Source organism: Accipiter gentilis, chromosome 17, assembly GCF_929443795.1.
Source record: "Accipiter gentilis chromosome 17, bAccGen1.1, whole genome shotgun sequence".
NCBI lineage: Eukaryota > Metazoa > Chordata > Aves > Accipitriformes > Accipitridae > Astur > Astur gentilis.
The window spans coordinates 25,859,383-26,147,740 of record NC_064896.1 but is presented as its reverse complement, the minus strand read 5'-3'; the positions used below and the strand labels follow the sequence as shown (position 1 = coordinate 26,147,740).

General features: G+C 41.7%; 1 protein-coding gene across 4 annotated transcripts; it reads left to right on the top strand.

Moving 5' to 3' along the window:
• Positions 1 to 46,025: 46,025 nt before the first annotated feature.
• NAV2 (neuron navigator 2) lies at positions 46,026 to 277,571 on the top strand. 4 transcript variants are annotated; one of them, XM_049820688.1, is made up of 39 exons: positions 46,026 to 46,345; positions 110,653 to 110,770; positions 117,471 to 117,523; positions 133,472 to 133,544; positions 141,090 to 141,357; positions 142,926 to 142,994; positions 146,261 to 146,418; positions 165,040 to 166,138; positions 168,870 to 168,982; positions 172,529 to 172,637; positions 174,608 to 174,997; positions 188,901 to 189,023; positions 221,974 to 222,112; positions 227,386 to 227,677; positions 228,602 to 229,304; positions 233,227 to 233,694; positions 234,749 to 234,814; positions 235,994 to 236,038; positions 238,231 to 238,391; positions 240,532 to 240,720; positions 245,899 to 245,951; positions 248,070 to 248,093; positions 248,213 to 248,287; positions 252,793 to 252,876; positions 253,470 to 253,581; positions 254,078 to 254,223; positions 256,856 to 257,028; positions 259,666 to 259,819; positions 260,353 to 260,512; positions 261,008 to 261,108; positions 262,876 to 262,971; positions 263,130 to 263,298; positions 265,286 to 265,521; positions 266,642 to 266,796; positions 267,283 to 267,354; positions 267,839 to 268,035; positions 268,482 to 268,600; positions 273,256 to 273,459; positions 274,573 to 277,571. In XM_049820688.1, exons 1-39 carry the CDS (start codon positions 46,088 to 46,090, stop codon positions 274,696 to 274,698), a joined length of 7,350 nt encoding a protein of 2,449 aa, XP_049676645.1. In that variant the 5' UTR covers positions 46,026 to 46,087; the 3' UTR covers positions 274,699 to 277,571. The 4 variants fall into 4 exon arrangements, with proteins under 4 accessions (XP_049676645.1, XP_049676646.1, XP_049676647.1 ...); XM_049820689.1 differs by lacking the exon at positions 142,926 to 142,994; XM_049820690.1 differs by lacking the exons at positions 142,926 to 142,994; positions 234,749 to 234,814; positions 235,994 to 236,038.
• Positions 277,572 to 288,358: the final 10,787 nt, after the last annotated feature.

The following is a 288,358-nucleotide window of genomic DNA, read 5'->3' as shown; positions in this document are numbered from 1 at the left end:
TGCCCTGTGTATCTGCCGTGTACTCACTTCTTAGGTGTAAACGTTGTGTATAAATTGTACATCGTAAAGAATTGCAGTGTCTATGGTCAGACTTTTGTTTAAAAAACATTTTTGTGCAGTCAAGAAGGAATTGAAAAGTATGTATGGAGTTGTATTTGGAAATACTCGTACAGGAGTTCCTGCTTAAAATTATTATTTTGCCATCAGCGTGTGTGAGCTGGCGTTAGCGTTCCCTGCCTTGTAGGGGTAATATCAGGATGGTCGCGGCTTTTGCCAAGTCACTGTGATATTAGCTTAAAAATTAACATTTTCATCGGAAGTCCCGAGTTAAACGCACATCTTTGTATGTGGCTGGCACTGTCACGTGTGACTGATGCCGTGGTATTTAACATAATGGCATTTTGAACTGTAAGGCATTATTTTTGCCCTGTGTTAGCCGCTGGCGTGGGTGTTGTGTCGTCTCTGGCCTTCTCCATGCTCCCCAGCGATGACAAACTGAAAAAGACGGTCATTATGTTCCACTCTGCAGTTTCCAGAATGGAGAAGGATTTCCAGCCTGGTATTTTACTAAGCTGCTTTTGTTCATTTAAAGGACTTTCATCAACTGAATATTCATTTATGCATCCAATTGCACATTTCTTGAGAAAGATGAGGACTGAAGCTTTTCAGTGCTGTAGTTTGAGATGCAAAAATGAATCATAAATCACTTGAAGAATTCTGTCTTTAAATACCCATACTGCAGTTGCAATAAGAACACTTATTTAAACCACCATCAGCAGTGTTTTCTAACGTAGGCTGTGCTTACCACAGTGAAATCGTGAGCACCTGTTTGAAGGAGACATGCAAGAAAAAATGTTTCACATAATTTGAGATTTTTCTCAAAGTGCTGCCTTTCTCCTTTGTCATTTCCTTCAGGTTTACGTTTGCAGTGGGATTTTCAGGAGTGAGGAGACCTTGGGTTTATGTTTGTTATTAGGAACTGTAATGTGGGCATCACCTTCAAATACCTCACAAGAAAGTGGTTTAATTCCCCTCACCCCCCAAGTTGTGTGGTTCAAGACTTTCTGTATCTAGTCAGGCGTAGAGATTATACATAACTGGATCTTTGCGTGCCAAATACCGGCCTTATTTGTATAAGCAGAGTCTCATGCCAACATCTAGCTTTTATCCCAAGCACTGACTGTGGTGGCTTGACCCCGGCTGGACGCGAGGTGCCCACCAAGGCTGCTCTATCACCGTCCTCCTCCGCTGGACAGGGGAGAGAAAATATAACGAAAGGCTCGTGGGTCGAGATAAGGACAGGGAGAGATCACTCACCAATTACCGTCACGGGCAAAACAGACTCGACTTGGGGAAATTAATTTATTACCGATCAAATCAGAGCAGGATAATGAGAAAAAAAACCCCAAATCTTAAAAACACTTCCCCCCACCCCTCCCTTCTTCCTGGGCACAACTTGGCTCCTGATTTTCTCTACCTGGAGCACAGGGGGATGGGGAATGGGCGTTGGGGTCAGTTCATCACACGTTGTCTCTGCTGCTCCTTCCTCCTCAGGGGGAGGCCTCGTCAGACTCTTCCCCTGCTCCAGCGTGGGGTCCCTCCCACGGGAGACAGTCCTCCGGGAACTTCTCCAACGTGGGTCCTTCCCAAGGGCTGCAGTTCTTCACAGCCTGCTCCAGCGGGGGTCCCCCATCGCTGATGGGCTCGGCCTTGGCCAGCGGCGGGTCCGTCTTGGAGCCGGCTGGTATTGGCTCTGTCAGACACAGGGGAAGCTTCTCAGAAGAAGGGAAAACTCAGGAGAAATACAGCCAGTGTGTTTTTCCTCACGAAACATAAGGCACTGTGACTTCTGTGGTCCTCAAGGTCTACACCCAAACTTTGGGGGTGTGAGGGTTGGTACCAGAGGTGAAGCCCTTTGGGCAGGGTTATACGGTGGTAGCTCAGAGGCAGAGTTTGGGAACCACCCTGTGATGGAGGTTATGTAGATGATGTTATTTTCTCTATTTTCCTGCAATAAACTTTCAAATTTTCTCATAGCAAATGAAAAATATTAGTATCTGGTCTGGATGTCTGGGACTACAATTATTTTTTGTGCATGTGTTTGCTTTCATTAAGCTATGAACACTATTTAAATTTGTGTAGAAATAATTTTACTGGGGAAATAATTATCTATAGTCTGGAATAAGTGTGCATATATATGAAGAATGTGCCATTACTGGAAAGTCACGTTGTTTGTATGATGAATGCCATAGTTTTTTTGAAAGGTATGATGAAGAAGAGGCAGAATTATTCTGCTCTTATTTGCTTCTCCTCTTAGTGCCACAAATGCATCTTTCTTATACTAAAATGTTGATACTGAGTTTTAATAAATCAATTTCATTGATACAGAATACTGTCTGGGGGACGCTGGTTAATGTATGGAAATGAATGCACTTCAGCGTACGTGTGCTTTGGAAAATTATGACTGGAAAGAGATGCAGAAGGAGAATCAACTTGCACAGTTACCTGTGAACATCAAAAACATCTCAGCGAACCAAGAAAGTAACTTATGCATAGATTTGAACCCAATAATTTTATTTTGATTGGAAATACCTGCAAGACAGTTAGTTTCAGGTGATAGTTAAAGTTACCGAAGAAACGGGTGTGCCTGGCAAACTCTCGATGGGCATCTTCTCTGGTAGGCACGGTGGCCAACTGTGCAGAGGTGGTTTTGTCTCAAGTCTATGAGGTTTATGGCATACAGGTGGTGAGTTTTTACAGTGATTTCAGGTGGGGAGAGAAGTGGGAGCAGGACTGTACTGTAGGAAGGAGGTGTTTTGCAGGACATCAGTAATTTAAGTATATACAAAAGCCACTCCATTTAAGGAGAGAGAATATGGCATTATTAGTATATATTTGAGAAAACCAAAGGTAGTTTTTGTGGGTTTGGGGTTTTTTTTTTAATTCATTTTTATTTTCCATGAGAAAGATGGATTTTCTTCCATTCGTTTCCAGATGCTAGTTGTCTTTTGGCCTGCTGGCTCTGTTGATCTGCCTGGCATTTTGGGTTCTTTGGTATTTCTTAAGTAGTATGTTTATTGTCTTTTGCGTTACACTTGAAATGTTAGCAAGGGCGTAAACATTTAGGTCAGGTTCAGGCTGAGGTCTTCCACTAGTTCTTAATATCCTCCCTTGAGTAGTTGCATTCTGCTTTTGCGTGCTGTCTTGGAGAAACCTCGTGTTGGTGTGAATGAAAATGAAGCAAAGCCAACAGTTTTTTTAAAGGAGGTTTATTAGACTTAGACAAGAAAACTGCTTTGGGAACTCTAGAGAGAAAGGATTTAACTTTTGTTGCCTTATACTAGAAGTCAGTAGCAAAGCCATGGAGGGATTGTGGAAGTAATGAATCCATTTCTTGTAGCCACATGAAGAAACTCAAAATTTGGAGAATAGTATTTAATATGCTGCTCTCTTGAATGACGGCCCAGTTTCAAAATGCAGTATTCCAACTGACAAATTTAGAGAGAAATTAGGTTAGCCTATGAATAATCACAAGTTAGAAAACATTTTTCTGTACTTGTTATGGATTGTAGTCATCAGTTACATGTGGTTTTGGTGTGTCTCCTTTACTTTTCCCCATCATAGCTTTCTTCCCCTTCCAAAGTCATGCATTGTAATCTAGCAGAGCGGGACTTGCCCGCTTTATTTCACTCCGGTGCTCTTTTCCCCTGCTTGCCTGCCCGTTCCAGCCTCGTTGCTCCAGTCTCCTCCTCACAGCTTCTGAATCTTCTGACCTGTTTTAACCATTACCTAGGTAGTGGGCTGTAAGGTTCTAGCAAGTTTGGTGAATATTGCCACCCAGATGGAAGTGAGAAATCGGATTAGTTCTTTCGCCAGCAAAAAAATTTGCAGTGGGAGCCCATTCTCTCTTAAACCTGCAAAAGGAGAAATGCTGTCAATGCATCTACCCCGTAAAAACAAACAAACAAAAAAGTCAAAGGAAGCTGATGTTTTATTGAACTCTAGCAATTCCAACCACTAGACAAAAAGCTGTAGCAAACCAGTTTCATTAGCGCTTCGTTAGCTTTACTAAACAGACTCAAAGGGAAATGAGCACTATACACAAGAGTTGAATACTGTTCCAAATGCTCAAGATTATTTTCTAACTTGTATTTCTTTTGAGCTGTTTAAATTGGCCAACATCTGCGAAGATACTAAACAGTGTTTCTGCTACTGGAAAATTATAATATTCCCCTTCTGCAACCTGCTTCATTGCTTCTCCTCTCTTCTACCCTGCTGAGCCTGCTTCTGTCTGCTGTTAGGTGACGTTGGCACAATTCAGACTCTCTAAAACTGTTGAACTTTGTCATACATGGTAATTTGTATAAGCAAGACATTCTTTCAAGTCTAAAGTATTTATATATATATATATCTGTTTATATATACATATTCCTTATACCAGAACTGTTGGAGAGAGACATAACATGCCTTTTTTTTTTTTTTTTTCTTCTGCTCAGACCTTTGCATATTTATGGTTGTTCTTAGCTATATTTGGTTTGTATGATTGAGTCCTTTCAATTTAAACAAGAAGTGTTTAGAAAGAAAATGTTCTGAAGTGAGCCACGTGCTCTTCTCTTGTATGGCATTTTTGTTTGATTATACAGCAGCTGGTGTCAGTGGAACTGAGGTATTTAAAGAAAATAGACATCATAAACTCCATAGGGTGTTGACTTAGGCAGCAATGCTAATACTTAACAAATGCCTTTCCTGATCACAAGTAAATAGGACTCGGGAATTTTGGAGATCTGCGTGTAGTTTCTTTACAACTGTAGAATATATGCGATTGTGCCTCTTTGTGCTACGCTAAATTCTTACGAAGAAAGGAGCTGTGTTTTTTTCGAGGAAAGCCATAATGAATTCTGGTACAGCTTAATTTTATATTTTTAGATCACAAGGGATAATTTACTTGCCCTTTTCTTATGGCTCTTGTTGGAATTCATGTTGCTTAATCTCCTTGCTCTGCTATTAAAACTCACCTTTGTATTTTCCACAGGCTAGGAGAGACTAATCTAAGCTCCTGGTAATTAGTGCTAATTTAGTTCTTTGTGCTCCATGAGTGGCCGACAAAGGCCTAATACAGAGTGTGCATATTTTATCTTCACAGTGAGCTAACAATCCAATCGATGAAAAGACATTTTTTTCTCCATAATTCCTATCTTGCTTTTTTCCCTCCATCCTCTCATCATACAAACCTGTGCATGTATTGAGATAATAATGGTAAGAATCAATTTAACCATGCAACAGCAGTAATAGCAAGAAGCAAGAATCAATAGCAAGAGTACTTCTGCAGAGGCTGAGCTGAAGGTTGACAGAAATGTCTTTTGAAGGAGCGGTGTTTTCATCTCTTGCCAGAACGTGGCTGTTTCCAGGACTGTATTTAGCAGCTGCTAATGCAACGGCGAAAGCCACCTCCCAGGATAGCGTCTGAAGAGAGCATCCCGACTGAATGAAGATATAGCTTGGACTCTTGCCTTCGACATCTCTCTCTCCCATACAACCCCAGCTACATCAACAGCCACCTTGTTTTTCAGAAGCTAGCATTTTAGAAACTCCTTCTACAGAAAGAACATATTCCTTCCTTTAGATCAGCATGTTAAGCCGGTGATACCTCCTGGATGAAGCCAGCAGTCTCGCAGCCTGTGATACTTGGGCGCTCACAGAAGTCTCCCATCTATTCTGGCTGATAACTGTTCAATGATCGGAGGAAAAATAGCTTGATACAGTCTGCCTAGCAAAACGAGCTGCTTTTGGGGAACGCGGGGTGCTATAGAAGGGATATATCTGGACCTCAGGGTGACACCCAAGTTCAGCGCACCCTAAAGGTAGAGTGTGTCATGTCAATTCCTGAATTACATACGTCAGCATGGTGGGATCATTTTTTACCTGGATAAATCCTTCTTAAAGACTGTGATAGGGATCTGGGAGAAGTAAACAGTCAGTTGATGCAATTAGGGAATACAGTTGAAGTAGTAAGTTGATTGCATTCTAATGCGTGATTTTCAAACTTAATAGAAAGGTTTGCTTCTGAAGACTACGTTAGATGTAGATCTAAAACCTAGGTAGGTAGTTTTAAGAAAAAAGTGCAGGACCCCAGCTTTAATCCCAGACAGCAGTTATCAAACGTCAGTAATGGCTTCCTGCCATTAACAGGGAAGAATTTCTGCTGTGGTTTTCTGCCTTGGGAGTTCAAAGCGTGAATGTCTGTGCTCTGAAGTCAAACGGACGGGGAAAGCGGCAAGCGCTCCAGTTGAAACTCTGCTTAATTTTTGGATTTCATTTCCCTTTCCTGTACTGCTGTGAACACCCAAAAACATTCCCATTGTTTTCACGGGTTTTGATTTTCAGTGCCAGCGAAGGCTGAATTGTTTCCTGAGGTGACTCCAGTACTGCCTTTGGATCGCACAACAGACGCATCTGCTAGTGCACAGGATCATCCAGACCGATGAGTTGTAGATAAGCCTCTGTATTTTACTTGCCAGTAAGCAAAGAATGAAAACGGTTCTCTCGCCCTCCTCTTATTTGCAGTTGCATTTTGTGATGTGAAACAGGTTCAAGAGCTCGACTTCCTACTAGTACTGCACCTTGACAAAGATGTATGGGACTGCTAAGTTGTGGGACGACTCCTCGGGTAAAAATCCTCTCCTCAATTGATAAGCATAATTGCAAAGATTAAAAAAAAGATCTAAGATAGGCACAGTCCCCTGTTGCAGAACAGATAAGCTTGAATGACAAAAAAGTGACAGAACAAGCTGAGTATTTGTAAGTAAGAGTAGAAAAACGCCTGCAACGTTGGTCATTGCAAATACTCAGATTGAGTGTTTCTGGGTTTTTGCATGCATGGAAGTATAGCAATCCGTTGCTAAATCTGGTGGAATACAGTAGGAGCCACAGTGTTCAGGGCTGTGGATTTGAAATCTCAGAAAACAGTGTTTCTGAGAACTTCTCTGTTCTTCTTAGCCTTGTGCTCAGGGACTCTCCCTTCCCTTGATGTGTTTTTCTTATGCTGGCAAGTGTGTTATTGGTTTGCTCCCCCTTTGTGTATTTAAGTTACTTTCGTAAGGAACTGAGATGGGTTTGGTTTTGATAATTCTGTTGCTCCTTGTGTCTGCTAGTTCATCTCTTCTCCTCTATCTCCTTCCAGTAACTTCTGAACCCGTTTACCGATATTTCAAATACATCCGCAGGAACAGTAGATGCATTGGCTCTCCATAAATGGTTTGGCGAGGTGAATGGAAATTGCTGGCTGTCTCAAGGGAAGGCATTTGAACTGATCTTCTCGTGGAGGGAAATGCAACCTCAAGCTGTGGTGAGGACACTGGAGGTTGTTCAAGAACATGCGGAAGAGACCTTGGGTAGTTTAGGGGAAATAAAGATACTGCCAGGGAGAGGGACGGCAGCGGGAATAGTAAGGTAGTAGTGAAGCGGGAAGTCTTCAGGGACTTGGGGGAAACGGGGGATGTGGTAGTGCGAGTGATTAGTGGGAATATGTCACTGGGAAGGGCAAAAAGCAAGGACTGTTAATGATGGATGGAGGTGTGTGTATGGGATGTAGGGCACAAATCCACAGGAGATGCTTTCTCGTTCCAGTGTGGGCAGGAAAACTTTTTTTCTGGTGGCACCCAATTAATTGTGGTTCTGTTTGATAAATGTTAATATATTCCTGTCTCACAAAACTGCTGTGTTAGCATGTGTCTGGCTGCCATTTGTGAATTCAAACCAGCAGTTTTGCTGTGCAAGTAGGTCGGCTTCTCAAAAGCTGGGAAGTGAACTCGCGGTGACTTTTTCACTTTAGGTCAGCCTGCGGCTTCATTCGTACAAAAGCATTATGTCGGCAAATCTAGAAATGATTTCTCTCTCTAAACAGTTCACTGCTACAAAGAAAAAAAGTGTTTGGAGGCAGCTGGTTTTAGGATGTAAGATTTCTAAAAATATACTTTTCCCTGAAATTATTGCAGGTACTGCATCATCCTCGTAGGCTGTACAAATCCATCTTTATATGTTTTCACGGCAGTGGCTGCTTTAGCTGCTAAATATTGATTAAAGCATTTTGATATAAAGAGGAGCTGTCAGCGCATCTTCTGCATGCAAAAATTAAGTAAAATTGAGCTTAACTGTGTTAAAGTCAAGATGGTCGTGCTCAGTCAGTTTACATTTACAGAATAACTGTGCTGCAGTACGTATTTCTAGAATGTGCGAAGACTTTATGTATGTTATATAGTCTAGTAAAAACGGTATCATTTGGTGATGACTTAATTTTGTAGATTTGATAAATCTTCATTAATGCTGTTATTTTGAAGCTTCTTTCATTGACTGTGTCAGTCAAAACTAAAAATCGGGCACGCAGGACTTGCTGATTTCAAGCCGCAAGTCATGAAGTAGTTAATGCACATAATTGATGAACAAATGGGAAAAGCACACATCTGATAAATAATACATGCATAGAAATTGTAGCCTGCCTACAAAGAGCCATGAAACAGAACTGAATAAGCAACAAAATGGGAAAGATGTTCAGCGTTACTTGCATTATTTTTGCAAGCAACCAAGATCATTAAGGGTATAAACTAGAGATTACAGCGTTACATTAGTATTAATAAAATGCCCTTCACTTCATATTTAAAAGTAGTTACCATATGGTTACTTCTGAGTCCTGCTGTGAATCTGGTTTTGATGAAGCATATGTTTCTGCTTCCTATCTCCTTTGGTTTAAGTGTGCAGCAAACCGAACTTGTTTCCTAGCAGCTGGATGTGTATCACTGGTATCTCAGCAGGGTAGCGTGCCCAAGGAGTCATTATATTACTTGATGGAGACTTGTTAGCCGTTTGGAGTTTTCTTTGGTGTGAGCGCTTTTCTGAATATCTGAGCGTTTCTACATCAGGTGAGGAGACCACAAAGACGTTCTTTGCTTGGATGCATTACTCTGCATATGTCTGTCCATTTAGAGACCTTTTTCCAGCTGTCCTGGCCGAGGGATAGGTGAACACAGCTCGTTCCAGAGTTCATTAGCACTGCTCCAAGCCTCAATTAGTAGCGAAATAAGAGCATGGAGGTAGTGGTGGGATAGCGGTACTTCCGCAAAATGAATGATTTTCATCTACCCTCGGGGACAGAAGGAATTGCCTCCAAAGTGCTTCCCCTACAAACTCAGAGAGATGAAACCACTGTTCTCCACGATAGCAGCTGCTTCTGCTGTGAGTAAATCACCTGCTCAGTCTACGCTGTTGTATCTGTAACAGTTCATCAGCTCATCAAGAGAATGCTGCTCAGGCCCCGAGTACTGTGATAAAACAAAACAACGACAACAAAACCCCTCTGACAAAGCTAGCCTCAAAATAAAGAACACAGATACAGGGCTGCAGCTTTATTTTCCAAATGAAAGTGAAGAGCCCTGTAGTTAAATTTCTGCATTTGAAGTACTATTGGATGTGAAAGCTTGTGCAGCTGAGTACAGGAGGAGTCGGACTGACTGTCAGCTTTCGTTTATCAGTCAAAGGCTATTTCTCTATTCATCTAGTATAGATCAGAGTGGCTGCAACCCAGGGGGCCCACTTTAAATCAGTCTGGGTATTCATGCCAGCAGGAGAGAGTGCTGCGGAGGAATGCTTTTGCTCAGCACGCGATGTGGGTTGGTGCCAACCGCTGAAACGGGGAGAGTCTCCCTGGGTCTCCTCTCAGTAACAACATAGTAAAAATATTCAGAGGAAGAACTTGGGTGTAAATACCTTGGAAGTTACAGTACTGTACGTATAAAGCGTAAATTCTTTTCGATGATGCTTTGGGTCACGGTTGCTGTTTGGCAAACGCTAGCGTGAATGGTTGGTTCGTCCATTAGCACGAACTTTTCAAGGTGAATGGTTTTCAGCTGGCTTTTCTGCACATCACGAGTCGCTGTATTTCTCAGCGTCTCCGTTCCTTGTCCGTGTAATGGGGACGTATACATTGCTTTTCCATGCTTTTGTCTCTTGGGTCTGTCCATATTGCGTGCTGTTTGTGGCAGATACGACCTCTTACGAGTGCGTACAAAACTACCTGGATCTTCAGGTTTGGCTGGGGCTGCTGAATACTAATAAAAGGGCTGATCAAAACCATTTCTGAGGCTGTCATCACCTGAATTTTCCTTTGAGTCTGTTTTCTATGAAGAAACTGGCTTAGTGAAAACAGGCAAACAAAACCCTGCGAAAAGATGATGCTCAAAAATGTAAATCTGGTTATCTATCAAATCTGGTTCTGTTTCAGCAGACCTTGTAGAGAGTTCCCAATAGCTGTCAACACAAATATGGTTATGGATCAACAGCCAACTCCAATTCCCCCCAAAGCATAGAATAAATTAATTCTTTCCGTCCTTCTGGAACACAGTGAGGTGGTAAACAGGAGGAAACTGAATCCCATGTGCTACGTTTGTGGTTTTTTGTTTGGTTGTTTTTGTTCGTGTTGTTGGGGTTTGGTATTGGTTTTGTTTTTGGTTTTTTTTTTCAGAAAAGATACATCCTAATTGTACGTACTAAAAAATAATTTTTAAAAAAAGTTATTCCCATTGTACTTTAATCAGATACAAGACTGGGGATTAAGAGGGGCTTTAGTCTCAGCTCATTGATTGCGCAGTGTAAGGATATACAAGCAGGATTTTTGTATCTTACCTTCCCCATGCTGTGGACTGAAAGATCCCCAAGCTACGGTACGTAGTAGATGTGCAGACGTTCTTTAATGTTTGGAACGTACTCAGAAATCTTGGGTGAATTGTGCCTCTGAAATGCCAAGTATCTTAGAATATTTCAATGAAAATTTAAATTCGTTGAAATTGTTCCTGTGGTTTTGGAAGGTGATGGTCTTGATTGTAAGGAGAAATAGGTACAGTACTTGTAGAGAGTAGCTTACTGAACTACTACAGTCCTTTGTTTCTTGCCAAGAATTAAGAATTTTATGTGAGCATATTTAAAAATTAAAAATCCATCAATTAATCAGAAGCGATAAAATATTTAACAAGTGTACTGCAGACAGCAGATCATTCAGACGAATGCAATAAACGTGTTGACAATTTTTCGGGTTTCATACCCTGCTGAGGACGTCGGGAGGTCGTCCGTGCCCGGCTAGTCCTGCCTCTGCACCTTGGCGGAGGCGGAGGGGGGCAGTTCAAGCTGGGCTTTGGCCGTGGGCCGTTTCTCTGCTCCCACGTGTGAAGAGCAGCCCCTGCTCCCTTCCTTGTTAGAGGAGTAACGCTCTTTCCCTTTTCTCAGTAGAAAAAGCAGCTCAGCACAATAAACCTCATGCCCATCCCACTAAGGCAGTGGCCCCTGGTGACCTCCCCTGCCTGGCTCTGCTGCAGAGGACCTGGCTGCTTGCGGTGGTGAGCTGGGGGTGCTCGGTCACCGCAGAGACACCGTGCCTGAAGGCTGCTGCTGGTTTTCTCCCGCCACTTGCTTTTACAGGGAGGAGTCGTGTTCTGCTGAAAACCAGCACGTGATTGTTTCGTCTACGAAAAGAAGAAAATGATCTCGTTCATGTAAGATGTAGAGCAATAAAATAGTAAATCCTATGTATAGAAAAGACTACTGGAAAGAAAAAAAAATAACAACACAATAATAACGTAATCCTGTGTAGCCGTAGGAATTTTTTAAAATTACTAACCTGTTTTGTGACCGCTCAGGGAAATTAAATACCTGATCTCTCTCACGGCCAAGTAATGAAATGCCTAATTACTTAATGCAGGAAATTTTTTGACGGGTCACATTCAAAAAATCTTTTGTGTTTTGCCAGTCACAGTGCAAGTGGGCTTTTAATACCACAAGCATGTCAGTCCTAACAAGTTCCCTGGAAAGCGTTAGCCTTTCTGTAAGACTGAGCTTTGCCTTATAAGCTCTCTGGGAGTTGTAATGCAGCCTGTTGGCCATAGCTGTCAGGGTGTCCCCGCTTACTTCTCTATCAGTTGGCTATATCCAAGCGCCATCTGCTTGAAACCTTCTGCTGTAAGTGGAAGTTTACACTTGAAACAGTACTAAATCAGATCAAGACTTTGCTGTGCGTCTTGATTGATAAGTATTTAGGAAGCAGAAGGAAAAATAGCAGGATATTTTATCTTCGGGTACAGATTTGCAGGTAGATTAATATTAAGTCTTCTGGAAAAAAAAAATTCTTGCATATACAGGTTAAAATACTATGTCTCCTTTTCTCAGCACCATAACATGTTTGTCTTCTATTATATACTATAATAGTTTTTAACTGAAGATTTATCGGAGATCTTAAAACTATATTCTAGGATATGCTGACTGTGAATTAGCCAAAACCAGTGAGATGAATTGTGCAGCAAACCCAATTAATCTTTACTTTTTGCTGCAGTGGTTTAAAATAAAACCCCCAAACTTTCCCATGATCTTTAAGAAAAACGCTCCCACATCAGGGACTTTAGAAGGAAAACTCTTATTGTTAGCTCACAGCGGGGGATCAACTCCCAGCAAGCCAGGAGGATAATACTATCGGTAAATTGAGCAAATGTCCTTGCCTCCCCAGTCGGCTAGTATTTGAAGGGTATTATCCTTGCTAAACTTGTCATCCACTTTAAATGGAAGTTGGACTGCAAATGTAGATACTCTACTTAAAGTGACTTTTGAAGAGTTGCCTCTGCAGTTTAGGGGTTGGATTCAATTCTTAAAGCTATAACTCTGCTGCAGCTTTATTTAATCTCTGTTTATTTGCTTTACCGTTCTCCAGTTTATAATCTAGTCAGCGGGTAAGGAAACTACTAATGAATAAGCAAAGTAAACACAAAACATCTTGGAGGGGAAAAAAAGCTGAAAAGCTGAATATCAGTCAGGTTCAGTAAATTTCTGTCTCGAAGTAATCAGAAAATAACTGCCACTGCTGTATGTCGAGGAGCAGGAATAACCTTTCCGACATGGAATAGAAAGAGTGATGTGCTAGACTATTTAGTGACATTGTGGGTCATCCTCTCTTGCCAGTGCATTCCACATAATTAGAGCCTGAACTGTGAAAGCTTCTGTTTGTTGTTGCTGTCAGTTGCCCATTTGACTTCTCTATTTTGTCCTATTATAGTATAGTGATTATAGAACTAGAGGAACCCAAATATTTGTTAGTCTTATAAACACCATTGCTGCCTCATCCAGACGCGTGACTATCCAAATCTCTTGCAGCCATTAAATAGGAACCACGGTCTTCAACAGCTTTAGCTGAAGTCAACTGATACAGCATACAAGGCACATCTTCCCCTTTTAACATGTATGTAGTAAATCTGTCTCTAAATATGTAAATATATACATATACAGACCCAATACAATTATACATACGATGTGCCTGGAGAGAGAATGTGTGGTGTGTATGTGCTTGCCGAAACGATCTGGCACTTTGATGTAGTTGCTGTAACAGACCAGAAAATTTTTTCTTCGTTAAGTCTTTTACTTTACTAATCTACTGACATTTCTCTGAAACACAGGTGGAGACACCTTCTGAAGATCAAAAACACAAAGCAGAGTCTGCTGTTGGCATACTGCACGGCGCAGGGATAGTGACTTAGACTTGGTTGTGGTTCCTTATTGCTTATTTTTTCATCTCTAGGATATCAGCTCTCTTTCTCTTCCAGCAAAACACATGCATATTTGATCAGTTTGCATCAGGAATTCATCCTTTCTACTTCAGTATGTGTGAAGGACCGGCAGCTGGGGATTTCTACCTCTGGCATATCTTCCTACCTAAGTGTGCATTACAGATCAGCAGTTTATCATATCAGGGAGGTATTATGGTCTACACCTGCGGCTTTATGAACCAGAAAGCCCTGTAGGTCTGAACCAGAGGTGTTTTAGTCAATTAGACAGTACATAGTGCTCCTCAGTTTCAAAGTAAAAATGAGATTCTGTGGAAGAACTGACTTAAGCTGAGCTAAAGAAATTGACCTGTTTAATAACTCGACTGCATACATACAAACATGTCACTCTGGCTTTTGAACCCGTTGCCTTTTGCAAGCCGAACAGGATGAAAGCCCAAAGCTTTCAGAGCCTGCTGGAAGTGGAGCGAGTGGTTAACTGCGGTCTGTTCTCCGTAAGATCTAAAGGGAACCAATATCACAGCTTGGAATAGGGATAGTGACATTTTGCCCTCCTACAGCATCAGTTTTGACCAGGTACAGCATTTCTCTTTACTTTGTGTTCCCTGTCATGGAACCCTCAAGAAAGACGAGGGTTGTTACACAGCTGTTGAACTTCGTTCTGGAAATGGTCCCGTATCACTTTGGGAATTTCCAGGGGTGAATGGAGAGCTAAGGAGAGAGACAGGAAACCAAACAATTGTTAGAATTTCTTCTCTAAAATCTCATGTGCCAGTTCTATAGAATGAAGACAATAACACAATGTGTTTGTCTAGACTTTTTAATCAGAAAATAAAATAAATTAAAAAAAAAAAATTATTTCCTACCCAATAGAATGTGACCGACTTAGTCTCCTACCGAAAGAACTTGTCAGCGCTCATGTGTTAGTGAGTATTTTTGTCACTCTTTGTACGTGAGATAATTAATAATTGTGGTGTTTCCAGACAGAAGCCTGACTAAACTCAAGCCTGACATGAATTACTGTCTGGACTCCCTCTATCAAGAGATCAGCTTCCCTTGAAACAGTGACATTTAGCTTTGAGAAGGTTGTCTCCGTTGATCCGGATGATCGTAATGATCCTAACCTCCAAATATATTTTCATATTAAGCTCCACTAAAGAAAGAGATTATTTTTCAGCATTTTCAAATCTTGGGACTTGCACAGGTGAGAGGTAATAACGGACAGAAAAAAATGAAGGGAAATGCTTGAGAAGCATCCTAGCTTTTAAGAAACAATCTCCTCGTATTTCCAGGTGGCTCAGCAAGAGACATGAAATGTTAATTTTCTTCTTTGGGATTTGGGAGTTTGTGCTTTGTGGAGATCTTGAAAGATAATCTAAACTGACTGGAGTCTGGTCCCATGCATTGATTATGATAAATTAATGAAGTAGCTAAAAGGGAAGTCCAATTTTAAAAATGTGCTAACGGTGAACAAAGGAATTGTCTCTAAATCCTGCACAATGTGTGCTTTTTTTTCTCTTTAGGGAGGAAAAGTCTGATGCTACTGTGGGAATCACATTATTAGGCATGACACCTATAATGAGGGCTTTTGCCCATTAGTTTAATCTACTTTAAAAGGAAGAGAAGGGGGAACAAGAATTATGGTAATATCATAAAGACAATGTTTTTCATATCCTACGCTGTCAACTCAGCCCTAAGGATAGATACGGTGTCTGTTGAAGGCAGTGCTGAGGAACTGGAGTTTTCACCTCATTCTACACCAACACCATTGCTTTTGCGGTCTGTCAGTCCGGCTTGCTTGCACGTGGACAGTGTCAAGCAGACGCTATAGCCTGGGCCACTAATTTCTTAGTTTCTCACTGTCAGAGCAAGGGAGATGCAATTCAGATTATCAACGACCATTTACAGACCCATTTAGAATGTGTAATTCATTGTAAGGTTTTATTAAAAAAAATATAACTCAATATCTTTTATTAAAAGTTGTCATATTTTTATGTGAAACCAGTGGTTCTCTAAAGCAACAGACAATAGGAGAGATTTACTGGGGGGGATGTCTGACACGTTAACTGTATTGAGTCTTGTGAAAATATACCCAAAGGGCAGTACTGGAGACCTAGTGACCTAGAAATTGTAGCGGCTCTCCTTTGACAAAGTCAGAAAGTACGGCACTGTACAGCAAAGGGCTTTGGGGTTTTAAAATAAAAAGTAATTGAAACAGACTTGCCCTCGGATGACCCGGCTAACCATGTGTTTAGAAGTCCCTGTTGCTCCATTAGAAAACACTTCCAGTTTCTGACTCTGTGGATGGAGAGAGCAAAGTTTGCAGCTGAGACAACATGCCTGGTCTCTAGGAAACATTTTCAGTTGCTCTGCTGTTCACGCCTGCGGCAAAGCGAGGTATTAATCGAGTGACAAAATTTCACGCTTAGTGCCTATCAAAACGGGCTCAGCTTAATACAATTACTACTGTTCAGACAGCCTTAAGAACTTTGTAAAGATATTTAATTCAGCTGTTGCGTGCGCTGGCTGAAATAAAGGTGGAGCCTTCTAGGAGGATACCTCAGCCTGCGTGTGTGAACCGCCGAGGAGGAGAGGAAGGGGCGGCGTTACGAGCCCCCAGGAGAGAGGGACGGATACCTCGTGTGGCCTGGATTAGTGTGTGTTTGCCTGGTGGTTTTCTCACTTACAGGATGGATGATGATTTTTCTCATACTCCGTGGGCAAAACGGCAATCAAGTCCACAAGCGAAAAAAAGACAGTCTGGTAACCCAAATAATTCTTGCCGAAAAATTTCAGCGGCATGCACCTTGCAAGCGTGTTTTGGATAGAACGGACTCCCTCAGACTGCATTTTCTTAACCAGATCTGTACAGCTATTATATATAACTATTATTATAGCTATAGCTGTTGTGTTTATGATCTCCCAACAAACAGCAGGAACGCACAGTACGGTGTGGAAAATGAGTTAGTAACATGTGGTGGATTTTGGAAAATACCAGTTAAAGAAGAGTTTGGTCTTTGGAACAAGAGTGTTGCAAAGATACTTTCCAGGTAAAGCGTTGGCACTGGGTTGCTTACCATGAAGTGAAAAGTTACCTACCTGATCAGGAATGAACCAACGAGAAAAGACAAGGAGACAATATTGTGTGAGGAGCTGTCACCATCACAGTGCTTAAGCAGTAAAACAGGAAGATACAAGGTGCCCAATTACAGAGCTCTTGGTCCTGTGCAGAGATTTCAGTTGTGCTTTGTGGTTGGTCTTTTACAGTTGTCAAAATTATGCTCACTCCTCTTCTATAAAAATCTCTGAATCTGTAAAAGTCGATGCTGTACTGTAAGAAGTGTAAGAATTACGGGTGGCTGAGGCAGGAGCATGGAAGCTCAAGCCTAACGAAATTTGTATTTCTTGTGGATCATCCTTGAGTTTTTTTGAAACTAATCGACCTTACTTAAATCCATGTAATCTGAATACGTGATCACTCCAAACACGCTGAATGACATCCCAGAACATTTTACCTTTTATTATTGCAAGAAAAGACTTTCTCGTTTCTTTCATTGCAGATAATACTTGTACTGCAAGAGTTTGGGAGTATTTTATTTGATGGACCCCATCTTTACATAAGAAAATTTTGTTAATTTAGTTCACAGCAGCTATAACAGTGAGCTCCTTCTGCGGAATGTGTGCTGCTTCCACTTGTAAAAATACTGTGATCCAGAAGCAAGGCTTGGTTTATATAGGCAGTACATTTCTTCTGATCATCTCAGGTGCCAAAAGTGGCTGTCAGCCTGCATGCTTCTGGGGTAGTTTTCAGGATTGAATTCAATCCAACTTCCATCCATCTGTAGATTTGCAATAAGCTCCAGTCACAGGTAGTTCCCCGTGACATTTAAGCAGCATTGTTTCCCTTTATAGAAACAGGTGCTTGGCTGAGAGCAAATAATTCTGTATGTTACCACGTGATCTGTTGCTTCTGGAGTGGGTGGATTTAAACTCCTGTTAAAAAAGAGAGGAATCAATTAGTGTTCAAAATTATTGTGTCAGCCTCTTTGCGGTAGAATGATGACTGATAAAAGTACAGCCTTGACAGTCTTAGGTCTGAGTTTGAAAACTTGCAAGTGTTCCTGGGGAAGAAGTTGTTATTGCTGGAGGCTTATTTTATGTATTTCTACTGTTCTGGTTGCAGGTCAACTCAATTGTCTGTTTGAAGTCCCAAGATGGAACGCTGAATGAAAAAAACCAGTTTGCATACCACCTTGGGATTGTTGAAAGGAAGTGCTCTCGTTCTCTGACAGTTGTATTTTATAAATATTGCACCGATGTCAAATGTAGGCAAGCACATTGTGAAAATATATGGAAAAGATTTAGAGATTTCCTGGCAATAATTTTAACGTGTTCTGTTTTATTAGTTCTCATGTAGTTGCTTCTCAAGAGGTTGCTTCATTCGTGCAGTACTAGTTTTCTACGGATACCGAATTAAGCAAGGACAGTGTAGGGAAGTTGTGTGCGACTTGCTCTTAGGAATTCGTTTTCCTCCAAAATCCCATTATAATACTGTTTTCCTGCTCTGAGGCTTTCCGTACTCCATTTAGTCTGGATAAAAAGACCTACTGATGTGGATGGTTAGGAAGAATGCATTGGTGGGTTTTTTCTTTCTCTTTCAGTTCATATTCATTGAAACCTAGGGGTTAAGCAAAAACAGGGTTTGCCCTTCTGGATTTATTTGAAATAGGAATAAATTACTGAGCTTCAGAACAGGAAGAAATACAGTCAGTGTTCTTTCCCTTTTATGCTGTGAAAACTGATTCAGGTGATTATTTCTTGCGGGAAGGGTTGTTGTCGCCTCAAGTTTTTGAGGCTGTTCTTCATGTGTCTTTAAGTAGCTGATGAGACCCTGTAACTGAAATTAAACTGAGGCATCGGATGAGGCTGTCTCTACAATGGGAGCTACTCAACCCAGTAAGCAAAGGTAACTTTGGGGTTTGGAGCGTGAGGTGTTGATTCAGAATCCAGGTTTTTCATCCTGACCATCACCGTCTCGCTTGTGGGACTTTGCGTCCCCGCATCCATCAGCTCTTATCTTCAGATTTAGCAGTCGGGAGAGATGGTCTGTTGTTTTGCTCTCACGCAGGCTACATTGGTACTGCTAAATAAGATTCAGGGAGTGAACTCGGCCATGGTACTGCCGAGTGTCCAGCCCCCCGTTAGCCGGTCCTGGGGCAGTTTATCCCTCCGATGTGCTGGGGCAACATACGCCAGGGACCGTTCTTCTTGGCTCCCTTCGTTCTGCACTTTCCTCTAGCGCTACCTCAATGTGTTTTGAAACCTCAGGCACCCCTGGATGCCCTTTATGCCACATCCCAGGGCATGAAACACACATCCCCAAATTCCCTGCCATAAAACTTACTGACTGCAATGCAGTCATCGCGTTATTTCAAGCACTTAACGGCCAGCGAATGATTCCTGGCCCTGTTTTATTTAGCTGTAGTCAAGGAGACTAGAAAGATTGGGCCGTGATTCACGAGCGGAGATAAAGCTGGCAGGGTCTGCTTTTTCCTCGTCCCCAGGGAAACAGAAAGCAGCTCTAAGTGAATGGGCAATTTCTGCTCAAGATGGAAAATCATCGGTACTTAAAAATGCAGCATCGCCAAGTGCCAGTCGCTAGCGCTGGTACTGACCCTCAATTCCTGCGTCGCGGTGAGGGCTTCCACTGCGGCCCTTTGCAGAGCAGCGGTAGTCACGGCTTTTCCTAAAATCACGGTCTAGCATGACAGAGGTTCACACAATTTTGGGGGGGTTGGCAGCGATTTCTACAAGCGACCCACGACAAGTTGGGTTTGGAAGAGCTCAAAATAGAAATAGGCGCGTATCGCTTCGTAGCCCATGCAAGCAATGCCAGGGAAATCTCACTTCTGTTTCCTTGCCTAGTGTCGGTGTGCTCTCCAGCCGGCCGCTGCCTGGGAATTCTTGGGAAATAAGGTCTTTACGTGATGTGACTGAACTTGGCAGAGGCTCCCCAAATCCTGACTGCCCGATGGAGCAAAATGTCCGTGTCCCTGCTCTGTCAGACTCTTGAAGCGAGAGAGCTAGACTTTCTGTTTGTCCTCGTGTGACATAATTTTTAATAACTCTGGTAAAAGAGAAGATATTCTGGTCAGTTCATAGTCTATTGTTTTGAGGGACTGAAAGCCTCTTCCACCCTTTCCTTCCTCCCCCGAGTGAGGAAAAGCATAAAGCAAACTGCTTAAGGTGAGACAGCTCCTTAGAAGGGAAAAGTCCTTGCTCATGGTAGAGATTTGAGCAGATCCCCGGGCTGAGCTTAGTTAGTAAGCCTGACTTAATATCTGTAGGCTGACTGACTTGTCAGAAGGCTGCTGGTGGCCATTCATCATTTCAAGGTTAATGCTTTTGATCTGCGGGGGCCGGATGCTTTTCCCTCGTGCAGCATGACAAGTCCTGTGCGTTTTATGAAAATGAAAGCATGCGCTGCCTGTCCGCGCGGTGACTCCTCCGATGAGTCAGAGGATTTGCTGGTTAACTGGCAAACCGAGTGCCTGCTTCTCAGATGTTTCCAGTTCAGTTTCTGTCTGAATAGCCTTCCTGAATAATTGTTTACTTTTGAATTACAGGAATATGCTTTAGCATCCAAAAAGTAATAGAGAGAAGCAGAGTTGCTGGGAATTAACCAAGCGTGTGCAGTCAATTCAGTGTATTTTTTTCTTCCTAGTAGTAGTTTTTAATTATGCTAGTACTTAGGAGGTTTAATGCTTGTGAGAGTTACCAGGCTTGGAAACTCTGGAAACTAGATTGAAGCATGCGGCACGAGCAGCAGCAAGCAGCAATGTTCTCTTCACGCTCATTGACCTCAGTGTAGAGCGAAGTGCTTAAAGTTGGGTGCCGTTCACTTCTTACCCTTTAATCAGTCTCTATTTATTGTGAGGCGGGCAGTTTTGCATTAAGAACTGCATTTATCTTGAAGAAATAGTCAATAGCTTTCTAGAACGTTGTTTTATTGTCTCCTTTAAGACTCCTGTTTGTTGTTTATTTTGGGAGAGTGGAAATGGTAATTTCATTGTGAGAATTTCCCTTTCGTAGAATCAAGTCATCCGGTTCCTTGCATATTGGCGATTGCCCTTTTTGTACAGGAATACTGTGATAACTTAATTTTTTTAAATGTGGGGAGAGGGGTTGGGTGGCTATTTGTAGTATTAAAGAAGTGGACCCCATTTCCAGTCTCAGGGTGGTAATCTCCTCAGATATCTCACCACTGGATGATTGTAAGGAACTTCCTGTGATTCTGCAGAGAATCTCTTTTAATGAGAAATTAATTCATCTCTCTTTAGACCTTTCCAGTGTAGACATACACATTTGAACTGATTGCCTGAGGCTCCTTTTACAGTTACAGAACAGAAATCAGCATTTTTAGGAAGCGATTCACCTGAACTATTTTAGGTACACGCCATGGGATGAGCTCACGTACGTTGTAACAGTGCTGTTTCTCCCCTTTGATGGCAAAGGGAGCTCTAGCTGGTCCTGGTTTTCAGCATATCATAATCGTTCTTTCTGTGCATCCTGTGTCATACATGGATTTTTGTTACGCGCAAGGTGATCTTTTGTCAAGCCAACTTCTTGACTAATACGGCCTTCAGTCACCTTGGGCATCTATTATTGTGCTTGCAGGTACAGTAAGATCAGTACTATTTTTCTTCTTTTATACCATTTAATACTTGCCTGATTTCCACACTTGCATGCTCCTTCAGCAACAGGAGGTTTAGACCAGCTCAGTCTGCCTTGTATGACTGAACCCTCCAAGTCCCTGCAAACCATTGAAATTCTACTGTGGGGTTGCCTTGGAAATAGCAAATCGAGAAGGATGTGTAGAAACTGCAGAAAAAATGTCAGAGAAAATGCCTTGCACGGTTGAAAGAGGTAGTCATATCCATCAAAAATATGGGAAGAAATTAAGCTCGTATGGCGCTTTTTTATTTTTAGTGTCAGTTTTGCCTAGTAACAGCTGCTGGTAGGTTAGATGAAATCATACGTGTGCCTGGGCTGTTGCAGTTTTCCTGTCTTAATTAACCGGTTAGGTTCTCCTGAAGGAAATCGTATCTTTTTAAATAGTGTTGCCTGGCTGCTGGCCTGTAGGCTGGGCCATCAGACTCGCTCTGATTCCCTTCTAAGTATACCTGGAGATCTTATCATGCTCATACAAGTCTGAAAAAGAGTGTAAGTGGTACAAAGAGGTGGCCCAGTAACGCAGTTTAGATTGTATTGCAAAGCTTAGATTTATTTTTTTTAACCCATGTCTCACGCAGCTCTTCATTTCCTTCTTTATAGAAGTGAATAGTGTTGCAGCTAGAAATGATACGCAGGCAGGTTTCAAACTGTGCCCGGTGAAGACCAGTGAAGAGGATATGTAGTCTGAGGGTAACTGAAGTATTTGGTCTGGCGGTTATAATCTGCATATCTAAATGACGATGTTATAAAATGGAAAGAACGATGATAAGAAAATGTCTCCTGTGCTTGAATGCACAAGGAAAAAAAAGAGTTTGCTTTTGATCTGTTGTTTTCCCAGCTAGACTGACAGCTGGCTGAGAATTATTGGATGTGCTGCATTGCCACTCTTCATTTCCTTCATCGGGAACATACAGGCTTGATTATACAGGAACGTGTTTCTTCTCCGAACACCGTGGACATCAGTGTTTCTTCTCCGTAGAGGGATAGTTCACTGTTCTATCCCAAAGGCTATAAATATGCTACAGTCTACAGCCTATTGGCTTAAGTCTTTATTTAGTTGCTGGTGAGTTGCTGGTCAGTCATCCATAACGTCCACATGAGATGCTGGATAACTGAAGAAGTAAGCCTGTGGCCCGTATTCTGAAATTGGAAAAGAAATTAAATTGTGATACTAACCATCCGCTGGCTCACGTCTGGGCTCAGCTGCCTTTGGCGGAGCGAGGGAACGCTGTGCCTTACCTCGTACCTACCGGCTGACCCCAAGAGAGTGTACGTCACTCCTTCGACGTACCTGCTCCTTCCAGAGACCAGCAGCTCCCCCGGGGTGAAGCTACCAAGGAGCTTCTGTTGGTTTTGCCTGCGATTTGATCCTTATCTTTTGTTTGGACTGACCTTTGCCGTTGTGTGTTATGAATAGGATTAGTTTTAGTCCAGCCGCATCCACCGAGGACAAAAGCAGAACTCCCATTAGCCTGTCATCACGCTTACGCTCTAGACCGTTGCTTCAGATATCCCTCGGCCTTTTTAACATATAGGTAAGGTTACGGAGCTCAGTGGATGTAGCGACGACGTCAGTCCTAAACTCGGAAAACCTATATTTGTATTTTTTTCCCTGGCTCAGACTCAAAGCTCAGTCACCGTTGGGGAGTGCAGGGCAGTATCCGTTCTCTCTTCTGCTCTCTGTTTAAAATTAATAGCTTCATTCTATTGCCTTAATATAGCTCAGTTTTTATCACTGCACAATCCCAGAATGTCTTTGGGTATTGTCAACCACGAACACAGGAAATAATCCCTCATTAATCTGAATTATCTAGACACAGCACAGGCTAGCTGGGCCAGTGCTTAAATAGTATTGTCCTGACAAGGGCTTCCTGTTTAGTTCGGGAACGTCGAGGCACCCGACGTGAAACCGCAGCAGCAGATCCAGATTTCGTCTCCACGGGATGTAAAACTCCCAATCCAAGAAAAATAAAACACTAGCTTCTGGCCAGGGGCAAGAGCGTCCCTTAAAAAAGGTATCCAGAGAGTTGCTCCTCACAAAGTGTGTAATATTTGGGTTTTTTTGCGAGGGCAGACGCTAAGCTTAAAGGTTTCTTCTGCTTTTCCTTAACGACGCCGGCTGGGCGCCGAAGCGTTTGGTAAAAATGCGTCGAGAGCCGCTTCACGCCGCTCTACGTGTTCCTTCTCCCGTCGCCGTGGGCTCCGGCGCTGGTGGTGTTCCATCAGTAGCACGTTTCTTCTGAATAAATCGGATACGGAGCAGAACGTTCAGCGGCGGCCGACGGCGCGAGGCGGTAACGAGGTGGACGTGTTTCTCTGGGCCGACATGCGCGTGGCGCTCCAGTCCGGAAAATTGGGAAATTAAAACTGAGATCGTTTCTTGAAGAAACAAGCGGCCCCCGGAGCAATATTCTTCATCGCGTGCACTTCGCTGCGTGGGATGTGCTGTGATGCAGGTAACTCTATAATTTCCGAAGAATTTCTCGATTCTCTGAAGAAGGGTTAGTTTTCAAATTGCCATTCAACATTCAGGGCGATACCGGTGTGGTCAGCACAGGGCAGCCCCGGCCTCTCCTCCCAGAGACCCCGTGGCTGGCACCTCGCCAGCGTTGCCCCGTACAGACTGCGTACAAAACTGCGCTGCCGTCGCTTTCTGGTGGATTCTATCTTTCTCCTTCCCCCTGTTTGTTTTAGAGTGTGAAGGTTTGGGGCAGGAGGGTTTCTAGTTTTCTGGCGAGTGGGCGGAACTTTCAGCATCCCCCCATGTTGGCTCAGCTCCGTCTCTGCTGGCAGTCGGCACCTGAGATGGTGGAAATGGGGAGGGATGTCTTCTGCTGTGCTCCGAGTGTGGCTTTACGTGTACTTCGGCGACGGTTGTATTACAAATGGTTGTAATCAAGAGAGCGAACTTGGGGTCTGGCTGAATTTGGCACCAGTTCATACAGGCCTCGCTTTCTGTGGGGTTTGCGGGGGTTTTTAGACGTGATTTGGTTTTGGCTCTTCTCCTGTGAGACATTTTACGTGAAATCTCACCATCTGAGATCTAGCCATTCCCTTTGAAATGTATTCTCTTGTTCGTGTGCGAACTTGCCAATAAAAGAGAAATACAAGAGTTTCTAGGTCATTCAACACCAGCCCTGGGAGATGCCGGTTAGTGCTCTCCTCTCTTCCCTTTTCCGACCAAAGCAAAGTCTTGAATTTCAAGCACGTAACCTGTGCTGCTCTAACTTTTAGAGTAAGTTGGGAACAGAATCGCAGGATTTTGAGGCAGGGCCCAAAGCACAGGGGTCAGGAACCGGGAGGGGTCCTTATGCCCCTTAGGTTAGACTTTGATAGGCAGGCGAGAGACACTTTAACCTCTTGCTCTCCTAATCTGTCACCTAGGAATGGTGCAATAAGTATGTCCTTGATGTTTCTGCATGTGTGTTAGAAATTATGCTGTACAGCTAGGCACTAGAAAAAACATTCCACATCATCAATTTATTAAAACTATATCCAGTTTTTTTCTTACCGTGTCTATGTAGTCGCCATCTCCCCAACCCCCTGTAGTAACCTGAGAAGAGAAAAGGATATGCCTTACTGATGCTAAACATAAGCTCTGTGCAGAAGCAAAATTACCATGTTTAAGCATCTAATCCCATACATATCCATAGATATCGCTGGTGTCCAAACAATCTGTTTTTATTTTCTTGGTTCTTGCATTATTTATATGCTGCAGAGGTCTCCCGGACAAAAAATTCCACATGGCTAGATAGCAGCCCGCTTTGGATAAACCACCACAATTTTGTTTAATATAAATTCCTTCTATTTTAAAGCCTAGGCTTGCCCACATGTTTTTCTGTTCCTGCTTAGTTCAAATTTATCCGTCCCCCAGATCCTTGTCATCCCCCTTAAGGTACTTATACAGCGCAAGAAGATCCCCCCTGTAGCCTTCTCATCTTCAAATACATACGCTTAAGCGCCTCATCTTGTCATCTTAGCAAAGGCCCTCCCTACTTTTGGCCAGACTCGTATCTCTCTTACGGATTTTCTCTAGAATGTGTATGTCGCTTTTGAAGATAAGATGTGCCCAACTCCAGCTTATGCCCCAAAATGTCTATTTATAACAGCATGGTCGTTATTCTTTTTTTTTTTTTTTTTTTAACGTTTAGAAATCATCCTTTCCTAAGTTGTAGAAACATTGCTCTTCCCCTGGAAGAAGTGCGCTCGTGTGGCTGTCAGGAAGGAGAAGTCTTGCAAAAAGCGATGGCGGTGATTCTCTTGTGCCGTGGCGATGAGAGCGATCGACTCACACGGCGACTGCTTTAACACAGGGTGCGAGACCAGCTGGCTTCTCAGCAGAGGTTAGAAGATACCCACCGAGAGCCACGTCGATACCTGGCTAGGCCCATAATACGCGGTTTGCAGCGAGGTGGTGGAGAGAAGACATGATTTTTGCAAAACTCTAGCAATAAGTGGGTTTCCTTTTATTTCTTTCAGCTTGGGTGAAAAAATTACTGGTATTGAAACGTTTCCTTACAGTATTCACAGCCTGAGGTTTGAATGGCTTCACTATTCCTGTCTGCCAGGAAGCGAAACTGGGAAAGCTGTTTCCTTTGGGCAAGCCTGGCTAAAATGCATTGAGAAATAAATAAACTGCGATGGAGTCTGTAAAGGTGTAAGTTGTATTGTTGCCGGCCAGGAAAGAAAAGAAATGTTAACCCAGCCTCGTGCCATTCGTTAATGACAGCATAGCATGAGGATCAGAGATTTATCTGGGGATTAAGGAGTAAAAGCAAATGGACTAGAGGTAGGAGAAGACAAACCTTTCTGGTCTGGTACAGAACTGTGGGGTTGAGGTGAATGTATGAGAGGGACATCTGCGTATATTTATCAGCTGTGCCATTTCCAGTCATTTCAGTGCCGTGAGACTATTCCTCGGCATAACGTTTGGTTTAAAAGCATAATTTATTTAAAAAAAAAAAAAAAAAAAAAGATTCTATTTGAGGGTTTTCATCCTTTGGTTCTTGATTCTTTTTTAAAATATCTTTTGCCTTTGAGGGAGAAAAGAATTGGTTCTGTACAACAATATCTCCTCTCCTTTGATAACCCCTCATGTTGATCCTGCACTTACCTGATGTTATAGCTAGATGTCAGCCTCAGATGTGAATCAGAGACTTGTCAGTCAGAATCAGATATTTTTTTGCTCCTCGTCTCTCAGTACTATAGGCTGCTGAGATAGCATGACAACTAGGACTTGCCTCCTTCCCAAAAGCCCGGCCGAGGGGTTTAATTATTAAATTTAACAGGGCCGTTAGTAAGGATTTGCTTTTAACAGACTTGGAGGAGTATCTGTGCTCATAGTAAAGCTTAGCTTTCTGCTGACTTTTCTTCGGAGTCTGGTGACTTCTTATTTTGCAGGTGATGCCCTCTGCCCATAAAGCTCCGCTCACAACCCTTTCTCCGAATGCCTCCTCTCAGTAACGTAGCCTTAACGAGCGCCAGAACCTTCGGTGCCGGCTCCGCGCAGGCTGGACGTGGTGAGACACAGAAGCAAGGGCAGTTTCAGACCTGGGACAATGACAGCAGCGAGCGTGCTGGAAAATGGGTGATTCAGCTATTCCAGTAACTCGTCACGGTGACCTGACAGCCTCATAAAACAGCAGGTCACGTTTCGGTGGATTTGGGCATGCAGCAGCTAAGGGAGGAGGGTTGTGACTCATGGGGTGACTTATGCTGGGAGCAGCGGCGGGTCGCAACTGCAGGACTGACCGGCAGCGGGGCAGAGGCTGGACCGCTGAAGTTCATGGCAGGCTGGTTCACTTTGGAGCGGCGCTGATTTTTGTTTTGCCTGCCTGTGGCTTGCTGTCAACTGCAGCAACTCGAGGCCTGGTTTATGGGAAGCTGGAGTCATACATGCATGAGGGACGGGGCACACAGCAGGTCCTCGTGGTTTTGTCAGTCTTTCCAGTGTGTCATTCCTGCCTGTGAGTCAGCATCATGTGATGGGATGGACAGGCAGATTGTTATTAAATTTTCTTGTAAAAGATCTTGATAAGAAAGTTGTAAATTATAGAATATAAGGATTGTGTATCCATTATTAAAAGCAAGCAGGCAAGCAAAAAAGCCCTTGTCTTTCTGTGCTAGGCTTCAGAAATGACTGTTTAATGTTTATGTTGCTGGGAGCTTACTGAGTTGCTACAGACATTTAAATGCAAGTGGTTACCTGAGGGCTTACTAAAGCTCCGGTCCCTGTCTCTAACACAGTTCAATTTATCTGATGAATCATTTTGCCCCATCTTCTCTTTCCAGGAAGGACAGAAATTGAGAGAATTCTCTGCTGCAGGTCAGTGCGTTTCTTCCCTCACTTCAGTCAGTAGGTTTGAAGGGAAAACAATTAGCTCCTCAGCGCATAGATTTGCAGGGTAGATACGGTGATGTACCCTAAAATTAGCATCTTGGAAAGAAAATGTCACGTGCCATAGGTTCTCAAGTTTAACTGAACTCATCGCTAAACTGGGCTGAAGCTCTGTAGCTGCCTTTTCCCCTCGTCTGATTTACCGGAGTCCCAGTGCCATCTTCCAAATTGTAAGCAAACAACAAAACACAAATCCCAACACGAGAGCTTGTTGTCCGATGAGCTGGAAACGTTAGCTCTTCATTTGCCCGTGACATCACCTGTGCCTTTCCTTGCACTGTTGCTTCTCTCATTCCCCTTATTTCGGCTGCTTGTCTGCTCAGGGATGATTTCCACTCCCGCTTTTGTTGCCTGCCAAACTCCGGGCAAGGAAAAGCAGCAGGTGTAAACACAGAGCTGTCAGCAGAACAAACTCATGGGTAGTATTTTGAATGCTTAGGCGACTCGCTGTAGGAACAGGAATATTTTATTATGATTATTTTTGTTTGGGGAGGGACACTTGTCTGTTTGGTGGGTTTTTTTCTCTGCCTTTTACCAGAAAACGGGGAGTTACACGCCTGACTGGGAGGCAAAGATTTGGGCTCCGTGGCTTAATTACTAATATCCTAAAATAATTTCTGTTGGAAGAGACATTTGGAGGCCATCTGGGAGTGGGAGTGTGCGTGGGAGTGTAGCGCGGGGTGCCAGGGCTGTCCCCTGGAAGGGTGCAGCCTTCCAGCCCTGCTCCGCGCCGGTGGCTGGGACACGGGCGCGCAATCTGGTCGCGGCATTGCTGCCTCCTTCCCTTCCACCCTGACCTTGGGCTCCTCGGAGCTGCTCAAGGGTGGCAGCAGCTAGACCTCTTTAGTCCCTGTAATTTAGGAATCTCGGCAGAGGTCAATCCTTTCATAACAGGTACAAAGAATGTAAGGCGTCTGTCACCCCATCACTCAGTACTTGCTATATCTCACGAAGGACATCTCTGGGATGAATAATTACTTTGCAGATACCGAGTCATCCTTGTGAAGTGCTGCCAGAGACTGAGCTGAAAGAACTAAGGGAAGCACAAAGGTCTCAGTTTAGGTTTTCTGTACATCCTCATTCAAAGCTGGGAGTTACTGCCCAGGGATTTGTCGCCTGTTGTGTATATTTTAAAGTACTGTATCCCCAGGGAAATACATTATCCCTAGCTCTTGAGAGTGCCCAGCCTAATTTTGACTGTGAGGCAAGCTACGTGATGACTTTTTCTGTTTTTCTCTAAGACGTAAGTAGACCGTACTTTGCCCATCAATGGCTTTATGGCTGGTAGTCACATTTTGCAGCGTGTCCTTATGCATCTCTTGCTTATTGCAGCAGCTACTTTATAGTTGGCACCAGTTTTGGATCTTCATTCATGGCTAAGGCAGCTACGCACAGTATAAATAAAAATAACCGCTGGGTTATCTGGGAAATAACTGTATCAAATATCCAAACCCATCGTAATGTGAAAAATGTTTATTTCTCTCCCACTCAGTGGTTTCTTACTTACTTGGAAGTAACGAATGCAGACAATTATCTTACAGAATGCTTAGGATTATTAATAGTATGTGATAGGGCAGGAGTTAACACTGACAAGTGACTACCTTTAATTTTCAGTGGAAATGCTTCAAGCGTCTAGCTTTGTGTCAACACTGCTACTGATTAACGTTTGCTGCGATGCCGTAGAATTAAACCAGAACGGTAAACAAGCTATCCCGTTCTGCATCGGTTCGCAAATACTGGAGGGATGCTTGATTGTATATCTGATAGCCCAAGTGAAGGCAGGTGAGGGTGAGGGCAGTCCTTGGATGACCGAAGTGGACGGGAAATGCACAGAAGTAGGAGGTTTGGCAACGTCACTCTTGCTTCTGAGTCACTAGTGAGCTAAAAATCTGGGCAGAGTGTGAGGGGGTGTATTGACAGGGTGAGCTAATTGCTGTCACAACAGTTACCTCTAATCTTATTTTCATGTATTTATAGTGCGTAAGATAACATTTTCTCTCAAGTGAGCCCTCTTGCAGGCCCCTTGGCACAAAGGGACCATTTTCTATCAGCTTCTTATGAAGCAATACTCTGATTACTCAAAGGGGATCATTATTGCTGCCTTGCCAGGTTTTGCTGAGTACGTCTTCAGGTTGAATTCGAGGGCTCTAATGACCTTGATTACAGACTAATAATGAGCTTTGGTGCCATGCTTAAACCCTGAGTGGGAAGAATAGCAAGAGAAGAGGGAGCTGAAATATGGGACCATTGGGACAGTTTCCAGCTTCGACTTGTGATCTTTCTTTGTGTTCCCAGGCTTTACCCTGTCCATGACTCAATTACTTATTTTATACAAGTATGAAAGATTGCTCTAATGTGGCTGGTTCTTTGTTTCCGAGGACTGTTTTCGGCCAGTGTCCTTAGCAATTGAATTTGCTTCCACATTGTTATATTCAGAGATGCCTTCTATTTGCCGTAATTATCTGCTCCCAGCACGGCTCTGCCACACAAAGGTTCGTGTGCGTGTGCCCGTATACACACACACATATCGGAAACCGCTGCCCTGTGTGTGCTGGCTCTAGGTGGTGAAGCGTAATACGGAAGGGAGGACGAACATTTTGTGGTTTTTTTGGATCAGGGGAAGAGAGCTAAGTTTTCAAAGTGGCAAACAGCATTAGAGTTCCCTCACCCTCCTGTTTATGAGGCAGGGAATCAAAATACTGAGAGTAAAAGGAAAGATAAACAGTATCTTCCTTTATTTCTTCCTTCCCTCGGCAACGTTATCTGCATAACCCTCTCTGCTTTTCATCTGATTTGTCTGGGACTCGGTAGCGCTGTAAACATGAAATCAAAACAGAGTTTCACATCAAAAGAGAAAGCTGTGATTTTTAGATTGCTTTACATATATTTTTACATATAATGTATTTATTTTACTTATTTCTATTCTTCATTAGCTAGCTTACACGTCCCAAAGTTTTTTCCTGATGGTTTATGTCTTTTCCATTTGTCAAACTTCAGCTCTCTAGCCCCACTCACAACTGGTCCCCTGTTGTGATTTATACAGGTTTGGAAATAATTACAGCTGCTTCGTTTAACTGCTGCTGCATCCCTGTGTATGTAAGTCCCCAGATACGTCCAAGAACCCTTGTTTGTAGACTAGCCTGGAGAACTGAGTTTGTAGACTAGCCGTACCCTTCAGAAAATACAAAATCAGCTTTGGGGCTCTGGGTTTTTTAGTTTCGTCTTGCTAAGGAGCCCAAAGCGTGACAAATTTAAACTTCATTTGTTTGTTTCCTAATTTCAATTGGGGCTGGTAAAAGGTGACACGTCTAATAGTCTCTGTTCTTTACTAGGAGAATAGTTGCCGCCTCTGCCTTCCTTTTGGATTTGCCCACATATCAGGAAAGGCATCTCCACGTCCCCTTCAATGCAGAGGAGCCTGGCTTTAGGTGTGTTACACAAACGTAGATCAGCATTAACTCCACAGTGGAGATTACTTCCATGTTTACATGAAATCCCTGTCTGGTAACATCTCAATATCCGAGGGCCTCCCGTTAACATAGCTGTCACATTTCCCTGGACAGTGTGAAGACATTTTAATCTGGTTTTCCAGGTCATAAAAAGAAAACGAAGAAATAAATTTCCAAAGCAGCAACTGATTTTGCTTGGTCCTATTTTGGGAAGCCCTATTCCGGGCGGTTGCCACGCGGTCCGGCCAGCTCGCCTCCGTTTGCGGGGGAGCTCGGTGGCGGCGCTGGGCGCTCATCCCGCGCTCTTGACTTCCAGCGTCACGCCTCTCCTGCAATATAAAGCGCTTTTCCTTTTTTTCCTGAACTGGTCGGATCCGGCTCCGTTCTCGTTTTGAAGCTCAAGCTGCGTAAGCGTAGCTCGCGTCCCGGCTGCAGACCCTTCAAACGCTTCTCGAGCGCTGCAGCCCGGCCGGTGGCGAGGATTGCCCTTGGAAGAGAGCGACTCGCTCCCCTTGCAGCGCGGCTGGCGAGGCGCCGTCGACGGCCCGGAGCACGTCAGCGTCGTCCAGACCGCTGCGATTAAATTGTTGCGGAGATAGGGAAAGCCATCTGCTATTCGTTCCCCCTGCCTGCTCGCTATTCGGAAAACCGGTGCCAGACGTGACCGCCAAGGCGGGCTGACGAGATGCCAGGCTGTCACGCGGAGCTGGCCCGGCTGCTGCTGGGACCGGGCCAGAGGTTTGGTGACCCGTTTGCAGGCGACGTTGTCCGTACGTGTGGAAAAGGCTCGGCCGCCGGTTGACGGAGGGAAATTGCGGCGAAGGGTGGGACGGCGGCAGGACCGCGACTTTTACAGCCGGCGTGATGGCGCTGAGCCTCCCGGCGATGCCGAAAGGGTCGGGGCCGGGTGGGGGGCGTTTGGGAGAGGCACGGGGATGGGGCGTGCGGGGTCCCGGGTTAACGGATAGTCCCTGCGAACCTTCTGTGCGAGTGCCTGAAGTTCGTCGATATACTATCTGATACGCATTGGGAAGGAATATCTAATGCCTTAAACAACAGCGCCGACAAAGTGTTAAAAGACTATTGGGATTGCTGAAATACGAAGGTTAAGGATCCAAAGTTTAGGAAATGCCAGAAGCGGCGTGTCCTAGGTGTCTGCTTTTTGCGTTTGGTGACATAAAGTCTTTTTGTCATGATGATACGGATTTTAAGGGCATGATCATATACTGGTTTTTCCTATTTTGGCCTTATACAGCAATGAGTTAGCAAGCAGTTATTTAATAGTATGTTTTATTGATAAAGAACAGTATGTGCGACTCTAAGCTTTATTTACTGTACTTCACTAAATTCTTCTCTAAACAAAGAATTCTTATTTTCTCTTCCTCCTCACACCCCCATGGATTTTTTCTCTTGGGTTCTTCACAGTGAATAGTGCTGATGAGTTGAATACCTAAATACTGTATTGGCAGTAATGTACCTTCACCGCATCTTTGGGTGAGATTTGGTGGATTATGGGGGTGGTATAATCTCTTATTACGTAATGAAGGAACTGAAACACTGGGAAAGTGAAACCGAGTATTTTACTCACTTTGTGCATAAAAGATGAACCTGATTTGGGGGCATACGCTGTGTAGTATTTTATAGGTTCAGAGCTTCCATACCCTAATGCTGTCCGTTTGGAACCAGTTTCCATCTCCATGTTCTTCCATAGTCCGTGCTCTCAGCCTTGCTTACAGGTGCCCTCCTTGAGCCTCGTTACGTTCCCTTCTCGTCAGATTCCTCCTTTTGCTCATTCCGCTGTGGTCCAACTCAGTTTTTGAGTGAGACACGGCTAGCGTTGTCATTCATAGCACTGAACCGACAGGAATGTCACTGGCACTACTGCAAGGAGAGGGTTTTTTTTTATATACAACTCCCCCAGATACTAATTCCAGAGACGGGTGTTTCTTCTGGTCCCTCGGGGCCGGGGTGTGCTTAGTTCAGCCGTGGGCCTGGTGGGCAGCGTTCGGGAGGACGGGCTCAGCACATCTTAGCTGCTCAGCGTAAATGTTCTTACGGAGCATGCGTAAAATGAAGTGGTTCTTAAATTGGCCGTGCTGCGCGCGGTTTCAGAGAAACCGTGTTAAACTTATTGCTGGCACAAACCTCACTATCTTGCCTAATTGCTAGTTCCTTGTTCATAGCTCTGGAGTGCCAGAGCTTGTTAAAGCAAAGGTTGCTGGTGCTTTTTTACGTGGTTGGGTAACGATGTATTGTTCTACCTTGGTTCTGGCGTTTTGGCTAAAACATTCCAAAATTTTCAGCCTGAGGTGGGCTCTGGCATTGCACGCTTCATACCAGAGTATTAAAGTTCGACAAAATGATCAGCAGCTGGGAACAAGGTAGTAGAGTCGGAAATCTCAGTCAGCTTTAATAAAACGATGATGACGTTTATAAAATTTTTACCTGATCTTTAATTATTCCCTAATGGGGTTTGAAGCTTCCTATGAGCAACACGAGTGGCGTAGGCACAGTGCTGCTATCCCAGCACTCCCAGTGTGTTTGAGCAGCAAGTGCTTGTGGTGGGCTTACGGCGCTGAATTCTCATTGATCTTTGCTAATGCAAGGTTAAAGCTTTGGTATTTGCTAGTGCTCTAATTTTTATACGGTATGCTAATTACTCTTTTGAATCGGAAATGCTTGTTCAGCACAGTGTAAGAGAGATTGGAATTGGCTTTGTGATGCTGTGTTGCAAATAGTGTCGAACCTTTTCCTGTTTATGTGGAAGTGCCGTCCTGGTTTTCTCAGGCCAAATTAGACATCACCACATTTTTATTCAGCTCACAATACGCGCGCATGCATGCATATGCATACACAGTTGTCATTTTTTATTGTTGTACTAGCGGCGATACTGTCCAGAAGAATTTTTTTTTTTCTCCTAACATCGTGGTGGAAACGTGATGATGATTTTGGAAAGAGATGCAGCTGTCTGAACATGAAAAAGACAAAATAGGAACACAAATATTTTGCGTCTGTGCGGAGGGACTAAAAGGTGATTAGGCAAGGATAAATAAATGAGTTTATTTTGAAAGACCCCAAAATGGTGACCCAAAATGTTTTGAAAGGTTTTCTGTGTGATGGCATTTCTATGTTCAAAGTTTCGGTCCAGGAATCCTCAGACAAAAGCGGTAACTGTCGGCAGGGGAGAGCAATGGAAAGTTATGCCAGCGATAGGAAATCACGTCACTTTTAAAAGTGAACGTTACTATTTCAGTTTTTAATTCTGATAATTAGCAGTAGCAGCTCATCCTCAAATTGCTCTTTTAACATTAGGGGGTCCAGAATTGCATGAGGTAACTTAATATGCTATTTTATCTTGAGTCTGTAATTGGAAAAAGGCAGGAACAGCTAACTGCTATTAATTGCACAAGCTATTTACAGCAAAGAAAATTTTGTTTCTCATTTATATACATCTAGAAAAGTGTTAGTGCTGCTGCAAAGTGATGCACTTCCAAGGTTTGGCTTTGGTATGGTGTATCAAACACCGAATTCTGTTACTGGAAGCCTGTCTCAGCCTACATACTTCACGTGCATTTAGTCGGAGCTCCTCTCTTGCTTCCCAGCTTGTTGTTAACCTACTCCCCAGCGGCTGCCCTTCTTGCGTGTCCTTGTGTGTTCTCCTCGCCTCTCAAGTGGATATGGCAGACTCCGTGGGCGCCATCTCTAGTATCTCGCCCTGTTTTTTGCCAGCCTTTCTGGTGGCCACCGATCGGTGGAGGATGCTTCTGTGTGTTTCTTGTTTGATGTCCCCCCAGCTCTCTACCTGCGCTCTGCAGATGAAATCGGGATACCTTAAGAATGTTACTGAGAATGCGGTGGGTAGCAAAGGAACTTACTGCGATGTCCTGGTGCTGCAGTTTACACATACGTTATACCCTAGGGTGAAAAAATGCGTTGTGGTTTGCATTTGGTGTCGAAATCGCTGTTAATGCAGGCTAGGTTAATGTAAATTGCAAATGTAAGCATCTGTTCACATAATTCAAAGTGATAACACATTTGTGTTTGTGAGAGGTGCGGGAGAAGAACTGGAAAAAAAATCGCACTTAAACATGTGCTACAGTTTTCTGCCTAAAATTTGATCTACTGGTATCTTCTGCTGGACCTCCTGCCTAAGCATTTTCTTGTGAGGGACCAGATAACTTTTTATCGCCGATTTGCACTTTAGGTTCTTCCAGTGGTTTATTAGATTATCTTTTATTTTACCTTTTAGTTTATTCAGGAATCACTGGGGTAATTCAGATTGGAAGGGCCCTCAGGAGGTCTCCACTCTAACCTTGTGCTCAGAGCAGGGTCAGCTACGAGATCAGACCGCATTACCCAAGGCTTCATCCAGTGGGGTCTTGAAAACGTCCAAGGACAGAGACAGCGCAACCTCCCCGTGCAACCTGTGCCGCTGCCGCCTCTCCTTGCGGCGGAAGGTTCTCCTTGCTCCCGCTCTGAACCTCTTCTTGGAAGATGTTGTCCCTTGTCCTCCCATGGGATACTGCTGCGTGAAGCATGGTTCTGTTTTCTCGATAACCTTCCCTGTAGTAGGTAGCAGGGGCTGCTGCTACGTGCCCCCGAAGCCATCTCTTCTGCAGGCTGGACGAGTCCCATTCCTTAGCTTTTTTTCCCAGGGTAAGTGACCGTCCTGCTGACCTTCGCTGAACTCACGCCAGTTCGTGTAGTGAAAGTGGAATAGAGTAGTTTCTTCTCAATTAAAATTAACGTTGTTTCACTTCTTAGGAATGCAGTCGTCATCTCCTGTACTTGACTGGCTCATTAACAACTCCTTCTCACCATGCCGCAGCTGGGGGTGTTTGTCTGAAGTCCTTCTATTAGCAAAGGGACTCGTATGGCTCCGTACGGGATCGTGTTTGAGAGTAGGGGTGCTGTATACTCTTCTGGGGGTTGATAGGGTTGAACAGATGGATGCCCCGTGATGTTTTCCTAAACAAAGTCGAACAGTGAGATAAGGAGATACAGAGCTGGTTATGACTAAGGTCAGGACTTGCCTCGATTCTTCGGGAAGCCAGAGGTGCAAAGCCTCGAGGTATAATTGAAGGTGGAACAGATGTTACACGTGTATTGAAACTTCATTGTGGATTACTATCGGAAAAGGTTTATGATTTGCCAGTTATTTTCCAGATGATCTTTTTTAATGTGTTGAGGTAGCAGATGTGTTTGTTGTATCCAACTCTTTAAAGTCATTTTAGGAAGTTAAACAGATGGATGCATTTTGAAATTCAGCAGCATCTCTTTCAGCATCTGTAATGTCGTCGTTTCATGTGCCAACCGGGATAGAAGGAAACGGAGCATCTGATAAGTACTTTGCCTGTGACAAGCTGACCCGTTTGCCAACAGCCAATAATATACCAATGTTATGACAGGAATGATTGACTGCTACTGCTTTTACAGCAGAGCGATTTGAGTTTCCAGACAGTTGTCTTTTTTTTTAAAAAAAAAATAAAATCTTGGGCTAGCTTGAATACAGGTTGTTTTACTGCTGGAATAAACAAAGCTCATGTTAATTCTCATACGGGACCTGATAGTGTCTCAGAATGCAGAAAATTGTTCCATCAATTGAATTCCATCTATCTTTAAAAAAGGTCGTATATTACAATGATCTTACTATTAAAATGGCAAGAGGAAATATGACATACAGAAAAATGATCTCTCAGTGCTATGCCTTCTGTTTGTTGTTCGTTTTCCAATGATAAACATCAGCCAGATCTTCCTCGGGGGTGGTACAGCATATTAGGGCTGTATGGTGTTTTGACACTGACACCTTCCCCAAATATTCCAAACACTGAGAGTAGCATTATTAAAAATCATATGATGGGGTGTGTAAGGTAAATGCAGTGCTGTCAGCTGTTTATACTGTAGCTTCAAACAGTGTCAGTTCAGTACAGCATCATGGGGAAAATTCAGGGAGGCAGGAAACCTTAGGATGGCATAATACCCTGTCACCTTAAAAAAAGTAAAATCGATTAAATGTTGAAATATCAAAGCTGTTTAAGGCAACAAACTTGTCATTAATCATTACGCTGGGAATGTCCTTTGTTTTGGTATGAAACAAAATATTAGGACAACGTTCAGTTATTTGGTTATGTCATGTTTGGGTGGTGGATATTACACAAGCTTGAAAAATCAGTATTAAAACAGTCAGAGGGGCAGTTATCAGTTTGCCAATGGGATAATGAGAGAACAAAGGAAATAGAAGGGAATTTGAGAAGGGGAGCTTGATTCTGCCATGCATGAGGCTGCATGGTGGCCCTGCAGCACTTTAGTTTTGAGTATTCTGTGTTAGATTAATAGAGAGATTAAAGAATAACTGTTTCCTGTACATTTCCTTGCAAAGTGATCTTTGAAGCTTTCTGGTTTAAAACTGAGCGTGATGTTTGGCAGGTGCAAATAAACCTGTCCCTCAGAAGGTACACGTGAGTTTAAAACATAAAATAAATCATTACTTTCTGTTGGTTTTCCACAGTTTATGGGGTAAACCTCATCAAATTGCCTTGTGGTAGATCATCACGTTGGAGACGGAGGTGACAGATTGGGTTTTTTGGATGTTGACGCTCAAGAATGGTCATGGCTGTTGGGCTGAAGGCTGACTTGAGTTATGTCTGTGTAAATCTGAAGAAGTTTTGCTGAAATTTTTGACTTGAGAATTTCAGTGGGAACACTAGCGTACCCCCAAATTTTAGCTTCTAAGGATTAGCTTTTGTTTTCTATAAATCTCAAATCAGGACTAATCTGTTTTTTAAAGGAGCTGTGGAGGTAGGCAACGTTCATATCGGGGCATTGTGTTAAGCGCTTTCTCTGTTTCCTTTTATATCATTGTGAACAATCTAGGTTTATATATATATATATTCATTTTTTTTTCCGGTAACACGTTCAGAAATAGCTGGTGTTTGTAACACTGCAATTAATCATTGTGACATTATATGGTGCATTGCAGGTGACCTCCAGCAGCGAACCGCTCCTGAACGGTTGCCCTGTGGGAACGCTCTCTTTTTTTGGCTTCTAGGGAAGAGCAGCTGCCTGCAGACTTTAGTTGTGAAGTGTACTTGGCAAAGCCTGCAAGTGTGGGACGATCTTTGTTGTTCTCTGATATCTAGTTGGCAGTTGGTGAGCACCACAAGCGCTGCTTCCATGGCTCCAGAACTGCACTGCGCATCATCAAGTGAATTGGATGCGTGGGCTCAGTATGTGAGAGGATTTTTTTTAATACAAATTGATTGGTAATGTGTACTGATGGGAAGGGAGGTAATGTGAGTATAGGATAGGATTGGAATAGTTATCTAAGGAAGATTTTGATAAATACTTCTACTTGGGAAGTCAAATTCTGATGTCGGCTGTAGAGAAACTGCATCGATTTAGAGCAGGTGAAAATCTGACTCTCACCATTTAGTTTGAATAGTGATACTTTGCTCTTTACAAAATAGCTGAAGTTGCTTAATGATAATCTGGCCAATTTGTGTTTGTTCAAAACTGCTGATGTGGGAGAGATTGATGGCAGCTAAGGCTGGGTTGGAATGCTTAAGCAGATCCAGTTGAAAAAAAGGCTCTGAAATACAGCCTTTTCTTCCGATCCGCTTCGCAGATGGTTTCTACCTTTAGGCTCTGACAACTCTTTCGGAGGATGGAGCTGGTGTATTTGAAATGTGCCAGTAAGGAACAGCAAGGTTACAGAAGGTGACTACCTGATGATGTGAGATTGTTAGCTTTTAAGTAGGCGAATTTTTTTTTCCCCCTGCCACTTCTTGAGAAGGTAGGGAGAATAGCAGCAGAGGGAAGAGAGCGTTTTTTTACGTCCTGTTTGTATTTCATCTTGACTTGATGGTTCTTGAAGTCAGGAGTAGTTTGTGATATTTGGATCATCATCACCTTCCTTCTGTGATATTCTCGTTAGTCACAGATGTTTTCTTTGCTTTTCCAAATACGTGAAGCCATAGGCAACGTCAAATCAGGCATAAAATAATATAGGAGCTAGTATTATTAACCTTGGGGAAACAAAGGACGCATGAGTAGATCAAGAATACCCAGACGCACGTCTCTGTTGGGAAGACGTGATTTGCAAGGATCTTTCTAAAATGGTATTGAAATATTTATTCCAGTTGCTGTTAGTGGCATGGAAAGATGATGTCTCTTCTTACGGTCATGGACGTTAAGAGACATGTAAGTCGAGGTGAGCTATAGGTTGGCATGACAAAGCTAGTCTGTTAGCATCGTAAAGATTATCCACGCGTGTATGTTTTACGCAGTGGTCACTGCTGTGACTGCGTGTATGTATAGACATACAATATGCATCTAAATCTTCCAACGCTGCCTAAAGCATTAACTGAAATAAGGTCCTGCATTCCTCATCCCTTTCACTCCTGTTCCTGATGAGTGTAAGTCTGAGGAATGAACTTTACGTGCAGAGTCAGAGGTGGACCTTTTCAGAGCCCATCACAGAACCCCTGTCAGTATGTCCGTCTCCAGCCAGCTGAGCCCGATTTTTATTAGATTCTGAGAAACTGATATGGCTACAGATCCAAAAGCGACGGAAACATAATGAAATCAAAGACGTGGATGATGATCAAAATGCATTTGCTATGAGAATAGAATCTTATGCAGCTTTTGAGTGAAGCACTACCAGAGTTAGGATTTATGTAAAATGGCCATGTAGTACAATGATAAATGCATCATGAAATAAAAAAAATACCACTCTGGAACGAGGTGGGGAAAGTATTTCAGTGCAGTCGTGATGACAGCTCCTACTGTTCATGCTTACATTACAAAACCATGAAGTGTTCTGGTTACAGAAACAGGATTAAATACGAGCGTTCTTCAGAAGATGCTCATTTAAACTGCTGCCATTTTGTGTCGCCATGCAAAAGGGTCTGCCTGGATCGCTAGCGCGGCTCGTGAAGCTTTCTGTGCATCTTCTGAAAATGAGTTGAACGGGTGTCCTTGTCCAGGTGGAACGTAGCTTGTGTATTTGTTATAATGTGACGCTGTTATAAAATGAAGTGGAATTAAACCCAGTGTGAATTAGAAACGTGTCAGGGGATTACAAAAGGGATTTTAGGTCAGAATTAGCGTAATGCAGACAAGATTTCTGTGAAAAGAACTGGGAACAGAACCAAGGTTTCCTCCTTTTCTCTCTGCTCTATATAAAGAACTCACATGTACAGATTATAATTGCTGTGGTGAGAGGATGCCAAATTATATAATGCTTCTTCCCGCATTCCTCTTTTCTAACCTCTACCGTTCCTCTTGTGGGAACACAACAAAAAAATTAGGACCTTGATCCCATTTACACCTTTGTGGGTTCTTTCATGAAACAGGAACGTAAGTCTGTGGACGGGATCAGGCTTTTTCATAGTCGGTACTCTGATCGGGGACAAAAGATGGATGTGAATGTGCAAAATGCCTGCAGTACCAAAAATAGGTCCGTATTTATTCCTGTCATAACTTCACTAAGTTGACTGAGTTGTGCCAAGGCTGAATATGCCCACAGTCTATAGGACAGCTGGCTGCCTGGCAGTAGTAAAGTTTGACGAGAATGGTTTTGTAAGAACAATTAAGCCTTCTGATATTGACAGTACATGGTTACATTTTAGGAATATTCACCTGGGCTTAAAACGATTTTCTGGGAGATTTCAGATATAGCTGTAATGCCTAAAAAAGAAGGATAGCATTGATCAAGGTATTTTCAAGCCTTAAGTTTAGTTCCGTCAGCAGATCTGAATCACCAGACCAGTTAACGAGGTGTTCTAATTGATATAATAATGCTACATAGCTTTTCCACTTACACTAATGTAACATTTGGCTTCACTGAGGATGGATATTAACCACAAGTTGAAAGGAAGGTCTGATTCTCTGATCCTTTGCTACATTTCATAAAGCTTTTAATTTTACTTGCAATACCCACATGCAATCCATGTAGGCATTTTCTTTCCGCTTGGGTCTAGAGACCCTGTTCAGTTAATTGATAGTGTATGAGCAAAGAAGGCAGCTTCAGTAGTTTTACTGTTCCAGAGACATTCATCTCGTTCATAAAGATCATCTGTTCAAGAGCAGTCAACCCTGGTTTTTGTTCTGTTTACTGGCTTTGTTTTGGGCAATGTGCTGACTTGCCTACAAGCTCTTGAACTACAGAGTATTCAAATAGTTGCCACTAGTGTGTTAAGGTCTCCAGTTCCCATGAGTCTGCTCACTAAAATTTTGAGCATATTAAGCCAGTTCTGGACACCGGAGTCTTGGCACTTGACGTGACGCTACAAGGTGCTAAGTAGCCACAGCTGGAATCCTGAGCAGTGGCATCTCCTGAGCTTAAAAATCAGTCCTATAAGCCGAGTCAGCAGGCTTTTGGGGGGGGGGGGGGGGGGTTGTTTGTTTGTTGTTTTTTTTTCCCTAACAGGGAAGTAAAGTGCTTGTTTATAGCTTTTTTCCCTCCATATTCCCCCATTTGGGGAGTGGGTGGATGCTCGCTGACTACTGGCAGATAAGGGGAGATGTGATTATTCAGGCAAAGACACTCATCAAACTTAAAGCTGGGAGGGAATGTTCCCCTAGTTAGTGGCTCATCTGACATTTGTGGCAGGAAGGAATGAAGCTCTTTTTGTTTAGATAACTTGCCTGCTTTTTAGTATCACTTACTCATCTTATAGCTTAGATACAGAGATCTGGGTGATTCAACACAGGGGAAGGGAACACTGGTTGGGCTTGTCAGAGAAGATAAGGAAGATAGTTCCAAGATCCCATTGACTGTCCAAGAGAAGTAGTTTCTTTTAAAAATCCTAGCCTTAAAAACAGGTAAAATAATAATAATTAAAAAAACCCAACCAAAACCGAACACACCTAGTCACTTCCAAAGATAGACCAAAATTGATGTTGCCCGTCTTTGCAGCTACAGCCTGTGATGGGATGTGTTAAAAACTTAACGACCCTATGGTATGGCTGCACTGCCACTGGATACAATACGTCGCATTTCAGTGGCATTATGCTGTAGTGTTTGGATATATAAAGCGAAATATGCATGATATAACTCCCCTCAGGTATTAGATGGCAATGGATTATTAATTCAAACTTTTCTTGTAAGTTGCTGGTTTTTACTGAATCCATCAGAGAAGCAGTAACTCTAGGCCACTCTTCAAATGTGTTATCAGGAATTCACAGTAAGCTTTGGTAAAGAAGGGGTCCGTGTTACTGATTTGGCAAAATAACTGTCAGGAGCATAGATTTGAGCGTATTCAGAAGACATCACTTCAGTAGGCAGGACTGCACAGCAAGAAACAAAGTAGTTTCCTCTGGCTCTGGAATATTTAAGCCACCGTCATCAAAGGATTAGATTCAATAATTGTTAAAGGAGCAATGAAAGGAATCCTTTTCTTTTGCTCAAATTAACTTTGTGTCTGTTTTGGTATCCTGTAACCTCGCCAGTTTTCCAAGATGAAAACAGAACAACAAAAACTGGCAAGTTCTGTGCATCTGGGATTGGTGGCCTGAACCTCATAAAATGTGTAAGTGAAGAACAGAACATAAAGCTGTCAATTAGATCTTCTAATAGCTTTTAAACATTACTATATTTTATTACAGACCTAAAATTAGCCTTGTTTGCAGACTTGGATCTCTTTCAAGTTTGTCATACTTCAGCCCAACCTTCTTTTAGCTAGCAAGGCTGAGTTTTCAGCACTGAACAATGGAAATGGTGTTGGAGCATTTGACACATTTCTGCTCCATAACTACCAGTCCTTTCATATGGTAAATCTGACTTTCTTCATCGGGTCGTTGGGCTTTGAAATTTTCTTTATAGCCGTGTTTAAGCTGACGCTGTGCTTGGTGTTATGACAGGGGAGTAAACATTAGAAGATGCGTCTCAGTGAGATGGATGAAGAGAGAGGTGCAGTTTCCAACCTGAGATTAGGGGATGTGAGACGAGGGTGAAAGCAGTTACTCGTGAAAACAACAACAAAAATATCACCCTCTTCGAGTTAATACAAACCAGCCTGCAGAGCTGGTGCACGTGAAAGCAGATGTGCTGGAAAATCCCAGCAACCACCAAAACTCTAGTTAACATGTGAGCTTCGTGTGTACTGTGGGCACTTGAATTACGCGATCGGGGGCAGCGCTAAGCAAGGGAGATGGCAGATTGCAGTGATAGCGTGTCCAGGCTTTGCTTCTGGTTTTAAATAATCTAGTTAATGTGAGAGATCTCGGGGGGAGGGGGAGGAAGCAAACAAACCCAAACCAGCAACAACAACAAAAAACCCCCACATAGTACAGCTAAAGTCTTTTGAAACTGTGTTCTGGTAAAGGAGCACAGACTGGTTTACGGTGCAGTGTTGAGGGAGAATGGTACTTTATAATGAATAGAAGACAAGTTCTGACTTTCTTTTCCAGTTTTGCCACTTGCTCACTACATAACCCCGGATAAGCCATGTAGGACGACATCCACGGAAGGATTCAGCATGCAGGTCTCATCTGATTTCCATTTCCTAAAATGCTATCCTAATCCTGCTGCCTAATCCTGGAGACACCTACAATCCAGCAATGCCTCGTTTTTTTCCTACCTGAAGGAGTCTCAGGTGTAAAAACCTGGGGTTTGCACATTTCAAACTTTCCCAAAAGTCAGGATGGGAACCCAGCAGGACCCAGCTCCCCTTGAAAAGGGTCGCAGAGCGGGCTTCAGCCTTCTTCGAGACGGCGCGGGGCGGTGGGGCTGTGCTTCCTCTGTCCTGCCGAGTAGCTCCGTGGGTTGGACGCTCGCTCAGCGTGTATTTCAGATATTTCAGGGGTAGATTGGTTATTTCTCTCTGCTTGCTGGGATCGCTCTTGTCCCTGCCACCCAGGCGGTGGTCGAGGGATTCGGTCTTGAAGGCAACGGGCGAGGTGAGAATAAGAAGCGGGAGGAACTGCCCCTCCTTGGGAAATAATCTGATACCTGGGCTGTGATGAGGACGTGATTTAAAGGCACCTTTCTCTTCCACGTCTCGCGTTGGCTTTGTGACTATGATTCCGAGGCACCCTCCCCTCCCTGCATATCATGTGAGAAGCCTATGTGGGAGCTGAAAGCCTTTGGCTGTCGTTACGGGTACCTGGAAAATTAGGCATTGTGGCACTGTGTGTGTATATATATATCTCTCTCTATATATATCTATATATCCTGGTGCTAAGACCCCCTTATGAGTCTTGAAGGCATCTCTCAGTGCCTTGAGTTTCCACACTGGTAATCCTCAGCTGTCCAGGTTGATGCTCTGTGGGCAGAAAGAGGGATATGTGCAGCTCTGAAACGTGTGACGCTTAGCAGGAACGAGGGGTCTGGGGGCTGTAAGGGATCATGGCATCTGCAGAGCAGCATGAGGAGGAACCTGTGACACTGAAAGAAAGACTCCGAAAAGCAAAGTGCCAAGGGTTGCTATAATAGGGCTGGATTACTCACTGTGCTTATTCAAATTCCTGTTGACGCTGGCAGCGGGAGTTTTCCCGAATAGCAACGAACAATGAGTCATCTCCAGGTGGTTTTATTTGAAAGCTCCCCCCCCCCCCCCCTTTTTTTTTTTTTTTCTGAAATTTGAAAAAGAAACCGGTACGAAGCTCCCACGGAACACCATCTCCCCACCGCCCCGCTTTGCCGCGGAGTTCCCTGCAGGACTTGAAGCCACTCCTCCCCCTGCAGAGAAGAGATTTTTTTTTTTTTTTTTTTTTTTTTTTTAGTGCTGGTTGGTTGGTGTTGGGATTTTGGGGGGGGTTGGGTTGGGGTTTTGTTTTTTTTTTTTTTTTTCTTCTTATTTTTTTGTTCCTGCTTCCAGCAAGCAGGACCAATCCCTGCCTGCACAGCGCTCGGCGAGGCGGCAACCGCCTCCTCCCCACAACCACCGCCTTCCCCTTCCCCGGCCTGTCCCCTTTTCCCTTCCCTGGCCTGTTTCCCCCTCCTTTCCCCAGCCTGGCCCCCCCTTTCCCCGCCGCCCCCTCCGCAGCAGGCAGCCCGGCAGCGGTGCAGGATGCGCTGAGCAGCGCTGGCTGGGAACCCGCTCCACTGCGGTGGGGGAAAATGAGGTGGCGGCTGCTTTCCCTGCCGTCTGACAGCTGAATGGTTTTTTTTATTATTATTATTATTTTATTTTTTTTTCCCCCCCTCCCTCCAGGTTTTCACGATCGGCACTAGGGGAGCCGGGAAATTTTGTGGCCACTGGCGTATTTTTCTTTAAAACTGCTGTCAGTGGACGTTTCTCCTTCTGCTCCGGCATCGTTTGTCCTGTTCACAGCTATTAAGGCTTAAGAAGCTTGATTCTCTAAGGCTGGTATCCAAGGGCATCAGTCATTAACACACTGAGCTACATCTGCTTCTTGGCTAAGACTGAAGAAAGACATCTTAAGCTGGAAATCCTGCTTGCTTGCTCACTCGCTCGCTCTCTAGTGCATACGGAAGGGGAAGCATATGCAGCAGCAGGTTCCTTTTTTTTAATTCCAAAAGGCTGCCTCACTTTGGAGATGCAGTGACAAGATAATGGAGTGAAAGTCTCCCGTTTCCGAGGAAGAAAATTACAGGAGTCAGCCAGAGAAAGGAAGGAGCAAGTTAAATAACAGCAGATATAGGAAGGAGGACAGTGGTGAAGAACTGAAAATAAAATTAGAGGAAACAGGTGGAAGGCTGGCATAAAGCTGGGAGATATTTTAGGCTGAAAGTGGTGTGGGCTTTTTTTTGTCTTTTTTTTTTTTTTTTTTTTTTTTTATTGGTCAGTTTATTGCTGGTTTTAAATTCTAAGCTGGTTTTGGAGATCCCTGCAGTAGAGCAGGCTGGTTTAGTGTAGAGCAGCTTCCCCAGCGTGTCCTTTTCTGTCTCCCTGCCTGCTGTCTCTGCCGTTGCTGCTGCTGACAGAAACGTGTTAGGAAAGCAGAAAGAGAAAATGCCAGCCATCCTGGTAGCCTCCAAAATGAAATCGGGACTACCTAAACCCGTACACAGCGCCGCTCCAATCCTGCATGTCCCAACGGCCAGGACCATCCCACAGCCCTGTTACCTGAAGTTTGGGAACAAGGTGGAGGTGACGAAGCCATTGTATTCCAGCCAGATTCCTCTCAAATCTCCTAACGGACAAGAAAACGCAGGAGATGGACTCCCACCAAGGAAGAGTAGCTCGGTAGAGAATGGATTTGACACACAGGTTAGAAGGCACCAAATGTTGGGGAGGTGTATGGGAGATTTATTTCCGTATCGAATGCGTGCAGCAGGTTTTCGGAGATAGATAGTGGTGTGAAAGGCAGTGAGAGAAGGGGGGGGTGTGTGTATGTGTGTGTGTGTGTGTAATAACATCTGTCTACAGTGGTGGGATGTTTTATGTTCCGCATAGTGGCACGCGTTACCGAGGGAGGATTCTGTAATTTTGTCAGCACGGTGGAGCTGACGGTGGGGTGGTGAGGGATGGTGCTGTGCGTGCTCTTTGCCTCTGTTGCCGCCTCTGTTGCCTTTGAACTTGGGGGATTTTACGGAAGGGAGATGGCAGAGGTGGTGTTTGTGGGGTGTGTTCTTTGTGTTCTTTCTGTAGGTGCTAATTGTAATGGCTGGGTTGTGTGCCTGGGATGGGGAAGGATGGCTGGTTGACATCGACGTGTTTTGTGTTTGCTCGTGTACTGTACCGTGCTGGAGCATTAGTCGTGTGAGCGTTTTGTATTTGTAGTCGTGTGGGGAGTGAATGGGAGGCAGTGCTTGATGTTAAATTGCAACGGGCATGTCATTCTCAGTGCAGCTAAATTAAATAGCTTATGTAGGAAATGAATACTGAAGTGGAATTGTCTGGTTTAATGCTATATGTGCGTGACATCACAGATGCAGCACATGATCAATAGGCATTTTTTAGATTTCCCTTTAATGTGTGTCCGTTTTCTAACCGATTTTTGTTCATGCAGCTTCCTGTATAGGGAGGAGAAACGTAGGTTCTTCAGCTCGTTTCATTTTTGCCAGCGTAGTAATGTTTTCAGCCCGGCTCGGCTTGCCTTGTACGCTGATGCCCCAGTGTGCTCAACGGCAGTGTAAGCAGATAGTCTGTGTTAGCGTACTCCGGGCTGAGCGAAGCAGATGGTCTGCTGCAGCAAGCGGAATTGATGAGCGGTATATAGAGATTGCCGTATAGCAGCGTGAGGTACTTTGGCAACAGTCATATACGTTACAAGCTGCTTCCGCCAATATCTGAGCCCAAGAGAAGGTGATAGCATTATACTGGGGTAGGGAAATCGTAACTGATACTTATCTTTTGTTTTTCTCTTCCTTCCTCAAGGAATAATGGATCATCCCTACCATCTAGATTTTGACATCCGTGGCCTCGTAACCCTGTTCTCTTAAGACAAGCGCGACTACTGATGGGGCACGTTTGGCCCTGTGCCCTGAATTTTAGGATACGCTGCACTTTTGTCGCCGGTAGGCAGGGTGACGTATCGGGCTGCTCCGGCCAGGCAGATATGAGTGTAGCGGTTCCTGGGGGACTGAGAGCAGGAAAAGGAGACGGACAAGTATTGGTGGCAGGGTGGTGGCAGCAGACAGACCGACCTGCGCATCACGTCTTGTTCTTAAGAGAGAAACAAGTACTTTTTTTTCCTTGTGCTAGAGTCTGTCCTTGTGATTATGAAATGTCAGCAAAATCTCATTATATGCTGCTCTCTCAGGCACGCCTTGGGTTTCTGCATGGAAATTTGCATTCCTGCAAAAGTGATTGTTATTCATAAATACTTTCTCGTCTTATAACAGGTTATAATCGGAGAGATCCTGCCAGTGGTAGGCATGTGCAGCAGTAAGGGGAATACTATGGTGTTTTTAACCCTTACACAGACGTGGAACAAACCCCATTTTTTTTATATCCGGATGATGAAAGGGTCTTCAAGCTAACTTGTTGTATTTAAACAGGGAGTGATTTTGGCCAAAGGAATTTCAGATGATTTTGCATTTGAATAACTTCAGCGGGGGGGGGGGGGGGGGGGAGGGGGAGGGTGCAGAAATCCTAAGCTTTGTCATTCTCAGTAACCTCATTTGGGTGGCAGTCTTAGCAGATGACCAGCACCTTTTAAGGTGTGAACCAGCGAGGTTTGTTTTACTATCCATTATCCTGCATAAATACAGTCCTTTTTTGTTATTCTTATTGATCCCACTTTGATCCCTCTGCCCACATAAGCATACAGGTCTTTGCCATTCAGGGTAGTATTTTGGAACGTCGGTCTTTATCTAAAGGGAGATTTTTCCAGATCAGTTGTATCAAGGGCACTGTTCTTTTCTTTTTCCCTCCCAGGGGAGGAGGAGCAGGATGGATGGACAGCTGCCAGATGGTATGTCAGCAGCTGAAGCATTTTTTTCCTTGGAAAACCTTCAGCTACGTTCAGGTGTAGAAGTGCTTTCTGATAATAAACCTAGTAAGGTTTAGTCTTAAACACTGCACTAGGACTAAATATCTCAAGACTCATAGACTCGACCTGTGGGGGTGATCCCTTGCTTCTCCGGATATTTTCTCTTAAGCACCAACGTGGCCCTCGGCATTTTACGGTGCGGGCACCTGGCAGCCCCTGTGAGGGAGGGAAAGTTACATTCTTATCGTGGCATTTTGAGTTGAGATCCACAAGTTGGACCGATACTGAATGTTTTGGCACCTAGTTTTTGTAGATCTTGGTCCCCACGTGGAGTTTGCAGCCCACGGGGAAGGACATAGTGTCCTCCTGTGGGGGTGGAGGGAGGATTAAAGAGAGATGGCGACACATGGTTCAAAAACCGAAGAGAAGCAACACAAAATGACCGAAACCTATTTAACTTGCGCTGTTATCCCTTGCCGAGGCTGAACTTGGAATTCGCAGCCCCAAACTCTCTCTTGGAGTTAGAGGCACAAGCTATTTCTGTCAAAACCCAAGGTGGTATCAGGCCACTTTCAACACAAGTGGCAGAGAAGCGTTTGCTTTCGTACAACTGCTGAGCGGTTCGAGCGTTCGCTCAGAGAGCGGGCTATCTGAGTTCAGTTTCTATTTCAACACGAGGGCATTCGAGCTCCTATCGTATCTTTGAAGGGTTTCATAATCAACAAGCCACAGGATGTTCTGGGAGTATTTTAGGGAGTTGCTTTTAATCCTGTTGAAGTTGGTCCTCTTTGCACTACATCATGCAGAATTCAGTTGCGTGTACGGAGTAAGGACAGAGAGCGACGTGACCTCGCGTTTAGGACATCTGCTTACAGGGAAAGAGGTGATGGGAGGGATGAAGCAGATAGCTGGGATACCTTGAACTATTTGTGCCTACAAATTTTTCTCTCCCGTCATGGTGTATATATACTTCCACTTTGATATTCTGTATGCCCTTTTCCCTGCATTTAGTTTACTGATTATACTGGCAGAGAGGCTGTGCCTAGGGCATAGACCAGAAGTCACAGTGTGAAGATACTAGACCATGTTCTAATACGGTTTTAGCATGTTTTGAGCCACTTGAGCGCCAGTGGTAGGTTCGTGAGCTTTTTTTGGTGCCAGGTGGTACCTATCTTGAGCCTGATTCTTCAAAGAATGTGAGCACTGCAGGTGGTGTTCATTCAAGTACTCATTTTTTTAAAAACTGCTGAAAATCAAGGTGTCCTGCTTGAGAAATGTGGTATCAGTGGAAACTTCTCAATTTATTTTTTTTTGGTTGTTGTTCTTCTCGATATGGTTTCGCATGTGTAAGCTAGATTTTATAGTAACTGGAAGTTTTGTGCCTTAAGGCCATATAAGGGCAATGTGTGATTTAAAATGCTGTGCAATTTATAAAAAGCATTCTTCAGAGTATTTCAGAGGCACTTTCCAAAGAAAGGTCTGAGGGTTTTAGCATCAAGCCCATTTTAAATGCTAGTTGGAAACCCGAGGTCAATGAATCATGGCAGTATCATTCCTATTTTATTGTTACTGATATACACACTCTATTCATTTTTCCATATTAAATTCCCTGTGTTGTGCACAACAGTATCCTACTGTTGCACTGGTGCTTATTTTGTCTAATTTGAAAACACCGCCAATAAATTGTAGCCATATTTAGAGAGCATTGTTTTGGAAATATTTAACTTTGTTACCAGAGAAACTTCCGTCAAGTGGATAGCAAGATAATGATCTCTCGTATACAAAATGGTATTTATTAGTTATTCTGAAAAAGTCGTATGTATTTGGCTACTAAATTTGCATTAGTTATTTAAGACAGAAGTCACTGCCAAGTAGAAGTCCGTGGGCATGGTGAAATTGTTCGTGCAGGATGCGAGAAGGAAGATACCGTTCCAGGAATACAGCCTGTTGCCATGTTGATGTGAAAGCCACCGAAGGAGATCATGGAGTTAATTACCGTGTCTATTGCTGCTGTGTTGTATTCTCTAGCTTCTTGATTTCCATTCTCTGGAGAACCTAAAAAATCATTACTGTTTGTATCTTAGGTAACTGTCGCCATCCTAGAAGCACCGGGACCTTACTAAGCCATTGGTCCCAGCCTTCCACTAAAACACTTCAAGTTGACTGGCATCTATTTAACCTGATACTAAAGTATGTGTATGCAGCAATAACTGTCCTTAATGTTTGGCAGGGAGGGGTGGGACTTGTTATTTCTTTGCAAACTTCTCTGCAATATTGATTTGCTGAAAGTTAGGCGGTTATCCTCTCCTGGTGGACGTGAAAGGCAGATGCTCACGAGGTGTTAACCATGTTCTCCCTCACTTTTCTCTTTCTCTACACTAGGCAAACCTAATTCTTTTAACCTTTTCTTTCAGGATTTCTGGAACTCTTAACCACTCTTCATGTTATCTACTGAACTCTTTCCGGTTGGCTAGACCTTTTCTTAAGACTTCAGTTCAAAACTGGATAGGTGTCATTGTGTGCAATGAAACTACCTTGCTCGGCTAGATTTTTCTTCGCAGTGCTTTCCCAATTTGTGAAGATCATTTTGCGTTGGACGTTCTAGATCCCGGGTGTTCTACATCTCCCTGTTTTCTAGTGTTACCCTAGATTTTTGTTCTAGTGATTTAGTTCTTCTTTCCCAACTTGTGAGGATCGTCTACATCGGGGGTGTTCTAGATCTGCGGTATGCTCTAAAAACATTTGCAATACCCATCGACATTAGAAACATCCCTGTGTTTTTTTCTCATTAGCCATTCGGTAGTCCAAGTCAATGACAATGGTATGGAACGGAATTGGTAGAGAAGCTCCATTGCAGGTCCCTGCAAAAATTCTATTGGATAGCCATTCCCAGGTTGATGACACACTACTGACAGATTTCAGGGAGTTTCAATCAGTTGTGCGCTGCCTTGAAGTACTCTAGTTGCTCACAAATTGATTACTTAATAGGTTGCTCCAGTATTTTTCCACACTTCCGATTTAGGCTCGCATCGACTGATGAGCCACGCGTGACTTGCAGTCTGTTGGCTATTGGTTAGTCTTCTCTGCCACGCTACCCCTGTTCCCATGCCATTAGCAATCCCAATGAAGCCATATAGTTCAGATATTAGTAATTACTTTTCTATATTTTAATTAACTTTATCAGAAGCCGTTTATACTTCCGTATGTCTTGCTAATGTGAAGCTTCACAGAGAGAAAGATTAATAAAGCGTGTTGCAGAGAAATTATGCCTTCCTTTCTCACGTGCATTGGCTGTTTTTACGCGTGATACCGGGCTTCACAGTTTTACTACAGAGTCGTCTTGCAGAAGGGATAGGAATCAAGCAAATCTTTATCTGCACCCAATTTAAAGTCAGATGTACATCAACTCGTTTCAGTGCCATTATGTGAGCTGCCTCAGTGGTGCAAAATTTGGTCTCACTACAACTGCTGAGCTAATTATAAAAGAAATTATGAGAAATGTGGTCAGTAATGCTGATAACTTAACCATAAAAGATAGCTTTTTGCAATGTTGGAAGAAACCAAATGAGGTCACGTTTAGGATGTGTATGAAGGAGAAATTTTACTGAAGAGTTGGGAAAATCTAAGAAAAACTATCGATTCAGGCTATCAAAATATATAACCACAAAAATAATTTTAGATTAGCATTAATGAGGTTGCTTATATAATTATAATTATGCACCTAAGCACATTCCTACAAAAAAACCCTTGCTGTATCTTGCTGATGCATTTTTTTTAAATTTTTTTTTTTGACAGGGTGTAAGCAGTCTGAGGCTGTTAAGTAGCTAAATTCTTGTGTTTATGATCGCAGTGGGTTTGATAATATGTTCCTAGATACATACTGGTAAATAGTAAGTTGTCAGGGAGTTGTTCCAAGTGACACATTACCAGATAGGAAACAAGAAAACAATTCGGAAGTTGGATTATTGTGATTATTAACACGGAGTTTTCAGTGATCTGTCTTTTAATATAAAGACCTACCCTTTTTTAATGCCCGGCATCTGAACAAAAGATGTAAGATTGCACTATAAACTCAGGATGTTCTTTCATCATTGGGTTTTCATCTAGAATACGCAAAGGGTCGCTTGGATTCAAAGTTCCATTCTGGTTTTAATTGTACTGGATAATGAATCAAAATGTTTTTTGCTCTGATTTCAGTTTAATTGTGACAGTTCTTGAGTAAAAGAGCATTTGGTCATCGTGTAATGTTCCTTCCCAGGTTCAGTACCTTTACTGTCGAATTGCCCAAGATGGGTTTTCCAGAGATATTTATTGTTGAGCTAATAACGCTGCTGTTGAATTGACTCAAGTTTTTCCAGTCCATGGCAGTGTTTTTGAAACACTCATTTAATATGATCTTTCTTCCCGCCTCCGATTTCTTTATTTTTTTTTATGCTAGTTCTCTGATCTCTGCTAATAGGTTATCACTAAAGGGCTTCCAAATTTTAACATACTCAAGAGCACTCCTTAGAGGTAGGGATAGTGTTCTTATTTTAGAAATGAAAGGACAGGGCACAAAGAAATTTACCCAAGGTCATAAAGTCTGCAGTGCTATAGAAAATTACTAGCTAGTCCCCTGACTATTAGATTATCTTTCTCCTTTGCTGCTACTTGTTAATCAGTTCAAAATGCTTATGCATATGGCGTCCACGTGTTCTCCCTCTGTCCTTGAAACTGTTAGTTTACTCTGTAAAATTGTATTTCTGAAGCGAACACTCTCACTTTCTTTGTCCCTGTTCTATCACGTCATTTTTATCACCTTCTGCTCTGATGCTCCAAGGACGGCAGCGCCCAAGCAGGTCACTTTGGTCCAGCTGTCCTCTAACCAGAAACGGGTTAATTATTTATTATTTTTTTTAAAATTTTTTTTTTCCTTGCTCTCTTTCTCCCTGCTTGCCTTTGCCTCCCTAGCTGCATTGGTGAATTTCTTTGACAGCTTTTAGAGTTTTGCTTCTTACTTTTCCTAGGTTGTTTCTTCATTGTGTGTTCCACAGAACTTCTTCTGGATGTGTGTGTTGTATTTCAGTTCTGTCAGGCTGCTGGAGGCTTGTTTGAACTGAAATTGGCTTCAACAGAGAAGGGTTAAGTCTTTCTACCTATCCAACTGCTAGCTGATCTATCTAATTTGTTAATGGTCAAATATGGATAAAATAATTGTAATTTGACGAGCAAGTGTAACGTAAGGAAACTGAAAGACAAGAGCACCTGCGTGTATCATAGACCCAGCACAGGCACCACTTGAGCTGTACAAGTCTTCTTAGTGGCTGAAAACCACGCTGGCGTGCTTTATGGAGCTCTTCATAAAGTCACGTTCTTCAGCCTGCTGCAAAATACTCTCATCAAAAATCAGGGGGCATGAAATATGAAACTTGTCCTAAAGGAATCTCCTGGAGTTGCAGAGAGGTACAAGGGTATCAGTGGAGGAGAACAACAGATACTGCTTTTTAAAACTCCTGGCCCTAAACCTGACTTTTGCTTCTCGAAAGGGAAACAAAGGAAAAAGAACAAATCAAATTATAAAGAAGGGGTCTGGTAAACAAAACATGAACCCTTCCCAAGTTTCAAGTATCTGAGAAGTACCAAAAAAGAAAGAAAATTATGAGACCAACACTACCTGTGCTCTTTCTTCCTATGCGGAGGGTATCAGAAAAGAAAGCCTTTATTTTATTGAGATAGGAAGGGTGGATTCAGTTCTTGGTTTTGGAAATTCGGGGCTGGTTTTGGCTATTTTTGATTTCCTTTGAAGAGTCCTTTGAGAAACATTGTCTGCTCTGTAATTTCAGTTTCCAGATTATCTCACCACTAGATTTAAATCTCTGCTTAATTTGTAGAGTATGTCAATGTTTTTAGCCTCCAAGTCCTTTTTTTCTACCAGAGTGGAAGAAACTAAGGAGGGACTTAAATCAATAATTATTTTGTTTGAACTTCCCAAACTTGCAACACAGAATAAATATTATTAGAAGTGCTGCATAAGAAGATATGGTTTTGAATAAAGTGATAGCTGGGCTTTTAATGGAACGATGTCTGTTTTATTCTTGCTTTTTTTTCCCCATTTGCTTTCTGCTTATTTAAGCTTTGGGGCTAAACTTTCTTCTTTTATTCTGATATAAATCAGGAGATGCTCTTAAATTTTAACCCATTAATTTATTTTCTCCTTTCAGCAAACTGTAGAATCTCATTCTCCTGAGAAGTTCACCTGGCTAAAAATACCCTGCTTGAATATTATTTTTAGAAACATCTATATTTGAAGTATATAAATGGTCAGATTTTATGTGTATTATTAGTCATGAACTGTTGGTACATTTTGTAACAGGAAGCTGCTGGTTTTCCATTCACCAAGAACTGGAATTCAGTCAAACACTTGGCACTTACTTGTATGCCTCTAATTTTATCTGTAAATTGTTTTTTCTGAAATAGTTTGTGGAAACATTCTCAGTTTCTTCAGTTTTGCAAAGCATGGGCATGGAAATAACTGCTAAAACATAAAACAAATAAACCATTTATTAAAATAAATAATTGAGAAAACAGGTCACTTATTTTAAAACAGGCTGAGATATGAAGTTTTACTCTGATTCCACCTTTTTTTTTTTTCTTCTTGAAAGTATTTTTAGGTGTGTTATCCTTGGATTATTTTTCATTTTACTTTTGGGTTATTTTAGAATTGGAAGCAATGTGTGGGAAAACAATACATGAAAGGAAAAAATATCTTAACTTCTGGATTTCAAGATACACTTTTACCAGGACTTTTTCCCCTATGCGCGTTCAGTTTTGGACTGTAATATCACCATATTTTGACAATGTCTTGTTTACTCCCATGGGCTCTTCTTTTGTTTTACCTTGTGCCCGTCCCTTGTCTTGAATCTTTCTTCAAGTACTCTTCCTATTCTCAGCTTGTGTGGGTTTTTTTCTCTACAGCTACAGCTAGAATTTGCCATATGCCCTCTTTCCTAGTTGGAAAGAGTCTCTGAATCCCCTTATTTTACCTGTCCTGTCACTAATATCGGTCCATTTCTTCTGTCTTGTCCTTTACGTAATGACCACCGTGGTATATCCAAGTGTGTAGCGGTGAGTTCGAGTTTACGATGTAGGCTTCACAACTGGCCTGTAGGTAGCAGACAGTAGCAAGGCTCTATTGGAGCAACTGTAAAGAGTCCCGTGGGCCCTTTCCAATAGCGGTCGTTGAGGTTTTATTTTATACAAGCAAGAAGGAAAACTTACGGACTGTAGAGACCAAGGCACTAGGGATCAGCAGGTGTTGGTTTGGTAGCGATAGTGCTACGCTGGACAAGAAAACATGGTCAGACCTGTGAAACGTGAATGCTTGGGCAGTAAGTTGATGGATTCATCAGCGTTTTCTTTGAAAGGCAAAGTCTGCCTGTTCAGAAGAGTTCTAAATACTGTTAGCCCTTCCTTCGAGCTGCGGGAGCTCGCAGGACTGGAGGCCAAGGTACTTGATGTGCTGCTCCCTCCCTGCCGTGGGCGGGGAAGGACGGGTCCTTAGACAAGATGGTCCCAGAGGTGTGGAGAACTGGGCCCTAAAACCTTCTTGGAGAAACCCGGAGATGTTTGTCCCACCTCCCTGACAACAAAGTTACCTAGTTATACACATCCAGGCTTTCTCGTTAAATATATAAACAAAAATCAAGCAAAAAACCCGCCCCCGAACACCCCTTGATGGGCTGACTTACTATATGGCTGCAGAGGTAACTGCTCAGAGTGCTGGGATCTTGTTGATTTGGTTATGCTTTCTCCAAATGCAAGGACTCAACTCACTTCCTCAGTCGTTTCCGTGTTCCTCCTCGCCTCCCTAATAACGCGGTAGAAGCTGACAATGCCTTTTTGCTAATAGGCAACTAGATTTTTGAGAGTAGCATAGGAAGAAAATCTGCTAGGATGGCTGTCATAGGACACCCATGCTTTGCTCTTGGGAGAAGTGGAAGAGGCGTACGACAGGCTGAAATTGTAATTTTATGTATTTTATGTCTGTCACGGAGCTCTTTGGAGGCTGTTCTTCAAACCTAGAGGATTTTGAGCGTGGTAGTCTCATTGCTACAACATGTGAGGATCCGTAACATTTCCTGGCACTCAGCCTCCTTATAACCCATTTGATGGATCTGCCGTTGGGATGATGGAGAGACATTCTCAGTTGTGAAGACCGTTGTAGTAATACCTTTTTGTTTCACATGATGCAGCGAATCTTCCCTGATAGGATCACCTATCTTCTGCTGAAAGTGCTGACCAGAAATTATTTTTATATTGCATTTTTCTGCCATCTTTTAATTCTATATACTTGCCCATTGGTAGAACAAAATGAATACCCTAGTGGGATTTCCCGTTGCTGATCTAGCTTGTGTGGCATTTTATGGTGAACATGGAAACTGAGACTTTGTTACACTTGTATGCCTTGAAACAAATACTTTGGAAGCAGATTCCTTTTACTTTAGCCACATCCACTTGAGCCATGTCCACTGTTAGAAACTATACGTAACTTTAATACGGATAAGCTAAATACTAGTTTTGTACAAGTATTTTTAAAGGACTGTAACAGCTGTCTTTCTACGTCATAGCTATCTTGGCAGTTTCTCAGATTATGACGTTAATTACTAGGAAGTCATTTCTAACCAACTTGTACAAGGGGTCCAGCAAATTTGCTTCCTCTGGCAGATAGACAGCTATCAGGCATAGTGTCATAACGTCAAGCAGATAGGAAGATTTGTGTCATGTCTTCTGGAGTCAGAAATCCTCCTTACGCTAGTGTAGCGTGATGAAAAGTTGTATTTTCTTAGAGAAATTTGATCTGAGAACAGTATCTGTATGTGTGTGTCAGAGGCTAAAGACCTGGAACAGATGTGGAGGGGACGTTTGCATCCACAAAGATCAGTGTGCAACTTTGATTATAGCTGGTGGAGCCAACAATTAATGGATTGGTCTGGGCAGACAAATTTGACTCGGTTATAAATTATTCTTCATTTCAAGGAGTCTTACGGATATTTAAGTCTTCAAAACTAATTTTAAAAATGTCATGTGTGTTTCAAGATCAAATGCGCGTTGGCCGTTTGAAGCAATAGCTTAGAAACAGGTTTCTCTTTTCTTGCTTGATAGCCACGGGTCAGTCTGCTTCTCAGGACAGCCATATGTATTCCAGACTTGTCTGTAGCTTAACTGGGACGGATTATTTTGGGAAGGAGTATTTTTGGCATTGCTACATCTTACTCCTCCGGGATGGGCTCTGGAGCACACAGGGGTCTGATCCTCTGGGGTAATGTGCCAAACGAGCACTGCCAAGGAAAGCTGGCAAAAAGGTGCCTCTCCTTTAGCGTGGAGCTGGAAAGGGGAAGCAGCAGCGTCCTATTTATCCCTACACAACCTCGCCAGGGGAATTCTAATGAATTTGCTTTAATTTACAAAACAAAACCACTTTCTGCTTTTCAAGAGGGAAGAGCAGCGGTTGCCTAGGATCCCGTTTCTAAGCAGTCAGATACAAACTTCTCTCGCTGCAGCAATGAAGATTTTTCCTTTTGGTTGCCTGTGAGAGTAGCTTTTCGGCCTTTTACCTGGTGGGGTTTGGACCACGTGGAGTGATTTGTGGTGCATACGCCGTATTGTGCGGTGGGATGTAATTCCTGTGGATCATACCCCCACCGGTGGTTTGGTTTGGTTTATCGGGTTGGATAGCAAGGCAGCTGTACCTTATTTTTAAGACAAGAATCAATTCCAGCTTTCCCTTGTTGAGCAGGTTACTTGCTGCAGTAAGCACTTGCAAAAAGGGGAAAGAAAGAAAGAAAGAAGGAAAAAAAAAAAAAGCAAAGTATATGAAAGAAGCTGAAACAGTCTACAAAACTCCTAGACTACTTAATAGCAGATCCTTCACTCTCCCATCGCAGTTTCAGATTTGAGTTGAAACTTAATTTCTTGGCCACAGCCACGGGAACTGGATAAGATGTAGTCCTCTTTATTGCCTCCTGAGCTCTCTGAGATTCAGCAGAAAAGGGGGTTGCATTGAACAAACCCAAATTTTTATCTATTAGCTTCATAGTCTGAGAAATGTCCGTTGGTGTGAGACATTGTGGTGGGGACTGATGCCACCCCGGGCTCCCCGTAGGCTGCTGTGTCAGCATTTCTGAGCTGATGGCCCGTCAGATCCACTCAGCGTTTATTATGCAGCATTAAGCAAAGAGAGATTCGAAATGTCGGTGTTCCACGGGCAAATCATTTAATTTTAGATAATTTTTGCAGTGGTTCTTAGCAGCTTCTGTAAGGGGATTTTCAACAAATAAAAGCCTCAGGCTTTCCACGCACGTGTGCACGTTTCAGTCATGTGAACAATACCTGTGGTGGAAGGAATCTCTTGTAAACCATCTTGTGAATAGCTGCAGCATCGCTCAGTGCTGTTGCCCTCCCTCCTCCTTTCTTCTCTGACAGCAGCTGAAATGGCAGGGCTTGGTTTGGCCAGTACTTTGCATCATTTATAGCAATGCTGTTAAATGCTGGGCTGAAATGGATGGTAGCTCCGCTCATTTGCATGATTTAAAATGCCAGCTCGGTTTAATGTAGAGCAGCTGGTATACACTTAACTCCTTCAGGAGAAAACTTAATACCAACAGATCGCATTATCCCGGGCTACGCTACATTTATTTATTTATTTATTTATTCCGCCTCTTCGCCGCTTCCCAGAACATTTGTAGAGATCGTTGATGCGTTGCAGGGGAAGGGCTTTGCTCTCTGTTGATATTTCTGTATTTCGCAGAGTTCTCAAAGGAAATAACAGGTCCCACCGCGTGACAAATACTTGTTGTGACTTCCTGAGCATCCACTTACACTGACCTTAGCAGATAGGACTCTAAATTAAGATGTGACATGATGAAGGATGGCGAGATTAGTTGAAAGAGGGACAGGTGTAGAGGCCTGGATTATGTGGATTACTGCATACTCAATTTCTTAGGGTTAGATTTCAAGGTTGAAAATGGCTAATTCCACAATTATGGAATTAGGACGTGCCGTGCCGTTCCTCTGGGTGCTGTGCCAGCAACTGGAGTCACCTTGCGAGGGAAGGAAGAGTTGGAGGATCAAAGAATTCCTTTGCTCCCCTGAAATAATTAGCACAGCCTCAGCGAGAGGATGGAGGGAGCATAATCTTTTAATACCAACCCTTCTCAAAATTGACCTTGTCACAGGCAGATTCAGCTTCTCACAGGGGAACAGATGTGTGATCGAGTCACTCTTACTGCATCAGAAATGCTGGCGCAGCGTTTCGTCCTCTGCCAAAATTCTCTTGCCTTTCCACGGGCGATGGGCCTCTCATGCCAAAAAGCTCCGAACGTGCCTTTGGATGAACTGTGAGACGTTGTGCGATGAAGATGGACTTTACAAAGTCAAGGCTTCCCTAAGGCATTTACGATGGAACTTTCTCTTCCTCCGCAAATTTTTTATTCTCTCGAGTCGCGACTTGAGCTGAGTTTTCTCATGGAACCGCGGTTTCAGATGGTCAGTTCTGAAGACCCTTATTAGTTTCAAGCACAAGTCATTAAACCAGAGAGAAAACATTTCTATTAGGTTCTTTTGGCATGCGTAAATCCTTCAATATTGCATCTGAAGTTTAAGCGTTTCTATTACCCTTCATAAAGCTTTGTGTTAGAAGATACCATGTAGTTATTCAATTGACATCAGTGCTGTATTTGGTGCTTGGGACATCAAAGTCATGTCGGTGCAACAGAAAGGACAAGTGTTCCCTAAGGAAAACTGATTATTGTCTTTTTTGTTGTGAAAGGGAAACCGCTAAGAAGATGACGTCCTATAATCTTCTTCCGTGAACGTAGACAAGACAAATTGCCCTCAGTGATGAAATACTTCCTTATTTCATCTCGTGTTGTCCATGTGTAAGATCATTAGCATGCCTGCATGCTGTGGAATATTATAGCCCTGTATTATATAGTCAAATTATTTATGTCGTAGTGTATGTATACCGTAACTCAGTTGAACATCTGAATGTTTTTGATGTATAACACGCAAATAATTTCAGCCCTTTGAGGAAAAGGCTTGCTAACGGTTACTGTTAAAGGCTTTAAATTTAGTTAAGCAACACGTAGCCACCCTTTAAACAGAGAGAAACCATTTTGTGAGACAGTTTAGAAGCTTCCGTTATAGCTGAGGTAGAATAGTGTGGTTTAGTAATTGGTTGTCAGGCACCAGGTCAAAACTTCCAACAAATGATGCTATTTGTGATTATCAAGTCTGACTCTAGGCTTCTGGAACGGGAGCAAATCAGCCAACTTTTCATTTATGCTGTGTGTGAGAGCTGACTGTGAGTTAGTAAATCCTCATCAACCATGTCACTTGGGTGTTTTAAGTATTGTTTTCTTTTTATAACTAAGGGATAAGTTTATTTCTTTTAATGCTTTTCCACTGGTTAATGCAAACTTTTTAGGGATCCAGGCTTGACCCCTAATGCTTATTATTTCATTCCTTGCTATTTTCCACCACAGATATTTTTAACTCGCTGTTTTTAGGACTTTTCCAACTGGTCAAAGGGTTAGGAAAGCCAGTTCCACCAGACTGGACATGCTGTGAAAAAGCTTGAAAAAATGATGAAACTAGTTTTTACGGCACCGTCCTTTTGAGCTGCGCCTTTTTGCCAGGAAGGGTTTCAGTCCTCAGAGGGCAGGGAAGATGCAGCGGCGAGCGTGGGAGTCCCGAAGACCCCCAGGCCATCGGCACAGCTTCAGATGAGTCACCTTGTTGCTGCCTGCTGCAGTTTGTCAGCAGCAACTCCCTTATCTCACAGGTGTTCTGCAGAGATAAATCCATTATAATTCCAAGCAGCTCAGGTAAAGTGATACCTGGAGCCATGAAATTACCTTAAATAGCTAACTGTGTGACTCTTAAGCCTTCGTGCTTTAGTGTGATCTGCTTTTTCCTTATTGATTTTTTTTTCTTAAGGTAATACTGGAGTCAAAGCAAGAGATACTTGATTTCAAATCCTCTCCACTAATGATTTATGGATTTTAATACAATTTTTGAAAATAGAAGGCACGTCATTAGCTCTTTGTTAGAAGAAGGTTCTCAACTATTAACAGATATCATTACTTTTGGCGGCACCTTCTGAAAACAGCAATTTATCCTTTCATGCTGAAAATAATTTAAAGAGAAGATAAGAATTGAAGAGCCGCACACGCTATTTCACGTTATAATGAGGAGTTTGTGGGCTGTGGGTTAATACCATCTGCACTGCACTTTGGTGCCATCTGCCCACAAGGAGAAAAGCACCAGCGGAGAAAATAGTGGGATGTCCTGCAATTACGAAGCCACGTAACCACCAGTTACGCATGAAGACCTTGTGAGATTTGTAACGAAACCCAAGCCTTTGATAGTCCTGCTCTGAAAAGGACAAGAGAAGTGTAAAAAAGGCCCTTGAGATTTTGGAGGACTGAAAAAGGGTATTTTAAGCCCCGTGAATTGCAGGACTGACCGTGTCAGTAGAAGCAAGGAATTTGCAGAGTGTTAATTCGTAGCATGTAACACAGTCAACTGAGAACTATCTGTGAAGGCTGAAATTATGCTAATTTATGCAGTTCACATTGCTACTGCGGTTTAAAAATAGCTTCTTTTCTAGAGAACTAGAGCTACCGTATTGCTGAGTGTGGCAGGTTGACTTTGTGTTTAGCTTTGCAAATTTTACCAGTTTGAACACAGAGCGAAACGCTGTTTATGTGGTCTTTTTATGTGGAGGCCCGGCCGGTTATACTGCATTGCATCGCTTCCAGTCGAGAGACTGAAAGGAAAACGTTAGTGCTCTGGCTTAGAAATGGCAGAAGTATTAGCGGGTGCTCTGAATAGCTGCAGCGTTATTAGGCCTGAGGCCGAATGCCCAGAAGAATAGTTCAGATTAAAGTGTGTTTTGGATTTCTTGGTATCTGGTTTTGTTTTGCAGAGCTTGACGCCTTTCGCGGGGACACGCGGTGCTCTGGAGTACCTTCAGGAGGTATTCGACTCGCTTTCTGCCACACCAAACATCGTTGTTTTCGGTGCTTACCAGATGTAAGGAACAAAAAGAGGGAGGAAAAAGCCTCCGTTTATTAGTTGTAATCAAACCCAATTTTCAAGTTGTCATATTTGAACTTGAATTTCCAATGAGCGCGGGTGAAAGTGTGAAATAAGAAGCATATCGCAGCTGGAGTCAGTGGGTAATTTCATATTCTGTCTTTTTTGTTTTAAGTTCTGAAGGAGCTAGAATATACCTTGCGGTTCAAGTCACAATTTAGCTGTATGAATAAAATAGCAGACAATACTAGATCTGGTTTTAAAGACCAAAGCAACTTGGCACAAAAAGGCCTGGTGCGTAACTCGCGTTTGAACAGCTATTCCTCTGTCAGGAAGATGGCAACGGGGTTTGCCTACCAGCAGATAAATCCTTTACATCCTAAGGATGAACGCGCTCAGTTTTAGAAGTCTACAGTGATGGGTGGAAACCAAGAAAATATAATTCCCTTTCCTTCTTTTCTTCCACCACCTTCTGTTGTCTTCAGTCGTGTTTCCTTTCCCAGTCACGGAATAAGACTTTTGATAAAAAGTGTTCATGCTTCAACCCCTCCCCTAGTTAGTGGACATGCCTTAATGTTTTGCAGCTGGCTGCTTCTCTTTCCCTCCCAGTCAGCTAACTGGGCTCTTCCTGATTAAACTGGGTGGGACTGGCTGCTGTTGCTAATCGGCCTTAAGAAGCTGCACATGGGAGCTGGGTGCCTCCCCGCTGCTTCCCAGCGCCTCTCCGGAGCAGGGAAAGTCAGTGAAGAGCATGGGTTTGTGCTGGAAAAAGTGGGAGCCTTCAGGTAGGTGTTCCTTCCAGACGGGGACCGAGGTCCGATTTATCTTCTAGATCGTGGTGGTGGATAGAACTGGCCGGGTTTTATGGTTTATCACGTGCATCTACATTGGTTAATATTTTGTAGGTGAAACAAGACGTGGGTGAGAGATTGTCTACGTCAGATAGCTGGTTTCAAATAATCAGTCGTACGTGTTTTGTTAAAACCCCTGTTCTAACTCGGGGGTTATCAGTTCTTCTCGAGCTAACGGAGACCTGGGTGTTCGTGCCATCTCTTCAGTAGCTGGCGTGGAAAGAGGTACGGGTGTGGGTCCAGCTCATTTTTAAGAGAAAAATCTTAGCAGAGAACAGTGGTTACAATGCATGTTATTCAAGGTCTGCTTTAGGATCATGTGAAATGGTTTCTGACACGGTCAGTGAGTTAATCCGTGCAGGCGAGAAGCATGGCTGCTGGGGAGAGAATGCACTGCTGAGCTTTGGGGGGCTGGAGGTGGAAGTCCCGGGCAGTCTGAAGTCATCCAGCACTCGGGATCAGCCTGTAGGTAAGTCTGAAAAGCAGATGTAGATCAATGACTGTGATTTTTTGGCCTACTTTACTGTAATTCCAAATGGGATACTGGTGAGGTCAGATCAGAGATGTAACTGTATGTGAATTTACCTAGGAATATATCCTTCCTCCAACTCCGTTAAAAAAAAACAAAACCACAAAACCCCATGGATTTGTTTACGAAACTGCCTAAGTTTAGAAACTGTAGTCCTGGGATACTGGATGAAGCCAGATTATTTTTTGATTTACAGCGTCGCAATCCAGTGTGATGCCTGCAACTATACTTGTGTTTGCAATGGGAATTAATTTTCATACGCCAAGCCACCTCTGCCTCTTGATCAAACTTGAAATAAAATAATTGCTAAAATAAGACCATCAGGTCCTAACTCACTTATACAGAAAACTGCGGAACGTAAGCACCCTTTCTGTCTTAAGTACAGGCCTGGTGTATTTCTGTCGCTCTCGGGTCATCAAAAAGCATCTTCTCCTTCTGCTTTTTCAGATGTCGTGTGTTTTGGGGCATAAATGAAGGTTTTGGATAGCGAATTAGTAGTCTGTTGCCTGCTATTACGTGAAAGTACATAGCATTGTTTCACAAGGAAGTCCTATGAAGTTACAAACCCGAAGTTACGGTGTGCTGCCATAGCAGAAAATCAAGTGACCTAAAGGTAGTGGGAGATTCAGGGCCACGTGGTTCCCTCTCTGAACCAAAATACACCAAAGGGGGGTGGGTTTGCAGAAATAAGTGTATGTGATGGATAGCCTGCGTGAGGCAGCTACGCCTTCTGCGCAGAAAGAGCAGGATTTGCAAGGTTGGAAGCGATCCTTCGTGGATTCTTGGGAACTACTTAGGTTTGACCCAATCTTTGGACTCTCTCATTAAGTGGGAATAGCTGTAGGTGTTCTTTGTATTGTAGATGGCTAGCGCGAAGCTGAATTGAACTACTAGCAAATTAAAAAAGCTTAGATAGGGCTGAGTGAAAAAGGGTCATCAGCAGTTCCCGCAGCTGCCTTGCTGTCGGACGGGTTAGCTGGGCTGCTATTGCCACCTGGTGGTGTTGAACAAAACCGAACAAAACCTCATTTTTTTCCTCGGGTTAGTTGCATGGGATTAAGAAGCTGTTGGGTATCAATTAGAATTATTGTAGATACCCACAGGTCATTCTTTCAATGAAGACAACCAAAATCCACTGTACTTTGTGGCCAACGTTTATTTTGGGTGTCGACAATGTTGTTAAATTAAAAGTTTGAACCTTTCGTTGAGCATCATCAGACTCTGAATAATGGCAAGTTTTGGGGGAGCTGGTTGCAATGTGTGAGAGGCGATTTGTGCAGGCAGCCCTTCGGAGAAGGAGGAAAAAAGCAGCCGGGAGTGCCTGCTCCTGGTAGGAAAGGAACTGCCCGAGTTGGTATTTGGTGGGGGAAGCTCTGCCTCGTTTGTGCGGAAAGAATTTGCTCTGAGCGGGCTGGGCGGTAGTTACAAGTCCATAGGTTTTCACCTGTGTTGGGTAATGTATGGCATGTATAGCTGCTGTCACTCTGGTGCAGCTTAGCCAGCCAGTGGTTAACATTTTAATTTCTCTTAATTGATCCTTGTACTGAATTGTATCAGGTTCAGCACCGGTGGTTAGCTTCAGAAAATAACCTGATTTCCTTTCAGTTGCCAGAGACAAGTACTTGTCTGGCTGGAAACCCATAAAATAAGTATGATTTGTGACTCCGGAATCTGCCTTTCCTGGTACCGGGTGAGATGACAGAAATCAAACAGGAGATAACGCGATGTCCTCCCAGCCTCAGAGCATCTCTGTCAGAAACACGCTGTGATTTAGTGGCATATGGAAGCGGAGTTAATGAACATCTCGGAATTGCTTCAGCACGGTCCAGTCACTGCATTACCAGTGCAAATTTGATTTCCGTAAGTGATTAGTGTCTTATCTTGCTGAAATTAGTGGATCGTTATCAAATTATTACTTTTTGCACTTAACCTAAGTGACTTAATTGTCCTTTCATTATATAGAATTTTACTGCAATCCTTTTAGTAGGGGAATACAGATTAAGTTGTAGTAACCAAGAAAAAAGGAGATCCCTGTTCAACCCCTCCTGTCCAGTGACAAAGCCACGCTCTGTAGCTTAATCTGTAGGTGCTCTGTCTCTACAAAACATCTGCATCTGCTGGAGTATTTCAGAGCTTTGTAATGTTTTCCAGTGAAGTACTAGCGTAGGTTATTTGCTGTGAATCTTTCAGGCAGCGCTTAGGAGCTAAGGTCGTCTTTGTTGTGTATGGAAATTTGGTCTGACTTATGGTAGGGGTCTGACCTAGATGTTTCCTTCCCTCTGTTGTAGCCGCTCTGTACTATGCCACAAAATCTCTATTTCAGGGAAAAATGAAGTCGCAAGTATTTCCTTGGGATTTTGGCTGAGAAATTCAATACGTTGTTAGATCTTTCAGAGCGAAAGAAAATAATTTTAAGGGGGGCGGGGGGATTTATTTTGAAGCAGCTATTCTACTGTCCTTGCATCATTTTTGGGCTTCCAAAGAAGCATCCCAGGACTCTCTCTGTTTCAGAGGCATCAGGTCCCATAAGGCTGTCAGAATCAAGAAGATGAACGGCCCATGGGACCGCAACAGAGCGCTGCCCAGGAGCGGCTGAGCAAATCTGCGCGGCAGCAAACCAGATATAGGGACTTGGACTTAATGTATAGACTCCTAAGACAGTTACGTGGGCCACTTGCAGTAATTTTGACACTTCTTTTCCCGTTAGCCAAGTCCTTTCCCCGTTTGTGTTTACTAATAGAGTTACGAAGGCAGTGAGCTGATTTTACGGGACCTGAAATACATCTAAACGGTTTGCCTTATCTACAAAGTCACTTGCTTCACAAATGTCAAATGCAGATTTCACTCGGCTCTTTCAAGTGGCCTTCCCGCTGTATTTGAGGCTGCAGGAGACCATTCTGACTAGAAAGCGTAGTTATTTTGTAACTTGCTGTTCTGTATTGTTACTGAGGCTTATTTGATTTCTAGGTTTATTAGCAATAATCATAGTTTCGCCTAGAAGCAGTTAAACCAGCAGGAAGCAGAACAGTCTTTTTGTCCATCAGTTGTTAACAATTTCAGTTATTAATATTCCCTGAAATAGAAGCTAGACCTTATTTCTCATGTGTGATGGTGTTTGGGTTTCTTTTTTTCTGGTTCATGTATGCCTAATCCCTGCAGTACTTGGAAAATGAATTGGATCGCAGCGGTGCAACACACGCTGCTTCCAGCGATCCTAGATTGGAGCGTGCAGTGAAAATGGACAAAAGCAAATATATTGAATTTGAGGTGTCTTTAGCGAAGATTTTTGTTTGTAACCGAACGTTTCTAGTCTTTTATGTGGCTCTGCTAGCGCACCAGAGGCCCTTTGAAGAGCATCGTCCTTCCCAGCCCTCCTGTGAACGCCCTCTCGCGCTCCTTCATCCCCGGGTTCTGCTCCCGCTGGATGCAGCAGCGGAAGGTGGTGGCACGAAGGTGACTGCTGGACGTGGGTGCAGCACGGGCTTTTAGGTGGCTGTTATCGCCCCTGTGAGCGTGTGGCTTCTCAGCTGAAAGGCAGGCACCGAGGGGAGTACGGGCGCCCCAGGGCAAGTAAGAGTTGTCCTGGTGCTATTAGGCAATGCTCAGAGGATGCTGAAAGCCCAAGATGAAGTGTTCAGCTGAGCTCTCTGTTAGTAACGGGTAAAAGTAGATTGAAACGAACTTACTTAAAGACACTTTTGGCGTGCTCGCCCTTTAGATTTAAAACCACTCAAAGAAACCTTCTTAAGGGAATAAGATCTGACTGGAATGTTTCAAATGGAGACTGGAGGTGGCGCGATGACAAAGCCTCGATTTCCTAGCCCGTATAATCTTACCTGCGTGTTTCAATTTAGCCAAAGAGGACCCTAACTTTTTATTGTCCGAGACCGCTCTGTGTCTATGAGAGAATTACAACGTGTTTGCAAACCGTAAGAGTAGAACACGTGATTTTGGGGAGGCATCCTGTGGCAGATGTCCCTTTTTACCTAGCTCTTTTCCCTACCTCTCTCCTTCCAGTTCTTAGACTTGGATGAACCAAAACTCAAGGTTTCCAAAACCTTGGTAGCGCTGTGGTGCGGTTTGCAAGAATACTTCCCACGTAGCTGTGGGTTTGGGAGAGCTGTGCTGTACCGTGCTGGAGAAGGTCTCTATGCTGGTTGTTTGCAGTGCGGAGCAAGGGTCAGTGGAATGCTGCTGCTTTTGGGCTAAGTACTTGGAGAGTAAACCCAGCAACATTAATAATATTTATCTGCAGAGGGAAACTAATAATAGCTCGTTCTCAGGTTTATTTATTCTTTCTAGTCATGCTGGTGAAGTGCTGTAACAGTAGCAGTAACAAGTCTTCTATTTTTTTTGTTGGTCCACAGTTTGAGCTCTGTGTAGCTACACTGAGGGTTGGAAATTAATCTTGTTTGCAGAGACTGGTGGCCTGCTCCTAGCTTGTGCAAAGGAAGCATGCGAACTTATAGCACGATGAAAGGTACGCGTCGATGTGGTTTGTCTCGCTTCTGTGAGACGTTAATGCACAAATAGGAGTTACTTCTGCTCAGTTTGTGAACTAACCCGCTGTGTCTTGAGAGCGGACTACTTGGCACCTTCCCGCCAGCACTTTCGGGGTGAGAATTCTGTTGTCTTGCCAATGTCTAGCCGTTGTCCCAAGCACAGATGTTCCTCTTGCTTTGCTGGGAAGAAATACAGAGGAAAAACCTTTTCTCAAGCATAAACAGGGTAAAGGATTTAGGGCTAAAGCAGGCACAAAATATGTATTTCTAACCTCACTCTTAAAATCAGACCTACGACTTGGTACTCTCTAATATTTTAGGTACTGTTATACAGCACTGGAAAGCTCATCATTGCGTTTTGTGTCTGCCTTGTTACATGGTCACTTATGAAAATCTGGTCACTGTGAATCACAGGCTCAAGATCACAAGCACACAGAGCTTTGTGAAGCTCTTTCTGGGCAGGTTGATATTCCCCTCTGAAGTAAACCTGAAAGGAAAATATGTTTCCAGCCCTTCTGGTAATAAAGATGGCTTTCAGAGCCAACTGCTGCAGTCGTATTTTTACTGGCATGAGGATTGTGCAATTCGGGACATACCCCATAGCACTGGGTAAAATATTTGCTTTGTTTTATTTCCATAGGTGACCTTTTCAGAGAGAGAGGTACAAAATGTAAATGCTGATATGGACTTTATGAAGGGCTGAGGGAGTTTAAAAAGTTAACCAAACAAACAATTAGTCTGTTTTATACCTCATTGGTGGCCAGGCTCTGTACCATCACTGTAATGAGTTTATTGACAAGAAGTGTAGCAGAGGAATGTGTCTGAGCGCTTTATGAAGGTATATTTTTATCAGCAATGTTGAGTGGCACCGCTAAAATCGATGTCTTAATAATGTCAGACTCGGACAACTGATTTCAGTGGGAATATTCCTGTTAGGCAGTCTGGTTTCATCTGGCTTGTTTTCATTTAGACAATTGTATTGAGACCCTTCAAAGTTCTCAGGTGTGATGTCAACAGAAACAAAAAATGGAGCACAAAGATAATGTTGAGACACCTCCAAAAAGCTATGTGTTGCCTTCGATTTGGGAGCTAAAGCTTTTTGTTCATTTTCAATATCAGAACAGGGAACTAGCCTATTAAAAGTTAATTCATCAATCACATGAAGCCACTCCTGTTGGAAATACAAAACAGTGCTGACGAGGCCTTAGAATTTTGTTTTTGCAGGAACAAATTTCAGTCCATGATTTGTTTTCTGCTTACTGGGTTCCTTGCATACAATTTCATCCTTGTTACTGTCATAGAATCATAGAATGGGTTGGGTTGGAAGGGACTTTAAAGATCATCCAGTTCCAACCCCCCTGCCCTGGACAGGGACACCTTCCACCAGACCAGGTTGCTCCAAGCCCCATCCAACCTGGCCTCGAATACTGCCAGGGATGGGGCAGCCACAGCTTCTCCGGGCAACCTGTTCCAGGGCCTCACCACCCTCACAGTAAAAAGCTTCTTCCCTACATCTCATCGAAATCTACACTCTCTGTTTCAAGCCATTACCCCTTGTCCTATCGCTACAGGCCCTTGGCAAAAGAAGTCCCTCTCTGGCTTTCTCGTAGGCCCCCTTTAGGTACTGGCAGGCTGCTATAAGGTCTCCCTGGAGCCTTCTCTTCTCCAGGCTGAACAACCCCAACTCCCTCAGCCTGTCTTCATAGAGGAGGTGCTCCAGCCCTCCGATCATCTTCATGGCCCTCCTCTGGACTCGCTCCAACAGGTCCATCTCTTTACGTTGGGGCCCCAGAGCTGGACGCAGTACTGCAGACTGGACGCAAAACTGCACCAGAGCGGAGCAGAGGGGGAGAATCCCCTCCCTCGACCTGCTGGTCACGCTTCTTTTGATGCGGCCCAGGATACGGTTGGCTTTCTGGGCTGCAAACACACATTGCCGGGTCATGTTGAGCTTCTCGCCAGCCAACGCTCCCAAGTCCTTCTCCTTAGGGCTGCTCTCAGTCCACTCATCGCCCGGCCTGTATTGGTGCTTGGGATTGCCCCCGATCCACGCGCAGGACCGTGCACTTGGCCTTGTTGAACTTTGTGAGGTTCGCATGGGCTCACCTTTCAAGCTTGTCAAGGTCCCTCTGGCTGTCTATTCAAGAGTGCCCAACAGTAAAAACAGGCTTGACGAGTGGAGAACCCGAGGTCGTCTTGTGGTTTCCCCATAGAGTTTCTATGTACTGCTACTTAGTCCTTCGGGAAGGTGAAAGATTCACGTTGTAAGGAAAACAAAGCTTTGCTGGATGAAAAATTTGGGGAAAAAACCACCGAGTCAGAGGAACATCCTCTAACTGAGGCAGAGGTGGCTACAGACATTAGGTCCAACCTGGTGTTTGAATCTGCGGGCACTTTCCTTGTTGTCTTGCCAAGTCTTTTGCTGGCATAATAGAGTGTTTTTTGGATAGACACGTTTGCTTGGTGTAAACCTTGAGATCTGTTTCTTGCTTCCTCTCACAATAAATACCACTGTACCATGCAAGGCTTACCAGGCAATGAGCCTAAGGTTTATTATTTATCTGACACTAAAAATAACTTTAAAAAATAACATTGTGGTCACAAGTAGCACATTTTAGGATATTCAAAGCATAGTTTGACACTGTTTTAAAATCTGTTAAATAGCTTAAACTTAGTATTAGAATCTCCTCCTTAGGGCATGGCTTGACATCTGTGAATGTTTAATAAAAATAAGAAATGTTTAATTTTATGTAATAAAACAGGTCTGATTCTTTTCTGCCTTGTAGCTTATGTCATTGCTAGTTACACAAGTTGAATATGAAGGTCAAATGCAAAGTTGCACGGTCAAACTTCAAGGCAAAGAAGAGTCAGATCCAATATATCTTAATTGGATTTTTTCTTCTTTTTAATCATCATATTAAGGTACGTTCAGAACAGACCAGTAATAATTTTGGTATTAAGGTATGTAGCTAATTAGACATGCAAGCAATGTGAAATGGTGCAACTGGGGGAGGGGGGAATTTCCTTGTATTCCAATATGGCTTTATAACTAAAACCCCATTAACTGTTTAAGTGAACCCCAGACAAAATGCTGATGTTATGTTCTTGGAGAGGCGTGTCAATTTGGTGTTGATAAATAAGTTATCTTAGTAAATGCTAATTACTTTGTTCAAATTAGACTAGGCTGCAAATCGTAGTCCAGATTTGGCCAATGTGGGGGGCGGATTGAAGGAATTAGCACTTTTTTTGCCACTGTCATGTCACTGTAGACCAACTCATTTTAGAGCGATTTGAAGTAGGCTGAAAACAGTAGTAAAACTGCTTTTGACATTCATGGGTCAAGCTGTGCTCTGTTCACTAGTGCAATATAAATTGAACTTAGCAATAATGCTTTAGTTATTTACAATGGGGCGTGCTGTAGAGTCTTCATATTTTTTTTGCTTTATCGTATTTTGAGATACAGAAAAATAACAATGCCAGGAAGCCATGGGAGTTATCCTTAATGATGATAATAGATGGGAAAATAAGATTATATTTAAAACCTATATTCATAGCTCTGTGCTATTTTAATAATCCACCAAAACCATAAAGCAAGTTAATTAACTTTTACAGTAGAATTTTTTATGTTTATTTTCAAGCAAGTGATAATCCCTTTAGAAGACTAGAAGCATTAATTCGGCATCAACTTCAGTGACTAGAAAAGCTTTGCTTAGATAAAAGTTGTTTTCAGGACCCCCACCTAGGCAGCTCATCATTTGTTTAGCCTTTAGAGAAATCTCCCTCTTTTAAAGTAGTAAGAATATGTTGAGATTTGGATGTGTGTATGCAGCATCATGAATTAGAATTTGCATTTCTATTTGATGTACCCTAGAGCACTCTTTCATGAGAAATATCATCATCTTTGTTTCTTTCTTTGTCATTAGCATTTCTGCTTCTGTCCTCAATACCGTTCCTTGCACGTAGGCCTTTCAGCCTACAGAGCCACGGCAGCTAAGTAACGTCTTTAGTTGCTTTGTAGTCCGCTGCAAACTCTTTTGAGCTTGGAGCTATCTCGATGTTTTCTTGGTTGACAAGATTGATGATATGGCAGGCTGAAACTTGAGACAGAAGTTGAAAGCCAGTGACGAGGATGAATTTCAAATGTTCTAAAAAAAAAAAGAAAGAGAGAAGTGTGGAAATTGTTGCGCAAAATTTGTTTTCCAGTCATTGGACTCAATCTATGAAGCATTAAAAAAAAAAAAAAAAAAATCTCAAAAAATGAACTTGAAGAGTAGGGAAAAACATGTGGTAAGTACTAATTCCTTGTTACATCTGCTATTATCTAACTGCTTTTCTGCATGAGGAGTAGTACAGCGAGGAAAATTCCAGCCACCCAGAAGTGCAGTGAGCCAAGGGGAGGCTGGCAGAGGAGGAGAGGGAAAAACAGCTGGAAAGGAGACACGAAAGCGCAGAAGTAGCCCAGACGACTAGAGAGAGAAATTTGTGCTTCAACAGACTGATCTTTGAAGATGTTGAAATACTATGGAACTGTAATGTGTTTCACTACACTTTGAAACTTTCAGTTACTGCACATTTGTATGCAGGTTTCAACACTGCTTTTATGTTTAGAGTTCAAGAGATTATCAAAGCAGACGTGCATTGTGCTCTGTCATTAAGGCTCTAATTATTTAATTCCTTGTATCTTTGTTTTGTAATGTCAAATCGGTGCTCTTGTGACTGCAGCCTGCCGAACCACCATGACAGGCACAACTAGTATTTCTCTTTGTAAAGAGAAAGAATCGGTGCACTTAATTCTGAATGTTCTGGGTACGCGGAGGAAGAAGAAATCGTTCCTGCTGCGTATGATTATATCAAGTAGCTGTGTTTTTCACAACAGTATTGCCGTATTGAAATACCCAAGTGTTTCACAGTTTCTCACTATATACTCTAATTTCTTAGCTCAGGTAAAAGGTTCACCGAGGGTACAGAAAGCTTATGGGAACTTGTTTGGTTGGGCTGCTGAATGGACGCCAGGAATACTTCTTTGAAATCAAATCAGTTGGGAAGACTCTGGTTATGGCACTTCCATCAATAGTAAGTTGACCACAACATTTACAGGGAAACTCCTCTATGGATTCGAGTCTAAATGCAGCCTTTTAGTTTAGTGCAAGTCACTACATATATATACATATTTTTCCATGTATGTACGCATACGTGATTCAGAATATACATTTCTGCACAAATCTACCGTATAAGCAGTTTCGTTCACAGAATTTTGTGCTCTCGAGTTGGCAACTGCTTTGTTTAAGTTAATGGAGAGTATAAAGGGAGAGATTTTGGCAAGAGGAACTAGTGGATGCCAGTTGTTATCAAGTGTTCCAGGTAGCTAATCAAGGCTTGCAGTAACAGCTATTTTTTAATTAAATCTTAGTGTGCATTCTTTCGTGGGACAGGTTTCAGAAGTTTTCATGAGGGATGCTTTGTTAGTACTGAGCAGCTTTATCTACAGGCGGTAATTTAAATACTTTCTCATACTGTTGTGCATCTGCTTGAGAAGGATTGCTTAGTTAATTTTAAATTATTGTTGGTGTTAAGGGCACTTGGCAAAAACTCAGCAGAAACAGAGCAAATAATGCTTTTTTGGCGGTATTTTAATCTTTCTATTGAAATGACCTGAATCAAGAATTGGTCTCCAATCTAGTAAGTCAATCTATTTTTTGTTTCGTATCATTAAGGTTGTTTTTTTCCTACGGAAATGTTTACCAATAGTTTTTTAAAAAGGGGATCCGTAACAGGGATGCTTTCATGCAAGTTTTATTGAGTGCCATCTCCTGGGAAAAAAAGCTGGATTGAAGGAAGTGCTTAGTTGCTAAATGACTTTCTGTGCACTGGAGCATTTATGGTATATATAGCTTTTGAGGGTATATAGAATGATCTATTATGGAAGTGACTGCGCAGAAAGCAGATGGTGGCTCTGTCTATGCAGCTGGACAAGGCTCTCTTCACAAATGCCATCGGTATCTTTGAGAATATCTTTTTATTCTTTTCCTCCACCCTCACTGATCTGAGAAGAAAAGCAGGGGGTTTATTGCATTTGTGAAACAGCAAAAAGCTTGGACAATGCTGTGCTTCACTTAGTACTCTGATTTCTCACTCGTCTTTTTTAGAGTAGATGGTGGTTAGGTCTGCCCATCTTCTTTCATAAATACAGCTTCACTGATCAGTTTTAGTTCTGTATCTCTCTTAGGCCAAGTGGCTGCACAAAATATTTGAAGTTTTTTAATCCTCTGTAACTAACCCATCCTTTTATAGGCAGGTCTCTGGCCTTTGGAGGCAACCACAGAGGGTTGCTAAAGGAGGAAGAAAACTTCTTGGCCTCTTTCTTTTGGCCAGCAGAATAGGGCTGTGTGTATGGATGTATGGTGTATATGGCTCACGAAAAGACGTGGGCATTGATATCTAAACATCTTTGGTGCATTATATCACCTGTAGAGCAATGTCTTTGGGATGAGCTGCTTGTCAATGGTGTTCTTCAGCATCCTGTTCCTTCCATAGTTGAAAGCTCACCAAATCTCTAAAACTTGGTAATTATTCTGTGCTTTTGTGCCTTGGGAAACTGGGTACAGGGCATATCAGGTCCCAGCGTGAGCTAGGATTACGTTCGGAAAATCATAATCCAAAGACAGCAGTGCCCTAAGAGATTTTTGGAGTAGGAGCTGTAGGAGGTTTCCTTGGCAAAGCTGACCCCTGGATTATTGTTCTCTTCACTCCATTATGAGATCAGTTTCTAATGATTTTATTTTCAGTTGCTATGCTTCTCTAGCAGTATTGTGTTACGGTAAAAGCTAGCAAGAAAGCTACCCTTTTTCACTTCTCACTTTTTTTTTTCTTCTTTGGCTGTAGTGAGGAAACAAATACCTGCCTTGATTAAAGGGAATAAGCCGTAAAGGGTGAATAGCGAGTGGCCTTGGGGATTTGTTAACATTTGTGGAAACAGCATAAGGTGTTTGGTGATATTAGTGTTCAAGTAAGAGGTTTTCTCCTTTGCTCTCACATACCGGACCACAGTGGGTAAAACTGAATTGCTTATTTATCCCCCCAGCTGAGGGGCTGGGCCCCACTGGATGCTCACTGAGATTCAACTGCGTGAGTGATATTGCAGAGACCGTGTCTCCACTTGCGCTCTTGGGTAGCAAGGAGAAGCGAGGGGAATGTGGAGAACCAGGGCCCTGAGGCGGGGATGGTTGGACGAGGCTCCGTCCAGTCCCTGACTCATTTGTGGTGGCTGTGGCACTCGGTTCCCTCCGACCGCAGTGGGAATTTACTGCTCTCCATCACCGGGCGGCCTAGTTAATAATGTCAGCATTGCTTAACCAGTGGTTATTCAGTGTACTGTTATTTTTGTTACTTTATTTAGCAGTTTTTTCCATCGCATTGTGTACCGAATTGAGAAATTAATGTTAAAAAAAAAAACCAAAACCACAAACCCCACCTATCTCTTGGTGTGCTGGTGAGCTGTTGAGTACCATCAGGCTGGAACTTGGGATGGAGCACGAGCAGCTTTCCACTGCTTTTATGTTCTTTTTAATCCTTGAAGGCTGCTGCATGTTACATCGGGTTGCTGGCCGGAGCCAGGCGATAGTATGGATTTTAGCAGTGGTTACGCTGCTTTAACTTGTGTTGGCACATGCGTGGGAGGAAGAGAGGCCAAAGGGTGTTGAAAGCATTTAGTGATCTGGCCCTAATAGTGTAGAATTATCAAGCAGACATCAAAAGCTAACTAAATTGGTGATTTAAAAATATTTTTCTTTGGGGGGATGGTGGGAAGGTGTGTGTGATTTATTCCAGAGTTTGTTAAAGGAGTATAGAGGAGTGCATCCTTTTGTCTGGCTTCCCTTCTCTGCCAGAGTTATGGTCGTAGCAGTGCTTTCTTTATAAGCATCCTGTTCCTCAAGAGGCTTAAAATTTACCTGGAAATGTATTCTCCTATCAGAGACTGGGCTGCCAGGTAGGTTATTGCATTGTGTGTTCCCTCTCAGAAGCAATCTCGGTCTTAACTGATCGTGGGGTCAGTGGCTTCTTCTGCCAGTAAAGGCTTATTGCTGTCACGCTGGTTTTGCTTACGCTTACTTCCTTGAGTCTTTCTGAAACCGGCTAGATACAAGGATGTGTAAAGTTTGGCAGGAACAGATCTGTAGCTAACTGATACTCTTCCATGGGGAATTTAGAAATAGCCTTTGATGATAAAGTAAGACGACAATAAATGTGATAATTCAATGACTTCCTCCATAAAATAGTCCACGTGGCTTCTCCTGAATTACTTTCGTTTTTTATTTAGTTCATGTTATGATCTCATATTGGCCCTTACTCTTCTCTGACAAATGAAACGGAGCTTTTGAATCTTGTCCTGTGATAGGCATTTTCCAGTCCTGAAGTCACTCTTGTGGCTCTTCTTTGAAGCCCCTCCAAAGGTTAATAAACCTGTTGAACTGTTGCACGCAAACTAGCATTAAAACCAGCAGGTGATAAAGCCCATTCATATTTGATAACCGCCAGCTCTTATGGACAAGAATTGCATGACCCCTATAACCACAGCACAAACCCCGGTGTCGTGATGGCGCGTCAGCGATGCTCTTTCCCAATCCCCGAGTCCTTTCAGATCCACCGAAGTCGCAGAGAGTCCTTTGCTCTGTGATGTTCTTAGTTTCTCATTGTTACAAGATTATATTTGCTACATTGAAACACCTTTTCATGGTTCTAGTCAGCTTATATGAGCCTCTTTAGCTTTGCTCTTATTCTTTTTTATCATTTACTTCTCCCATTACCGATGAGCCACCTGCAAATTTCATGCCCCCGTCTAGGGCTTGCTCAGAGAAATAGGGCTGAAAATGAGTCCTGTGAAACACAGTCAAGCTGCTTATTTTCTTAAGGGTGATTTCCCATTTATCACGTATTTTTGAACCAGTTAGCTCATTTTCAGTCCAGCTGATGTATGCCAGGTTGATTTGTGGTTGTGCTGGTTTTCAGCGTGTCAGGAGACGCGAAGGCAAGAGCCGTCTCGCAGAACCACGTCTGTGTTATCGCTTTCGTAAGCTTCTGTAACCTCAGCAGAAAATACCCGTTTAACGAGACACATTTTCCAGAGAGGGATGTTCATTTGCCAGTAATAATACTATCAGCTTCAGCTGTTAATTAATTGCGTTCCTCTGCCTCATTTTGTACTTCTGTCTGGGACTGGTGGGAGGCTGATAGGCCCGTGGCTATCAAGGCCATCTCATTCTCACGCTTCAAACGCTGGTACCCAGCACGAGCTGTCTGTCCGTCCTCCAGAACCTCCCAACAACTGCTGAAAATCAAGATTAACCATTTGGGTAGCTCCTTGGTTGAGTCCCCTAACGCTACTCAGTACAAGGTATCTTACCTGCTGGTTTAGAGAACGTTTAGTTCAGAGGCTGCTGTTCAACACCATTTTAAGAGCTTTTTTTGAAGGAAAATGATTGTTTAGCACCTGTTATGATTCTGTGAGCTAGTGTCCCCTTCACTCCCAGATCATCATGCGTAGCAAAATATCATTGTTGACAACTTCAAGATGTTTAACCAGTATTTTAATTTTGTAGATACTTCCATTTTGGAAACCATGAAAGAAAAACCTAAGCGGTTGTTGGCATTTAGTAAAAATAAATAAACCCCCAGCATTCAGTGAATAGAAAATATTTGTGGTTTTGACCCGAATGCATTGAAGAGCAGTAATAAAATTTTCTAATAATATGCTCCCTTTTCCAAATAAAAACCATAACAAAGTGTTATGTGATTAAAAAGCAAAAGTAGGAGAGTGTGACTTTGTTCAATGATTGCAGGGCAAGCTGTTAGCACACGTATTTTTCATAGGCAAACAATGGATTATTAGTGAACGGATTTCCCCAAGCTTTCTTTATAGTAAATGTTGCACAGACAATGACTGTATACACTGAGTTCATTCATAATGTCTCCAACACCTGTTTCCTCCTGTTTTTTCCAACAGTTTTATTTGGAAAGTGTTGGGAACTGAAATGATGTCTCATTAGAGTGCGGGGTATGCTGGGGACACGTGTTTCTCTGTCATTGAAGACTCGCTACTGAATAACAAGCGTATTGTTTAGCACTTTAATAGGGATGTTTAGATACCCATTGGAGCTGTAAATAATGTCCTTTTCTGAAGGTTCAACTTAATATCATCTCCATGTCATCAGGTGGATGTTGTCAGAGTTCACGATAAAGCTGTCTAAAGAGCTCCTAACGCTTTATTGGTGAAGACTTCAAATACAAGCAAATATCCCGCCCTTGCTCTCTTTTGAAATTGGGCATTGTATGCGAAAGGCATCTCCCAGATCTGTCGGCAAAGCCGGGGCACAGCAATCGGGGAAGAACTCCCGCCACGACGCTGCTGAGGGCAAGAGGTCATGCACGGATTTTACCAACTTCAATCCCAATCTTATCTCTGTTCACTCTGTCGAGGGAGTCTAAAAGTGAGATAGGAGGATGAAAGGCAGCTCCAAAGTCTTACTTCTTAATGGAAGAAATAAATTCCCTTTACACCTGGCAACACTATCAGAACTCAGGGGATCTTCATCCCAAATCAAGGCTGGCTTAGGAAAATCCATTAAATAAAAGTGTCTAAAAGCAACACAGATTTTAATTAAGACTATTAATTCAAGAAGTGATTGGGAAGCACAGAACTTACGCTTTAACCTCAGGAGCTTTGCTTCATTAAAGTTTCAGACTGATTATGTGCGAGCTTCTCTGTCCGTGTTCAGCACCCTCAGTTGGCCCTAAGGGGTAAAATGAGAAAACAGTCCAAATCTGAGCCACACTTCAGTTAATGTAAAAACAGACGGCAAACTGTATTCAAAGAAGCAAGACTGGTCTGCTGAAGTTTAATTAAAGCCTGAGTCCTTCCACCCATATCTGGCCTTTCAATCTGCCTGTTTGGAGCTGGGTCCCTCTCCGAGGGGCAGGCTTGGCTCTACCCTGTTCCCTGGGCACTAAAGCAGCACGAAAAAGTCCCAAAGATCGAGTTTTCCCCTGGGATGGTAGACAAGAACCTGCCATTTTCTGAGACCTCTTCTTTCCTTCTCACAAGCCCTGGTTTCGGTGCCAGGTTTGGGGTTGAATGAAAACATTTGGCTGCTCGAACTGGCAGAGCAGATCATCAACAACCTTTTAAGAGGCTTAGGAGCTGTCTGAGGCTACCCTGACTTGTGCTGTGGGTTGTCTTGGCCTTTTGTACGGGCCATAATCCTGCCAGTGCAAAGCTCCTTGTGTCTCGGCTCCCTTGGGGTTTTGGTTTCTTTTTTTTTTGTCTGAAGTTGGTGTGGTTTTTGGAAGCGGAGCGCAATCTTTGAGTCACGCTATTTAGCCAGATGCCAGCACGTCGATGGGGAGGCCTTGGGATGTTTCCACCGTGTCGGCAGCGGGGAAGGGACAAATTTAAGCTCGGCGAGGAGCACGCGCTACAGGCACTGGCAGCTCCTTTGAGGTGCTGGTAAGATGCTCTTACAAAATCCTTTTGGCATCACACCCGGGCTTTTTCCTCCGAGTGCGTGCACGCGGTCATCCATCGCTGGTCTGTCAGCAGGTTATTGTGTCCGCCTGTGGCCCTCCTGAAGACCATACGTCTTTATGTTCGAGCCCTCAAATGGGCTGTGACCTTCTCCTCTTCTGAATGTTGTAGGAATGACCTTTCAGCAGGGTACCTGCTTGTGTAGAGGGCTGACCGGGAAGATTTGGCTGTGCGAGGGCTTTGGTCCATGTTGGACTCGAGTGAAAGAACAAGAGTTCTTTATTCTCGGGAAGGGATTCAGTTTTTACTTCTACGGCTCAAATGTAACCTGTATGCATAAAGTCTTGAAATGTTTTCAACATTCAGCTCTTTCTCTATGCATAGTTATTCAAGCTACCAAAATTGGTAGGGGAATTCTTCTTCCAGTGAGGGAAAATGATTATTGTTTGTTTCAATAATTATCCCTCCTTCCTTATCACTTAAAAAAAAAAAATAGAACGTGATAACAATTACAGACTTAAGGAATGAAATCCAAGTCATAGAAGCATAACTGTTAGGGAAAAGACTTCAGTAAGGAGATGCGTGCATTTTTTTTCTTATGAAAATGTGTGTACGCAGAGTTTCAAATGCTTATTTACTGATTTATTGCAGTGTTTCTTCAGCAACGTACTGAATGGGTACATGAACCAGCCTAGCCAGTAAAATCATACGATAGGGGAACTTTTAGCTAAGAAAGTGATCAGTTTGGGTATAATTTGGTCCTTTTTTTGTTTTGGTTTTTTTTTTTTTTTTTTTTTGTTTTAAATGTCTTAGCTGTTCTGTGAGAGCAAATTTATTATATTTACTCCTTTTGGCCACTGAAGCCAGCTGTGAGCCTTAAGAAGGGCCATTCCGAGTACAGGATCATGGATTCAAGTTTTGCAGGCACAAACCGTGTCCTCAAAAAGAGGCTCAAGCACTTTAGCTAAGCAGCAGCCACTTGAAGGCTGAAACCTCCAATGCTTCGGTGGCAGAGAGAGTCCTGGGTGCTTTTCTATAAGGATTGGATCTTTTCCTGGGAATATTCAAGTGGTTAACACTTAAAAAATGATGGCAAGCTGACAGGAGCGCTGGATGGGGATGCGTTTGGGGTGCGTGGAGCTGCTGCTGGAGCCGCCGTGGTCTCCTGTCCGCCCACGGACCCCTCATCATCTTCTCCAGAGCAGAAGGGTGAGGAGCAACGGCCAAGTGCGTGGCGTGAGGCTCCTTTCACCGCTGGTGATTTCATAGGACCCGGGGCAAGATCAGACACGAGTCTTTCCGCAGTTGAGTATCTTTTTGGACTGCTAGGCAGGGCGAGATGCTTCAGGGGAGCAGAAGGGAGATTTCAGAAGGATGCAAGAGAGAAGCTGTGGAACATTGCATACATCTTTAATAGCTGTATCTTAAATACAGACCGTGTGGCAAACTGATGCTTACTGCCATTAAATACAGCTGTTCTGGATATTCTAAATACTCTTACTAATCTCTGGAAATGCAAAGTTTATGCTCCTGAAGCTGATCTGTCATGTTTCGTGTGTTCAAGTATTTTTAAGGCAGTATATTCTTTTCTGTTTTCCCCTTTCCTTTTTGCTAAGGGAAAGTCTAGTACTTTCCCATCCAGCAGGCTTAAGTATAAATGAAAGGCTAAGTGAAGCAGCCTAGATTGCACTAAATGCCGATAAAACCAGCCAGCTTTAGAATCTGAGCTCTTAACAGCGTCAGGTTGTCAAACTCGGGAGAAACCCGCTGTAAATTTACTGGTTTGCTCTAAAATGCGCCCGATACCCTTAGGCATCTTCCTAAACTGTAGCTCACTTGGAACTCTGTTCATTTCTATTTCCAAATATTTCTTTGCAAAATACTCCCTTTCGCCTTCACTGTGTGCTTAATTCCCTATTTCCCCCCCAACCTTTTTTTTTTAAAAAAAAACAACCCAAAATAACAACAAAATCAACACAAAACCCACCAAACTCCCGTTTTTTTCTTGCTCGGTCCAGCCAGAGCAGAGGGAAGCCTCCTCCTCGAAGGGGTTAAAGGAGATCCTCCTCCGAGAGCTGGCGGCTTGCCGTGGGAGGAGGAGGAGGAGAGACCGGCCGGCCGCCCGCTGCCTCCCAGACCCTGCCATCCCCGCGCCTGCCGGACTTTGGGATGACGCGGGAGATCCTGCCGTAACCTTCTTGGCGTTTCTCTTCCCCCCCCCCGTGAGCCATGTAGCTCATCCGAGGAGAGCGACCCAAGGATGAGCGGCCACCAGGGAGGGGACGTCGGGGCGGTGAAGACGGGGTAGTAAAGGGTTTGTAGCACCGCCTGGTCGCGGCTCCGCCGGCAGGTGCTCGGCGGGGACGATGAGCGTGATGCTGTGGCGGTGGGAACACAACAACACCACCATGAAGCTGGTAAGGGTTTCGGGAACAAAACCTTGGAAAGCCTGGTCGCACTGACCGGTGAAAAAGGCGTTCGCACGGTAGTTTGTTTTCCCCGCGCGTTTCTCGTTAGCAAACGGGAGCTTTTGTCCGGAGGAGGTAAATAAATACCTGATAAATAGTGAAATAGGTGGGTTGGAAGGGCTGCTGTTGAAAGGATGTTCTCTCCGGGTGGAATGCTGTTTTGCAATAGTCGCAGCTGGATCTGTTACTCATTAGTTCATCTTTCGGACTGTTTGAGGTTGTTTTGCGTGGTGTTTGAGCTCCGTAGTTAAGCTCATTTAAAGTCAGAATAGAAACGATGTGGATAGCTCTCACCTTCCTTTATTTGTTGTCTCTTTCACTTTTTCTTTTGGGAAGCAGTTTTCTCTCTTTCAGTCCTGCTGGAATAATTTTGTCGACTGGGAGCATTTTGGGGGTTTGTTTGCTCAACAGTTTGGTTTTAAACCTCCCCCCCCCCCCCCTTTTTTTTTTTCCTTCCTAGGAAAGTAAAAAAAAAAAAAAACCACCCCACTGTTCCCTGTAAGTAGAAAGTGTGTGGCTGCTTCATTCCTCCAGCATAAATGAGATCAGGAAACCCATGTATCTGCCTGTCTCTTTGAATTACTGTTCATACCAAGATTTAAACTCTGGTCAAAACTTAGAGAGACTTTCCATGAGCAGGGTTTTTTTTAAAGCTATTTGATGTAAGGAATATCAAGGCAGTGGCTGTCTGAGATAGCTTTAAATTGGGGGGGGGGGGTGTCTGTTTCTCTGGCAGATTACTTAAAGAAAATTATATTTCTATGCAGTTTTTGAAAGATTTCTTGTCTTGAGAAATTTATGGTCAAAACCAAGGACTTGCTACAGGTCTAATCCTTTAGCCTTTATATGTGAAAAGTCTGTTGAAATCCACGTGGGAGTCAAAGGTACCCAGCACCTCTTTGTTTCAGGCTCTGTGATCACAGAAATTTATAGTGCATCTAGTAATTTAACAACCTCTGTTTTTACATACTTCACTTGAAGGAATGAGGAGATAACACACGTTAGTTAAGGAGTATTCTGTGCTAGATAGAAAAGCAGCTCTTCACATGGGATCAGATAGTTTGGGATATTTCATGCATGAGTAGCCACTGGAATAATGAATTTGTGAGCTGGGGGTGAAAATGTGCAGCTTAGTGTGGGGGTTGCCCAAGCATGGTTCCAGCTGAAGCCAAGTATTTTGGAAAGGGAGGTTAAAGGGAGCCCTCTCTCCCTTTTCATATGCAGAGAAAGATCTCTTTAGGAAGCAGGGCGAGCTGTGTACACAGGTGTATTAAAAAGTCTTTGCATATGCATTGGCTTTTAAACCAGCCGCAAATGGGCTTTACAAACAGAATAAGCACCTGTAGAGAACTGAGCATAGCGAATCAAGCAGAGAAAAGCAGATGTGAGCTGAGAAATAAAATAGCTGCTACTATTCAAGGCACAAAAAAATTTAACCAAGTGATGCTCAGAGTGCTAGCAAAGTGCTGGATTTACCACCAGCTGCTTTGGCAGGAGGAGAGAAGTATAAAAACCTTCCTGCCGTGCCTTATTCCCGACTCCCTCTCCCTGTAAACCAGCAGACGTTTATTGCCTCCTGTAATTAGGGAATTGTAGAGATGGCTCCTGCGCGGCAGTGGTTTGCTGGGTGCTGGGGCAGGGAGAGTTGTGGGTGCTCCTCGGTCTCGGGGGCCTGGCGAGGCTCTGCCCCAGGTGCTCGGATGAGCTGAGCCTTGGGTGGAGCTCTTCCATAGGCTTTGGCTGGTCAATAGTCATAAAATGGATCAAAGGAAGCCAGCTTTATTATAATAATAATAATTAGAATCCATAGATAAGTGAGTATCAAAGTAAATAGGCCAGACGATGCCCAATGAAAATGTCTTAGGCATCTGAATAAACAAACTAAAAAAGATTTTTAATTGGCAACAACTGAAAAGAAGAACTGAAGACCAGAATAAAATCTTTAAAATAAATAAAACATAAAATAAATAACCATATATCTTGCAGGAAATAAGATGGAATGAGACGTCCTCAGCTGTTTGTCGTAGTATTTAGATGCAAATGAAAACTTGCCTTTTATAACAACAGTGAAGCTGTACTTTTCTCTTCTTTCTCTGGCCATGCCATGAAGTTTTACACGACGTAAATTTATTGAATACAGAATTTCTTACAGTTATCCCTGGTTCTTTGGCATAACTTTTCAAAGGATTTCAAAGCACTTCCCCAGCAGTTCCCAGAGCCTTAAAATAGTTTCCGCTGGATCCCCACGAGCGAGAAAGACGTCATGACTCCTTACCTTATTCCTGAAAGGCAGGCACGGGCTCGGTCGACATTTAGGAGCGGGCAGCAGGGCTTTTGCAATAGCGGAGGGCAGGAACTGAACCAACATTGCGCTGGGTTGGAATTAGCGATGGAGGGTGGTGGTTTTATCGCTGGAACCGGTGAGGACTTAAAGGGCCCGAAGGATGCCCGCAAAGAACCGTGCCCTATGGATTCTCTTTTGCTTTCTCTCCCTCCTCGTCCTTTTGGTCCAGTGAGGTTTCTGTGGAAGAAAGAAAGAAAGAAAATGCTTGTCAGCGTTCGCTTAGGGTGAGCTGATTACGGCTGGTATACCAAAAATAACCAAATACATCGCGTTGAGAGTTCTGGGTGGTGGTGGCGAGAATCACTTTTGTGGTTGAAAGCATTAGGTTCGGAGTGGGAAAGCTTAGGGTTTTTTCTGATTTGTAATATAGGGCTTTTTAGGCAGCCAAGGATAAATGCCTTTGCCTGCTATTACCACAGAGTCCCCAAATCCTGCAAGACGTAGTTAATTGGGTAAAAATTGGGCTGTTGCTGTAAGAGCGCAGCGCAAAAAGGGGTGTCTAACTCTGCTTGAAACTCGGTGTTGGTAGTTCCTCTTCCAAAATACTGCTCTTGAATAATTTGGGGGGATGGTTGCCTAATTTCTATCACATACCACTTCGCAATCCATTTAGCACCCATTTTATTTATGTGTTTTCTTTCGCTTTATGAAAAATACATCAGGGGGATTCTGGTGTTCGAGGCATGTCTTCCTAACTTGCAGCCGAGGGGACTTACAATAAACTAGGTGGGAATACGGATGTAGAGGATGAGCAAGTCTGCTACAGGTCCAACTCTGATTAGGTTATTGAAAAATTGGCCTTGCTACTTCTGTGGGCGCAGAAATAGATTCTAAATACCGCGGTATAAAAAAGAGTGAGTGAAGAGGTTATGGGTGACTTCTGCAAGAGTCCTTTGCTGAGCTACTGCCTTAAGCCTTTGATCCTTTTTGGTTTTGGAGGGGTTGGTTTGTGTAATACAACGCTGTACTGTAGCATCTGTACGAGTGTTTTTCAGTCTTACTCTAGAGTGATGCCGTTTGTTTAGTACATTTGTCTTGAGAGTTGATGCTTTGGTCGTTGATGCTTGTGTTAGACTTTCTACCACTTCACTGCTTTTCTGTTAGGTATGTATCGTGCCACTCCATAACACTTAAGAAAATAATTTTAAATATTTGGAAACAACTGTTTCAGAAATATTTGAAAATCATTGCTATCTTGGATGAAGCATTGTACACTATTGAGTGGAGGGTAAACCAAGCAGACATAAGGCTGTATGTGAATAGTGTCATCTTCACAGCCAGATTTTAAATTCAGACATCTTATCTGTTAATTTAGCTTGGGAACCGACTTGATGACTTGATGACACCTTCTGAAAGACAGACACAGAAGGCAAATTGCGGGTTTTTTTGTTAAGGAAAAGAAGCGTAACCAGGATCTGGAGATGACTGTCTGATCCATGCAGAGTCCTTAAGAGTAACTTTATCCCAGCTTTTTTTATAAATAGAATCACAAAATAATTTAGCTTGGGAGGGACCTCTCTATGTGATGTAGGCCAACCCCTTGCTCAAAGTAGAGCTCACTTCAACAAAACATCAGGTTGCTGTGGGCCAATTCATTTTGCCAAGCTCCAGAAACGCATGGCTTCTATCCTAGTGTTTCACCACTTCCACGGGGAGAATTTCTATTCCTAAATCTATGCAGAATTACCCTCGATTCAACCCGTGACGCTTGCTCGTTTCTTGCTGTGCAACCGTCTTCAGCCGCCCTCCCTAGCTGTTTGAAGACGGGGACCAGAGGCTCCCACCTTCGCCTCCTGGGTTCCAGAGGTGGAACAAACTGGGCTCCCTCTCCTCCTGGCAGTCTTCCTCGCTCTCTTGCATTGCTTTAAACCTAGCAAGAACTGGCAGCTAGTTCCTGAAACGTTCCAGACCTGATTCTGGAAAACTTTGAAAATCTTAGGGTTTGTGTTAATCATCTGTTTGGGAGGGTGGAGAAAAAACCCGACAAAATGTTTGTACAAATCTGTTCGTCATCTTGAATTACCTGCGTAACACAAGGTTGCTTTTATTGCTGGATGTATTTCCTGGGCAACCGTGACAGGCTTCTCGCCAGCTGTTCCGGAGCATACCGATATTATTCCTGGGTATTCAGAGGAGCGGCCAGACAGAGTAACCAAGATCGCTTTTTTGCGGAATAGACTGTGCCTCCCTCCTAAGGTATTGCCAGCTCTCGGGAGAAAGAGTTTGAATTGGGGTATCTTGCTCCTTTTCATGGTAAGTGACTTGTGCAAGGGTGTTAACCCTACCTAGTTTGACACCAGAATTCCTTAGTCCTGGGCTTTTAAAAACAACTGTTTAATTCTGATTCTCTTTCTGGTTTACATTTGAGACTAGCAGAACAAAATGTCAACATACAGTGTAAAACCTTCCTCTCTTTTTTTTTGTTTAACTGTTATGAGTCAGCTACACACCTTACGCAAACACCTGTTTTTTAATGTAATCAAAGCAAGGATCTTTCCCACTCACTGTTTTATGGCTTTGAGAATTTGCAAGGGGTAATATATTGGTTTTGTGATGATTGAAGGTGGTTGTAAAAAGCATGTGATCCTTTTTCTTGATGCAAGGTTTAAATTGTCCTGGTTTTGAGCAGCCCCCAGTCTTGTAACGTGTGTATACAACTAAGAAGTCTGAGAACGTTCCAGCCCTTTACAAGATTTTTCCCTACTACGGTTATCAGTAGAAACATGTTAACTAACCCATCTGGTTATAACTGGCAATAGATAACCTTTCCAGGGTTTTGTTTTGTTTGGGGTTAGGGGTTTTTTGAGCCTGCAGGCAACTAATGAATGAAAATGGTATGACATATTCTGCGTCTGATGTGGAATAATAAATGACCCCAAGATAAGCCCGTATTAAAAGTTTTTGTTTCTTTAGATAGAATAAAAGAAACTTGATTGAAGAGCCACATTAGCGTCGGCAGGAGCTAGCATTTTACCATGAAAGGTACCATAAACAACAGTGTTTCAAAAACAGCTTTCGGATGCACAAACATTTGAGCTTGTTAGGATTTTATTGAATGTAGTTTTATTTGTAACTTTTTTTTTTCCACTTTTTAGGAAGGAAGTAGCTTTTGTCTTTTCTCAGTTGGGATTAGGTTTATGGGATGTAAGAGCTGGAGAAAATTGAACGGAAAGCTGCTCAGCTTTCCCTGTTCACCTCTATTCTTTCTGTTTTCAGTCTATAAACCTTAAATGGTACTTACTAAGCAGATAGAGTTCTGTTTTGATTTTTCTCTCCCCATAATTCATTTCTGTTTAGATTTTACCATGTTGAATAAAATGAGAGAGAAGAAAAGTATCTTTGCCTAAGCACTTTATGTAAAAAGACACTTCTAACTTACAAATAGGACCAGATTCTCACTTTCGTCGCAGCAAACAGACTCGTGGTGTAGGTACACCTTAGCGTACAGCCAGCCAGCATCTCCCCCTTATTGCAAAGATACCGCAGCGAGGACTATTTGCACTTGCGTTTGCTCAAGCGTGAGGGCTGAGGCGAGGGAGGTTTTGAGCAAGGATGGTTTTCCCATCCTTGCCCTTGCACCATAAAAGACCCTGAGCTGCAGGGAGTTGGGAGACTTGGTCCTGCTGAGGGTCAGGAGATGGAGGAAGGAGTTGGGCCAATGTCTTCCTCCCAGACCCCTGTGGCTGTTGGAAAATGCTGCTCCATATGGACTTGGTAAGAAGGAATGATGTCTCCTGCTCGTACAGTGTAGCTCAGCACCACCCCGAATGTGTCCCAGGAGGTAAATGGTGCCAACTGGACCTGTGCCCGAGTTTTGCAGAAGTTAATGGGCCATAAGTTGGGTAAACCACTGGATTTTTAGAAAATGTTCTTATAAAAATAATAATAAAAAAAGTTGTTCTTGTAAAATTATGAGTTAATTCAGAATTTTCCCTGTGAAGAGAGTGTTAAAAGATTTATCACCATGTATAAAATTTCTGTCCTGGTTTACACATGGCTGCTTTTATTAAACATTTCCCTCTAATGCTCTTATCTCAATGTGCCTTCTGGACTAATGTGTAGCATACAGCAAAGAAAACATACTTATTTGGAAGAAACACTTCGTTCTGGAAGAGATTTTTCAAGTGCTGAACTTAAAAACTGCAACAGAAGAATTGACTGGGATGATAAGAGGTTTGGAAAGTTATGGTTTGATAGACTATTTTTGGTAACTGACTTAACTATACTTTTCAGTAAGTAAGGGAAAGAATCGCCACCGTTCCCTAAGCTTTTGCCATCTACATTAGTGACTTATAAGCCATTTATTTGAATCGTCATAGCATTATCTTGCAGCTGATAATTGACTTTATGTTGGAATCGGATCACAGACCGTGATCCAAGCCGTAAACTTTGGAACCTCAGCCAGTTGTTAGATGTCTAGATTGAAGGCTTAGTTGCTGGCACTCTACAAAGATTATAATGAATAGCAAAGTGCAATTCAGTGTTTCGTAGGTTGGGATATTTCTGAACGACAGTATTGTACATCGTCGTACATTTCCCACCTTTCAATTTAATCACAGTTAAGGAAATGTTCTTTGGACCCAGAAGCCTGTGAGCATACAGTGCGTTAAAAGGACGCACACGTCTTTTTTCCTGAGGAGCATCAGTCAAGAAAGGACAACACAACTGTGAACTGCAGTGTCATGAGTCTGTGAAAAGGGCAAATTTGTTCCTAAGAGGTGTCAGGAAAGGTACCTTCAGTAGAGATAAGGAAATATGAATGCAGTGAAACTACCAGGAGGCAGGAGAAACCTCGTACAGAATATTATATACAGTTGTGGCATCCTTTCTGAAAGATCAGTTCAAAGGAAACGAGGGCTGTTGGGTTGACCAAGAGAGAGAAAAATCTGTTTTCTTGACACTTACAACCAGGAAAACAAGGATAATGTGGGCATATGAATATTCTCTGTAAAGACTTCAAAACGCAGCAGAGCGTTTCTAATCAACACGGGCAGGTACTGAAACAGGCTCTCTTTCAAAGAGGTAAACTTCAAGAGACCTTTTAGGAGAGACTTTGATCAATTTATGACAGCAGTTGTGTCATATCATTAGTTAAATTGCCAGATATACAGGTACTTTCCAGGCTGTGTTCCTGTTGAACTCCAGGAGCTCTGGCTTCGATAACTGGAATGTGTGTGTGTGTGTACTGGGACTGGCTGGGATGGAGTTCACTTTCTTCATAGCAACCCATGTGCTTAGCTGCTGGCCAGGGTCAACCCACCACAGTGCGTATGTGTTAGGTACAGTATAGAACTATTTAAATATTGTATGAATGTTAAAGATCTAAAATCGTATTAGGCAGAGTTCTTTAATTGAGGAGTTGACGTCATTACAAAAATCGAAGAAACTAGAAAACAATAACGTGTAAATGCTTTAATGTGCGTATTCAGTTGTTTATATCTCCGTGTAAATAAACACCAATATTATAACTCTTTTGCTACAAGCTGTCACATTTCAGTGCAGATATCATTAAAAAAATAAACTACTTATATAACGAACTTCAGAAGTGCAAATATAAAAATGTATCTAGATGTTATAGGTTGCTTCTTTTAGGCTTTCTGAAATATTCCCGATTAATCTGTTTGTCTGCCTTAATTTAGAATTCAGGGGTAGAGATTTGAGCCTCATTCAATTCTGTTCTGTGATTATGGCAGTAAACAGACTGGCAAGGGATTTGAGGTAGGCTGTCCTTCAAAGAGCATTCCTGTTGTGGTACAGGATGCCTTTTGGGGGTGTAACTTGATTTTAGTTTATTTACTTCTGTCCCTCACAGGACACTGAGGGAAGATTAAAAATTAGATGCACTGTTCTAAAAAAGCTTATTATTTCTTTTACTGTCAATGGCATGCGGTTTTGTGCTAACTCTTCTTTATTCTAGAGCACAGAGGGATAGGTGCAGATGGTAGATATTTAATAGCATGTGAGATACAGGGAATTTTTTTTTTTATCAGTGTCAGACTTGGCTGACAATGTACTGATTAACATAACGATATCGCCGTGTTCGTGGGTATAAAAATCTTAAAACTAATTAGCTTGCATTCTCTTACTCTGTGGAAGGCTGCCCCCAAATTTTCCTCCGGCTTCATCTGCTTTGACGTCCGCGTAGCCTGTTCATACGCGTTTGAGGGGGGGTTGCCAGCATGTCTCTTAGCTGTTCTGCTCTTCTTCCCTGATGTTCCTAGGCAAAGGACATCTTACTCTGTGAAGTTTAAATAAACCAAATTCTTAAGGGTTTTCTTTCGCAAGACAGTTTCTTAATTTCCCAAGTCCTTTTCTGTACCATTTCTAGTCTGAATTGCTCCTCCTTGAACACAGGTGACAAGAACGGTACGAGATTTTTCAGGTCAAGTCTTACCGGGGCATTGTACAAGGTCTTTAATAAGTCTTAATTTTCACAACAATTTTACGTGCGAGTAAGCTTTCAGTCTCTCAGCCAAGCAGTACTTGCATTTTTTTATTAGCAGATAGTTCATGACTAAGGTCGCTATGGTGAGGCTGTGACTGTTCAGATGTTTTCCGTGATGCCTTTCTGTCTGAACAGTCTTGCTTCAAATATTCACCATTCCCTTTCAATATGCTTGTTTGTTGGCATAATAGATCCACTTTTTCATTTTGAAATGTGCAGAGTTTTAGTTGACAAACATAAATTCCTTATAGATTATCTGGGCAGTTACTAGATTTTATTATAATGATCCTAATCTTGTTGTCTAAGGAAAATGACCCTACGTAACTTTTGTTAAATATTTCTTCAGGGTAATTACTATGAAAGTGGAGGAAGAAAGATGATTTTGGTGTGGAAGGGCATTGTACTTCAGAGAGGCTTCTGAACTAAGAAGTAGTTGTATATCTTTTTTTATCAGCGTCTTTTTAAATGAAGTACTACAGAACTTCAAGAGCACTCCTGAGTATCCAGTTTCAATTAGTTGAGTGCTATCACTGTTTTAGCATATTACCATCATGCCTACGTCGTGATGTGATTGATAGTCACCAGTGAAACAGTTGGGCATTGTTAAAGCAAGTTGATTTTCTCCTCTGTGCTTTGCGTTCAGAGATTTGCCGTAAGGGCTGTTACCTCCCGCCCCCCGCCCCGGAAATTTTTAGAAGTCTTCTTTTTTTTTTTTTTTTTTTTTTTTTACCAAAATGCACATAAATAACCTGGGCTCAGAATTAGACTACTGTTGGATTCAGTACAGGGTACGTGAAAAAGATCAGCTCTTTCAAAGACTAACCTGAATTCTGGCTTGGTTTTGGTAGAGGCTTCCAAATCCGTGCAGGTGCTACCTTGTTCTCCTGAGGTGTGATATGTGTCTTAGAATTTAAAAGGGACAAATATTTGTTGTTCGATTTTGATTCAAGACATTCTAGTGGAAAATATACGTTAGGAGAGGATCCACAATGTAGTACACCAGGATTTTTAAGGATGAGATGACTGGGGAAGAATTAGTCTGTTCCGACCTTCTGTGGAAACATTTGATTTTCATGACTGACTGTGGATTTAGGAGGCAAATATTTGGCCTTTAGAAAAACATTATTTAAACCTTGAGATTGCCTAGATTTGTTTATTGAGATCACAACCATGTTGCATGAGGTGCTACTGAAACATAAATTGGCAGCTCTTGTCCTGGAGGGGTGTAGTATAAATGTGTCGAAGAAGTACTATCTAAATGAGACGTACAAGGGGTGGGGGGGGGTGACAGGCGTATAGAGAAGCGAAGAGATTTACTCAGGGCTGAAAACTTTATTTTCAAGGAAGAAGAAGAAACACACCTGCCGTTCTGGGCACCTTAGTCTCATGCAGATACGGTTCTTTACCTGTCATTTCAACGACCTGTGTTTAAAATACTGAAAATACTGCCTGGCTGGCTTTTTCCTTTGTTGAGAGAGAATGAATGTATGTAGTTAGGTACCCTGCCCCCACATCACCATGCAACTGGATCTCTCTGTCCCCAGATAACCTGTTGTTAACTGATTAGCAGCTAGGCACTGAATGGCCTTTGGTGCCAGGAGAGAAAGCCATCAGGCTTCTGGCTTTTTTGAATGCATTTATATTGTATGGTACTTGGGTTTTCTGCTCTGAACTCCTCAGTTGCTGGGCCCAATCCTGTTTCCCCTGAGGTCCCCGGCCAGGCTGAAGAATGCACGTCCTCTTGGGGGACGCATATGTTGACGTGTGTGTTGATGGGACAACCTGAAATCGTCGTTTTGGGAGAAGCAAGCGCAAAGATGCTGTTAATCGTTGGGTCGTTTTGGGACCCACCTGTACTGCGAAGCCTGGCGGATTTTGGCGTAAGAGTCGTGGGACCTTAGGAGAGTTGTTGTTCCCTCGCACCTGCGATGACGTCCTCCCTTGGGCTCTCCAAGGGGGTGGGGGGGGTGTGTTCCAGCCCTCGGCCATTTAGGGATTTTTGAGGAACGATGGCCGCTTCAACGCTAGAAGAGCTGTTTGAGTTGGTACCTTCAGCTCTTGCTTCTTAGATGTGCATATGAATAATCTATTTTGAAGACTTGAAGGCTGCAGTTAATGAGGGGATAACGCGGTCCCACTGTAAATATAACTTATTTCCTCACCGAGGGAACCAACCTGACTCTATGAAGCAAGCAGGAAATTTAATACAGACTTGAGTGGGTGCTTGCAAGGCCTTCCTGTAAGATTATACGTTTTGTACGCAAATAGAAGTACGCAGAAATATATTGGGGGTCATTTTGAGCTAACGAGAAAATGCGTAATAAATTTAGTTTCTGTACTCAGAGGTAAAACAGTACCTGGAATCCAAACTGCGTGAAAGCAAGCGCTTATTTTTTATGATAACACTTAATACTAGGGTTGCTATCCATTTTCAAGCAATTTTTTTGTTTGTTTTCTAAAGTAAAGATCCTTTAGTGTCATTTTGAAGCTGGAGCAATTGGCGGATTGGCTACATGTGTTTAACAATAATGTGAATGGGGCCATGTGTTGGGTTCAATTTGGTGTCAGCTGTTCATTGCTGATCTTCCACTGGTTAATTTAATGTTCTCTGACATTTGCTCAACATGCTTTTTTGCTGTGGGTTTGTTGGGGTTTTTTTTGCTGACAAGTGATTGCCGATGAATTGACTCATTAGAGAATAAGGGAGCCTCGAGATAGCACAAAGCAGTATGCAATACATGCGGGGGCCCACGGATCATTTGCTAAATATAGGAAAGGAAAGGGAAATTTTTAACCCCACATAAAAATTATAGGTTTATTACTTTGTTAGACATCTGCTTTACTGGTTAGACACAACTGATGCTAATTGCGTTTAAGCCTTCTGGGGGGGTGGAGGCTGGTCCCAGGGCTAGTAAGTACTTTTATGAGGTCTGTTAGTCTTAGCTGTGCCCATGGAAATATCAGTCTGCTAATCTGATCTTTGGGTTATTTGCTTTTTGAGACGAGCATCTGCAGAGAGTTGGGAAAATAAAATGTCAGCAGCGTGAAGCAGGTGTCCCTGAAACATTTGCAAAGTCCTCCTTTATCCTTACGCTTTACCCGAACGTTGTGACGTCCTAGTTTATAAAGAGAAAATGTAAAGTGTTTAGAACACTGCACAGACTAACGCCTTCAGATTGTCAGAATACTTTAACGTGCCGTTTACTATTTTTTATACTAAAAAAGGAAAAAACGATAATGCAGAAATACCGAAACAGATGTGCTAAAGGCAGTTATATTACATGTAAATGTTTCACTCAGAATTGTATTGCTAAGAGCTTATTTTCTGCATTACTAGTTTGCAAAACACTGGACGAATTGTCAGCATACAAAACTGCACAGTCTTTGCCCGTTATACGACAGGCAGGTGCTAACAACTTCTCCTTTGGACTGTGGCTTGGCTTTTTGCTAATGAGTTGATGGAGATGGGTTAAATCTGCTTTAGGGTACCAAGCTTCAGCATAATTCCATGCCTTGTTTTATACCACATATGCGCTTGGGGGTGTTTTGGTTTGGTTTGGGTTTTTTTCATGTTCTGGCTACAGTCTCAACATCGAACATTGCTTGACTTTAAAGTAATCCCCATTCTTAGCAGTTATTGCCTAAGATAGTTCACATTCGATAATTATTTCATAGGTCAACTGTGTTGTAGCAGTAGTAAATTTTTGCCTTATGCATTAGCAAAATGAGGTTTAAGGACTTAATGGCATATGCCAAAATATGCATCCATCCTTCAAAACCTCTAGGAACTTCTGAACCATAGTAGAGAGCTCTGTTTCTTTTGCAGGCATTACTGCACCAGCTTAGCAGTATTCTTTACGGTGTGTGTTGGGAAATGTTAGTTTCTGCTGTTCCTGCATGCTCATCAGAACTATCTCTGCATGACTCCTCTGGATGTGTCCGTGGACTTAAACGTGAACATATTTTTGAAGTGCAGAAGAACAGTCCTTTGGGGGTAGTGTCTGGCATGGTCGTCGTCATCACTGCAAATGAGCTATTGGGTGTACCTTTTAAATCGGAACGGCATAGGCTAATTTGCCTGTTCAACCTGTAGAAGATGACAGTTTCGCCAGAGTACTAGACCACCGAGTGAGCATGAAGTTGTGCTTCAGCCGCTCCTGGTGTTACGGCACTAAACCGAAAGGTTGGTGGTTTTGTGAATTTTTGAGAGCACTTACCATAAAACTTGCATTGATTTGCTGCTTTATATCTCAAATGGAATTATTGTTGAAGCTGATAACTCAAAACACATCAACATCTTAAAATCAGATTTCATTAAGAAAGTTTTTTTTTTATGACCGTGGTCACTTCGTGATGACCTTGTGGTCTGAAGCTTGAAGATTCCTTAAAATGTAACTGTAAAAAAAAAAAAAAAAAAAAAAAGTTTGGCCAATCTATTTTTTCATTATATAAATGAAATCAGTGAGAATCCTGTTGAATTTAGATCCTTCTCATGTTTCAGAAATGAAATTGTGCTCTGATTTACTTACGGTTTCTTCTAGAATCCATGGGTCTCCTAGATAGTGTTGCGGCCACAGTGGATTAACTGAAACTAATTTCTGTAAGGATCCGTTTTTCCCAACTCCTACTCTAAATATAAATTTGCCCTGTGGAGCAGAGCAGCTGCTGCCTTTGTCAGCTCTTATAGAGTTCAGTAGGTTTTTTTTTCTTTATTAGTCTTTGTGTCAGAATTGCTTTGATAGAGACAAGCATGCCCTCCTTTAATGCATCCCTAGAAGTGTCACTCACCTCGAAGAGGTCCTTAAAACGATGTCCACGACCGAGCTGCGACGGAACTGGCCCAGAACCACAAACTAATTGTCAGTTGCTTGAATCTATCCTTCTGATTCTCCCAGGGTGTCACCAGCTTATATTCTTTGAAATGTATTTGTCGTTTTGCTGAGGCTGCCGTCCGTGTTGTAGCGATAAATGCGATCACGAGTGGAAGTCCAATGCCCAGCAGTCTTGCTCTTCGAGAATCCAACAGTGATGGCTCAGGAGAAAACCTGCAAGAGAGTCTACAAATAACTGGGAAGTTATTTGTAGAGATAAAAATGGATAATCCATAGCATCCTAGCGATTAAGAGATTGCACAAACAAAACTCTCAACAAAAGTGTTGCCAAAGGTGTTAAAAACGACACTGCAAAAATGATAGTACGAGGCAGTTCTGTGGTAGAATTGCCACTTTTTTTAAAAACAAAACCAAAAAACGACGAGCTGCCTTTTTCTTTTAGGTTGTTTTAGTAGTAATTTTTGATTTCATTCACAACTCGACTGTCCGCCTGTGGTTAAATTCATTTGCTGCAATTCCAAGTTTTAGACACTGGTCTTAGCCTGCCTTTTGAAAAAAATTGCCTGTAACCTAAAATCTCCACGTTGTACTACAATAGCTATTGCAACTCTTTCTTCTTTCTTTTTTTTTTTTTTTTTTTGGCCTATTTCTAAAGCTTTACGATTATGCAGATTGAACTGTAGTTGACAAAGAACTGGAGAAAGTAATGCTATAAATATTCATTGTGTTTGAGCAGAAAAACAGACAACCAGTCTTGATAGTTTGTTTTGTTGGGGTTTTTTGTTTGTTTTCTTTTTTCCTTCTAGTATTGGTATCTCTGTGGTTAATTTCTGAATTAAGATTTTAGGATATATGTATGCATATGCCCTTATTTTTTTTCTTTCTGTTGCACACTCTCCCTTTTTAAAAAAACCTACAAACTAGCTGCATGCTCGTTGTTCTACATTGCTCCAACCCTTGCTCTAGGCAAAAAAGAAAAACTGATTTTGCTGATGTCCAGAAGCCTTGTTTCTATGCCGGTAGGCTCTGTCCTTCCAAATGATTACCAGTAAATTGCTCTGATTTTATCTGCAGCTATGGCAGCGTTCTTATTTGATGTTACTTTAAACCATACTCGGTTTCATACATAGATGTGCTTTCACCTACATCCTGAGAGTTTAAAATTGGGGGGGGGGAGTCAAATGTTTAATGTCTCTGGACCCCAGTAAAATGACCACAATGGATTAGTTACAGGGGTTTATTCCCTGTAAATTCCAAATTAATTTTTCTTTTCATTAAACCTGTTACTCAGCTAATTTAAGAACATAAGTTTGCTGCAGTAATACTTTCCTAGGCGTAGGTGTTCAGGCAGAAGCAGGACTTAACGTAGGAAACTAGAAGCAGGATCTCAAACAGAGAAAGGGATTATGTAGGTGTGCATAAAATTACATAGGAATTGGAGCGATGGAGGCCCCTGCTAGGATAGTCTGCTGTCATTGCATTGTGCTTCCCGAATTTCCAGAGCTTGCAGGTCTTTTGATCGAGCTCCTTGCTGCCATGTAATTGTTAAAAGACTATTAATAGCAATAGAAATATTTCAACCATCCACATTGTAAAAAGGTATGTATCAACAGAGATCGTAAGGAAGTAAAATAATAAAGTCCTAGCGTGGTAGGTCATGCTGTTCAAGCAAGACACAGCAATTCTCACCACGTATCTTTATGTTAAAACCCTTTGTGCTGAAAATAGATGAAATCTACAGTTGATCTGCCTCATGACAGTACTATTAAAGGACTGTTCTGTCTCTATATTTCTGAATAAAGCCTCAGAAGCAGTGCAAAAACTGTTCCCTCTGCTTGAATGATTTTTTCAGGAAGGTGCAGAAGGCCTTTAAGTGGCCGCTAGCTATGCAAGGAGGCTCTCAAGAGGAGATGCCTGAACCTCTTACGCTTGTGGGAATTGTGCCTGTACTTGCATTTCTTGATCAGCCATAAAATATTGTTTTAAATTATTAATCACTAGCCTGCTATAAATTTTACTTCACTGGATTCCCCCCCCCCCCCCCTTTTGTAGAAGGTTATGTTAGAGGTTCGGCATCAAAAATTTCAGTAAAACCCTACAGTATTGATTTTAATTGCCAGATCGATGAAAGCATAGGCTGGTGTCACTTCAGTGAACCTCTCTAATTAGGAGCACAGGATTTGCCATCGCGGATCAGGCTGATGGTCTACTGAGTCTATGAGTCCAGCGTTCTGCCTCCAGCAGTGCCCACGCTGGCTGTGCTGGCTTTGACGGACGGCTGCCTCCCCCCACCTCCCTCCTCCTCCAGTAATGCAGAAGGTCAGCCGGGGCTGAAGAAGCAGAATTTTCCTCTTCTAAAGCGCAGAGGATCATTCTTCATCCCAAAGACTGTGAATCGGTAACTGGGGTCTTGGCCGGTGTGTCTGTAAACGGCCTTTAGGGATTAAAAAAATACTCATCCTTTTATATAGCCATAAATTAATAACTTAGGCCAGCTGTTTCCTGTTGAGGGTTGTTTCTTAAATTCTTCATAGGTATACAAATAAATTTGACTGAAAAGGTCTTTGGTTTTGTGACGCAGATTATAGTGGAGAACGGGGAGCTAAGGAGTTGTCACTATAATTTCTGTACTCTAGAACTTCTTTATCCTATATATTCCCTTGGTCTGCATCCCAGACCGGCACAGTGCCCTTCTCTGCACTTTTGTTTGATCTGGTGCCAAATGTCTTCTAACCAATTGTCTTCTAACTGTCTAATTGGCGTATAGATCATTCTATAGAAACCACTCCAAACCCTTTAAATGGAAGCAGGAGGAACTAAGCTGAAAGCAGGGTCAGCATAGGCAATTTAATTTAGAAAGTTATCAGTCAGTAGAAGATTCGGTTAGATTCGTGTTTGTGAAACAGATGGCCAACTGCAAGGTGATTAGATTAGGTTTGTTATGTTTGTGGAAATTAATTCAGCACTTCATTTTTTTTGTTTGTTTTGGGGAAGAAAAAAAACCCCACAACTTGGATGATTTGGTGACTGCTTAGCAGGAATGATTTACGGAGACCACCTTATTCTTTTGTGTAAAATATGGCAAAACCCTGGTGATCCCTGGGTGTGCAGAAAGCCTTGTGCTGTAGCCTGATTTCTAGTATGTGTCTCAATATAGTAAATGACACAACAAAACCAGAAATGCTGCCACGTATGGGTGAATGGTTGTTAGTAGTTTCAAATGCAAGAATTTTGTCAAGATCACGTTAGCAAAACGTGTAAGGTGTGGGCTGTGTCCCCCCATCTGTCTGTCGATACAGATATATACACACGTATATATTCTTTTTTCTCTCTTCCTCATCAAAAGTGAAGATCAGAATTTAAAGTTCTGGAAATGGAGTGCTTTTTTAGGTTTTTAAAAATTTTTGAAAAATTGTCTGTTTATTTTGATGGCTCTGTAGAAGTTGAGCTCTTGTGATAAGCTGTCTCTAATTGGGGTGCTGAACCCTTCTGAGACTCTTAGTCTTTTTCTGCATCTTTGGGATCGAGTCTTTGCCACACAAATTAATGCTCAGCTGTCACAAAGTATTTTTCACTATCTTAAAAATGCAGCTTAAAATAAAAATAGGTCTTTCAAAAGTAGGTCACACCTAAGATTTGTCTAGCCAACTGTCCCACTTCTGACAGTGCCCGAGAGCAGGAGCATTAGAAATAGAAGCATGGGTAGAATACACAAAAACTTTCTAGAGAGAGAATTGGCCCCTTCTCATTCTTACTCTTACCGTCAATAATCTTGACAAATAATGGAATTAATATGTAATCACCCAATGGCCGACTTCAGTACAGCATTCCTGTTCAGAAGAGTGAAATGTGTGCTAAGTAATTGAGGCTTGAGTACATGCTTGAAGCAAGTGTGTGGTCAAGTGCTTCCTCAAGTTTGGGTCTTGCTTCCTCCTTCTTTTGTTCCTTCCATCTCCGGGTTTTTGCATTCGTCTTGCCTGGCAGATACAGCAGTGAATAGGTTGTTGGCCTTCATAACTCAGCTGCACTGATTTTTTTCATCCCTGTCTCGGTTGCCGTTTGCTTTATGTCCTTCCAAGTGTTAGAAGGCACTACCTTTTGGCAACTTCAGAAGGATTACCTCTCGTGAAAAACGTTGGACACTGAACTAAATCACATTTTACAGAGTGAGAAAAGCAGTGCAGATGATTCATTGGGTTTTGAGTGGCGTTGGACATCCTGTTCACGGGAGCGGAGGATAGTTTACCGGTGACTTCAGAGTGTTGGCACGGAGCGAACCTACCCAGCCCCTGGTTTCGAAGACTCAATTTTTTCGATCAAGCACTAAGCAGACCCAAGAGGGAATGCTGCGTTGTCCTTCTTGGCTAAAAGAGGGCTAGGATTTGGTCTCTCGGGCGAGACAAAGGCCAATTTCTGTAATTCCCTAATCCCCACAGCAAATTGATTTTGTTAAAAATTAAGAAAAGCCTTTGCAACATTTTTGGCCTCACTATTTGGATCAGGTAACTTTAATCATCACACGTAGCTAGGAGTTGAAATGGTTTAGAGTCATGTGCCCTAGAGACCGATTTTGCTTTCGTTTGGAGTTGCTTCACAACTGTGAACGTTTTGGTGAATTAATCCTCTAAGCAATCAAGAGAAAATGGAATAGAGGAGTGAGTTTGGGCTCAAGATGCTACGTGGCAAGTCAGGTTTCATTTCCAGCCCTCTTCAGATTGGTGGTGTTATCTTTTGGAGTCTTTTCCTTACTCTTTCTTTCTCAGAGTTGGATACAGCAGTGATTGCCTGTTTTGATCCTGCGTGCGGCCGTGGCTCTCTGCCCAGAGGAGAGGATACTGAAGCCGCACGGATTTGTGACACCAGGTGAAAAACACCAATGAAGTTACAGCAGCTGTTTGGAATGGTCTGTTACACCTTTCCCAAATAGAGAAAATGAGTCCTGCCTTCATTAGAAAAGTTTAGAAGATATATTTGCTATCACAGGCCAAGCGTGCCAAAATTACGCTGAGTTTTGGGAACTGACCGCGTTGAGCGTCGTAGTATTGGATGCTTCCAGCAGAAAGCTGTCTTTAAGAGTGTAGCTGCCTGAAGTTAGATCTCTCTTCCTTCTTCAATGGTCAGGGTTTTGGGGGGGGAACACGTGCAAGCCTCCCCATTTCTCGCGCTCGATCCGTTGCCTGTCTTTGCATTAACAGAGTTGTCGCTCGTGGCGCAGTCGAGTGTTCCTGGGCCCGTCGGAGGTTCAGCACTTGGTAAAGCAGCTACTTCGTGTCTTGGATGGTCGTGGTATGTTATGTTCTCTTCAAACTCCATCAAAGCCCTGTTCGTCCCCCACCTCCCCAAAACAAACACGCACCTCTGCGGGCGGTGAGTGGGCTTTGCTGGAGGGGAGAGCTGATGTGGAGACAGTGTGGCTACCAAGTTGTTTACTTTTCACGGAGCAGTTAAAAGACCCGTATAGATTTTACTCTGGCAGAAGCGTGCCTTTTGAAAAATAAACAGGTAAAACGTCACACATCTATCCTTCAACTTGGCAAGAGCGGAGGTGGAGCAGTCATCGCTTCTCACCTTGTCAACGCTGGCAACGTTAGTTTTTTAACATAAAAAATTCAAGCAAAGCAGCTTACAAGGGCCAATTCTCTGTGTTTTTAAGGGATGCCAGCAACACGATCAGACCGTGGGATTTGGGGTGACTTGCGTGCGGTGGGGTCCTGCCGGAGGGCAGGGAGCCCTCGCTGTCAGCACCAGGCTGTGCTCCAGAAAACAGGCAGGTTGTGCGGGCGTCCACTTGAGGTCTAGTTCAGCCTTATGCTTTTTAGCTTGCATTTGTGTTAGATACGACTTTCCAACGCTCGATCGATATTGTGAATGCTCCAAATATCAAAAAAAGGATATATCTGTAGTTTTGTGGCATGCAGAATTTTGGATTTCCGTTCAGAGCGTAAATCTCCACAGACATTGGGAGCATTTAGATGAAGGGGGTTGTCTCCCTAGTGGGTAGAAAGTTTTCTGACTGTGTAAAAAAAAACCCAAACAACAAAAAAACCAATGATTTTTTTAGGACTTGTCTTTTAATTCTTACAGCGTCTAACACAAAAGGCCTGCCAAATTTATGCTTGCTGCAAACAGCTTCATTTTATAAGAGCGTGTATATAAAATATATTTATCCTATTTGAAATAAATGTCAAACATTGAAACTTTGTGTCACAGACAGTAAGTAGTATGAGAAGGGAGCAGTGGGGGTGTAAGGGAAGAGCTGCAGGAGGTGGGAGTTGCAAAATGTGACTGTCAGAAATCTGAGCACCGTGCATGCGTGTCTTCAGCTAAAATTAACCGCCCAAGCTTCACATGCCAGCGTATATATCATCATTTAACTGTAGACTCCTTGAGAAGGAAGAGCAAGCTGGACTCGAGCAGTATATGTTGATGTTAAATATGCCAATAAGTAGTATGACTTTTCAGGTCCCCGCTCGTGGGAGAAGTAAATTTTCCTGTGACCATTATAAAACAGTAAGCGGCTCTTGGCTCCTTGATAATGGCAGCGGTGCTGTTGAACAGTAACTAACGTCAGCCTCAGAAGTTTGGTTGGTTTTTTTTCCCTTTCTTCTGCAGCTTGCAGCTTCTTAAGATTCTCAGTGGTTTCTCTTCGGAGTATAAATGTATCACCTTTTCAGATAAGCCCTTTTCTGTTGCTATTCATGTGTGACAGTGGATGTAAATGGGTTTATTTCTTGTATGAGAACTGTGATATTAGAAAATGGTTTGGTGTGCACTTTGGGTAACTTCTTAGAAAACGCTGGGAAAAAAATAGTACGTTTGCTTCTCTTGTTCTCTGAGGTCAATTATATTTTGTTGGCGTGAGATCAGATCAGTTGATTCACTGCGGCCAAATGTGACTTGGAACGGGTTTTGCCGATCAGCTCGGCGAACTAAACTCTGTTTCACTTTTGGATATGCAAAGGAATTGATGCAGGTGCGAATGTAATCTCATTTCTATTCGGGACTTAAAATGTTTTGCAAGGGGGAATAAGAGAGCGGCCACCTGCTTGGCTTAGTGTGTGGTTCCAGCTTGCGAGGGATTTGTATACGGCAAACGTGTATAATGGGAGCATTGAGAGCAGAGCTTGGCGGATACCAGCACGATCGCCGGCCTTGCTTCACCTTCTAACTGGCGCGTAAGAAAACGTTGCTTCGGTACGAAATCCTTACCCCTCTGTATCGGCCGTGCCTGTCAGTAACAGGGTTCAGAAACGGTGCGACTGGGGAGAGAAAAGGAAAATATCTCTTTTCTGCTCTTCTATATTAAATGTAGGAAAATATTCAGTAGGGTAAGAGTAAGAAAGGCGGTGTTGGCTAGGCAATTTAAAGCGTATTACTTGTTCAGCATCCACCGAGGATTTGCTTTACACAAATTGGGGGGCAGCAGTGCCTGCCCTGAGGTGTGGACGATCTGAGGCTCTATTACTGGAAAGGCTTGCGAGCATGCTAAAATTTACACACATGCTTGGCTGTATGTGCTGTGAGTCAGCCCATTGCTTTTGAATAGTAGTCATATGCATGAGAATAGCTCTCCCCAGTCGAGAATAAGGCTTTAAAGAGAGAGAAATAAATAGTCCCGGTGGTGTTTGTTTAAATTACCCATTTCTCTATTGAACTTCCAAAGGGTAGTTAATGTACGTAAGTGTCCAGTAAAATGTAATATTCAGCGGAATACCTCCCACCAACTGACTAATAATTTAAAGCTGTTCCAACAAACACTTGCACATGTGAGGAGAATAAATAATTTGGTTTAGTTCCACTTAATAAATAATTAAAAAAGCAGAGTACCTCTGTCCCCAGAGAAATGGGAACCAAGACCTCAGTTTGTTACAGCTGCGTTCCCAATAGTGGAGGATGCTTGGAAAGTTCCAGCGCTTCAGATAATTGATGGTATGTTACGGGTACCATATTAGATATTAATTAGTAGCTAATTACTGTGACAACTATTTTTAGGGGTTTGCAAATGTATGCGTTCCTTTCAGGAAGGTCATTTTACTGTCTCACCTGCCTATCGGGAGTCCACCTGCAATCCCGTCCATCATCATCATCATCGCCTCAGACTTGGAGTTTCTGGCCGTTTCCTCCCTTTTTGCTAGTATTGGTGCCAAAGTTCTGGGAGGATGGAGTAAACAAGTCCCCAGGCTCCCATCCTGATTTTCAGGGTGCTTCCAGTATCTCTGAGCAGAGAGGAGACGGATGCGGCCGAAGGCCGGTGTGTCCGCGCCGATGTACCCGCTGCCTGCCTGCCCCGAGTGCTGCGTCCGCCTCTCCGAGCTGCGGATCGCTGGCGACTCGTGGGCTTGCCTATGGATGGCGTATTTTTATTTTTGCTTCGTATTCTACTCTTTACGAAACTTAAGCAGTATTCTTGAAGAGGAGGAGCAGACAGAGCTCTTTCCTCAAAGCCCACTAGTACCTTTTATTTAATATGGAAAAATGTGGGCGCACAATATATGGAATTCTGTGCCCTGCTTTTTCAGCATCTCCCCCCCAAGAGCTTACATTGGGGAAAGAAAAAAAAAAGAAAGAAAGAAAAAAAAAGAAACGATCTTTTGGATAGCAGCACAAAGCTTTACTCATTTGAGAAGAGCCAGTACTGCCCTTTTAGTGGGATTTGTGTCATGGTGCTGATACAGACGTCCCACAGGATTTTAGGAAGTGCATGGGGGCAAGTAAGGCCACGAATTGTAGGAAATCTCTGATAAAAGGTCTGTGACAAATGCTGTTAAACTTCATAGGTTTGTGTTTGGGTTTTTTTACCGTGTGCTTCTTAGTTGTCCTTTTGCCAGTAACTCGGCGAAATACCCGCCATGTTATTGTCAGGGCCATAATATCTATGCTCCTTCAAAATAGCTGTTATCCTCAGGGTGCTCCCTTGGAGCCAGAGATGCTTCTAAGGGATGAGTTTTCCAGCAAAGCCTTTGGCTTTAGCTATTTACCTCTGGGCTTTGCAGTGCGATATCTGTTAATAAGGTCGTTGTATTGGAGTGTAGCACAGATCAGCACGAGCCTGCAATTAATGTTACCAGTCAAAAAATGTGATTTCGTGACTGCATGTGTAAACCCCGTTATATTGGGCAGCAATGAGTATCTGATGGGCTTTCTTCCCCCCATAGCATTGTAACAACTGCAGGCGTTCCCATTATGATCATCTTAATATGTTGTGTCTATTTTTAGGTTTCAGGGATTTTTTTTTTCCCCTGTGAACTTCAGTAGGCAGTGTGGTTTGGTTAGCAGCAACACAGGGATTGCATTGTAATGGGTGTTCTGGTGGAGTTCATCGATGTGACTAACGCTGCTATTCAATCCTGAAAAAAGCCTCGCTCTGCTCTAATTATGCTACATGATGTCGAAAAGATACTCTTCAGCTGTTACCAAATTCACGAGAGCCTGATTCACGATAATTATTGGAAGAAAACAATCAGAGTCTGATTAGTTAGGAACTGTCATGGTGAGGGAGGGAAAGAAAGGTTTGACAATGTACTTGGGCATTTATTATAATCAGACTTTTTTTTTTTTTTTTTTTTGTAGAAATGAGTAACAAGGAAAAGGTTCAGGCGTGTTTTCTGCTTGCATAGAAGAGGGAAATTCTTTTCAAGTAGTTTTGTGTGAACCCTTTCCTTTTCATAATGAGTGTATTTCAGAATTCCAATGGGGAGGCAAAAAAAACATTGGGTGGTTCTTGGTTCTCATTTAAATGGGACTGAATTCCACTTAAAGGAGACCCTGGAGTAGGTGATAATACCTGGCACCTTAATCTAATTGCAGCTCCATGGATATATTGGGTCTCCTTTATGATCTCTAAAGGGTCTTCCTGGATTCATTGCTCTCATGACTTTATTCACACTCGGTTTCCTGGGTTTGACTGACTACGGCATCGGGGGAGTAGAGTCCTACAGATGCTGTGTTTGGCCCTATCTGCCAGCAGATCAAGAAGAACCTGCCCATCGGCATGTCTGAGCACCCGGGCATCAGCCTATTGCCTCCAAAACGGTATCTGGAGAAAGGGATACTGTGGCTTGAGATGCCAACTTCAGACTGTTATGGCTAGGTGGGCAAGCTCTAGTTTATTTGGCTTTTTGGTTGATTTTTTCCAGGTTAAAAAGACTGTATGAATCACTTTTAAGCGGACAGAAGCTTCAGGGTTTTTGCTCTTTACTGGTCAGCGTATTCCCCAGCCCTCCCCAAGTGCTTAGCGGTAGCTATGTGGCCTCGAAGAAACAATCTGTTCTGCAAAAGGCACATTTTCTGCTGATTCGATATTCAGATACGGTGCAGGTGGTCTGAGATGTGCCCTGGGTGTGACAGATGCGCTCTCTTAGTACAGTCAGGAATGTTACTCGAGACTCAAAGTGACGGGGAAGTGCAGAAGTCTTCTAGCTGGCAAGCAAGATTTTCTGCCCTTCAGACCTTTATTTCATCTGAAACGTGCTTTAAACAAGGAGGTATAATGGTAAGGAAAGGGGAGGGGGGAGAAACCCTGCTGAATTTCAAAATGCAGTGTTCTTGCTGATTGGGGACTTACTGATCTTCAGGCCTTTTTCTCGACAGACAACTTTGAAAAGCTTTGGGATTTGAGGGGTTTTGCTCAAAACCTTCCTACTTTGAGCAATAGTGGTTTAGCTATGACTCATAATGCGCTGAGTATTTCCAAAATCAATATTTACCTGTAACACTCTTAATTCAAACCTGATGGATTGAAGGAGGCGAGGGGAGGGCGGGGGGAAGAGAGAAGAAAAAAATCTTTCACATTTGTTTTCAATTTGTTCCCAGATAGTTGGATTCCTGAGATCATAGACTACAGACAAAAAAAACCCCTACTGAACAGCTGAGTCCACCTTTAACAAAAGCCAGAACTTGGACCCGAGTTAAACATTAAACTGAGTGGTCTCAGGCACAAAGACCTGCTTACGGTGATAATACCCAAATCATGTTGTTTGCCTGATTTTGTTAAATAAAATAATGCAGCTGCCTCCAATGATTTTCATACTGCGTGAAATTGCTGTAAAGTTTTAATAGCTCATACTGGTATATATAATAAGGCAGTATCTGTTTGGTTGTAGTGGGTCAAATACTTCATGTTGCGAGATTTTGGGTTTTTTAATTAGGCGACTGTTCGGGTAATTTTCATGTGAATATTCAAACATGTGACTTAGTAACCTGTTTGCTGAAAATACCTGAGGAACACTTAAAATTCACGTGCAGACATCGGCATGTATGAATGGAAAGTTTCTCAGCAGTGTTTTCCTTGTTCTTTTATTATTCTTTTCCCAATTATTTACCTGGTTTTGTACATTTGAAAACACTATGTGTTTTGAAACATTTTTCACGTGTCTAGAAATAGCAACCATTGTACACGTATTTTTTCGCTTGTTTGTGTGGAAAAGGAAAAGAAACATTAGGAATCGTATTTGCGTAGTACATTACAAAGACTCGCAACAAACAGGTTTTGAAAACATCCTGGAAAGTTTCCATAATTAGCTTAATATATGCCATAAAAATGAGCAGTGACCATAAGGAGCTACTACAATAAGCCTGGATAATACTGCATGCATAAGAATGCTTCACAGCTCGTAAATATACAGCCCAGTCAGTTTAAAAGAAAAAAAATATTGCATGTTATGCATATTGCAAAATAATGTGGTATAATGAAGTTTTTGAGAAGCGCAGATTTGTTATATATGTATCTTCCTGCAAAAGACTTACCTAATCAAGTGGATGAATGTAATCATATTCCACACCTTTAAATACCCCAGAAGCAAATATTTTCTCCGTACTGATAGGCATTATTGATGCATTTAATGGAATATTTTATAATGAGCATAAAAGCTCTCCTTGCAGATTGGATACCAAACACAGGCTCTGACTTTAGCACACAAAGCAGGGGCTACAAGAATAATTTGCCAACAGAGAGACTTTCTTTATGTGTTGTTGGAGACAGTGACTCGGTCAGCGGGTATTTGGGAGCATTTCAAGTTGTCTCCTTCACCAGGAGGATTTGTTACGGGAGTCAGGGGCTGCTTTGAGGCAGTTCTGTTTATTTTCGCCAGTGTATGCATGTAAGATCTCGTGTTCCTGGATGCAGTAGGAATTAGTGCTGTAGGAAACCGCTATGAAGGAACAGTTTGGCAGCGCCAGCCATGCATTCTCACGCTGTTATTTGACTTCAAAATCAATCCGAACTAGCTCTCAAGGTCTTGCTGATGCTGTAATTTCAGGTTCTGCCAGGAGGGGTCCGCTCTGCTTTGTCCTCTGTTCTGCATTGTCTTAACTCTAGGGCTGGTCCAAGTAATTTGCTTGGTTGCATGATGATCTGCATCGTGGAAATAAGCCAGGCTGGAACTGATGCATGGAAGTATAATCTTGTATTTGCTGAAAGTCCTTCCGTGATAAACTACAACGTTCATCACAGTCCTCCTATTAAAATAAACTTAGCTGTTGTGTTTGGTAAGTTGCTTGTCAGCTAAATCGCAGTAGCGGTGTAGGGGTGCGTGTGAAGTAAGTAGTTTTCAACCTGTTTCCTGATATGTCTTTTCTTGTAGATAAGGAAGCTAGAACCGCGTGGCAGACAAATAAGTGAAGTCAATCCTAGTTCCTTGAAGTTATTGGATCTTTAAAAATATCTTCCTGTTATGGAAAATGTTTTCTTGTAAAAGGAGCTAAGGAACACAATGTCTGATTTGTGCAAAGTGTGGGTTGTTGGGGTTTTTTTTTTTTTTCCCCTTTTCTTTTTTCGGTCAGCTAGGGAAATCACTCGCGTGTACTCAGCGTTTATTTCATTGAGATGTTTTTCATTGAGATGTTTTTCAGCTGGTTTTTTTTTTTTTCATGGAGGTGTTCCAGCGTGTTTTTCTGTTCAAGTCCGTGACGCTGTTGGCATAGGAAAGGCACATCCCACTGCTCTGAAGATGGAAGTAGAGGATAAATGATGGAAAATAGGGACATGTGTTTCAGATTTTGGGCAATTTGTTCATTGCTGCTACCAGCAGTGTTTCACAGGTTTAAAAAAAAAAACCAAAAAAACCCGAATGAAGTCTTTATAACCAAAATAACTCTAGTCAAAATATCTGTTCTTCATTTTATCATATTAACGTGGAATCAGCAAGTGCAGGAGGAGCATGAAATAACAATCCTTGTATTAGTTCCAGGTTCCTCCGTCCCGTGTGGCAAATACTTGACTCTTAGACTTAGCGGTTGGCTTTTGACTCCCGTGAAGGAGAAGGACACCATAGGCCAGCGATCGCAGCCCTGAGGGCTCGGCCCCTCTCCTTGTCCTCTTTTCTTTCTGGCTGTCAGTAGGTGTGAAGGAAGACGGTAGTTTCTGGGAGACCTTTCCCCGGGCTTCTGGGGACTTGAATACTCTTGTGCAGACATTTCCCTCCAGGTCAGTGAGTCACCCACTTGTGTGAGGCATTCGTCACCAGCGTAGTGCTTTAATTTAAAAAAGAAAAAAAAAACAACCCCAGTACACGGTGGTTTGTAGGGACTGTGGAGGATTGGCATGGGTCGTGCCAAAAGGACGTTGAGTCTACTCCTGCTTACTGATAGGCTGAATTGAGATGAATGTATTTCTGATATGCTAGACACTCTTGAGAGCATGGATGAACCTTAATATTTGTCTGCTAAAAGGTAAAATCCTGTTACTTAGTTGTTTTTACTTTATTTCTTTGGAGTACAAATAGATCATTAAAAAAAAAGTCTTCCCTTAAATTTAGTCCTATACAAAGAACAAGAAATGTTATTTAATTCATAAGCAGAAATTCCTAATCAAGTATTTTTGCTTCTTTTTGATAACCTAGCATGAAAAGATTTTATAAGTTTTCTGGTTATCTTAGATAAGTTGTGCTAGCAAGTGGTGAGCAGTACTTAATGCATATTAAAGAGAGATTTTTGACTGCTTTGTTTGCTTAGTTTTCAGATAATACGTTTTAAAATAAACCCTAACAGTTAGAAGGTTGCATGAGAGGTTAAAATCAATTTAATAGGTCTATTTAACCTGTGAGATGGACTTTATTAGAATTGGTAGATTTTTAAAGACCTTTAAAGGCTTGTTGAGGAATATAACACAAGAGTTTCCTCAGAATGAAGTTGCTATATGGCTGATATCCACCAGAAGTGATTCTTGGACAAGAATCTTTAGAATTTCTCAATAAGAGATATAAAGAAGAAATCTCAAAGGGAAAATGCAAAAAAATACTTGGGTGGAAATTGAAATCTCTTCTACACGCTTGTTACTGCTGTTGAACATTTAGTTGACCGCCTGCTGATCCATTCATGTAACATGTTCGGGAGTTTACTATCATCTCCTGCCAGTTTTCATGTCAGAGTTTTGAAAAAAAGGAAGAGCCATGCTGTAGTAAGCTGAATACTTGATCTGCACAGTGCCTTGTATTTGGATGCTGTTGACTCGTTTCGAAGAGCAAAAAAGCAGTGATCTTAAATCAGCATCCCAGATACTGAGAGAAACAAAGATCTCTCATTTTGAAGGTTGGTGTTATAACTAACAATTTCTTTTTGTTTATCTTTCTACTTACAGATTTATACGGATTGGGCTAACCACTATCTAGCAAAATCTGGTCACAAGAGATTGATAAAGGATCTACAGCAAGATGTGACTGATGGAGTCTTATTAGCTGAAATAATCCAGGTTGTAGGTGAGTGACTTTCTGTACCAGGTATCCACCAGCTCACTCAGAAATTCGCTGTCTTTATCTTCTGCATAAACACGGGGCGGGGGGGGGGGGGGGGGGGGGAATCCATCAAACTGCATGGAATTATGTAGATACTTTTCCTTTGGAGACTTTGCTAATTAATTCACTAAAGCCTTGTCTTAAAGCATAGTGGAAAAATATTTAATGTTGCTGATAAGATCTCCTGACGCAGCAATATCACTCCGCACAGCTGAACGTTAAAAAAGCAACTGAGGAGGGATTTTTTTTCTGCTAGGATGCCATTAGCCTTCACTATCTCTTTCTGATACGTTTTGGGGATTGGTCTGAACGTAATTCACAGTGATACTGGCCTACCGTGTTGAGCCTCCTGCTTTCAGTTGGATTTGAAAAATCCGTATGTGCAGCTAGGAAAGGAGAAGGGGTATAATTTTTATGTGGCAGAAAAAAATCTTTCGTAATGAGTTTTCAAATTAGGAAAAAATCATTTATCGTTAGGACAAATCTCAAACATGGGCTCAGTTCTACAAAGCCTTTAGTTCGCTCAATTTGCACTGGTATTTGTAGATAATGAAGGTTCTGAACATTTTTCTGCATTGGCCCCATGTAAAGCTCCGCATTCTCCCTCTTCCCTTGGGCCTGGATCCTTCATTAGTTCCTTCAGAGGCTCATCCATCTGGTACTTGGGATGCCACAAAACACATGCATGGGCCAACGGAGATTGATGGAATCGGAAAGCCTGCTAATGGGAATTAGGACAACTATTGTCAGAAGCAAACTGACAGATTTGAGATGCAAATTAAGACGACAGCAGTGAAGTGACAAGACATCAGTGCCTGCATATTTATATGTGTTTAGATGCTGTAAACGAGCTAGTTCCTTGATTTAAGGTACAAATCTGCAAGCCCTGCTCTGGGCTGAAATTGTGAGGCATCATTCCAAAGGCTGCACTAGAGTTGCACTGGAACACATCAAAACAGGTTTTGTCTCTGTTGCAGAGCAACGTTCTATCTGGGTAGCGTTCTACAGACCCACCATGCAGCTACAGACGTATAAAAAACAGGCCGTGAATTGATTGTGTGTCGACAGGTATTCACTATGAATCACATTTCATCCTATATCTATTTCCTTCTGTGTGTTTAACAGGGCAAAAAGTTTGGAAACCCAGGAACAGGTAGCTGTTGATTCCTTTCCTACATACCTAGCTACCCTGCATTAACACTGTTGTAGAAAACTTTTGTGTGAGAACCTGGTTGTACCAAATATTTTAATGTAGTTGTTTGAGTGTTGACTTCTGAAACCTCTTATGGAATGAAATTACTCCCTCTAAAGTACGCAGGAATGATATTGCTTACTGTATTTTGCTTTGATTCACCTTTGTGGTTTTTTTAGCCCTTATTAGAGCTGCCTTTTGGCTAATATTTAAGATTATGGCTGCAAGCTTTCAAAAGTTCGAATACAAGTGAAGGATTTAATTTTCGGAGAATGTTTTCCATGTGAAAGTAAGTTCATATTTAAACATTCGCAGCTTAATCCTCCAAATTAACAGTGAAGAGTAAGTAATTCGTATCTGCTGTGTATGGCCTTAGGCACGCTGCATCTCATTGTCACAAAGATGGTGATAACTTTCACACCTAGAAGCAGCATTCACTCTAGCCTGCAAAATACAATTTTTTTTTTTCTAACAGACAAGACTGCATACTAAGAAAGCTTCTATATGCAGCGTCGGAGAGGTTTTTCTTTTTTATGTTACGGTGTGCTATGTGTAAAAGCAGCCATACAGATCCTTCCTCCTTTTTGTCATGTGCCTGGAGTATCTGGAGATTATCCAAAGTCATTGAAAATGATTCAGGTTTAATTATTAGTGATACAATTTTTCTTGTGTTCACCATCTGAGATTTAAATCACAGCTGTTGAATCTTGGAATACTACTTAATATCCAAAACTGGAAAAAGAATAGAAGGGGGTTTTGATTTTGCTTTGTTTTTTTAAAGGAATACTCCGTAAGAGCTAATGATCCTACAGAGGCAGTGATTGCAATCCTCTCTGCTTACACCTTTCTGAACTGAAATAGCTATATATTTAGGAAAAGAAAATGTTAAAATCGGTAAGAACTAGGTAGTTCTTTTACCTTAGCATCCAGGCAAGGAGCAAATCTAAAAAGACGTGAAACCAAGCATCGCTGTGTTTGACTTTAGAGGATATAATCTTCAGACTTCAAAACCACTAATGATGATATAGAAGCGTTATATGATGACATTTTTTTTCTATTTGCAAGTCAATTAAAATGCATTCATAGCGTTCTGGTTTATTTCAGCTCAAAATTTATGAGTCTGTAAAAGCATCTGTAAGTAATACATGCCTTAGTAATGCCATGAAAACACAGTAGCTATATTTAAATTCACAAATGCTGGTATACTGGATCTGTGCATGCGCTCAAATTGGTGATACATCAAATTCTCCGTTGGTTCTCTGTGAGAACCTTCAATTTTCAAGACTTAGAATCTATGTTAAAATTCAACTTCAACTCGGTCCAATAGGACTTTTCCTACTGTGATGCGTACGATATTTTGTGGAATATTTTAATTGATCGTATACAACCAAAGTCAGATCAGATACAAAACCTGTGGCTTTGTAAACAGGGATGCAGATGTTGCGTTAATGTTAAATACTTATTCAGCTGCATAAAAATGGTTTCAGTAAGAAATAAAATGTGCACGTCAGTGTTGTTGGCCGATCGGTACACCGTTGTAGGAGGTGACGGGCGCATTGTTTAGTGTAGCTGCTCTGGATATGCCAAGGTGGTCTTACAGGTATACCTAAATATTCTGGGTAACTTGTGTTCTGATTGAAATTAAATGCACTGACTTAAACAGAATAGATCTTTGCTCTAATTTTAAAAGTCATCTGCAATTACTCCAAATGACTATTCCAGTTCAAATTCATACCGTGACTTATCTCAGTATAGCTTTTGTCTGCTGTTATGAAAATTATACTATTACACTTTCAGGGGAAGGTTACAGGTTTCTGTTGCAAACCAGAATCCTGGGATCAAGCCTAGCAGTACTCTCTAGTGATAACTCCTATCATGTTTTGGGTGGGACATTACACACAGGTTCATTTTACTAATATTTGAGCGTCTGTCCAGTTAAAAGCTGCAGGTGGTAATTGCTATGCAAATGTAGGAATTACATGGAGCAATATTCAGTCATATGTTCAAGAAGAAGTACTCGAATGTCCAAGGGTATGCCTAAAGTACTGAATAATGCAGAATAGCTGATAAGGCTGTAACATAGGGCTTAATTCATTATTAAGTGCATGGACTTACTTTATGGATGGTTAAACCATCCGTACATAGCCAGTTTTGTTCTGTGTAATGCTTATTGAAACACTTCTGTTCTAATAATAATTTTTCATACACTCGATGGAATGTCATTTGCTGAAGATTTTTTTTTTACCAGGAATGTGTACCTGTACCTATGTCAATGGGACACTGACAGCTGACTGGCCAATAGATTTAAGGAATTCTTTGCAAATTTTGATGCTGGAGTTTCCTTTTCACCTATGTTTTCATATAAATTTGGCTTGCAGTTTCATAATATGCCTCCTGTCAATATACATAAATCCTACTAAACTTTGAGGTACCGTTTTCCAAGCTTTGATTCAGATCCATCTAATTGAAAGCGCAGTGTCACTCATTGCTACTTTCATTACAGAGCACAGCTGGTTTCTACTGTCTACCTTAGTACACCCCTCGATCTGCGTATAAATGGGAAAAGTTTGCAAGCACTTGAAAGCATTTGAACCAAATTCACTGTATTTACAGTGAAGGGAAAAAAACCCAGGTGGTGGGGGGAAGCTCTGCGGACTCTCAGTTTGGGAAAAATCCCCTGCGTTTCACACTTCCGTGGTTGTGAATTTACATCTCGCTCCAGGCTTAGATACAATTTAAAGCCTTTATGATTGCCTGTAACTTCCAGTTTATGCCAAACGATGTAGTATCCTTATGTGGCAAATAGAAACAGTAGCTGTGAGTTGCCCATTTATCTCAGCCAGAAAGCTGTGCTTTTGCAGCTGTGAAATTGGACACGTTTCCGAGGTCCCCGAGCATTCAGTGACTCGTGCGATGAACTGTACCATCACGCCGCCTGTGGGCACGCCACGTTGTTATCTCATTCACTGCTCTCTCTTTCTTTCCGGTCATCTCCACCAGCCAGGCAACTTGCCTCGGACCTGCCGCGAGCGCTGGTCCTTGGAGCTTGGGGCAAGGGTCAAAGAAAGGGTCCGGCTTACGGCCGAGGAATGGGAGCATCAAAACGATTGCCTGGTGAATTAGGCAGATTCCCACAAAGTGCCAAATATGCCCGTGGGCCGCTTTGATGCATCTCCCCAGCTTAGGTTGAACATCTGGCGTCTTGCCCTGCTGGGTTCAATAGAGAGGGATGAGTTGAAGTTCAACCCAGCCGCCGGTTTGCCCCACCACCAGCTTTTTGTGGTTGCTCTCTATTCCACCCACTTTTCATAGCGCTTGCAGCAGCAGGGAAGGGATGATAATTGCATTACTCTAATGAAAGGAGTAACCAAGAGCCGTAGGTGAGTTGGGAGTGGGTTAGAAGGTGTAAGCGTAGGGCATAAACCTGCCCCAGGGAAAGGTGGTTGCCTGGGGGTAAGCAGAAATAGCACCTGATGGACCAGAAACTCCAGTTCTTGTTAGTCTTCTGATAACCACCAACTATTTTTGGTCATCTACATCCTAAATCACCGGTAGCAGAGAAGGCCAATAGCATGAAAGGAAGTGATGACTAATTGAGAAATGATGAAGAATCATCAACTGGTAGACAAAAAACTGCAGGTTCACAAGGGGGAGGGAAAGTTGCCTTGGTTTAACGTAGTTTTTCAGAAGAAGTAAAAGCAACTGTTTAAAAACAAAAAGAAAAAGAAAAAAGTAGAGCACAAGAAATTGAAGAAACTGGTAGTAATGAAATTAAGAAGCTACAAATCAGTTGATCAGAAGAGTACAAGGATAGCTGATGATATCTTGTAAACTGATGGAGAAGTATGAGGACAAAAAGAATGATTTCTAGATGAGAATAGTAATATTGTTAACCACAGTGTAAAAAAAGGAAGCGGATAAAGAGGTAACATCCCAAATAGTTGGTGTGTTGGATGTAAATTTCTCCTGAGGTAAACCACCGTATATTTTTCTATCTTGGTTTGCCATGAATTTTCTCATGTTACAGAACAGTGTCGTTGTTAAGTTTATAGGGTTTATGAGGTTTACCTTTAGTGTACAGCTCTAGAACCAAGCTTGCACTCCAAGCCTGTAGCAATACCTACAAAGCGTAGAAGTGTTGAGTAAATATTTTGGTTCTACATTTGCGTTCTAAAAAAACCCTCAGAAAAAGTCAAATGCTGTATTGCAGCAGAATCTTGGGAACAAGTTACGCACAGTTTAGGCAGTTTCAGGTTGGTGAGTCTAGGTAGTTTGCATACAAGAGCTTAAAAAGAGCCAGGTAACAAGCTTTATGGTTTGCTACCACTGGTTTTAAATACGTGGTGTAACTTTTCAGGAGTTCTAGAGGACAACTGGGGAAAAACTACTCTTTTTTGAGGAAAATTAACAGGTAAAAGGCTGATAGACCACTCTGAGGAACAGTATGGTGGATTTAGCTGCAGTCTTTTTCATAGTAGCATCAATTCTTAAATGTATTACTGTGGCATAAAGGTGTGTACTGGAACACCTCGGTGTGTAAAAAAGGGGAATACCGGGCAAAAGTGATGTTATGTTACTACTTTGTTTGCCATTGTTATGACTGCTATTAGAATATTGTGCCAAATTCTATATTCCTAACTGAAGAACAACACAAAATGAGATGGATTTCTGAGTGACGTCCTCAGAACATGGGACTGGCAGAAAATACAGCTTTTAGTATAAGAATTGATGGGAGGCGAATCTGTTCAATTCATCAGATGGGATGTGAACGTCCACCTTTATTACGGTGAAAAAGATGCGGGAACTGAACTTTGATTATAAGTGGTTCTTCAGTCTAGCACAAAAAAGGCATTTCAAGGTCCAGTACTGAAACGTGACACTGAGCAAACTAAGACTCTAAGGCAAATGTTTAACCACCTCAACAACTTAATTATTTCACTTGGGACTTCAAAGATTGAAACTGTATCTTTTTCTGCAAGTAGGGTTGCGTGTAAGCTATGGACAAGAAGCTTGAAAAGTAGTCTTGTGATTTGTGCAATTAAAAAAAATATTAATAAAAATATGAGAGTTATTGATCATAAATTTCCTATCTAGATTTAAAACCTATATTTACTCTACAAGCAATTCAATTGACCTGCAAACATCTATACATATGTAGTGTTCACTTTTCCACCTAGCAGTGATTCAGTTTCCAGAATTTACATCTTTTTTTGTAGTTCAAAGGAGTTACCCGTCACTGTACAAGATACTGTCAGACCAGCTGTTTTCTGCGCCCAGCTGTCTCTGGAGGCACGACCCACTAGAAAACTCTAGCTGCCTTTTGATGGGTCTCAGTGTTTCACACATTCGCTTTGTCTGGACAACTATGATCTGAAACCCCTTTATTTAGCTAGCAGCAAGTGCTCTGGAAATAATTGGAATACAAGTCCTTGGTATAGTTTTTTGCTTCATTTCCTCTTTTTTGCTTTTCAGCAAATGAAAAGATTGAAGACATCAATGGCTGCCCAAAAAATAGGTCTCAAATGGTAAGTAGTAAAGTGGTCTGTTGTTTGTGTGTACATGGTTGAGTATCGAGCAAGAGTGTGTGACTTCAATGTCTGAGACTTTTAATAACAATTTTTAATTAGTTTTTCACAGTAGTGAGAGCAAAGGTATAATCTGAAGAACACGAATATTACAGGTTTTGCCCCGTTCTACTCCACAGTATGTGAATTAGGCCTTGTCATTTATCACATACTTACAATCGATATTATTCTTGCATTGGTGTTTTACATTTCTGAAATACCACATTGTTAAACAGGAATGTAAAAAAATAAAATGTTGTTTGTGTATAGACAGTAGTATTGCAAAAGCAAAATTAGGTATTTATTTTGAAGTTGGATTAAGAGTTCCTATATCCTTTGAAAAGGAACAAAATAAATGAGCAAAATGCACTAAATGAAAAAATTTCAAACTGGGAACTTCAAGGAGTTTTATGTATGCAACTTGGTTTTGACTGATAATTTTTAATTTGTAGAAGAAGTTGTTCTGTATCCTGCTTATATACAATATTTAAAACTGAAGAACCAAAAATTAAAAGCATGTAGTACCTCAAGACTATGTCTGCTATGAGTATTGGTGAAGCTAAAATTATAGGCAGAACTTTACTGAGAACGGAAATAGTAGGAAACTGATTTTTAAAATGCATACTAGGAGAGGAGTTTTAAAAATTTATGCTACTTTAAAGAAGATTATTTCCTTCTGTATCTTGAAAAAACCCTCATTTTACAATATAAATTCTAAAACCTCCCCCTTGCATTGCAAATGCTCGCTTTGATACATGAATATCTGTTCTGTGTGTGAAGCTATTTTAATATTTTTCTTTTTTGTGACTCTGTTCCCACAACTGCAACTTGAACACAACCACTCTCGTAGTTAAATGAAAGATTAAAGATTTGATGAGAGTTTGCCATCTTGAGTCAGAAACCACACTGCGTTCTGCTATTCTGTTTTGGCTTTTTGTTGTTTTTTTGGAAGTTATCAATCTTGCTTAAACCCACGGAGCAGGCGTTCTGTAAGAAGCAAGCCATGTAAAAGGTTTTTCATTGCTACTTTTTACTGCTTTGAAGAGGTTGGTTGCTATTCTCGCTGTAGCCACAGCAGCTGTCTAGAGCATAAATAATTGAGGAAGTTTTCACAATTACTATAATTTAATGTGCCGCAAGTGTATGGTAAGAACTGAATTTCATTCAGGACTGGAGTCTGTAACAAATTCCAGGACACTGTAGCTAAAAGTCGCTTTAAGTCATTATTCTCAATGAAGGAACCGCGTCGTTCTGTTGGACAGTCGCGTGCACGCTGTAGGTTGCTTAATGAAGTCAGATCTGGTTATAACCAGAGGCATGCAGGGGGCATGTGCTGTGTCAGGAGTTGTGAAGAGTGCTGGAAAGAAGGGTTTGCTCTGTGATTCCTCCCCTGAAGCTCTCATTTTATTTCGGTTGCTCGTTCGGGACAGTGGAGCGAGTGGGAGCATGTTCCCCCGTTCATGAGACCTAGTGCGTCACTCGTAGCTAGGCATCCCCAGTGGTTTTTCTCAAGTGAGAAAAATAAGGATTATGCTTATGGCCTGCTTTTATTGAGTGTGCATGCTTGCAGAGCTCTGTATCTTCTTACAATAAAGATACTAAGGCAAGAACTTAAGTATCTTCATAGGGGTGGTGTTCACACAATTGCTTGCAGTGTTTAAGGAGACGAGCCTTCTCTGGGTCCCCTGTGTTCTAGGAAAAAAGCTTATGCTACAGTGTTCTGGGTTGTTGGGTCTTTGTTTGTTTAGGGTTTCGGGGGTTTTTTTTGTTTGTTGGTTTTCTTTTGAAGATACAGCAGTCTTTGTCCATTGCATTTTAGCATTTTCCTCTTACTACAGCTCACAGCCATTCTCCAGAGTGTGGGAACTGGTGCTTGGTAATTCTGGTTCAGAGAGGTGGCAGAGGCAAGGCTATCCGGTCAGTTCAAACACTCAACCAGGTGGTATCTAGTCTTATTTTTTCAGATGTACCTTCCAGTTACAGATGTCCATATCTATAGTGTAGTGTCTGTAGGGTGGGCACCACAGATGAGTAGATTGGGGAGGCGAGGTAGGTACCCTAAACGAAGACTTAACTTTGCTCATTAAATAAAAATACGACAGAGCTTAGAGGGAAGCCTTTTACCATCATCTTTCCCCCTGTGGGCAGTTATCTTGTTCGTAGAGTTGCAATGCAATAGGGAGAGACACACGTGAGCTGAATTGTGAAAAGCCAGCTCGTGTCCGGCCAGATGTATCAGCTTAGAAAGCTGGAGCAAATCTCTGTCTTCCAAGCCCATTAAAGGGGTGTGAAAGCAAGTACATTTGCTTCCATGTGGCACAGTCCTAAGCCAGTAAAGCTCGCCAAACCTTCGCGAGCTCAACTCGGAGCCAGATCAGGTCTCTCTGCGTTGTTGTTCCCATTGCTACAGTGCTGGAGAGCGTCGTACATATTTGCCCAAATTGAGCGTTAGAGACAGCTTGGGTTTGTCAGGCTCAAAGCCAGTGCTAATAAGCCTTGTCAAATTAAGTTTAGTACTGCAGAACCATTTGGGACCATCAGGGCTTATCAACCTAGTCCCAATGCCAGAAATGACATGGCAAGGACCACTTCCCCCAGCTCTGTGAAAAATCACTTAGGTGAGAACCCATCCCCTCTCGTCATCTCCTCTGGGTTTCTTTGCTGTGGGGAGTATCCCTGTCTTCCTTTGCTCCAGATAAGATTTGGCTGGCTTTTATATCATCTATTATAGACCATTCTATAGCTTGTCCTCTGCGTAAGACCTGTTTCAGGGTGGGGGGTTTTTTCCAAACCTCTGTATTTTCGTACTGTAGTTAACTCCTTTAAACAAACCCCTGTAGCTGCGATGGTTAGTTCCAGCTGGCACGCAGAAAATCCTGTGGTTAATAGAGGATGTAGTTGTACGGAGCACAGGCTCTGGGACCGAGAAGATTTGGAGATGGTCACCACGACTCCATTTGGGTTTCTAGAACGAAGCCCCAGAAAATACTGGCATAGTTCTTGATAACGGGGCGAAAGAGGGTAAAACAAGATCAGTTTCCTCTCCTACATGCTTCGGAAAAAAAGACTGAGGTCGCTAAACCTGAGTAGGGCTATTTCTGCTAATATTGTTTGGTTATAGAAGAACAGAGATATTTTTCTTTTTTTTTTTCTTCTTTTTTTTTTCTTTTTTCAATTTGCCTGTTGTTTTGGGGACGGTATTAGAGCTCAACATTTGGCATCCGGCAGGATCCGGACTATATTAGGAGGTACCACTTAGTACTTGCCCTTCTAGGTACCGTGGATTATTCTTATTGATGTGGGTGTCTTTGCAAATGCTGGACGTTACCTATTATAAAAGGGTTCATACCACTTATATTTGTAAAACGACCAAGTAAACAAAAAATAGAGTACCTGAATGAGTTGTTATATGCAATATGTTATATATTGAGTCTGGCTGTAAGGGCAGCCCGTGGAAATCTTGCTCTACAGGGGGCTGTGTTCTGTCTGTGAGGAAATATGTTGTGTAAAACGCTCACAGGTTTTGAGGGAACTTTCACAGCGATGTTTTGGTGCAGTGTGATAGCCGAGCATTTTATTATCTTGTATATTAATATATCTTTTTTGCATAGAACAGCAAGGAGGGAGAGGGAGGGAGGCGGTTGTGTTACCTGTTACGTGCAAGTGATAAATCGTAGCAGATGAGATAGTGGTAAAGATTACATGATACAAGAAAAAAGCAAAGCACAAGATGTTTGAAAGATCGAAGCATTAAAGCGGAGAGTGAGGGCAGGGAAAGAGAAGATCCATATCAGCTAGACTAGAAGCAACTAGGGAGAGAGACAAATAAAGTAAGTTAATTTTGCAAAATGTGGATTTGAAGACAGGGCAGAGAGGAGATACTTACCAGTGAAGGGATACGTTGGCAGACACAGGCGACAGTTGAAACGCAGCCTAAGATGGGACTAGGAGAAGGGATAAAAGAAGTAGGAGAAAGGTGTTTTCTAGGAGAGGTAGAGGGGGTTTGCCACCTTGAGCATAAAGGTAAGAAACACTGAATGGGGCATCGGAAAGATATAAGACATTATCTCTACGTGTACTTAGGAAAAAAGTATGAGAAGAAACTAATGAGAAAATCAATTTGATTTCCAAGGTTCAAAGCAAAGTAAAAAAATAATCACGGATTATGATACTCTAGAAAACTAGAATGTTAGGTGTGTAAGTCTGAAAAGGGATAGTGTGGTACCCTTGTTACTGAAGCCTGGAGGAGTAAAGCGGTAGCAAAGCCGTCGGTGCTGAAGGGAAGAGGCTGGGGGAATCTTGTCGGAGGACACAGCGGACTCTTTCGTCTTTCCATGCTAAGCCTGGGGAAGTTGTGGGACAACCAAGACAAGAATTTGGAGCAACAGAAAGGCATGTAGGCTGAACCGACACCACAGTTCCTGCCTATAAATAGAGGAGGAAATAACTGTGGTTCTCATGTGGGTTTGTGGTTGGGTTTTATTATTTTTAAGGATGATCGCTTTGTGTATACAAGTATCTGTGTTCAGATACAAAAAAGACAACAAAAAAAGGAGGGAGGATTTTTTTGTATGTGTTGACCAGAAGTTTTTCAAGTATCATCTCTTTCTGATGCAGATACCAAGCTGTACTAGTAAAATAATACTTCTCAGGTTTTCTACTACTGTTTGTCTTGCAAACATGAAGAATCTTGTACTGCAACGTGGGTCAGAGCCTGCATTTCTTCCCAGGGACTTTATGAAAGTCGAGATGAAGGCCAGGTTTTCAATATGATGACTTCCTTCATAAGGAAACCTGACTCCACTGATGACAATTTGACTATTATTTTAATATTCGACTGATTTCTTGTATTCTGAAAATGAGCTGTTCTGGAATGTATGTGACACCCAAAGTCAAAGAACAGTTTGTGTGGAAATTTTCCAGCCTGTTAGGGATCCTGGATTTGAAGCGAGCAGCGCTGGGAGTTTTAATTTGGTTGTTAAAGCCAGGTGTCCACTTTCCTCCCGAGTGTGACCCTCGCCAGCTCCACCCTCTGCTCTATGAATCTTTTTTTTTTTTTACTGGCAAAGAAAAGCATGAGACATTGAAATCTTTGTTACGGTTTGTGTGTATGGTACATGCCACACGTATTTCTGTGTTCTTTGTCTCAAAGAGCACTTTAATGAATTGAAATGATAAATACGAATGCTGGTGTGATATGGCCAATATTTTTAAAGGGTATAGCTGGGTACGTGCTAATGAGTTGGTTGGCAGGTGTAATACAAGCTGAAAGCATCTGCATCGCCTGAGCAGCTAACTATCCACTAAGTGGGTGAGCTGATGTTTTTTGTCCAAATAACTAAAAAAGGCTGCTGTATTTTAAAATAAAAAATTAAACTATTCTTAGATGCTTGTATTTTTCTTACAGAAAATAATTCTGTCTTTGGTCTTCAAGAGCAGGCATCCACTTTAACCCGCTCCCCTAAACATTTTGAGCGTTTTTATACACCCAATGTTGCCTAAATGTTGCCATAGCTTGGTGCAATAAATCTGCAAGGCTGTTGCTCCAACCCCCACCAGGTTGGTGGGGCTGAAGTCTGGTCGATCTGCTGCCCGTTCCCCAAAGCCGAGGACGACTCTGCCGCCCAGGCATGTGCTGCTAATTCAGGGGAGCAGCTCCGCCAGAAAGATCAAAAGCATCACAAGCATGTTTTTCCTCCGCAAATTCCTAGCGTGGGTTTTTTGGAAACGTATCCCGGTGGTTAAATATAGCCATGTAGTTTCAAGTAATTCTACTCCAAGGTTGTTCTGAGCAATGTAGCGAAGGGAACTTTTCCGTCTTCTGGTGGGCTTTCCCCCTGCTTTGCTTGGGCAGTTTGTATCTTACTGTCAGTATATGTTTAGAAATTTAATCTGTAGTAACAAATGGGTGTCTTTTGGCCCTAACCCGTGGTATGTTTCCTCGCAGCTGAAGGTTAGCTGGAGGGGAAGACGTTATCCGGAGCTGGGCCAGACCGGCCAGTGGCAGACACCAGCTTAGCTCCTTCAACCGCCTGCGGAGGCACTTGGCCAAATATTGAGTTTAGGAATGTTTAAAGCATTTTCTCTAGGCTTCCTGGGTTTCTGTTGATCATGTACGAACCCGTGTTGTCATGTAGACAAGAACGATTTACTACAGAGGTGATCTGCCAGGTTGCTTATACTTAGATGTTCTTCTTCCTCACTTTATAATGACTGTTGCTCCTAGGAAAGATTCATTTTGCTGTGTCTATTTTTTTTCCGGAGATCCAGACTGTTGTTATGCTATTATTCTTACCATTTGTGTATTGTTATCAGCGGGACAGGCGCGGTAGGATCATTGGTTTCTGTATTGCAGAGCTCACAGTCTAAATAAAACCATAAGCCGCCCTCTCACCCCTGCCATCATCCTACATAGTAAATAAAATGATAAACAGAGCTAGGCTGGATTGGGAAAAGCCAATATATACATCTCCCTGCCACAAAGCATAATAAAGTGTCACTAAACGGATATTTGTTTTAATTTCTGGAGGGGAAGGCTTCCAAAACCCTTCTGTGGGAGGAGGTAAGAGATAAGGCGGTATGTGGACGCTGTTCTGCCCGTTGGGTATGCGGTACCTTTGGGAGATGCTGCTGCTGACAGTCTGTCATTTCCATAAGGGATCGTCTTCGTGGTCCCCGACGGGACGGTGCGCTCCAATTCTCTGCCCTATACAGCCATGCAAGAACTTAGACATCACCTATTCCTGAAACAGCGTGAGGTTCGATAAAGAGCAAAAGAGAACGGACTGTAAAAGTAATTTCTGTGGAAATACTGGAAGATGTGAGCTTAAATATAAAGACGGAATTAGATTCTATTTGATCATTTATTTTACTGTTAATTTAAGCCAAGTTAACACTTTTTAAGTACCTATGATTCTACCCTCCATGTGGACTAAATACGTGAAACAGCAAATGCGTTAACAGGCCAGGGTCATTCCACGTAAGCGTGTGGAGATCTCTATATCTTTCACTTACATATTTACACCGGCACCAAAGTCTAGAAAAATAATTCTTTTTTTGCCATGCCTGTTATTTATGTAAAATTATGACATAAATACACCTTTTATGCAATACTATGCAAACACATAGCTTCTTGCTGTGTTTTGCATAAATGGGGAAAAACGGAAAATCATGGATGACAGTCTTTAACTTCCCGTGCCTGCATGTTAGGGCATATGCAACGTATGAAACCGCCTTCTCGGTGGGGCCATACGAGGTGCAGCGGATTGGATTAACTTCACCGAGATTCTGTTGGTGTTGAGTTTGGTACGATGAGCAAAAATTGCACTCAGACTAAATTTTGTGTGGAGTCTGTCAGGGATAAACTATGGGTTTTATCCAGGTTTAACGTTAACTGAGCTTTTTCTAACTAATGAAAAAAGGTTAAGTTGATTCGAGGACAGATGGAAGTAAGAATTCAATTATTATTCTCCTTTCTGGGAGATTAATTTTTTTTTTTCTGAGCCCTGGCTGTGAAGAAAACTTTGTAGTCTTACAAAATGGCAGCAAAATCACAGCAACCTGAGTTTAAAGATTAGGTTGATAACAAAAGGTATCTGCTCACGCTTACATAGTTTAATTCTGTTTCTGAGTTGTGTATTGTTGCTTTGCTTTCTCAACAGAAACCTCACTGTCTGCTGCACTGTTTAACTGTTTCTGGAGTGAAACTATATATTGAACAAGAATATAACAAATTTCTCTGTCAGGTTTGTGATGGAAGAGTTAAAGCTGTTTGGCAATTTCTTCTGGTGTCTAGGTCTTTGCATCTTTTTATAGTATACATAGCACTAAGCTCTTCACTCTTGAATTTTTGAAACAGATCATAGCTTTTACAAAGGATTATGCACCTCAGAGAAATAAACTTTTTGTCCATGTGTCTTGTCGTAAATCTTTGATTTCCAGCCATTGCTTATACGCTGTAGCTATGTGATAATGGCTATTTTAATTAATTACTCTGTGAAGGTAATACGTATCCAGAAAATTTTGTTCTTTTGGGTTTTATGTGGGATTATTTTTATATATTTAAACAGTACTGTTGTGCTTGTCCTGAGCAATTATGCGGGAGAAATTTTCAGTAGGAGATGTTATCCAGGATCCAGGTGCACGGAAGGAGGAGGCACGTGCGTGTTGGTGTCCCTCCAGCCACCAGGATAAATCCATTGGGAACAGGTGAAGCTGTGACCCTCAGGCTTCGAGACACAAGTACGCCCGTCAGCCAAGACGGAGCGGGTCCGCTGCGCCTGGGAACGGGCTGCAGCGGTAGCTCCCTTCCCCGTGTCTTTTTTAGGAACGAACAGCTGTCAAGGACTATGTTGCAAGAGGTCCTTCACATGGCACAGCCATGAGATGACCATTACTACTTCTTTACTTGTGTGTATTTGAATAAACGAAGCCAGATCATTTGCTGGTGTACCGTCCTCTCACTTGCAGTAATCGAGAGTCTGTAGTTTGCTTGCAGTACTTAAATTTTTGATTGGTAGGTTGTTTTACTTTTATAATTAATCATTTAATAGAGTGCAGCACTACTCACACGCAACTTTTTTTCTGAGCTAAAAGCTGTTTGTGATAAAATGTTCTGTGTAGTTCTTTCTACGAGTGCTGTTAAATTCCCACTGCATATTCAAGTTAATGATATACAGAGCCTTCAACACTTGAGCTAGTATTTGAGGAAATACAACAGCGTTCAAGAGTCAGCACTTACTGCATTGAGCGGTTTTAGTGTCAGTCCTTCCTTTTAAATGTTTATGCTCTCTTAAAAATACTGGTTTATGTACAATTCAAGCATGTTTTGGGAAGAAGTCCATCTTCACTAGATATCGTGAACCCATCGTGAACTGAGCACAGCCATGGGTTTTCCCCATCTGTTTCTGTCTTCCATTATACATAAGCAGAGATTTAGTGCTAATAACGTACAGTTAGTGTGGTGTATATACTAAAATCCAGTCGAGTGTCTGCTGAGACCAGCAAAGAGTTTCATGTATATCCAAAATTAATGATTCTCCAGAGGAAGGATACTCTGTTGATATTTGTTTTCAAAGTTGAACTTGTTGTTGCTTAACAAACTATAATTTAGGATGTGTCAAGATTTCAAATTATGCACAAATTATCCACTTCAACTTTTCAAATATATTCAAGGCCTGATCCTGAAAAGCTGATCCAAAAATAATATCTCCAGGGATATTTTTCAGAGGAATTGCCCTTTTGCTTTTTTTTTCCTCCAGAGGAAAGTTTCAGTTTTGAATAAACAAACCTGAAAAAACCCTGAAAAGCTGAATTTCAAAATAAATTAGGAAAATTTCTGCAACCCTTCCATCTGCCTCTCGCAGACCAGATTAGCTTTGACAAGCCTCGAGAGTCGCACAGGATTGCCTGAAACCATTCACGATACAAGAATGTCCTTCGGATGCTCTTTAATGGGATTAGAAATCTTGGCCATGGTGAATGGGAGCTTTCTCTGTGGTGCTTACTGCCCCCATTTCTGTTTATATTAGGCATGTTGTGAGTCAATATTGAATATTAACGGCATTCTGTAAAGTAGAGAAATGCTGTTTGTCCCATTATTTCCAGAGGAAAAGCTGAGGCACAGGAAAGCTAAGGTTTTACCCAGGGTCACAGAGAAGGGGATGCAAGAGATGAGGCTCAGGCTAGTTCTCCAGCCTTAGATTAGTGCCCAAACTGTCTTTGTCTTTTTTTTTTTAAAAAAAAAAACAAAACAAAAACAAAACAAAAAAACAACAAAATAATGCATTTGTAGCAGAGAGGGTCAACTCTTCACATAGATGTCAAAACAGTGTACCTGTGATCATAGATTTTTGTTTCTGTGGCTACATTTGTTACAACCTGGCTGCAGAATATGAATTAGCTTCATTTGCCCTTATGTCACATCTGTTATTTAATTTCTAAGATACCCACCAAGTTCTGTCAAAAACCTGAGTCTTGATTTTGAGACACATTTTTATCCAAATACTGAGGAGCAGCATAGGCATACTTGGAGCAACATATTATTATTTAAAAAAAAAAAAAAAGATAAACTTGGATTGGGACAACTACTAATGAAGATGTAATTTAAACAAAGCAATAACAGGTAGTATTTATAACCTTCTAGGGAAAATGGAATTTGCAATTTTGCCTTGGTATTTCTTATGTATAATTATGATTAGGAAATAGTGCAAATGAGACATTATTTGAGGGAAGAACCCCCTCCCCCAAAACTCCTCCAGGCTTTTAGGGATTGTCAATGTGATGGCTTAAGATTTTAAAGCTCTTCCTAAACTTTATGATATAAAAATATTGAGTATAAAAGCTTGATCTGAAAATACGAGAAGGAATACATTTTGCCTTAAGAAACAGCTTGCAGAAAACAGCTTGTGTTAGGCTCTTTCCTTGTTTCTACGTTGTACGTGAAGTCTGCTGGAATATTGCATAAGACATTGTGGAACTTTAAATAAAGTTTTGCATGAAATCAATCTTCGTTTTCACACCTCCTTTGAAAACTAATATACTGTCCATAACGTGGAGCCTCAAGTTAAATGCAAAGCACTGGTTTCAATCTAAGTAGTGGGGTTTCTGGACAAGCTTATAAAAACACCACAGCTATCACTGTAAAAGTTGGCAGCAGAGGTCTTGCATCATAACGTGAGAAACTTCCCATGGTTTGTAAGTGAAGGAACCTACAGTAAGTTTAATTCCGATTTTTGTTTGAGAAAAACATCTGTATCTGTCCCAAGGGCAGCACTAGTTACGATTTACCCTGTGTATTTGACTTGGCAGAGCTGGCTGTGCAGCTTTGGCTGTAGACAGTTTCCATATTCAAGTCTTTGTCTATTATAGTCAACTTTCAACATATTGGTGCCCACACATGGGTTTCCATTTACAGGCCGAGGATATTTGTTTTGGGTTTGGTTTTTTTTCTGGTGTGTCCTATTCTGCTAATACAGGCCAGGGCATGTTTCCTCACTCCTTTTCTTTCTAGCACTGACAAGAATAGAAATTGAAATTGCTATTACACGACATGCACAAAAACTTGTGTGGGTCTGGTGGCCGATGTTGTTGGAAATGCATAATTGCTGTAAGGTACGTATATGAGTAGAGGGGAATCTGGGTAATATACCTGGCGAAGTAATAGCAGACTGAGAATTAAGTAAAAGTATTCTCATCCACGCATAGGAATTTAACGAAGTTGTTAAATTTGTGCGTACTTGAGTTTCGTATGTGTAGAAGCTAGGAAGGAACGAGGAGTGTGCAGGTCTGGTGGGAATGAAAACAACGCTATGCAATGCTGTCCTTCACAGACATATTTAGAAATCAGTAAATATGTATGACCACTAGCTTTTAATCCTGCTTTCCCAGCAAGAGGCTGATGGTCTTACTGGTGAAACAAAGCAGCTGCTGGTGGTTTGGTGTTTGACGGTTATGGGTGTGCAATGTTTCTTAGCCGTGATGCTTTCCGTTCCCATCTTGCCAGGTAGCGAATGCCACCCAGAGAGTGATGTTAAAAGGAAGTTTTCAGGTAGCTGACTGAAACGTGCTTTTTGCTTCTGTGAGTGTGAGAAGGGGAGTTGTGACACTTGATATGTTATGTCTGAACAGAAGTTTAATCCCGAGGGGTTTTATTTTTCGTATAATCTAATTATAAGAATGGAGGAGGAGCCCCTGGAGGCAGGCAGCCCCTCTGGTGTGGGCTTCGGCAGTCCTTGGTTGGCGTTTAGGGACATTTCAGAATAAATACCTATCATCGTATGGGGTGTGGGACTGATAATGCGGTTTGATAGTTAACTTGACTATACCTGAAACAGTTTATATGCAATGGTTCAAAACTGCAAATTCATTTGATGCTTTTGGCCAAGAAGTATATCAAGGCAAGGCAAGCGTTTTGGACGCTCCAGGTAACGTGTCCGAGTAAGATAATCACTGTGGGTCCTCGGTTTTCCTTCTCCTTTTGCGCAGCTTTCCCCTATTTTGGGTAGGTGGGAAATGAGAGCATCCAACTGCCATCTTACCTGCTTTGCTTCCGCTGTGTTAAACGTTGCTGGCAATACGAATCAGAAATCAGAATTGTCAGCCAAAGAACGATCGTAGCTCACAGTGAAAAAGAAAATACACGCTCCCCTTTGGCAAATCCAGTCTTTTCGCATCTGCTTAAAGGCTTTAAGCAATACGTGGACTTGGCCAAGAAAGGGCCCGTAGAGTCTCGGTGAGAACTTGCTGCTGAATACTGTAATTTCAAGGAGGCGGCTGTATTTTGTGTTGCAAGTCACCGCGACGCAGGGTCATTAGATTTTTGTTTAGTTTAGGTCTATCCAGGAACTTCACTTCTGTCCTAGGTACATGCATCTGAGTGGTCTAATTACCATGCTACTACGCTAGATTAGCTTGCTATCTCCAACCCTGTATGCACTGGGGGATCTTTCTCCATTAAACAATATTTGCAGATTAGAAATAGTTAGTTCTTATGTGAATACAGCGGGGGCTAGAGGCAGAATCCTCCATCACAGCTTTTATCGATGAAATTCATTAGATGTTACAGTGTTAGAAACTCTTCTTTTTAAACAAGCAACACCATTTCTGATGCATTAGAGTAAATCAGCCACGCTCAAGGTTCTTCACTCAGGCCAGCGGCCACAAAATAGTATTCACAGCTTAAGCTATTTGACATACAAAGGTTTCAGTAGCTTTCTGATCTTTGGTTTTTACAATAGGAAAAATGAGCGATTGCTTCCCTCGTGCATCCCGACCTCGCTGTTTTCATTCTCGGCACCTCGGCGGGGTAGAAGGCAGCTCCTGGTCGAGCATTCGGGGCTTTTGCCTTTTCTGAGACTCCAGAGTGCCAAGTGAGCCCGAGCCTGTTTCCAGTGGGGCTGGACAGCAGTCACAAATCACTTCGATGTGGGCCACCAGCCAGTCATTGTGTGGGAAGCACCATGAATTCCTACTAACCCTAAATTTTAATCATTTTGGCTATAGACCTGCATTCTGTGTTTCACTTTCTTCTTGAATTTCCCCAAATTCCTTTCTCTTCTCCTTTTTGGGCTCTATTTTTCCTTCAGAATCAACAAATTACTCCCATTCATGTCATTCTGCCATGTTACATAGTTATTATCACAGACACTGTGTAAATGCTGACAGAATCATTGATGTGTTTTTATCCTTCAGTTATGTTTTTTTAGCAAATTCCTTGTACATGCAATGCTGTACATCCCCGTAAGATCTTATCGTAGTATTTTATTTTCTGAACCGAAGAGGTTTGCTTTTGCAAGCCCCTGTTATATTAACGCTTTATTTCATCGTGTCTGAAGTACTGAAATAGGATATTTTCCTGTTTCTATAATGTTTTGATTCTTATGCGTTCTTGACTGTAATGCACCATAGACTTTTGACAGTCCACATCCTGTATTTTTTTTCTGCTTTTTGTATTGCTCTTTTTTTTTTTCTTTGTTCTTTTTCCATACCAGGATAGCACCAAAAAGCCCCTGTTTCTCACAGCCTTTAGCCAGGCATTACAGCTGGTGTGGCAAGTAGCCCGACTGTCCTTTTATAGGGCAGCAAGGTCCAGGTCACTCAACTTGAGGTTTAAATAAACACCTCAAGCATAGTCTGGGGGTGGGAGCGGTATGTCTTAATGAAGTGGCTAAAATGCTCAGTAAAAAAACCTGGGGCTTCGTCCCGGGGAAGAAGTGGTAGTGATTTTCAAGGGGGCTCTTTGAATCTGAATCGGATCGGCAATGAGCGTGAGGTTAGGAAGTCAGCAAGGAGTACTACGTAGCGCCAAGAATGAGGGCACAAATGAGGAACTTGCTACCCAAAAGTAAATCTTAATCCTGTGGTCGCTCTGTCCTAAAAGAGAGTTTGAGCAAAGATGAGCGACCTGGGAAGCGAAGCAAAGCGGGACTGAAAGAGCTACTTTGAGTTTCTACAACTGCGAATCTGGAGTGGGGATGAGGTATTGCTTATTTTCACTCGCTAACCTGAGGAATACTCCTGATTAGGAGAGGAGGCGTCTACCCACAGCTGTGCGAGACGAAATGTTCTTGGAATGATGCGGCTTGTTAAGTGCAGGTAGTAGAAGTGGATTGGTGCTTTTATGTGGTGGTGATTCTTGAAAAGGTGAACCTTGGCTTTCCGACAAAGTCCCAAATCACCTCAATAAAAGAGCCGTGTTGAGAACTTGAAAGGGTTGTTGAGCACTGAGGAAGGAAATGGGTAGAGATTGACTGTCGTATCATATTGAATTGTGGATATATGAACCTTTGAACTGTACCTTGCTACAAGCTTTACAGTCTGAACATTACAGGAAATGTATTCTTTGGTATCTGTTTGGAAGTATATAGTATACCAAAAGTATACGATCTACCTTGTGTACTTTGATATAGTGTATCTCAAAGTATGAGGTTGATAAAAGTTTTGAGTATATCAGTGTTCATAATTGTTGAAATCACGGATAACGCCAAGACCTTTTTTCACTGATAGAAGAGAATGGTTTTATTGTTATATTTATAGACAATAATTGACGGTGCCTCGAGAGAAATCCATGCTGGAGGTTTTCTGGCAGCTTCCCATGTACTTTTTTTATTACTCCAAGAAGGATGGGAAGCGCAGGTCAGGTGCTGGGAGCTCAGCCTCCAGAATGCCCCACAGCCCTCCCTTGTGTATTTTTTCAAGGGCAGGTAGGAGCCGACAGGGAAGCTGGATCTTTCACGTTCCCTTTTGGTGTCTCCAAACTTCACAGAAGAAAGGTAGTTACACGAGAGCAAGTGTGGGGCTTGGTGTCTATCTCCTTCCTTATCTATAACGTGGAAGCAGTGTTTGGTTGCGATGTTTGGGGAATTAATAAATTAATGTTTGCAAGATGTTCAAATGTGGAGACCCTATTTTATCACTTACTCGTTACCGTGATGAAATAAAAAATTGCTCAATGGTTATCCAGAAGTCTAATGTGTAACTGCACACGGAACACGGTATTTCCTAAAATGTTTTTCCTTGCAGCCTCTCAGGGTGTCTAAGCTTAGGCTTTTGCATAGAAGTGATTTGGTCAGGGGGGGCTGGCGTCTCTGCATCTTCGGAAGATGACAGCAGAGTTTCGATGGTAGCTTGGTGGGAAAGTCACTGTGAGGCTACAGCAGGATCTCTATTCTGATGTTGAGATACAGTGGGAAAAACGCCTAACTTGTCCAACCTTTTTGGAGTTGACTTTGTTAGGTAGGATTTCAGTGCGGTCTGCATATAGCAGCTGTAGTCAGACCTGTTGTGCAGAAGACCCTAGCTGGTCAAAATCAATTTTATCCGGTGCAATTCATTGCCGTTGTACCATCTCACTGAAGGGCTGGATTTCCCCCGCAGTGAGCGACCGGAGTTGCCTGTCATTTCTGACACGTGGAGAATGTCGCAAGTGAACATTTTTTGGATTCCAGCTGGGGTTTCCAGTTACAGTTTTTATATTTGACTGCTTTTGTGGCTGGAAACTTTTGCCAGCTGTCAACTTAAGAGCAAGTGGCAATCTGCCTTCTGAAGCAAGTGTGGCCTCTGCGTTTATTTTCGGTTTCATGTTTGTTGTACTTATTGTAGGTTAAAAATGCTGGTATAACATCCTTGACCCTTTAGTAGGATACGTAGTGATCACTGTTTGTGGTTAGAGTATTAACTAACTTGCTTCACGCAAGTGCAAATAATGGCAAGTCCTGATTCACGTAATAGTCAATTTAGGACCTTAGTAGCTGAGGGCATTTCATATTATGGTTCCCACATAATGAGCAAAGAGACTTTTTGTGTGATACGAAGACAAGTGCGATAAAGGGTGGCGGGAGATGAAAGTAAACAATTATTACAGTGCATTTTCTTTTTGTGTCTCTCTTTTGTTTGTTTGTTCTTGAACAGATTGAAAACATAGATGCGTGCCTGAGTTTCTTGGCTGCTAAAGGAATTAACATACAGGGGTTGTCAGCAGAAGGTGAGTCAACTGGTTGTTTAAAATTTCATTTTAAATGAGGAACCTGAATTAGCGCTTGTGATTGTAACTAGAACACAGAGTATAATGGAAGATAAATATGCATAATTTAAATTTTGACAGTCTTTACTTCCTTTTTCCCCCCACCTCAGCATGAAAGGTAGGTAACATAGATAGCTAATCTCCACACAGCTGACTTGTAACAATAATCAATGAGACCAAATTAGACTTCAGTCACTTCTTTGTTTCTTTCTGTTAAAACCCAGAAATTTCTCATCTAAGATCTGTAATTGGCACATTGATCAGCTATTTAAAGTGGGCTGCTGGTGGTTGTTTGCCTTTTGAGGGAGAAATCTATTTCCTCATTCTTCAATTATTCTCTTACCTGAAGAAATATCCTGCTTGCTTTTCTTTTTTAAAGAAAGATTGTTGTTTTTAAAGTTTGTTTGCAAATGCACAAAACAATAAAATCCAAACGTTTTGAACCAAAACAAAAAAGAAAAACACATTTTGACCTCTAATTAATCACTCTTCTTTTGTAGAGCACCAGAATTTTTCTGAAACCCAAACATGACTCAGCATACTATATTTTTTTTATGCCGAGGCATGATTATCTGTCAGGTTGTATGGTACCTGTTGGCTCAGCAGCTGTTTAACTGTTGTCTTATTAAGAGATCAAACAGATTTCTGGCATCCTCAGCACCAGCTTTCACTGATTTTCGTTTAAATATGCTGGAAAAACAATTGGGTTCGGTAGCTGCTAAGGCAAACTTTTAATATATTACATGACATCTCCTTCAGTGCTTTGCAGAACAAATAATTGAATGTGTGGCATCAGGCGAGGCTTCAAGTTAGATTTGGTGACTACGCCTCGTTGCAAACTTAGTTTTGAGGAGAAGGTTATAGCATCAAATCACGCATGTACTGTTACTTGTGTGTGGATAACTTAATTGCCTGTATGTTTAAAGCCACGTTTTCTTCCTCTGAGGGAATCCTGTAGCTCAGACAAGGAAGGTAAGAAAGGATGTGTAGGCGTGGGGTCATCCCAACCGGCAGCTAAGTGCCACACGGCTCCTCGCTCGCTCCTAGCAGGATAGGGAAGAGAATAGGAAGAGCAAAAGCGCAAAAACACATGGATCGAGATAAAGAGCCTAAAGAGTGAAGGAAAGAGGAAGAAAAGAACAAAGCAAGCGATGCAAAGGCGATCACTCACCACCTCCCACAAGTAAACAGATGCCCAGCCAGTTTCCGAGCAATAGCTACCTCCCCAACACCCTCCCACCACCCGGCTCAATTTTTATTTCTGAGCGTGATGTCATATGGCACCTGATATGCCTTCGGTCAGCTGAGGTCAGCTGTCCAGGTTGTGTCCTCTCCCCGCTTCTCGCCTACCCCCAGCCTGCACACAGGGGGAAGGGAGCGGGGGAAAAAGAGAAAACCTTGACGCTGTGCAAGTGTTGCTTGGCAATAGCCAAAAAACCTGGTGCCGTATCAGCACTGGTTCAGTCACAAATCCAGTACCCAGCACCACGCGCTTTGCGATCATGACTTGACGTCTTAGCTGAAACATACTGTCCCTTACTGATGGTAAAGGATGTTTGTGAAATGTTTGCCCGATAGCCACTGTGGATGAGCTTTATGGTGAAACCATCGTGGTACACAGGTTTTATATATGTACGTTGCATTAAAAAAAATTACAAAAACATAAGAACTTTTATGAAGTTACTATAAAATTCAAGCTATTAGTTTTTCAAAACCGGTATTAAAAATTCCAATTTAAAATTACATTTTGACAATTTGGAAAAATAGCTTGAAGAATTCCTTGCTGTCCTCAAAAGGAAGCCTCCTACCTCCTCCTAGTCTATGAGACCTTAGAAGCCACTTAAAAATGTGTATTCAAAATGTAATTTCACTCATTTTGAGGCGGTTTGTTAAGCATGGAAAGCAAAGTAGCAGATATTTAGTACATGTTGTTCTAACCTGAATATGCCACAACTCGTGGGAGAAGAGGAGGCTGAAGGTTAGCTGTCTTTCTGTGGTGTATCCTTAAGCTGGGTTAGAACACTAGTAACAAATATTTTCCTCCAAAAAGAAGCTTTAATATGATCAGCCCAAGTACTGCCTGCATTATATGCCTCAATAGCTCAGGTATAATCAGAAGAATTCTCATGTCAAGAAAAGAAAGTATGAGCTAAAACTTCTGACTGCAGAAAGTTTGTTTACCAGGAAATGGTTAAAAAGAAAATGCAACTGAGTTTGTTGGAAAAGCCAATTTCAACCTTGACATGATATGTAAATATTGCGAACATATAATAAATCTCACATGATTTGCCTGTCTTGATACAACGCAAAATCTAGGAAAAATAGCAGATTAGTTGATGAGAAGAGTGCCTGGGTGTGCAGCGCTGGCAGCGTACTGTTGTTCACGCTGGGGAAGGGACCGCGTGATTGATGTTCGTTGCTCTCCCGCCATATCACAAGTCAGACTCAGCAGGATATAGGTTATCCCATGGCTTCACTGATTTTGCATTCCTTCCTTTCTTTTACACTCTGTAGGAATGAACATATTAAATCACACGGAAGCCAAGAAGAGACCAGTAATGTTCGCTGCCAACATATGAACATTTACTGGCTCCACCACTAGCATTGAAGGAAAAGAGTGACAGCTAGAGAGGGGGAGGGAAGGAACATTTTTTTATAAAATGAAGTTAAAAGACTTGAATTAAACAATAAATTCAATTTCTGTTCTTAGTCACTCCTTAACTGTGCTGAGGAAGGAGGAAACTGAACAGGAGAGAGCACAGAATCGCGTAAAATGAAGAGTGCTGTAACCAAACAAGCCAGTGTTTCTGCGCAAGTTGCCAAGACCTGCTAGGTCAACTGCAAATAACTTTGTTTACTTCACTGGCAGATCCTCATCTAGGAGGAAGGAGAAGATTGTGATTGCTTCCAAATGGGAATAAACGTTGAAGTCTCTATTGGGTTGCTTGAGAACCACGTCTTTTTCAATAGTGCAGTTTTAGTGTGAAGGGAAGGTAATGATCCAAAACTGGAATTTGGATGACTCCTAAAGGTTGAAATACTTTGGGACTTCATGTGTCCTATCCATCCAGTGTTTAAAAAATCCTGCTTTGATAGGTGCGTGCCACTTAGACATAGGCTTTTTTTAGGGTTTTATGCAGTGCAGATGCTAAGGATCTGCAATCACTGATTACAGCCCTACTATGCTAGAGACAAGTCCCCTTCCCCAAGAACATGGAGCCAAAAAGGCATTCCCTTCTCAAAGATTTTGAACTCCTAAAATCTCCATTTGTAGTTATTAAAGAAAACTATGGGGATGCTGGAAAATTCTTTTCTCTTCTTGCTGCAGTTTTTTATGGTCCATCGCTTTGAGCTGTCTCTCCGTACCCACGCTCTTAAACTTGTTTCCACTCCGAGCTGGGGTTTAGATTCCTGGAATTGCGGCTGCCCAGCTAAGCTTGCCCTCCTTCACACAATATCTCCTCGCTCCAAGATTTTGAAGGTTATGGAGGACGTAAATGTGAAGTAGAAACTCAAATTGATGTCAGAGATAGCAGCTGCACCTCTTCTGGGTAACAGATTAGCTGGATAATGATCCGCTGAACAAATCCGGCTAGACTTTGGAACAACCGCAATTCCATTTAGACTTTTGCCTCTGAAATGACATTCACACTTCTGTAGGTAAATGAATTTCTGTAGGTAAATGAATTTCAGCGTACATGCTCTGCAGTACTGCAGTCCATCTGTTTTAGGTCCTTTAGGTCCTTTCCAGTGCCGAGGTGGAATTTTTGTTTCCGCAGCACAAATATCCCACAGCGCTAGTTTAAGGATACCCGAGTAGGGTGCTTACCATGCTGCCAGATTTTGATGATACCACACTGAGTCCAGTTATGTACAGTCTTCAAAAAACTTACTCTTTAATTATCAAAAAATGCCTGCGGATCTGGCGTGTGTGGTGGGAATTAATTCCTTCTTGCACTTCCATTCCTTGTTTCTGTGAAATTCCCAGTATTATTCCTATTTAGACGACATTCCTCAGTAGAGTCTACAAAGTTCATCCCAGAGCTGGTTTTGTAGCTTTGGATCCCTAAAGTCAGCTTAGAGCCCTGTCAGCCTAGAGCATGTGCTGTCTGAGGTTGAGTCTGGCTGTGCTTCGTGATGTGTTCTGCATCAACTGTGAAGTATTTCTACTTCTCCACGTTTTGTCTTAAATTCAGATCTGCCTGCGGTTATTTTGGCCCTTTCTCTCCTCTCCCGTCATTCTCTGTGGACAAAATTTCCTGCTTTTTTTTCGTTTTGTTCTGTTCAGCAGACCCTCATGCCTCACCTCATAAATGAACTAAGACGGGTTGACGAGGACCGCATGCAGAATCCCGCAGTGGTCAACCCAAAGAGGCTTGTGCAAAGCGACAGAGGCAGACACCCACTATCTTTTGGGGTGAATAGTACCTACGTATGACAGCCCGATTTTCTGGCAGGATAGATGCAAGCTAGGGAATGTGCAGTGATTCTCCAGCTAACCAGTTTGGCTAACCAGTCTAATCCATGTGAACTAGTTCTGTTTTTTCTAGTCCCACGTGCTTTACAGAAACAGATGCAAAGAAACTTGACTAAGTAATAGTGATAGACTATTTTTCTTCTTCTTCATCGGTTTGCTTTGATCTGTATTCTGTGCACAATGAGTAGTTTACAGTTTGCAGAAATTTCATTCACAAGTGTTAAAGGAATCAGAGAATGATATTTCTATACTAATCTATCCAGCAGACCTTTCTTTTCTTTACCTCTTCTTTGTCCTGAACTGTTTTGCTGTTTGGTGCGAATTTTTTTTTTTTTTTTTTTTTTTTTTTTTTTTTTTTAATTTCCACTGAGTCTTGTGTATTTTTGTGAAGACAGAGCAGGATGATTGGCAAGCTCCAGCGGTAGAAGTTCCAGCTATAAGGGAAACAAGCAGCAAGAGAGATATTCCAGGATGGAAATTTCCAAAGGGTAGATTTGTGGGGATTCTCTGAAAACCAACTTCAAGTTTCTTTTCAAACGTCTAGTGTTTGTTTCAAATATACAAGATGAGTCATTTTTGGCTCCAAATTTCAAATGGGTGGGTGACATGGTTGTCCGTATCTAAGTTAATATGTATATTTAAGCTGACGCATGGGCTGGAGGGGACTTAAAGCAGGAAGCAGTTGAGATTGCAGCGATGGGCAGAGCGCAGTGAGGTTGAAGTACTCTGAAATACTCTTTTTGTACAAAGTGCAGGGGCAAACAGCCAAGCAAATTACCTCAGTCTATCTTTAAGATAAGAGAAGCAGAACTACCTCTGAAAGTCCCGTTTGAAATATTTTGCTTAAAATCCAGAGGGAGAGAGACTGCTGCTTGTGAAACTCATCAAAGCTGTTGTTCATCTGATTACTACTTTTTGGTCACCTTAGAAAAATGCCAAAAGCAGGTTACTCTTCTGATAAATACAGCAGAAGACAGCCAGCCATAGAAGGCAACGGGTTTTAGGTGGGTTATTGTTATACTCACCTCTCACTTCAGATGGCAATCAAGTCTCCATTTCCAATTTTGTATAGCTTTGCGAAGTTTAAACACGCAGACCCATGGTAATTTCTTTTATCTTCTGGCACGTATTTGTGCAGTTAAGCTTCCCAGTGCCTCTGGGTCTGTTTAGTTATGCTTCGGCCTGTGATTAAGTGCTACTTTCCTTACAATTCCCATGAGTAATTTGAGTTCTTTACCGAAGATAAGGAGATCCTTTCCTGTGCTTAGTGTCTTTTGTGTCTGTTTTACTTTATTGTCTGTTTCCATCCCTGTTCTCCCTTGCAAAACACGGGCGGATTAGAAAAGGAACCTGCCTGATGGAGATGCTGACGGCTGAGTTTGTGGCATGACGCTGCACGGGAGCAGGAGTGGACCGGGAAAAGGGGAAACGGGCAGGATTCATTGGGACCCCACTGTCCGGGAAGAGACTAAAATTGGCTGAGAGAACAAAGGAAGACAGAAAATGGCTGCTTAAGGGCCCTGGGAAGGATAATCATCTAAACGAGGGAATGGGGACAGTGATGGGAGAGAGCGCTGGTGGAGGGGCCAGGCTGCAGGGAGGACAAAATGGGTGAGGGAATTCAGTCCAGAAGTAGGAAAGGAAAAAAAGGGAGAGGGGAAAGGGAAAGAGAAAGGAATAACCTGGGTTCGGGCGATGACCAGGACCGCTTAGATAAGGTCTAGGAGTCTCTGAGGAGATGGGCATGGGCCAAAATAAAATTAAGGAGGAAAGTCAAGTAGATTAGTGGCTAGGAAGAAGAGGTAGACTGAGGCGCTGGTAGACGAGGAGACCAAAGCTGGAAGCTGGCGTAGAAAGGGGAGCAAAATTTCTAAGCCGTGAGCCCGACAATTGCTGGGTCAAGGGCTTGAGGTTAAGAACAGAAGCTTTTCACGCAGCAAAGATGAGCAATGTGAGCAGAAACGTGGCTGGGAGAGGGAATAAAGGATAGAGCCGGGCCCATTACAAAATCAGAGCAACCTTTCGGCCAGAACTGGGAACAGAAAATTCTGGTTCTCGCCTTTGTGCTTGGCCACCGTCTTGTGATGTGTCCTTTTACCCTCCCTTGCACTAATCCACGTAGTGGGATTTAAAAGCATAGGGCAACAGTAAGTTTTATTAATTCAAGTGGTCTATATAATGCACGCAAAAGTTCAGCGGTTTGATGTAGTGTAGCTTTTTTAATTCCCTTTTTTAATTTGGTAAATTAAACATGCTAAATAATTAAGTCATGGCACATTATTAAGGTTGTCTGCAAGACTGAGTTGGCATTCTTGCATATTAATTATGATACAGCAGTTAACTGCATGTCCTGATACATGTCTTAATCTTTGTATTTGTTTGTTTTTACATTTTCACATTTGATATTGCATAGAAGAACAGGATGACTTTTAGGAATTGAAATGTTTATTCGTTCGCTGTCAAGCGGTCTTTAGGTACTTTGGGTATCCATTCTGTATTGGCTTGTGATAGTATCAAACTGGTAATTAATCTGTTCTAATACAGCTATTTCACCCAACAATCATATTTTCCAGTGCAAAACTTTCATCAGATTTTCTTAGTGGCAATAATTAGTCTGATATTCCAGCAATGACCTAACACCGTGTGATAACCGAGTAGTTTCTCCTCCTCATGTAAATTTGGGACTGAGAAATCATTTACAGTGTGCTGGTTTTAATACACTTGTTGTTGTGGGGTTCTTGGTTTGGGTTTTTTGGTTACCTTAGTTTGAAGGAACTTTCCTTTTAAGCACATTGGCATTAACGCACACTATGGTAAAAAAGCGAGACGTCGTGCAGTCACCGCAGGGGAGAAATGAGTTATTTGTAGTTGGTGCTCACTGGTAATCAGCTGTAACGCCAATTAGCTGTGCAGAAAGCCTGTCATATCCTAAAGGAACTGAGTTCGGATGGCGTTACGAAGAGCGCAGCGGTTGATCCGCTGTACTGTTGGAGAGAAATGACGAGTGACTTCTGCACCTTGCCTTACAGAAATCAGGAATGGGAATCTAAAGGCCATCTTGGGCCTTTTCTTCAGTTTATCTCGATACAAGCAACAGCAACAGCAGCCACAGAAACAGCAACCGCAACACCATCCATCCCAGCAACCTCCCCCAGTATCCCAGCAAGCAGGGCCTCCATCCCAGTGCCAGGTCGGGGTAGCGCAGCAGCAGGTACCGGCTTCGCTCCAGACTCTGTGCCAACAGCCCCCGCAAGCTGCGCCGCATCAGTTCAAAGCACAACCAGAAATGCAGTCCAGGTGGGGAAATTTCCTTTAAGTTGGTTGTTTTGAGGTTGGTTTTTTTCCTTGTTAATTTCTTTTTTTCTTCTTGTTAAAGGTCTTCAAAAGCCAGAGAACCTTCTTTCTTTAGTTCTGCTGTAGAATAAAGAGTGTGTTGGAAATGGAATGCTGGGTAGCAATTAACTTCTTGCCTTTGGAAATCAAAACAGATGTGCTTAAATATGTTCTCAGTGCTGGAAATATGCAGTCCAATGGGTGTAAAATACCTGCTAAACCAAATAACTACAGTATTTTGTAAGGCTGTTTTTCTCAGTATTCCTTTTGCTTCTTTCTACTCGCAGAGCATGTATATTGTTGCCATTTCAGAATATATACTCAGGGCATGTGAAAACCAACTTCGGTTCTCAGTTTACAAGAATTTCAGTCCTAAGGAGTGGAAGGCTCTGACAGCGGTTAAAGAAATAGAGCTCATCACAGCTGGTGACAGTCCAAATCAGATCTAGGCTTATTGGTCAAAAATAATATCCTTCTGGCTTACATGAAAAATAATTTTCACGATTGGTGTTTGTTGGCGCTCCTAGGCCAGACTACAGAGAAGCAGAGGGAGTCTTTGTCCCTCGAATGTCTTTAATCCTAGGGGTGCTCTTTCCACGTTGGAATAAAAGCAATTTATGAAGGCAGTACCGCCGTGAAAACATGTACAGCCTTCTGCTTGTCTGACCCTTCCACTGCTAAGAGAGTGAGGGGTTTAGTAGGAATAAGTGGGCAAGATTAAAGGCTGAGGCCATATTTGCATAATTACTAAAGTTTGAAGGCTTTTTTTTTTTTTTTAATAAATATCTCAAATTGGGTTAGGGCTTATTTGTGTTAAAATAACGCATATTAAGGTGAACGCTAGCTTAAGCATTGCTTTACGAGGGATATAGACAGTTTAAATGAGGCCTTCCAAGTGAGGCTACTGAGAGGTTATTTGTTTTTTGCTTATGTCTGTCTTCATGAATCATGCTCATTTTGGGTGTAAACAATATTTTCGTATAGTTGAAAAACATAGTGTCGCTACAGCATGTATAAACTTCTACAGGAAATAATTACTGTAAAACAAAGATGTATTTGAACGTATTTCTGTGACTTTTCTGTCAAAAACATGCAGATATGCATGGGACCATTTGAATATTGCTTTGATATTTTCAGTCCATTGTGTGGATTGTGCTGGCTTTCAAATAATTTAAAAATATCTGACCTGAAGGTCTTAAATGTCATGTTTTCTTACTATATACTAAAGTGAAATTGCTCAGCTTCTGCAGAAAAATGCATATAATAAAAGGTTGAGAAGGAAAAGAGTAATAAAGTTGGGGTTTGCATGCAGAATTGCATGTTCATAATTCTATAAAAACTAATTCATTTCAGATTTTAGGAATTTTGACATAAAGTTATACTCTAGGCAAGAAGCTCTTTTTTTTTTTTTCCTGTGGAATTCATAAAAACTCTTTCCTCCCTAAAACTACTTACTAAGTTTGGTGGCTTAAAAAAGAAAAAAAGTTCCTTTGTTCAATGTTATCTTCGGCTTTTTCTTTCCTGTCATACAGTGCATCTCCCAGGGACTCATCTCAAAGCAAAATCATCCGATTCACTCTTGGTCAGAAAAAGTCTTCTAGGTTAGCATATCTTCATCTTCTGCAAAGCATGAATAATCCTTTTGCAATATTTCTGGATGCATGTTTAGGGTTCCTGCTGAAAATAGTTTGTAACTAGGCATTTTACAAAGAGCTGAAACCTGGAAGTGCGAGATGGGTTTTAATTTTTTTCTTTTTTTTTCAAGGTGTGGAATGCATTCTGGCCCGCAAGAAAATAATTTGGGTTTTTTGTCCTTATGAGCTTTTGCTTTTGCGAACAAAACATGGTTCTGGGCGTTCTCTCCCCACTGTACGCATCTGTATTAGTTGTATTTAGATCTGCATTATTCAAACGACTAGTATCAGGCTATTGCCTTAGCTAGTAAGAGGAACGTCATGTGAACCGTGCAAGCCCAAACAGCACCGTGTGGGTCTGTCTCATCAGAGCTCCTGCATTCCCCAGTGCTCTGAAGCTGAGCACCTCTAATCTCCCTAAAAATGATTAATAGGTATTTCAGTCTATTTTTTTTTTCCTGAATCCCAGCATGACTTGCATGCCAGCTCGTATGACCGTCTCGTCTCAGCGATCATAAGGGTTGCTGTGTTATTAATGTGGTTATTAATCATGTTTACTTCTACTAGTATTATATGTTAAAATGTTTTACTAGCAATTTTTATATAGTTATACGTTGGTAAACTACACTGTACCATTTTTGCTAGGCTTGTGAACTATTAGGATTTTTTTCCAGCTTGGCAAGTGTGTATAGATAGTTAGTTCTGCTGTATAATTTGGATTTATTTCCCCCATCTTCTTTCTTTTATGACAACAGTGAAGGTCTGCAGTATAACCCCTGTTAAAATGTCCCATGTTTCCTTTTCATGTTCTCTCTTGATCGTAATTATGGCTTGACAGTTCGTATTTGCCTAGAAGAGGTGCCGAAGTGCAGTAATGGAGAGCGTTCTCCGAGCTCAGTACCTTGTCTCTAACACCAAGAAGCTAGAAACGTCTCCCTGAACCTTTTTTTTTTTTTCCCCCCCTAGATTTCACAGGCACTGCTGTGAAATATCTTGACCTAATGCCAAAAGCAGGGGCTTAAAATCAGTCAGTTAAACTAGAGGCCGGGGGGGCGGGAAGTCTAAGAGAAATGATATCTTCTTCAAGAGTGTTTTTAGCACCTATGTTTTTTTATTCTCTGTATGTTTTTATTGGCAGTGACAACACTGACTTGAATTGAAAACTTGTCACTTCTTGAGCGGTCACGTGGTTTGAGTAGCTTTATTTATTTTAAAATGTGACAGATTTGCGAAACCCGTGTGGGCATGTGTGGAGAGCCTTTTCTTACCCATCGGTACAAGAACATTATCCCTTCCCTCCTGCCAGCCTTTGCTAGAAAACTCCCCTCCCAGTACTGGGGGCTCTGGTAGCCCTCCTGGGGTGGTTGGCCCAGACTCACAATCTTTTATCACTGGGTAGAAACTTTCAGCTGAGGTACCTTGTCCGTCCGTCCTACCTGGAGGAAACCTAGCTCGTTTCCTATTAAGCAAAACAAACTCTTAATGAGCTTATTTTGTCTTGGTGACTTCCAAGTCCTCAAGACCAGTGTTTGTCCCCAGTTTGCCTCTGCTTCTTCCCGTGTAGTCTCCTCTACAGCGGATGAAGCATCTCTGGGACGATCTCCCTTACACCTTGCCGCAGCGATGAGTATGTACAACTTCTTAGCACCCCCCAGTGTTGAAAAAGGCCGGATAAATTGAGGGGCTCATCTAAAAGGCTTCAGCAAAGTCAACCTCAGAACCATGATGTGCTGCTGCCAGATCTGTGGTGGTTTGAGCTTGTAAATTAATTTTTGGGTTTGTATTTGAATGATGCCCTTATGTCTTATACTTGTTTGAGCTTTGAAAGCATGTGCATGCAGCTGCTGACATTTTTGCTTTTTTCCTTCATGTTTCTTTTCATATTTCCTATTTCTTCACTAGTCTTGGAGAAGTCAGTTTATTTAGGAAGCCCTGCCACACTCCTTGGCTTCTCTTCCTTCCCCGAGGCACAACGGTGATTTGGTCGCTTGCACCCCCATTCCCTCTGACAACTGGGTCTTCTTCACTTTAGCCTATTATCGGCACAACTTATTTAAGACAGTTAGGGTGTTGTGGTTTATATAAAGAAGCTTTAAAGAGATTCTACCATACAGAAAATGGAAGGACGGCAAAGAGCGGTCCCTTTCAGTGCTACTGTAGGTGACGTGAACTGGTTCTGTCTTTTAGTCTTTAATGTGATGTCCTTGCTTTTCAAAACCGTGAGGTGTATCCCTCAGTATGCATTTTGAACAGCTATCGGATCTTTCAATTTTTAATATTTCATCTATTTGGAATGTAGAAATATGTGCTCATTAGTGCACAGAATATAGTACAAACATGGAAACTTTATGTGTGAACTTTGACTTTGAAGGACTCGAGCACACATATTGTTCTGAGATGCGATGCCAGTGGCTTCTCTAAATCTGTCAGGCTTTTTAGAAAAGTCTTCCCCCTCCTCTTTTGCCTGAAAAGCATGAAAGTAGTATCCCTCCCTGTCTACTTACTCCAGAATCCTAACTACATTTTTTTTCTAGGTAAACAGCTAAGTCTTGTCAATACAGGCTACGGTAAGGAAATGCTGGAAGAGATTGACCCAGTTTAAACCAGAGGCTTATACCAGCTCGCCGATGATGTGGTTGCCCTAAGAGGGGGCACTTAAGCTTTGTGTGATGTTTATAGGCTCAAATAGTTAAACCAAGTTAAAGTTTCGCTGGGCTTTGCTGCTAGGCTTTGTAGCTTTCAGAGCAGAGACGTGATGTGCTTCTCTACAAGGGAAAAGGCAGCCGTGTTCCGTCTCATTGTAATTTCCAAAATAAGGGTAGCCCTTATGTGGCCAGCGTATAATAAAGTGTCCAGCAGTCTAGTTTAAGAACAGTAATGTCTCACTTAGTCTTAACCTTGTACCAGTGGTATTGCTCCACCAAATTTACTTGCAACTATTTCTGATTCACAAGATTTATAGCAAGTGACCATTAATTTCGGTTCGGGGAGGGGGGGGGGGGGGGTTCTGATGTAAAACAATTCCGACTGTAGCTTCTGTGATGTGTATTTTTCATCTAGGATGATTTTTTGATTTGTTCTTAAAAAGAACAAGGACCCTTATGAGTACGTACTTGTGGTATTGATCTTTTTTTTTTTTTTTTTTTTTTTTTCAGCTTATGCATGGTATTCCGTAGTTTCTTTCCCAGACTGCTTTTTGAATATATTTAATCAAACTGTAATTCTTTCATCAGACTTCCAGGCCCCACCACGAGGGTGTCCGCTGCAGGCAGTGAGGCCAAAGCTCGTGGTTCTATTAGTGCCAACAATCGTCGCAGCCAGAGCTTTAACAATTACGACAAATCTAAGCCTGGACTTCCCCCTCCAACACCAACAAGTAGCAATGACAAAGGTAAGCACTTGAGATTTTGGCATCCTCAGATTTTTCTTCATACTGGCTTCGTTCGGGGAAAATTGAATTTTCCATTAAGCTCCAGAAGTTGTAAGACTGTCTCCAAGCTGGATGTTGTAAACATGACATTTACAATCCAAAAACCAGCTGGCTTTCCTTGAAAAAGGTGTAGTCCTCCTTGAATATAACTGAAGTTGTGACTTGCTGTCCTGGAGGTACATGCAAAAAAATAGCTTCAAGAAAAGCTGGAACTGGTGAAATGTGTTTTTTCATTTTGCTTCAAACACAGATAAGGGGGAATGAATTAATCAAAAAATAAGACATTTTGATGAGTAGTTTGACAGGAATGGAAAATGACCACTAAAGATTTGGTCTGTGTTTTTAGATGATAAATAGTGCCATTTGCTTTCCTTTCTTCCACTATTTTGGAAGATCTTTTAAGTTACAAAAGTATGTGATTTAAATCTAAGCTCAACAATCGTATAGCTTAGGGTTTGAAGGCAGGAACATGTTATAGTTTTATAAATGTTGCAGTGAAACTGTGTCTGTGGCAGTGCCTCAGAAATGCTAAATACCGTGTTCTGTCTGAAGCAGTGCTTTCTTGAATGACATTTACTGACTTTGTCTCCGTTTACTAAGCTAATAATCTGACAGCATTCATTAGCTTGAGTTTGCAGCTCTGAGCTCTATAATGCGGCATTTACCAGTGGAGTCTGGGGGGATGCGGCTGGTGAGAACTGAGTGAATCGCTCGAGTCTGATACGGTCAAATTGTTGGCATGGGCTGGCAGCTAATTCTGTATCCTTAATAAAGTCATTGCGCTTACGAAGATAGGTCAGCGTTGGGTTTCAGTACGATCTTCTTGCAGTGACTTGGCAGTCGCACCCTTTAGGCTCAAGTCTCCTTGTTGTCCGTGCATAACTTCTGTTAACAGTAATGAGGATTTTGCTTGAGGGAAAAATCATGGTCTGGTTCAACTTGGCTGTGGTTCTCATGCTTGTTTCTTTTCAGGAAATTGTGTTTTTCCTTCTCTAGAAACTGTTGTCCTACGACTGCATGTCATTAGTTTTTGGAATGTTACCCCATCTAGCCATTACAGCCCAAAACCTCATCTTGTGATGATGGCACTGGAGGGTCCTCGACATCCTCCAGGGACTTTCTGAATCACCCTGATCAGACCTTGTATAAGAAGAAAATTAAATTCACCACTGAATAATATAATTATTATAATTATATTACGCTTTAGCGTAATATGCTAATAAATTAGCAACATTCTACCTTCTTAAATCCGTGCTTACTATTTTAGAAGGTACACTATGTAAACAGTAATGATTTAACTGTAACGTCAGCGTGTAATAGTCATCTCTCAATCTGAGCTGGATCTGGCTTTCAGTTAAAAGAACAAGCTGACAAGTTATGGCATGAGCAGTAGAACTGATGAAACGTTGTTTTCCTGTGTAGCACCTCCCAGTCTCCCTCTGTCTCCTTGTCCATACTCTCCTCTTTTGCTCATGTCCCATAACTACTGGACTGGGGAGACGCGGTGTGGGACGTGTCTCGTCCTGAAACACGTGCTGGTTGGGTAGATGACCCCTTCCCGCGGGTGGGTAGTGTGCTGTTAGGCTGCAGTGAAGACAGAACTTGAACTGTCTTGGCTTTTTCTCAGTTTACCAAGATTACTAAAGAAGGAAAGTCGAGTACTGGTTTCAGTCTTTTTAAAAAAAAAAAAAAAAAAAAAAAAGAAAGAAAAAAAAAAAGTCCTCGCGCATACAAGGAAATAACAATCATTTGTCAACTGAGTAAATACCAACTGCTTTTAGGCAGACAGTTCCGTGAACCCTCATTCCTCATTGTGATCCATCTCCAGAAAGATAAACTCGTCGCTGAAGAAGCATACAAGATTATCTGCTTCCTATGAATATTATAAATGACTGAAAGAAACAAGGTTGGGTTTTAGGTTGACAGCCCACATAAGTTGCATTAAATACTCAGATTTTTGCTCTGGTCAAAATTTCCAGTCATAAATTACGGTCTTCAAAAAAAAAAAAAAAAAATGAAGGCTTATGTAAGTTGAACTTGAACTTAAAAATATAATCATGACACAAAGTTGGTCTGCATCCATGAGAAACAAAAGCAGTTGGTCTGACAAATTTTTGGCTTATTTTAAGTTAATTGTAACGTTGCCAGACAAAGTTTATTGTCAAAGTGCTAAGACAATTCAAGTTTTCTGACCCATATCCTGTATTTTGCCGAAGGAAATGAGACTTACATGACCATGTTGTGTGCCAGTCTTGGTAAGTTTTCATCTCTTTACCCAGTACTAGCTGCGTTGCGTGTTTTTGGAGAAGGAAACGGGAGAAAGAGAAATCTGCTTGTTTTCTCAGACTGTTTTGGCTCGAGTGGTCACTTTGTGACGGAAGGTAGCCTTCAGTGTATTATGTTTGCATAATTTCTTACAGAAGTAGGTTGTAATTTTCAGCTTTTATTAATCTGCGGCCTCTCTTTCCAAATGTAAATTGTCTTGTTAGTCAATCGTCTGTGTCTTGTGGCAATGAAAGTGCATTAATTGAAACAGAATACATCAGAAATGAAAAGGATAGTAAATGGAGCATGGAGGAATAGCTAGCTACTGGAAAATAAATAACCTAGATTTTTCGAAAGATTCCATTAATCAGTTAATGATGTGACCGCTGTTTTTCTAGAAATCTCGGGAAAAGGATTTGTGTAACATCAAAACCGTTTACACTGTTGCATAGCAAGAAGAGATTCTTGGATGTGTGCACGTTTGTTGTGAGATACATACCTACTCTTAGCAAAGGAGCACACATGAAGAGATGTGAGTCTTACTTCCCCACAAGTTTACACTGTGTCTTCAGCATTTTATTTTGCTTTCTCAGTCTTCACGTGCTGTCTGAAACCAGTTTCAAGATGTGGAGAAGAGATACGTCTTCTCTGGTACGGATGACTTAGATACCTAGTTCAGTCCCACAGACACCTTCTTTGAGGTTAGAACATGATAGTTTTAACCTGCTTTTTGGAGTTAGCCCTACAGTTTATATGCGAGATTCCCTTCAAACTTAGAGAGATTTCGGCGTCCGCATTCCTCACGTCATAAAATGGTAACGCGCTACGGTACAGTTTTTTATTTATTGTCACAATGATTAGCCATTTATAATTGCAGTAGCGTTCTAGGCAGGGTATTTTAATGTGTGTAATGGCTGTTACAGGCTTTTTTTCTTAAGAAAAATGCAATTAAAATCTAATTGCATTTTTGGATTGTGGGGAAATAATGAGCCACTCAGGCTTGTGATTTTTTTTATGTCATCATAATCCCTTCATATAATTAGAGCTTTTCAATTCACTTCTGAATTGTCACTTATTTAGTCCATGCATATGTAAGCGTGTATACCTTTGGTTTACTTTCTTGTCCTTTAATATCCTTTAACACCACAAGTGTGCTATAGCATGAAGAGTTATCAGCCGCCTCCCAAGGTCTCTACTGACCTTGTCTAAATTATCAAAAACATTTCTAAGGAATGCAAAGAGGCAAATGAGCTTTGCGTTTCTATGCCTGTATGGAAATTATTAGTTACTGGTTATCTTGAGGCTCCATATTACCATGTCTTTCGAATTGTCTAATATGATCACCAAATAAAAAATAGCCAAAACTTTATTTGCGCGTGCAATTTAGAATAAAGAAATCTACTTTTTGTCCATGGCAAGAAGGAGCAGAACTGTGCCCTAGGTACTATGAAGAATGAAACTTAAATACTGGAGCATACAACTTCAGTAAAGACTTTGATACACTAGATTTTCTCATGAATTTCTTTCAGTGTTTTGCTTAGCTACACACAATGGAGAGTCTTTTGAGACATGCTTTGAAAGCAATCTGCAGTTCTGCAAAATGGTGGGTATTTTTGATTAGCTCTGAACACCCTCATTATGCACTATCTTCCCTGATCTTCAGGCACTCTGTTTTCATTTTGCAGTCTCAAAAGTCTGGTAACATTCTATGGGAATATACTGCTTATTACTTCCTGATTTGTATCCGCAGTCTATAAAATCCCCGAACTTATGAAGCTGTAGGAAACATCAATTTAATATGCCATCTCCAGTATATTTATGAAGTGATATAGTAATGACAGGCTTACATGCCTTCTTTTTAGTTTTGATTTCCGCTTTGTTCCTAATATTTTATTTAAAATAATCCTACAGAGGGCAGTAGAAGTCTGGGAAAAATGACCTTTTCCTTTGGATTGAATGTTAGGTAAAATGTCAGTAGAAAAAAAGCCTTACCAGACTTTGACCATTTTCACACGAGATGAAAGGAAATGTTTGTTGTTCAGATTTCTGAAGAAGGCAATGCTAATGATGTCAACTTTCACTTAAATAGGTAGTATTAGAAAAAAAGAAAAAAAATAATATAAGTATACAGATTCATGCACTCGGATGAAATAGATGACTGTTTTAATAGCAGCATTCTTACAAACTTCCTTGATACAAGTCTCGTGAGAGGGTTCTGAAACCAGATCCTGCTGACTCAGCTATAATCTTAGCTCTGCATGTCTCGATTTTCAGGTGTGAATATACTATATGGGCAGGAGAGTAAGAAAAACGTGCTCCTCTGGTTGATACTCCTTTTATTTCTTTCAAATCTTGGGTAAACCCTTTTAACTTGAAGCACAGTGTGTATTTAATCACTGTCTTTTAACCTGTAAAGGGTAGTCAGTAGATTCACAAGGATGCACGGTGACAGAACAAGAGGCTGACATTCCTTTGGGGGAATTTCTGTCAGGCAGTAGGAGTAAAATTCTTCACGATGAGAAGGATTAAACATTGGAGAAGTTTTTCCAGAGAAGCGGTGGGATCTCCCTTGCTGGAGGTATTCAGGACTTGCCTTGACAGAGCCCTGGCAACCTCATCTAGGGCCCTTTCAGCCGAAGGTTGGAAGGAATGACCTCCAGAGGTTTCGTCCAACCTAGACTGTTCTATGATTTCTACAATTTAGATGTTTGGTTAGTTTCTTAGAGTGTTAAAAGTATACTGGACATTGACTATTATCAGTGATTTATTTAAGGGACTCGGTGAGGGGGGTGAGGGGGAGGCAAAGCAAAATTGAAGTGTGCTTCAGGACTGATAGTTCTACCTGTTTAGAAGAAGCTCTAATATTTTGTAAGTGTCCTACATGCCTGCCTTACTTAAAGGTTCCATGTTTTCCCCTTGTGTTGATGCTCAGTTCTGGTCTGTTGTTGTGCAAAGGTGTGCGTATTGCGCTGTGGTGCAGTGATACTCAAACCAGTCTGCGTTATACCCATTACAGACATATTTACCCTACTGACACAGCTAAAATACTTCCAGTACAAAAGGTGGAATAGAGACAGAGGGAAGTACGGGGACCTGCCAGATCCTAAAGAGACAGGATGTCATTGCAATGACAATTTTGCATGGATCAGACCTGTATGGAGCCAGCAATAAGAGGCTAATATTACTTGAGTCCAGCTCTGAGCGCTGGCAGGTATAAAATTACCACGTTTAGAAACCTTTAAATATTATTTCCTTTTAAAAAATTTATTAAGTGTAAAGTAGTTAAATAGGAAGAGATATTAAGGCATTTCAAAGGACAGCTAAGGAATTTCTTTCCTATAACTTTTTAACTTCGTGTTACCAAAATAGGACCGACTACCCAGTTAGTAAAATGTTAGCAAGGAAATGTAACCTCCACTCCGCCGAGCAAATCAGCCTTATTGGTGTATGGTTACGTATGCCAAATGCATGCTAAAAATGTGCGTGCTTTATATGTAGGCAGTTATATTTATCGGTAGAGTTCAAGAGGGCATGGCATATCTTGTCATAGCTTTAGTAGGAACGACTTTTCAAAGTTAAATCTATATGGCTGCAATGAGATTTTTACACTGGACGTATGGGAATCCACGCGGTGCTGATTCCTGGAGGTGCACTGCTCAGAAGGCCGCCGGGGGATTCTCTAGGGTGCTCGTACTTACCTGTTGTCTGAATTAGATAGCAGACACCAATTAAAAAAAAAAAAAAAAAAAAAAAAAAAAGACAGTAGTTGTATTTGTCCAGAGTTGGTCACATGGTAATCTTTTATTTTACTGAAGTTGATACAAACCATAGTTTCTCATGTCAACTTTCCTGTGAAATCCATATTTGTTTATTTAAATGTCCACTTGCGTGAAGAGTAGAAAATCCTAAATCTGGAACCGAACCACTGGAAATTTCTCCTCCTAATGACTCAAATGTTTCATATTAACTCCTGCATTGATACAAAAAGTACGTGGGGATACACTCTTAGGGCTTGGTTTTACATGATACTGAGCTTGTCTTGAGCTAAGTGTCGCTTAAGGTCATTTAAAAGTGGCAGATTTGGATTATGTCAAACTCTCAGGTTCAATTTAAAAATGCTACTTTAGAAATAGAGGGGAAAACTCTTGTCCTTAGGAGGAGCAAGGCGAGAAACATGCATGAGATCAGAATGCAGAGTTCTTGTGGGTAATACCTTGAATGCTAAAATTTTCAGCCGTATTCAGATGGGCTTTGAAAAAGAGAGACGCTGATAAAACATACAGAAGAGCACTGCATAATTAGAGGTTTGGAAAAACTCCTTTGCAGTTAGGTATTTAAAAGGTTAATTTATGTTCTTGGCTAAAAGAAAGGTTACTTTCTTGTTATCTACAAGATACCTGTAGGCAGTGATGTTTATAGTACTAAGGATTCTTTACTACCTCGATAGATAGCATACAAGTATCCATTTGTTTGGAATTTGAAATTAGCCCAATTCAGACCACAAGCTGGACAGAAATTTTAAGAATGAGGATGATTAGCCGTTGCAAGAGATTAAATCGGATGTAATGAGTCAAAATTTAATATTTGCCCAGCGCTGACGTTCAGACAGAGGTTACAGTTTTGGCTCAAAAATTACTGAGTTAAAGTCTTTGAACCATATTATCTTTAAGATCAACTCAGATGATCCTGGTAGTTTTCTCGAATGAAAAATCTTTCATTTAAACGCATGAAATTGGAGGGCGAGCCCTCTTCTGTAGCTGCACATAAAATCAGATGAAATATTTGATGTTCTGCATGACTGGGTTTGGCTCCTGTACCGAGTACAGGATGGTCAAGTGATGTTGCACAAGCTTCCTCACTTGGAACCCTTATGTTCTTTTTTAACCTCATGCAGTTTTTCCACTCCAAATACATTAATAATAATAAACAGAGACGAAACCCAGGCTTTTGCCTTTGTGCCAAATAATAACATAAGAATTTTTTATAAAGTGGTGATAAAAGAGATTCGAAACTTGTAAAGCACGATAGAAATTCCTGTTAGAGAGTTAACGTTTTAATTTTTTTTACCCATTTATAGTAGCATTCAGCATAGAAGCCTGAACGTGAAAGCGAAGGCTTTTTCTGGCTGCAGGTAGAGGGATACCTCTCATGACAGCTATGGCCCGGGAGCTGGGACATCGGATTCCATTCCTGTGGCATAGAGCCAGCTTGACTTGGGGCTGGCAAAAAGTTACTGGGATGGCTGAACCGTCTCTTCCAAGTGGAAGCTATATATATATGGCCAGCCTGTTCCAGCGCTCAGTGCCACCTCGTCTCCCCCTCTTCCTGGCCAAAGAAAAAGCCATTCCTTTCCATATGTAATGGTTGAGGTGATGGGGATAACAAGAATTATATTTAAAGCAAACAAAACCACTAGCTGTTTCTGTTCGGTGATGATGGAGTTGTCAGCCACGGTGTGAATGTTTCAGAGCTGGACGTGGTGATGACCAACCTGGGCTGATGTGAACTCACGTCAAATGACTGTTGTCCTCTGGGAGAAAAAAGTTTAAATAAACAAATTTTATTGTCCCCAGTTGATACCAGCTGGATTATCTACAGCTCATAACCACCTTCTAATATTTTTCATTCAACCATAGGAGGCAGTAATAACACTGCAGTGTTGGTAAATCAATCTCTTTGGGCCTACAATACCAGTTGTCCTCTGTGGTTTTGTCCCGTTTTAGTCATCAGGCTAGAGGAATCATTAGGCAGGGTTTTTTGGCTGAATAAGAAGAGTTAAAATAAAAGCAGGACCTCTAGATTTGGTCTTACAGGTGGCTTACTGCAGAGCCTGTGCCGGTCAACTTCTTGGTTTTAAGCATCGAGGAAAGTTTTTTTGTTGGCGTTGTACTGAATAACTCCAGTTTCCAAGGTTCATCAGTGTCTGCGGTTGATTACTGTCATGCGCAGAAGCTAGCTTGAAGTAACAAAGGGATGTTTTTTGGAGAGCCCGGTAGGGACTCTGTCTTTAAACCTATCTGAAAACCACTCGTGATGTTCTCCTGGTTTGTTTAAAAAGTCATTGTCATGCTAGTAGCTCATAGAAGCTACCAACAATATAACAACATTTTATATATATATATAAAAAAAATATTATATATAGTGTGTATATATATGTTATAACAACATATAACAGTTGTTATATATATGATATAATGATAATATATATGTATCTATAACGGTTGTTAAAAATCTCAGCATTTTGAATGACTTCTTTTGCTAATCGAAGACTGGAAAGTCCTGAAGCGTTCAGGTACGTGTTATCTTACAGAAGAGAGAGTTTGTGCAAGCCCACAAAGTTAACTTGCGATGGGGAGGACTCCCTGGTTTTATGGTGCTTTCTGTTTAGTCAGTCACTGGTGGCTGCAGCATCTGGTGGCACACAGACGTGTTGTTAAATAAGGCAGAAATGTGAAATATTAAGCCTGGTATCTCGACCAATGTCCTTTATAGGCCATGATTTCTGACTGAGGACTCTGATATACTGAAGTTGATATTGAAAAGGCATCGACCCTTCTGGTACAAACTGCCGGCTCGTTACTGAAATCGGATTTAACTGTGCCGATGGAGACTAGAGCTGTGCCCAGTTCTGTGAGGCTGCTGAGAGAGAGTGGGGGAGAGGTGGAGTGAGGAAGGCTTTTGAGGAGCAGCAGAAAGATGTAATAATTTAGTAGAGACTGGGAAAAATAAGCGGAGTTCCTGAGATGGAAAGATTCTTCCCCATATCGATGAAGAGTGTATGGATGTCAGAAAGCTGGGAAGTGATTTTATAGAATGAAACAGTTGGTTCACACAACAGATAGCAGTAAGTTAAAGTTTTTTGGGGGTTCTTTTTTTTTTAATTTTTTTTTTACCAGTTATAATTTTTTTTCATGACTGAAAATTGTGTCCGTATAGATTTAGAAAAAAATTCCTTAATTTGACTTTTTGGAGTAGTTACTTTCATTCCTGTTCTATATTCATCTCGGGTTTAGGGTTTTCTTTAGGTTTGTCTTTCTGTAGAAAAGTGAATGAATCTAATGTTTACTTTTGAAGTGTTGACTTGGTAAGACTGTGCAAAGGTCACTACGATCAAAAGGACTGCAAAAGTGGACAAGGTTTTATTTTTTTAGAGAGGCTTAAGTCTATAACGTTTGAAACCAGTTTACCCACACTTTCAGATTTTCCCTGGGAAATACATGTGACTGGCTCAACAAACTGAGAATATGATAATTTAACAAATTTCAGTCATTTCACCCTTTTAAAAAAAATGTACAAGTGTTTCACCTAGGTCAGGTATGAAGCAAACAGCATATTCTGCCCAGTGTTTCGGATGCTGCCTCTGTGCTCATCTGTGCTGGCAGTAAAAATCTGTTTTTACTGACCGAGGGTTTTCCCTGTAAGTCAGACCGATGATAAAATAAGTTTCCACAATTTGTCTTGACAAATCCATAACCAGAGTAGTTGGTATTTTCTATTGTTCTGCTGTATGCACTACCAAAAACCAGATGCTGGAATAACCCTATCCAGTTTTCTAAATATAACTTGCATTGAAGAGATTTACCAAATAGTCAGTGTGATTTATTTTGCCTTGAATATAGTACAATGATCGTGAATTTGATGTGGCCAAGAGAAAAAATAAAAAGAGAGAGAGAAAGGAAGGAGTGTGGGATAATCAGAAAGATACCCTGAGAAACCTGGCGGTTTGTTTTGTTCTTCCCGGCAGAATCTCTAGGGTTTGGCTCGTCCCTTAGTCTAAAACTACTTTTGATGTCCTTACACAAATTTGAGTCATAACTTTGCAGTGTAGATATGCCCTCTGGTTTTACCTCTGTTTAAAGAACTGTGTTTAAAGTTATGACAGGTTTGCAGCGTACATTATATATTTATAGAATTGCATCTGTAAATAACCTGGGGAGTCTGTGCTCCAACTCTGAAGGAAAATCAACTGTACCTATACCTGAGAGGTGTTTGCTAGTCTGCTCGGAAACGTCTCATGACAGGGACTTGACGATCTCCGTAAGCGTATCCCTTCCAGTGTCCTTTGGTCTTAAAGCTAGCTTTTTCAAAAAAATACCACCCCAGGATTTCGCTTGGCTAAAAATTAAGCACATTGCTGCTGCTCTTCCTTGATCGCTGTCCTGTTTATAATAGTCTTCGTATATTGGAAGGCTTACAATGTCTCCCCTCAGTCTTCTTTCCTCTAGACTAAACAATCTCTACTATTTCAACCACCTTCTCACAGGTTCTTTGTGATAAATCGCTTATACATCTTGATGATCTTGTCTGGCCCTTTTCCAGTCTGTCAGTCTCTTTTAGAGGGGTGCTGGGGCTAGACACAGCGCTCCACCTGATGCCTTACTCTAGCGCTGAGTAGAATAATGACATTCTCTGTCTTATTTATGATACTCGTAATGCATTCCCGAATGACGTTATTTTTTCCTTAGTGTCACACTAGAGAGGTGTGCACTTGTGGTCTGCTGTAACTCCTATTTCTTTTCTGCAGCACAGTTGCATAGCTGATTGTTTGACCCCTTCTGTTTAGGCATTCAGTTTCTCCTTTCTAAGCACAGAACTTCTCAGCCAACTTCAGTGAATGTAATCTTAATGCCTCAGTCTATCTCTCCAATTTACCAAATGTATTAATGCCTCTGTATTCCCCAGACGTAAGGTTACTGGCTTATGTCAAAAGATGACCCTCATGAACGTCGTTAGCATCAAACAAAATACTCATCTTCGGGCAATTGAGAGAGCGAGATGCTGGGGTATTGCTTGCATCCTTCCACTTTTCTAATCAGATACATTTTTTGAAAGATTGGCTCATCTTAGTGAATCTTTAGCGACGTATTCATGTTGGGTATGTGCCCATAAAACAGCTTAAAAACTGTCGGAATACAACGAGCAGTATGGCACATTTATAGGACAAGATACAAGTATGCAGTAAATCATATTTGTGCTCAATTTTACAACTGTTCAACTGGCTGAACTTGGCATTTAAAAATACGTCCTCTTTTACCTAAACAAAGGCTGGCTGAAGGCTTAATCGTGGCTCAAGTGGAGCTTTACAAGACCACAGAACTTTGCCATAGTTGGTGTAAGCTTTAGGAACATCTAAAACAAGCCAAAAATGTATTTAAATAATATTTTGGAAAAAAACGAACAACTAAAAAAAAATAGGAAATGACAACTTTCCTAACTATACAGTTCACAGGGATAAAAATCCTGAGCTTCAAAGTAAAGTGTAACCTTGAGAAGCAGCTTCTTGCCCAGCGTACATCTGCATAGCTGCATTGGAGACAGTGGAACCATGTTAATTTATACCAGCTGAAGATCTGGCTCAGCATTTCATGGCCTTTACAGTTCCTAGATGTTTCCTTTTGAAATAAATATTTACAATTTCTTGTAAATTTATTGCTGAGTGAATTGTGCCAGAGGAACAGCCATGGAAATGAAAGTTCGCTATTAAATCATAGGAAAGCAAACGGCGGTGATGCTACATCCCAGACTTCTGTAAGTGCCAGCATGTTTCTACCACATTTGTAGGAGTCTCCTTTCCCCGGGTAAGAGCATCGTCCAACCTCCCTGGGTGGCTTCTCTGCTGAGCCTTTTGCCTCTGAAGTGGCTGATGAGCATAAAGCCGTGGCCCAACCCTTCGTTACTGTTGTAGATTGTTACCTGTGTTGGCCTGGCTTGAAAGATCTGCCGCTACAGATTGTAGAGTAGTTTCATTGACCAGAGAGAGGAACTGAAGACGACCCCAGTCTGAACAGTAGTATGTGTCTGTCAGCTGGTTTTGATATAAAAACGTAATAGATGGCTGCATATTTATGTATGTTCATAGGTGGGTGTAAATATAGATGATGGCAAAGTGTTGGTATTTCTGTATGGTTTGGTTTGGCTCTGCTGTTTAAACATGAAATATCCATGTTTGAGAGCGCATCGGTATTCACCGCTTCACTGTGTACAGCTGGGCAGTTGTATGACTTCTCACTGAGCAGAGTAAGACGTTTCTGAATTAAAATGTAGTTTAGCTTGGCATACTGAGTGATCGCTGGCAGTTTTCTCAGATATTTTTTCCTGTTGCCTGTCCCTTCTCTGTTAAAAATCTGCCTCCATTTCTACCTCCGTGGCCATTCCAAGCCCCGATTGGAGCCACTACTAATAGTCAAAATAGGCCAACGGACAATATTCCCGAAGTGCAGTTCTCAGACCGCTTAGGTGTGTATGGCCTCTTTCATATAACCTGCCTGTAGGAGAGATGTGTCAGATCAAGGCTGCTAAGTGTACGCATTGTCCACTCCGGCAATGTATAAAATCTAATGAAAGACTCCCTAACAGCTCCCTGCCTGGAATTCATTAATGCTTTTGAATAACTCTGTTATGAGAAATCTTGGGGGATTTGATTGTCCAAATAATGAGAAGAAAATGGAGAGCAATGAACAAGAATGGTACATTGTCTAGTATTAAATGGAGAGTGCGACTTGTTTTGAATGGCACAGTAAACTTGGTTTCATTATTTCTATGATCATCTAACCGGTATGTGGTCGATAGAGGTCCCTCCAACCTCTTTCTTAGGCAGTCATGTGGACAGCATTCTGAATTTTACAGTAACTAAACAAAAACAACAAGGAATTCAAGTGTCTTAGTCGGTTATGTCAAGACAATGAGAAAGGGATCGCCTGTGCTCCAGTTCTATTTCCCTTCACCTCAGCAAAAATGCTGAGTCTTGGCGACGTAAACCAGTCAACAGCAGGACTGTTGTTTCGCGTACTGGGGCTCCGTGTGAACGAAGGCGACTTTACAGCAATGTGGAAGTTGAGTTACTGACATATCCACGGGCTTCAGTGTAGGTTTTCAGAGGTACAACGCATTTCCGTGAGTACACGGAACTGCTATTGAAGCTACGAAGTTTACAACGCTGGGATTGAAGAAGTAGATATGATGGAAGGAAAGAAACATACCAAGGAGCAAAGGTAATTTTTGTCTCGTGTTACAATAAATTAAATCACCCCTAAAGGGAAAGTCAGTGGACAAAAGCTGAAGGAGCCAGTTCTGCTCAGCTTGGTGAAGTTTTTGTCCTCGGCAAAGCTAGAAGTTGCCTCTCTGGGTTTTTCTCAGGTTATGCAGAATTTCCCTATCTGGCAATCTCTTCTTTAAGAAAACATTTTTGGTGCTTTTCCTTGTGGTCTAGAGTAGAAGAGACAACACGAAGCTTCAGTCGTTCTGCAGGTGGAAGCCATGCCCCTTGCCCACCCTGAGCCAGTCTCTTCCACTCGGCCGTAGTTCTCTCCGGTCAAGTGTTACAATTGAAATACCAACTTCTGGGGGCTAGAAGAGTTGTGCTTATTTTGAGGAGGGGCTGCGTGCCAGGTTGCTCTTGTTGGGAATGTTCTGCTCTACCTGCTCGTGGTTTGGGTTATGGAAAGATTGTGATTTTTGTAGTTAGCTCCTGGCAGAAATGCAGGCATTTCCATACTTCAGGGGTTTGCTGAGGTGTTAAGTCATTACTGAAGAAGAGAATAGCTCGTCTAAAAAGCTTTCCTCTGTACGTGTTGTGGTCACAAACCCAAACCGGTAGGACTCTTATTTGTAGTGCTTTGAAAGAGTCTTCTGGTGGGTGGGTAGGAGGGGTCAAGACTCACCAGTTATTCCTCTAGATGGGAAATGATGAAACTGCCACAGTGGTTTCTGCAGTTCTGACACTATAATGTCATAGAGCAGATCTGCTTTTACTTCCTAAATTAGAATTGGGTTGTGGATTTGCTTTAAACTCGGTTATCTAATCTGTGGGCTGGACTAAAAGATATCCCTCTTCATGAGAACTTCTTACTTTTCCCATAGCTGTGAAATAAAAAATGACAGCTCGTTCATTCTAAAATGAATAAAAATGCTGTTAAGTTCTTGACCCTCCTAAGGAGAAGTAACTATGAGAACATCCTTTGTCTTTGTGTTGCCTTTCATGCTTATAATGATCGTTTTTGAAAGTTTTCAGTTATAGCAAATCAAAGTCCGCTTGCTTAGAGTGAACATGACAAATGATGGGAAATTGCATATATTTTCTCCTGACCTTATTATAATGTAAGCTCTCAAAGACTTCAGTGGAAGAATTAAATCATAAGCCTTCAGACTCTTTTTTTTTTTCATCACAAATGGGTAGGTTTGCAGATGCAGTTAAGACTTTGCAGGAGCAGCTGAAATCAGATTTACCCATGCTACAGTGCGTATTGGCATTGGAACTAGACCACCAACATCTTTTTTAACAGGAACGCTACGAACAAAATAGATTTCAGGCCAAGATTTGACTTTGAAAAGAGGAAAGCGATCATTATTTATTGTAGGCTGTAGCTTGGGTTTGAAAACATTTCTTTTATGGTCAGTTTTAGTTAATGGAGGTTGCTGAAGAAAGAAAATATCTCCCTCACAAAGGAACACATGGGAAATAATAAGCTTATTAATCGGATGCATGAAACCTGCTCTCCTTTTCATGAAAGAAGGGCCTATGCTATGCTGAATAAAACTTTCCCCTTTGCATGCTGATGTGTTATCCACGTATTGATGTTACTGCTTCATTAGGAAACCTAGCATTTGAATCTACATTCTGGCAGCAGAACCCCTTTCGTTTACCAAGATTGGTCTGAGGAGTAAAAGAGCCAGCAGACTTGTTTGTAAGAAAAGAGGAGAATCTGAGGTCTGAGGTTTTCTTAAGCTGAAGACATTTTTCACGAGCGTGAAACCTTTTATTTCTTTTCTTAATTTTGCATGGTGCAATGTAACAACAGATTTGAGGACTCTGAATTTCCAGTTTCACTGTATTTGACCCGAGTGTGAATCAAAATCCACTGCACTCATGTAAGAAAATATTTTCTGTCCTTTCACAAAGTGTAGCTGCTTAACATTGTATATTTAAGAGTTTTTAAATATTTTTCACTCATTTCGGATGTGTAGCATCCAATGTTCACAGAATTAACTTCCTGGAAAATGTTAGGTAGAGACTCTGAAAATTACATTAGCTTCCCAATATATTCTTTTTTAAAAAATGTTACAGTCATAGTATTGTTGTCCTAATTCTGATTTCTCTAACATATCCGTAGATGAGGAGCAACTCTGTGAATGGAGTTACATTGTACTCATCCTACACCACTGGCAACGGAAGCAAAATTAAGTTCCAAACAGGAGGGTGTATGTGGGAGAGTTGGGGACAAAGCGAGCGCTGTGTTTGAAAACAAAACAAACTGAAAAAAGTGTGTTTTGTTCCGTGAACAAACAATTAAGAAAAAAAAAAAAAAAAATCCTGAAAACATTCAAAGAAAGGAGAAATGAAAAAGCTCTGGATTTTGGGGGGAAATAAATTTTGAACAATGCTTTTGGATTTGGAAAACAAGCATTTCACTTGATGCAAGCCAAGCCTTTTCCCCAAAAGTCCGTGGACTGGAGCACTCACCGGGGCTGTTAGGAGGTAGTTGACGTCCCAAATGAACCAACACTTGCCATTCATTTCCAGGAAAACCTTGTAGAGCTGGTAGGAACCCTGTTTTGACGTGGGTTGCCTCCCGTTTCCGCTCCCACAGCTGACCTGCAGTGTTAACAGCCAGCTCAGCGAGATGGAGTCAGAATTTACGGCTCGGTTACGGACCGCAGTCCCGACCTCGGCTAACTCTTGTCTCTGGTGTGTGCCTCGGCCCACGGGTCACAGCTCGCGCGAGGACTCTGCGTAGGCTCCGAGTTCTGGTGAATGCAGGATGGCTTTGTTCGTACCGATAAGCGCGTTGCCTGTATTAAGAACCTGTTTGAGAAGAACACAGATTTTTTTTCCAAGTCTGTTCTGTTGGCCGCGTGCTCAGAGCGGGTGCCGTTTCACCCCGAGCTGGGTTTATGTTGTACTAACCGAGTGCGCAACCAGCTCTTCTGCTTTGTAGCTGCATCCCGTACCAGTAATTTTCCATTTTGTCACCCTTATATTGTCGCGGTCCCGTTACTCCTTGCAACTTGGTTTTTCTGAGGAAGTAAAGGGTTCCCTGCCCGTATCGATTAGTACGTTGGGTTCATCCCTGGACCCAGTTGTAAATTCATCCTAGGCATGTTCGTGAATCGTACGCGGGCAGTTCTGATGATTTATGGCCATGGGTACCCTTTGTGTTGAGATCTGTTTAGCGTGATTAGGCCAGAATGCATTTGGATTAGGAACTTAGTGTTGAAAGTACCGTGAATCTCCGGTTTCTGTAGAAGTATCCCGATATTGAGATGGGCAATTTTTTTTTTATTTGTAAAGGAAGCTATACAGATTAATCGTAAATGATGCACAATTGGGATTTTCATGAAGCTTTCATTACATTGTTGGGTGTCTTCTGTGGAAGGTGGGCTGAGACAAAGGCTTGCTTGTTCTGAGTTTACAAAAGGAGCATGGTGCGGTGTTGGAATGGGAAGTAGATTTTGATGAGTAGGAGGACTTCAGGAAATAAAAATAATAACAAAGGAGCGGCGTATGGGAAGAGGCGTGAAGGAAAAGGCAATGGTGCAGAGCTTTGGAAAGCAGATGGAGTAACGTTTCCAGCAGCTGCTGAAGGAGTTGTGACCTTCGTTCCTCCCGGCTGTCTGTAGGCAGGGTGCTGTGGTGGGGGGGTCGCTGCTTCCCCTGGTGCTGGAGTCACTGCGACTCCTACGTCCTCCTTAACCCATCAGATTGAATTTAGCAGGCTTGAACAGAGCAACGAGAGGACCAGGTGGCATTGGTGTTTGGGACATTTGGTGGCTTGATTTTCCTTCTGTACTAGAGTCAAACGGGAGTAATGCCCTGGAAGTCAGCAGACTGGCACTAGCTTAAAAGAAGTACGGTTCCTTTCTGTGTCTCTAATCCAGCTCTTGCTTCCTTCCAGCCCATCTGGGTAGTTTGCCATAGGAAAAGGACTGGCAAAACCGGCCAGGATAGTAGTTATTGGTTAATAAAAGTCCTGGAAATCTCCTGACTTCAGTAATAACTTTTCAAATTATTATTAATTCTTGCTATCCCATTCTGTCCGTACCCACGTGAAATGACTCAGTTTGTTATTAAGGAGTCTCTAATACTCTTAGAAACCCGATTCTAGGCTAAGTCAGGAAGATGTATGTGCTTTAAATCTTTAGTAGATCTGGTTTGGATCAGAGGAGGGAAGTTAACAGAGCCGTATCTTCCCTGAGCAGCTGAAAGTGAAGGAAAACAGTCCCTGTGTGGTTGCAGCGGCTCGTGATTTACAGGGCTGAATTCACAGGGCTGCTCCTGCTGCTGAAAACGCACGCTCTCAACCGCTGTTGATTTTTGAATTAAAAAAATGCAGCTCTATACACAGTTTACTTTATTGCTGGAGGGCAGGGAAATATAGGTAAGAGCCGTTAATCCCCAGCAGGCTGCTGGGCAGGCGAACAGACATAGATGACAAAAGTTAATTGGAAACATGAGCAGTTTAACAGAAAACATATTTGTGATAATTGAGAGAGTAACGTCTCCAGAAAGGAAACTCTGCAAAGAGAAACTTCGGAGGAGAAGTGGCCACTGGTAGGTGAGTGTGATTTTTCAAGCTCTCTTTAAGCTCTGAACTAATTTCTTAACAAGAACAAATAACATTAGAAGGAGCTAAATAAATAAAAGATTTGCTTTCTCTGAGGGGGGAGGGTTGTACAGTTACTGCCACTAGTTGCTCTTACAGCTGGATTAAGATGTGCGGTAATGCTTAATTTAGGTTCATTGCATAAGGACACAATTGGTTTTATTTTTGTACGTGGAGTTTTCTTCTACTTTTTGTATATGAAGATCTCACACACGCCCCCAATAACTGAAAGGATTTCAGTTTTAATTTTTTCCTTATTCCTACATTTTTTTTATACGTTTGAGGTTTTTCTAAGAATCGAACTTGGACAGCAAGTATTTTGCCAAAAGCAGAGGGAACCCTTAGTTAGAAAATAGTGCTGTGTTTTTGCTAGTGAAAAAGTATTATGAACTTAATAAGGGAGAACACATTGCAAAACACATTTTGGTTTGAATTGGAGGAGATTCTTTTTTTTTTTTCTTGAAACGGCAAGTTAATGTAAATTACATAGTAGAAGCTCGTTGCTGTTCTGCTGGGTAGGAAAAGAAAACTGGCTTTTATTTTCTTTCAGTGATACTGGTGTTGAAAATACTAATATGTACCTATCTTTTTAATGTTATTAGTATAAAGTTCCTTATGTTTCATTACAGAAAGAATCTCGGACTAGCTATAATATCAGGTACTACCGTGTTGTTTTTTTGGGTTTGTTTTTTTGTTGTTTTGTGGTTTTTTTTTCCAGAGCCCACGGACAGTACAGCCTCCCAGCCCACAGGAATGAATGAAAATGTCTCATCCTCAGTTCAAAGCTGCAGCAGTACCGTTAGTTGCAATAACTCCTCAGCCATCCCTCAGCCCAGCTCTGCTATTAAGCCTTGGCGCAGCAAGTCTCTTAGTGCAAAGCACACAGCTACGTCTTCCATGTTATCCGTAAAGCAGCCTATATCGGAGCCTCCAAAGCCACCCTCGGAAATCGCCAAAACAACTCCCAACGGTCAAAAATCCATGCTTGAAAAATTAAAACTCTTCAATAGCAAAGGAGGCTCCAAAGCAGGAGGGACAACGCTCGAGTGTCCGGGGTCTCGGGACAACAGTTGTGAAAAGCTGGAGACGCTTCTCAGCTTTGAGGAGAGCGAAGAGATTGATACCGCGAATCAGAATGTGAACAATCCGGGATCGATGTCCAGTAGTCCCAAAATTGCACTCAAGGGAATTGCACAGAGGACTTTTAGCCGGGCACTAACTAATAAGAAAAGTTCTCCAAAGGGTAATGAGAAGGATAAAGAGAAACAGAAAGAGAAAGAAAAGGATAAAAGCAAAGACATCGCGAAGAGAACATCTATCACTGAAAAGCTGGACCCGAAAGAGGAACCAAAAGAAGAACAGACAGCACTAGCAACAACAGAGATGCCAAAAAAGTCCTCCAAGATCGCAAGCTTTATCCCTAAAGGAGGAAAGCTGAATAGTGCCAAGAAGGAGGCCTCTGCCCCTTCGCACAGTGGAATACCAAAACCAGGAATGAAAAACACCACAGGGAAATCCTCAAGTGCCCCCATTCCTGCAAAGGAAGGCGAGAGAAGCCGCAGCGGGAAAGCCGGCTCCGGGCTCTCTCATCAGAAGTCTCAGCTGGACAGCAGGCATTCCAGCTCCTCGTCCAGCCTGGCCTCTTCAGAAGGAAAAGGCGTAGGAGGCCTCAACAGCAGCAGCAGCAGCCAAGCTGTCAACGGACCTGCCGCCACGACCCACACCACAGGGAGCAATACTGTGAGTGTTCAGCTACCTCATCCCCAACAGCAATACAGCCACCCGAACACCGCCACGGTAGCTCCCTTCATGTACAGGTACGGTGAACTTCTCCAACGGACTGTTTTGAACGTGACGCTTAGATAGGAAGCTTCGTTTTGGACGCTCCTTCAGCGGGGTGAGGCAGCGAGGTGGATGCCGCGTCCCGTAAAAGTTTCTTGCTTTAAGAGAGTAGACGATTTATACGTTTACGCAAAAACTGTTGACGAAGGCCGTCGGGCTAAGGTGTGTAAGAAGTTGTGGTAGATAGGAGGGTGCGTAGTTCTTGTACCCGACCCTGCTAACAGTTAAGATGAGAATGCTAACACCTTCTTGAGCAGGTACTGCTCTCACCTGGTTTTGTACCGTGTGGATTAGGTTTGGTTTGTGCATCGTAGCTTTAAAAGTTGTAGCGGTGCCAACTTTACGACATAGATACGCTCATTCTCTTCAGGGTGGTTAACAGCAGTGGAGCTGCCTCGCTATAAGCGGTAATGGGAAATCTTAAAAAAATAAAACACAACTAAAAAACCCTTAGTATAGGTAAGGTCAGGCACAAAGTCTGCCGTTCTGTGCGTTAACCCTGAATGAGATAAGCCAAAGAGCAGCCATATGGGGTCTCAACTCATCTCCATCTAGTCCAGCATCTTCTGTTTGGCAACGGTAGTAGGGAAGAGTAACGAGAGGGAAATCGATAACAAAGCTTCCTAAGGACGTGCTCCTGAGCCTCACTGTGACGCAACAAGAATCTCAGTCAGATGGTGGGGGTTTTGGCTTTGATGGCCATCTCCTAGTTTTCTTTGACACCTCTTAATTCTTTGATAGGAAGAGGATGCAAGCAGTTGTTCTGTCTTCATCATCATCTTCCTGCTCATGATTTGAGATGTCTATCATATCCTTCCCTCCCTTAAGTTGTGTCTTTTCTAGGCTAAGGTGTCGTAGCCAGTTTAGGTTTCAGTTGTAGAGATGCTGTTCATAAGCTTTGGTCATCTTTGCTGCCCTTTCCCATCATTTTTTCAGTTCCACTATACGCATTTTTACCTTTGATCTCTTGGCAGACGTAGTGTAAGAAATGGTTGGCCACATTTTTTAAATAAAAGTGAATGTAAATGGAGTCAACCTGAAGGAGAGGGATGCCAAAGGCCTATGTAGGAATGCAAAATAGGAAGAGCGACCCTTGAGTCTTCTGACCCCTTGAGTGTTCTTTCTGTGCGTATGGAATAAAACGCCAAGTGTCCTTCTGGGATGCGGTCACATGAGAAGGAACCAACTGGGAAAAATTCATCTGACTAAAAGTTGGGTTAATAGTACATGTTCTTGATTTCCCTTGCCCTTGCATTCATCTACGTACATCAGCATTATTGTTGCATCTTTGGCTGAAGGTGGGATCTACTGAAGGTGGGATTTTCGGAGATTTGTTTCTAGTTAAAAATCGCCAGTGTGCAGTTTGTACTATTTTAATCCATAATTAAGTAGAAAACTGTGATTGCAAACTGATTGCTTTATTGCTTATCCCTTATAACCTCCAAAAATCTGTTCATGATGCTTTGGGTTGTTAGGTTTATTACTACAATGTCCTGTCAAAAGATAAAGTAAAAAGCACTGTACTTGGTGTTCGTCTTAGTTTGAACATAGATATCATCATCTAAAGTGTAAAAGCAGATGCAATCCATACGTTTCCTATAGTCTAAACATACTGGTAAACTCTAGGCAGTGTGTATTTGGCTTTTTACAAGAAACAGCAAGGAAACTACCTATTGGCAGCTGGAGGAAATGCTGAGAAATTGAAAAAATAATGTTTTCTTTCCATCATTGGAGGAAGAACAGCCAAACTGTGTAATCTTGCTGGCTTTAAAAGGAAAGAGAAAAGTCAAATTGTATGGATTTGCAAGGCAAACATAAGAGCATTATTATAAATTTACTATCCAGACACTTTTTGAATCTGCAAAATGCACTTGTTAATGCATTGCAGGAGTAGTTTCAGGTTTTTTCTGCTATCAGTTAAGGTTACTTTATTCTAAACTTTTCAGCTGCCTGTAGACTTACTTTTTGGTTGTTGGGGTTTTTTTTAAAAGACATGAGAAACTGTTCTACATTTCACATAGGGTCAACTGTAATTAAGAATATTGCAATAGTAATTCCCTGTTGCGTCTTCACTTTTGTACAGCACTTACCCTTCGGTCAGGAGAACTTCCAGCCGCTTGTTGATGTGGCTCTAGGGGCAAAACGTAGTGCAAGTAGTAAAATGAAATGAGTCAAGAAATGTTACTCAAATCTGACAATAGATTCTTAAAACATCACCTTTCACTACCCGACAGCCACAATGTGAGACAATAAATTGGAGTTTGAAGTTGGTTTTACCCAGTCACTCATTTTAAAATACAAATGTGAGACATTGGTAGTTAGTGAAGGAAAAGTAGCAGGAGCGTAACATGCCGTCACGTAATACGTGCTTTACGTTCATCCAATACAGACTTCATTAGAGAGGATCAGACTAGCCACAACTGATGTTATTGATAATTACAATGTAGCTGGAAAGCCAAGTGTTTTAAGACCCTGTCTGAAGGCTATTTTTGACTATGAATTTTTTATTTTTTACAGCTGAGTGCTTGTTTCCATTTCTATGACATAATTCAACATGGGAGTAATGAATTATGTAAAATCAGTCTGCCGGTCTATTCTGGAGAGAGGGACAGAGTGGCTGACGGCAGGTGCAGTTGTCTAGTTGTTATACTTGAGATACTTTTGATGGCGAGTGACTGCACATCTCTGTTTTGTTTTGCCTTCCAGATCACAGACAGACAATGAAGGGAATGTAACAGCTGAGGCCAGCACAGGAGGGGTCAGCATGGATTCTGCTCTGTACGTCAAAACTGGACAGCCTGCTCTCGAAGACCTCTCAGGTATGGCTTGCAACGTGACCTACTGACTGTGGTCTGGTTAAGGAAGAATGGGCTAAAGCAAGTTTGAAGTCAGGAGCTCCCTCTTTAGGAGGGGATTTAATTTGGGTTTATTCCTAATGCTTTAGTTCTTACTGCTTACGGTATTTCTTTCAGCTCTTCAGCAATGGAAACCAGGTGTCAATAATCTGAATACTAGATGCTCAAGTTCTGCACAACGGTGTGCCCCCCAATTTCTTGAAATCATTAGGGATGCTGGGTACTTAATGTTTTTCTAGGACATGTGCAGCATCTTCTAGGATTAGGCTATTGTAAGGATCCTAAGTGTTCCCAAGCATTTGATAGTTACTTTTTACTTTTTAAAAGTTTGCTTCAGAGCTTACAGAAGAGATGAAGTTAATTTCCATGGACTTTTGGTGCATTTATAGGTTTGGAGGAAGCTCCGTATTCGCTCATGTGAATCTGATCAATTTGAGAAGTGATCTTTGCAGCAATAGGAGACCAAAATCCAACTACGGTTCACTATGTCTAGCACGCAGAAGCTGAAACTGATTGTAATTGGAATACTAGCAGTCTAAATTGGAAAGTACTTTATACGTTTATCTAGAATTCCTGCTACTGTAAGAAGTGTATGATAATTAGCAATAATTTTTAAGCTTATCAATATAACAAAGCAATTTTTAGCAAGCATATTGTACTAAAGATCTAAACTCTGTTTTTAAAGTCAGAGTCAAGTCTCTTCCTATTCCAATTTCAGCAATGTCTGTGACTTCGCTTACTGCATGCTGTTGCAGTATGTCTCGTCAGTAGAATACCTCAGGTTTTCTTCATCTACTTAGTCTTGGTGTCTTGCAGCTTAATGCGAGTTTTGAAACTGATTGTCCTGCTTGGAAAAATCACGTGGCTAAAAGTTGCACAATCGGATTAATTTCATACCGTGTTACAAATTCTGTCAATGCTACATTTCTACCTGTGCGCGCGTGTATTGATGGCAAAGGCAAGAGGCAGAGTCATTGGGTAGGAAAAGGGCTGCAGGAATGCATAAATGAGCGTATCTGTGTGTATGGTTTATGTATAGGTGGATTAAATATTTAAAAGGCAAATAAATGGCACGAGGGATAAAATCCTTGAGAGCGTTTTTGGGTTCATATTGAATTATAAGAGCCAGTTCAAAGTAAGAAACGCAGAGCGTCCAGCTGCTTAAACTTTTTCAGTATTACCTCTTAATCATCGTATTGCCTAGCCTGGATGTATTTCAGCCTGTAAACTGAGAAGTGTTTATAGATCAAAAAAGGTCTTTAGTCTTTAATGACAGATGTTATGTAAATACCAACTATTATTCCAGTAGAGTATGTAAGTTTGAGGATCCAAAAATGGGAGACAGCTGACAGCCTCGAACAATGGAGATGCAAAACCCAGCTGTGTGCAGCCAAACCCCACAGGCAGCAGCAGTCCATAAAGGGGTCTTAGGGGAAAAGGAGCAAACAAAACAAAACGTCCCTCAACCCAAATAAATGAGAAGAAATAAGGGACAGATTTCTTCCCTCTCTACGTAGCAGGTATCGGTGCTTTTAATTGAAAAACACATACAAAACAAAAGAGAGCACAGGTAGAGAAAACTGGAAGCCGAATAGTTTAATGATACTACCTGTTCATGAAGAGCTAAGTGATTTAATAATTAAGTTCTAGTGGCACTATGCAACGTCTGTCTTTTAAGTATGCTTATAATTTCAGCAATTGAATGTCATCCAAGTAAAAATTTGGTATCGATTTAGGCGTAAGAGTGATCTCAACAGAAATTGGTCTAGCTTGTCTCATGTATGTTTTCTTAAGAAGATGCCTACCGTTTGCCTCAGTACCTGTGAGACAAATGATCTGTAAAAGAGCACTGCGACCTTTGTTAGGCTAAAGGTCTATAAATATTTTATGTTCTTTACTGCAAAAATTCCTAGATCCATGAGTGTAGAAAATGTTTTCTGTCCCAGAGACCCGTTGGCTAAAGGAATTAGTCTTGTTAGGCGGCTATTTCCAGTCCAGCCAGATCATAACTGTTCGACCGTTTGGCCTAAGCGAATTGTATCTCCGGGAGGTTATTTCCCAGGGAGTAGAGACCCATTAATAAAAAACTGCTAATGTGGACACTACCTTAGCCACTGTTGTTTGTCTCGGAAGGGCTAATGATTGTATAAACATTGATTATTGTCTTACCCTCCCTAGATAGTTCCCCCGTAGTCGTTCCCCCCAGCACTTTGGCGAGTAGTTTGCGCTAATGCTGCTTTGCAGGCAAGAGTATGTGGCTTGGGTTTTCCGTGCCACCAACCTGGCATCTTTCAGAAACATGAAGTTTAAAGCAAAGAACGTGAAAAGTTCCGACAACAGCTTATTTAACTGGTCCTTAACGCTTCTGATTTGCGTAATATACAGATAGCCATTTAAACTAGCAGTCATATGGATGAACAGTATCCTGGCAGCTTGAGAATGCGTCACCTGCGCGGAGGAGGCAGATACAAAATTTGAGAAGCTTTAAATTTGCTGTAGTATTTCCTTTTGTCATGAGTTGTAAACCCTTTAGAATGAAATCATTTCCTTCTGTGCCCAACAGAAGCTTTGTGACGGCTTTTTGGAGGTTTTCTGTTTCAGCATTCAGCTTACAAAGAATATGTTGGCCCTAGTAGAAATTAACTTCTCTTCAACCTCTTAGAAGGTTTAATCATTTAAAGCTCAGCTGAGTTAGCAACCAAAGCATTTCTTAATGGACAGCTGAAGGCAAGTACATAAATTATGCTGAGGAGCTAATTAAATTATTAATTATCTAAAAATAAATTATGCTGAGGCACTAGGAGGACTTTTTTTTATCTATATAAACTCCACTTTTAGAGTTAAAGAACAGGACATAAATGTGTTCTAGAACAGAGTATTTAAAGAACAGGATTTCGAAATGCCAGGGAAACTAAAAGTCATCCCCCAACTTTGTGTCACATAGCACATTGAAGTAATGGTAACTGTGTTGTGATGTTGACAAGCAAAAACTTCTGCGATTTTACCTAAAATATCACTCAGCATGGAGCACCCAGTCAACACAATTTAGTTTATTGGAAAGCTGCTGTTGTAGAATGAGATCTATTTAAAATGGTAAAAAGAAGATCTAGTGAAAATACAGCGTTGGAGAAATTGGCTGTGTCGGGTTGATGTTAATTGTGTCGATATGTGAGATGGAAAGGGTGGTATTGATGGAGTGTGTCTTCTAATGAGGTTGAAAGTTAACCAGAATTTAAATTGGGTCATACAGGGAAATGACAATACAGAAACATCTGGTGCAGAGGCAGTCTGTGAAATAAAGTTAACAGTGCAGAGCTCGTTCTCAGTCCGGCTGCGGCAACGGCAAGTGCCTGCCACAGGGGAACGGTATCTCCATCGTAATCAGTTTAGAGTGTTAAATAACAGAAAGTCAGGGAAAAAATGTGTTTGAGTCAGATTCAGGCAGAGGTAATAGCTCAGTTCTGTGCTGTTTCCCGCCTTATCCTTTCTCATGGTTGATTTTCCCTGTAGGAGAGGATCCAGAAACTCGGCGGTTACGGACTGTGAAAAACATTGCCGATCTTCGACAGAACTTAGAGGAAACGATGTCCAGTTTACGGGGAACCCAGGTCACTCACAGGTAATGGCATGACTTTGTTTATGAGAAAATGGAAATCACGGTGCTCTTACTTTACATCTCTCAGGTCTGGCTGGGTTGCATCCTTGAAAAATGGCTAACGCTGACAGTGGAAGGTACCGATCCTGTACTTCTTGTCTCTAAAGCACAGATTCTGAATAACGTTCAGTGTTTATCGAGCTGTAGGATGAGTAATTGGTGGTGACAGGTTGTATATAGAATCGAAGGTGGAGAATAATCAGTGCTTGTTAAATGTGTTAGGTGATGTTTGAATATAGGTTACAGTTTAAAATGTTTCTTCAGCTTACTCTTGAACAACTTCAGTGCATTACACCCCTCTCCCCTATGTGTAACATTTTGTTTAAATGAGCAGGTGAACTGTGCCTGACCCACTTTATCAAGTGCATAACTTGAATTCCTGACCAGTCTTTGGACAAACAGATTTTTTCTAATAGTATTAGTCATCCATGTATATAACTGCTTTTTCTTTGTAAAGCAGCATTTGGAAATCTTCAGTATTTAAAATATGCTCTAAATAAACAAAGGCTGTTATTACATTTAAACATTCTGTGACTCAGATCTTTTCAGTGTTGAACGGGAGGCTCGAGAGAATAAGCTGTTTGGCCCCTAATGAGGTCGGGGTCCTACTTAGAGCTCAGTGCTTTACAGCCTTCAGCCCTAAATGAGTTCACTGAGGGAACACTTTGTGTTTTGGCTTTGTATCTAAACTGAGGCAGAGCTTGCAAAGATGAACTCCCCATGCTCTTTTTCTTTTGAAATTTCAATTAATGTGACAGCTCATTATGATTTGATTACTATAACCGGAGGATACAAAGGTTTTTGCAGCGTATATATAACATTATATTGCAAATAGTACAATGCTGCTTATTTTAACAAATATCCACTATAAAAAAAAAAAATAACACTAAGTCAGTTGAGCAGGAAAGGAAAAGAGGAGCTCATGTGGGTAAGAGGAGTGGCAGCTATGGATTAGCTGCAAATAAATTAGCCGCAACTAAGCCGCGAGCTTTCAGGGTGTAGTCCTGCAATCAATGCGCATCACCTAAAATCTCATGGTGTAGCAGTCCCATTTTTAAGGTTCCATATAGCAGTCGACATTTAATCAAATGCATTTATTTTTTTTTAAGCACATTGGAAACTACTTTTGACACCAATGTGACTGCCGAGATAAGCGGTCGCAGCGTTCTCAGACCATACGCAGACCGTACTAGTGTCACCGTTGGAAGGGATGCAACGTATTCACACGTTCAGTCGCGGGAAGTGGAAGCTTTCATGCAGCTGATGTTTCTCAAAAACTGTATTTTGAGGCTGTGACCTAAAATGCTTTTGTAACAAGAGCTTTAATAACAAGAGTATAAATATTATCAATATTTTGAAAAAAAAAAATTCATGAATATACAAAATATATTTTGAAAAACAAATTTGTTTTGTCTTTCTTCTTATTTTTTCATTTAATCCTTTCCTCAGTGTAGAAATAGCTACTGCCTCGGTGCTGGACACGTCTCCAGAGCATTAGGACTTTTCATGAATGCAGCCAAAAAAGAAAATGCATCAGAAAAATGGTACTTCAGCTGGTTTTCCTTTAGTCAGCTTAATATCCCACTCCCTTGCCTGGAGTGGCAAAACCGTGCTATAATAGAGTTATATATGACTGAAGATGGAAAGGTTATGCTTTGATACTGTGGATAATCCATTAAAAAGCTTCTGCTTGAGTCTTCTCACGTGTATGTTGAACACTTGGCCTGGGTGCAAGAGTATCGTTATTTTAGAACAGTGTTGGAGGAATGGACCTAACTCTCTCAAGGCGTTGTAGCAGGTAAATTCTGTTAACGCTGTTACTTACAGTGTGTAACTTGGTGAGCGTTCAGGGTGTAGGGTCTTGCGATCACCTGAAATCTCACGGCGCTCCCTAGAGCAGGCCACTCTTAATCAAGCGCGTTTCTTTTTTGAAGCACATTGGAAACTACGTTTGACACCAACGTCACTACCGAGATAAGCGGCCGCAGCATCCTCAGCTTGACGGGACGCCCGACCCCCTTGTCGTGGAGACTGGGGCAGTCCAGCCCTCGCCTGCAGGCAGGCGATGCTCCGTCGATGGGCAACGGGTATCCTCCGCGGGGGAACGCCAGCCGCTTCATCAACGCGGAGGCAGGACGTTACATGTATTCGGCACCTTTGCGGAGGCAGCTAGCGTCTCGCGGTAGCAGCGTCTGCCACGTGGACATCTCGGACAAGGGAAGCGATGAAATCGATCTGGAAGGCATCGCCATGGATGCCACTGGCTATATGAGCGATGGGGATGTGCTGGGCAAGAACATCAGAGCGGATGACATCACGAGTGGGTGAGTGTCTTTTCTTCTGAAATACTTTATGTCATTCGTCGGTTGTATTTAATGATGCTGTGTTCCCGTGATTATTTTGGAGAAAGACAAAAACCCCAAAGGTATTCTGCTAGTTTTAATGAGCATTTGGAGGGACAGCTCGTTATCACAGTTAATTTAGTCGGTGGGATTCAAGCCCATGATTTAAGTTTTAAGTGCAGGTTAAGCAAATATTCCTATGTATGAACACACCCTTGCACGTGATTAAATGCTTTCCTGAGTCAGGGTTCATTCTGGTCGAGTCAAACACATGCTGCAACTTTCATTTATGCCCACAAGATGGAGAAAGTGAGGCATTTTTCTGTACTTTTACTAAAGCCTTTTGCTGTCTGAACTTTTAGGGACAGTTCACGGGAAGGAAATGAGTGTACATCGCTGTGTAGGGTAAAATAGTTGTACAGGCAAAATAAAGTCTAAAGAACAAGTTAGTGTGCAGAAATATGAACCGATAGACAATTATTAACAAGGTTTTACAGCAAAGTTTTGCCTCTGCCTTGATTGGAAAAAGCATTTGTCCTTTGCTCCAAAGTCAGTGTTCAATTCAATATGTCTCTCTTCAATTCCTTCTAGAAAGTACAGTCATTTTTTTCCTTAGCTCAAGTACATCAGCGTTAGATTGACGTTAAAACGGATCTTTGAGATGTAAGTGGCACATTTATTTTTGTGGCAGCCTTTTCCCTGTCAGGCTGTCCTACATCCTTTGCTTTTCTGTAATTTTTTTATAAGTGACATTTCTTGTAGCATTGGCTTATTTGGAAGATTTAGTGTCTCTTACTGAAATAGAAAGCTTGGAATCCAGCTGCTGCTTGTTCACTAACTTCACCAGTTAAGTTACACAGCCTGGAAATGTCCATTACTTCTGTCCGCTGTGAATATTTGGATGTTTTCACACTGTCTTTTTTGTAAAGCCAGACACTTTATTTTTTAATTCTTTGTTAAGGGAGTCTATAGTAAAGAAGTTGATGCAAAAGCCAGTATAAAATTTGATTTTAGATAAAGCACCAGTAACTGTTGCTGCATCAATAATGCATATCATATCACTAAAGCGCCTTGTGTTTTCCTCAAATAAATCAACTTACCCTTGAGTTTTGCAATGTTTGTTGTAGTAACAGTTATTGCTTTTCCTCTGGAGTATGACTTTTGTGCAGACTCGTGGCTGTAATTTTGGTCTAGAATTGAGGAAAATAAATTCTGAGTAGCACCATGGTTTTTATAAAACACCTGGAGTAGGAGCTGAGAAGGATCGCTGGCAGAATTCTGTCAGTTCAGGCTTCTGCTGCTTCTATCCTAGAGGAGCCCCAGTCTTTGCAGATCTTTACTCAGTGAATAAAGTTCAGATTCCAGGCTGAGGAAAAGGAAAGAGTAAGAAAGCTACTGAGTTTTTGAATGGCATTTCCAGAGAAATCTGTGCCTTCACTCATCTCTGTGTATCTTTTCCTTTTCTGTGTCTATCTGGTCATCCTGTAGGGTAAAAAATGGAAGTCTCCGTAGTCTGAAAATGCAAAAGTGATCTTTGGATTCTGGGTCTAAGGGACTAACAGTGTAATAAAATGTTTTTGCCAGTTGGTACCTCTGTCACCAAAGCAGTGAGTTATGTACCAAGAATGGTGAACGTAACATTTAGCAGAAGAGTCATACGCTCCACAACACCTCACTCCTAGTCTTGGGTGTTAGAACATCTTTAACTGAGTACCTGGCTCTTATTTCCTACTAGTTTTTAAAGGAGGGAGGTAACTTTCAGTTTTTTACTTAAATAACCAGCCACAGATGGAGAAATGAGATCTCAATCTAAAGTTCTTAGGACAAGAAGAATTATGTGAACAAATGTCTTTTTCTTTTCCGCATCTTTTGCCTTTAGTTACAGAAGCCTATTTTGCTAAGTGATGCGAGTCGGTTTATTGATTTATGTAGCACTGTGTAGTCATTGGCAAAGTTGGAAGGGCAGAATGTGTATTGTAGGTCAATCCATCGTCAGAAAGATCCCGCTCCGTTTCCAGGTTGTGGGCAGGGTTGGGAGGTTGGGCGGTTTGGACGTCTTCTCGTTGCTGCGTCGGTGGGCGTTTGGAGGGAGCGTTCCTGGAAGCAGCCCCACAATGTTGGGGTTACATAGTCCGTGGAGATAAATCATGCGCGTGGATTCCCCGAGAAGGGAGTATTGCAGTATCGAATTGCAATAAGAGCATTGGATATAATGAAGAGAGATAAAAAAATGAGGGTGTTACCTTTGGTGAATCTCACTGACACCTAATAATGTTGGAATACCATCTCCAGTATCAACAGATGTTTTGTTAGCCTGTTTCATAAGTTATCGTCCCCGATGTCAGCTTATTCCCAATGATAAAAAAAATAGGATAGCATTGTGTTTTTGTGGGAGAGGAATAATACAGCGCTTAGAAATTGGAGAGGTTGCGCGTAAGGAAAGCATCCGAGTGACTTGCTGCAGAGCAGCTCTCTGAGACCAGTGTTAGGGCGAACGGGCCTGATGTCTCCAGAAGCTGAGTTACAGTATGTGGAAAGCAGCACAAGAGGGCATTTATAGCATGAATAGCTCTTTATTAGCTGGTATGTGTTTCACTTTGTCATTTTTCAGAATTGCTACAATCCTGCAGTCTGAAAACCTTGGATCTGTGTTTTCGTTGGCAAACTGATAGGGAAGGAAGCCAAAATATTTGTTACAGCCAAAATAAATCCAATAGCCAAGATAAACTCTTTTAGCCCTGTGATCCTGATGCTTTCTCTGAAATGTACTGGGTCATGGGAAGTTTCGTTTGGCCTTCTTTAGTAAGTCTGTTCAAGCAGCGCTTTGGCAGACACCAGGATTGCTTTCATAGGGTTAGAAGGAGTATCTTTTCCAAACGGGCAGAAAATATCTCTTAAACTAAGAAAGTCTCCAGGGATGGATCACAGGTAAGAAGTTGTCTTATTGTGGGAGCTAAAACATCAACCGAACGACCAAGCAGCAGGACCAGGATTTGTGTGAGGTGGGGACCCTCGCACCCAACCCAACCACCTCCCGGGGCGGCTGGCTGAGCTCCGGAGCCTCCTCGGAAAGTGGCACCTCAAAGCCCACAGTTGTCTCACCCATCCACCCCAAAGATTGTCCCAGGTGGGGACATTAACTCTCACGGCTTCTTTGGGTTTGTTTGGAAGGGTTTGTCCGCTTCAGTCTCCCTCTAGCTACTAGCGTACACATTCCTAAATTTCCTTTTTATTTGCCCTTGGAATGGAGCACCAGAGCTGTTGGTCAGAAAGGCCTCTTAAAATTCTTTTCTTTTAATTTAATTAGTCCCCTGCCCCTGTTTTCATTGCCCTAGTGCTTTCAGCTTTCTACGCAGAATTAACAGCGTGGATATACCGATTAGTGCTGGTCACAAATTTTCTCAGGAAATGGCTTTGGGTCCACAAACACAGCTTGTCAAAACAATTCCTTGCAGAAGCACGGCTTTTTCCAGCTATGTTCCAACAAAATGTAGATTTGATGATTTGACAGCTCAGCCACCCTAGAGCTTGAACTTCGTGGCAGGGCAGATGCGAGCGGCCCCGTGTGTGGACCATGGTGTGCTGTGTGCCAGGCTGGGCTTTGGGGCACGTCCAGCTCGTTCTTTTGAGAGTATCTCATTAAGAGAAGTTAACTAGTGACTCTCTCGTACCTCAATTAGCCAGCCTAGCAGTGACCTGCTCCCTCAGCTATTAGATGAGGACGGAAGGGCTCAGCCTACGTACGATGTTCAGGGACCCTATGCTAAAATTCCCCTTGGAGCGACTTCCCATGGGTGCAGCGGCTGTTGTGGGGCAGGGGGAGACTTTTTACCGTTTTATTAACCTCCCCATTGACTTGATGCTTTGAGGACGATACGTTCCCGTTCCAGATCTCTGTTTTCACAATGTCTTAATGTGTCTGTGTGCGCGATGCTCATGGGATTATGATTCCTGCTTGTTTATTCAAGCCTTTGTGCTCCCCAGGGATCTTTTTGCGAGCAGGTGAATTGGGAACATGGATGAAAGGATGCAAAAAGGGAGAGCAGGTCCCTCTGGGCTGGGGAATCAGGCTTAGTCTTTACCCTCTGCTTCTGCTCTGGTCAATCAAACCCACACAAAAGCATTGTGTCCTAGGTAGAAATCATCTTTGTGGTGCGGAGGCCTGTCTACCCTTGAGTAACATGGACCAAAACCATCATTGAAATAGAGTTCTCTTGTAGGCTGAAATCTAGGAGTTATATCAGTTTGGAGGCAAAGAAGAGTTTGCTATGAAGAGCTGAAATTGAGGACTGATTTCACCGAATGTTGAAGCGTCATTGATATTTGTAGGATTCTTGCGGCTCAGCTGCTTGGTTTTGTTCTATTTATCAGACAGCGACGCATCTTTTTCAGATGTCAGGCTCATGTGGCGTAACAGACCTTCACGTGGTCTAAGGGTTTAGAGAAAGAAAAGGAGGACTATGCAGTTTGCTGCTAATGAGAATTTGTTCTTGGTAATAGTAGTAAAGAGAAACCGTTTCTTTCTAAGCTGTCGGCAACAGGAACGGTCGCTGCTCCAGGTAACGCATGGCTAGCTAGAAATCAAGAGTGGCTGAGCTAAGCATGGTCTGAATGAGAACCTGTTCACCCTGTACATTGATTCAATGGTAGCTATAGTCTTTTCCGACCTATTTTTTGCCATGGTGATTACCACTGTATTTTTTTCTTGTACACTTTGAGTTACAGTGGGTTAGTCATTTTGCTGGTCAGTGCTCTTTAAATGGTATGATTTTAGTGATAAGATTCCATCTAAATACAGTGGATGGGTAAAACTGCATTCCTTATATGGCTATAACACTTCAACATGACTAAGAATCATTTGGAGGTTTATTTTATTTTTCTTCTCTGTTCGAGCAGACTGTTTGTTTGAACTGCCTTTTGTCTTGCTAGGACTGGATTCTTACATTTTGATCTTTTGGACGTTGCAGAATAGTAGCTATATATGGTAAATAGATAATTAACACAAATAACAAAGGGGTCAGGCAAGCAAACTCAAGATTTTGACCTTTACAAAAAGGTATTGGGAAACCTTAACCCGACTTCTTAATAAAGTATGTTGAATCTGGGTCAGAACTAGCTTTTGGATTTAAAGTCATAGATGTCCTGGTGCTGTGAGAATGGAAAGAAAAAATGATGGCAGTGTTTAAAATAAAACAATATTCTTGTTCCAAGAACTGTACTTCAAGTTCTTTACAGGACACATGATTAGAATATTACATAAGCATTTTCAATATTATTCCTGTTGTCTGTTATTTAAAATATTCTTAAATATTGCACCCAGTTCAGGAATAGTTCTGGTGTCAGCTCCATCAATAAAACAGTTTTTGATCATTTGTCGTAAATGAAATCTCAGATAACATGCTGTCATAGAAGTTTTCTTGCAGTGTAGGATTCGGTATAGGGAGACATTGGAGGCCTATAAGTCATAACCTTAGAGGTCAGCTGGAATCAAGCTTTTTATTCAGTATACTGCTAAAAAGGGCCACACTGAGTCATATGTAGTGTTTGTCGGTAAAACGAACTCGCAAGTTGTCGTGTGTTGTATTTTTTGCGTACTTGTACGTACTGTCAATGGCTACCAAAATACCATTTAATAGCCATTATCCCACTCTGGGCTTGTTTCTGTAATAACCACCTCCACAGGGTTTGAGCTGCTGTTTCAGTGCCAACAGGTTTTTGTAATTTGAGCAAAAGGACAGCCTCTGAAGGACAAAATATGGTCCTGCTCTGGGGCTAGCCAGTAGAGGGAGATGCAATCATACACACTTTGTCGATGTGGATCATCTGCAGGAAAGGAGTAGGCATGAGGGAGTCGAAAGTCTCTGTGGAGTAAAATCTTCCGCCGCTGCTGACCTTGCTGAGAACCTGTGGAGAAGCAGCTCTCCCTCGTTACTACTCCTTCATCCCGTGTCGTTCCTCTCCCTAACAAAATTGAACAGGACGACATGAAACGGATCGCTTATTCTATAGCTTATTTCTATGATTTTCATTGAAACAGATTCTGAGAAAGGATTTAGGCATTGAGATCAAACTTGGTACATGCAAAACCCTGTTGAACAGCAGCCTGATTCTAGTGGATCTTCAGCTTGCTCCAGCCTGGCCGCCCGTGCTTGGTGGGTGTGATCGTTGTCCTCCCTTAAGTAATTAGTTTCCACCCGTGTTTCACTGGGGTCCAGAGTGACATTTGCACGCCTGAGACGATTGACCTCTTGGGTGTTTTCCAGTCCTGTCTACCTCGTTTTGACAGGTTACCATCTCTGGTCACCTCTCCCAGGATGGGTCATCCATTTTATGTTAGCGAATGACAGGGTAAACTTCAGAAACCATCAGGGAATTGGAACCCCAGGGCTTAATCCTTCCTCCTTCCGAGTGCCATAATGGCCGTGCTGTGATTTACTCTCCTTCATATGGGGGACCCTTCCAGCGTAGTGACCCGTTTGGGTTTCACTGCCCACCGGCCCAGCTTCAGCAAGTTGGATGCCTGATGCCCTTTTCCACCCTCTGGAGAGCGTGTAGTCTGGCTGTCGGACAAATTCTTCTGTGAGATGAGTAATGTGGATTTTAATCCCCTCAGAGAAGGGAGCAATTAATTATTTTTTTTTGGTGGTGGTGAATTACCCTTTTGTGCTTTTGTACCTTTAATGTGGGGATGCTGGACATAGATTGGGGCTAGAGAGGCTTTGCCATAGACCCCGACTTAACATCTGCTGTGGCCTGACTCCTGCATACAGGCAATGCTCGCAGCTCTGAGCCAAAGCCTCTAAATCACACAATTTAGGATTAACTTCTAAGCTAATCTAATGTTCTCACCAGATGATTTCTAAGCAGGTTTAGTTCAAAGATATAATTTGGGAAAAATGTGGGAAATGTCAATAAATATAGTTAAGTGAAATTGCATCTTAAAAATAATTAAGCTTTTACTGGTCGTTTGGTTACAAGGAGAAAAATTCTTCTAATCCTAATGAAGTCCTAATGCTCTAATGAAGACTTTGCATCTCTTAGCAAAGTCATTGAGGAGTCACTGCCCAAATTCCTCTGTGCAATCTGGGGAGGCTCTGTCCTAGTCTCTTCCCATGAGTTTTCTCAGGTCTTGCTATCTTCTTGTACATATGTTAATCACCTGGCTGCTTTGAAGCCTGCTTTGGGGACTGTTAATAGTTAATATTGGCATTTGAAGTCTCATTGCCGTAGCCAGAGTTCTCTTTCAAGATGCAGCGCTTCATTCATTTCTGAAGGGCCATTCAGCTCCAAGATAGATGAAGAGGAATAAGTAAAGTTTTAACCTGTCCTTTCTTCTCATTAACAGCCTAAAGAAAGGGAGAGAAATTGAATCAAGCAAGGAGAACATAAAATAATATTTATATTTAAAATAAAAATATCAATATAATCTTATTCTACTAACCCTAGCTTTTGAAAGTCCAGTTACCTTAAGTGGCTGCTTTTCAGTGCCTAATCCGTGTCGTCATCTCGAATGGGCTGACTAGATTTGTAAAAGAATTTAAAAGCGATGGTGGAGCAAGCCTTTTGCCTGAGAGGAAGGTGATTTTAAGCTTAAGGTGCACTTGGCAGACAGGCTGAGTGAGTGTTGGAAAGAGGATCGTATACAAGAAAAGTCTCCTCTGGAACAGGAGTGGATGCAGTGATGCGAGAGATGCTTTCTTTCGATCTGATATTCTTCTCTTACGTACTGACGGTTTCTTTTAAACTACATCTAAGACTGCTGATTCCACAGGAAACCAGTTTCTTCAGACACTCGATGAGAAACCATTGTTCTGGAAGGAACAGATGTGGGGGCACGTATGAGATTTGACTCGTAGTGGCAGCAGCCTCTCCAGTCCCTTCCTGGCTATGCTGTTCTTGGAATTCCTTCCCTTAGCAAATGCAAGTTTTATAGTAACGAGCCTGCAGACTTCTTGAAAGGGAAACCCAGCTGAGAAGACAGGTAGAAATAAATCTAGCCCTGAGCAGCAGTGCCCAAAAATTGCTATCTGATGCCTCCTGAATGACTTACGTGCCAGGCAGTTTAATTACATCTCCAAATAGAAAAGTACTGATTTTACAGAAGCCACTTCTTTCTGTAGATTTCTTCTTTTTTCCCCAGAAAAAGGTCTGGGGATTAAGTAGTTAACGGGGGTGAACTTATTTTGCCTCTAGACTAGTTTGGACTGTGTGAATAAGCAGCTACCGTTCACGTTATTAGTGATTTACAGGTGAGCGGTTTCTCCAAGTAAACTATGAAACTAAAATATCCTTATTAAGTTTTGCGTAATCTCATTTTTCCTGTCTTACCCGTTGGTGGAACAGGCATGTCCTCCTTCCCAGCAGTGATTAGGATTTTTGAGACTGCAAGTCATTTATTGGTTTTGGGGGTTTACTCCACGTTTGGGTTTGAGCATCTTCCAACCAATTCATAGTTCATAGATTAGTATGTTAATTGCAAACAGTTAGTGATTATTAGTAAAAGTCTATTAATTTCTAAACTGTAGGCTGCCTTAAATATAAAATTAAATTTTAAATGAAATGAGCGATAGGTTCATGCTTCTATGAACCTGAAACGTAATATTTGGTCTAATGTTAGGGATTTGGGCATTGTATTAGCTGTCCCAACCTGAAAGCTCAGGACCTAATCCGGTTCCTGAACACCTTTGTTGAAATTCGTGTGTGTCAAAGAATGGCATTTAAACAAGCCACAGGCTTGTAGACAAGGTAGATGCTCTCAACCCTTTGGTTATAGAGATATCAAGTACTGTGCTGATGCGGTGGGCATTGTAACGGAGAGTGGTCACACAAGAGTAATGGATGAAAGACTTTTGGGGGGAAACACGGGAAAAGATCATATGGTCTAATTCCAATGTCATGATGGAAAATGCAGACCAAATTCATGCTAAACTGAGAAATTTGGGGTTGTCATCATCCTGCCGTTAGGCTAGCATTTCTTTTTAAGTCGGATTTAGAACATTATTCCTGGTTGCAGTAACAGGATCCTTTCGATTACATTTATCATATTTCAGAAACAGCAGTGGAGAATTTTCTGCCGTTGTTTTTTAGCGACTGGCAAAGTTAGAGTCCCCCTTTGAAACTCAAAGCTGGTTAAGCCTCTTGATCTCTTTTAGCTGACTGTAATGACGAGGCAGGTAAAGCCTAGTGAAAATAAACATTTAAAGGAAAACATTAAGGATAACAGTGTTATTTCTGCGGCTACAAGAGAACGCCTTTGTGTATCAAAGAGGATGTTGATGCACGGAATAATCCAAAAGCTGTAATTCCTACGAGCTTTTTGTTTCTTCAAGTTTCAAGCACTTGGGTTGCTGAGCAAGTCTTCTGCCAGGAGGCACCTGGGCAGCTATTTCCAAACTAAGCTTGAATCCAAAGCGCCAAGAGGAAGGCGGGAGCACCTGGGATGCCAGAGTCAGCTCCGGGTTTGGGGCACGTTGCTGCTCTCCTGCTCGTGGGTTTGGGATTACGGAGCCGCCTGATGTTGAGCAGGTCAGGTAGGCTTGCCCGGTCTGTTGTGCGCTGCTGACTTACCTGCTGCTCCTCCTTTTCCTAATACTTAAGAATGCCTGTCCTTCGGCTATCTCTTTTCAAAATTGGAAAATTCATATTCATACATTAAGGAGTGAGATGAATATATATGAAGTGGTAGAGTTGTCAGACCATAAAAGTAGGTGTGCTGTTGGCTGGCTGTATACGTGGGTAAGTAGGGAGTGTGGACAGAAGTCAAGTGACTCAGACTGCTGGATTTTACTGATCCCTGGCATAACCCGTTCCTGTTTCCTCAGCGTGCCTTTCAGGAAAGGGAAATAAATCACTTCAGCATCAGAAATACCCTAAAAATACTGCACTTGGAAGGACTTATTACGGTATTCAGAATTTCAGAGGCACAGAAAGGGTGTATTTGGCTAAAGAAAAGAGACGTTTCAAGGTCCTGGTTGTCCAGGGAACTCCAAAGCAAATTACTTTATGCCTGTAATACAGGGCAGGGAGCCACTTTCTTATAGAAAAAAAGTGTCACTTAGAAAGTGGGCTGTAAGTTCCAGTTGTGTGTTAGAAGTGCATAATACTGCTCTTGTTTAACCTGAACCTCTTCACATTCAAAGAAGTTTGGTTAATTTTGTTTCCTTGCCGATGAAGAGTAAAACTATGGAGATGAATATTGAGCATTAACCAATGTCATCGCTGTCCATTCATTACGTGTTACTATGTTCGACTTCATTAAAGGCAGTCATTCTCCATTGGCTGTTGGTACCATTCCTAAAGCATCCGAGCTATACAGATTTACCCATCTGTATAAAAGTCACAGAGTCTGGATACTACGCTTTTTCCCAGATGATACATTTAAACTTTTTCTTATTTTGGGGCAGGTAGAAAAATAACTTTGAAGTGCTTGGGTTTGCATTGAATGTGCTTGCAGAGTTCTTGCGATTCATGAATCTGGCAAGGCATCTAGTACAAATTTGTCGGGTTTTTTAATAAGACAGTCAACAAAATTATACCTCATCAATAACTGGCCTAATACGATAGTTTGGACTGCAATGGGTCGTTGTAGAGGAGAGGCTAGTATACTGGCATTCCACATTGTGTAGCTCTACGATAGGGCGATAAATTCAGATAGCGTTGAGTACTGTTAGAATTATACACAGGCAGGATAATATTTCCTGGTTTTATTCCTCCCTGAGGAAAAGCTTATAAGATTGTCTTTAGAAAAATAGACCTTCATTATATTCTCCTTTCTCATAAAGCAAAAATTTGCAGCAATACTGATGTTGGATTTATAAAGGCAAGATGGTTTCCGAGAGCCAAGGCAGTTTTAAGTTTGAAGGGATGGAGAAGGAAGGAAGGAAAAGAGAGGAATGGCTGGAGGTTTGTGGCACCCAGTTACTTTTAATCTCCTCTGTACTAACCAATGGATAGTAGAGACATTTTTTTGTTCATTTATTTTAAAGTGTATTTATTGTAGATGCATTTTTTCTCCACAGAATTTAGCAACTAGTACCTTTCCTTCTTCTTTTCACCTCACTGTTGCATGCAGGACTTCAGGCATCATTGGTTTTGGCACCTTTTTGGAATTAAACATTCTGGGGGAGAGGACATGGCGTGTAATAAAAATAAGATATAAACCTTTCATTCTGTGATTACACAAACCTGTTTCAAAATACAAAAATCCATCTTGTGTTGTTCTGGCATGTAAGAAACTTGTCCTATTTGGATAGCGGGTAAAAGTCGTCGTCTATGTCTGTGCTTTTTTACGGGGTCTTGGTTAGAAAAACTCACGATCTAGTTGCCAAAGGTGCCAAAGGCATCCGGCTTCCATTGACTTCTGTAAGATTTATGAGTGCTGAAAACCAATGAAAATCTGACCATTAGTTTTCAGTTAGGTGCAACTGCAGAATTATTCTAATCTATCAGCTTGCTGAGCTTCTACGTAGAGGGTGGAATCTGTTGAAGCTAGTGAAAAGGCTTTCCATTGATTTCAGCATGGCTGACTCTTAAGTGTAATACATTTCATTTCCCATATTCTCCGTAATTTCCCATATTCTCCGTAATGGAGAACAATCTATTTTAGCTGTAGATGATCATTTTTATCAAAGGACTAGTCATATGCCAGAAATCTGACGGCGAAGCCCAAAGCTGCATTTTCCAGTACATGTGCAATGGGTATTCATACAGAAACATGTTTCGTGTGCAGACAAGTATCTGCAATACACCAATTAGCGTATGTACATTAGATGTTTTTGCAAAATGCTGTTTGCGTGTTTGAATAACAATATGGTCTTAAGCTCCACTTTTCTTTTCCTTCCCTTTTTTTTATTTTAGTAGCTTAAGGAAAAAAATATTCTGCCACGATAAAATATTTATAAACTATGTCAAACAAAAGTTAGAATGCTAGACCTAAGGCGAATTCCACGTGGGTTATAGTGCAACTGCTCCTCGTGCTTGTTAACAGTCTTTGTTTATGAGTTTGGAGAATCGCGTCCCCGCAGATTTGCTGAACGGAGAATACTCTTGTGTCTGACCTGGCGGGCTTAGCAACCCCTTTGTTAGACTCCCCAGAGAGACAACTCGGTCCTTCCTGGGAAGGCCCCGTACAGATTTAGCCATCTAACTGAAAAGCTAACCAGCAGATTGTGCAAAGCTTCTTGACTCTTTACCGTCCCATTTTTTGTAAAAGTAGCAATCGAATTTGACTTGGGTAAAGTACATCTGCTGCAGTACCACCTCGCCAGCAGAGGCATTGCTGGCTGCAGCTAGGAGCATCCGTCCTTTCTTGCTGCGGATGAGGGTGCCTCGCTGTTAGGGAAAAAGCTCCGTGCCTTCTTAAGCAAGAGGAAGGTGTCCTGTGTATCTGGATATTATTCTGTGGGCTGCTGTCGATTTGCGAAGAGTGCCTAAAGGATTGAGAGGATACAACCCCATCAACTCCGAACTCGGTGAGGTATGTTACACGTCCAGCGGTACGCCAGAGACAGCGGCCGTATTGCTGGAGTTGTTAAAGTTATTTCAGTCTCAGGTGTGTGAAAATCTTTATGGCGTGTTTACACAACTGTCGGTGTAGATAAATGTACGTGGGCTGACGAACTGGCGGTGGTAGCACAGAGCTCACTCCGTGCCAGCATCTTGAGAGGCGAAGGGGACTTGCCTTTCTAGCTTAAAGCTAGCTCGTATATACCTGTAGTCAGAAATACTTTAAGAAACGAAGCTAAACCAAGAGAAAAATTCTCCTGTTTTATTTTGACGCTTGGAACTTGTTTACCTACTACTGTCGTGAAATGCCACAAAATATTGTAAAATATTATTGAGATATTGATGTAAGGCAGCTTGCTGAGAAGCTATTCAAGAGGGGAAGGCTGGAGTGACATCTTAATTTCAGCATTAATATATTAAAAGATTTCATTCATAAACTAAAGTACTGGGTAGTTGTAAAGTTTTTAGAACTTTCTTTTGCGGTTACCCCCCACCCCGTCCTGAAGTTACATTACGTGATGGCTATTGCTGTCTGTAGCGGTACAGACTTCAGCAAAAATGCTGGATGACACAACCCGCGTTATCGTGAGGAGTTGTTCCTGGTGATCAACAACTTCTATTCATTCTTGTCCACCATGTGTCATTTCTGTTTAATTCAAGATTAATTTTTTATTTGTCTAAACTAGAAAGTAAGAAATGTATTATCTCAGTGATTTGTCAGGTATCATATATATGACTGGCACTTATTAATATCCAAGAATAGTATTGCTTGCTGAATGCAGATGTCTTCAGGTCACAGTTGCAGACGGAGTACAGTCTGGGAGCCAAAATAAGGTTGAAAAAACTTTTCATTCATGCTGCAACTTTGATTTCTCGCAGTAAATCTTGGGATACTCATTGTTCGTGGATCATTGACAAAATCTAGGATGAATTCAATGTGATTTTTGCAGTTAACTTGCAAAAGGTTTGAGACTTCAATTGTGTTGGTTTAGCCCACACAAAATAGTTCAGGATGGTATAAACTGTGCATTTTTTGGACAGGAAGGGATCATTAATGATAGCATTCACAAATATTCAATTACTTCTATCCTAGGCATCCTTAATGAAATTTAAGTAGTATTCCTTTGTCACAGTTACATCAAAATTCAATTCTTGCTGATGAGAGAGAGTGCAAGATGTGATGGAGAGCAATGAGAGGTAAAAAATATCTCCGATCTAATCAAGAATAAAGTTTTCTTTGCTTCATATTCCGAGTAACATTCGTAACTTGAAAGTGGGGAAATTGCAGTATACAGTTAAAAACATGCAAACGATAGGAGCTACAACAGCTAAAAGTCTTATTGTTTTACTAAATGTGACCTTTTGTTTTGCTGTTTTAAAGGTATATGACCGACGGTGGTCTGGGCCTCTACACTCGAAGGCTAAACCGCCTGCCTGATGGCATGGCTGCGGTGCGGGAGACGATGCAGCGGAATACTTCACTGGGACTCGGAGATGCTGACAGGTAAAGTCTCATCCAGCAAATGCTCACGCGTAGCGGCGCATTTGATTCACGCTCTATCTAATGCATATGGGATCTCTAAGATTAAATAGCTTTGGGAATTCAGATACTGAACACGTGGATATAAGCTTCTCCAGAGTATTTTAGGGTTTATGTTCACAGAGGTGTCAGGATAAATACTGACTTCGTGTCTTCTGATCGCTTTGCTGAAATCTCACCTGGGTTTTTGCGGACAGGACGCAATGCAAGAAAATGTAACACTTCTATTTTCATAGTGTTTGAAATAAAAAAAGACCTAATTCTCTGCTGATTTTCAGTGATTCTTCCAAGTCCAGTGATTCAGTGTAAACGATCAGGGCCAAAGATCAAGAATTAGGGGACTAAAAATCCATAAGTTATGGGAGTGCGATCATAAAGGAAGCTGGGGAGGTGGACAGGAACGAGACTTAACATTCTGTTAGAGCTGAGATAAACGGGTTAAATACTTTTGCTTTTAATGGCGTCAGCCTATAGCTGCTTCTTTCTCTTCCAAAGCCAAAGCCTGGTAAGTGTTACTGTTGATGTAGGAAGTGAACCGTATCCTTTTTCTTCCAGGAGGGGCCTCTAAGTATAAAACACAGATTTTGAGTTACAGGCTTGAAGCAATTTCTGAACTAAAGGTTTTTTCTCTTTTTGTTTTGTTATTGATAAGTCTTTGCTGGGACATAATGCAGTTGACTGAGTTTGATATGACTTATTTTCTTGATAGCGATGAATGGATTACTAAGGAAATGCAAGTGATGGAGAATCTAGCCTTGTTTTCAAAGAAAGCCATACTAAATTTGCTTTGGTGTTCTCTTGATATTAGTAAAGAGCAGGATGGTAAGTCTGAACAAAAGAACTCAAACCTCTCAGAGAATCTCAGCTCAGTTTCAATTACTAAGTCAACATATGCTTGCCAGCTGTAAAATATGCCTGGATTTTTCAGGAGCTTGTATCTCTTTCTGAAATTTGCAACTTGAAACCCATACTCGGCCAACAGCACTCGCTCCTGGTTGACCGTGGGTGAAGGCGTCGCCGCCTGGTGATGCGACTGAAGACTAATTGAGTATCACCCTCGTCCGTTCCCGTGGCTTCTGAACATTGCCACATTAGTAAAAGCTACCTATTTACAACACATAAGTGGTCTAATATAAATTATATTATTGTTTAAGTAATGAGTCAGCCTTCTGGAGAGCTAGTGATGCATTCCTCGTCATTGATTCCTTCCCCCGTCCTATATTTTCTGTGCTTGCAACACTTTTTCTTGGTATGTAAATTACTCTCTCATTTTATTTGCTAAGCTCCTTCCCTGAAGACACCACACATCAGGAGCATTTACGTACGTTCGACAAGAGAGATTATTTGTGTGTTCAAATATATTCCACTTAGAATGGGATTGTGACACGCTGAAATGCAATCCTTAGGTTATGTCAATTGTTTCAGCTTTGAAAAATCATTCTTTCAGTTCACGTGGAGGGGACGGACTTTACACACAATAAAGACTCTGTATGGCTGGCCATTTAGCTGCAACACGGGATCACAGAAGAATTACCCGTGGTCTCAGAGTTGGTGACATTACTATGTGTTGTTTTGATTTAGTCTTTTCTATTTCAAATGTGAGCCTACTCACCTTACACAGGAGATCAGACTTCTCTAACAATAGGGCAATGATATAAAAATAGCTCCTCTTTGGTTGCTGGGTGATCGTGATGTGCAGTTTAAGCAAAAAATTAATCTTGGTTTGAGCAGCAGCTTTCCAGAGTGAAAGTTGGCATAAGGAAAAGGAGTTGCATAAAACGGTGCAGTAATGAATCTCTTTCTTCATTCTGTGAACGGAGGCAGCAAGCAGGAGTGCTGAGTTGCTTTATTGGTACACCTAGAAAACGTATGAAGATTACAGTTAACTCGTTCAAAGCAGATGTTGGCTGAATGCATGGGAGAATGAGCGTGAAAGGCTATGAACCTTTGAGTACAAGGTTAATCGTTAAAAAGTTATCAGAGGCATTTTTGCAATATGCTTCCTTGTTTGGTTTCTTGTGTTATTAATTGTAGAAGTTGAGTCGTGAAGCTTTTACTCGTTGGCTCTTGTAACGTAAAGCACAGACCTTAGAAGGTACATTTTCCCCTGCAGCAGGGAAATCCAAACAAGGCAATTTAATTTAATGCTTGATTGCAAGGTTAATGGAATCATTGCACAACACAGCTGAGCTTATTTATGCACTTCAAGACAATTTGCGTTTGCATAGAACAAAGGCATTTTTAATGAAAAAGGGCATTAAAAATGCCTTTTTATTTAGTTTGTGATTATTTTTTTTTAAGGTTGCAAATTAGCCACCTATGGTTTTGTCTCTTTTATATATATGGACTTGGTGTGTACCATCTGGTTATTTCAGTTGATTTCACATTGTCAGGCGCAGCTGCTTGGTCTGACGCTAAATTCTGCCCTTACTTTCATATATGTAACTTGCATTTATGAATACATATAGATAAGAGGGAAGAAATTCAAAACTTAGATTTGAGTAAATGTTTCTGTAATTGCTTACTTGTTATAACCTGTTATTTAGAGAAGATAATTCAGACCTGTGCTGATTTACCATATCCTTGTGAATAGGACGGGACACTATGTTAATGAACGTGAGCTTGTCAAGAGTAACTTGAATTATGTTATTGGGGAAATATCGATATGACTTTTAAAAAAATCCTCAGCGATGCAGTGCTTAAATAACTGCTTCCAAGCACGATTAACTTGGATTGTTTCACTTTTGCAATTTAATTTGAGGTTGTGTGAATTACATGTCTTTGCACAAGGGTGTAAGGCATAAAAAGGTCTTTCCCAGCTTCTGACTATAAGGACCCGTCTCCTCAGAGAGCAGGTTACGTTGTCTTGATACTTCCAACAGCTTTGGCATTGGTTGGCTGTAGGTAAAACGCGGCTCAGGTGTGGAGCATGCTCTTCAAGAGTGTTCCTGTATCACGGTTCAGATCTACGATGACTAGAATGACAGTCTTGTCACGCTCTTAGTTAAAAACAAGACCGTATTCAGTTTAACTCTTAGAAGGACTTGTGACCGAAGCTGGCTCCCGGCAGTCGGCAGCGTTTCCTGCTTTTGGCAAGATTTTTGGATAATCCCAGGGGAGACTGGAACCAGGAGAGGAGGTGGACAGGAAAGAAGGATTGGAAGTGGAGCAGAAACGGAGCAGAAAGCCAGAGGACATGCCATGCAGAGCAGGGATTTATCACTGTTACTAAGAATGTTATCGAGTGCAGATTTTTTTCAGGTGCTATGGTTTATAGTAATTTCTACAAATGGTAAAAATCACAGCTTTCAAAAATAGCTGAAGAGTAGTGTTCTGCTGTTATTTTGCATTTTATAAAAACAGATTAAGGTTATTTATATGTCTCTTGGCTCAGGTAGTAGACAACACTTCACGTTCATTCGTGTACTAAAACCCTTTGACTGGAGTTTAAATGCACTAACTGCAATTTAATTTCTTGAACCCTGCTACAGTGATAGATTACTGAAAAGACGGGTTAGTGTTCAGTGCTGGAGGGAGATTGTTGGACTGCCTTCATAACCATGGGAACTTGGATCACACTTCAGAAGAGCTGAAAAGCAAGTTGAAGCAAGTCATCAAGTTGGGGGCAATATTGGCCTGTTCTGAAAAGTAGGGAGAGGAGGAGATGTCACTGCTTTTGGAAGAAGGCAAATTCCACTGATAGCAGAATTACAGGCATGGTGCTGATGGGTATCGCATAAGAAGCTGCATCAAATTTTCTTCTTTTTAGGTGCTACTTTATTGTAGACAATGGAAAAATGCTAAAATATAACAAACAAACAAACAAAAGGCAAGTTTTTGTTAAGATAGTCTTCATGTAGTTTTGTAGTAGGATAAGACAGCTTTAAGTCCTGAGCGTGTATTTTCAGTTTTTCTTCTTAACTGAGACAATGCAGCTAAAATGAAGTGAAGGGGTCTGCAATCCCTGGTTCTGCAGATGAGGAGTTAAGTCCTCCACTCACAGAGAATATCCGTTAGCAATGCTACCCCATTACTACCCATCTTATCATTGCTGTAGTTTTGCTGCTCTAGCAGTGGTAGCATGATGCATAAGAAAAGGGGAAAAACAGAGAAAATGTGTCTGGAATAGACACGTACAGACACATAGACTGGATAGTCTTTCTCTTTAAATATTAAAACATGACTGGGTTGTATCTAAAACTTCAGATGGGCGCAACAGTTGTAAAAATACATAGAAATAGATATTCCTGCATTGTAATGGCAGTGGAATTCCCATCATCTCCTTCCCCCACAGCATCTCCTGCTGCTGCAATGCTCCCTCAGGACTGTTGACATAAGTGTTTGTGGAGTTTCACAGTAAATGAACTTGCAGGGCGATTCGTCTGGTGTTTTGGGTGAACGGGTTTGTGGAGGGAGGATGTCCTTTCTGTCAGGAGGAGGAGTGACTGTATCCATCGAAATCATCCACAGACCTCAGGAGATCTCAGCTACGAGAGTTGCAGCCAAGCTGTTACCACTCTACCAGGAAGACTTCAGGCCATCAGTTCACAATTCCTTCACTTCCAGAAGGCCCTGGCAATTGTACTTGCATTCAGCTATTATGATTAAAATAATTTATAAATTCTACCTTTCCCTTTTTTTTTAGTTTGCTGGGACAGTGGAACACCCCTATATAAGGATCCTGTATACCAAATAAGCATAGTTTTCTAGAAAATAATTTAGAAGTTTCTCATTTGTTTTAAGATAATATAGATCAAAAAGTGCCAACACCCGAGCATTCATTGCTCGCCATATCTGTCCTGCGAGTCACTGCAATTTGTAAATATATGCCCGTATATAGTTGCTCAACGGCCAAGTCACAGGACTGGCGCAATTATTCGTGCCTAACAGATCTTCCACTCTGCTTGACCATCTGTTTGGATTTTATCACCAAGTTAGAAAAAATACTACTGCTTCTAAATATGCAAGTTGTACCTTGGTTGCCTATAGATACCTATCTCTCTCTGTCTTTGAAAAATCCCACATTGATGTTGAAAACTGACTCGCAGAAACAGGGAAATTCACATTGCAAAGATTCTTTGAAGTTTATGGCCTTGGGATCTGCTGATTAGAATCACAATACCATATACTTTTATTTTCCAAGGGATCTTTTTACAAGCTATAATCCAAAGTGGTTTTAGGTTACATAAAGTAATTGCAAAGTTAAGCAACAAATAGTAGTTGAAAGCAAAGGTATAGTAGCTATACCTGAGGGCTGAAATTAGAAGTACCAAAAGGGAAAAAAAAAAAAAAAAAAAAAAGACATTTTTACTTTCAAACAAGGCAAGGTTAGTCAAGGGAAGCAAGGTCTTTTGTCAGATCCGTTTCGGTGGGCTAAAGATGACAGACTGCTGGCCATGTAAGGTTTTCTTCAGGTTTAAAACAGAAGCAAGGATTTTCTTTACTAAATACAAGTTGAAGAACAGTTGCTCTAAATTTACCAGGATGTATTAGTAGTTTAGACTCTACTCTTAAGACCAACAATACCTATGAAGCAGAGGAGGATTTAGCAAGGAGAGGCATGTTACGATGTTTGTGTGCTGTAGAAAAGAGAGATGGATGATTTATCACCTGTGTAATGTGGAGGGGTTAACTGGGCAGAGGGAGAAAATTATTACAGGCTGTAAAGGCTGTCTCTTTATTGAATCTATGGTTTTTAATATCCAGCAGAGTTATTATTTTAATACTCTGGTTTATTCTTTGAAGATGCTTTATAGAACTCCCTTGAAGATGAGAAGGAAGAGGTCAGAGGTGAAGTGACTGTGAGAATTGCCCCCCTTGGGTAACCAAGTTCTTAACTACATGGCTCACGTGTGAATTCATTCAGTGGGCGCAGTAATGCTTTTGTTTCTTTGCTTTTTCCACGCATATACTTTTGGGGATGCCTATGCTACGCTGGATGAAGTATACTACATTCTGGGAAGGACTTATGCAGGATTTGGTGACAGTGTCAATTCTGTTTAGAGAGGCATGATGGAGTGGAGATGGGTTGGAAAGTTTTGTTTGTTTCTCAGGCTTGGTCTAATTTTACTCATTGCATGATGGCCAGCAAAGAGTTTGCTTCCAACAGTCAACGTAGTGAGGCTGGGAGCTGTTTGAAGGCTAGAAAGAGTTTTGAGGAGGGCATGACTTAAGGAAGTAGGTCTTTTTTCAGCAGAGATTGTATTTGTTTAAAAGTTTCTATCCAGGCTCTAGATTATCACGTCAGGTAGCAATAGTGGATATATGATTGATGGGAGGCTGGGGTGGTATTTGAAGCAGTTTTGTGCCTGTTAGTTAACTGACTTTTTGTAAAAACACAGTTTGTTTTCATGTGGGACAGTCCCTTTCCCATGCATCCATGGCCACAAAAAAAAAAAGCAGATTTTACTGCGTTTAGGACCTATGTGCATTCAAGAAGCCAAGAATTACCCTATTCTTCGCTTTTAACTAATACCTGGTTTTGTAGCTCCACAGGCTGACAAGGCAGTAGAGAGCAGTTCTTTGCCTTTTTCGAGAACTATCTTCCAATGAGGAGGTAGAGCTCTCCCACTTGACACTAAAAAGAAACCAACCGACCAACCAAACCACCCCGCAATTGCAAGCTGTTCCCTCCAAAATTAGTAGATCAGGCAATCTTTACGTGCTTGACTATCACTAGTTTCAAACTGCATCTTCAGAATTGCTGTTTTGCTTAGATGTAAACACTGAAGGGATGGGCTGGATCTTGGCTTTAGGAACTACATTTCTCGTTGAAACTTTTTTCCTCGTGTCATGCCCCTTGCTTTTGTTGCTGTGATTCTGATTCTGCATTCCTTTATATTTTAGGGGGTGTTTATACCTCTGCTCTAGCATCTAATTAAAATGCTTAAGCCAGGAGCTGAAGTTCACTACAAAGCTAATGGGAGGTGGCAGGTGCCTCAAGGAAGCAACTCATCATGGCTAAATTAGGACCTTCTTTTTGCCCATATATTCCACTACGGACAGTTTGTCACTTCCCCTAGAAGGTTGCACTGCTCCGTGTGTACAGCTGAGGGAACCCCCTTTTCCAGAGTGGTGGATACTGATTTTCCTGTAGAAATAGGAAAAACTGCCTGATTTAAGCAGCTGAATAATTTGCATCTAGGAGTGGCAAAATCATGATCCTACACCACTGGAACTAGGTTTTTCTGAAGTGCCGTTTCCTTTCATACACATCCCCTTTGTGCGTATGAGTATAAAGTTGATCTAACTGCCGACTGGGAGGCTCTTCTGAAACCTTCAATATTTCTGGTTCCATTGCCAGAGATTAGCGCTGTCTCTTCTGTTGTATGAAGTGGCTTTTAAAACACTTTAGGCATGTGGGAAATTAAGCTTGTATTCCAAGGGTAAACAAGATTGTAGATACAAAGACCATTTTGAACTGTATCAGGGTCTTTGTGCTTTGCATGACAAACCGAAGAATGTGAAATGCTTGCTGACATAGTGCAGACTTTGTTATTTGGTTTTCCATGTCGAATGGCAAGAGAGTCAACATAGTCTCACAACTGACCTACACCAGTAACCTCTGAGTTTGGGATTTGGAGATTGAATAGATAAAACTAATAGCAGACAGCTGTCAGGCTCCAAAAGAAGAATCCCAGTTTGGGGCTGTTTGACGGGCGTGGAAGCTCATTGTGGCTGTAAAGCAAATTTCAAGACAGATTATTTTTTTCAAATATTGTGTGTATTATTAAATGTCTTATTACCAGAAAACCTAAAGATTTCTCCCCTGGGTCTTTGTTTGCCCTGCTTAGTTTGTTGGGGCTTTGGAGTTGTCGATAATTGTACATTTCATTAGAATTTTTCATTAGTTTTTTTTTGCTTCTGTTCTACACCTATGTATTCTTTTGTGATGATAATAATATTCTATTAGTATTAGCTTACATGTTAATAGGAATATTAATAGCCAGGATCTAAGCTTTCTGTTTAGTGGCCGAATGTTTCCTGTAACTGTATTGTTTTGAAAACGATATCAAACTTCTGACTCCAAATATAAGATGCCCGTGTCTTCCTGCATGCTCTTCTGAGCTTTGCTGGAGTTTTTTGTTTCTTTTGGTTTGCTCTGTTGATTACGTTTATTGACTATTCAGTCATTTATTCCCAGTCTCGTCCCCTCCAGTGAAGAGCTTTCAAACACGGTACTGCAGATGGGGTGCGGGAACACCCTCTATATCATCAGTGAGAACCCTCCAAGGAATTCAGGATAACCGGATGCTTTGATCCATTGCCTCTACAGGGAAATGAGACTCCTAATCTGGATGGCTAACTAAAATGTTTAAAGCTAGATGGTGCTAATAGCCCTGTATGTCCAATACACATCCACATCTGCAGCATAGCAGGAAAAGCTGTAAGGTATCCACAACTTTGAGCTCATATTTAAAATGCTATGTGTTTCATAAGCAGTCTTCTCCTTCAACTGTCCCAGATGGAACCTCCTGTGTTAAGAAGGTCATGAAGTAAGAGGGATACTTTTGGGCTGACTGATGTCAAAAGAAACGAAAGTGTCCCTGACCTGGCGCTCATCGAGGCAGAAGTTATGTTCAAATAAAATGAAGGTTCACTCCCTGTTTCCATGCACTTCCGAAAGTGGTGCGCTCTCTTCCCTCCTCTCACGGACCTTATCTACCAACTGTAACTGGGTTTTCATAAAGAAGGGCATGTCACGTTTCCCGTGTATGTCGAAACAGACAGAAGTGCAGAAGTCGGGGCTATGGACTGTGTAGAATGAACAACTGTCCCCACTGGAAGGACTTTCCAGCTGTGGAGAGCAGCTGTGCTGCATTTCGCAGTAGGGGTGCTGAGGGAGTGGAGTGGCTGTAAGTCTTACTCTGCTCTTCTCCATTCCTCAGCTTCCTCATGGTATAGGGATTTTCCAGCAGTGTGATAAGGTGACTTTGTGACCTTTTTGTGGCAGCTAACAGGATTCACAGTGAAGCTGAGACTCCACAGAACAAGTAGTTGCTTTGCTCCTGATCTTTCCAAGTTGAGCCCCGACATCCCGAGGCTTAAACGGCCCAGTGTTAACGCAGCTCCGTGGGTCTTAAAAACGCTCTGCTCTTCTATAAACAGGCATTAAGACTTTCACGTGATAGTCTTCTGTTGCTTAAGTATATACGGTTAAATAGACATTTGGCCAGGACAAATAATTGCACACTCTACGGTGGAAACTCTTGGAGGAAACTCTTGGAGCTTCATTGTGCTGTTCCAGCAGTCTTACGAGAACGTGTGTAATTTGTTTTTATTAGTAAAAGTTTTTTATATTCTCTACTAAAAATAAAACATCTAATTTTACTAACACCGATTGCTGCAATTTGAGACTAATTAATTTGACGTAAGTGGCATGGGAAGAGTGCGAAAGCTGTGTGCAGAGTTAGCCCAGGGAGTCTGAGTAACTACCCCACTGCTAGAGGCTACGTTTATGTGTGTCCAGGTATATACGGTCAATAAGTAGCCAGAGGATCAGTGCTAAATGTTGGAAGTCTGATTAGTGCTTGAGCAAAGTCCAAGGGCTGAGGTCAGCTCTTTTTAACTATATGATATTTTTTTTTGTTGTTTCTTAACTGACAAAGGCTCGGCTCAGCAGCTACTGTGGAGTTACCATGTGCTCTCATCAGCCCTAAGTAATATTTTTATCTTTTTAATCTAATTTTAACTTTAAAGTTTATCTTCTCTGATTATGTTGTTAGTTTAAGTTAATTTTCATATATATCAACTAATTCATTCATTTTGGTTGGGGGGAAATGAGCAAACCACCTTGAGTGTTCAAAAAGGTTTTATTCCCTCTTTCATGTTCATTGTCAAGATTGATTTATTCTTGTTATGAAACTTGCAGCTAGAAATACTCTCCATAACGTGACTTAATGCCTTAAACATCTCTTTGAAACTATTGATGTTATTTGATACTATCTGATGTGCACATGCATAGTTTTATGTTTCATTTGCATTTTTATGCAAAGATTTAATTTTTATTTTCAGAGATGACTGAAACATAATGTTGCATTTGCAAAACTGGAACTGTTTTGAATGCGGAAGGGATGAACAGAATATTATCAGGAAATAGCTAGAGATGTATTTGTAGACAACTGTATATCTCTATGGAAAAAGAGGAGAGGGAAGAGAAGAAGGAGGCGTCACCAACATGGGCCTGTGGGAAAAAAAATGAGAGTATCCTGTGCCAGCTGAAGTTCACAGAGGTTGTGTTCATCCAGGAAAGCCTTATATTGCACTTAATCTTTATTTTGGGACTGTGTGTGTTCTTTGTCTGCTCCTTGATAGAGCATTTATCCATCTGTGCCTTGAGAACATTTCTGAACCAAAGGGCTCATGCGATGGATCAGGTGGTGGCAAGAATCTGCATTTATACGTATCTAATGTCTTAAACGTGTACGCAAAGGAAGGACAGAAACTTTCTGAAATCAGAAGATTGTGATTTTGAACAGAAGTCGGGGTATGAGTTCTGTGCTCTAATTTCTCTTGAAATTCTTTGTTGGTTTCTAACGATAACCACTAAGCCATTTTTTTAATTAATATAGATTAAAAGCAAATATGCCATACGGCAGCATGAAGTTGCTCGTCATTCCTTTTGGTCAAAGCGAGCTGGTGGTTTGGCCTCCAACACCAACATCCAGAGTGTAGAATCAGAGGTGTCTTCCATGCTGTGGCTTAGAGTTTGGGTCCCTTTCTGCAATGGCTTCTGACTGATTCTCGATTTTAGCGACATTCTGCTTCTCTCTCTCACCGTGTTTTTATGGGCTGAACTTAGGTTAGCTGGAATGAGCTAAACATGTGACTGGTAAAATAATCATTCTTTCCTGTGAGTCATACAATACGTTTTCCCCTCCCTGCACCACCACAATTCCAGTCATACTTGACCCAGTTATTTTATCTCTCCTACATCATCCCCTCTGTGTTACCAAGTTGTTTTCTCTTGCAGCCATTCTTCTTTTCCCAAGCAAGGCATTGTGCTTTCAGCGGTGGCTTTCATTGGGTCTACCTGTGTCCTTAACGACTTACTGAAACCCGCCTTTGTCCAGGAAACATGTTTGAATCTTCAAGTCGCTCCCCACGTTAGATACATTCTCCTCTTATTTAATGACATCAGTCTCTGATTTCACTTTTAAGATTTTCACACCGTTGGAAGGAGGGAGCTTGCAATACACGGCAATGCGGTTAAGTTTATTATGGCAGTGTATATGTTATCGAATCGTTTAGGAACAAGGGATTATTTTAGAAAGAGAAAAATGAGAGCCAAGGGTAACTTACAACTTGGCTAAGCAAGGCTGGGTGAGATCATGGGAGGAGAACAAAATTTTCTTTGGACATTTTCAGGAATAGTAGTGAATTGTAGCTATAACTTAAGTAGAATGGGTTCAAGGGAGACAAGGAAAACATAGAGTGATTATAAGCAAGACCTCTCTGGCACTTGCTGACTTGTAAACTAGTCTCTGGGAAGTCTGTCCTTTGTGTCTTTAAAAATCTATACGAACCAAAGCACGATCACGCATTAGAGGGAAAGTGGTGAGAATAACTAAAGAGGGGTTTTCCAGATGAGTCTTTGTTTATTTCATTATTAATACTGAAGGCAAGGACTTTCCTTGTAGTTTGTTAGGTGTGCCTGTTAGGATGCAAAATATGAATGCTTGCGTTAATCTAGTAATCTGTTTGTTGGGTTGTGTTTTTTTTTCTTTTTGGGAGGGGGGATACGTCTAGGGATTTTGATCCTTTCGTCCTATCATCCCTTGTGAAGTTCACTTCATTAAAGTCTCTAAACAAAGATATCCAATGACCGCTCCTTAATTCCAGAGGAATTCGCTGAAATAGAGCTGTCTTTATCAGTACTAGTTTATGCTAAGTCTCTGATAGCCAAGTGAGACACCATTTCACAGCTCAGCCTTAACAAGACGGCCGCATTCTGCCAACCTTGAAATAGGACAGAGAGAGGAGAGGCTGGTTTAAAATTCTTTTCATTTCATTATTACACCGGGGTAAAACAGAAAATAAGGGTTTGGGGGTTGTTCTTGTTTTTCTCTTACAGCGTAGTGATGCAGTGATTAACATTCTAATGTAAAAAATCAAGTTGAGGTCTCTGCTGTGCCTGACTGGAGCGGGGATCTCAGTTTTGGCCTGCCCTGTTTGGGTTGTTTCTTTAAGAATATTTCTCTCTGTCTCTCCTGCCAAATTATTTGCTGGAAATAATATCAACACAAGATACTGAAAGGTGTTAATTGGACCCTTGGCTATTGTGGAGCTATCAGGTCACGGAAGTGGGATGGAAAGAATGAAGGTTCAAGTCCTTGAACTCCACATCCCCCCCCCAGATGATTTAACTATGAAAATTAACAAAGGGTCCAAGGGAGTCTTCTCAGTGTTGTGAAGAGTTACTTTTTTAATAAACCAACAGGATATGTAATGATATTTAATAAAAAAATTCCAAACCACCTCTAAACCATTGCTGTAGCAGTAGTAGAACTGGCAGTTTGAGAGGTTTATCTAAAGGTTGCCAATGCGGGGGGGGGGGGGGGGGGAGAGAGTGCCTTGAAATCACTTTTTTAACAAAATAAATTTCCGACTGGATTCCCGTTACTGCTTTTAAGCGGCTTTTGTGTCACCGCTGTGGTGTGAAGGTGTTGTGTTTGGTTAGAAGATAGGCCTACTAAGTTGTCAGGATCTCAAAGAAAGAATGAGTGGTAGCGAACAAGTTGGGCCTATATGTCCATTACATATGAAAAATGGCATTAACAGAAGGAGTTCCCCAAGTAACAGCCATCATCGTGGCAGAGCAGTGATCCCCCTCTGCAGCAGATCCGTCTCCTGCAGTCAAATAGGAGTCATAAAAAGAAAAAAAAAATCCCGTCATGAAAGGATATATCAAAATGTGTATTTTCAGACAGATTCAGTTCTGATATTTGCCTTCCAGTTTGTCCCACACCAATTTTTTCCTTCTCGAAGCCTACCTGAGGCTTCTTGTACCAGTTCTGTTGCTTCTGTGCAGCAGGTCCCAGCCTTCGACTTCAGAGTTTCCACCTAAATTTGCTTTCCCTTTTCTTTTTTTTTTTTCCACTTGCTCTCCGCATACAGTCTCAGCTTCCCTTCCAGACTTATTGCCCCTGTTCTTCAGGGCCCTCCAGAACCAAATAAAAAATTTATATTGCAAGGCAAGGTTTCTCAGGGAAGATCAATATAACTTAATAGTAAAATCATGTATATTGTCTAACGATACTCAGAAGTTGTTGTGCTATTTTTAACTGGGACCAAAGTCTATCCTTAAGTTGGCATGCAGCTTGGAAAACTTCAGGCCAAACAGCTCAATTTTGGCAAAATGATAAATAATTGAAATCATTCCCCCTGCTAATTATTTCATTACTGTAACGCAGCCATCTCTGAAGCCGAGGGCGTAGCCTCAGAGAGAACAAAGATGCGGCACAAAACCCAGGAGGGCTGGGGCTGGGGCAGGAATTCCTGGGCAAGGAAGAGTTTGGCAAGTTTTTGCTCTTACAAAAATGCTAGGAAAGGTTAAAAAGTCTTGCAGAGACCCTGGGACCTCAAGACTTCTGCAGGGTAGGGAGTGGAGCGAGGAAACAAGTGCCAGCACCAGTGATACAGACCTCTCAGCAGACAGGGCTAACAGAATTCATCCAGCAAGAAAGCTTTGCTCAGACAGATCTAGCGAGGAAAAAAAAAGGTAAAATTGTGCTTTCCTGTTACGTGTCACGGCTGGAATGATTAAAAGGTTAAATTCATCTGACAAGGATGGCATGACTTTTAAAAGCTTTATGACTGCCACAGTTGAGCTTTTGTTGTCTCCCACTTTATTCCCATCTTATTCCTTTAAAAAAAAAAAAAAAAAAAAAAGCAGCCTTTCTGCTTTTAACTTGTTATCAGTTCAGAATTAGAGAGAGATAATGTAGGTGAGGTTGCATATATTAACAGATCATTTAAACAGCCTGCAGTTCAGTAATGATGGGGGTGGGAGGGGAATGTAGCACCATAGGAGAGGCTCCGCTGAGCTTTGAACTGGATCAGATGCTTGAGGGCAATTAAACACACAAGATTTCCCCCTTTAAACAAAGGCACAGAAGGGAGTCTCCCTGTTTTCTGTGCTGTTAATCATCAAGAGGAGAGAAGAATGTGTAAAGGAAGAAAGAAAAGATGGTGCTGTTTAAAGGAAGGATGTTTAGACCCCAGCAGGATGCCTGCTTGAGTTGCATCTCAATAAATAATAAGCACTTGTTATGCTAATAGTCACTATTTTCAATAACATGATTTGCATGCGGATCATATGCATGTTAATTACGCTGTGCACGCAGCCAATAGTGCACATCTTGGGTTTTGTCTTTAGCACTTTCATTTGTAAAATGATGCGTCACGTTAATGAATATTGCAAAGTTTTGGAGTGCAAATAAATAGCTAAGACAATGAAGAGCAGCCTACCGACCCTGATAGACCCTGAAGATAACCACACATACCAGAGACACACGCAGGGAAGAAGCCCCGGATTAGTGTCACTTCTGGCACTGACAACATCTGTCCTCGCACCTGATTATAATGAAAATAAAATGAAACAAAAGGGCGAACGAATGCATGATAATGCAATGATGCGTGATAATAATTAACCCCGTGTTGGCTAATTACTGGGTGCATGCTGGTGCGTATTGCTGTGCCTTAGCACAAAGTTTAGTAGTTTTATACTGACTTCATGCCACCTGGGCGAGGACGGGTGAGACCTGGCTCTGGGGAGAGGTAGAGTAGCGTGGGCAGAGTTACTCCCTGAAAAGTTTTCGAACACGCGAATCAGAGCCACGTTTATATTAGATCTGTGCTTTGCATCTTGCGACCGTGGTATTTCTGACCAGTAGGAAGGCTGGGCTTTTGGTGAGCTGGACCTGAAGGGCATCTCCATGTATTCTTTTGTCTCTTCCCTCCTTTCCCACGCATTTTCTGGACGCCTAGGTTTTCTCATTTCATTATGTCGAATAGAAAGTTCCCACTTGTCCTCCTGACCTACTAACTTAAACGAGTAAGACGAGTAGAAGTTGGCCCATTGGATGAGAGTGCCTAGCGGTAGAAATGAGTGACGCCCTATAAAACGTAATGATGTGACAGCCGAGGTTGTGTCATGCTGAATCTGCGTTGCATCCAGACCCACTTTAGTATCTTCAGATGTGCATCTGTAAAGCATAATGCAGCACCAGTTCAGGAATCTCTGAACGATGTTTCATAACCCCGTGTAGCTATGCCTTCTGTATTTATAGCTGTACTGATTTTTTCTGATAGGATTTTGACACCACTGAGCTCTGCTTTCGGCTTATTACTTACAATGAAATAAAAAAAAAACCCCAAGCCCATAGTATCTTGGGAAAAGATCTAAGAGTTGTTATCTGGCATTCCAGACTAAATATTTAACATAGTTCATAAGGTTTATAATAGAAATATTTACCTGTTAGGAAACTGTAAGAATATAATTTACAAGTTATTACCAGATTAATTTTTCAGGTATCAGATAACGATATTGGATATCAGATAATCTGGGCCCTAGAAGGCACAGATGTTTGGAATTAGTAGTTCAGTTTCAAAAGAAAATAACTGTTAAATGCAATAGCTCACCACATCAATATTCAGTTGTTATGCACCCATTAGACTTTGCTGTTCCTTCTGCAGACTTTCTGCTTCCCAAGCCCCACGCTCTTCTCCACTGGAATTGCAGCAATCCACCGTGTTTACGTTGACCTTCCTCCCTGGTGTGGAAACCGTGAACTGAATTTGCCCTGTCGTGTACTAATTGCAATCTCTGCTCCGAGTAGCTTGCTGTGGGGAGGAAGCCTTACGTTCCTCACCGGTGGGCTCACGGTCACTATCGTTGTTCTGAGGTAGCTTCTGCCGAGCATCTGTGTAAGGACAGATTTGGGTAGCGTTGAGCTACCAGAGCCGTTGTTGAGGAGCACGGGCAACCGTGGCAAAGCCAATTGGTACCCTGCAGAGTCTAAACGACGTGTCGACTGTCACCTTGTCCTTCTGGTGGAATAAAAGCAGAACATTTCACCCTTAGAGGCTTCCTGGGTTTGTAAGGAGAAGGGTGTTTTCCCTCTAGGTGAATAATTTTTGAGCAGTGGAATATAAGTTTTTGGTTTACTGACGTTGCAGATAAAATGTTGACCTTTTGGTAAGAGCAAGTCTAGCGGCTGAAATTTCCTCCTGTCGAGCTTCCATAAAGCTGATGTGTTAGCTACCTGAAATGCATGCTGCAGTACTCTAATCTGGAGGATCATCAGTCTTTTCAGGTGATCTACGGATGCAATTTTATTAGGGCTAGTGAAGGTCAGAAGTTCACGTGGGCAAGTTGGGATTGCCACAAGTGTTCGTGAGGTAAGGAGTTTCATGGAGGGCATACTTCTCATCAGCTGCAATTTTCAAGTACTAGTTTAAATTCAGTGTTTTATCTGACAAGCTTGGGGTTTTCTTACTGCTTAATAATATTTTCTACCTCTAAATGAGCAAAAAATATTGAGTCCGTAAGAGTTGCGGGCATTATTCACAGAAATATAAAATGTAGAGCCAGGAAAGACTTTTGTTTAAAAGTACACGCTAGCTGTCTTGTAGGTAAGCGGTTTGATTCCATTACCTTTTGTGTTAGGAAGATTATAAATTTAAAGAAAACTTAGTGGTTTTCTTAACCAGGCATAGGCAACAGTGGCAGGGAGGAGAAATGTCTGAAGTTCTATATTGCATTAACTGTCTACTATGAATTTGGAAATGGCAAATTAGTCTATTTGACAGGCAGTACCAGTAAGAATAAGAAAAAAGCAATTCACGTGGGAAAGCGCGCTCGAAAGAGTGGAAAGATTTTGCAAGGTAATCTGGGGCAGGCATGTCTTTTGGCTCGGATACAATCTTTGGAACATCCTTGTGTTGTTAAGGGTGAAGTAGATCCCTTTGTTTTATTAGAAAAATGCAGATGGAGTCTCAAAATAAAGGAAAATTAATTTTTGTTGTAGTTGAGAGTTTGCATCTTTGTTCTTTGCTCATTACTCAGTTGAAGTGTTCGTGTGGTTTGAGTGTTTATAGAGTCAGTAATACAGAGGATTTGCAAACATTAAAGATCAAGCTATAATGATGCTAGCTCGATTTAATAGTTCTATGTTAATTAGGATAAATGAGCTTACTTTTCTAGTGGGATGTACTAGCTTTTTAACAGCTACAGCAACAATAAACAACAGTAAATGCAGAGATATATCTGATTAGGGGGAGGCCGAAGCAATTAAGATGGGCAAACTCTATTGGTCATAACTGAACCGGGTTTGACTAAGATACATGTAGTTGACAGCAGTGCTTTTACAGTGGGTGCCATGAGGATGATTAACGACTGCAATGAGACAATTAATGACGGCTATTGATTAAGCACTAATGATTTTAGTATTTTGTTGGGGGTGCGTGGGAGGGTAAATCAAGTTCTATAGGAATTTTCAAAACCATACTACAACTACCGGTAGAGCTGCTTATTCAACCAGAAGTATCTATATGTGTAGTTCTGTAGATACTACGCTTGGCCTGTCCTTCTTGGGCCTGAATGCGTCCTGTGACATAGTCCCTTGGTCCTGCTGGCTGAAACAGAATCTGTAGTTCAAATTTTATCTCTTTCTGAGCTGTTCTCTACCTCGTTGGCCGTAAAGAACTTTGCTCCTAGACTCTAGATTTGTATAGCTTCTTTCATAGCTGATGTCTCTGTTCTCTACTATGTTGCTTGTTGACAAAGATGTGTTAGAAAGCTCCGAAAACAAACTGTAAATCATACTTGGACATCTGTCATATATTCATCCCAAAGCATTTTTTCAGGGTCCTGAGAAGAAAGCAATCGTGCCAGCTACGCTATTTTTATAACTTTGTAAGTTAGGGATCAAGCTGTGATCAAAATCTTTACGGTTGCAGAAGACAAGAAAGTCTTGTAACAATGTAGAAGTAAACTGTTATTCTATTCAGCAGTTTAGATGGGAAGAATTGAATTTTCCTCCTTGGTCAGTGGCGTGTGTGTCAAAATCTGTGATTGGCAGTGTTACGTTCTTTGGAAGGAGGACTGGTTTTTATGGTTTGGAGAAGGACACATAGAAAACTGCATTTAAAACAACGGGAATGATATTTCATTCCTGTGTTTCACTATATTAACTGTTTGGATTTTAAGATCAGATTTTTTCCATTTTGTATAGACTGTTCTTACCAACAAGCTATTTGCCCTGTTATATATATATTTGTTTGATTATTTGCTGTATCTGGAAAGAATTAGATAGCATAGAAAACAGAGATATGAAAGCATATACATGTGTATGTAGTAAATACATTGACAGCATTTCTCACTGAAGGAGTTTGAGACTTGGTAGTGTGTTTAAATTTAGAAACAAAAGTTTGGATCATCCGAGTATAACCCCTGGATTTAGCGTTCATTTGGAATTCCTCTCGGATAACAGCGTGCGATCTGCATTGCTGCTCAGCATCCTCCGTTTTTATTGGATTATCTCCAGTTGCCTGCCTTTTTCTTTCTCCACTGCCACTAGAAAGTAGCCGTTTGTGTTTATTCACTCTGATACGCTTATTCATTTGAAGTGGGTATAGTGAAAAGTATGCCTCACACTTGTGTCAACACAAGTGCTCCGTGTAGGCTAGTGGCATTTTTTCAACGATCTTTGAAGCAAATATAAAATGTTACAAACCCATTTTTTGTCATATATTACACATACATAAATAGTCTGTTCTTCTCCATCAGGCATGCATGTCACCTTGTCAGAGGAAGCTGTGGTTTTCTTTGACGGTCGGTCAATGAAAAGAAATTCCTAGGAGTTAGATGCTAAGTCTGTCTCGTGCTATTTTCCTAACGCTTTATCAATGCAATAATTGTGAATCTTATTCCAAATCATTAATCTTATTCCATATTTGGCTTTTCTGCGTATGCACGGTCTTTTCAGGGCTGAAATCCCTACTCTTTAAGTCAGGTGAAATTTTGCCATTGACTTAAGTGGCAAGTGACTTGCCGGGCGACTAGAAAAATCTCACCATCTTTCCCTAAATCTGTGAGCGGTCAGTTCCTGTGCCTTGCATATGGATCCATGCAGGAGCGCACACTGATGATTCCCTTTTACTTTCTTCTGTAGGATACTACCTATATGAGTAATTTCAACAAAATCCTAAAGTTTTCTACGCTTCATACGTTCACTTCTAAAAATGAGTAAATCCAGGCAGCACCACCGTAATATAATTGTCTGCTCTCAGGGAAGTCTCGAAGGCAAGAGAGGACTCCTACCCTCGAGGTTTAAGAGTGTGAAGAAGAGTATTTCACAGCACATATCCCTCATCAGTCTGCAAACTTAGTGCCTCTTGCGTTCAGCAGATTGAGGGGAATTAAAAAACGGATCTTCATTTTTCCAGACCCGCTTCTGCTGGTTCCCAAGCTCCCTTTGGAACCACAATGAAAAGCCACAACTTCACAAGGTTGTGGCAGCTAGGGTCTATTTGCTACCATTTCTCTTAATTGTGGGTTTATATTGCTTCCAATGTTCCTCTGGATTTAATTAGAAATACCTTCCCAGGATTGGCAATTACATATGAATACAAGAAGTTGGATTTTTTTTTATTTTTTTTTTTTTTAATTTACTGTAACACGAAACATAGTTAGTTTAGGTTGATACATGGAATTGTAGCCCTATAGTGTGATCCATAATAGTTGTAATGGTGCAGCAGTGTTGCTGTGTTTCTGCTTTTATTTTCTCATGCATATATTTAATCAATAAAAGTACTTTAAAAATGTACATTTTTGTTTAATGTGCTCAAGTTAAAAGCATAGAGGTGTGTTCAAAAGCATGTTCGAGTCTGCTCAGAGTATGTTTTGGCTTTACAAATCTATTTTTTCCTCAAATAAACTTGGTGTTCTTTGGGAGGAAAGAAAGAAAAAGAAGGCTTAAGAAATTACTGTGGAGATTATTTGAAGACACCAGTTTACCCAGTTGTAGGGGAGTCTCTTCCCGGGTGAAATGTGGCAGACGCTTCATACCACACGTTATAAACCAGCTTACACAGACTGGGAAGCGCAGTGTCTGCACAGTCTATGCTGCTTGCGTTACTTTTATAATCATTGCAGTCATCAAATGCAGACGTTTTATAAGCTCCTAGCTGATGTATCTCAGCTAATGAGAAAAAAAAAATACCAAGGAAATTAACGTATTCCCGTAACCCCCCACTTTTCAGGCATTTTGGTGTTCTCTGAGGGAGAGTTTGAAATGCAGCAAGACTTGTGCTGCTTTAACCTAGAATGCAAACCTGTAATTATGGGTTTGGGCCTTTTCAAATAAGAATCAAACCGCACATTTCTTTGATAAGTCTTATTTTCCTGCCTCCAGTTTTAGCTGAGTTCAGACCACAAACATGATTCTTACTAAGGTTAATGGGAATAGCACACGAGCGTGGGGAGAAAGAACAAGCGATTGGAGGTGCAATGATTTTATTACGCCGAGTATTAGGACACTTTGCAGGCTTTTCTAAGCAGCTGTTCTTTAGGTAAATTAATACCTGGGGTCTTTTTACTTCTCCCCAACTTAAACTACCATAAAAGAACTTAATGTGAAGCTGTTTGTAGCTTATCTCACCCGATTGCTATGCGAAACTTCTAACACAAACGCTTTTATAAACTGCAGCCATAACACACTAATCTTCTGAACTTCCTGACCCATAAAACTATGATTATTGCTACATGTAAAATTCATCTGGAAATATCCCTCTGTATTTAGTGTTATGGGTATTATGTTGCAAAATCCCTCCTCCTTTGCAGTGTATGGGCTGCCAGGAAAGCGAAGGACAATGGGGCTGTAGATTGGTGTACAGAGAGTAATGCTGTACCTTAATCTTGTGATTTTGGTTTTATTTGGAGCTGGAGATTCAACAGATGGGATCCTCGGATCCTTTTTTTTTTTTTCCCTAGGTTACAATTTCAGATTTGATTATTCTTGGAATTACAATATTTCTGGCCGTTCTTACTTACCATTAAGTTACAAGTCAGTCGCTAATTTCCTATACAGCTCTGTGAGCAGATAATTAAGAAACATCATGTTTGTGGGAGCTATTTTGATGAAGACAGGAAGGATGTTAGAGATTAGAGGAAGCTTTGCTGTTCCAGTTGTAATTCTTCTAAGTATCTGTAATATCTGAGAGTTATCTCTAGTAACTGGTGATTAAAGTAATGAATGAGGAGCAGTTTACGGGATTTGTTAATAAAGGATACCAGTTAAACTCAGCAGAGGCAAGAAGGGATTAATAATAGTCCTTGCGTATCTTCACCCTCACTTTCGTTAAGGATAATGCATACTTTTGTTTTTAAAAAGCTGTGTGATTCTTGTCTAATCTCCAGCAAAGGTAATGACATCTGCAGCTTTGGATTTATACACATGCACATCGCAAAGGGGGTGGGTTGACTGCACTCTAGGGTGCAGACATACCAAAAAGCAGAAGAAGAGTCGTGTTTCTATCTTTTATCCACCACCAGACTAACTTAGTATAGATAATCATCCAGTTGCAAAAAAAAAAAAAAAAAGGCCTTTTTTCATTTTAAAACACAAACATTTGTGTTAAATGATGCTTTCCCCAAGCCGCCTTTATTATTAGTATTGTTCTAAATTGCAAGTTGTCACATCCACCAGCCTCTAAATTACCAGTCCTCTGTGTTGCTATAGTAACACCGTGGCCGCTAAAATATAGACTCCGGCGTAGAAAGGCAAGCTCAGACTGCGACTCATTTATTTGAAGGTTTTGGCAGCAGAATAGCTCCACAAAGTCTTTCTTTTATAACCTTTGGATACTGCTTTTTAACTCTTTAAACCAAAAATACGGTGTTGTGTGAAGAGATGTGTTTTATTTAAGATAGGGTACCCAAGCTGAACAGAGTTAATAAATACGTGGGTATAGTTGACTTCGGACTACTCTTTCCTTCTCTTCTCTTTGGTTTTGGGCCGAACGATTGGTGGTTTTGTTGAGGTGAGGCTAAGACGACAGCGCGGTATTGTCTTCCCCGCTTCCTCCATCTGAAAGGCTGCCCATCTCCTTTTCATGACAGGACCCCTCATCCGTAACCTGGACAACCAGGGAAATCTACCCTGGTTGGGTTAGAAATGTAGTTTCTTGCTTAGTGAACAAACCTCTCTGTAATAATGGGGATGGACTTGCTTATTCCCACTTGGCTGGAAGGCAGTGTGTTGGTCAATGCTGGTGACTGTGTCAGCTACAGCAAGACTCGGTGTTTTGTGTGTCCCCATTTAAATAACAGAATGAGATAAATACTATAGGCTCTATCTTGAATTTAATCCCTTCTCCTTGTGTGTTTTACTGTAATTTCATGAGCTCAGACTTCTTTTCCCGATCCGTTTTCTCCATTTGGCAGTCCAATTCCCTGACTTCCAACTGTTTGTCAAGTTCATCTTATCTCCCCACCGTGGCTTTACATCTGATAGATGTCTGTCTGCAGCCTCAGAACACCCTCCCAGACCTCACCCCTGACCTCAGTTTCCCCATTCCAACTCCTTGTCCCCAGACTCTTCACACATCTACTTGTAGCCTTTCTCCCACCGGCTCCGTCCTGCTCACAGTGACCTTGAACCAGACTTGATTCTTCATCCACCCATGGGCAGCCTGATCTCTCGCTCTCCAAGCTCCGGTGCTGCCTTCTATGCCCAGCTGGTCATGGCTGTCGCCCACCGCTGTGTTTTCCATCGTCTGTGTTATTATTACCATTCCTGTTGTAGTTCTCTTTTTGGGGGGTACCTGTATCGTTTTAAGTTCTGTGCCCGTTTGCGCACAGGATGCTCCATGAGTGAAGAGTCCATATGGGCTAGAAGGGAGCAGCTTTCCAGTTCTCACTGTCGTACAGGTTTTCTAAAGTTTACAGGTTACGTTCGTGCAGCAGCTAGCGTAAGGGTAATTAGTGCCTCTAAGCACTGCTACCCACCATAAAGAAGGCTGGTGTCATTTCACATGTTAGAATTAAAAAAAAAAAATCCCACGTGTACGGCAGAACGCAGAGATCTGGGAAGAATGCTGTCAGAAAAGATTTATATTAGGCTAAAATAGGAGTTTTGAATGCTGACCACCATAAATTTTTATCAACCAAATACGTATAAATACCCATCTCTGTTCTACTTGAAATAAAGGGAAGTAATAAGCCCCTTACTTTACAACTGTAAACAAGGATTAATGTGTTTAATCCCTACTTGGATAAATCTTACATATCTTGTCCCGGTTTCATAAGGTCTTTATTGGGAAGACCAGTGGATAAATTGCTATTTTCAGTACCATTTGTATTGAAAATGTTTTTCTACCCCCACCCCACCCCACCCCACCCCCCCACCCCCCCGCCAAAAAAAAGAATTTTGTATTTTACCGGTATTCCAAATATTTTATGTTCAAACATTTGGGCTATGTCTCCTGCTACATTCTCATAAAACTTTAGTCGTTTCAGCAGTCACGTTGTCGAATCCCTCTATAAAAGCAGAGTAGGAAATGCACTTTTAGAGATTGTAGTCTTTCAGCTGAGATCAAATACTGTCATTTAGTACCTTCAAGTACAGGGTTGCTGACATGAGCTTTTACTTCACACGATACGGTATGTGATCTGGAGGCACCCGGTCTGCCTGCTTCACTGCCATCAGGTTACAGCTTTTCACAGATGACCTAGTCCCAGCAGAAAGTCTTGACCTCTCACTTTTTCAGCACTTCAGAGGTTAATTTTGTTGAGGGATCAGATTTCTTTCTAGGGGAAGTTTCTGATGATCACCTTCCAGCTAGGCTTTACTTTCCAGTGTCTTTCAGAGCTGCTGAATGTTGAGGGCTCTGTTGGAAAACAGCCTTGCTCCAAATTTTTTTCGAGTCTCTTCCTAGATAGTCGAGTTAGAAGCTGTTTTATTTAGGGGGGTGTTGGATGGTAGCCTAATGAAGGTATCAACCTGCAAAATAAATCTAAGCCCCTTTGCTGGAATTCTTCATGGGCAACAAGGTGGAGAGGTGCTTTGGCCTGGGAATATTGCAAGGTAAGAGATTTTCCGCACTTTTGAAAGCATGGAAGTATGTTGTGTTATGTCTTTGTGTGAGCAGGTTTAGCTTTGTAAATGCTGGCAGCAACGGAAACACCTTAGGTGATGGAGTAAATCTGAGAAGTTTTTCTCCCTGCACTATTTCATTCGAATGGCTGTATGCTACATGAAATCAATATATATTTTTAGCAGTTTACAGATATTTGACGAACATGATAGGAAATTCCCCACGTGAGAACTGACAGCTATTACTGTATTTGTTTTTTCTGGCTGAACTTCAGGATTCTGGGAGGTTTATCGATAATTACTAGCGTCTCATAGGTTGCAATCGAAGCGGCTATCTTTCCACTAGTGTTACCGGCTTTTCGCCTCAGAAAACCGTGGGGCTTTGTTCTATTTTAGCACTCTAAGTTTGCTTTCTGTGCAAAGGAGGAACCTCTGTGGGAATGAGCTCACTGTGAAGGGAAACAAAGGCGTGCGTGAGGCTTTCAGGCCAAATCACAGCCCAGAGTGCACTTGCTTTTTAGGACATAATACGCAGTTCTTATTCTCACTCCTGTGCAAATTTGTCTGTGTAAAGTTAGAAGATTTTTTTTCCTTTTACAGTTTCTTTCAAATGAGCCTAATTTTAAAGGCTGGCATAATCCAGGAGTTACAGGTACTACTTAGGATATTGCAGTTCTGCTAGGAAAAAAAACGGCTTTCAGAAGTGGTAGTAGCTGACATCTTCCGCACATCCCCATATCACAAAGAATAAAGTATTTCACTTGATTATGTTTCTGTCTGTTCTATAAATCACCGGCATGATAACAGTGGGTGTTTTTCAGGGGTTCGGCTTCCTGAGGGACAGTGCTGTGCCCTGCGATCAAATTAACAGCTTTTATTGCCAAGTTCAGCTTTATTTCAAGACATATGTCAGCAGGCTGTAATGCGTTCGGAAAGACAAATTTTGTGGGTTTCTCCCTTTTTTTTTCTGCTGGGAGAAGAGTGTGCAAGCGTATGCATTATCTTTGTCTCCGTGTCCTTAGCGGCAGCTGATACTGCTGTGTGAGAGAGGAGCAGTTGTCATGTGTGAAATCTGTGTTTTGCTGTGCACAGATTTTTGCCTTGATCACTTTATGTAGAAGCTTTACGGTGTATTCTGAGTGAGGAAGAACTTCAACGGTGACTGAGAATTGCTTCAATTCTTCATGCATATATATCACTTCTTCATTTTGTGCCTGCATGTTTCTTGCTTGGGGTTCCAGCCCGCAGACCTTTAAAGTTTTGCGTTGGTGTCACTAGTGGGGTTACGGTGTCAGGAGGGATTAAAACCAGACTGGGAAGCAAAGGAGCCGTATTCTACCTGCCAGCTGCTGGAGGTTTTGGCTCTGTGGGTGTGTTTAGTAGCCACCTTTCCCTGGGCGAGGCTGCCCAGTGGTCCCAGTTGACCGTTTGTGCTGGGGGAGTGGGTGGGAAAGTGGCCCTGGCCGTGGGGCAAGTGGCCGCAGGGGCAGGTGGGTCCAGCGCCGTGAATCTTTCAAAAGCGCACCCAGCAGCAGGGAATTTCAATGCATCTTGCATAGTTTTGTTTCCACACTACCCTTCGTTCCTTTCCTTCCGTGTTTTAGTTACGTCAGTCCTGTAAGAATTCAGCTCATCTAGTCTTTTTCTTCGTGTGTTTAAGCCCGTTTTTATTGTGTATTGGAGCCTTTGGTGAAGCAGGCTGCCGGGTACCAGTAAGTGCTGGTGAGCTGCTGAGCTCTCACCAGTTCAGCCCAGTGCTGGAGGAGCGTGCAGGTAGGAGATGGGTGTCAGAAACCATGTCAGTGTTTTCAGTGAGCGCCGCCCCTTCTTTAAGTCGTAACTTTAAATAGTGCCTTTGTACGAGGAGGTGACGTGATCCCGAAGGTCTCTGCTTTTGGGGGAGAAGAAAGTATAAACTGGGAAGTAAGGCAGGGGCAAGAAAGAGGCGCAGTCTGGTGTTTGGTTGTCATAACTCTCCATCCCCTGGGCAGGGCACCTTCTCCGCCTGCTTGGAGGAGGGAGGCGTTTGGGCTGGGACTTGGCCAAGAGGGAGGAGAAGGCATATGGCAGTGGTGATCCACACCTCCATCCTTGCCAGGGAACTCCTCCCCAGTCCCTCGGGCTGATGCAGGGAGCTGGGACAGTCTGTCGCAGCATCCCCAGCAGCCTTGGCTCGACCTCGGATTTGTTCAGTCCCATCGGTGTCACATGCAGGCTGTACGGTTTACGGGGATTTATTTTCTGGAGAGCACCTTGTACATAAACAAGGATTTCTGACTTGCACTAGAAGGCTTTTCTCAGCACTTCTTACTGTCTTGGAAACAAAGGCATAACAAACAAAGCATCTTTTTTTTACATAGTAACAACTAAGATTTAACGCTGGCCTTATAGTGATATGAAGACACTGATTTTCTTTCCAGCTTTCACTGGTGCAAATCAGTTGGAGTCAATGGAGTCACACCGAGGCGACCAGGGATGGGTATCGATCCCGTGGCCTTCAAAGCAGGGAGGCGAGGGCGCCACTGGCCGCGGGGGTCCTCTGTGCCCCCGGTGCAGGGCAGGTCTATAAACTGCTTATAAACTCAGTAAGTCTTCAGACAGAACAGTAAATGGGGAACACCAAAAATACGGTTTCTAGGTCGTGAGTCCAGGAAAAAGGGGTTGGTAGCTGGTTGGAGCACTCTACACTAAATTTTTCAGACCTAGCTGGGAGTTTGTGTTCTTCCAGCACTTGGGTCAAAGGCGATGCCTTGCTCTGGTTTCTCGCCTCCCCCCCACCCCCCCCCCTCCACCCCCCGCCTCCCCGAGGCTGTGCGATGCCAGAGGAACCATTGTCGTCAACAATGGCCAAAAAAACGAGTTCCACCAGTCAACCTTTTTGCAACTGAATAGAGTTGTGCGGGCTGCTGCATTTAGTGACTCTCGACAGGGAAGGACTGAAGGGTCTCTGAGCAAAATGTGTGCAGGTGGAGAAGGTGCCATTGGAATTTCTGCTTTAGAGCAGGAGACGATGAGTTTCGTAGAAAGTCCGATTGCGTTCATGAAGCTTTAGAGTGTTTCAAAGGGTAAACTGCCTGCGATTAGCTGGGTTTAGCAGCTCCTACGTGTGTGTGCTCAGCTGTGTTCACTTCAAGTTTGACAATGGCTTGGTCAAATTCCTGGCCAGATTTTAAGGGACAAAATAAAATCCAGTGTTATTTTTATAAGGTTATTAGCACTGATATAAAAAGATTAAATGAGAAGAGCATGTGCAGTTTCCTAGCTTCTACAAATCTTTCCTTACGCACTGTTTTTCAACACTAGTTGATACTTTTCTTCTGTGAGTTACTCTCTTTAACAAATAGGTTTTTTAAATGTAAATCCTGAAACCTTATCTTGGATGAATTCTAAACAGAGTTTGACAGAGAGCCGCATTTCAGCTTGTTGGCGGTAAACCGAATAGTCACTGAACACGAAAACGGTCTGAATAGCTCACAGCACACTTACAGCAGTTTAACTCTGCACCAGAAAAAATGTCGTTAAAAGGATTAGATTCTGCTCCAGAAAGAACAGCTGGAAATGGTCTGTATTCATTTTGCCTGGTTTACTTTTCACTTTTTCATGGTCTGGCTTTACAAAGTGTTTCAAGGTAACGGTCCTGTCCCTGGGCTCCACCTTTTGGTTAGAAACAAAGTGGTTTATTTTGAAATATCTGTAATAAGCTCTAATAAGAAGAGAGTAACTGAAGACATGGAGGGGGGGGGTGATTAATAACCACGTAAAACACAGTAATTAAATTCACTTCTCTTGAAGTAGATTTCCATCCATTCTTTTGCGAACAGTTATTTGTCACCTTTCGTAACAATTTGAAAGGGGAACCATGCAAGGGTCTGTATAAGGTTTTTGGATTTCTGACACAGCGATGTCAGTTTTGTAGGAAATCCCAGAAGAAAACAGTGGAAATCGCAGTATTTCGTATCTCGCTTTATAGCACATTTACATTTTTCTGGCTTTTTTATTTTTCTATTTAATTCTTTGAAGATGCTGTGAAGTTTCGATCATTTTACACCTTGCCCTTTTTTTGTTGTTGTTGGGTTTTATTTGTTCTCTTATCAACTCATAAATAGTTAAATTTTTAGGTAGAAGAGGATAATTACCATGTTTCCACTTGAACTATTGTAGAGCCCCAAGGTCCTGCCTTGGACAAATGTATTTTTCAGCAGCTCATTGTAATTTTGGTTTTGACTGAAGATCCAGCAAAGTTAAAATCCCCACCCATCCGTAGAGAAGGGTGCATTTTCCGCCTTTAACAATAGCTTCATTTAGTAGTGGTTTAATGACTCCTTTGCTTTGGACTTGAAAAGGGGGAAGATTTCTGCAGCGAGGGGGGCTGTCCTGGGGTTTGCAGGATGGTTTCGTGTGCTGTGCTGTCCAAGTTGACAAAGAAGAGCCAATTCCGTTGATGATGATTATGCAAGATGGAAAAGTGCTGATAGACTGTGGAAAAATACAAGTCTGAGCCTAACCGCTTTGCAAACCTGTTTCAAAAAGCAGCTTTGAGGAGTTGACCTGGTTCTGAATGTGGGCGATCTAGAGTAGCAACGTTGCTAGTCGCATTAGGGCGAGCAAGCTGAGATGGGGAGGGAGAGGAGGGTGCTTTGGGTGCTCGGTTTCATAGAGAGCAGGAGGCAGCTTTGTGGGAGTTTTTAAGTGATGGCGGTGATGGTTTTTAAGTGGGTGGTTGTGTAGCTTTCATATGGAATACACTTTTAACATTTTTTTTTTGTAATTTTCAGTCATCAAAGTAAAGTTTCAGGTGATTGATCAAATAGAGAAAGGAAAGCCCAAACATTTCACCTTCAGGTTATGGTTGAGTAGACTTTTGCTGACATCAGAAATTATTAATTGCACCAGCTAAATTACAAAGATGTTATCTTGGCTCTGGGAGCCAAGAACAGTGTAATTAGGGCTGTTAGATTCCCCATTCTGCTTCCTTGCTTTTGACTTGAACCATCGAGGCATTGGATCAAGGTAAAAGTGAACTAATTTATGTGGAGGGCTTGGGCTTGTTTCAAGAGCAATGTGAAATAGAGATACCTCAATTTGTTCACAGATGCTGTCCTCTCGAGAAGCTGCAATCTTCACCCACGTGTAGATACGGACACGGAGTGGTGTGTCCTATATTGTTGGCTATTACACCAAATACGGTGTCGTGGGCTTCTGGGGGGGAAGAGCTTTTAGCGTAATGCATCATTGACAGCAGGGTAAACAGTATATGTGCTTTAATTGCATTACTTTTTTAGCAGACTGTGTTGTATGCTTTTAAAATTGCTTGCACTGGCATCGAAGTTACAGACTTCAGTGAATTCTACAGGCATCTCACTTCCATTAAAACTGTCCCTAGCGTCACTCCAAACGACAGTGTCAATAATGGTTTATGTAGGTTTTCAAAATTATTTTCAATTTCTTAAGACGTTGTGTTTTCTTCTTCTCTTACATCCTATCGTTGTTCTAGCTAGAGACTGACCACTCCCACCCTGCTACCAAAGTGGTTTTTCTAAATAAAGCTAAACCTGAGATGTCTGGTTTTAGCTGACACAGCACCGCACCGTGTCAGAACAGCCGCGCGCATCGGTATCATGGCTTGGTGTCATCAGCGCGCCTACAAGAGCTGTGTTGCTTAGCTTCTGGCAGCCAAAATGCTAGACCTCTATCTTCGGACCTCAAAATAGCTAATCTATTTTAGTTGAGTAACAGATTAGTAAACCTGAAAATACAGACTTTGTGTTGTCCATACTTTCCATCAGAACATAAAAGACTAAAAAGCCGGGATATATTTAAGGGGAAGCCACAACCATCAATGTATTCAGGTGCATGTTTCTACCTTTGTCCTCAGGCACGTGTCCCAGTTCAGAAGGGCACTCAAATGTTTCCATAATGCCTTAGATTGCCCAACTGAAGTCAACAGGACTGGCTGATGGCAGTAAAACTGCTTATGATTAACATTAGATGCATTCTTTACATGCTGATGAACTGGGGCCTGTGATAGTTTAAGAATGGCTAATGGTTGGAAAGGTAATGTTTCTGCACGTTACAGATGGAACCAAGACACACAGAAGAACATTATTGCACTGGGGGGGTGGGCATTGCCATATCTCCATAAGAAGGAAATCAAACTGTGAAACATGGACAACCTTGGCATTGCTGGTATTATTTTTAGTGGGATTTTATTATAGGTTCAGAAATAGAAAAGATGTTAGTTGCTGCACAGAACTTTGGAAAATCAGGAGCGTATTCTTTTATGCAGTTATTTTAATAACTGTTTTGTAACTTTATAGACTTATAAAATCTAGGAATTGTAACAGAAATCTGTTACGTGTTTTGAAATAGAAGTAAATATCAGTTATAGGGCCTCATTTTAAAAACTGAAATTTAGAAGTAATATGTTTCAATATTTCGCATTATAATATTTAACTGCCTACTCTAAAAAAAAAAGGTGCTTCAGAGAAGTCTTTCGGTTCTTTTCCAAGTTTTTAATTTCTCCATACTAGGCACTGGGGGGGGGAATTTTCTTTGTATGGTCAGCACATCTTTCATTCAGTTATGCTGAGGAAGACTTTGGAAAATAGCAAAGAAAACTGTTGTGTCGAATCTGGCTGGGTGGCTTGCTCAGACTCAGGGGGTCTCACATTGCGTAGGGAGTTTCATTTTAACGTGTACTTCTGTTTTGTATTACAGCGGATTCCTCTTTAAAAATATCCAGGTGAAGGCAAATCTAGGAGAAAAAAAATTACATCTTTCCTTTAAATTGTAGCATCACCGCCGCTGTGGACTATAGCTATATCAGGAGAGCTGGAGTGTCGGTGAATTTACCAAACGGTGTTTGGAAAATCCTTCTGCAAAGCCAGGGCCCTGCTTGTAACTGGGACGCTCCTGGAAGTCAATCAGAACTGGCAGGAGTGTGTTTTGGGGGCCAAAAAGAGGACACCGGGCGAAGGGCCACCTCAAGGCTCCATGAATCGCAGACTGCAGCAGGGGCCAGCGGTCGGTGCCGGTGTCTGTCCCTGTCCCTCCTCATCCTCTGCCAGCAGAGCAGCCTGGCTGAGCGCTCCCCAAATTTCCCGAAGGCCAAATTAATCCGGCGTGCCGAAACTGTTGATCCGAGCTTCCTAGCTGGCCTCGTCTGCAGCGATACGGGGAGAATTGGCACAAATGACGGTGCTGGCAGATTGATGAGGACCGTAAGTGGGAACAAAGCAGTAGCAAAGAGCAGCTGCGAGCGATAACCCTTTCTGCGGGCGCGCAGAGGAGGGCTTCCCCGCAGCCACTACTGCTCCTGCGGTTCCGCAAATGGTGCTGCTGGTTAAGCTGTGCTCAGTTCCCTGGAAGGCCTTAGGTAGATGCAGGTGAACAAAATACTCCCGAGTAAGCAAAAAGCAATTAAAAATTATGAAAGCATCGTTAAAGCCCATACGGGTAGCTGTTTTGTAGCGCTAAGCGAGAAAAAAGAAATGCTTTTCATTTCAAAGTTGCCAAAGGTTATACAGTGAGGCTATATAGTAAATCAGAGGTGAAGCTATGAATAAAATTCAAGAAACCGGACATAAATTGCCTTTCTTTACGTAGTTCAATTACACAACACGCGCTTCCATTTTAAATGCATATATCAAATGTGCAGTATATCAGTTTGTGAATGGCTTCCAGTCTCTGATCAAAAAAAACTCCCTGCGATCTCTTTGTTACAGGTTTGTAAAGCAAACAGAAATGCAATAGGGAAGAGAGTCTGGAGCTCCCAAAATCTGAGGCTGTGGTCGTAAATAGCTAGAGAACTGCCAGGTGATAAGCTCTCACCACTAGCTTTCGCGAATGGTCTGTGAAATATGTATTTATGCATTTCTAGCAGCAGTTATCCATCAGTGGACTGAAATGTCTTCACAGAGCTACTTAGAGGACAGTGTTTCAATCCCAGCTTTATTGTTCTTGGAGATGGAGCCCTTGTAAACCCGTTTATAAATCTCTTCCTTAAGCAGCTTATTTTTATGGGCATTTTAGGAGTGGAGCATCTGGCTTGACTTTTGGATCGTTTTGATTCTGTCCGTTCTAACACTCAAATCGCTTCAGGCGTGGACGTTTTTTGTTGGTGCTTTCTGTGTCCTAAACCTCCAGTTACGCGTTTCTCATTTACTAGAAAATGTTGAAGCTCTCACATGCTGGAAGAAGGTAGTCCTGAACAGCAAGCTGTTAACAGATCTCCTTGAAAAGGATGTGTGGTAGAGCTCAACAGGGTCATGTACCATCCGAACAACTAAACTTTCAATTACTAGAAATTTCTGAGACCGGTGATGCTGTCGATGGTAGATCCAAGTCGTTGCCCAGATCTGTGTAACAACCAGGTACACAAGGTTGCTTCAGGGTGAATTTTTTCCTTGCGTTTAAGCTCCATCTCTGCGTTACGGCTTAGCGAGTCAGTGCTGTGCCTACCTGGCGATGCCGCCTTACCACCACCTTCCCCTGCTCTGGGACTGCAGGGATAAATTTCAAGGGTCACTTGAAAGTTTGTCTACTCGTACAGACTTTCGGTTGAGTCAGGAAGAGTTGCATCATTGGTGCTATTGCCTTAAGGATGGTATACGTTAGGGCTTTGTGGCAACCACGTAGTGGACGAGCTGTATGAATTTAGACTTGAAGTGCAAAGAAGATAACTTAGGGAAACGAGCAGACCGTTTTCATTTGGCAACCGCAAGTAGGACAAGGCATGTAGAAATAATACTTTTCCTTTTGAATGATGCTCTGTCTTTTGACCCTTGTTTTCTACCTTTGTTGTGCTTTTTCTCCAGCTGGGATGACAGCAGCTCTGTCAGCAGTGGGATCAGTGACACCATAGATAATCTCAGTACCGATGACATTAACACTAGCTCCTCCATCAGCTCCTATGCCAACACGCCTGCCTCCTCCCGCAAAAACTTAGATGCACAGGTAAGATTTCTGGCCTAGACAAGCAACGTTGATATTTATTATTTTCTCTGTGCAACAGGTATAATTGTTTTAAGTTGGATGAACTTGAACACACAGAGAGCCTTCGTTACAGACAGTATCACTGAAAAGGCAAAGTCAAGCAGTAGTAACCGCCTTATCGTATGTGGCAATTAGGAATATTTCCTCTCTGCGTGGAATCCGTGGCATCTCTGCTGTGGCGATGTGGCAACAAATGGCTTCTGCCTTCCTAGCCGTGCTGCTGTACAGAAAACATGCATCAGTGGGTGGGATTTTTTTTTATTTTTTATTTTTTTTAGCTCTAGAAAAGGTATTATGTTTTTTTTTAAATAATACAATTTAATTAAGTCAACATGAAAGTTCGAAGATTATTTACACTTCCTTCGGAAACATAAGCGTGCTAGGCAAATGAAATAGATTATTCTAAACTTCCGGGGCTGTGTGTTACTGCAGGCTTTCTATTTTTGGCAGCATTTCATAGGAGGATAAATTTTACATCCATCGGCAGCGTAAGTGTACTTTTTGTGCTCAGACACCACGCATCCAAAGAGGGTAAAACAAGTGAAGGTATCCAACAGTTTTTCATTCATCAGTTAGACTACATAATACAGAGATTTGCAGTAATATGAACTGCTTTTTTCCCCGGTTGTATAGAATTTTGTTTGGAAAAGTGCCGGACTAAGAATTCCAGCTTTGCTTTTTGTACACCCGCCTGCTCAAGGGACTCGGGTGTTGGGTGTCAAAGCAACCGGGATGCAGTGACTTGGCATTGCAGCAGGTAGAGGAGAGGGATGTAGGTACGACCTTCTCCTCTGTTTCTTTCCTCTTCATTCTTCTCCAGTCCTTTTCATGACTGGACCCTCAATCTGTTTTTAAATATCAGTTTTAATCTAGACTTGTGGTTGCTGTGAAGTGTTACTCTGCCTGCAAGACTGTGGTGCAAGCATATATTAGTGTTTGTTCCCTTGCCACGAAGTGCATATTTGAGCCTACATTAAAGGTTTCCAGTTAGCCTCTGGTTGTGTATCAGCGACTGCATGTGTGCTTGAAACTGCTAATACAAGTCCCATACAAGTCGAGAGGAGTTAAGATCTATCAAGTGTGTTTTTCAGTATGTAACAGAGAGAGCAACACAGACAACTGGAAGTATTTTTTGACAATTGTTACTGTCTCAGCGCTGTAATACTGTTGGAAAAAAAAGGAAGAAAAAGGGAGACGTGACTAAACATTAACCTAAGGGGAAAGAAATAGAAACTCATTTGACTTCTATCTTCCAATGGAATCAGGTTCTTGGAAACACCTCTGAGAGATCAAAATCTGTGTTGACGAACTCCTCTTCCACAACTATTACAGCATCCAAGAGAGAGCAGAGATACACCAGAAGAAAAGCAGCTGACTCTTGTAGAGGCAGTGGAGCGTAGTCGTTAGCAAAGGAAGCTGGGAGCCAAGACGTACAAGTTGTGTTTGCAGTTTTTTGATGTGCGTCCGTGACCTGCTTCTCTCCTCAGTTTTCATGGCTGAGAATATTTATTCTAGGTATTACTATTACCTGCAAATTATTGTCCATAAAATACTTTGTTTTCATTTGAACAGAGTATCCTAATCTTGTCAGCCAAGGGAAGGAAAATAATTCAGAGTGATGGAACCAGGCGTAGCTTGCAGGGTTGATTTTTTTGCTGCCCAGAGCTCATGACACAGTGAATGCTGCATACATCCCCTTTCTGTCTTACCTGGAGTACTGTATGATGGCCTGTGCCCAGGTTTGCGTTCCCCTGGGTGCGGTGAGCCCCAAAGGACTGGCAAACATCTGCAGAGGGATGTGGACTTCTCAGTGTCCCCTGCTTTGGTTCTCCTAAATAGCAGGCACTTAACTCTTAAGCTGCTGCGATTCTGCCGCATCTTTTTGAGATGGTACAGAAGCTGGATTTCAGGTAATTAAGGAGGGAGCTTGAAGCTAGTACATGTGCAACTGGGAGTCCAGACAAATAATCCAGCAACATCAAAGGGAGAGAGCCCTAACATGTCAGCGTCTGCCGATATAATCAGTAACTTATGCAGAATCGTCTCTGCAAAGGGAGAAGATGTGGTTGCAGTAGGAAAAAAGCCTCTGCTAAGAAACTGATTTTCAGCTGCTGAGTACCCCATACTCCAGAAGCTGTAGTTTCTCCATCTTTGAGAAGTAGGACTTAAAGATGATATTAGCTCCATCTTCACAGACATTCATAGTTGTAGCCCCTTTTTGTAACAAACCTATGAAGATGTTCGCAAGTTGGATCTGAACAAGCTAGTGATTGGAACCAGAACTTGCCTTACCATGTTCCCATGTCTTGCTCTGATTATGCCAAGTACCAAACCACTTCATGTAGCTATACAACTTTTGGGCCCCTAATATTTTTCCCTTATATTGCACAGACTTAGATAAGTTACCTTTTACACGGCACTGCATATGGTATGCCTTTACAGTCACATCATACACGTATTTTAAGGAGAGATTAAGATCTGGTGGGCATTTGAAAATAACTTATTTCAGTCAAATAAGTTATTTTCAAATAAGTTATTTGACTGAAATAAGACGCAAGAAAGGAAGAGATCAACTAATGAACTTGTTCACATAACGCTAAAAAGATCGGAAGACGGAAGGAAAACGATTCCTTTAAATAGAAAACAGCAGCATCTTTAAGCTGTTGGATCAAGACAACTTCTTGGTTTCGCTGGAGCAAAGATAGCTTTGGTCTGTTCACAGCTTCGTAAATAGATTTACAAAAGCGTAGGAATAAGTTGAGAAATCCTGGTGGTTACCACTACTCCCAGCTCATGCTCGTTATGTCTTGCCGTGACCTCCAGCAGACAGTCTTTCCACTTTCACCCACTCCAGGCCTTTCAGGCAGGTGGAGTTTCAGCTGCAATCCCGAAGCCAGGTTTCACCGTGTTTTGGTTTTGATTCCTTAGTCATGTTTCTCGTGCTGTTCTCAGTGTTTACCGTTAAACAGAAACATCTCTCTGGCCAGAGGGCTTCAAGGGTGGATGTGCAGCATTTCAAAGGCTACGGAAAAACTTTGGCTGTGAGTGTGGTAGTGGAATGAAATGGAAGAGAGCAAAGATAAGAGGACTTTTTGTAATGCCATTCTCTCTGTTGAGAACGTACTATTTTGAGAGACGTAAAGGAGGGGAACTACAAGGTACAGGAATATTTCATAGTCAACCAAAAGTAGAATAAGCCCTTTACTAGCAAGTAGCTGTATTTCTTGCTCTGGCACACTAACGGTGCAAATACACAATTCCAGACAAGGTACTTGAAGCAAGATACTCATGAGAGCATGCGAGCGATAATGTTGAGGTGGTTTTGTTGGTCAATTATTTGTTACTTCTTGCCTGTGCTCTCTTCCAAGATCTGTAAACGGAGGAGACGTTTGCATGAAATGTTGATTTTAAAGAAACACGGGACATAGAAGCAGTCACATGGTGATTTTATTGTACCACCAAGCAGTGGTCATAAATAGAGAGGTAACCATCCCCAAAGCTTGCAGCCATATGAAAAGAAGGAAGCTAGAAAGCAGTGTTGCATTCAGGCCTGTGCTGAGTTGCTCTCTTCAAATGGAAAGGCAGGGAACCGGCATTTGCATAGCACGAGAAAAGTACAAGAAAATAATATCTAAATCCATAATTCAGTGAATGCTTGTTAGTCTGATGACTCAATATGCCAGACAAATAACCCAGGCCCTAACTATTTCACATGACTGAAGAAAGACCATTGTGATGTGTGGTGTCAGCTTTCACATACTGATCGCTTAGACTAGTTTTTCAGGCTCTAAAAAAAAAAAAAAAGAAAAAGTAATTACCATAAAAAGCAGAGGAAATTAAATCACAACTCCCCTAGATTCTTTAATATTAATGGTGTGATCTGGTAGGAAAAGTCATAAACTTGAAACATACTTTAGGAACTTAAAAATAAAATACTGCATTTTGCTGGAAGCGTGGTAAATGATCATATGTCCTTTCCTGTGCTGTGCTTTTCCGATTATCCAAAGAGAGTAAAAGGTTGTGGGCTTTCTTAATGCTTTGGGGTATGTAAAATAATTTCCTTTTAAGTGAGATTACCATTTGACTACTGCACAGTGCTGAGCACATTCCTCTTCTGCTGAGGCTGCGGGGAAGAAATGGCACTCAACACCTTACCAGAATTCACCAGCTCTTACCTGGGAGCTTCATGATCAAATGTTGAATTTCATGGTACTGTGATGGTTGGAGAACGCTTCATCTGTGACTTTTTTTATCCAGATCTGGACCAAATGTGTGGATATTCGTCATTTGTGCCTGGTCACAAAACGGTCGGTTGTGGTGTTACAAAATTTGCCCAAATTAATCAACAGCATTTGACAGGAGAAGTAGAATTCTGCAAGGGTAATCATTAGCCATAGAAATTGCTAATGTATGGGGAATATATTATATATACGTGTGTGTGTGTGTATATATATATATAGGGTAATGGACGTAATTTAAGCATTTCTGAGAATTTGGCAAAGGCTTGCTAATGAGAAGATTTTATATTTGATGTTGAGCTTTGCAAAATTCTCCATAAAAGACTGGTAGCACAATCAGTCTGTGCAAAGAATAGGGAAAAAACCAGTTTGTATAGGTTGAATATAAATTAAAAGCTAAGGTAAGTTATGTATTTAAGTCAGTCTTGAGTATTTTTAGAAAGTTGTTGGGGATTCATTTTTCATCAGTTCTTGGGTGTCCTTCTACTATGTTAGATTAGAATGAACAGCATTCCACGGCTTCAGATCTGTTCAAAAAGCTGCCTCCTCATGCTCTGGAGATCAGATTGCCAGACAAGAGATAGGAAAGCAGCAGGAACAAAGGAAAGCTGGCGGCACAGGTTTGAAACGTTTTTTGGCATTGCAGTAAAAGGGTTTGTCAGAAATTCGAGATGGAGGATTATAAATGCCATGGAGCTGAATGTGTCCTTTATAAATCAAGTGAGGGTTTTTTCGTTGTTTTTTTTAAATTTATTTATTCTAAGGGGCATGGCTCTTAGGTTTCGTGTATTTTTTTCCTCAGCGTATAAAAAAAAAAATGTCATTGCTGGGGTTCATTTCTTGCTGTGACATTCCTTTATCAAAGGCATGTTAGGTTTGTCGGTACTTAGAGCTGACTGCTGAGTTGCTTAATCAGTTTGATGGTTCTCATTTATGAAGCCTCTTAAAAGAAGGGCTTGCTCTGAAGGTTGTATTGCAATTCCTTATCTGTCCTAGACTGATGCAGAAAAGCATTCCCAGGTTGAACGGAATTCCTTATGGTCCGGCGATGAAGTCAAGAAATCAGATGGAGGATCTGATAGCGGCATAAAAATGGAGCCGGGATCTAAATGGAGGCGGAATCCCTCTGATGTGTCAGATGAATCTGATAAAAGCACTTCTGGTAGGAAGAACACTGTTATTTCACAGACGGGCTCCTGGCGACGGGGCATGTCGGCTCAGGTTGGCATTACCACACCAAGGACTAAACCTTCAACCACCTCAGGCACATTAAAGACACCTGGAACAGGTGAGAAAAGGTGTAAGATATAAACAAGCCAGAAAGTGTGTTCGGTATGAAAACAGTTTAAATACTTTCCAGAGGCAGAACCTGAACTTCAGGTAATCCTGTCTTTATTTTTAGGTATTGTTTTGACCTATGCAGTATCCAGTGTGTCCACATTTCTGTTTCTGTTCACTTGAAAATGCCTGTTTTGGATTAGTACACTGCAAAAGTTGTTTTCGTGACAGCTCTAGACTTAAGCCAAGCTATTTACTGGGCACAGTATTGCCATATGAAGAATAAATAATGTGATTTCAGCTTTTGAAGTCACAGTTAACTTTAAGAACATACAGTATGTGTGGTTGAGGAGATTTCCCCCCCCCACCCCCCCATACTAAACCAGCATGTTAATTTATACTAAACACTATTTAGTTCTGGATTTTCTTATAAATGTATTAGTGATTTTAGCACTTGCAGATGTGTGAATGAAAATGATTGCATTTGCATAATCAAGTAACATAAGTTAATACCTTTCCTTTTATTTGGTCATGTACACAATTGTACATGAAAAAGTTGAAGTGAGATACTTTCTTGAACAATGCCTTTTAGGAAAATTGTACTAATGGCCTAACACTCCTTCTGTCTAATGATAAAAAGGGACCAATCTGTGGTAGCTACAGAGGGAAACATTTTTTCTCTTATCTGTCACTGTTACATAAGACTGGTCTGCTTCTCGCATTCTTGAGGGCAAACACACCGCATACTTCTCTCTGGCAAGTCTGCATGTGTAACTTACTCGAGTGGCATGTAAGTGCAGTGCAGACTAGATCATAACTTTTAACCACACTCTGGTGGCTAACACGCTTTTGCTTTTCATGCTGCTTTGAGTTTCATCATTTGCTCGATGTTTTCAAGTCATTAAATATTAGAATTCTTTTTCTATTTTTGTAGGGAAAACTGATGACGCCAAGGTATCAGAAAAGGGTAGACTATCTCCTAAAGCTGGACATGTTAAACGTTCCCCATCAGATGCAGGACGCAGCAGTGGTGATGAATCCAAAAAGCTTCCCACAAGTAACTCTAGAACAACTGCTGCTAATGCTAATACATTTGGATTTAAGAAACAGAGCGGGTCAGCTGTAGGCATGACTATAATCACTGCCAGTGGGGCAACTATCACCAGTAGATCGGCTACCCTGGGAAAAATCCCAAAGTCATCTGGACTCATGGGTAGGACCACTGGTCGGAAGACTAGTGTCGATGGCTCACAGAACCAGGATGATGGCTACTTAGCGCTTAGTGCCCGAACTAATCTTCAGTATCGTAGTTTACCCCGGCCCAGTAAATCCAGTAGCAGAAGTGGAGCTGGGAATAGATCTAGCACAAGTAGCATAGACTCCAACATAAGCAGCAAGTCAGCTGGGTTGCCTGTCCCTAAAATGAGAGAGCCTGCCAAGGTAATCCTTGGAAACTCTCTGCCAGGATTAGTCAATCAGACTGATAAAGAGAAAGGGATTTCGTCTGACAACGAAAGCGTGGCCTCATGTAATTCTGTTAAAGTGAACCCTGCATCACAGACTGCTTCTAGCGGAGCTCAGAGTACTCACCAGCAAGGAGCCAAGTACCCCGATGTGGCCTCTCCCACTTTGCGCAGGTAGGCAATAAATTCGTTGATTGTGCAATGATGTTAGTCGGAGCTGAATGATCAGGACTCTTCGAGCCAGGCCTGGCTGTGTTTTATGGAGCACTTACTATTTAGTGTCCTACATCAAGGTCTTCTTTGTATCTACGTTTAATTTCACGTTGGTTGGCCAGTGTTGTAAATACTCAGTACATCACGTGACAGCAGCAAAAATTTAACATTTGGGGAAAAAAAAGACCTGTCTGGCAGGAAGTTTGGCAATTGTGGTACAAGTCTCTGTTACAAAAAACGGTACCTGAAGGCTTTATCCGTGCAGATACCGCAGGAGTAAGCGTTTTCGTACCTGAAGGTTACCAAAGAGTTCTCGCACCAATGTATATGTAACAAACCTGGAAATACTCCAATGGTGGATCAAATTATAAGTTGACAACAAGAGAGTTATTTCAGATTTTCATGATGACAACGGCGTAATTTGACCTGCCGTGCTTAGATTCATTCGCATGCCTAACTGGAACCAATCTTTCAGTTGTGTCGATGAGGCCATTGTGTTGTGAGACTCAACGTCAGGTTATTCGCCTGTGTAGAAGAACCCGAAGTGAAGTTACTGTCTAAGCTGGATTGAATTTTCTTATTTTAATAATATTTTTTTAAACAAAAATCTTATCTGTCTTCTGTTTCTCCACAACTACCCCACACGTTATTTTAACATTAACGTTGAGTTGGTCAGGAATTAATTTGTCGATGCAGCATGCATCAAAGCCTTGATTATTGGTGAAAGGTTCCGTTAATATTATTTATCAATTTAATTTGACATTGAGTAGCTTGTCTCTTTCAAGTTGCAGTGTTTTGCATTTCATTTTGTCTTGACGCCCATAATACCCATACAGTTATGCTACATCATCCTGCTTCCAGTGATGTGAGAAAGCCACATTCCATCTGAAGCACCAGCGCAAGCATAATGGCTGTGATGGCAGTTTAGGCTAACACTTGTAAAGAGTTGTAAACTGTTTCTTTTTAAATGGGTTGTTTGATTTGAAGAGCCTATGTGAGGATAATTCAAGACACTCCCTTTTATTCCTGGTTTTCATTAGATAAGCCATGTCCTTTAGAACGTTTCATTTTCATCAATGGCTGCTCAAAAAGAAAAGCTTCAGTAGACCTTTCATTTCTGTAGTATACCCCATGAGAAATGCAGATTTTTGGTGTTGCCAGCCTTAGGCACATTAATCTTGAAATTTGATTGGAAATTTTTTTTTGATTACTGGAAAGCCACATCACTAGCTATGTAATTGAAATACTACATTAGAAATACATGAAACTTCAAAGAGAAGACACTGAGGCTCAATTTAACTATTCCCTCATTTGATTTACAATTCCACTCTTGAATTTTCACCAGACTGTTTAAATTGTCATGTATTGAAATGCATCAGAGTTGAATTGGGCCTCGTCTGCTTATTACTGGTTTCTAGAATGACAATAAAGAACGTTTTGAGCTTAATTTTCGTAGTCAGTTGAGACGAGTAGCACATTTTTTCGCCTATTTTCTCTTGGCCCTGAGAATTTTTAATATTATACAATAAATTAGAATCCATAGCTTTGTAATGATATAGATCTACCTGTAAGTCTGTGAGTATACATAACTTCTATCCTGTCATAAACAGTGAAATTCTATCATTCTGCTCTGAGGGCCATCCCTGTCTCTGTTTTCTCAGTAGTCCCTTTAGCTCCGGTATTACGTATCTGGCATGTCCCTTAAGTGAAACCATCGTTTATCTTGATATATTTTATTATTAAATGGGGGCTTCATGTTTAGCAGTATATAATACACTGCTTCTCTGTTGATGGGAGACATGTGTGACCCAAGAACCAGCTCGGATATGTCAATCTCTTGTCAATAATGGTAGATAGGAGTAAAGAGATGTTCTTCCTCGTAGGGTATGTCCTTCCAGAGTTAATCTCTGTATTGATATGACTGTCTTGCTGGGTTGGATTTTCTCTGGACTGAAAGGAATGCTCCTCAGACCACATCCTCTTCTGAAGGCCTTTGTTAGGAGATTGGGGTTCAACCAGACACTGCCTTTAGCAGCAACACGGTTCTGTTCGTGCCACAGTGCAGCATCCTCTCAGTTGTGTTAGGGTGCTGTTTGGGGAAGATTACGTAGCTTGAAAACAGCTTGTGAAACTGTTGTGTGGGTGGTTGGGGTTTTTTTAAGCTCGAGGGTCCTACATCCAAGAGTACGGTTCCCCCAGTACAACTGAAGAGGTGGTATGCGATGGCGTAGTAGCAGGAATACCCTGAGCTGGTACTGCTGCTGAAGGTCGTATGTCATTGCAGTATGATTTGATACTCGCCTTAATAACGTTAACTCTAAATAGTCTCTAAATCCCCGAAGGAATGGGTTTTATCATTCAGACTGACTCGTCTAAGTCAGGGTCTCCTAATCAGTGAGGTGTAATGTGGCGTCCAGGTGATCCAAGTTTGTCAGATCCGTGTTGGTTTGCGAATGTCTGTCTACATCAGGTGCCGAGAGGATCGCAGAGCAGTGATGGATTATGAGATAGATGTAGGTGGGCATCTTAGCCTGATCCAACAGTGTTGTCCAGGTGCTTTGTGGCACACGTATGCAACAGCAGCCGTCCAATTTGAGATGCGTTCCGGGCCTCTTGCGCGGGTACGCCGGAGCTGCAGGTGGCACCCGTGCAGTAAGTACAGTGCTTCTGGGCATCACTGGACGTACTGCACGTGTGCTCTTGGGTGCCCAGCTGTATTACACAGCCTGGGTTTCTGGGAAGCGTTGGACAACGTGATTTAGTGTGCATGTGCTGTACAAACAACCCGGGCATACTCAAAAGCAGAGAAAGTTCTACTCGGCGTAAGTCCTTAGGAGCTCCTCTATAGAAGTGCTGTAGTCCTCTATTCTCCTACAGTCCAATACAGATAATATATTTCCACTTTGAAAGATTTCATCCCCAACATTCCACACTGTTGGTAAGAAAAAAGCAAATCCTTATAGATAGGCGTGAGGAAAACTAAGGTTCCAAAGGCAGTTGCAGGAGCTAAGTGGCAGAAACAGAAGCAACGTTTTGGGGTGGATGTTCGAAGCTAGAGTCAAAAGATAACGCTTCCTTCATAACTTTGAGGATGATTTTTACAATGATTGATAAGCTAGTCTTAAGCACGTTTACTTCTAAGACACTTTTGCACTTCTGAGAACTTTCCCGTTGACTGTTAATGAGGGAAGTGAAGTTGCATCACAGGCAACACCGATGCAAACTAGAGATGCTGCAGTCGTCCTCCTCCAACCACGCTTTTGTATCCCCTCCCTTGCACTAGTTCTGGCACTCGGCTAGTCTTTTACTGAGCCAGTTCCAGGTACTGAAGCAAGCAGGCAAAATCTCATTGTACGCCAAAAAAAATAGTTTCCAGCCAGCTTGGCTCCTGAAATGAGACAAACCTACATTTGGTATCAGTAAATATCTTTCCTGTTTATCCCAGGAAATGCTGCTTCTGTGCAGAGCATTTGGGGATTTGCACAGAATTTACCTGGACAATACGCTTTCAGCCTCTAATATTCCATGTTTGAGATTAATCAATGCTGTGTTTCTCTGGTACCCTTGTTCCTTGAGGAGCAGAAGACGATATGGCTGTATTTTAGTTCTGTGAAGCTGTATTTTAGCTTTGTGAAAGTAGTATTTGATGATTTGGAGAAGACACACCTAAGATAGATTTGAAGCTATCGTAATTGTCTCTGGGCTTTACTGAAGGCAGAGTGAACACAAGGATATTCATAAATTTATAGTTGCGTATGTCCAATGTAGGATCATTTACTTAATATTGGTTTTCTGAAGCTAAGAAGATATATGGTCTAGATATAAAATGCCCTTGCATTTAATATTCCATTGTATGTATTTTTCACGTTGTCTTTTTTTACAGACTTTTCGGTGGCAAGCCTAGTAAACAAGTTCCCATCACAACAGCTGAAAATATGAAAAATTCGGTAGTCATCTCCAATCCTCACGCTACTATGAACCAGCAGGGTAATCTCGATTCACCGTCTGGCAGTGGTATGCTGAGCAGTGGGGGCAGCAGTCCTCTGTATAGTAAAAACACAGATATGAACCAATCTCCACTAGCTTCTAGTCCCAGTTCAGCACATTCAGCTCCTTCCAACAGTTTAACGTGGGGTACCAACGCAAGTAGCTCTTCTGCTGTTAGCAAGGATGGCATTGGATATCAGTCGGTCAGCAGTCTTCATACCAGCTGTGAATCCATTGATATCTCTCTGAGCAGTGGAGGTGGGCTGAGCCATAATTCCTCCAGTGGCTTGATTCCAGCCTCTAAAGATGATTCTCTGACTCCCTTTGTCCGAACCAACAGCGTTAAGACTACGTTGTCTGAAAGGTTAGTGGTTTTTTCACCCGTTTCCATTAAGTTTGCGTGTATCTCAAATGTGAATGAAGTCCTGGCAGCGGAGCCAACACCGCAGGTACAAATCAAGCTGTGCTTCTTGCAAGATAATACTGAATGGTATTACTAGAACATAGAAAGAAGCCATTCCAGGCAAGGGGCCCAGTTCAGGGCAAGAGGGATGGGTTCTGGTGAGGTTTTTAATTTGCTGTGGTAGCCAATGTGACAACTTTGCTTGCTACCACATTATAGCTAATATTTGAATTTTGCGTCCTATATTGTCCTTCCAAAGATCTCCTGTTAGTTGATCTGATAGTGATATTCAAAAAAACCTCCATCGTTATTGTCCTTTTGATTTGAGAAGCCAACTGTTCCTTATTAAACTTCTTGTTTATCACATTTGACAAGCTTTCAAACTGAAAGAAATGCTGAAAAGAGAAGTCCCTGCCTGCTTAGTCACTTGATCCCTTCTCAGCCTCTCCCTGCTGCCCCGTCGCATCTCCAGCTGCTCCCTACAATGTTTCCGTACAGGAATTCGTGCGAACGCTTAGTGAACCCGACTGGGAGATGGATCCAACTGAAAAATGATCACCTGAATTGTATTTCAGACTGAGCCGTTCCCCAGCTCCTTACACGATGAGCTTCATCAGTATCCCTGTGGACACAGAGCAGGAGCTGGGAACAGACCGAGCAGGGAGGAGGGAGCGGGACTGCTTTTTCAGCGTCAGAGCTGTATTAACAGCACATTGAGCTAACGTCGGGATAAAGCACACAATCACTTGCAACGTGTGCCCTCTGAGAGACCTGTTGTAGAAGGCGGTAGTAGCCCTGCAAGCATTGGAAATCAGCTATATCCTGACGTGTAATTATGTAGTCAGGCAGCAAAATTTTTGTAGTTGCATCTCCACGGAGAAGGTTACCGCTGACTGTAATGTTCTGACAGTTTGGGTTTCTGTTTGTGTTTTATTGTAACTCCTTTCTGTTCTCTCCTCTTTTCATTCTAATGTTCCTTCTCTTGTTTTCTGTCTTGTTGGACTGATTCTTCCAGCCCTCTTTCTTCCCCTGCTGCTAGCCCCAAATTCTGCCGAAATACTTTGCCCCGGAGACAGGACAGGTAATGCTGTCTCAGGACAGGAGTACGCACAAGGCTGTAGGTTTTGTTGCCCATCTCAGTGAAGCAAATTGTTTTGTGACAGACTGTGCTCAGTTGAGTCCTCTGCTGTGTTCATCGTTCAGGTGTGAACTGACACAAAGACATGCCAGTGAGAGTCCCCTCAAACACCCCGTCTATCTACCCAAATCAATCTGGAGAATGGCATACGGCAGAGTTGGCATGGTTTTGGTGTTGCTCTTGTTACTGGGAACATCTTTTGGTTTGTGGGGGTGTTTCCCCGCCGCCTCCCCCTCATTTCTTTGCCAAAGGCAATTTGGAAATCTTGCCCTTTTTTTTTTTTTTCTACCAATCTGAACTCTCACTAGCATTTCAGCATTCCTCTGGCATGCTGCTTTTCTCACTGCCTTTCAGGCCTGTCCTTTTTGTCGTGAAGTCCCTGTGTCATTCAGTGTCGTCAAGTCTTTTATTGCAGTTTGGCTCATGAGTGTTTTTCAGGGACTTGGGTACGTTCATCCTTCTAAAGACGAATGCTAAAGTTCGGAAAAGATGACCCATACCTAAACATTCTAGCTCACTTTTGCTCATTGCTCTAATTTTAATCACTCCCATGGTGTAATTTAGCTCTAAGGATTGTCGTTGAATTTATTCATTTAAGCACGTGGATATTTTCTTTAAAAAACAAATGAACAGACTCTGCTCGGTCACAAGTTCATCAGTTGTAAAAATATAAACTCAAATATTTGTATTTTGGAGGACTAATAGATTCATTTGACTTCGCTAATGGTATTTAAGCTAAGATTTGAAAATTCAAACAATCTAGGCTCAATCATTTTTACTGCTATACGTTGCAGCTGCGTAACAGTCATTAGCTGCATTCGCTAAATGGTGTCTGCTGAAAGAAGCATCCATTTGACGTTTAAAGAGCCATATTTTTGTTCATTGTGGGTAGGAGAAATAACGAAATCACGTTGTGAACAGATGAGATTCATTGGCATGGTACCAGATGCATGTTTGTGCAAATCCACACCTGGGTAAGGAGGTTTTTGCATGTTTCTGTAGGAAGGCCCCAGCACCTTTTCCTCTGAAAAGGTGATGCAGATGTTTGTCCGTCCTTCGTCCTGATCTTATTCCTTCCCTTTTGTTCTTCTCTGAAGTTCTTTTCTTTTAACTTTTCTGCAGCGACCCACATCTTGATAGGAACACTTTGCCTAAGAAGGGACTCAGGTATTGGTGTTTCCACACGGTTTAACAGCTTTTGTTGTGGCTTTGGAGTTTGCTTTGTGTTTCTGTTGTGGCTGGTGGTGATAGTCGCAGTTTGCAAGAGGTGGCAACAATATTCTTTCTTTCTTTCTTTCTTTCTTTCTTTCTTTTTCTTTCTTTAGTCCTCAAAGGCAGCCATTGACCACTGTGCATTTTTTCATCCAGTGGCTTCTCCGCTTGAGCAAGAACTGTGGCTTTTGCTGGCTGAATTGCTGAAAAGCATCTCGTAAACCATCACTGGGCTTGGCTTGAAAACAATAATTTTGCAGCTTCTGTGGCTATTACATGGAATGAATTGAGATCATTTTCACCCAGAGAACCTTGGTGTTGATATACAAATAGAAAAGATTTTCAATATCACGCCAAACCTTTTAGGATGAGATTGGACATATTAATTTACAAAAAAATATTTGCCTCAGAATACCTAAATATATAGGGCTCTTAGAGATAACTTCTGCTTTTCTAGAAAAGAACAAAAAAGTCCCCAAACAAACTTTTGGCAATTGTCTTCTCATGTATTTTGTAGAGCTGTAAGGTCGTGATTTTTATAACATAAAAAAATTGCACCCAAAAAGATTTTTCCATTGGTACAAGCAATTCTAGCAAGATAATCAACATTAGATGTATTAATTAAATGCTTTAAGTGCTTCAGAATTTCCAGAAGATACCTTAGACAAAAAGGCTTCAGAATTGCTTAATGCAGCTTCAGGGATCACTGAGTTGATGCCTTGAAATTGCAGCTGCAATTTATTCTGTCCTGTACACATTGCTCTTCACAGCAGCTTTGTCACATGAAGTCGAGTGCTAAAAGCCTTTCTTAAAATGGCAGTTTGTTTAAAATGTTTCTGTGGTTCTCAAGTATGTCTCTAATAAAGACTCTCTTTTAAGACTGAGACATTTGAGTGCTGAAGAGGTAGGTATTAATGCTGAAAAAAAAGAAAAAAAAGTCCTTAATGCGTACAAGTAAATCAAGTAAAACGATTGTTTAAAGTCCTTTTCTTAATAAACTGATATATGTGCAAAGTTTAAGAGATGCAGATAGTCAGGCACTGGTACTTAAAAGTTGAGGCATAAGCAGGAGAATGAAAGTGTTTTTTGAAAGTAGTTTGGGTTTTTGCAGTGTTTATTGTAGCGCTCACATTGCTTGAAAAATAGTCTTAATAAGTGATATTTTACTGTAGAGTATTAAGTTGGAGGGAATCTAATTAATTAAATAGATAATATCGATTAATAATAGGCTCCGAGTGTTTCGTTTTTGGAAGGAAAGCTAGTAACTCATACGTATTTCTCAAAAGCAGATGGCATAGCATAAGACAGACACTGAAATCCATCAGCAGACAACCGTGATGCTCTTTCTGTCGATACCTGTACCCTGTCACGTATTTCACATAACACCCGTGGTAACATACCTATTTTTCAGGCACATACAGAAGCAGATTTAAAACTTTAAGCTGAAGCCAGCGGGTGTTTTGCTGTTGATGTTGGCTTAGACAACGTCTCCGCTATTTTCTTTGCCTTCTGAAAAGGCTGAACGTAGTCTCCTTTATGATGATTTAATGCTATTAGTTTTGAACTAAATGGGATACACCTCCACGGACCTTTATATTAATATCTCTGGAATATGAATTATTGGGTCACAGCTTGTTTAAAAATCTGATAATGGCTTTGTTGACTTGAATTTGGTTGTAATGTGACAAAAAGCCAGATAAGCTTAGCGATGCACCAGAATATTAAAATAGTGATAGAAATTTGGCGTAACCTAAAGAAAGGAAAGGATTTCCAAATCGCGGTTTTATTTGTCAGTCATACATAGGTAACACACACTATATTATATTCTACAGTACACAACTTCTGTCTGTAGGTGTTTGTTTGCTGCTAGTTTCGTTACTACTGAAGCCGTAGGAAAGGAGGTTTGGGCTTCTTTTTCCCAAACACAAGTGGAATGAATTAGGAACAGCTTAGGACAGCTTGAAATAGCTCCTTAATTCAGAGTTATATCGGGTTTATATCATTTTAGTCCTTTAATTTCCTATGAGAGTTCTTCTATCTTTCTTTCCCTCTCTCCCTCCCCAAGTCTTGTGACATTTCATGGTGGTTGTTTTTTAATTTTAAATAAATGTTAAAGTTCATTTTGGAAGAACTGTTTGTTTTTGCAGGTATACTCCATCCTCCCAACTCCGTAATCAAGAAGATGCAAAAGAATGGCTGCGATCCCATTCAGCAGGAGGACTTCAGGATACTGCTGGCAATTCTCCATTTTCATCTGGATCCAGCATAACATCACCCTCTGGAACTAGATTTAACTTCTCACAGCTCGGTGAATAATTATCTGTTTGGATAATCACAGCAATACGTTGTGTGTCTTGAAAATAGCGTATTACACAATATAATTTTCTTTCAGCAGCTCTGAGTCCCAGGTTCAACCTCAGGAAGCACTTTCACTGAAATGAGTGTGACTAATTAGCATTATTATCTTGTATGCCCAAAGGTGGCATACTTGCAGTTACTCTTTTGAAAATACTTCTCTGGGAGTAATCAGATGCCTTAATTTAAATTGCAAGCTATTCAGCAGAGCTGTTTGTTAATATCACATGTTGGTGTGTTTAAAGGACTTGAGACATTGCCTACCTGTTTAGTAATATTGCTTTAAAATCCAAGCATATTACTTACTATATGTGCAATCTAAGATATTTTATCTTTGTATGTATTTTTCAAGTGGTTTGTTGGAAGAGTGCACAAAGCTCCGTCTGAAATAATATATAGAAGTCAGAAAAATTTTAAGTGAGAAAAAAATTCCATTCATTCACTTAATTACGTTGATAAAAGTAAACACTTTTTAAAGGAAGAAAACAATAAAAGTTGATTGCCAGAACCCATAAAGCACTGCAGATTTTAGTTGACCGTATCAGCAGTTGAAATAAACTAATTTAAAGTGCTCATCTCTGGCGTGAAGATTAAGTGTTACTTAGCTGCCTTTGCAATTTTTTTAGGTATGTAAATCAATCCTAACAGTGTGTGTGTGTGTGTGTATATATAGCCTTTAAGTTAAGTGACATTTGGAAAATACTATGTCGAACAGATGTTTTCTGTTTCTTTTTGACTTTCAGAAGCCCCTCCATCTTTTCTAGAACAGGACAGAAGTAATATGCAAAATACTTAAGCCTATACTTGTGAACTTCTTGTGTTGTGTGAATTTGCAGCAGCGTACGCCGTCACTTATTTCTAGTGCGGTTTTGAGTTGCAGCAGTGACGTTTTAGAGCCTTTCTTTGAGTGCGCTGAAAAGAAACAGATTAAATAAACAGCTTTAAATAAACTGGCACTTAACAAAATCTCAGCTGAATATACACAGTGTAATTATATTGCCAACAGCTAACAAACTCATGAGAGTTCATGAAAGTACCTTAATGGTCAGAAAAAAAAAAAAAAAGAAAAAGGTGTAGTTTTAGGCCCAGAAAGTTAACTCTTTATGGAGAATATTGAAGATTATGTACATTTATAAGCTTCAAAAGCTATTTGACCACAAGAAGCAATTAACAATAAAACCCGAAGTATTTTTCTGTGTTCTTGAGAAAAGAGCTTGGAGATACTGGAGTCAAGAGAGGACACTGCATTCAATTTAATAGCAAATGTTGATAATGAAAGTTGAGCACCTTTACACTGAATTATTCTATCTCCTACAATAGTCTGTATCAGCTGATGGTGTATATAGAAACAGGCAATGGCAGCACACCAAGAGGAACCTGCCAGTTGAACAGCAATTTTGTTGTTCTCTTATTTCCACAAATCAACTAGTTCTTAGTAAATAGCAGGTATAATTTTAGCACAAAAGTTCTTTAAAAAAATGTGAAACTGGAATAGACATTTTGTACTCTAAACACTGGATGAGAGAGCATTGGCTTTTGAGGCAAAATGGGTATTTTGTAATTCTTAGGACCTCATAGTGGAAAGAAACAATTCTGAAATATACAACTGTTAGGAAACAAAAGCTCTTAAAATCTGTGACGTAAATACAGAGAAAAATGTCATCTTCTGGGAACTTGAAGGCTTTGAAGGAGATGGTTCGTAAGGCCTGTTCCATATAGGCAAAATACTAGTTTAAATTCCTTCAGGCATTTTAGTCCTTTTTGAGGAAGGACTGTTCCAAATTAAATGAGGGTTAATTAGTTCATGCCTGCAAGGTGTTAGTGAGTTGACTGAGCTTGTCTGTAGAAGCATAGACATATCACCCAGTGTTCAAAATGACCTTATGTACTTGAGTTTTCTCATTCGCTAGCTTGATTTGCATACCTCTTATTTGAATTCATTGAATTTAGAAAAATAATGAAGCCTGGAGAGGATGACATCAAAAATATGTGTCTTAAAGAAAAAAAAAAAAATTTTTTGGTAGCTGCACAAAAATTAGGTATGAAGATTTGTGGTTGCGCAAATAAATTGGTTTTTATTCTTCACTTTATAGCGAGCCCAACCACTGCAGCCCAGATGAGCCTGTCAAATCCAACCATGCTACGGACCCACAGCCTTTCCAACGCAGATGGTCCTTATGACCCCTATAGCGATACGCGCTTCAGGAACAGCTCCATGTCCCTGGACGAGAAAAGCAGAACAATGAGCCGGTCTGGCTCTTTCCGCGATGGCTTTGAAGAAGGTCAGTAAAGTGTGTGATGGTGCTGGAAGTGATCAGAAGATGGCATTCTCCCATAAACCAAGTATAAATTTGGTGCTTTTCAGTTCAGCGTAGGGGTCCTTTCAGAGCACAGTTTTCTCAGCGGTAGACAAAACTTAAGTCCTCATCGTCATTGTTTTGATGACACTCATTGAGTGATCCTTCTGGCGGGACATAGGAAAGCATGTAAGGGTTGTACCTAGGGCATCACTCTCCAAGAAATTGTCTAAGCACATCCTGTGCTTCATTTTTAGTGATCTCAAAATGGCTGTAGTTCATGCTTGGATTTAGCATATTAAAGTGTTTGCTTGACGAGGGCTATTCTCCTGAACCTGGGCTTCCACACTTCTGTTTGTAGTATAGATAACTGATGTCAGCCACGCTGTTGTTTCTATCCCAGTCAATTTTTCCAGCATTTAATCTGCATTCAAATTGTCTTTACTTTTCATTTCTGCTGAACGTCCCGAGTTGATATCACACCGCTTCCACAAAGGGACCCGAGTAATTCTTCAAAACATCTAGGCTCTTCTTTTTAATTCTTTGTCATCTTTTCAAATATGTAATCATACCTGATAAAAGAAGCCCATGGCAAGAGAAAAAGTAATTTACTTATAAATAAATGATTAGTTTGGTTGCTACTGATCAAGCAACCGTACGGCTGTAGCAGCAGTAGCTACGAGCACACGTTAAAACCCTCAAGTGTTGCACTTGGAGAAGTCAAGCGTGGGGTGAGCTCTGGGAGTGATTCATGGGAAGGTCGTAGGAAGCTCTTTCAGCATTAGCTCTTTGAGTCTTAAACCTCCTTTCTGGCAAGCTTTGGGAGCTTGGTTGGCTATGAAGTGCTTTATCCCTACAGGTCACACAAGCCTTTGCTGGCTTGCTTCCTCCACCGCTGAAGACCTGCACTTGCGCTTACTCCGCAGTATTAATACCAGTGCCCTGGTTTTGCTGCTCCCCTTGGAGCCAGACACGCGTGGGAGCCACACTTAAGTGCTTGTAGGGGCTTTTAGGAGCCACAGGGTGCCTTCCTGGAGGTACTGGTTATCTCATTCATTTTCTGCCATTGGAAGAGGTAGAAAATTCATATTGGATATGGCTCCAGAAGGATTCAGGGCTAATTCATTATTGAATTTAGCCAATCTAACTGCGTTTCATGTAATTGTATTTTAGCGGCCAATGGCTGAGGGTCTTCATTGGGGGTTGAAAATTATTAGAAGAACCCTGTAGGGCTGAAAACTGTCATTGCAGGAATTAACCATTGTTTGTGCCGTGCTCTCAGAAAGCTAGGTGGTCGTGATCGGTCAAAGATTGCCAGATACTTACTCAGTTGAATTCCGTTCTGTGACGAACAGTCCTGCTCTTACTAAAGAGTTCCATAAGACAGTCTGTGAAGGAGTTTAAATCACTGCATCTGCATTGCACTTAGTTGCTTTACTGAAAGCAGAACTTTCAGGGTTTTTTTGAAGACATCCTCAAAAAAATTGCGACCTTAGTCTTTCAATTGTGCTTAAGAGTGCAGCAAATCCATTTTGGCATGTTGGAGGTTACAGTATCTCTCATACTTCAGAAATTCTTGTCCAGGAGAGAGTCTATTTTGGAAGAATATTTAATAAGTATTACGTGTTTAAGAACGAACCTATTAAAAAAAAAAAAAAGGGGGGGGGGGGGAAGGAAGAGTTAGGTGAAATGTTCTACAACGTACTTCTCACCCAGTTAAAAAAAGTCATAAAAATGAAGTCCAAGAAAAGTCCACCAAGTTGTGGACTTCAAAGCAGTGGAAAAAGATCGCTTCTGTGTGTGAGGAAGGAATTTGACCCTACAATGGACGTGCTGAAGAAGTCCCTTTCAGATTTTCCTAAATTTTTGGCACCTAAAAGGATAATAATAGTTTACCAGATGGGATGAATGTTTAGGTGCAGTTTCTATTTTTGTCTTCAGGTTAAAGGTCTTCTGTCACTTCTCTGGCTGTACAGAAGGCAGGGATAGCCTGCTTAGTTTTCTGCTTGTTGTTAGCTCCTGCTTATTTCTCAGGGAATCAGCAAGTGGTTCCGAATACAGCATATGTCTTGTCCTGTGCTTTCAAACCTGCGGATCTAGTTCATCTTCACAGAATGAGAGAATAGATGAAAAAGTATGAATACATCATTCAGCTTCACCTTGAGAGAATAGATCAAAAAGTATTCTAGAAGTAAAATTTGTGGTTAATGAACAAATTGATTTTATACAATCAGTGTCAATGAAGCATAAATCCAGGTCTTAAGTAAAGCTTACCAATCTGCTGCTTAATTATTTATTAGCACAGAAGATTACAAGACATTTTATTCTTATTAACTTCAGCAGGGCCGGGTTTTATTCTTAAAAGCCTTTTTTTTTCCTTTTGTCTCCATCGTGTGAAGTACAGTCATGTTCTCTCACAGCGAGGCATGTAGGTCGAAATGTTAGTCAGCCTTGCAGAACATAATTCTTTTGACAGGAAGGGTTTCAGGACTGGGGAGGTGCCAGCAGAAACAGCCTCCAAACTATCCAGAACTTCAGGGGGAAAAAACCACAGCCAAAAACTGAAGTGGTCCCTCGGCTCTTCAGTTTCCCCACTTGCCTGGCCATCAGTCTTCCCCAGGAGCTGTGCTGCCAGTGGCTCCACCCTGACACTTCAGCCTCCTAGAGAGAAAGGAATTAAATTCATTGTCGTGGGATATAAATTTTGATTCCTTTCTGCGCTACTGCCTGCAATACGTGTTGGTTTTTCTACTCTTCGGACAGCTGATCACAGCTAGACCGTTTCTCTTCTAGCATTAAAAATGATACATGCTTGCATATGCATTTATAGCGCTTTAAAATAATAGCTCCAAAACAATTTGGGTTTGTAGCCTGCGTGCAGATGCATGTTAACTGCAAAAACCAGGAATCACATCAAGAGCATAACTGCCTTCAGGCTCCTAATTAAATAGCCTTAAAGTAGCCATCTGCAGATACTTTAAAAAGAAGTTGCGCAAAAATATTAACTCCTTAGTTGTCCTTGAAAGTAGAAATCTCAAATTATATACACATTCAAACAATGCAGTGGTGCTGTTTTACGAGGCAGGAGTATGATTCCCAGAGTGATAGGTTCTTCCCCTTTTTTTGTTTTGAGTCGTCTTTCCTCCGTTAAAGCCCCAATGTGATCTTAAAAATTCCAGTTGATGCTAAGTCAAAAATGTGCGTGTCCCAATCCATTGAAAGGAGATCCTTTTCTTCTCCGGCCAGTTGGTGTGGTTGGTGTTTTGAATACGTCTCTAACTAGTGAAAACTGCACAAAGGAAGAATATAGAGAGGCAAACCAGAAAATAATATTATATTCTCTGTATGAGTCCATTGGTGGCCTTGTGCAATATTTCTGCGCTTTGGGCTTTCCATCTTGAAAAAGGCGGCCCTAAGGGCAAAATGCAGGTAAAAAGAAAAGTGAGGAGGAGATCTTAAGTGCGTAACATCTGTGATACGAAGAGAAGTTAATGGTAGAGAGGTCACAGCGACTATGAAAAATAATGGTCTGACTGCAGCTTCCATGTCAGGAATTTCCATCTGCTGATTCCCAGAAGATGCAAAGGTGTACCTGGGGAAAAATCACCGGGTATCTGCCTCCTCCTTGCATTCTTTTCCCTAAACATGCGCTGCGGTTGCAGCCAGAGATGGAGCACACAATTAGACAGACCCTGGGTCTGACTCACGCTAGTTATTTTTATGTTCGTAATGCAGTACAGTTCTTAACATCTAACTATAAAGATCATTTTAATTGAAAATATGATTAACCAGAAAAAGCAAATGGGTGTGAGTTGGGGTTTTTTTTGGTTTTTTCACTTTCTTGTGGGTTTTTTAAATTGTCTTAAATTCCTCCAGAAGCCAACTTAGACTTTGTTTACTTCTCTTTCCAGCCTTGCCTTAGGATATAATGTCAATGGGAAAGCAGAACCCATTTATTATGAATGTAGGAGAATTGCAGTAGGTAATTAGAGCAAAATGACAGCTTTTCTAAACTTTTTTTTTTTTGGCTGGAGGATTGATTTAGAGGAAAGAAGTGACTTAACACAATTTCATATGATTTGTATGAAGTTACCTGAATTTTGAATGAAAGTTTCAGTTAAATGTATTTTGTTTCTAAAAATAAAAATAAAGGAAAGGTAATTTTGCATGTTTCAGTAGCAGAAAGAATAGCTTCAGGTAGTTTTTTTAATAGCATAATCAAAAATAAAATGATGTTATATGTAAATCCTAACATCAGGGTGATGGTAACAACCTTGAGAATCAATGTATATGTATATCTTTTACTTGAATGTACGTTTAAATGCAAAAACTGCCTGAAACGGATTCTCTTCCAGGAAAGGTTCTGTAGCCACGTTTTCACTCTGGTAATTTTTCTATGAGAGAATGAACTTTGCCTTGAGAAAGAAATGTCATTGCTTTAAAGAAAGACAAAAAACCCTGCAGGGAATAGGGAAAGTTCAGCTCATCGATGCCCGTGATACGGCTCCCTTGTAGTCAGCCCAAGGAAGATACAGCTGCATTCAGAGGACAATTCAGAGCCCCAAAATTAGAGAATGGTTTCTTCCCTGGGTGCTCCACATCTTCTCCTGGAGCATCTGGTTACATAGTGGAGCTGGGTATCGTGGTCTTCTCAGGACATCTCCATCGTGGTCTGCTGCTTAAAGAAGAAAACCCATCCCCTCAATCTTACCGAAAACTGAGAATGAAGTACTTAGATTTACTTCTGTAATCTCTTCTGCATTTCATTTTATTTGTTGGTTTTTGTTTTTTTTTTTATCTTGAGTAAGCCCTTTTGCAAGGATCTTAAGATAAGCTGTCCAGAGAAATATTTGTTTCTGAACAAATCTTCATCGAAACTTTTCTTTTTAATCTTCTTGACCACACCTCATTTTGCCAAAAACCAAGTAGTATTAAATTGTTCAAACAGCTTTACCAAGTCAAAGTTTATGGATTGTATTACCTGGCCGTGCATTCTTCAAACCATACGTTATTGGTGCAATAATGTAATTAAGTTTATGACGGATGATGAAATTTGTGAAAGTATTTCTTCACTAGGCTGGTCATTGGCAGTGGATGATCTATGATGATTCCCCTGTGTGGTTACTGTATTTGTATTCACTGTGTTTCTTTTCTTTCCTTTAGTGCATGGTTCTTCCCTCTCTTTGGTATCCAGCACGTCATCTATTTATTCGACAGTGAGTATAACGAAATGAACAATTTGGGTTTACTAATCAAAACTATTGAATTGAGTGGTCTTACTGTGCTAATTATTTTTGCCGCTCAAGGAGGAGGGGGGAAAAAAACGCTTTTCATTTGATTGTGTTCTGAACGCTAGCTACGAAATAAGTGTTTATGTTCATAAAGATGCCTGTGGATGTTTAGCAGTATCCTCATTAAACACAGACAGTAATGGCCTAAAAGCAGCAATTTATTTTTTGAGTCAGTATTTTACAGCTACACTAAATAAGTTTTGCTACAAAGGACCTCAGTAGATCTGAGGAGATTTGAACTTCATTACTTAAGTTTAAAGTACCCCAAAATTTGCTGAATAAAGTCATTCCAGCTGTGTATTAATGATTTGCTACTAAAGAAGTAAGGGGTTTTAATGCACAGATTTTAATAATTCTGAAGAAGTTAGTTGTTCACTATGCCAGTAATATTTTCTCCAAAAGTACGTATTCATTCAGGGTATCTGATCCTAAAATAAGGCTTACTGGAGTTTGAAAATACAGGGGTTTTTTTTAACGCAGGTTGCATTTGCTTATTTTCTTCTAATAGTCTCACGAAGGATTTTCCATTTAAGCATCTACTATGGAAGACCTTGTAAGTTAAGACTATAGCTGTGCTGTAATGGGGGGGTGAGGCTGCAACATGCAGACCCTGTCTAGCCCGGTTTTGGTTTTTCTCTAGCTAGTTGGGACTAACTGCAGCAACGCAGGGGCACAGCCCACACAAGACTGTACAGAAGTATTCGGCACTGGTGGTTAATTCCCAGTGGCTTCACTGCTGTTAATGTCCAAGCTAGCCAGATTAAAGGTGGCTCGTGTATTCCTGGCACGCTATGATCACGGTTTGGGGGGTTTCTTAAACCCCAACCCTTTTAAAAAACAGTGGATAATAATTATTGCTGAAATACATGTTAATTGAACAGGATCGTCAATTGCAAATTCTTATGCAAGTACGGTGCATCTTCATGCTTACCACACATCCACAGCTGTAACAAGCGTATGTGATACAAGAGTACGTGGAAGAACTTGCTCTTGGAGCGTTGTGTATAACTACGAAGTCTGTCGAGCCAGTATAGTGTTATTTAGCATTATTTCACATACACGTTTCACCATTAGGAGGCTACATGTGTGACATGGCCTTAAGACATTGATAATAAATTGAAAATATCGCCTTTCATCATTGACCTTCCCTCAAGCAAGGTCCATATGAAGCCAAAACACATAACATATTGGAAGGATGGAAAACAGACCTTTTCCGCTGGGTTGTTGTTTATAACCCTGAGAGCCACAGGGAGAGTACTCGGCAGCTGCTGTCTAAGCTTCTGGTTTATGAGTTTGCTGCCCAAGCACGAGTGGCTCTTAATAGTGTGGTTTGATGGGTATAATTTTCATGGTGGCTGGTAGCAGACATGTTTACGTAAGGACGGTGGAGTCTGTAACTTCCTCCCATATACTTCTCTTTAGCTGATAACTTTGGTTAGAAACAAGCCATAATAGCCACAATTTTATCATGCAGACCACAACGGATAGTCGGTACATCCACTTTGCATCCCCATATAACTAGCTGTGTGTCCTCAGTTTTTCATCACCGCAGTGCCTAGGCAGCACCCAAGTGGGAGTAATTTTTTTTTTTTTTTTTTTTCACGTCACTTTGGAATGCAAAAATGTGACCTCCATCCCACGGAGTGCTGAGCATGGCAGGAAGGGAATTGCCGAGGGTCAGCCATGTTCTGTGACAGTCCTGGCTCTTCGGAGCCTCGTGGAGTCTCTTACGCGTGAAGCCAGGACTTTACCCTTCCATGGTTCATACTCGGAGGTGCACTGGGAGGCAGGCTGGAAAGGGGAGCCCAAATTCCTTCCTGCAGGAAGAAGTACTGTACAAGCAGCCTGTTTTCTTTTTTCCTGAAGGGTAGATAAATAAGGAGATTATCTTAGGTTGAATGTGGATGTGGGAATCCAAAATCAGGAACTGGCATCAGCGTTTTTGAAACGCAAAAAAACCAATAAATTGAAAAATTTTATAAATTTGTCAAGCTGGCCGTGTCATAATATCCTCATGTGTTTTCTTCCATTTTTATTTTACAGCCTGAAGAGAAGTGCCAGTCAGAGGTAAGAGCACATCATGTTTGACAGGCATAAATATTCTGTCAAGACACTCTGCGTTCCGTGTCTTGTTATTTTATTTCTCCGTATTACGGTGCAGTAAAGTGCTCTCTTAAAATATATAGATTCGCAAGCTACGAAGAGAGTTGGATGCATCCCAAGAAAAAGTGTCAGCTCTGACAACTCAGTTGACTGCCAACGTGAGTACAACTCTGAGAACAAACACTAACAGGGAATGCATTTAACGCACCAATTACCACCCCAGTTTTGATAAGTGACAAAAAGATTTCATGTCGGAAAGATTTCATTCAAGAGTTCGATGTCACGAACGTTCAGTTCACATTACCTACGTGTTTAAAAAAACAACTGCATGCATGTGGGACCCTTCCAAAAATAACATCCTCTGTCCTACTGAATTATAATATTCATTTGGCTTTATATATATGTAAACCATCTTCAGATCTTGAGAAAAATCATTGAAGACGGGGTCTTTTTTCGTAAATAGTGTCTTGCTTTGACATCTGGGTGGGATGAGATACAGATGATACAAGTTATAATTGGTAGGAATAAAAATTGGTAGAAACGTGGACTGAAATGCATTATCTTTTGCTATCGCATAAAGATGTGGGCTAATGGCACGGTAGGTAATAGTGGCCTAAGGGGCTCCGAGAACTAATTTAAAGTTATGCCTAAAGAGCGGGCATACCTGTTTTTTAACTAGTGTAACAATACTTCTGCTTGTTTCCTCTGCGGAATTTGATGAATATGTAATGTAAGACACTCGGGGAAAAAAAGATTTGGAAGCCAGGAGGTGTTCAGGCAACGCTATGTATGACCCTGAGCAAGTTTATTTGTGTGTTCTGTGCTGTAGTCACAGATAACAGAAATCTGCAAAACCGAAGCTTGGTAGAAAAATAAGCAATTCTAGAGTAAATAAGCTACAGATGAACAGTCCGCAAATCGGATCATACTGACATCCGAGTTTGTGGGAATCAATAAACATCAGAGCACATGCTACTGAAGAGGACGTTCCTGTCCATCAGCTCTCTGAATAGGTGGAATACGAAACTTGGTACAGTTAAGGACAGCTTTCATCTGAGCAGTACCACCTACTACAAGAAGGATTCAGGGGGAAATCTACTGGGGTGTTCACTGCAGGCATCACAGTGCTTCATCCAGCTTGCAAAATGGAAAAGGAAAACCAAGAACACAGTAGAGAAGTCAAATAAAAGGGCTTTGACTGCATGTAACCACTCGGTCCCTTTCCTAAGCAGGAAAGAAAAACTCTAAAAAAGTCTTCCAAAACCTAAATCTTATGTTTGCCTTTCATATACAAAGGGGACTGGATACATGAGTTTGTTCTCATCCGGAAGCTTCTTTTCCGTGTGAGACAGTAAGAACCAGATTCTCTTGCATACGCTTTTTTATCAGTTTGTTAAATAACCCAGCTTGTGTCCTTCAAACGGAGAACTTGTCAGCTGTGCAGCTTATCTAGCTCTGCCTTAGTTTTGTTGCATTCTTCTTCACGCAGTGTTGGGATTCAGTAGGCTGTTACTCAACACAGGAGTCAGCAGCGTGTCTCCAAGAGCAGCGAGTAGCCCAGGCTACCGTGTGCCTGCCCCAGCTGCCATTAAATTGCCCAAGAATTTGTGTATGGTTACTACTGCTGTCTTTGCAGAGAATAGTTCTTAACATACGCTGCTGCTGTACCTTACGGTTTGGTTTGGGGTCGTTTGGTTTTTTGGTGGGTTTTGGTGTGGGGGTTTTTCCCCCAAAAACAGTTAGCATCATTTCTTTTGATAATATTCCATTTTTGCTTCGTTCACTTTGCTAAATTTTAGGGTTGTTTTATTGATGCTACTTAAACTTCTTAGACTTGGACTTGCCCCTTATTTGTCCATAAATCAGCCACAGTCTGCTGGAGAGATGTTGCTGTAACAGTCCTAGTAATATGTTTCGGTCTTTAGCCACCTCTTTTCAGGGAACATACTCTTTTTCCATGTAAAAGGCCAGGTCTGTTCCCCAAAAAGTTAAGACTAATAAATGCTGATTGTTAAGACACTGCTTTATGGACATTTCCTCTACGCAAGATTTTTTTGATGAAATGCTTTTAACTTAGGCAATTTGAATTCATCTCTTTATTTAATTTATTATTTTTTTCCTGAATTTTCTTGTATACGCACTGCAGCACACTCTCAGGCCATCAGGGGCAAGAATTTGGAAAGGTTTTGCTCCAACTAGGAAGTGAAGATAACTCTTTTCGTAGCTCACTGAACAATTTCCACACAGGAATAATTTCAAGGTGCCTGATCTGGTTTTGAAAGAGCAACTTTTTCTTAAGGTTCAGGTCAAAGCGTTAGGGGTTTGTGTCCCATTATTAATCCGTGCGGTCCCACTTGCCTGTTTATTTTTTCCTTTTGCAAAGTATCGCTGAGGATTCTTGAATATCACTTTTGTTGCTCCCTGTTCATCCGCCCCACAGAAGCTTTGCAGTCTGTGTTTTTAAAATAAATATTTAGATCTTCATACATGTGTAGCTTGAGGGTTTAAATTACTTTTTGCTATTTTCTCACAGTCTCAGCTCTGCTTATTTTCATAGGGGCTGATGGGAATGAGAGATGAGCATCCCCATGTTATTGTACTGCTCATGTTTGTTTTCATTGTGGATGTGAGAACAGTTATTTAGGATAAGTCAGCTGTGAGCTGCCAATGAATAAGTCTGGAACAGCTCTGTGAAAGGTTTTGCTATTCTGTATATATTTAGGTGAGAGAATGTCCTTTTCCGCTTGGAAAGATTTTGCACAACTTTACTTGCCGTTGTGTGTATAAGTGTTATTTTTAATAGAGAAATAAAACATTATTTTCTATGGTTAGTGTAGATTATTATGGCTGAGACAAATATATATGGACCTATGCCTGTATTCAGTTATTTGTGCACATGCCTATACATATACATGTGTATCTATAACACAGTGCCATGTCATGGCACTAGAAACATAGTTCCCTTTTATCAAGTTCCTTTCTATCTTCTCAATCTACTTTTCCTTCCTGTTACTTCCCCGTCATTTTCAGTTCCTAGCTGATGTCCTTAATATAATCGACGTTGGGTTCTCAGTGCTTCATAGGAAAAGAAGAAAGGTAATTGGCCAAGTACCAGGAGGGACCTCGGTTGCAAGCAAGGTGCACTCAAATATTGGAGAAGGCTTTGAGTTAGAGGCGGGTATATCAGCTGATAAAGCATCTGGCAGACTGGCTACGATGCTGCAGTAGTCCTGTCTCCATCCTTATCCGTCTCCGCAGAGAAGGCGTCTCTGGACTGAACTGTCTGACTTGGCTCTCAGAGTTCTCCTGTTGGGGTAGCACAGTGAGATTTTCCACCTCTGTGACTTCCAGCGTCTTTTTGCCTTAAATATCCACAAGGAAAAGAGTGATCTAGTGGGAGGGAAGTTTCTGCCTGGCTTTCCTCTATCTAAAAACTTGCCTTGTATTTTATTTACTGTTTTCTATTTCATTTTACTCTTTAGGGTATCTTCCTGAAACTTAGGAGTGACGTTTTGGGGGTTTTCTATATTCTTTGGGAAAAGACTTAAACTTTTTGTGAAAAGCCCGGTGGCGAGAGTTACCTTTATTGCCTGAGGGTACCTGAAAGCTATCACTAAGTAACCTTATAAGGCCCACATCAAAACTCAAAGACCAAGTCTGATTTCAGAAATCAACAGCAGGAGATGTTTAGAAATATGGATGGCTTTGTCTCTTTTTCCTCTCTACATTTTGTGAGAGGAGGCCTTTTCATGTCATTGCTTGCAATAGCTTGGGGATGTGGCTAGATAATCAAGGACATCCTTCCACGCCTTTTTTGGTTTCAGGAATACTTTCAGGTGACAAGGTGTATTCCCTAAAGCGTCCTTTAAAAGCCTCAGTTATTTAATCTGTGAGATGTTTCCAAAAAAATTGAATCTAATACGTTTTTCTGTTTCAACAAAGTGGCGAAATGTGTTTTCCATTTATCACAAAATCCAAGCAGCTTTAAACAACTGAGAAAAGTACATGAACCGGATTAGTTTGGGATGCGGTTCTTCAAAAGACCTTAACTCCTAGCGAGGTGGTTTTGTTCTCGATGTATTCTGGACGTAGGATTGCCCATTTTACAGAATAAATGAGAATTCCAAACCGGAAAAAAAATTCCTGTTTGCTGCTCTGTTAGAGTATGTTTGAGATAACTGTCCTGGCTATTGAAATCATGGTATCAAAGTGGATGTAGCAGCCGACTGAGGAGCCACCTCCAGGAAATCTCCTCCTGATGCGCCAGGTCACGGTATTACTCCTATGTCTGTGTTTTCTAAAGCTTTTGGTAGCAGTTGCTGCTGAGCAGGGCGCGGTTTATAGCCTAAAACTGCATCGTTTCATAGTGTGCTGCTGGTTGCGGTTGTACGTGAAAGGGCTGTCGTTTTCTAAAAATTTGAAATTGGTCTGCTACCTTTGGCATTTCTGATTTTCCACGATTAAATTGTTCCTGATAATTGGTTTGCAAGCATTTTCACAACGTATGCTCTACTCATGTGACCTTTTCTCATCAGTGTTATTTTCCTCCATATCATTTACACAACAAACAATGCCGTGCACTAGGTGGTCCGTTTAAATACCTGCAGAAATATTCTTGTTTGGGGGGAGAGGACAAACCCCGTCTATATGGTTTAACTTTCAGGCTCACCTGGTGGCAGCATTTGAGCAGAGCCTGGGGAACATGACCATCAGACTGCAGAGCCTGACAATGACAGCGGAACAAAAGGCAAGCTTGACAAGTATTTGGGGAAGTCTTAACTTCTGTTTCTGGCATCGCTGCTTGTGCCTCTTCTGTAGTTGGGGGGAGGATCGCATATACCATTTGGCTTAGCTTCCTCAATTGTGGTAATGGAGTAAAATGTAATAAAAATTTTATATAAAAGACTCGCTTTCCTCACTGGCATGTTATGACAACTGATCAGGTTATTCCTATAAATTGTGACTTTGAACACGTCTTCAGTATTGCATATTTTTGTAATAATTTTTTTCCCAGTGCCTCCACACATGTGCGTGTCCAAGAGAAACACCAAGAAAAATCCTTGCGAGACAGGCAACGTTGGGGTTTTGGACAGTAAACTTGAATATACATATTTCTGTATTACAGAGCATGTACATTTTTTTTGGTCTTGTCATAACCAAGCTATTTTGCAGCCTATCGAGGGTGTGCTTCCCCAGGTCTACGAAACCTCATTTTTCATCTTCTCGTACATACGTATATTCCATAAATTCTCTGTCAACTACCAATGCGCGGATTGAAATGGAGCAGTTAGATACCGTCCGCATTTTCTGATGTATCGCGGGTTTTTTTTCTTATTCAAGGACTCAGAACTGAATGAGTTAAGGAAGACTATTGAACTACTGAAGAAGCAAAATGCTGCTGCCCAGGCTGCCATCAACGGAGTCATCAACACACCTGAGCTCAACTGCAAAGGTGAGAAACGAGCACCAGGTGTAGCAACTGTGCAGTGCTCATGAGACTTTAGTCCTCTCGGTAAGAGCTGACGTGACCCTCAGAGATCAGCTTTGCCTCGTGACCGTGCTCTAGGTACGTGTTTGGTATCAGCAGGGGATTTGAAACGGGTGTCTGTGTAAACAGTGTGATAAATTCTACAGAAGTAAGTGCATGAGTGAGGCACATGAGAAGGCATTTTCACAAAGCTTGTCCACCTTCAGTGTGAGCTCACTGAATTTACTATAAGCATTTAGTACTTCACCCATCTGGACACTGATGTGAAGCAGCAGGGAGCGGAGATCCCCGATTCAGAGCTATCAGGCACTTGGCTTTATTTTCTTTGATGTTTTCAGTAATTTCCAACAAAAAGTCTGAATGCGGTCCTGTCTTATCTCACTTCCCTTCCTTATCCCAGTAACTGACACTTACCTCAAATTTCTGCCATCATTTTGACGCCACCTCCGTTCCTATTCAGGACCCGGAGCTGCTCAACCCACAGACCTGCGGATCCGAAGGCAGCACTCTTCAGACAGCGTCTCCAGTATAAACAGTGCTACCAGTCACTCCAGTGTGGGAAGCAACATTGAGAGTGATTCAAAGAAAAAGAAGAGGAAGAACTGGGTGAGTGTATTTTAACGGCTTGCGTGAGTTCTATGTAAAACTGTCAGAACATGCACGGTGAAATCTAGCCGCTCGGCTCCTCCTTCCTCCCCTCACGCAACAGGTCAGCACAAGGACTAGGCACTGTTTAAATCCCGTGTAAACTCCCTTTTGAAGGCTTAATTGAGTCATAAGTGATGTATATGCTTGTGTTGACTCTGCCTAGGATTGAATTTTAGCTTAACAGCCAAGAGGCCACTCTTAAATTAGAAATAGCTGTCAAAGATCAATTCTGGCTAAAAGTTAACATGGTGTCCAACCCCTTAGGGAAAACTCGACGTCTGTCATTAAAGTAAAACAAATCCACGATGAGAGATCATTCTTTTTTTTTTTTTCTTTTTGGCTCATAGGCCTTTCTTTTAAGTGAACACTGATATTAAACACTTTCAGAACTCTGTTTTGAACATTACTGCGGAGTTCTGCAACAAAAAAATACCAATCTTCAAAAATTATTGTGATGGACATTTATTTTGCAAGACTTTGCAATGCTTACCTTTCATTTCCCGTTTTTCCTTCTTTGCTCATCATGTACTGTGTACAAGGTACCCTGTACTGGAGGAAAGGTACATTATATTAAACTCCATTTTGAATTAGACCATAACTGCCTTAGCGACCTAGTCTGATTGTAGTTTGGACTAAAGTCCCTAGATCCTTTATCGTAGCCAGTAAAGCAATCCACCCGTCCCTTCCCACTGAATCTAAATCTCCCTGGATCTTTTGGGTGTACAGAAAAATCTGTATAGCTACAAAATGTGGTTTGAGCTGGTAAAAGCTTGATTTGTATTTGCACGGTGTCCTCTCAGAAATGTTTATGAAACTTCTGAACTGTAAGAAACAGCTTCCTGAGCAGGTTCTTGTTTTTATTTCTCTCTTGTCCCAGTGGTTTCATTTTGGTATACTGCCAGCTCCTTCATAACAGCAGTATTTCCACTCTGCCCCTTAAATAATTGGTTGAATGGGAACAATGTCATCTCTAAATCCTTCTTGTGCTGGGTTATACATTAGTTACAGACGAAGGAAATTGTTGTAAGTTTTAAATTGCTAGCGACTCTTAATTTGTGACACAAACTTTCTGTAATCATTAAGCCTTAGTTAAGATAAACACTTTTTAAATTTTTGCTTTAACTTCTCTTTGTTGTTGTAACCTAGTAGCTGTTATCCTACATCAGCCTACGCTTCTCAGATGACTATTTTTAAAGAAGGTTAAGGAAACATCTCCTTATTATAAAGAGAAATAAATAAGGTTTCCATGTAGTAGAAGAAACAGGACAGTATTTTTATGCTGGTATTAAAAACGAGTACATCGTTGCTGTAAAATGAAGATTGAAAATTAAATCAGTCATTTAGTGAGAAAACAGAAGTCGAGTCTGATCCGCACGTTGTTTATTCCACAAATACTGATGAAGTTCTCAGCCAAGATCTCTTTGTTGTATGTAGAAACAATGCAGTGGTCCATTCAGAGCTGAAACACCAGGCTTTCAACATTTCTCACTGTAGAAGTCTTTGTCTAGTTTAAAAATAAGTTTCATCTCATATTAAGCCAGGCTGTTTACAAATGTAATTTGTGATAACATTAGGCGGTGTTCGTAGAGCGTCCTGAGTTGGAAGGGACCCGTGAGGATCATCAAGGCCAAACCCCGACTCCATACGGGGCAACCTAAAAGTTAAACTGTATATCTAAAAGCGTTCTCCAAATGCTTCTTGAACACTAACTGTTGAACTGTAACTTCGGGATAATATCAGTTTAGTCACATGCACATTCGTTCTTTTTGTTGTTTGGAAAATGGCAGTCACATTAAAAAAGGTCCTTTTAGTTGCAGGTAGGTAGAGAAGATTCAGTCTTTTCACCTGGTGAAATACCTGTTCCTGCAAGGAAAAACACAATATTAACTTGGCTGTTAGGCAAAACTCTCTGTCGGAGCTAAGGAGAAAATATAATTTAAGTAGTTAAGAGGTTTGGGTCTGGCGTCTCCCTCGAGTAACGCAAAAAATGACCGTATGTTGTTTGAAACACCTGGTTTTGGAAAATGCAGGGTTCCAGTTTTAAAGTAACTGTTGGTCTTTGTTGATTATTGGTCATGTTTGTCTCAGAAATCCGAAGCTTTCCTTATCACTGGCTTTATCTGTTAAAACATGTCTTTTTTCCTTCCCCCACTTCCTTTTGCTTGCGCTTCTTCCGGCAGGTCAATGAGGTAAGGAAGACCTACTTTAAACTACGAGATACTAAGCTAACCCATCCATTTACATCACTAACCCTTTCAGCATCATTAACCTTGTCTGAGCCACATTACATTATCGCTGCAAGTTGTTACAACGTCGCTGTAAAGCTCGTTGCACTGAACAGAATTTGCTATAAAATAGTTATCTTAAAAATAGGAAGCATTGATATCCAGTCCTATTGACCTTATTAATCTCATAAAATAGTTAAGGGGGAAAAAAAAGCTTTTTTTATTCTTTCTTACCCATATTAAAATATATGTGAGTATGGCTGTATCATCTGGAGTATTTGCATGTGAGAGTTTTTACTCTGTGGCTTTTTTTGCTTGGTTTCATTCTTTATGATGTGCCTACTGTTGTGGTCTTGTTTTCTCAGCTACGCAGCTCCTTCAAGCAAGCTTTTGGTAAAAAGAAATCTCCCAAGTCAGCATCTTCTCATTCAGATATTGAGGAGATGACTGATTCTTCGTTACCTTCTTCACCAAAGCTACCACACCACAACTCTACTGTTTCAACACCGTTGCTGAGAGCTTCCCATTCCAACTCTCTGTAAGTGATTTTTTTTTTTTTACTTTTTAAATAGAAAATGGAGCAGAAGGCATCTTGCTGCATTGGTAGAGGAAAAAAGAAATATCATGCTTTGGAGAGATCCAGTGTTTCCCATGCTAGCTTTACGGGACATCTCTAGGCTGCTTTGCAGAACCAAGAAGAGGCAAAATGTACCCTACACCATCCTGTCCCTTTCGCTTCCTCTGTCTAAGAATCTGCAAATCTGTATAAGCGCTCCAAGAGGTTGATAGCTGTTCAGCTACGTGCGCTGCTGAAACCAGCTCTTCGCCATGAGGCCACAGCAGATGACACTGGGCCAGACAGGATTGTCCTGTAGGGTGAAATCCTTAACCCTGTCATACTGGCAAAAGAATGAGCAAAGATCACACTTTGACCTACTGCCTATTTTTGAATGTTCTGTAGTCTGAGGAGATTACAAGCAGAGGACTGAGAAGTTGAATTTATGTGTTAAGGGACTTAAAGGTATATAACTGACTCCCAACACAGTACCTTCCAGTGTCCAGGAAGCCAAAAATCACTGCATCGTTACTGTCGCATAATTTAGTATTTCATTGGGGTGCTCTCTCAGCAGAGCGTGCTGAGTGTGAAGAGTCTCTATACCCAGAGTGACCTTGGAGTGCAGCATTAATTGGATCTCTTGCTGTTAATGAAACAAGCCAGGCCAAGCCTGAGATTTCGTTTCTCTGTTCGCTAAAGGCAGTACATACTGTACTAATCAGCCATGAGGAGTTCCCAGTTAAGTTGACAAATTGAGGTACGGTAAGGATTTACTGGAAATCAAACAGCACGGTTTAGCGATACAGCTGAACTCATCTAGCGGCTTGCCCCTGATGAGTGGAGACGATCCGCTCCTCTTTTCTTCTCTACCTCCCCAGTCACCTGGGCCTGGGCCTTCCCTTGCACTGGCTCTGCTACTTCTCAGGCAACTCCACTGCGCCGATGCAACGTGCTAAATTATGTGAAAAATAATTTGACAGAAATGTGAACGGGTTTTTTTCCCCAGGTTGCTGGGTTGGCTCAGCTCTGGGTGTCAGAGCTGGCGTAAGCGTCGGGGCCCAACAGCAGCACTGCCCGGAGCAGGCTGGGGAAGAGGAGTGAGAAACAAATGTGCTCCTCTGGGTAGTAGCAAGCTATCGTACGCGCTCATCTGTACGACCAAACCGTACCCTTTTGCTTGTGTTTGTGTGAGAATGAGATGTGGACTTTAAAGTCAGGACTTCTGCTCTGCTGCTTAACTCATTTTACGTTCATGGGAAGGTAACAGGCAATCTCGAGGCCTCGTTTTGGCCACCTGTGAAGTAAGTAATTGTCTCACCGCACTGTTTTGAGTCTCAACTCACGTTTAGAATGTGCTTGGAAAACTTTGTAAAACAGATTTTATGGTCATTCTGTGAGTAGCTTCATCACTTGCGTAGGATAGATAAATAACAGAAAGTTGTAAGAGGCAGTATTGTGAAACATGTAATTAACGGACAGCCTTACCACCTTGTAGATGTCATGCAAAGCTTCCAGCCTGGTTTTAGATCAAATGCATTTGAGTAAGTACCCAGACTTGGAAGTTTTGCCCATCGCTTGTTTTCACATGAAGAGGTGAAAACAATAGCAATAGTTTCCAGCCGTATAATAGCGATGAAATGTTAGTAGCAGAAGATAATCCCCCGTGAATTTTTTTTAAAGCTTCTCCAGTCTCTTGAGCCTCACTCAGTGAGTTTCTGGTGACTACAGTGAATTGTGCGTTAGAAATCTAAGGCCAGAAAATTGTCAAATGATGATCGCGTCTATCGTCAGTCAAAATGCTGTGTGCATACGTCTCATCTTGACATGAAAGCCAAAAGGCTAAACTGGAGGAAAGAGTAAATATGGGAGCTGAGGGAGGGCTAGAGCACAAGGAAGAGTTGTGTATTTTGGCTTATTGGCTTTTTGATGGGGAAAACATCTTTCATTAACCTGATTTAGGGAGAGACATTTTAAATGAAATCTCCCTCAAAGCATGCAGCTGTGTAGTTGATCTTTATATAGATACACTTATGACTGTGCTGAAATGTTACTCACCCAGGATCTTTTTTTTTGTGGGAGGAGGGAAGGAAAACGCCACCAAAAATTTTTTAAGCATGAGTGCTTTAAAGCGAGCAGGAATTTATCACGCTTGAATAGGTGTAGAGTTCCAAAGCCCTCCAGAACAGTTCAGGGAAACCCAGCTGTGCGCACCTGGTGAGCTTTAAATCTGTCTGTAAACTCATCAATCTCCAACCAACTGCTGTTACTGCCTGCACCCCCTTAATTTATTTAGATTTTGGCTTTAGAAGTTTTCCTTTATGGCAACTACCATGAAAAAAAAGAAGACTATCCAATAGTAGGTCATTTCCAGAAATCCGTTTCAGATGCTGATTAAAGAAAAATAACCCTCAGACATATTTATTTCACTACTCTCTAATGTTTCCATGACCTATTTAATATCTGATTTATGGTATCACTAATCCAATAAGCCGACACTGTTGCCTGCTTCCTGCAGAATAAAAGGGTTTTATTCCCCCCTTTACTAATAAATGCTGGAGAAGCACCATCCGAAAAGTAACAAATGGTCTCGTTCAATGTCTGGTTTTTCATCTTCTCCAGTATTTCTGAATGCACCGACAGTGAAGCTGAAACGGTCATGCAGTTACGAAATGAGCTGAGAGACAAGGAGATGAAGTTGACCGATATTCGTCTGGAAGCTCTTAGCTCTGCTCATCAGCTTGACCAGCTTCGGGAGGCGATGAACAGAATGCAGGTAAGAAAAAACCACCCCAAATATTGCAGGCTATGTTGATGTGTAAAAGATTGGCCAACCTGCCACACAGTAAAGACCTGAAAGAAGGTAAATTTGAAGTTTTTGGCTGCTTACTAGAAGTTGTATTTTGCTTTGTCCCGGTGTTAAACCTCGTACCTTCATTAAAAGTCAGCTTGAACACATGAATTCTGCTGCCCTCAGCTCTGCAGCTCTGTTTCAGCCCTAAAAACCTATGGAGAGATCATTTTTGTTGACCGTCAGCTACCTCTTAAAACGTTCCCATGCTCTCTGCCTTAAAGTAGCTGCATGTCAGTGTTTAGTGAATTCCCACGTATTTGTGTTTTCTAGGATACTTTGAAAAGTTTCATGGAAGGGACATTGTAATAATTGAAATCATTAATTTACTAAAAGAGATTAAAAAGTTACAAAAATGGCATTTCTGCTAAACTATTACTTATTCTTAAGGTACTTATGTTGCTGTCTTTTAAGTGTGTTTTCACCGTGCCTTCTAACTTCTCACTTGTCTTTTCAAGAGTGAGATTGAAAAATTAAAAGCAGAAAACGATCGGCTGAAATCTGAAAACCACGGCAGCTGTAGCAGGGCACAGTCTCAGGTTTCCATTTCATCCTCTCCAAGACATTCAGTGGGTCTCTCTCAACACAGTTTGAACCTCACGGAGTCAACCAGTCTCGGTGAGTTTAATGAGAAAGGCGGTGGGCAGGTTTTATCCTGCACTTGGAAGATTTGGTTTGGTTAGCCATGGAAAAATGAAAGCTTGAAAATTATTAACAGTTGAGGTGTGGAAATATGTCAGGAGCTGGCACAAAGCCTTCTTTTAAAATGTCGTCATAGGTCTGCTACACCCTAGATCGGAGTTGTCCAATTATGACCTCAGCTGCGAAGAGTCATGTTTAAAGCCATTTAATGGTGTACATTTGCCAGGGGATATATCGTAGGAAGGAAAATACAGAGTAACTGACTAATAATTTTCAATGACCTTCTCTTTTTAAGAGCGATACTGATACTTGGTAGGGAAGTCAGTAAACCTGGTTCTTGTCTTTCACCTCGGGGCATGCGAAGCCCAGATGCGTTGTGTTCGACTGCAATAAACGTGTTGGCGTGAACCAGAATAGTCTTCATTGTTATTAAGATACAGCTGTGAAGCTGTTGATGTGTTCTGTTCACAGACATGCTGTTAGATGACACTGGAGATGGCTCCGCCAGGAAAGAAGGAGGCAGGCACGTCAAAATAGTTGTCAACTTCCAGGATGAAATGAAATGGAAGGAGGTGAGTTGTGTTTCGTCCCCAGCTTGGAAATAAAAGTCACTTTGGAATGTGCCAGGGAATTCAAATCCAGTTTGGTTCGGAGGCTCTTATTTGCAAAAGACTTCTTAAAATTTTCTCAGCAAAATAGTTCGCTGGTGTATCGCTAGTGATAGACGAGGCACTCGGCTCCCTGCCGCTTCCTTGGAACTGCCGAGAGCCAACACCGCCAGTTCAGTTGTCTCACGGACTCACCTGCAATAGCTTTTTACTTTGCAGTTTCTTGTCGGTGCCGTCGGCACTGGCCGTGAACCACGTCGGTGACACGGGATTGCTAGACTAGACCGTGTGTCCGCAGCGTAGGGGATAACGTTACAGTTCAAGCCTTTCAGTAGTATTTCTGAAAACCAGGCTGCTCTTTCGGCGTCAAGGACTTTAGCAGACCAATCTGTACCTTGGCATAGCATCTGTTTAAGGCTGGCATCTTAAAAGTTGCACAAAGCACTTGGCCCTTCCTGTTAAACTTCCATAAAATTTTAACTAATAATGAGGATGATCAAATGTGTCGATAGACGGCACACCGAAGTGCTAGAAGCACCGATATTCTGGAATAACTTAATCGATCCAGACCGGGAGATCTATACCTTATCATTCTAGTTCAAGTTGTCCTCTCTGGTACAACTATCCCATTTTGAATGACATCTTTCAGATGTTCTCCATTCACAAGTAATTGAAAGAACCCTAAATACGCAAATACATTTCTGATGTTGTAAAATTGCAGCCCACCTCATGCGTGTAAATGCGTGCATGCATGTACGACACAATCTTTACCAAGCACTGACCTTGCTATCTCATGAGTATCTGTAAAAGTGTATTTAAGAAATAATTTGATGTCTTTTGTAAGAGGGGGACAAAAATTTGAATCATCAGAGGTAAAACTGACTCAGCAGATCTTTCCATTAAATGCCAGTTTTGCATTACTAATTACAGCCCTGGGTAAGCAAATGAACAGTAAAACTAAATTGCTAATTCTGTTGGACTCCACTGTGCTCACAGTCAATAAAGTTACCGTGTGGAAATGATTCCCTGACTTTTTAGTTGAACTATAAGTTTTATGACAGAAATTGGGGTTTTTTCAATGAATGTTTCACAGTGAGGGCAGCTACAGAATAGAAAAATGAGATGAGTTCTGTTTTTTTTTTAATCTGCCTTCGGAGTCAGAAACAAAATGCTGTGATTTACCAAACGTAACACAGAAGTTGTTATATACAAATATATATATATAAAAACTTCTCTCTACATATAACTGTTTATACACATAACCATGTATAATTTCTATTTATACATTTAGATTTCTATGTCCACAGCACCATTTCTAGAAGTAAATAGGATAAGCCTTGCAAATGCAACCTATTTGACTGTGAAGTCATGGAAAAAGAAGCAAGCCGTGAACTTCTCTGCCTAGAATTTTCCTAAGAGTCTTTCTGTCTTTCGGCTAAGCTGTAATCCTCTCAGAGGTTTTTGAATTGTTCACGGATTGATTAATAAACACCTTTTACTTAACATCAGTACCACTTAAGATTTGTGACTCTCAACACTGTAGAAAATGTTCAGTAGAAAACAAGGATTTCATATAGCGTTCAGAATTCACCATATAGACTGGTAAAGATGGACCATAATTTAAAAAAAACAACAGGAAAAAAACCCCGTTATTTTAATTACATTAAACAGGCTTGTCTGGTACAGTTGTGAGTTTAAATTAATAAATAAATCCTATTTCTATGCATTTAGGATTCCAGGCCTCGCACCTTCCTCATAGGCTGCATCGGAGTCAGTGGCAAGACCAAATGGGATGTCCTGGATGGGGTCGTAAGACGCTTGTTTAAGGTTCGTGAGTACAATTTGCTGTGTGCTTGAATTCTTCTGTTAGATTTTGATGGCAGCAAGCAACATTTAACGTCCTGTGATTACTGCTATTATACCACAGCACAAAGTCACAGAGATTTCAGTGCTGCCTGACTTTTCGCGTGCCTTTTTCACCCTAGGAGTATATCATTCACGTGGATCCCGTGAGCCAGCTGGGACTGAATTCGGACAGCGTTCTGGGCTACAGCATTGGAGAAATCAAACGCACTAATAGTGCGGAGACACCTGAGCTGTTGCCCTGTGGCTATCTGGTTGGAGAAAACAACACTATTTCAGTTACCATCAAAGGTAATTACGCGTGACCTGTCTGCTGTAGTTCTCGCTAATTACAGTTTTATCAAAGCTCGCTGTGTCGAGAAACTCAGAGGAGTAGAAACTTTTTATTGTTTCTGTTTCCCGCCCCTGCCTTTTATTTACTAGTCCTTCTATTTTCATTTGATAAAGACAGCACTTAAAGTATGCCAAGTCTATAAATTCAGCAAATTTTCAACCTGTAACAGTAGGAATAATTACACACACAGCAGCTTTCTCTGGAGTTGTCCTGGAGAAGACCTCACGCCACAAGGGACGCAGTGGAGCTGTCTGAACAGCAGAGTACCTTCCAAATGAATAAAGCCCCAGAATTTCATTACCTCTTTGTCACAGCTATAGTTGTTATTTCTTTCATGCAGAGTAAAAAAATTCTTGATTTAACTTGCTCGGTTGGTCTCACTGAAGAGTCCCTCCTTAAGCACCAGTAAGGAGGGATCCCAGAATTCATGGGACACCTTAAAATCTGGGTATTTTTAAAACATATGGTTTTCAGAGATCTCATCAGTTTCGTTATATCATACTGATAAGAACTTAATGCTCATATTTCTCATTTGGTTTCTCAGGGAACCGTTTTTGTATGAAAACTATACTGTAAAACTAGATTTGAGGGAAAAAATCCTCAACCGCTGCATTTTGAATGTACATCAGTTTGCTCGAGGTTACACCAGTGAAATCTCGAGCATAGATCTGCATACAGTAGTAGAGTATTTGAGAGTGTTGCCAGACACTCTGCAGCTCGACTTCAAAGTTTGGCTGTGCCATTTGACTGAAAGTATTTTGTTTTTTGAATATTGGTACAAAAAAATCAAATCACCTTGGGTAGCAAATCAGTGGGCAGGAAAACGAAATAAGCCATGAAATATCTCAATTTACTGAAGCTTGATGTGAACCCGGGGTATTCTGCTTACTTGGAATACGTTGTCCAATAGTATAATCTCATTTGAAGTATTGCTTAAGGACTAGCTATATCTATAAAGCTGCAATCTGTTTTTATATTTAACTTGCATTGGCTTGACTTGTACTTTGAGGGTTCATATGTGATAACAGTTTTCAATAAAATAGAAGTGTATTTAATCAATTTATGGAAAATCACATATACCTTTGAGTTATAAAGCTGCCTATATAAATATTTAATATTCCAAGTAACCACTGAGGTGCAAACATTTCTCTGTGTGATCTGCCAACTTCCCTTTCTGCTGTTTATTTTGAAGCACTGTGTGTTTTCCCTGAGCCAATTCCGCCTAAAGTGACTGCTGACATTGCGTAAATGCTTATCAGTAGGAGTTTTATGTTGGAAGAGATAACTATCAGCATACAGAGAAGGAGTTTAATTACAAGCGTTTGGGAAAGTAGGGGGAGTTGATGATAGCTGCTTTTTTTGTCTAGCGATTCAAAAGTAAACAGGTAAATGCTGGATGAACGCGTACCGTACGCGGCGAAATACTGCAAAATGGATGGTTTGTGTGTGAAAAGCGTGGCCTGGAGTCATTTAGTACGGCAGCTTTCATAGGGGCCTTAGACACCGTAGGATGCAGCTGAGTACTTGGAAAACCGAAAGCTGAAGGAGGACCCAGGCTAAGCCCACAGGTCACTTCTGCAGTTGTTTTACCAGCTTTACGTGTGTTCCTCTCCACCACGGGGGATGCCGCGGTGGGCAAGGGATTTATCTCTGACGTGAGCAACAGCTTGGTCAGGTGGGCTCTAAATCTGCTGTTTCCAAGTGTTATTTTGGGGGTTTCTCCTGCTATTATTGGGCCCAGGTTCATTCACAAAATCACATTTTTCAGTTCTCCGCGTTGACTATCTAGTCATTTCAACTAATCTTGATTTGCTCAAACTCCACTGACGAGGTTGCTTTGCAACTACTTAGTAAAAAAACCCCGAACCCCAGCCTTATAAAAATGCAGGTAATTCAGGTAAAAATTGGGAATCCCTCTAACCGAGGAATCTTTTCCTGTTGCAGGTATCTGCGAGAACAGTTTGGACGGTCTGGTGTTTGAATCGCTGATCCCAAAGCCTATACTGCAGCGTTATGTCTCTCTCCTGATGGAACACAGGCGGATTATCTTGTCTGGCCCCAGCGGCACTGGGAAAACGTACCTAGCAAACCGTCTGTCTGAGTATATGGTCCTTAGAGAGGGCAGGGAGTTGGCCGATGGCATTATTGCAACCTTCAACGTGGACCATAAATCCAGTAAGGTGAGGACACAGAACTCATCCTCGCGCAATTCGTGCTACCGTATATCGAAACTGAGACTCCTCGTTTTTGAATCCATCAAAAGCTGATTTTAAACTTACCTTTCTTTTTAAAGCATTATGTTCATCCTGAAGGGAATAATATTGAAGGTTTTCAGAACTGCAGATTCACCCGATTAGGGGCCTGAAATAGCAGGCTTCCAGGTGTATATTTAAACACCTAAAGGTGTCATGATTTTCAAGTGGTTAGGAGCCTGAGAATTGCCCAGGAAGTTAAAACACCTGCATAAAATTCCCAGCAACTTAAGCAATCCCTATTGCAGGTGGGCATTTTTCCAAAAACCCTCAAATGCATCTCTAGGCTGTCAAGAGTTTCTGCAGCTGCAAGTATCAGCAGTTGTAATCTGCGTATGCTGCGTTTGAAGTGACTGTTGTCCAGACACATTCCTGTGCCGGTAAGGCAGGTCACTGCTTTTTTATGTGCTGCTGATTTTGCTGAATATACCTCCAGTGAACGTCTAGATTAAAGAAAGGAGGAAAAAAAAAAGGAAAAAAAAAAAAAAAAGTTGTATGTTTGATGGCCCTAGGGAGATTTTCCTGAAGCTCATCCTTCTTTCACAGCATCACTGAAGGCATCTGAATTTGGGCTCTGCTGAGAGATGCTTTATTCCAGCTTAATTTTATCAGCTGTATTTTGATAGAAGCACAGTTGCAAGAAGAGATAACAAACCTAGCTGGAATGCAAAGTTTGGTTTGATATACAGAGAGTTGAACAAGTTCCCAAAAAGAAATTAAAATACGTTTCAGACCTCCGAGTGTCAGATTAGGACAGCGCGAATGAAAAAACACAAACCAAACGGCAAAATCTTAGCCCCCTTTAAGGCCTTATCTCACACAGGATTTCTGATATAGCCTTTGAATCTTCAGCATAACCTAGAAAAGAGAAGGAAAACCATATTCTTCTGTTTTCTTATGGAAAATGTGTGCATTTGTAAGATGGCAGGCTCTTTTGCTTTAGGTCACAAAGGCAGTAGCTTATTCATCTTCACTGGATTTTAAAGGCATATGATGAAAATTCTCTTTTTCTTTCTTTTCTTTTCTTTTCTTTATATGTGCTTCGCAGGAACTCCGCCAATACCTGTCCAACCTAGCAGACCAGTGTAACAGTGAAAATAATGCTGTGGATATGCCTCTTGTAATCATTTTGGATAATTTGCATCACGTTAGCTCCCTAGGAGAGATCTTTAATGGACTCCTAAACTGCAAGTACCACAAATGGTAAAGAAATAATATCAGAACACACTCCAGATTTCAGTACTGCAGTCAGACCACTGCCGTTGCAAAATGTGATCGCAAAACCGAACTGGAGATTAATTTGGTAGAGTGGACCGAGATGGCCAGACCACCCACATTATGGAAAGCACTGCAGAGGTTTTTTTCTTCATAAAATGATCAATTCCTCTGAAATCAGTAATAAAAAAGTAGTAGAGGGTTTGGGTAATTCGCATTCATTTCATGGAATGGAGCTTCAATACTAAAGCCCCATTTTTAGTGAACGATCCTGCTTTGAGATTTCTGTTTCGCTTTCAGAATTTGATGTGCTCAGAAGTCAGGTTCTCAGTCGAGAATCTGGTTATAAGTAACTACAAAACACTTCCTTGACAAAAGAGGTTTGAATAACCTTTTCTAATGTTGAGATCTTACTAAAAAGTTGTTTCTCAAAACTTCCAAGTTTTATTTACTTGATTTTTTTTTTTTTAATAGTCCGTATATTATTGGCACGATGAACCAAGCCACCTCCTCAACACCTAATCTTCAACTTCACCATAATTTCAGGTACTGTTTATTCATGTTTCTCGTTTATGTTTGTGAGCTGGCAAAGCAGTAATGGCTACTGAGTCATCTGAAATTGTTCTTATCAGCTGTAACAGCAAACTAAAAGAGAAATACCATTCGCTGGTAGTTGCTGCCCTAACATGTGCAGCTTTGTTATGATGCTGTTATTAAAGTAACTGCGGTTCACAAAACTTTTCCTTTTCGGAGGAATGTTAAGATATTTGATTCTCTAACAAATTTTAAATAAGGTAGTAGGCAAAGCAGATACTGAACGAGAAATAAGCTGAAACAATACACAATACAAACTGTTTCATCTAGGGAACTTATGATTCCAAAATAATTTTTGCTAAGAAACATATGTGACTGGGATAGCCCGTTTTGATCATGATGATAATCTAGAAATCATAAGAGAAATTTAGTCCAGAATAGTTACGTTCAGTAGCATGAAAGAGAAATAATGGACATTTCTGCTGCTCTGCCATAGATGGGTGCTATGTGCTAACCACACTGAGCCGGTCAAAGGCTTTCTTGGCCGTTTCTTGAGAAGAAAACTAATTGAAACAGAGATCAGCGGCAGGATGAGAAATGCAGAACTGGTTAAAATTATTGATTGGATTCCCAAGGTCTGGCAACATCTGAACAAATTCTTGGAGGCTCACAGCTCCTCTGATGTTACTATTGGTAAGTGCCCAGGCATATGTAAATATATGTATTTTATTTCCTTATATATCAGGTGCGTCTGTGTACATTTCCTTGTGCTACATCAGCTAAAAAAGTTTTCTTTAAAGCCCCACTTTTAGATGCCAGTGTACTCTCAGGCAAACTGTACAAGAAGTTTCTAAACTTTTTTTTTTTTTTTTTTCCCCTAAGAGAAAAGGACTTTTTTCTAAGTCCTGGATACAAACTGTGTTATAAGATCTGGTTAATTGTTCTCACCTTGAAGGCTATAGTTTTTCAAGTAGATTGAGAAGATTTTCGACCTCAGGAAGAGCAGTTCACCAGATAGCAACTTAGGTTCTCTCATCCTCAGCTTCTTTCTCCAGGGAGCTGGAAGTTTTTGTTTGATCCTATTTTTGATGCATATCATGATTGTGATTTGAGTGTAATATCTGAATTTCCCTTTCCAGGTCCACGGCTCTTCCTCTCCTGTCCGATAGACGTAGATGGTTCTAGAGTTTGGTTTACTGACTTGTGGAACTACTCCATCATCCCATATCTTCTGGAGGCAGTTAGAGAAGGGCTACAGGTGAGCAGGCAAAAGTGAAAAACCATAGGTCTTGAATGGTATCTATTCAAAAGACAACCCAGCACTGGACAAACCTGAATAACGGCAACATTTTCTGTGGACAGAACTTTGCACGCTGAATACCTGCACGTCTGTGAAAATGTAGCCTAAGTTGTCACTTATTTCAGGCAGAATTATTCTCTTCACTGTGCGAACCATTTTGAAATAGGGAGTGGATGCACCAAAAGTCCAAATCATTTTTTTGAAAAGTGTTTAGATGCCAAAATACTGGTTTTTTCAATGGGGGGAGTTAGACACCCAAGTATCTTCACTAATCTGTTCCAGAAGCACACCTGAAAATTGTACGGTGCATGTGAAGAACGTGTTTGTCGTCATTAAGTTGTTAATGGATTTTCCTTTGTAAATCAAATCTTTCAACAGAGGAGGAACAAAGCTGTGTATGGAGAGAAACGTATTAATGAGAGAAACATATTAATGAGGGACAGGATCAGTATCAGTGACATTTTGATTACTTCTCAGTCTACAGGATGAATTTTTTAGCAGAGTCCTTCATAATTCTTTCAGAGGCCATAGTGAAATCAGCATTGATTGCCAGTACTTAGTAACTGATTCATACTCTAGCAATTTGGATAGTTTTATGCATTGCCACGCAATTCTTAGTGTTTGTACGACTATAAAGCTTGTTGGAATCAGGAGGAGGGCTCCACAGAGGATTGCTATTGACTTGCCATGGAACTATGGAAAAAAATGACCTTTTTTTATTCTTCAGTCCTCTGTTCACAAAATAAGCATGGCAGCATGTAGTTTAGAAGACAATTTTGGAGGCGGCGTAATCAAATATCAGTAAATTCTGGACATTGCATACATGCAAGTAATTATTTTTGGTACAGCTTTTTCTGTGAGAAAGCTCTCCCTGAATTTTGGTAACATGAAGAGCCAGGATAGGTGGGGGAACCTGAAGCTTTCCCATTGCAGCATCTGTTAGCAGATGGCTGATTTTCAAGTCACTTTTTTTTCCATAGAGCTAAAACCGAGATCACACCTACAGAAATAAGAAGGTGGATCACAGTGAGAGTCTGGAAGATTAGAAAAGGGCTAAAGGTAGAGGGAGAGTAGGAAATTATGGCAATGCGTTGGGAGCTTGTGGTTTGGTAAGAGGACAAATGCCATTTTGAGGGCATAACCTATAATTAGATCAGATAAAAGGAGGAAGAAGGTAGTACTTCTGTACGTAGAAGGACTCATTAGAAAGATAAAAATGTGGAAAGGGTTCAGAAAAGAGCAATAGGTATTGAGATACAGGAAGCGTTATTCAATGAAAGATATGAGAAGCTCAAACTATTCAGTTTATTCAAGAGGAAGCCAAAATATTGCTTGGTCTATGGGAGTCTTCTGCTTTAGGCTTGCAAGGAGAAAAAGTCTAGTGGTTGTTTAACAAGTCTGGACTAGAAAAATTCAAACTATAAGCAAGACACAGCTTGTTATTAGTAAGAACAATTAACAGTTATGAAATTTTACATAGAGAAGTAATAGGTTCTTCATCACATATGTCTCTGTGTCTGAAGTCTTTCCGAAACATGAAATAACTGCAAGTGTGAGCTCCATGGGGAGCCAGGTGTGTTGCAGAATGCTTCCTTCATGGTTGTGAACAACAGTTCTCCATTCTGCTACTGCTTAGGGCTTGCCGTCGCAGTGTTTGTCAGGGTGCCTCGCCATTAACATATGTAAAAACAAAAGCGTGAAAGACTTCTCTTGGAAAATACTGGAGGTTTGTTTTGATTTACTTGTTTGTTACGTTTCTTTTCTATGCGGTACCCTTTCTGTATTAGAGGTTCAGCTCTCATCTGCATGGAGTACTCTGCAGAGAACGGAGAAGTCATGAAAATGCACCAGCCTGTGTACTTGAAGAAGTATTAAAAAAAAATAAAAGCGGGGCGGGGACATGGACTTTACATTGTCCAGTTAACAACCACCTTGGGTTTCGTTTGCTATCTATACAGCAGAGATTTATAGATGTTAACAGAGAGAAGACAACCCCGGCATAGAAAAGTCAGCTTTTACTAACGGCTTCTCACAAATCTATGAAATACATTAATTCTTCAACAAGTTTTGGTTAAAATTTGTGCAAACTATGTTTGCCATTGGAAATCTGTCGGTGCCTAGAGGCTTCATTTTCTTTGGGATGATTGTGATGGGCTCTTAGAGATGAGGAACATGATGGGGCCTAAAGTACGACACACATAGAGGGGCTTTGCTAGAAATAGAACAGCAGACCCGTTTTACATAAAACTTCCTGTAAAGGAAAGTAATGGGAGCCAATAATCTTTTTGACCTAAAACAAGTGTAAAGATTTCATGTGACTTTGTTTCCTCCTGGAAAGGAGAAAACTGATACAGTGATTCTCAGGCTCCTTGTACTGTGTTTTGAAGCTCTCCTACTGGCTGACGAGTAGGTTTGGAAAGCACGGACAAATTAGTAACAGAAATGAAGACAAAGAACAACAATTCATAAAACCATCTTTTTGCTTGCTTGTTTTGCCTTCTATATCTGCATCTTTCCTTAGGTTATTTGAATGACTTGCGTTCCAAGTGTAAGGCTTTCAGTTTCTGACTTTGTGCTGCAGATTCTGTATCCACTTCAGTCTCATTTCCCCAAATTCCACTAATTCATTTCCATTGAAATAATTTCTCAATTTAGTCTAGAATTTCTCTTTTGTCGAGTCTGTGGCTAAGAATGAGACTTCAGTACTCGAAGAGTAGCCAGAGTTGTGCTAATTAACAAGGTAATGCTAGAAATGTGTGTGTCATTTGGGGCTATTTTCTGTCCCCCACACCCACAAAGGCTCCTCCGAGAGCACATCTTCTCTCACGAAATTGCCTGCCAGAAAGGAAGGGTGGACTGCTGATTTCACTCTGATCTCTGTGGATCTAAACTGAGCTATTTTTATATTTCTGTTTCTCATTTGGAGAACTATTTTGGGTCAAAGACAAGCGAGCCAAATGGATCCTTACAATAATTGCTCCCATTGGAGCTGAGGTTTTTTGTTCTTCAAAACAGGGATGTGAAAATTAGAGGGTTACGTAAAACCCCAGTTCTTCCTGCTTGGTGTATCGATACAGAATGCAGCACCAGCAAAAAAAAAAGGACCCAGAGTCCCTGTGGGTTCCTGCCACCGTCACTCTTACTCCAGTCATTCCTCTTTGGTGCTTTGGGAAGCAACCCGTTCCATCCTTGCCCCCGTAATTGCTCCCTAGAAAACGTGCGTGTGAAAGGGATGGACGGAACTGGTTGCCGTGGAAGGGAATAGCGAGTTAGTCGTCCAGTGTCTCATCTGCCAAAGATACGTGATTTCCTATATCGAAATGGGAATTTTTCTTACTAGCTGATTTCCAGAAGCGAGCTAGGATCCACACAGACCTTCTGGGTAGCAAAGATGGGAAAAAATATAAAATCCTCTCCACTTAGCAACTGACGTGTATTGCTGTAAATTCGAGCACGAGATTAAAATAGGAGATCTGGTTTATCACAGCTTGGAGACGTTATGCTGGGAAAATAATCTAATAGAGCTCAAGGAATGACCGAGTATTTGGGTTGTGGGAGAGGCTTTAAGATTTTAAGTTTAAGATTGCCTAGCACCATCTGCTGGGCACCTCTGCTCCGCCCTGGGACTCGCTCCGTTCTGCTTCAGAATAAAGCAGATCTTGGTATTCAGAGCCATTTAATACTTTGCGTGTGCAAAAAATAAAACCAAAAAAAAGAAAAACAAGACAAAATAGCGGTGAGGAAAGCGAGATAGTTATAGATCTGTCGGCGAGCTGATGAATTTCTTTTAGACCACTGCTTTTCCCCTGTGTGTCGTGCAGGAGAGTTCTCCGAGTTCAAAATGCAGGGAATGAACTCCAGTTGCTGAAGGACATTTAGGCTGAGGTTTATAAAGCAGAAGTAAAAGTTATCGAGTGGCTTCAAGTTGTAGTTATGCTTTTGAAAGTCATGTGGCATTAAAATTAATTTATTGTCTAATGAAGGCAATGTTAACTAAATACAACAAGAAGAATACGTTGGGATTCAGTAACACAGTCTGTTCAAAACAGAAAAAGGTTTTGAAATGGAGCTTGCTTACTTGAAATAGCAACGTGACCACAGACAAATCCTGCTGGCGCTTTTTTCTTGGTTGAATACAAAGAAATTCCCCTGACTTGAAAACCTTTTGCTATGACATCCGTCGTTACTGCCTGATGACAGGTCTCCCGTTTCCTCCTACGCGTTCCACGGATGGCGGTTTCACGACGACGGCAAACGTCGATAAGGCAGGCAGCTGCTGGCGCGATCCGGCTGTCGACACCGAGGGCCTCTTTTGTGTATTGACTTTGTTTAAGTTAACTTTATTAAGCGAGGTTATTTTCAGGTCTCCCTTTCTTCAACTGGTGCCAAGAGAAGGGCACTGCAGTCTCAGAGGAGGTGGTCAGCCTCTTCCAAATCCGTTGCCATCAAAAATAGGTAAAACTTTGTATGTGATTAGGGTAAGGGATATCTCGCTTGGTTGTGTTCAGCCCTGCTTGCAAGTGTCTTCTGCCACCCAAGGCTCCTGGCACGTTCATTTTGGTTAGGGAACGGTAGGCTAATAGAACGTTTTACCTGTTTTTATGCGTTTCCAGTTGTACGGGAGGAGAGCGCCCTGGGAGGATCCTGCCAAATGGGTGATGGACACGTACCCCTGGGCGGCCACCCCCCAGCACCACGAGTGGCCTCCTCTGCTGCAGCTGCGACCCGAAGACGTGGGCTTTGACGGCTACTCGATGTCCCGGGAAGGCTCGACCAGCAAACAAGTCCCAGTGAGTGATGCCGAAGGAGATCCTTTGGTAAGCTGTCATTTTGGAAACAGCAGAACCGCTTCCTTTCCCTTGTTTCTAGGGATCAGAAGCAGGAATTAAAAGAGTAAAGGACAGCTGGGTGTTTTCGAACGAGAAGGCAGCGTTTCAGGGGGAGTCGTCAAGTCAGCTCGGGGAACGCATTCGCACAGAAAGCCCGTACGGTTTTGCAAGAAACAGCGGCAGAAGCTTTTCGGATTCATTTGTTGAGGATATTTTGAGGATTTGTTTTTTGAGGAGTGACTGAGGATGTGTGTAATAAACTTAATTTCTACACTGCGGAATTAAATACGTGATCTTGTTACACGTACTTGAATAACACAGCGGAACCGTTTCATTTAGCTTGTTTTGCCACAATCGCAAAATAGGCTTGTTGCTTTACTTCAGGTGGCTTTTAGAGCTGTATTCTTGACGCCAGATGAAAATTGAGATTTTGCAAGAATACCTGAACTGGTAGTCTCCATGACTAGTGTCTGATTTATGAATCAGAAATTCCACACAATCATATAGGGGAGATGCCAACCCGTATAGAATGTATAAACCGAGCTTGAAGGCAACACTAAATACGCATTTTCTTGCAATGGGAAACGGTTGCCGAAGCTGCTGTGCAAACTGCGTGCCCTGAAGCTGTTCTGTTGGAGGTGTAGGTTTTTCTGTACAGCTGGGAGTATAGATTGCATGTTACAGATTTTACATGCTCATATATACCTATGCAAATATCAAGCTAGATATTAGGACGTTTGGATTTGCCTCTTTTGACTGATCTGTCCGTATTTCCATGGGTCAGAGGAAGGCAGGGGCAGGATGCTTGCAGAATCCTATCGAGTACGGCTGTGGACTAGTCCCTTCAGTCTTCTCATTTTCACCTTTACTGGAAAAGCATACTTTTTATGACTAACCGGCACGCTACTATACTATGATTTACAGTTAATATCCCAGTGAATATCTTAATGTTAATTAGTATCTTGATATTAATTACCCCGCATGTTTCTTCCTTTCCTTTGTTACCCACTGCCAAAGTGAATGCCACTGTAGCTTTCGTTTGGAGCTGGTACTCTTCCTACCTGAGGCTACAAATAATTGTGAACTTCTGTGCCTTTGCAGATGAACATGCTCATGAGACTGCAAGAAGCAGCCAACTACTCGAGTCCCCAGAGTTACGACAGTGACTCTAACAGCAACAGCCATCATGACGACATCCTCGATTCGTCTCTGGAGTCGACGCTGTGATCTTTCTCGGATAGAAAGAGGTCGTCTCCGTTATTGCTCTCCCACTCGGCAAGAACCCTGATCACAGACTCCTGAAAAGAACACGTTCCTGGGCTGGGCTGGGATCTCAGTATTAGAGCTGCAAGAACAACAAGACACTTGGAGTCAGTCTTGAACCTGGGTGCAGGCAACCCAAGCAACCTTTGTATTGTTTTTCTTTTTGATGATGATGAGAACTGCACTATTCCTTTGTTTTCTTCTGTTTAGTTGCTGTAAGCTCTCATGCCTAAGATCCTGAAGATGTTAAAAATAATCATCATGACTAAAAGTTGAAGGGGCGGGCGGGGGAACTTCACAGCTATGAAGCAAACAGCTTTGTGCCATGTACTGTCCGGAAGGAGAGGGGAGAGGAAAATTTTGCCTATGCTGCTTCTGACCAAACACATTTAGGTGAGGGCTGGACTTTTACCAATCAGCTTTGCGGATTAAACGCAGCTTCATATAGTTCTGGTGCTATAACAATATCGTTTGCCTTGGTAGTAATACTCAATAAAGGCAAAGCTGCAAAACAGGGAAGTTTGAATAAATATTAAAAAAAAAGAGAAAAGAAAAAAAAAAAGAAAAGAAAAAGCGCTGCTCTCCTTGCCAGTCTGAGACCTTGGCTTTCTTTCATTGTGTGTTTATAAAGATATATATATAAATAGGAATATATAAAAATATATATACAGTCTGAACAAATCAGGTTTTTTCAAACACTGTGTAACAATCAATCCTACGACGAGTGAAAGGTCGGGTAGCCCTTTGCTAGTCAGGGCCTGATTCTCTTCCCACTTTCATCCACGTGACCAACTCGGTTGACTTCAGCGGCGTTACACCCAATTTATTTACACTGAGGAGAGCGAGTTTCCCTCCTTTGCAGAAGTCAGCGAAAGGGCCGTGCCCCGTGAAGTCCTTCAGCTCCAAAGGACCTTCGGCAGCGCGCAGGCGTTGCGAGCCCTGTACGCGGAGGTGAGCTACACCCCTGGAAAGGGATTAATCGGACTTTTGGTTTTTAATTCTTGCCATGAAATGTTACAGCCATTTTCTAAAAACTTGGGGTTTTGTTCAGAGGTTTCGTTCCAATCAGCACAACCGTAAATGGGTTAATTAAAACTCAGCTCTGTGACAGTTCCAGTGCTACTCTAGTGACAACATTTACTTCCGCGACTTTTGTTTTTAATTGGAAAAAAAATAAAGTAGTATTTTAGCAGTATTCAGGTCTGGAAAAAAAAAGGAGGGAAGGTACTGCATCTTTTAAGTTTAGCTGGGCCATGCTTTTGAGTTTTGGCAGAGCTGTGAACCTGGTTTTATTTCTCCTCCTCTCCGAACGCACACACGTACACTATCAGTGTTAAGGCTTGTACTTCTGTTGGGGAACAAGAACACCTCCCAAAGAATCGCACTTTCCTTTGTACGGCAGCAAATGCTTACACCACCGTCACCACAACGTCGGCTGTACCTCAGCAAAAACATCACTCCTCAATATTGATTTGTACTAGCCTTTCCAGCTGTCTTTTGGTGCTGACTTTTAAAGCGATGCCTTATTTTGTACTAATTGTGTTTGATTAAATTAGTGCTGTATATTATGGAATTTTATTTAAAGAAACAGGGCTAAAGTCATCTCTTGGAATATCATAAGTTGCTGTGAATATTGTTTGTATGAGATACTAGAATTTGTTTAAATGTGACAAAAAAGGAGGGAAATGAGATAACTTTTCAGGTTCATATCAATCTGCAGCTAATAAATCACTGAAGAGCTGTTTTATACATGCAGGAGAAAAAAAAAGCTTTTCAACTATAATAAATGCCATCATGAATAAATTACAGGAATATGCTGGGTTTTCAATGTACAGAAAGAAAACTTAACTGCAAACACTTTTTTAAGAGCTTGTGGGTTTAAAGTAATAGAGCAGACAAGTTCATGCTTCTGTGACTCAGCTTGAGAGGATCGTTTTATTATACCTCATGACTTTCTGTAATATAACTGTACTTTGTCTTACTGAGCTGGTCTTGAATCTGCTCCTGTTACAACTTTTAAGTGCTGATGACTTTTTTTTTTTTTTTTTTTTAAGAAAAATATTGTAAAAGAAAAATTTAAATATTTTAATGATGGGGGGAAGAGCTTGGTGTTGTTACTGTTTTAACCTTATGAACTCTGTTTCATTATTTCACTGAATGAAATACCAAGGGTTACTCAGCTAATGTTCCTAATCCAGCTCTTGGTACTGTAAAAAAATGGGATAAATCTGTATGGAATCAAATACATAGCATGCTGATGACGAGTTTGAGAGAGGTTAATTTTTCCAGTAGTCTTGACAATTCTGCTTCCCAGCACTGACTTTACCTGCTACTACTGTGAATTTTGGTACCTTATCCCCCAACTGAATCCATGCAGATAGAGCATGTGCCTGTTAAAAAAAAATTTAAAAAAATTTAAAAAAAAAACCAACAAAAAACACAAACATAAAACAGTTGCAGGGCTAGGGCTTTAAATGGACTTAATATCCTAGAAAATGTCTCAGTTAACCTTTAACTGAGTGATATAAGACATGTTTAAAATGGTGTTTTATTTGTGGGAAACGGGGTATTATTTTTTTTTTCTCATTTTTAATCCTGTGCTTAAGCTCAGGAAGGAATTTCTGTTATCTTTTTTTTTTTATTATTGACACTAGCTTGGATTACAGTGAGAGGCAATTTTGAGTAGGCTAGTCGTTCTAAGCATCACAATATTCAGTGTCTTTTCTGAAACTTTCGGGAAGCAGGGTTACCTGTTGTGCACACGTCTTAGTTTTTATCAAGACTTTTCATAGGTTAAGTCTTTCTTTAAGTGACTTTGTTCTCCTTTAAGGCTTATTCAAAACACTTCCTTTTTCTTTTTTTTTTTTTTTTGCCTTTTTTTCCTTGCAAAGTTGGCTTGTTTAAAAAAAAAAATCAACAAGAAAGAAATGCAAGATTCTATGCAACATTCATGTTGAGTTATAAATTGAAAGTATAAACCATTTTCTTTCCTTCAGAACTGCCAAGAATGATACAGGCCATAAATGAGATGTGGTTTGTTTGGGGAAGGGGAGGGAGGGGGTTGGTTAACCTTTTTGTACATTTTGAAAGAAGCAAACTGATATTTCATTGTTGATGCTTAACTTCGATATTATGTGTATGAAATCTTGTCTAAATGTGGCAATTTTCTTTCGAGGAAAAAAAAATAGAAAAAACAAAGCAAAAAAATCTTTCTTTGTCGATATTAAATGGAAGGTTGCTGTTTTGATCTAGTCGTTTCCAGTGGAACAGTTTATGAAATATGTTCTATAAGATGTACATTTTTTCATTGTAACATAGAAATGTAAATATTTGATTAAAAGTGCTGCATTTTGATGAATTTTTTCTAGCCATTTTTAAAGAGAAAAACTAGGAATTGAGTATTTTGTGTACGTTTATGATGTTTTCCATTTGCTCCTCTCCCTATTTAATTTTCAGTTCTCATTTAGGATTGGAATTTGTGAATGGTCTGTTTGAGATCATGCCTCCCCTTTCTCACTCTCCCGTTTCTCCCCCTTCCCCGCCCCCTGTGTCATGGAGAATAAAGCTGATGATTGTACCAGTCTTAAATTATTCATGATTCAATAAAATTGATGCTTATTTATTCAGATTTGTGGCTTCTCAGAACTTTTTGTCCCTTCTTAGTCAACATTTTCTATTTTTACTTGAAGACTGTGGGGTTCGCTTCTTGTTTTTATTGGCTTCTTGTAAGTACTTGAGAAAAGATGCCAACAGCCCTTACCCACATCCAGGAGGAAATTTAGCAGAGGGACTACACCAATACGATTCTCTCCCATAGCTAGTATTGGCACAGAATATCCATCGAGATCTGCTCAAAGCAAGACCAGTCCGTCCATTTAGAGTGTCTCTGCATAAAGCTCAAAGTCAGTCAATACGTGGCCAGCAGGCTGGGCAAATCCTGGTACCAGCTTCCGTTTCCAGAGAAGTCCCTGTGGGTCACAAGGGATGTGTTAGGCTTATTCTGAACACGCTTTGCCCAGTGAACTTCTTAGAATGGGTCGGGTGGGAAGGGACCTTCAGAGGTCATCTAGTCCAACCCTGCGATGAGCAGGGACGTCTTCAACCAGATCAGGTCACTCAAAGCCCCGTCCGACCTGACCTTGAATGTTTCCAGGGATGGGGCATGCGCAACCTCTCTGGGCAACCTACGCGTTCCACACATCGTTACAATTTCCTCTTCACCCAGCTGATAGAGACACTATGATTACACAGTAATAAATTTATGTTGGTCAGGAAAAACATGTAGGGATCTATTCTCCTCCTTTCTTTCAAATAAACACTTTAACTTGGCAGAGGGAGTACTCTCTTTTCAGAAAGGATAAATCTAAAACCCTCTGCACTGAAAGTGTAAGGGATAATACTCAACCGTACTAATTTTTTTCCTGGAGACTATTTTCTATTCATATTTCTGCTTTGTTGATGGTTCCTTTTAGTTATCTTGTCTTCTGCTGTCTGATTTGAACTACTGAAGTTGGTAGGACAGTTTCACCTGTACCAAAGAAAAAGTTTTGAAAGAGAAATTCTGCTGAAAATTGATGATCTGCATTCAGGTTAGTTTCATCTAAAATACTCTTCACTTGTCTTCTAATAACGCAGCAGAGCAAACTCGGAGTAACTCGGAGCTGATCTTCTCTAATGTGGGCTTCATCTGTCCCTCCGCAGCAGTCCTCCAGGGCCAGAATAGTTTTGGACATGCTCGAGCAGATTTTTCGATGTTCTGTAAAATTCCTTTGATTCACAGAACTGCGTGGTTTTGAATTGGCCCTGGAAAACGCTCCAGCCCTGATTTTGGACAATGTTTGAATCAATACTGGACTGGCACCAAAATGCTTAGTATCTCTCAGGAGCTCTTCTTCCCTTTCTTTCCTTTTTTTGCTGCCCCATCCCTTCCCTGTGTTCTTGTTCACTTGCACACTGTCTTGTACACTCATCTTCACTTTTTTTTTTTTTTTTTCCTTTACCTCATCTTCTCTTTAACCTTTATTGCCCTGCTTTTCTGTTTCCAACATCCTACTCCTTTCTTACTTTATATCCTTTCTGGATCCACTTCAACATTTCTCAGTGCCGTAGGATCGGTGCCGACTTCCTTTCTGCAATGGAAAGGGAAATTCCCTGGAGTCATTTTAAGAACTCACTCTGCAGCCTGTCACATGTACTTACACCCTTTGCTTTCCACTGACCTGCTCCACTGGTATCTTGAAGTAGTCGCCTCAAGAAGCGGTGAGGCAATACCTCCTGAAACCCTTCAGGCTCCCATCCTCTCCTCCGCACTTTCTGTGCCCGGCCTCATTTTACCACCCCGATGACGTTGGCGATCCTGATCTTCATCTCTTAGGTGATAACCGAGGGCTCGTGGTACGGAAACACCTACTCTTTGTTGGTTTCTAGCTTTTAATATGGACAATCGGTCTCGTTTTTTCAGCTCCACAGTTTATAGCCCCCCTCAGCACAGAGAGGACCCATGTGAGGTTGCTTTTCACGGCACGCGTTTGCAGTGTGTCGGCAGGAGAGGAGCAGCTGCGCGTGGACTCTATAAGCCCACAGTCATTCCTGTCCCTTCCTCGTTTATCAGGAGAAGACTTTGGCGGGGGTAGAGCAGAGCACAGCAGCTGAGGACAACTCTCATCTCTGCCAACGGCAGCGGGACCGACTGTAGGCAAATACTTCCCCATCGACATCTCCGTTTGCTTAGTCACACAAAGAAATCCCTGTTCCTCTCTCCTTCCTTGCTCAGAGAATCACCAAATGGATTGGGTTGGAAGGGACATTTAAAGCTCAACTGTTCCAGCCCTCCTGCAACGAGCAGGGACATCTTCAACTAGATCAGGTTGCTCAGACACGCATGATTTGATTTGCTCCTTTGCTGGTGTGTTGGGTTTGTGTAGCGGGGAGGCTACAGGGGTGCTGGCTTCTGTGAGAAGCTGCTGGAAGCTTCCCCCATCGGCCCAGGCCGAGCCCATCAGCGATGGTGGTAGTGCCCTACAGATAACGTACTTAAGAAAGGGAGAAGTTGCTGCGGAACGGAAACTTCAGCCAGAAGAGAGGAGTGAGAATACATGAAAGAAACAACACTGTAGACCCCCAGGTGAGTGCAGAAGGAGGGCAGGAGATGCTCCAGGCGCCGGAGCAGAGATTCCCCTGCAGCCCTGGGGAAGACCCTGGTGAGGCAGGCTGTCCCCCTGCAGCTCAGGGAGCTCCACGGGGGAGCAGATCTCCACCTGCAGCCCGGGAACAGAGGACCCCACGCCGGAGCAGGGGGATGCCCGAAGGAGGCTGTGACCCCGTGGGAAGCCCGCGCTGGAGCAGGCTCCTGGCAGGACCTGCGGCCCCGTGGGGAGAGGAGCCCAGGCTGGAGCAGGTTTGCTGGCAGGACTCGTGACCCCGTGGGGGACCCACGCTGGAGCAGGCTGCACCTGAAGGACTGCAGCCCGGGGAAGGGACCCACGCTAGAGAAGTTCGTGGAGAACTGCAGCCCGTGGGAAGGACCCACGTAGAAGTTCATGAAGGACTGTCTCCCGTGGGAGGGACCCCATACTGGAGCAGGGGAAGAGTGTGAGGAGTCTCCTGCCCCTGAGGGGGAAGGAGCGGCAGAGACAAGGTGTGATGAACTGACCCCAAACCCCATTCCCTGTTCCCCTGTGCTGCTGTGGGGGGAGGAGGTGGAGAAAATCGGGAGTAGAGTTGTGCCCAGGAAGAAGGGAGGGGTGGGGGAAGATGTTTTCAAGATTTGGAGGTTTATTTCTTATTACGCTGCTCTGATTTGATTGGTAATAAATGAAGCTAATTTCTCCAAGTCGAGTCGGTTTTACCCATGACCATAATGGGTGAGTGATCTCTCCCTGTCCTTGTCTCAACCCACGAGCCTTTCGTTATATTTTCTCTCCCCATCCCACTGGGCGGGGAGAGGAGTGAGCGAGCGGCCGCGTGGTGCTTAGTTGCAGGCTGGGCCCAAACCACAACAGCTGGACCCGCAAGGAGACCAAGTAAGTTACAAGGGATGGAGCCCATGCTCTGGCTAAGCATGGGTAATTCCTCCTCCTGCTCCTGTAAGAAGTTCACCCGTGTGGGACTGGGCAATTAGGAGGTCTGAAGGACCTTAGTATGAGATGGGATCCACAGGCAGATAGGAAGAGTTTGTGCTTCCAGTGAGATCTTGCAGTAATCCTGACTGAAGGACTATTGTACATCAAGGAGCTGGTGATCCACCTAACAGTTAACCCAACCCAGGCCTGTGCTTTGCTGTGCTGCCCTACACTCCAAGAACAGCCTGGCCTTCAGACCTGTGTTGTGCTGCACAAATCCCTTGTCCGTAGGATAAACCCAGCCAGCCCATTCCAACCGAGGCGCCTGCAGGCAGCTCCTGCTGGGTACTGGGGATTAAGCCACCCCTGCATCCTTGCCTTTATCTACCCATGCAGCAAGAAGTTCTCATGAGTACATCCTTCCTGTCTGACAGCAGAAATGATGAATAGAGTTGTTTTCTTGTAAGAAAAAAAATCCTATAACAGCTCCAATAACCACTCATATGGATGGGGTGTGACTAGCATGGTGTGTGTAGATTGGATGCTAACACCACTCGGGGTTCCCACCATCTAAAGGGACACAAGATTCCCTCCGCTATTCTCATCTTACAGCATTAGCTGTAATAAATCGCACTTTGATACCGCACTGAGGCCGAGTGCCTTTCTTACCGGGATCATAATGAACCAGCACCACCCAGTGTAAAACAGATGTTAGGACACAAAGCCCAAACCCAGTGAGGGAGGAACAACCTCATAAGCTCAGGTCTGTGCGAGCCACTAAACCTCATCCACAACAGTATTTCTGGCAACGTAATTCCACCATTTTCAGCTTATCGCTCTCTGCCTGGCCCCCCATCAGTCTTGACTATTAAATGAATCTATTTCTGCACAGTGGTGCACAAGTCATCTTCTTCCTGCTGCAGATGCCGGACATGCCAACTAGGACCAGCACATTGCTAGATTTACTGCTCGCAACCCAGTAAAACTTGTAGCCTTGGATATAGCGATCGTCACATTGTGAAGTTTAAGATCCTGCTACGCACACTGAAGACCAGCAGTAGGATAAAGACCTTGGATTTCAGAAGGGCCAACTTCAGTATGCTCAGAGCTCAGCTGTGAGATAGTCCATGGGAAGCATCCGTGGAGGGAAAAGGAGCTTGTGAATGCTGGGAGTTACTCAAGAACAGCCTCCTGGAAGCACAAGAACAGCCCAGCCCCTACAACGGGAAAGGGAGAAGGCAGAACAAGAGACCACCGTGGCTTAGCAATGAGCTTTTTGGGTGTGCTTAAAAACAACAAAAAAAGACATACTGGCTACGGGAAGGTGGCCGAACACCCATCAAGGACTACAAGAACCTTGCTGGGGCATGCAGAGCTGTAGTCAGGCTCAGCTAGAACTGAAATTGGCCAAAGATGTCAAGAACAACAAGAGCAGGCTCTTCAGCTACGTGGGCAGTAAGCAGAAGCGGAGGGAAGGCATAGGTCCGTTGCTAAACAGAGCAGGGAAACTAGTTACAAGCAATGCTGACCAGGTAGAGGTTCTCAAGACTGTCTTTGCCTCTGTCTTCACTGGTGTAGCTGACTCCAGATCACAGCCTCAAGTAGCTGCAACAACACCCATGTCGACCCAGCAGTAGTGGAGGGAGGGCTGGTCTGCATCCTCTTGCAAGGACTCAACCCACATAAATCTGTGGGCCCAGGCAGAATCCAACCCAGGGTGTTAAGAGAAGTGGCTGACATCATCGTCACAAGGCCACTGTCTATAATATTTGAAAAGGTGTGGAGATCGGGGGATATCCCTGACAACTGGAAGAGGGCAAACGTTGAATCCATCTACAGGAAGGGCATTTGAGCCCCATGCACTTCTGGCACACTAGTGAAGGCGTTCCAGGTACTAGACCAGCTGAAATCAAAGCAAATCAAGAAAACAGATCAGTTTTCTGCTCTTCAAACTGGTCCCTTCAGGCCCAGCTATGTGCCAATGCGTGTGCATGGATTGGGGAGAAGAGGAAACACAACCAGGAGTGAGACTCTGCCTTGTTCCTCTTGACAACGGTAGAGCCCGTAGCTGTTGTGTCAAACTCTACCTTAAACTTCCCTGGCAAAGATTTTTAAATGCCATCGGTGTTTTGGGGGACTGAACTTGAGTATCGTCAAAGAAGTCTGGTTTTCCTTAGGATGGGGATTTAGCACTGGTGGGGGTTTAATCTTTCACGAGCCTCAGGGTGCCCTGGTTGCTTCTGGAAACGATGGCCTTGCATCCTGGGCTCTATTTCTTTAAGATGATTGTAACGTTCAAACTTTCCTGGAGGACAGGTGTTCTTCAAAAGAGGCAATTTAATTTTTTTTTCTTTTTTTTTTTTTTGGGGGGGGGGGGGGGGGGGGGCTCAGCTGTGGCATTCTCAAGCTCTGCAGTACTGAGATGCGGGGTGGCTGATGAGAAGTTTTTTGTTTACTGTTGTTAGGAAAGACAGTATTTCATACAGATGGGATATACGTGCTTTCCCGCATCTGGTGTTAATATCTTGTGACTTATTAGATGATTTCTACATGTATGGATAAGTCTTTTTTTTTTCAATGGGCATAGAGGAATTTTGGCACAGTGCTCCCTATATGGGGCTGTGCAGGAGGCTCCTTTTCTTCTCTGCCCCGGCTGTGGCACAGGTGAAAATACTTCCAGCTCCCTGATTAGTGCAGGGTGCTGGTTGAGCACCCTTTCAGCCAGGGAGGGGGACCGGAGGGGCACAGCAGGGTCCTATGCATCCCAGGCACACTCCGGAGCTGCTGGTGGAGGATGCTGCTGTACAGCTCTGCAGGTAACAACGGCACAGATTCCCTGAGAAAATTATTTATTTTCTTTTCTTCCCCTGTGCACAAGCCACTCTCCCACGCTGGGGGAGATCAGAGTTACAGCAGGCACAGATGTTGAACCAGCTGGTTTCTTAAGGGATAAAATAATTGAGAATTTGCTGCCCTGAGCTCATGGTCACCAAAGATAAATCCCCGTCTGTGCTTTTTCCCGTCCCCCAGTGTCAGATATTTCCATCCTGGCTGTGAGAAGGCAGACTAGACATACAAGCCCTCTCTGGGCCGCTGGGTCTTTAAAAACAGCACTTTAATATCATAAAACAGCAGTTGTTATGGGAGTGCATGATATACGGGTTTACTTTGTACCAGAATTTCAAAAACTGTGGATGCTACTAGTGAATATGGAAATCTTTCCATCTCCCCAGAGGCAGGAAAGGCTTCTTCTTGTCACCTTTCCTCCTTTCCCAAAGCATACAGAGAGCTGCATTTAAAAAATAAATAAATAAATAAATAAATGAATTCCAGGGCCAGCAGTTTTGCATTAGCCTCACCAAGATTAGCTAGTTTTGGGGAATAGGGGGAGGTGGCCTCTGACAGTCTTTATATTAACAGCAAATTAAGAAACATTTTGCTCTTACAAATACACCCAAGCTGAACTCCCAGTGTCCTGCACAGCAGGAACAAACCCAATTGTCATCAGGTCCTCCTAAAGCAATGGGAATCTCTCCACATTTGATGTAAGCAAGTAAGTTAATGCCTCTGACATAAGACCTCAGAAAGGGTAGCGACTTCTGCAGGACCTCTCTTGGCACAGCTGTCCCGCATGAGCCATCACATCCTAGTTGTGAACTCTGGCTTCACCAACCAGGGTATAAAATGGAAGCATTGGAAAGGGAAACTCTTTTTCTGCAAGCCACAGATGGAGTCTGGCAGTTGTTGGTAAGTAAAAAAAAAAAAAAAAGCAGCTCTTTAATTTCATATTAAGGTATCCCTGAATCTCAAATGGTTGTGCTTGGTGGTCATACAATGTTCTTTGTGCTACAAAAAGAAGTTCCTCAAAAGGAGAAAAAAAAATAATTAACGAATGTCACATTTCAGGTAAGGGTTGCCTGTTAAGTGGCAATTCCAGGTTATTTTTCCTTTAGTAAGGCTATTTGTCTAGCAGAATAAGATGTACTAGCACTCATGCTGAAAGAAGTAGTCTGAAATAATTATTTTTGCTAACATTACAAGCGCAGGCAAGCTGTAAAGAGCAGAGGGTGTAAGATGATTAGTAGCTTCTGTTGAACACTGAATCAGGAGGGATTATGTATAAGTGATACCTATTCTTGTTTTGAACATGTTCTTTTTTTTGAGTATTGTGGTATATGTGATGGTATCTGTGGTCTCTAGAGTAGCTTATGTATTTTACAAGAAAATATGTGGTTTGAATTAGATCTGGTTTTATAAGTTACTTAACTGTGGTCTTATGCTTATTGGACTAGTAAAATTTAAGTTATAAATAATTGTCATGGGGTGCTCTACCACTTAAAGGGTCAATAGATGAATAACAGTACAGTCTCTTTTATATATGCTGTTGATGATGCATGTAACAGCCCTTGTATCCGATCCTGGATGAGCACTCGGGTAGTTTGTGCCAGTTACTGTTTAATGTGCATTTGTGTGATGTTTTGGGTATGCCTGGGAGATGTGCTGTTTTTCTGGAAAAGCTTTTTTTTTTTTTTTTTAAAACAAAACCAAACCCTTATGCTACTTCCCTGTGTTTTGTGGGATAAATACTCTATGTGCCTTACCCAGTCTCTGCCCCGTCTCAGGTGTATGTTATCAATTGCTAATGGCTGTAAGGTGTCAGAAGGTGATTAAACTGATGATGTGTCCAATCACCTAATTGGAAAGTGGTTAAAGACCTGGAAAAGGCTTCCTAGAGGGGTGCTGGCTGTCCCATGCCTGGCAGTGTTTAGGAGGCTTTTGGACAATGCCCTTAAATACTATGCTTTAATTTTTGGTCAGCCCAGAAGCGGTCAGGCAGTTGGACGAAATGACTGTTGTAGGTCCCTTCCAACCAGAATCATTCCCTTCTCCCTTTTGTGCTTTTCCTTGTGGCTGTGGCAGCGTAATGAATCGGAGCACACAGGGATAGTGCGTTCAGGCGGTGCCTGCTGCATTTTTTTTCTTTTGCTTTGGCGTGTTGTGAGTGGTGGGCATTAGTCGGAGTCTGTGGAAGAGAAAATAAGCAAACTTTGTAATGAAATCTCTGTTTCAGCAAATCTGATACCCATATGCAAGGGGGAAAACATTGACGTTTCTGTAGTGTGTATTTGTATGTAAAAACATGCGCAGGCAGTTCTGGATTTGCCTTGCTTTATAGAACTGATCCTTGACTGGACTTAAGGCTGAGGAGTTCTTTTAAGCCTATCTCTTCCATTCTGTTTCTCTACCCCATAAAATATTCTAATCACGTGCTCCCAGCTTACAAACTGTAGTATTTTTCTTAGCAGGGTGATGCAGGGCAAGTGTCCACACCCTGACCAACCTGGGCAATAACTGAAGGCAGGAGGAGAGCCAGAAGGGCTTTAGGGGGGAGCACAGGGTAACACCAGCAGAAATTAAATTGCGTTTGAATGCCAGGAGGGAGAACCTGTATTCATTTTAACTGCAGAAAATCTTTAATCCTTTGCTCGAGTTTCTCCCTAGGTAAGAGGCAGGTAGATATTCTTGTGAGGTTATTTAATTTGAAGCTGATAAGTTCTTATTGAGTCACTCCACTGTTGACAAAAGGTAGTTTTCTTTTCTTTCCCTGTTTGGCCCTGGACACAACCTACAACAACCTGTAAACCAGAACCGAGTATTACTACATGATCAAACTTGGAAACCTACTGTTCTTTTATTTGACAATCATTCACTTTATTATATATACATATTTAAAGTCTGTACATGGTAAAATACAAAATAAAAGCGTTTCTTTATAAGTTACAAAATTAAACAGCTACATTTGTCTGTAGTTTAGCCGTCATTTAATTAAAAAAAGAGAGAAACCTTGTTGAGCCATTGCTATATTCATTCACAATAACCTTGGTATAAAACATCCATACAGAGTAAGTGTACAAAATAGTGTACAGTTCATATAAGCTGTGCAAAGACAGCAAAGTTCAGTCAAAAATCAAAGAGGCGTATCCACTTTCCTCTGTCCACACCATGGATAGCAGAAGCAAAGTGGAAAATGAGCACAAGCCTGTGGGCAAAAAGGTGGGTTAGACAGTGCTTTGAATATAATATTGATGCATAAATTAAAATGAAAAACATATAAATATATAAGGTCTCCATTACACAAGAAGGCACACTTACGTTACACCTTAGAAATCATTCCAGGGATTTCAAAGGATCCGTTGCACAACTGTTGTGCTGTTTGGGGTGAGGAGGGAGGCAGCGTTTGGTCTGTGTCCCTCAGTGTTACGTACTTTTGGCGAGAAGGGCTGCTAGGTCAGACCAGTCTTCAGGGTTTTGAACTCTTACTAGTAGCTGGAAATTTGCTTGAAAGTAGTGGAAATGGCCACAACACCTATATTGGGGGTTTTGTTGTTTCTTATCTGGGGGGGGGGGGGGGGAGAGTTTCCCCCTATATACTTCCCTCCCTGCTATAAAGCAAGAGGCTGCCTGTTGCTTGCTTTCAGGAGAAGGTAGCTAATTGAGCAAACGTTGATTGTTAAGCAGGGAGAGTTATGAAAAGGTTAGCGGATGCTATGAATATGACAACC

Excerpts from the sequence above, each read along its gene's own strand:
- NAV2 (XM_049820688.1), top strand. The coding sequence starts at position 46,088 with ATGCCAGCCATCCTGGTAGCCTCCAAAATGAAATCGGGACTACCTAAA. Across the intron at positions 257,029-259,665 it reads GCTTCCCATTCCAACTCTCT|TATTTCTGAATGCACCGACA; the intron begins GTAAGTGATTTT and ends CATCTTCTCCAG. Across the intron at positions 263,299-265,285 it reads TATTTCAGTTACCATCAAAG|GTATCTGCGAGAACAGTTTG; the intron begins GTAATTACGCGT and ends TTCCTGTTGCAG.